Here is a 288,358-nt window from a genome sequence, read left to right on the forward strand (position 1 = left end):
GTTGTTTGAAATATACGGTAAATCCCACGACAGAGGTTTTGTAAGGGAAGTACCATTTCATATTTACTTATCCGATTAGCGCACATCTTCTGGTCTAACTCTATCTGATTACGCTTCGATTTGGGTACTGGGGTTACCTTTCTGACCAGTCGGGCTGCAGCTCGTATCGGTTAGCGCCACGACTCTTCTCTATTCTATACTATAATTGTAAGAATTAAACTGTCCACACAAGGTCAAACAGAGAGCACTAAACAGTTTTTGAAACCCTCTATACTGCACTAACCCTTTTCTCTTCTAGGATATAGCTCATGGTCCAAATATTTAAATTCCACTCTTGCCCTCAAAAGCATGCCAGCCCCTGAGCCAACTTGATCTTTCTGCCAACAAATAGAAACAGGTTAATTCAACAACAGATCTTATGTTTCAAGGCATCAGCCCACACCAATTGTTACTATATTTTGAAAAAACAATAAATAGTGCATAGCTATGCACAGGAAACTTCAGTATATTAAAATTCCTTTCAAATAGAGAAACCTTTGTGTGACGAAGGCAGACACAGGTGTGTCCTCTTTCATCGTTTCTGCAGTCACGTTAAACAGCCTTTCAGGTCGTTCCCAGTCATGAGTGTGATTACTTAAGCCTTGTTGCATTTGCCCCCGAAAATGTGTCTTATTTGCATCACTAATCAAATTTGTGACAGACTAAAGAACCTATCACTGGGCTTCTTTTTGTGTATTTTTCCCTGAAAATGTGTGTTATTCGCATCGCTATGTAGAAAATCAAATCGGTCATAGACTTAAGACCCTGAAATCTGACTATGGTGGGTGTGGGCGAGAGGTGGATATATGGAATTGACCATTGCCTAATGGTGTGAGCATAACAGTGTAAATTAATAAGTGAACCATACACTAGAAGGACACGGGCACAGTTTTGGGTAGAAGCTGTGTCCGTCCACAGCAGTTTATCTGAAAAAACGGTCTCCTACTGTTATCCTAAAGGACATAACATATATTGAAGTGTGGTCAAAGAGAAAACCATGTGTAAAACATCTTATAACTTTTGGAAGTTTTGCCTAGATACAGTTATCAAAGAAAGAAGACTATAGCTGCATTCAAAAGCAGGGAAATACATCATGCAAGAGATATATGGCTACTAGAGATGCGTGGACTTTTGTGTTTTGTGCTTAGCTCTAAAACACCCTATGTTTTGGTTCTGTCAAAACTACCCACACAAGTTTTGCTTGTGGTTTTGGATTTGGATTTCTTTACAAATTGATAAAAACAGCTAAAATCATGCAATTTGGACCAGTTTTGTTTATCTCTCCCCAAGCTTTGACAAATACCCCCTTAATAACCATACACAGTACATAAACAAATATTGGAAAAAAGATTTATGCTCATAAATTATCAATAATTTTATATTACTAATTAAAATATATACTAAATATGGTAGTATCTGTAAGGAATATCTGTCCTTACTGACTGATAATGGCAAAAATATTAATATGATTCAGATAACATGTTTCTAATTCAGCAATTGGTAAATACCTATTGTTGTCAGTTGTTACATACTTTGTTTTTGTGCCAATATACAAACTCATTATCATAATCGATAGTAAATATTAACTATTTTGTTAGGTTTGTATAACCAGGAGGCAGGCTAGTACAGTACATTGAGGGATACTGTGAGATAGAAAATATATTGCTAAATGTTTTCAGAATGATAGTTTGAGTAGAAACGTATACTGAGACTTACTGTACTTCACCAAGGCAGTATGTCAAATTAGTCCTGGTAAGATTGTTTAATACCTAATAGTATTATTCTCTCCAATACAAAATATCAGGTGTAATTGCCAACAGAGTTTTGTTCTCTTATTAAGACTCATACATATAACATCCCTCACTTATAGAAGTTGATAATACTGTACAGTACATTTCATGAATGCTTTCATAAATATATTGTGGAACTCTACCGTCGTAAACACAGGAACACGCCACAGTGAAAAGGTGAGTGTGATGTTTATTTAAGTCAGTCACACAGAATGAACAGTTTTCAGAAGTTTCAGCCACTCAAATGCAAAGGACCAAACACACAGTCTGTCCACCCAGTCACCTAACACTAAATGTACATGGCCCTGACTATGGCCTAGTCAGATGTTCCAGCATCAGGAGCCCAGAAACCAAAGAGTAATCCTTCTAAATAGGGCAGTTACTTACTGAAGCAGCTGAGGCACAATCCATAATGTGCTTCTTGGAAAACCTGGATTCTGGACTATACCCAGGTGTCAAGTCTGAAACTATGGCTTCTCCAAGAATCCGAGCCATGTTTTAACTTTTTAACTGCTCAAACTGTGGCACCTGAGTCATTCTGCCACTATATATATATATATACATATATATATATATATATATACACAAAAAAAAAACATGCCATAAGAACAGTGAGTACCAGCACACTCAGATACCATATTTGCAAACCTGTTGCCAGCAGTTTTGATGAATAATCACAATTCTTAAGTTCACCTAATTCTAATTTTATCAGTGTTTTGGGTTTTTACCCACATATTTTACCCCACATTCACATTCTAATAAATAGACAACATATGCAGTAACACATTTCAGACAGGTTTTAATTTGATAAGTTTTTGTCTTCATTGTGTTCTAAAATTCTTGTTTCTCTTTACAAATTAACACACATTACAATTGCTACATTTAAAAAATAATTTGCAGTTTAAAGTAAGTTTTAATAATTTTGGTTATTTAAGACACATAAATTTAAAAAAAATTTTTTTCCAGTTGTCTGTGGAAGAATGTTTTTTAGTATTGCATCCTCTCCTAAGAGTCCCAGTGTTTACTTGTAATACTCATTACCTGATTTTCATAACTATCTCATTACAAATTATATTGTTACAAAAGATTATTTCTTCTTTTGAACTCCAATACTTGAGATCTGACATTCTTTTTGTTTATTTTCTTGACTCCTAAATTGACTCTACTGGATATCCTTTAAAATGATATTCATACATACATACATAATTGCTTGTTCCTTAACTGTCTCATGCTGGATCTATTTTGTTTAGCCTATTAAACTGTGACAGTGGTATAATACCTTTCAATGCCCATATATGTCTGCTGTGGTAATGCAGATAACTGTTACTATCCACATGTTTATTATGTGTTCAGGTTACAATAACATCATCTTTTATTTCTACTTCTAAATCTAAGAATCAAATTTTTCATTACCAAGAGCATGTGTGAATTTTAAGCTAACATTATTTTTAATTATGACATTCTAAAAACTATATTGTCTAAATTCTAATAATTGTTACAGATATGTTTTTGTTTCCAAAACCCATAACAATGTTTGTGAAACTTGGGGCAAACAATGTTCTCATTACTGTACCACAAATGAAAAAAAATCTTCTAAAAATTAAAAATAACTATGAGTAAAAAAATTCAGAACAGTACATATAAATTCACTATGTTTTTTATCTATTAATTTGTAATCTTAACAAACAGATATTCCTTGAGTCAGTTTAATTAAAGTATACTGTACATGGATTGGACATCCCCTGTTTCCCAATGTTTTTTATCTATTAATTTGTAATCTTAACAAACAGATATTCCTTGAGTCAGTTTAATTAAAGTATACTGTACATGGATTGGACATCCCCTGTTTCCCAAAAATTATTTTTTAATTCCATTTTAATTCTTCCAACAATTTCAGAATATCAGTTGTAACTTTAATATATTAAAGGCTGGTACTAACATATATTTGGTAAATAATAGCAACACATTCCAGACAGTGCCATGTAAGGAAGTCAACCCCCAAATTATCTAATTACCAGGGTTTTTTTTTTACATTTATTAATATTATGTTATATACAGTATGGAAAATGGCAATATGTACATTTATTTGAATGAAATAATAATATTCCTTTTTATTGATTATTTTTTATTTCTATAGTATATATTTGCTCTATATAGTTGGAGTCTTCATTATCCTTTGTTTGTAAAATGTCCAGCCCATAACTACTATTCTCCTTTTTAGCAGCTTGTATTAATACAAGATCGTTATTTTCTTTTAACGTGTTTTATGCTTTTCTTTTATTAAATAAATTATATTTACGTTTCCATATATCCATATATGCTACATCTTTCTTCACTAAATCCTGGAGTATATTGATGTTATTCCCCATCCATTCTGATGGATAAAATTTAGATGTTGCTTCAACCCAGATTTTGAATTTTGTCCAGATAATAGCACATTTTGGGAATTCTTCATGGGAATTCTTCGAGACAGCTGTGTCATATTTCTTATCTCTTGATTTCCTTGTAAGTTTTTGTAAATAGACATATAGTTCATATTTATTAGATAAATATATATGTGCAAAAGATAATTATTTTTTCAATAAAGATTTGTGTAAGTGATTAAAATATGTGACAAAAGATTAAAAATCCCTCTTTCTTCTAGTAGTGGTTTCTTTATTTTGGAGAGTTTACTACTGTACAGTTTTTCTCTTAGTTCAACGTGTACGGTCTTTTATAGTGAATGCTATTTTGATATATTCTTTTAGGATGGATTTTAATCTCACAAATGGAGCCCCCTCTGTGATAAAAAAAAATCCATTCTCAGAGGAGCAAATCTAATTTTAAAAGTAAAGGTAACATAACACATAAATCACTGTTCTTAGAAATTCTGATCAAATTTTGTTTACGTTCCTCACTTTAATCTTTGTCAATACTTTCATCTGTTTCATTCTCTTTCTTTATATACAATATAGATATTCTAATTTTTAATATACAGTGCCTTGCTAAAGTATTTACCCCCTTTGCATTTTTCATGTTTTGTTGCCTCACAACCTGGAATTAAAATGGATTATTTGAAGGTTTGCATCATTTCATTCACAGAACATGCTTACAACTTTGAAGAATTGTTTTTATTGTGAAGCAAAAAACAAATACTGTAGGACAAAATAGCAGAAAACTTCAGCTTGCATAAATATTCACCCCCCTAAAGTCAGTACTTTGTAGAGCCACCTTTTGCAGCAATTACAGCTGCAAGTCACTTTGAATAAGTTTCTATGAGCTTGTCACATCTCGCCACTGGGATTTTTGTCCATTCCTTAAGGCAAAACTGCTCCAGCTCCTTCATGTTGGATGGTTTCCACTTGTGAACAGCAATCTTCAAGTCTGAACACAGATTGATATCTGGGCTTTGACTAGGCCATTCCAACACATTTAAATGTTTCCGCTTAAACCACTCGAGTGTTGCTTTAGCAGTATCCTTCGGATCATTGTCCTGCTGGAAGGTGAACCTCCATCCCAGTCTCAAATCACAGGCAGACATAAACAGGTTTTGCTCAAGAATATCCCTGTATTTAGCATCATCCATCTTTCCCTCAACTCGAAACAGTTTCCCAGTCCCTGCTGCTGAAAAACTTCCCCCCAGCATGATGCTGCCACCACCATGTTTCACTGTGAGGATGGTGTTCTTGGGGTGATGGGATGTGTTTGGTTTGCGCCAGACATTACATTTTCCTTGGTGGCCAAAAAGTTAAATTTTAGTCTCATCTGACCAGAGCACATTCCTCCATAATTTTGGGGAGTTGTCCACATGCCTTTTGGCAAACTCAACCCATTTATTTACCCAGGAAAGCAGAAGTGTACCTACTTCCTTCATAAACCAGAAAATTGAGGTGACAATAAACTCTCTCATTGCCCATTCGATGAATACAGATGGGCAAAAGCAGAAGTGACTGGTTCTGCAATACTTTCCTATATCCTCTATTTCCACCTATAAACATAGGTTAATATCACTGAGCATTTTAAGTACTATTATCTAACCACGCCCACAATTCTTTTCCATCCAGAAGGAGTCGGCATTTGAGAAGCCGGTTTTCTTGTTCCTCTCTTATGAATATATAAATAACATATCATAAGTTGATAGAGAGAACAAGAAATCTCATATTTCGCTTTGATGAACATCAAATATTAACACTCACTTATAATTCAGTGGGTGTGCAGACCAGCAACCTGCCACCTACCCCATAACAAGTGAGTAACATACTACTGTTTAATTCTGCTTTAATCAACTGTTGTTGATATAAACAACAACAGTTTCATCTGACTAAGAAATTAATAAAAGTTAAGTTTTAAATCTATATCTATCCTTTTTTCACATACATAAAATATATGTACATAAATTAAAAACAAAGTGTGCCCCAGTGAGACAACACAACAGTCTTTTTTTCTCTTTTGCCTCTTCGTGAAAGAAAAAAAACCCAAGCAAACTCAAAACGTGCCTTCTTATTTTTAACACCAAGTAATTGCTTTTTTCTGGCCACTCTTCCACAATGCAAAGTGAGTGAGTTTGCACACCATAATTAGGTAATAAGGTGCTACTCTTCTTGAGACTTAATACAATGTACAAAGGGAAAAAGGTGCAGGTGCACTATCTCATACTAGTTCAACCTGTAATAACCAGAGGCACTTAGCATATTCCTGGCCAGGGCTATGAGCTTACCCACCGCACCAAGGTAGCCTCTTATTGGGTAAGTCCCTAACACTAACTATAGGGGTTAAGGTCCGGGGGGCAGGACATCCCAAAGCCACCCTGCCAGACAACCCCAGTGCACCACATGAGTGATACAAGTAAATAGTTAAATAGGTAGGAGCAGCTACTGTTGCATGTGTGAGTAATGTGAAGAGTGAAAAAGAATGGTGTGAAAGTGTTACACTTTACATTGCCGTGGCTTGACACCGTCGAGGCATCGCAATGTAACATTTATTTTAATACACTATGGTACTCTGGGCGGCATCCCTTCGTGCACTGTGGCCGTAGAGGGGCCCCTCGGTCATCTGCAGTGTCCTTCCGCCATGACTGTTCTGTATTCAGTCTTCATTCTTCAGTGTTCTTCAGCCATGATTGCCAAGCATTCATTCTTCAGTCTTCATTCTACAGTGTTCTTCAGGCACATTTGCCAAAAATACATTCTTCAGTCTTCAGTCTTCATTCTGCAGTGGTCTACAGCCACGTTTGCCAAGCAAGCACTTTCTAATCTTCAGTGACATGCAGTGAGGTAAATGGCTGAGGAGGCACTGTCTAGTACCAGAGCCAGATTTACACACAATATACAGTATGAGCTCAAGGGTTCATGTGGGCATTATGCAAAATTGACAACTTTGATATTTGTACTATGAACTTGGGAAACTCATTCCAGTTGTTGAAATGCATGAACACAGTAAACTGGAAATGATGCAATATTTGTAAGCCTGAAGTGCTAATTAATTAATTAATTAAACTGGGCACTATATAGGACTATATAGTACACTTATACAGCTTTTGTACATGTTTGTTATTGATGTGTAAATCTGGCATAACATCAGAGTATTTTTGGTAGCTACTGTAGTTAGTTCACATCCAATGTTAAGGCTGATATGCTCAAAATGGAAAGAAATGGTCTGCTCTCTGAAAATTCCCAGGTTCCTTCATGGGCGAAATCGTGCATTTTGGGTACTATTGCACTGTTTTATTGGAATTATTAGACTAATGATGATTTATAGTATGAAAAGAGTGTTATTTATATGATACTTGTGTGTGATGCATCATCAATCTTTGCAGTGGAAGATTTATGTGGATATTTAGAGTGCAAAGTAACTATGACTATGATGCTCTCATATATAAAAAAAAGTGTATAAATTAATCTATAGATAGATATAGATAGGTGTGTATATATATATATATATATATATATAATATACACAACATATATAGACACAGTAATTATCTCTATGATTAGTGGTTGCATATAGTTTTATTTTAATAGCTCAACAAAGCACGTATCTCTTTCACAGTTTGTCAAGGTAACGTCGGCTGCTTGGAAAATCTACCTGGTTGTTGCATTCATTACCATCATTTTTATGAGTTTCCTGCTTCATCGTCAATTCTCAGAGGTAAAGTATATAATTTTAATAACATCAACTACTCTTTTCATGTATTTTAAGTCGAGGTGTCGGACTGGGGCATAATGGGTCCATCAGAGGAGAGCAGTGGTAAGGGTCCATGTGTAAGGGTTTGACCAGTCTCAAGAGTCGGTGTGGCCAGTCACCAAAGGGCAAAGAAGTGTGGCTAACCATTAGAGATTACAAGGTCTGGGCTCCTTATATATATATATATATATATATATTGCTCAAAAAAATAAAGGGATCACTAAAATAACACATCCTAGATCTGAATGAATGAAATATTCTTATTAAATACTTTGTTCTTTACATAGTTGAATGTGCTGACAACAAAATCACACAAAAATTATCAATGGAAATCAAATTTATTAAACCATGGAGGTCTGGATTTGGAGTCACCCTCAAAATTAAAGTGGAAAAACACACAACAGGCTGATCCAACTTTGATGTAATGTCCTTAAAACAAGTCAAAATGAGGCTGAGTAGTGTATGTGGCCTCCACGTGCCTGTATGACCTCCCTACAACCCACACAAGTGGCTCAGGTAGTGCAGCTCATCCAGGATGGCACATCAATGCGAGCTGCGGCAAGAAGGTTTGCTGTGTCTGTCAGCGTAGTGTCCAGAGCATGGAGGCGCTACCAGGAGACAGGCCGGTACATCAGGAGACGTGGAGGAGGCCGTAGGAGGGCAACAAGCCAGCAGCAGGACCGCTACCTCCGCCTTTGTGCAAGGAGGAACAGGAGGAGCACTGCCAGAGCCCGGCAAAATGACCTCCAGCAAGCCACAAATGTGCATGTGTCTACTCAAACGATCAGAAACAGACTCCATGAGGGTTGTATGAGGACCCGACGTCCACAGGTGGGGGTTGTGCTTACAGCCCAACACCGTGCAGGACATTTGGCATTTGCCAGAGAACACCAAGATTGGCAAATTCGCCACTGGCGCCATGTGCTCTTCACAGATGAAAGCAGGTTCTCACTGAACACATGTGACAGACGTGACAGAGTCTGGAGACGCCAAGGAGAACGTTCTGCAGCCTGCAACATCCTCCAACATGAACGGTTTGGCAGTGGGTCAGTAATGGTGTGGGGTGGCATTTCTTTGGGGGGCCGCATAGCCCTCCATGTGCTCGCCAGAGGTAGCCTGACTGCCACTAGGTACCGAGGTGAGATCCTCAGACCCCTTGTGAGACCATATGCTGGTGCGGTTGGCCCTGGGTTCCTCCTAATGCAAGACAATGCTAGACCTCATGTGGCTGGAGTGTGTCAGCAGTTCCTGCAAGACAAAGGCATTGATGCTATGGACTGGCCCGCCCGTTTCCAAGACCTTAATCCAATTGAGCACATCTGGGACATCAAGTCTCACTCCATCCACCAACGCCACGTTGCACCACAGACTGTCGAGGAGTTGGAGGATGCTTTAGTCCAGGTCTGGGAGGAGATACCTCAGGAGACCATCCGCCACCTCATCAGGAGCATGCCCAGGTGTTGTAGGGAGGTCATACAGGCACGTGGAGGCCACACACACTACTGAGCCTCTTTTTGACTTGTTTTAAGGACATTACATCAAAGTTGGATCAGCCTGTTGTGTGTTTTTCCACTTTAATTTTGAGGGTGACTCCAAATCCAGACCTCCATGGGTTAATAAATTTGATTTCCATTGATAATTTTTGTGTGATTTTGTTGTCAGCACATTCAACTATGTAAAGAACAAAGTATTTAATAAGAATATTTCATTCATTCAGATCTAGGATGTGTTATTTTAGTGTTCCCTTTATTTTTTTGAGCAGTGTATATATATATATATATATATATATATGAACAGTCAATGGTTTTGGACCGGCACTCACATACTGTACATGTCCCAACTGCGCCTGGTACCTTCATCAGCTGGCAGCAAATATATAGAAAATGGAGGATGCGGCACTCACGGCTATAGTAAATGAAACACGGCACTACAAGCTGCAGCTGATACTGCAGCTTGTGGTGCCGTGTTTCATTTACTATAGTCATGAGTGCTGCATCTTCCATTTTATATATATATATATATATATATATATATATATATATATATAAAATTACCACTACTACTTTAATGGAGCACATGGAGTGATCCATTAAAGTTTATTTTGCACCTTATTGCTAAGACCAGACTCTGAGTGCCGCCGCCTGCTAGGAGTGGTAATTATACAAAGTATGTTCCGGATGGCACCTGAGCATTGTTTGTATTAAGTAACAGTGAGTGCTGATTCAATTGGGATATATATATATATATATATATATATATATATATAGGTCCAGGAAAGAACGGCACTGGAGACAGCAATATGCAGAAAAGATTTGTATTCAAAGGCAACAGCCGTTTCAGGGCATCTGCCCCTTCCTCAGGCCCAATACAAAGTATATTGCTGTCTCCAGTGCCGTTCTTTCCTGGACCTATGTGAATATTTTTGTCCTGGCACGGAGCAAGTTGTGGATAGAGCTGAGGAGTGCCGACTGCTTTGCAAGTATATATATATATATATATATATATATATAGTAAAAACTGCTAGTGCATACATGATAATGTACCAGAAAAATAACAGCAATGCAGTATAAAGTAACATATGTATAATGAATAGTTCAAGTGCACAGTCTAGAACCTGATCCCTAGAGGAAGAGGTGGGCCCCCAGAGAGTGTGCCCACAACAGATTTCCTCTGCAACCCGGTGGGCCAGACCAACCCTGTTTAAGTCAATCATGTTACAGTATGTGTGTAAAGTAAGCTGGTCATTTAAGAAATGTTCAACTGGTACTGTAACCACTTAACTGACGATTTTTTTCCCAAAAAAATGCTCTCAAATTGCCTTTTTTTTTTATGTGTGAAATAGGTGAAGAACATGAATTTAAGCTTATCCAAAATTATTCTATTTTCTCTCAAACGTCGGAACATTGGTAACATCAGAACATTGGTAACATCACGACCATTGTGACATTGCTTTTTACCCCAAGACAGCTGCCATGTACACAAGGGGGTCTGGGGGTGGCTGGGGGGGGGGGGGGGGGGTTGTTATTAGAGATGAGCGGGTTCGGTTTTACTCGGTTTTACTCGGTTCTCAAAACGGCATCTAATTGGCTCACGGATGTCACGTGTTTTGGATAGCCAATAAGATTCGGTTTTGAGAACCGAGTAAAACCGAGTAAAACCGAATCCGCTCATCTCTAGTTGTTATACACTTTCCCAGTGGCTACCATTGTCTGCAGCTGCTGGTTGGGGGTTCCTGCCGTGCTGACCAATCAACAATGATCGGCAGCACGGCAACAATGAGGGGAGGGTGCAGGTAGGCAGAGGGACCTTCTGGACCCTCTGACAGCAGCAGCAGAGGGAAGTTTCTCTTCCCTGCTGCTGCTAACACTGTGTATCTGACTGGTCGCATCCTGTGCAACCAGGTCAGATAAAACACTGCCTGGCATGGTCGCATCTGATGCAACCATGCCAGGCAAGTGGTTAAACGAGTTAGGTTGTACCAAGGAAACATTCCTCAAACCCTACACTACCATCAGCCTGAACCATTGAAACAAAAGCAGAAAGGATCCATGATTCATTTTATTTTTCCATATCCAGATCTTACCAGATCAGAAATTGTAATTTAAGCAAGCCAGGTGGCATTTTTTAGTCTTGAACTGTCCAGCTTTGGTGATGCTGTGTCCAGTGTAGACGTCTCCTGCTGCAGCCCATCCACTTCAAGGTTCAGTATACTACTGTATGTACTCAAAGAGCTCTCATATGCATATCACTGCTATAACCCATGGTTATTTGCATTGCCATTATCTTTTTGGAAGCTTGGAGCAGTCTGGCAATTGTTCTCTGATCTAGCTCAACAACAATGTGTTTTAAACTACAGAACTATCACTCTCTGTATTTTTTCATTCTGCACACTATTCTCTATAAACACTAGCGAGAAATTAAGAGACAATTACAAAAAGGAGCACTGAAGAGAGAGCGGAGGAGAGAGACAGTGAAATAGAGAGAGGTAGAGAGAGAGAGGAGGAGAGAGACAGTGAAAGAGAGAGAGGTAGAGAGAGAGAGAGAGAGAGAAACCCAGGCAGCACCAGTGTCATCATCTTACTGTATATATAAACACATATTTCTAACTTTAAGAAAAGTAAGTACTTTGCTACTTTCTGGAAAGTCAAAATAGAGTTATTTGATGGAGAGATCACTCCATTTCAACTGATGGAATCAACTATGCGGACCTTGAATAGAACACTGATCCAGCACACCTAACTGTTTCAAACAATGTGGAATTATAGCCTCACACTAGAAACTTGAAGGGGCATATTTAATTTGGTACTCATTTTCAAAAAATCTCATGCTGCAGGATCTTTCCCGCAGGTACAAGATTTTTGGTATTCAATTGGGTGACAGGTTTAATTTTTTGGGCAGCACTTGTGTTATTTGAGCGCCTCAAGAGCAAGTCCAATTTTTCCTAAAATCTACATTGTTAGGACAACTGTCAGGATTTGCTTTTGATCCTCTAAAAGCCTCCCCCTCAATAACTAATTAAGCAATTGGAAGTTAGCAGTTATCTTAATTAGTCTATAATTACCTTCTGTAATGCTGTCCTCCTCCACAGCCCCAACATGCTGGAGTGCTGCTGGTGCTTGAGTAAGTGTATGTGAGTTGTGATTGTGCAGTGAGGTGCGTGCAGTGTTAGAAGTTCACCTGGGACTGGGTTGGGAGCCAGTGGGTGGGCTGCAGGTAGATTTTAGAAAACAATTTTCCCTCACCACAACTGCAACAAAATGCAAGCATCAGGTGTGAGGTCTGCAAATATTTTTAAACACTTATTTGAATATGCCCCATAGCGAAGTGTTAAAATATTTAATATAAAAACATGGAGTTAAAAGCTTGGACAATTAATGTGAGTAACCTCACTGAAGAGGGCGCACAAATATTTTAAAGTGTCAAACCATAAACAATAAAATCACTTTTATTCAAAAATGTTACATATTAAAACTACAGATACACATACCACCACAAGATAAAATAATGTGTTTATTGATTTACATATGCTTTACACATTAATATTAAGAGGGTATTCAATTACCTATGAAGAAGCTTTGAGCAATTTTCCCTGATGTTTCTTCGATGTTTTTTCACCCAGAAGAAACATCATTTTCACCTGAAAGCACATAGGTTCAATAAAACCTGTGTGTTTTTGGTAGAAACTGCCCCATTTTCGACTGAAAATGGGTCTGTTTTCTGGGATTTTGCTTTACCTGCCTGAGGTAGTTGAAACAAATTACTGATAAGTCGCATCTTATCCCGGCTTATCGGGGCTAACTGAATAGCAGTATTTCACTTCTTTTTAAGGAAAAAGAGAATAAAAGTTATGTTTTACATTAATTTCAATTACCATGTAGGAATCACCTTCTGTGATTGATCTCCCAATCCATATTTTTCTTTTTACATCTTCTTGGTGGTCATTGGATGATGGACAAAGAGCATTTCACTGGAAAGGGCCAAGCACACCAGTATTACAGATCCTGCTGTTATTGGTGTGTTCATTTCTTTAATGCTGGCAAGTAAAAGCATGTACATTGGGTTTGCAGTCAGTTGGCTAGAGCCATCAGGAGCAGTGATGTCACATGTGCATTGCTTGGCCTGCTTGCCTACAGTTACTGAGTGCATTGGGATGGGTGGCCTAAACCGGTGCTTTCAGCTGTCCTCTTAGGCCTGTATGGGGATGGCAGAATCAGGCAACTGTTGAAGTTGACAATGCAAAGCTTATCATTGATAACAACTGCTGGGGCAGGATGGCGTTAGCTGTGTCTGTCCATGGGTAATAGTGATGCTGGACAGGTTTTGCTGGATCACCAATGGGCCAATAAGCAATGTGCATGTGTGGACTTTATCCATGTCTCTACTTCCAGGCACACTTTCATTGTACTGGTACAGTACATCATTATGTATCAGTGTGCTATGCAGCACCAGTGCCGTAACTAGACATTTTGGTTCCCAGGATTGATGCATTCCCCCCCTCCCTTATCTAAAAAAAAGGGACAGTGCATGACGAAGGAACACATCAAAAATATAGGAGGGTGGCTTCAGAGGGTTCACAGGGAAGGGGACTGGCCACATGATAGTACCAATTTAGATTACACCGCACAGTAGTGTCCGTTATGTCACGATCTGGGTTATTAGCCCCCATTATTTACCTGCTAAGTGCCTTCTGAGACTGGCCCGGCAATCCAGGCCCGGATTCCACCTGCGCTGTCTGCGGGCAGCGTGCTGCATATCTGTATCTCAAGGTGCTCCTCTGTGATCGCTGCAGCGCTGACATGGCAACACTATGTTAAACCTCTAACTGTTTAAAGTATGGAGTCTCCTGCCCTCTGCGGCCTCCGCAGCCATTACTGCCGATTCTCACATGTGGAATACAAACAGACTTTCCCTCCAGTTTCAAGCATGGGCGCAGCCATGTTTGGTTTACATCACATGTTGTTTTCAGCCTATCCGCTGCAGTCTGGACTCTGTGTAATTATCCAGCCAATCCCTGCTCACCAGCTGGGATAAATATCCTGCTCCAGGGCTGGATAATCGTCAGTGCTTTAGTTGTCAATCCTGCAAAGATGTCTCTCCTGTTTGGTGAATTCTCAGCTTGACTTTCCATGTATTCCAGCTCCTGTGATTCAGCTTCTCCAAGAGACCACCACACCAATTACCATCGTGCGGTGCAGCCTGACTCCTGGCTTTCTACACAAGTTGAGGGAAAGACAGAGATACAAACTTAAAGCGCTCCTATAAAAACCCAAGTTTACAAACACACACCCAGTGGGTAATTAAAATCAATTAGTCACATACACTGGTGTTTCAAGAGATGAATAGGAATCCAACGTTGGTTATAGGCAGGTAGATCTAATTCTCATATAAATTGTAAGACAAAGAAAAAGTGCAATAGTGTGATTATCCTTTTAAAAGTGCATGAATTTATTTTAATATTGCACTTACACCGTAGCATATAAAATAAGTCCTCATTGGCAGTACAGCAGCAAAGGACTGAACGATAACAGTCTTTATAACATCCAGCGCTGATATCAAACAGATGCAGCTAGACCTCGTAAAAGATAAACAGCAGAAGAAAGTGCAATAGTGCAATTATCCTTTTTTAAAAACAAGGGTTTATTTTTAAACATTGCACTTACATCAAATAGATGAAATAAAAGCACATAGATAAATCCCCAATGAAAGGTACAGCCACAGGAAGCAAGGTCTGGAAGGGGCCAGATGGATAAAGCACCCAAGGATAATGGCTCCGGAAACCAGGATCCAACACAGTCCCTCAGCATCCAGTGCAGATGGTAAGACTCAAAAGGGGTCACAAGTAAAGCGGGAGAGTTCTGTTCTGCCTCCAGCTTCCAGTGGTATTCTGGCATCATTACTGTTTCCAGTTATCTACAGCATCGCACTCGAGCTTCTGTGGTAAAGTGTCACTGGCTTCCAGCTTCAGCGTGTCATTCACATCACTTCCAGCAGTGATTGATCTTACTATCTGCCTACAGTGTTGCTTCATACCACCTTCACCAGTATTCCTATATCGCTCAGCACTATTGCATCGCTCTCAAGCTTCAAAGGTACATTTGTCACTGGCTTCCAGCTTCCAGCGTTCCTTTGCTTCCAGCAGTGTCGGGTGTTACCATCTGTCGTCAGCGGTGCTTCATCTCATCTCCAGTGGTATTCATATATCGCCCTCCATACCATACCACACAATATCGGACCACAGTATCCATCGATGCTCACCATCAAACTGTTGCTCTAGTGGTGAGTTCAGCTTCTTTCCTCACACCGGTTCCGTCCGGTAGTATCTGGCATCCTATCTACAATAATTCAACCACAGTGTATCAGTGCCTATTCCAGTCTTCTGTTAACCATCTACTGTGAGTACTTGTTAGTTCCTCTTTTCAGTGGCTAGCTGTGGCCACGGACTTTCCAAATCCGGATTCTAGCAAAGGACTTTGTGATCTAGTTCTGCATAGCCACAGTCTCAAATACCAATTGCATACTCAGGAACTATACTGCATTTTTATTCTGCACTTACTGTTGATGCTATCTCTTTGCCAAGAGTTATACTGTGTGTTCAATAAACTGTTTATATTTTTACTCCGTTGTTGTGGTCACGCCTTCGGGCTCATGGTGATATAATCGTACTGCATGTCTAGGAACCTAATCTCACCTCCAAGGTTTATCTACACGCCAGACCCTACAACTGAGGCTTCCCTTAGTCAGCCTCAGCCCTCAGTTGTGACACATTATTCAAACTACACCACACTCAAGAGACTCTTATACATGTTGCAAAACAGTAAAAGCCCCTTGTAAATGTTACAGCGCAGTAAGAGCCCCATATACACATTACACCACATTGAGAGCCCCTTCAAGCTTTTAATTAAGCGATAGTTAAACACAAGCAGGCCATTGTAGTACTTGTAGTGCACCAGGTTAAGTTAGGCAGTCCAGGCATTCAATGAGCTTTAAAAATTAGTTTAACAAGGGGAGCTTGCCCCCTAAATAATTCCTTCAACAATGTGAGCACTATTGGAACAAGGGGAGCCTACCTACTTATTAACTTAGAAAAATGATACAGCGAAAGAGCAGCCTGCACCCTATATAACTTTTTACTGGGGCGCAGGGTAAAACACCCCCTTGTTGGCTTAACGTATGCAGCATAAGGGCATCAGAAAACAACCACCCTGTATTTTGGCTCTTCTGCCACCTCCAAACTCCTGAGCAGCCCCAGGATATATGTTACCACACTGGGCTGCTCCTGCCATGCAGAGGGTCCTCGTGGATCCTGGCTGGCAGCTTGCTTGACTCCTCCAGTTATTATTAACACCATAGTACTCCTTTTTTGCCCTGTGCTGTAATGCCTCCCCACCGCCCAAACACCAAGGCTTCTCGTAGTGCAGGGCACTGTGGAAGTCAGCTGGGGCTGCTAGCATTCTGGGCGCTACCTTGCTTGTACTGTATAGTGGTGTGCTCAGCAGCCTAGAAGGAGCTGAGTGCACACCACTACATACAGGGCAGCGCTGCAGAGGCAGGCAGTGGTAAGTGAGCAACCGGCCGTGCGGGTGGTGCTGACAGATGGTGCACCCACACAGTGCATATGCGCTGCAGGAAAGGCACAACTGGCACACAGCTAGTTACGGCCCTGAGTGTGAGACTGTGAGCTGGATAGAATGTCTCCTCCTCTTCCCACTAAGGGTCCTCCCGCCGCCTCTCACCCAAATGCCATGGCTAATCGCAGTGCAGGGCACTGTGGGAGTCAACTAGGGCTGGGAGAGACATTATCATGTCTCTCCTGAGACCCTGGAGATGGTGCACGGGGGTTGGTTGGGGATGAGCATCTAATCCTGGCAGAAGACTAAGCTGGCGGTGGCGGTACCTTGTTTCAGCTTGTATAGTGGTTTGTTCAACAGCAGAGGAGATGAGCCCACACCATAGGTCAGCGATGCAGAGGCTGCTGGTGGGAGGCGGTGAGTAACTAGAGAGAGGCCAGCCGGGTAGGTGGTGCTGTCAGATGGTGCGCCCACAATGCATATGTGCTGTGGGCTAGGCCCCACTAGCACACAGGTAATTACGGCCGTGTTGCGAACAACTCTGAATAACCTCCATTGTCGCCTGCTGCAACTACATTTTGGATTGAGAAATCAACAAGACATGCTTATAAGCCAGATATTAACAACTAGAACTCTGAGGGCTGTTACCACCTGAAAAGAGTTTGTAACATCTATTGAGTTAACATTCATTTGTTTACACTGACATTGACATATTCCTGCACTTACTGGAACACAAATGCAGGCTTATGTAATTTATGTGTAGGAAAAATGTTATTGGTAATAAGCCTTTTATGTGTTTTCCTTGCATTGTATTGATTTTATTTAATTAATTTTGTCTTAATTGTGAGGAACTATTAGAGTATTGTTATAATTTAGCATATTTTCAAGTTAACACAACACTGGATGTTACTTTTTTTTGTGGGGCGAGTTCAGTTACTGTTGTCAGTATTTCTATGCAGTTGCAATGGCTGCTCTCCACACTACCCCTTAATAAAATGACAACCCATGAGTGTCTTCCGTATTTCTGGTGTGGGCCATAATGTCACATTGTTGGAAGTAACTAGGCATTCTGAATCAGTTACTTGTTCTGTGTCCATATGGTGGATTCCATCAGTTGGAGCATAGGTGCCAAAATGGGGGGGGGGGGGGGTTGTCAAGGCGGCAGCTTGCCCCCCTAAGCATTTGAGCAATGCTCCAATCAATTCTGGCCGGGCAGTGTCTGGACATATATAATCCATGCAGCCTCTTCCCTCCCCACACAGGCAGCCCTTTGTCAGCTTGCCTCCAGGTCCCTCTCCTCCCTCTTATATCTAGCTCAAACAGTGTGTATGTTTGGTTACTGTGGGCTGCCCTTCCTCTTGCTTCGCAAGAGCCTGCCCTCTCCCTCAGCTCTCCCACCCTTGTCCTTCTCTTTGCCCTCAAGGACACAAATGCTTACCCCCCCCCCCCCACCTCCCCAGCGAGGAACAATGTGTGTGGGTTTTTAATTTCTCCATGGGGGACAATGTGTGTGTTTTTCCCCCATGGGGGACAATGTGTGTGTTGTTGTGTTTTTTTTTCCCTATGGGACAAGGGGGGGTAATTCAATTTAACACATTGTGAATAGCACCAGGAAGGAGTCCCCGGAGCTATTCAATTGTCTACGACATGCTCTGCAGTAAAGTTGGGGAATGCCGGTTAGCATGCTTGATTAGGGGGGTCATTCCGAGTTGTTCGCTCATTGCCAATTTTCGCAACGGAGCGATTAAGGCAAAAATGCGCATGCGCATGGTTCGCAGTGCGCATGCGGTAAGTATTTTATCACAGAACTTAGTAAATTTACTCACGTCCGAACGAAGAAATTTCATCGTTGTAGTGTTCGGAGTGTGATTGACAGGAAGTGGGTGTTTCTGGGCGGAAAGTGGGCATTTTCTGGGAGTGTGCGGAAAAACGCAGGCGTGCCAGGATAAAACGCGGGAATGTCTGGACAAATGGGGGAGTGGCTGGCCGAACACTGGGCGTGTGTGTGACATTAAACCAGGAACAAAACGGCCTGAGCTGATCGCAATCTGTGAGTAGGTCTGGAGCTACTCAGAAACTGCTAAGAAATTTCTATTCGCAATTCTGCTAATCTTTTGTTCGCTATTCTGCTAAGCTAAGATACACTCCCAGCAGCTCTGTATCATTTTATAGTATGCAAATTATAGATGTTACTTCAGTGCTGTTTGGTTGCCATGGGCAACTTCTCCACTGGCTCACTTCTCCGCTCTTATCACTGCTTAGTAAATGTACCCCATACACTGCAACGTGATAAGTGAATATATAACAACAAAGTGACTTACGCCCAAAAAGGTGATTCCCCATCATGAGTGTGCTCCAAGATCTCGTTGGCCGAGCCTTCAGAATGGGTACTTCACCTTCATCGCACTGGAAGTTAAAACATATGGCTGGACCCGGGACCATGGAAACACACCACTAAAATAACGCAGTGTGTAAAGCACCAAGACGCATATAGAAATCAAACATAAGTACAGTAAAATAAGATTAACAGCTCACCTATAAATGAGTTCATACATGTTATGAACAAAAATATACACAGTGTAAATCACACATAATATGTAGCAATGACATGTCACGGAGATGTCCAAAAAGCAAAGGACAACTTCTATCCATATTAAAGTGCTAACAGTGAAGTGGATAAAATATACAGATAAGTAAAATATAAGCTAAAATTGTAAAATACATGTACAGTATGTGCTCAAAGTATATTAGAATTTATACTGACAACTATATTGTGCAGTGTTGGACACTAACAATGGCAAGCAATAATGTGCAATAAAGGCTGACATCTTGTGGACAAAACATTGAATTACAATTCAATGTTCATATATAGCAAACTAAAATTAACCACTTAACTGACGATTTATTTGACCGAAAACCGCTCCGAAATTGTCGGGTTTTTTTATGAGTGAATTAAGTGAAGAACATGACTTTAATCCTATCCCAAATGATTTTAGTTTTAAAAAAAAGGAAACATTTTTTTTTTAATATTTTTTTTTAAATAATATTTTTTCAAACATCGAAACATCGATCGGGAACATCGCAACCATCGGAACATCGCGACTATCGCAGCCTGCAGGAAGGCAGGGGGGGTCAGGGGGTGGCTTGGGAGGGTTCATTTGCTCTCCTCAGCGGCTGCCATTGTCTGCAGCCGCTGGATGAGGGGATCCTGCCGTGCTGACCGATCAGCAGTGATCGGCAGCACGGCAGACACAGGGGGAGAGTGCAGGGAGGCAGAGGGACCAGCAGCAGAGGGAAGTTAATCTTCCTTGCCGCTGCTAACACTCTCTATCTGTCTGGTCGCATCCTGTGCGACCAGGTCAGATAGAGCACTTGCCTGGCATGGTCGCATCTGATGCGACCATGCCAGGCAAGTGGTTTTAACAGAATCTGTGAATAAATAATGTAAACACTATACATGGCAGACAGTAAAGTGCTGTAAAAATTGCCACCTTGTGGACAAAAGGTGAAAATACAATGTAAGTCAGCATATAGGAGACTACGGTAACAAACACTAAAAAATAGCAGATACAAAGTAGAATTTAAATGAAATTAATGAGGCCAATTGACCCATTTAGGCCTTTGGGTGGAAATGAATCCAGTGGAAAAATCCATTTGGATTCCAGTTGCAATAGTTTTTACCCCTGTCACCACCACGTATGAAAGCCGGTTCATGGTCTATGACCTTGTATCTAAGCATGGCCAATTTGTGTTTAAATTGTGCAAAATGACGGGCAACATGTTGCTCATTGGTCCCAGAGATTAATGTTGCAAGAATGTCCAACCGATGTTGTTACCCTAGTATTAAATTGACATTCAGTCTTCCCTGTGTAGTAGATTCCACATCTGACATGATGACATATATATTGCACAGTGTGAAGAGCAAGACAATGGGTATTTAATAATATACCTTTTAAATGTATACAGATGTGGTATCTTATCCCCACTACTTATTTATGAGCATGGGTGTATCCAAGGCACTTGTAACAGCCTGTTTTGAGGCTAAAAAAAAATTATTGGTTCTTTTATTGGCACCAAACCCAGTCACATCTGTTTTGACTAACAAATGTTTAATGTTTTTGCATTGGGACTAACTGGACATGTTTTTAGTATTATGGAAACATTTCAGGTAAGGGTCAGAAGTGACAATTTGCCAGAGATCCTTTGCTTTCCTACTAGTCTGTCTACTACTCAAATTGAATTCATTAACCCAAGGTATTACATTTTTGGGTTTGATGGTAGGTTTGGATTTAGTTACTATAGCTCTCACGAGCAGGGCCCTCTTCCTTCATGTGCTTATCCTTTTTCTTACTTTAATAACCTTCAACTGCACCAAATCCAGCAGTCTTCTGCCACCTGATACTTATTCCAGTGTCATCTGCTGATGTAACTATGTTTATTTACCCTGTACTTGTCCTATACTGTCATCAACTGTAAGTTGCTGTTTTCCTGTTTTGATTATTTGTTTATGTACTCTGTAATTGGGCGCTGTGGAACCCTTGTGGTGCCATATAAATAAAGGATAATAATAATAATAATAATAGTAATGTTTTATGAACAGAGAAAGCTCTTGCTCTTGCATTTTGTAATGCATGTGTAGAATGACCCCATTCCTTGAATTTAAGCATCATGACGTCTATCTGTCGGTATTTCTGGGGTCGCTGCTGGCTTTGCACACCCACAAAAACTGTGGGTATGGTAGACCCTTTATGGTAGCACTAGGGTGAAAACTGTGATGATGCAGTACTGTATTCCGATCATGTGGCTTTGCATATAGCATGGTGTTAATGTGAGGGGTGTGCACCTGCCCATTTTTGGGGTTTTGGTTTTGGATCTGGATCTCCTTTGTGTTTTGGATCTGGATTGGTGTTACCAAAACCACCCTTGCAGTTTTTGGATATGGATTTTTTTTTTTAAATAATCAAAACAGCTAAAATAACAGAATTTGGGGGTGTTTTTGTTCCTATAGTATTACTAGCCTCAATTACATTCATTTCCAGAGCTTTATTTTTGGGAGGGCTCCTGCACTAGAAAATTGCTACTATACTAGTGATCTATATGGAATGTACTACGTTATAATTATTAATGAAAATTTATCCACGTAAATACGTACAATTGGTGCTGCTTACTGATTCAATATATATATATATCACACCAACAAAAGAAAGGAATCAGCTTTATTACAGCAGCACTCATTCCCTTTTCACAAAAAGATTTTTGTGTTTAAATGGTATACTCTATTAAATAACAATATATACAGTAGATTAAAAGATTCCAATACCCCTATATCCCTATGTGATATGTTACTTCATTATTGTCATATATGAGGTATTATATGCTCCCTCATTTTTTATTGTGGTCACAAAAAGCGAAATATAGAAAATATAGAAAAGAGTAATGTGTATAGAAAAATATAAAGAAAAATTATGCTGTGTAAATAAAGAAGTGATTTAAAACCAAAAATGCATATGCACTATCTCTTTTCCATTATCAGTTGTATTCCTATGATGTTTCTAATTATATCCAGTATGTGTAGTATTGGTTACAGTATGTAGTAGATGTTACAGTATGGCCACAGGTGTTGCTAATTCACTCTTCTGTGGTTACAATTAGAGATGAGCGGGTTCGGTTCGTCAAGATCCGGACCCCCCCGAACTTCACCTATTTTACACGGTTCCGGGGCAGCCTCGGATCTTCCCGCCTTGCTCAGTTAATCCAAACGCGGCCGAACGTCATCATCCCGCTGTCGGATTCTCGCGAGATTCGTATTCTATATAAAGAGCCTCGCGTCGCCGCCATTTTCACTCGTGCATTGGAGAGTGAACGGAGAGGACGTGGCTACGTTTTCTGCCTGAAAAGCTCCATATCTGTGCTCAGTGTGCTGCAAATATCTGTGCTCAGTGTTCTGCAAATATCTGTGCTCAGTGTGCTGCAAATATCTACGTTCTCTGCCTGAAAAGCTCCATATCTGTGCTCAGTGTGCTGCAAATATCTGTGCTCAGTGTGCTACATTTTGGTGACCAACAGTATATAGTTGTACAGTACAGTAGGCCATTGCTGTATCTTGCAGCTCTGTGTCACTGCAAGTATCCATTCCATATCTGTGTTGCATTTTTGTGAGCAGTCTATATAGTAGTATAGTGCAGCATTTTGGTGACCAATAGTATATAGTTGTACAGTACAGTAGGCCATTGCTGTATCTTGCAGCTCTGTGTCACTGCAAGTATCCATTCCATATCTGTGCTGCATTTTTGAGAGCAGTATATATAGTAGTACAGTGCAGCATTTTGGGGACCAACAGTATATAGTTGTACAGCACAGTAGGCCATTGCTGTATCTCACAGCTCTGTGTCACTGCAAGTATCCATTACATATCTGTGCAGCATTTTTGAGAGCAGTATATATAGTAGTACAGTGCAGCATTTTGGTGACCAACAGTATATAGTTGTACAGTACAGTAGGCCATTGCTGTATCTTGCAGCTCTGTGTCACTGCAAGGATCCATACATTTTTGTAAGCAGTATATATAGTAGTACAGTGCAGCATTTTGGGGACCAACAGTATATAGTTGTACAGTACAGTAGGCCATTGCTGTATCTTGCAGCTCCGTGTCACTTCAAGTATCCATATCTGTGCTGCATTGTTGTGAGCAGTATATAGTAGTACAGTGCAGCATTGTGGTGACCAGTATACTACAGTACAATAGTCCAGTGCTGTTTTCGCTGCTCAGTGTCAATTCTCCGTAGTATCATCAGTGCTCAGTAAAATTAGTGCTCAGTATAATCAGTGATTGATCAGTATAATCAGTTCTCAGTATAATCAGTGCGCTGTTATAGGCCCTACAGACATGCCGATCCGCCACCGAGGTGCCCGACGGCTGATATGGCCGACGGGCGACCCGGCGGCGGGAGGGCAGTGACGGGGGGAGTTTCTTCACTCCCCCCGTCACGCGGCTCCATTGAAGTGTAGGCAAATATGGACGAGATCGTCCATATTGGCCTGCATGCACAGCCGACGGGGGACCAGCGATGAACGAGCGCGGGGCCGCGCATCGTTCATCGCTGGAGCCTCCACACTGAAAGATATGAACGAGTTCTCGTTCATTTATGAACGAGATCGTTCATATCTTTCAAACAAATCGGCATGTGCGTAGGGCCTATTAGACGTGCGCCTGTTTCCCGCATTAGTGCATCGGGATTTAGACAATTGATGAAGTTATTGTGTCCCCGGTACAAAATCCCATCTAGATTCCACTTCACTAGGAAGGTGATAGCGAGATTTTACCAATTAATATCAGTGATTTATAATTAATTATTAATTACAGTGATCTTGCCAAATGATTCCAGTGATTTTGTCATTTTCTTCCAGTGATTTGGACCAATAATACCATTGATTAGAACGAATAATTCCTGTGATTTTGTCATTTTCTTCCAGTGATTTGGACCAATAATACCATTGATTAGAATGAATAATTCCTGTGATTTTGTCATTTTCTTCCAGTGATTTAGACCAATAATACCATTGATTAGAACTAGAGATGTGCACCGGAAATTTTTCGGGTTTTGTGTTTTGGTTTTGGATTCGGACGCGTTTTGCCAAAACCTCCCTGAAAATTTTTTGTCGGATTCGGGTGTGTTTTGGATCCGGGTGTTTTTTTACAAAAAACCCTTAAAAACAGCTTAAATCATAGAATTTGGGGGTCATTTTGATCCCATAGTATTATTAACCTCAATAACCATAATTTTCACTCATTTTCAGTCTATTCTGAACACCTCACACCTCACAATATTATTTTTAGTCCTAAAATTTGCACCGAGGTCGCTGGATGGCTAAGCTAAGCGACACAAGTGGCCGACACAAACACCTGGCCCATCTAGGAGTGGCACTGCAGTGTCAGGCAGGATGGCACTTCAAAAAATAGTCCCCAAACAGCACATGATGCAAAGAAAAAAAGAGGCGCACCAAGGTCGCTCTGTGACTAAGCTAAGCGACACAAGTGGCCGACACAAACACCTGGCAAATCTAGGAGTGGCACTGCAGTGTCAGACAGGATGGCACTTAAAAAAATAGTCCCCAAACAGCACATGATGCAAAGAAAAATGAAAGAAAAAAGAGGTGCAAGATGGAATTGTCCTTGGGCCCTCCCACTCACCCTTATTTTGTATAAACAGGACATGCACACTTTAACGAACCCATCATTTCAGCGACAGGGTCTGCCACACGACTGTGACTGAAATGACTGGTTGGTTTGGGCCCCCACCAAAAAAGAAGCAATCAATTTCTCCTTGCACAAACTGGCTCTACAGAGGCAAGATGTCCACCTCATCATCATCCTCCGATTCCTCACCACTTTCCCTGTGTACTTTCTGGAGGCAATTGCTGGTGAATGTCTCCACGGAGGAATTGATTATAATTCATTTTGATGAACATCATCTTCTCCACATTTTCTGGAAGTAACCTCGTACGCCGATTGCTGACAAGGTGAGCGGCTGCACTAAACACTCTTTCGGAGTACACACTGGAGGGAGGGCAACTTAGGTAGAATAAAGCCAGTTTGTGCAAGGGCCTCCAAATTGCCTCTTTTTCCTGCCAGTATACGTACAGACTGTCTGACGTGCCTACTTGGATGTGGTCACTCATATAATCCTCCACCATTCTTTCAATGGTGACAGAATCATATGCAGTGACAGTAGACGACATGTCAGTAATCGTTGGCAGGTCCTTCAGTCTGGACCAGATGTCAGCACTCGCTCCAGACTGCTCTGCATCACCGCCAGCGGGTGGGCTCGGAATTCTTAGCCTTTTCCCCGCACCCCCAGTTGCGGGAGAATGTGAAGGAGGAGCTGTTGACGGGTCACGTTCCGCTTGACTTGACAATTTTCTCACCAGCAGGTCTTTGAACCTCTGCAGACTTGTGTCTGCTGGAAAGAGAGATACAACGTAGGTTTTAAATCTAGGATCGAGCACGGTAGCCAAAATGTAGTGCTCTGTTTTCAACAGATTGACCACCCGTGAATCCTGGTTAAGCGAATTAAGGGCTCCATCCACAAGTCCCACATGCCTAGCGGAATCGCTCTGTTTTAGCTCCTACTTCAATGTCTCCAGCTTCTTCTGCAAAAGCCTGATGAGGGTAATGACCTGACTCAGGCTGGCAGTGTCTGAACTGACTTCACGTGTGGCAAGTTCAAAGGGTTGCAGAACCTTGCACAACGTTGAAATCATTCTCCACTGCGCTTGAGTCAGGTGCATTCCCCCTCCTTTTCCTATATCGTGGGCAGATGTATAGGCTTGAATGGCCTTTTGCTGCTCCTCCATCCTCTGAAGCATATAGAGGGTTGAATTCCACCTCGTTACCACCTCTTGCTTCAGATGATGGCAGAGCAGCTTCAGGACTGTTTGCTGGTGCTCCAGTCTTCAGCACGCGGTGGCTGAATGCCGAAAGTGGCCCGCAATTCTTCGGACCACCGACAGCATCTCTTGCATGCCCCTGTCATTTTTTAAATAATTCTGCACCACAAAATTCAATGTATGTGCAAAACATGGGACGTGCTGGAATTTGCCCAGATGTAATGCACGCACAATAATGGTGGCGTTGTCCGATGTCACAAATCCCCAGGAGAGTCCAATTGGGGTAAGCCATTCTGCGATGATGTTCCTCAGTTTCCGTAAGAGGATGTCAGCTGTGTGCCTCTTTTGGAAAGCGGTGATACAAAGCGTAGCCTGCCTAGGAACGAGTTGGCGTTTGCGAGATGCTGCTACTGGTGCCGCCGCTGCTGTTCTTGCTTCGGGAAGCAATACATCTACCCAGTGGGCTGTCACAGTCATATAGTCCTGAGTCTGCCCTGCTCCACTTGTCCACATGTCCGTGGTTAAGTGGACAGTGGGTACAACTGCATTTTTTAGGACACTGGTGAATCTTTTTCTGACGTCTGTGTACATTTTCGGTATCGCCTGCCTAGAGAAATGGAACCTAGATGGTATTTGGTACTGGGGACACAGTACCTCACTCAAGTCTCTAGTTGCCTGTGAATTAACGGTGGATACCGGACAAACGTTTCTCACCACCCAGGCTGACAAGACCTGAGTTATCCGCTTTGCAGCAGGATGACTGCTGTGATATTTAATCTTCCATGCAAAGGACTGTTGGACAGTCAATTGCTTACTGGAAGTAGTACAAGTGGTCTTCCGACTTCCCCTCTGGGATGACGATCGACTCCCAGCAGCAACAACAGCAGCGCCAGCAGCAGTAGGCGTTACACTCAAGGATGCATCGGAGGAATCCCAGGCAGGAGAGGATTCGTCAGACTTGCCAGTGACATGGCCTGCAGGACTATTGGATTTCCTGTGTAATGTGGAAATTGACACTGAGGGAATTGGTGGTGTGGTTTGCAGGAGCTTGGTTACAAGAGGAAGGGATTTAGTGGTCAGTGGACTGCTTCCGCTGTCATCCAAAGTTTTTGAACTTGTCACTGACTTATGATGAATGCGGTCCAGGTGACGTATAAGGAAGGATGTTCCTAGGTGGTTAACGTCCTTACCCCTACTTATTATAGCTTGACAAAGGCAACACACGGCTTGACACCTGTTGTCCGCATTTGTGTTGAAATAATTCCACACCGAAGAGGTGAATGGCCATATTCGTCCCACAGACAACAGGTGTCTCCCCGGGTGCCTGACTTAAACAAACCACCTCACCATCAGAATCCTCCTTATCAATTTCCTCCCCAGCGCCAGCAACACCCATATCCTCATCCTGGTGTACTTCAACAGTGACATCTTCAATTTGACTATCAGGAACTGGACTGCAGGTGCTCCTTCCAGCACTTGCAGGGGGCGTGCAAATGGTGGAAGACGCAAGCTCTTCCCGTCCAGTGTTGGGAAGGTCATGCATCGCAACCGACACAATTGGACTCTCCTTGGGGATTTGTGATTTAGAAGAACGCACAGTTCTTTGCTGTGCTTTTGCCAGCTTAAGTCTTTTCATTTTTCTAGCGAGAGGATGAGTGCTTCCATCCTCAGGTGAATCTGAACCACTAGCCATGAACATAGGCCAGGGCCTCAGCCGTTCCTTGCCACTCCGTGTCGTAAATGGCATATTGGCAAGTATACGCTTCTCATCAGACGCTTTCAATTTTGATTTTTGGGTCATTTTACTGAACTTTTGTTTTTTGGATTTTACATGCTCTCTACTATGACATTGGGCATCGGCCTTGGCAGACGACGTTGATGGCATTTCATCGTCTTGGCCAGGACTAGTGGCAGCAGCTTCAGCACGAGGTGGAAGTGGATCTTGATCTTTCCCTATTTTAACCTCCACATTTTTGTTCTCCATTTTTTGATGTGTGGAATTATATGCCAGTATCAATAGCAATGGCCTACTACTATATAAACTGTGCACCGCTGAAATGCACCACAGGTATGGATGGATAGTATACTTGATGACACAGAGGTAGGTAGATCAGTGACCTTCCATACCGTACTGCTATATATACTGGTGGTCACTGTCAGCAAACTGCAAAACTAAAATGCACCACAGGTATAGAATCTAGATGGATAGTATACTTGACGACACATAGGTAGGTAGAGCAGTGGCCTTCCGTACCGTACTGCTATATATACTGGTGGTCACTGTCAGCAAACTGCAAAACTAAAATGCACCACAGGTATAGAATCTAGATGGATAGTATACTTGACGACACAGAGGTAGGTAGAGCAGTGGCCATCCGTACCGTACTGCTATATATACTGGTGTTCACTGTCAGCATACTGCAAAACTAAAATGCACCACAGGTATAGAATCTAGATGGATAGTATACTTGACATCACAGAGGTAAGTAGAGCAGTGGCCTTCCGTACCGTACTGCTATATTTACTGGTGGTCACTGTCAGCAAACTGCAAAACTAAAATGCACCGCAGGTATAGAATCTAGATGGATAGTATACTTGACGACACAGAGGTAGGTAGAGCAGTGGCCTTCCGTACCGTACTGCTATATATACTGGTGGTCACTGTCAGCAAACTGCAAAACTAAAATGCACCACAGGTATAGAATCTAGATGGATAGTATACTTGACTACACAGAGGTAGGTAGAGCAGTGGCCTTCCGTACCATACTGCTATATATACTGGTGGTCACTGTCAGCAAACTGCAAAACTAAAATGCACCACAGGTATAGAATCTAGATGGATAGTATACTTGATGACACAGAGGTAGGTAGAGCAGTGGCCATCTGTACCGTACTGCTATATATACTGGTGGTCACTGTCAGCAAACTGCAAAACTAAAATGCACCACAGGTATAAAATCTAGATGGATAGTATACTTGACGACACAGAGGTAGGTAGAGCAGTGGCCTTCCGTACCGTACTGCTATATATACTGGTGGTCACTGTCAGCAAACTGCAAAACTAAAATGCACCACAGGTATAGAATCTAGATGGATAGTATACTTGATGACACAGAGGTAGGTAGAGCAGTGGCCATCCGTACCGTACTGCTATATATACTGGTGGTCACTGTCAGCAAACTGCAAAACTAAAATGCAACACAGGTATAAAATCTAGATGGATAGTATACTTGACGACACAGAGGTAGGTAGAGAAGTGGCCTTCCGTACCGTACTGCTATATATACTGGTGGTCACTGTCAGCAAACTGCAAAACTAAAATGCACCACAAGTATAGAATCTATATGGATAGTATACTTGACGACACAGAGGTAGGTAGAGCAGTGGCCTTCCGTACCGTACTGCTATATATACTGGTGATCACTGTCAGCAAACTGCAAAACTAAAATGCACCACAGGTATAGAATCTAGATGGATAGTATACTTGACGACACAGAGGTAGGTAGAGCAGTGGCCTTCCGTACCATACTGCTATATATACTGGTGGTCACTGTCAGCAAACTGCAAAACTAAAATGCACCACAGGTATAGAATCTAGATGGATACTATACTTGATGACACAGAGGTAGGTAGAGCAGTGGCCATCCGTACCGTACTGCTATATATACTGGTGGTCACTGTCAGCAAACTGCAAAACTAAAATGCGCCACAGGTATAAAATCTAGATGGATAGTATACTTGACGACACAGAGGTTGGTAGAGCAGTGGCCTTCCGTACCATACTGCTATGTATACTGGTGGTCACTGTCAGCAAACTGCAAAACTAAAATGCACCACAAGTATAGAATCTAGATGGATAGTATACTTGACGACACAGAGGTAGGTAGAGCAGTGGCCTTCCGTACCGTACTGCTATATATACTGGTGATCACTGTCAGCAAACTGCAAAACTAAAATGCACCACAGGCATAGAATCTAGATGGATAGTATACTTGACGACACAGAGGTAGATAGAGCAGTGGCCTTCCGTACCGTACTGCTATATATACTGGTGGTCACTGTCAGCAAACTGCAAAACTAAAATGCACCACAGGTATAGAATCTAGATGCATAGTATACTTGACGACACAGAGGTAGGTAGAGCAGTGGCCTTCCGTACCGTACTGCTATATATACTGGTGGTCACTGTCAGCAAACTGCAAAACTAAAATGCACCACAGGTATAGAATCTAGATGGATAGTATACTTGACGACACAGAGGTAGGTAGAGCAGTGGCCTTCCGTACCATACTGCTATATATACTGGTGATCACTGTCAGCAAACTGCAAAACTAAAATGCACCACAGGTATAGAATCTAGATGGATAGTATACTTGATGACACAGAGGTAGGTAGAGCAGTGGCCTTCCGTACAATACTGCTATATATACTGGTGGTCACTGTCAGCAAACTGCAAAACTAAACTGCACCACAGGTTTAGAATCTGGATGGATAGTATACTTGACGACACAGAGGTAGGTAGAGCAGTGGCCTTTCCGTACCGTACTGCTATATATACTGGTGGTCACTGTCAGCAAACTGCAAAACTAAAATGCACCACAGGTATAGAATCTAGATGGATAGTATACTTGACGACACAGAGGTAGGTGGAGCAGTGGCCTTCCGTACCGTCCTGCTACATATACTGGTGGTCACTGTCAGCAAACTGCAAAACTAAAATGCACCACAGGTATAGAATCTAGATGGATAGTATACTTGACGACACAGAGGTAGGTAGAGCAGTGGCCTTTCCGTACCGTACTGCTATATATACTGGTGGTCACTGTCAGCAAACTGCAAAACTAAAATGCACCACAGGTATAGAATCTAGATGGATAGTATACTTGACGACACAGAGGTAGGTAGAGCAGTGGCCTTCCGTACCGTACTGCTATATATACTGGTGGTCATTGTCAGCAAACTGCAAAACTAAAATGCACCACAGGTATAGAATTTAGATGGATAGTATACTTGACGACACAGAGGTAGGTAGAGCAGTGGCCTTCCGTACCGTACTGCTATATATACAGGTGGTCACTGTCAGCAAACTGCAAAACTAAAATGCACCACAGGTATAGAATCTAGATGGATAGTATACTTGATGACACAGAGGTAGGTAGAGCAGTGGCCTTCCGTACCGTACTGCTATATATACAGGTGGTCACTGTCAGCAAACTGCAAAACTAAAATGCACCACAGGTATAGAATCTAGATGGATAGTATACTTGACGACACAGAGGTAGGTAGAGCAGTGGCCTTCCGTACCGTACTGCTATATATACTGGTGGTCACTGTCAGCAAACTGCAAAACTAAAATGCACCACAGGTATAGAATCTAGATGGATAGTATACTTGACGACACAGAGGTAGGTAGAGCAGTGGCCTTCCATACCGTACTGCTTTTTATACTGGTGGTCACTGTCAGCAAACTGCAAAACTAAAATGCACCACAGGTATAGAATCTAGATGGATAGTATAATTGACGACACAGAGGTAGGTAGAGCAGTGGCCTTCCATACCGTACTGCTATATATACTGGTGGTCACTGTCAGCAAACTGCAAAACTAAAATGCACCACAGGTATAGAATCTAGATGGATAGTTTACTTGACGACACAGAGGTAGGTAGAGCAGGGGCCTTCCGTACCGTACTGCTATATATACTGGTGGTCACTGTCAGCAAACTGCAAAACTAAAATGCACCACAGGTATAGAATCTAGATGGATAGTATACTTGACGACACAGAGGTAGGTAGAGCAGTGGCCTTCCGTACCGTCCTGCTACATATACTGGTGGTCACTGTCAGCAAACTGCAAAACTAAAATGCACCACAGGTATAGAATCTAGATGGATAGTATACTTGACGACACAGAGGTAGGTAGAGCAGTGGCCATCCGTACCATACTGCTATATATACTGGTGGTCACTGTCAGCAAACTGCAAAACTAAAATGCACCACAGGTATAGAATCTAGATGGATAGTATACTTGACGACACAGAGGTAGGAAGAGCAGTGGCCTTCCGTACCGTACTGCTATATATACTGGTGGTCATTGTCAGCAAACTGCAAAACTAAAATGCACCACAGGTATAGAATTTAGATGGATAGTATACTTGACGACACAGAGGTAGGTAGAGCAGTGGCCTTCCGTACCGTACTGCTATATATACTGGTGGTCACTGTCAGCAAACTGCAAAACTAAAATGCACCACAGGTATAGAATCTAGATGGATAGTATACTTGACGACACAGAGGTAGGTAGAGCAGTGGCCTTCCGTACCGTACTGCTATATATACTGGTGGTCACTGTCAGCAAAACTCTGCACTGTACTCCTCCTATATAATACTGCTGGTCCCCAGTCCCCACAATAAAGCAGTCTGAGCACAGATATATGCAGCACACTGAGCACAGATATGGAGCGTTTTTCAGGCAGAGAACGGATAAAACTGGTAGTCACTGATCAGCAAAACTCTGCACTTTACTTCTCCTATATAATACAGCTGCTCCCCAGTCCCCACAATTAAGCAATAAGCACAAATATTTGCAGCAACATTAATAAACGGAGAGGACGCCAGCCACGTCCTCTCCCTAACATTTCCAATGCACGAGTGAAAATGGAGGCGACGCGCGGCTCCTTATATAGAATACGAATCTCGCGAGAATCCGACCGCGGGATGATGACGTTCGGGCGCGCTCGGGTTAACCGAGCCATACGGGAGAATCCGAGTATGCCTCGGACCCGTGTAAAATGGGTGAAGTTCGGGGGGTTCGGTTTCCGAGGAACCGAACCCGCTCATCACTAATTAGAACAAATAATTCCTGTGATTTTGTCATTTTCTTCCAGTGATTTGGACCAATAATACCATTGATAGAATGAATAATTCCTGTGATATTGAGGTGTTTGTGTCGCTTAGCTTAGCCATCCAGTGCACCTCTTTTTCTCTTTTCTTTGCATCATGTGCTGTTTGGGAAATATTTTTTTAAGTGCCATCCTGTCTGACACTTCCATATATGTCCAGTGGAATTCCCGACATTACTGCCATATAATTCCAGTGATTTTGTCATTTTCTTCCAGTGATTTGGACCAATAATACTATTGATTAGAACAGGCATGTCCAAACTGTGGCCCTCCAGCTGTTGTGAAACTACACATCCCAGCATGCCCTGACACAGCTTTGGCATTCTCTGACAGGAAAACTGTGTCAGGGCATGCTGGGATATGTAGTTTCACAACAGCTGGAGGGCCGCAGTTTGGACATGCCTGGATTAGAACTAATAATTCCTGTGATTTTGTCATTTTCTTCCTGTGATTTGGACCAATAATACCATTGATTAGAACGAATAATTCCTGTGATATTGAGGTGTTTGTGTCGCTTAGCTTAACCGTCCAGCGACCACAGTGCACCTCTTTTTCTCTTTTCTTTGCATCATGTGCTGTTTGGGGCCAATTTTGTTAAGTGCCATCCTGTCTGACACTGCAGTGCCACTCTTAGATGAGCCAGGTGTTTGTGCCGCTCTCTTGAGTCGCTTAGCTTAGTCATCCAGCGACCTCGGTGCAAATTATAGGACTGAAAATAATATTGTGAGATGTGAGGTGTTCAGAATAGACTGGAAATGAGTGGAAATTATGGTTATTGAGGTTAATAATACTATAGGATCAAAATTACCCCCAAATTCTATAATTTAAGCTGTTTTTGAGGGGTTTTTGAAAAAAACCACCCCAATCCAAAACACACCCGAATCCGACAAAAAATTTTCAGGGAGGTTTTGCCAAAACACGTCCGAATCCAAAACACAGCCGCGGAACCAAATCCAAAACCAAAACACAAAACCCGAAAAATTTCCGGTGCACATCTCTAGTTACAATTATAACATATGTTTCTTCTCTGTGGAACTTGTGAGATGTTATTAGCAGCTCCATATTATTAGATGTATTAGTGATTTTTGTTACTTGAGTAATTACACATGTGACATCACACAACGATGGGGGGTTATTCTAACAACACACGCAGTTGTTCCTTTAATATACTTTGAATAATATTTTCCACACTTAGATACTGCCAGGTTGTTTCATCCTCATACTTTAATACACACAAATGCAAGTTCACATTAATGCTTTTTTTTCTGATATTAGTAGCCAAATTAAAAAGGAAATGTGATATACAATTTGTTTTGATAGGTGTGTACTTTGTTTAGTATTGCTTTTATAATATTACACAATATTAACCCCCTCATTGTTTGTAACAGGGAGTTATATAATATTGCATAGTATTAGCACACATTATTTGTGACAGGGAGTTGTGTGATAATATAGCAGACATCAAATTCTTAGAAACAGGTTACGTTCCAGTGCCCTGCTTACATTAATTTTTTTATATCACACACTGAAGTTACAGTGTCGTACAAATAAGTAAAAAAATATGTAGAAGTATTTTTTATATCACACACCAGCGGTTACAGTGTAGCACAAAAGAATAAAAAATATATATAATAATTACAAACTGCGGTTGACTACAATGACATCATTGGACAATGCATTTATGAGTAGGAAATAATATACTGCAGTCTGACCAACAGTGTCACCGTACTTATGAAAATAAAATAAAAATTGTATAGTACACTGGGGTACAGCACAAACAAAAAAATACTGTAGATATATTTTTACATTATAATTTTAGGCTTTTTGTTTTTAGCTTTTATTATTTTAATTTTACACTGGGGCAGAGCCCCTGGGTGGATGGACAGATCACCCCTTTGAGATACAGCAGATAGAGCACCCATTTTAAATACATAATAGAAATATATTTTTAGCTTTGGCTCACACACAGTTATATAGCAGTAGTGTACAGCAGAACTGGTAGTCGTCACTGAGCGATGCACTAATTGAAATATATTTTTTGCTCCGGATCACACACAGAGGATATATAGCAGTAGTGTATGGCAGCCGCTGTACTAGTAGTCAGAGTGACGCACCAATAGAAATATATTTTTTGCTTTAGATCACACACAGAGGATATATAGCAGTAGTTTACAGCAGTACTGGTAGTTGTCACTGATACCCCTTTCAGACCAAAAATGCAGGGTCTAACCCGAGAATTCGGTCCCGGGATCATGCAGGGACATTCCCGGGTTGGGCCCCGTTTATACCAGCATTTGGAGTCGGGACATCCCGGGTCGGCACCTTTCATACTGAACCCGGGATGGCCCTGCATTTTATGAGAATGTCATTAGAAATGGCCCTTTTTAAGGCCCACAAATATAAGGTCATTACAGAGAGGGAGGGAGAGAGGAAGGGAGGGCAGGCCTGCTCACCTCATTGCAGCAATCATGGCCGACGGAGTACCACTGTGTATGCCTGTGTTCCTGATTGTTTGGGCTTTACTGCTGTTTGACCCAGAAAGTGAGAGTCTGATGCAGCTTCTAACTTTGTGCTCTATAGTGCAGAGTTATACCTGGAGGAGGAGAGCTTTATTTTTGGCAGAGAGGGCCAGGACTCGGCGCCAGTATTTGCGCAGGAGGAGAACCCTGATTTCGCAGACTCTGGCTTCTGTTATGCGAATTAGTACCGCGTCCGAGCGAAGAATGTGGACCAGAGACCGCCCTCAAGGTGATGTTTTCATGGAGACTGTGGAGGCTTATAAAGATGAGGAGTGGATGAGCCACTTTCGCATGTCACGTCCAACGTTCCAATACCTGCTGGACCTACTCACCCCTGCACTTACTATGCAGACCACCCACTACCGGACACCCATCCTGCCAAGTAGGAAACTGGTGATTGCGCTGTGGTGGTATGCTACGCCAGGAGAGTACCGCACAATCTCCTGTTTGTTCGGTGTTGGGATCTCCACTGTCTGCAGTGTTATACACCAGGTGACGAAGGCTATACTGGATACACTATACAAAAAGTTTATCTGCTTACCGCAAGGGCAGCGCCTAGATGACACCATCAAAGGCTTTGTGCAACGTGGGTTCCCTCAGTGTGCCGGTGCCATCGATGGGACCCATATCCCCATCATTACCCCCCGTGACAACCCGGCGGATTATTATAACAGCAAGGGATGGCATTCCATTGTCTTACAGGCTGTGGTTGACCATAAATACTGGTAAGTCAATTTGAAAGTGTTTTTTTTTTTTTTTAATGCAGTGTGCCTTTATTTTTTCTAAAAATTGTTAAAAAATTTCTTTTAGCTTCACTGATGTATATATTGGCTGGCCTGGGCGAGCACATGACACTCGTGTTCTTGCCAACTCCGATTTGTACAAGATTGCGGAGGTCAAGCAGGGTGGATGGCTTTTTCCCAGAGAGGCAAAAAAAAAAAATATATATATATATATATATATATATATATATTTTTTTTTTTTTTTTAATTCACACCCCCACCCCCTCCAATGTTTATTTAAAGGGTTTGCCAGATTTCACTTTTGGTTGTCAGTTGTGATGGAATATGTGTGGCCTGTAGTGTTTCTCTTTGTAAAAGGTTTATTGAAATAGGAGTCCCTGTAGATTGCTGTCACCTGCTTCACCCGCATACCTGTTTCAGCAATCAAATGATACTCATACTCTTGTATTTCTTTTCAGAAATCAAAGACAGTGGATGGGGTGGACATCCCAGTCCACATCATTGTGGATGCAGCCTAGCCTTTACGCCACTGGCTAATGAAGGGGTACACCCAGCATTTGCAGCTGTCTCCCATCCAAGTGGCATATACCCACACTCTCAGTTCGCACGGATGGTGGTGGAGAATGCCTTTGGCCGCCTGAAAGGACGTTGGCGCTGCCTCATGAAGAGGAATGATGTTGACCTCAAATTTATGCCCCGTGTAGTAGCGGCTTGCTGTGTCATTCACAACATATGTGAACTGCAGAAGGAACAGTTTCCAGAGGAGTGGACTGTGAAGGACCCTGAAGTGACACCCTCTAGTGTAGATTTGGAGGTGTCTGGTGGTCAACATTCCTCTAGTGCAGAACTCATTAGGGAAACCATTTGTACCAACCTTAACGAGATGTTAAAATAATTCATAATGTTTACAATTTTACATGAACAAAAAGTTTGCACTGTTTTATCCTTTGTTTTAATTGCACAAAACCAATCGGTTAAATGCACAGGCAAATATATATAGTAAAGCTTGGCATAAAATGAGAACATGTGGCGAACACATAGCAAACATATTAATATAAAATCCCCCCAAAACCTAATCCCACCCTTCCCCCCTTCCAAACATGAAAATTGGGACTGTATAACTGGCCCAAACTATCAAAGTTAAATACACAGTCCTAGGCAAACACTGCCTATGGCAATTGTCTATACACTTTGTAATCTGGAGATGGATTCGGGTTAGGGGGGTCATAGTATGGACCTCTAGAATATGGAGGATAACTTTGCTCGGGGACAGGAGGGGCCTGGATAGCTGGGTACATATGGGTACCCTGAATGCGAGGCAAGATGCGTTCCAGGAACTGAAATTGCCGGTCTTGGTAGTCGCACAAGATGCGTTCTTGGTGTCCCATTATCTGCGTTATGAAGGATTGCTGCAGCTCTCTTTCTGCCTCTACAAAACGGAGTTGGCAGGCATCCTCCTGTTGCTGCATGTTGTTGTCCATGTCGCGCAGTTCTTCAACCAGCACCTTTGTCATTGCCCGTGCAGCAAGCTCCACTTTGTTGACTTTGCGTTTCCGTTTGGGAACTGAAAATACTGCAAGGAGAGTAAGAAGGAAAAAAGGGCATATAAGAAAAAGCAGTAATGTGATCGTACGTGTTTGTGGCATCCTCCCACCTGCACTAGATACACTCTACGACAGTAAACTATATGGCGGGCGGTTATGTGGGTATATAATGCAGAATTCATGTTTATTGGAATGCGGGTGTTTAGAACAGAAATAATGGTAAGCAAGGACAAATACTTACTATTGGTGCGCATCACAGGGGGATTTGCCTGGAGGGCCGCGCCCACATCTGTTTCCTGGACAGTCACAGCGTCCGCACTGTTGCCGGGTAAACTGTCTTCAGTCGGGTTGGCAGATGAGTCCAGATCGGGGTGGATAGGATCATCTTCAAATAGTATGGGGGATGATGTTGTTCGCCCACATTGGGTACTTTCCATGCTGGACTCACTCTCCTCAGCAGTCACAAAGGGTGAGGGAGTGGCAGAGCTGGAGGATGACAGGCTGATGGGGTCACTGAGCGCAGTGTTGCCAAAAACGGATGCACATTGCTCATAAAACATCCAGTTGCTCCTTGCAGCCCCACTTTTGTTCCGGTTGTGGTCATGGATGTGGTTAAACTGTTTTTTTAGTGTTTTCAGTTTATTCACCACTTGTTGTTGGCTACGGATGATGCCCCGCGAGGCTAGGGTCTTCGCTATGTTGTGGTATATCTGGGCATCCTTTACAGTACCTGTGATCTGGTGCCTGATATCCTCTTCCCCTCTAATGCTTAAAAGCTCCCTCACCTCCTCATTTGTCCAAGACATTGCAAGGCTGCAGGGGTTAAAAAGCGCTGCGGGGGTCTGTTGTACCACAGAGCTGCAAAGTACCTGCCTCCACCCCGTGTGATGCCTCTGCGCGTCTCTGAAAAATCACAACACCAGGAAGTGCCCTGAATAGCCAATCAGCAAAGGCAACCCGGGAAGGCGGGACATGTCCCTGCACCGTTCATACTGGTCAGGGTCCCGGGAAGAACACGGGACCAACCCTGGAAGAAAGCAGGGTTGAAATGCAGGGGCATGGTTCCCGGGATTCTGTCCCGGGACCCTTTAACACCAGCGCTACACCCGGGTTGTTGCCGGGATCATCCCAGGAAAATAGGCTGGTGTGAAAGGGGTATGAGTGACGCACCAATAGAAATATATATTTTGCTTTGGATCACACACAGAGGATATAAAGCAGTAGTGTATGGCATTACTAGTAGTCATCACTGGGTGACACACCAATACAAATATATTTTTTTGCTATGGATCACATACAGAGATTGTTTAGCATTAGTGTATGGCAGTACACAGTCCCTTAGATGGAGAACACCTGGTCCTATACACACTCACAGTATGCTATATGCAGTGCACTGTCTACTATGCAGAGCCCTAACACAGTGACAGTCACAGCACACCTACACAAGCAGCACCCCAGGTTAACTGAACTCTCCTGCTGTAACCCCTCTGCTCTCTCCTGCCCCCCTTCCCTAACCTGCCTATCTGATAACAGCACAGAAAACAGCACAGAAGGAACACATCCTTACTGTGCACACTCCAAGTCTGGAGTACAGATGATGCCGATCTTCGGGACTATATATAGAATCCAAAACCCACAAGAGCCGACAGCAGGATGCTGATGTTTTGCCTAATTTTCAGATCTGAGTTATGTGTGAAAAACCGAGCCTGACTCAGATCCGGGCTTGGATCCCCAAGTTCAGCCGAACGTGCCACAGCCAATCCTATTGTATATCCTATTATTCATCTACAAAACTGTCCATTAAACAAAAAATAGTTGTGCTTCAATGTGAATTTTGAAGCCCAGCATCATGTGGAATGCATGTGTAGAGGCTGGTCACATACAGAGTCACTGGTATTGTAGTTTCAGCAAACACCGTCCATTAGTGCAAATTTGCATAGTAACTTACTAGAATCCTTTAAATGTGTAAAGGTGTCCTAATCAGTGGCGAAAGTTCGTCCCAGTTGCCCGGAGGCAAGATAAATATTGGTGCCCCTCCCCCCCTATTTCCTATATTAAGATAAATAAATGTATGTATGTGTGCGTGCGTGCGTGCGTGCGTGTGTGTGGAGTGTTCTGAAAAAAGTGTATATACTGTATTTATACACTTAATTGTCTTTTTTTAATCACACAATTCTTAGCAGTCATTCCCAGGATTAGAACCCATGACCTGTTACACTGACAGCAGACTCTTTACTATTTGCTCCTGTACAGGAAGCATGCGAATTCTAACTATATGAAGTTACGTGTATTTGTCAGAGAAGTATCTACATATAGTTAAAATTCTCATATTTCCTACACAGGAGCAAATAGCTCCACTAGTAAGGTGTCTGCTTCCAGTGTAATAGGTCATGGTTTCTAACCTTGGGTGTGACCCTTGTAAAATGTGTACCTACAGTATAATGAAAAGGATGTGATTTGTAAGGTGCAGGGACCAGTGAAGAAGTTGGCCACTGAAAAGACAGCGACAGATATCAATTAACTTAATTCAATGGTGTCACAGAATGGGAGGAGAGGTGCCCCCTTCAGAGCAGGAGCCCGGCGGCAGATGACTCCGTTGCCTCCCAGAGTTCTGCCTCTGGTCCTAATTACAGGGCTGTAAATATAAATACACATCTAAAAACACCTCAATAGGTTCACACAGTTGTTTAAATTAAAGGGACCTTAATTTCCTATATCACAGCAGGATCCTATCTGATTATTATAGGAACAAACCAATTCCGTGTGGGTCCTGTGTACACAATAGTGATGAGCGGGTTCGGTTTCTCGGAAACCGAACCCCCCCGAACTTCACCTTTTTACACGGGTCCGAGGCAAGTTCGAACCTTCCTGCCTTGCTCGGCTAACCCGAGCGCGCCCGAACGTCATCATCCCGCTGTCGGATTCTCGCGAGATTCAGATTCTATATAAGCAGCCGCTCGTCGCCGCCATTTTCACTCGTGCATTGGAGATGATAGGGAGAGGACGTGGCTGGCGTCCTCTCCGTTTATTGTAGAAGTTGATTGGTTTACTTTATTTCCTATTTGTGGGGAGGATTGGGGAGCAGCTGTTAGGAGGAGTACAGTGCAGAGTTTTGCTGATAAGTGACCACCAGTTTTTATCCGTTCTCTGCCTGAAAAAAACGCTCCATACCATATCTGTGCTCAGTGTGCTGCATAATATATCTGTGCTGAGTGCTCACACTGCTTAATTGTGGGGACTGGGGAGCAGCTATAGCAGGAGTACAGTGCAGAGTTTTGCTGACAGTGACCACCAGTATACGTTGTCTGCCTGAAAAACACTCCATATCTGTGCTCAGTGTGCTGCTTTATTGTGGGGACTGGGGACCACCAGTATACATAATATTATATAGGAGGAGTACAGTGCAGAGTGCACTGCTGTACCTACCTCTGTGTCGTCATCCATTAAGTATACTATCAATCTACATTCTATACCTGTGGTGCATTTTAGTTTTGCAGTTTGCTGACACAGTGACCACCAGTATACTATATATAGCAGTACGGTAGGCCACTGCTGTACCTACCTCTGTGTCGTCATCCATTAAGTATACTATCCATCTACATTCTATACCTGTGGTGCATTTTAGTTTTGCAGTTTGCTGACAGTGTCCACCAGTATACTATATATAGCAGTACGGTAGGCCACTGCTGTACCTACCTCTGTGTCGTCATCCATTATGTATACTATCCATCTACATTCTATACCTGTGGTGCATTTTAGTTTTGCAGTTTGCTGACAGTGTCCACCAGTATACTATATATAGCAGTACGGTAGGCCACTGCTGTACCTACCTCTGTGTCGTCATCCATTAAGTATACTATCCATCTACATTCTATACCTGTGGTGCATTTCAGTTGTGCGCAGTAAATAGAGTAGTAGGCCATTGCTATTGATACTTGCATATAATTCCACACATTAAAAAATGGAGAACAAAAATGTGGAGGTTAAAATAGGGAAAGATCAAGATCCACTTCCACCTCGTGCTGAAGCTGCTGCTACTAGTCATGGCCGAGACGATGAAATGCCATCAACGTCGTCTGCCAAGGCCGATGCCCAATTTCATAGTAGAGAGCATGTAAAATCCAAAACACAAAAGTTCAGTAAAATGACCCAAAAATCAAAATTAAAAGCGTCTGAGGAGAAGCGTAAACTTGCCAATATGCCATTTACGACACGGAGTGGCAAGGAACCGCTGAGGCCCTGGCCTATGTTCATGGCTAGTGGTTCAGCTTCACATGAGGATGGAAGCACTCATCCTCTCGCTAGAAAAAAGAAAAGACTTAAGCTGGCAAAAGCACAGCAAAGAACTGTGCGTTCTTCTAAATCACAAATCCCCAAGGAGAGTTCAATTGTGTCGGTTGCAATGCCTGACCTTCCAAACACTGGACGGGAAGAGCTTGCGCCTTCCACCATTTGCACGCCCCCTGCAAGTGCTGGAAGGAGCACCCGCAGTCCAGTTCCTGATAGTCAAATTGAAGATGTCAGTGTTGAAGTACACCAGGATGAGGATATGGGTGTTGCTGGCGCTGGGGAGGAAATTGACAAGGAGGATTCTGATGGTGAGGTGGTTTGTTTAAGTCAGGCACCCGGGGAGACACCTGCTGTCCGTGGGACGAATATGGCCATTGACATGCCTGGTCAAAATACAAAAAAAATCAGCTCTTCGGTGTGGAATTATTTCAACACAAATGCGGACAACAGGTGTCAAGCCGTGTGTTGCCTTTGTCAAGCTGTAATAAGTAGGGGTAAGGACGTTAACCACCTCGGAACATCCTCCCTTATACGTCACCTGCAGCGCATTCATCATAAGTCAGTGACAAGTTCAAAAACTTTGGGTGACAGCGGAAGCAGTCCACTGACCACTAAATCCCTTCCTCTTGTAACCAAGCTCCTGCAAACCACACCACCAACTCCCTCAGTGTCAATTTACTCCTTACCCAGGAAAGCCAATAGTCCTGCAGGCCATGTCACTGTCAAGTCTGACGAGTCCTCTCCTGCCTGGGATTCCTCCGATGCATCCTTGAGTGCTGGCGCTGCTGTTGTTGCTGCTGGGAGTCGATCGTCATCCAAGAGGGGAAGTCGGAAGACCACTTGTACTACTTCCAGTAAGCAATTGACTGTCCAACAGTCCTTTGCGAGGAAGATGAAATATCACAGCAGTCATCCTGCTGCAAAGCAGATAACTCAGGCCTTGGCAGCCTGGGCGGTGAGAAATGTGGTTCCGGTATCCATCGTTAATTCAGAGGCAACTATAGACTTGATTGAGGTACTGTGTCCCCGGTACCAAATACCATCTAGGTTCCATTTCTCTAGGCAGGCGATACCGAAAATGTACACAGACCTCAGAAAAAGACTCACCAGTGTCCTAAAAAATGCAGTTGTACCCAATGTCCACTTAACCACGGACATGTGGACAAGTGGAGCAGGGCAGACTCAGGACTATATGACTGTGACAGCCCACTGGGTAGATGTATTGCCTTCCGCAGCAAGAACAGCAGCGGCGGCACCAGTAGCAGCATCTCGCAAACGCCAACTCGTTCCTAGGCAGGCTACGCTTTGTATCACCGCTTTCCAGAATAGGCACACAGCTGACAACCTCTTACGGCAACTGAGGAAGATCATCGCAGAATGGCTTACCCCAATTGGACTCTCCTGGGGATTTATGACATCGGACAATGCCAGCAATATTGTGCGTGCATTACATCTGGGCAAATTCCAGCACGTCCCATGTTTTGCACATACATTGAATTTGGTGGTGCAGAATTATTTAAAAAACGACAGGGGCGTGCAAGAGATGCTGTCGGTGGCCCGAAGAATTGCGGGCCACTTTCGGCATGCAGGCACCGCGTACAGAAGACTGGAGCACCACCAAACATTCCTGAACCTGCCCTGCCATCATCTGAAGCAAGAGGTGGTAACAAGGTGGAATTCAACCCTCTATATGCTTCAGAGGATGGAGGAGCAGCAAAAGGCCATTCAAACCTATACATCTGGCCACGATATAGGCAAAGGAGGGGAAATGCACCTGACTCAAGCGCAGTGGAGAATGATTTCAACGTTGTGCAAGGTTCTGCAACCCTTTGAACTTGCCACACGTGAAATCAGTTCAGACACTGCCAGCCTGAGTCAGGTCATTACCCTCATCAGGCTTTTGCAGAAGAAGCTGGAGACATTGAAGGAGGAGCTAAAACAGAGCGATTCCGCTAGGCATGTGGGACTTGTGGATGGAGCCCTTAATTCGCTTAACCAGGATTCACGGGTGGTCAGTCTGTTGAAATCAGAGCACTACATTTTGACCACCGTGCTCGATCCTAGATTTAAAACCTACGTTGTATCTCTCTTTCCGGCAGACACAAGTCTGCAGAGGTTCAAAGACCTGCTGGTGAGAAAATTGTCAAGTCAAGCGGAACGTGACCCGTCAACATCTCCTCCTTCACATTCTCCCGCAACTGGGGGTGCGAGGAAAAGGCTAAGAATTCCGAGCCCACCCGCTGGCGGTGATGCAGGGCAGTCTGGAGCGAGTGCTGACATCTGGTCCGGACTGAAGGACCTGCCAATGATTACTGACATGTCGTCTACTGTCACTGCATATGATTCTCTCACCATGGAAAGAATGGTGGAGGATTATATGAGTGACCGCATCCAAGTAGGCACGTCAGACAGTCCGTACGTATACTGGCAGGAAAAAGAGGCAATTTGGAGGCCCTTGCACAAACTGGCTTTATTCTACCTAAGTTGCCCTCCCTCCAGTGTGTACTCCGAAAGAGTGTTTAGTGCAGCCGCTCACCTTGTCAGCAATCGGCGTACGAGGTTACTTCCAGAAAATGTGGAGAAGATGATGTTCATCAAAATGAATTATAATCAATTCCTCCGTGGAGACATTCACCAGCAGCAATTGCCTCCAGAAAGTACACGGGGACCTGAGATGGTGGATTCCAGTGGGGACGAATTAATAATCTGTGAGGATGGGGATGTACACAGTGAAAGGGGTGAGGAATCGGAGGATGATGATGAGGTGGACATCTTGCCTCTGTAGAGCCAGTTTGTGCAAGGAGAGATTGATTGCTTCTTTTTTTGGTGGGGGCACAAACCAACCAGTCATTTCAGTCACAGTCGTGTGGCAGACCCTGTTGCTGAAATGATGGGTTCGTTAAAGTGTGCATGTCCTGTTTATACAACATAAGGGTGGGTGGGAGGGCCCAAGGACAATTCCATCTTGCACCTCTTTTTTCTTTCATTTTTCTTTGCATCATGTGCTGTTTGGGGACAATTTTTTGGAAATGCCATCCTGTCTTGATTGACACTCCAATGCCACTCCTAGATGGGTCAGGTGTTTGTGTCGGCTACTTGTGTCGCTTAGCTTAGTCACACAGCCACCTTGGTGCACCTCTTTTTTTCTTTGCATCATGTGCTGTTTGGGGACAATTTTTTGGAAGTGCCATCCTGTCTTGATTGACACTGCAGTGCCACTCCTAGATGGGCCAGGTGTTTGTGTCGGCCACTTGTGTCGCTTAGCTTAGTCACACAGCGACCTTGGTGCGCCTCTTTTTTTCTTTGCATCTTGTGCTATTTGGGGATAATTTTTTGGAAGTGCCATCCTGTCTTGATTGACACTGCAGTGCCACTCCTACATGGGCCAGGTGTTTGTGTCGGCCACTTGTGTCGCTTAGGTTAGTCACACAGCCACCTTGGTGCGCCTCTTTTTTTCTTTGCATCATGTGCTGTTTGGGGACAATTTTTTGGAAGTGCCATCTTGCCTGACACGGCAGTGCTACTCCTAGATGGGCCAGGTGTTTGTGTCAGCCACTTGTGTTGCTTAGCTTAGTCACACAGCCACCTTGGGGCGCCTCTTTTTTTCTTTGCATCATGTGCTGTTTGGGGACAATTTTTTTGAAGTGCCATCCTGCCTGACACTGCAGTGCCACTCCTAGATGGGCCAGGTGTTTGTGTCGGCTACTTGTGTCGCTTAGCTAAGTCACACAGCCACCTTGGTGTGCCTCTTTTTTTCTTTGCATCATGTGCTGTTTGGGGACAATTTTTTGGAAGTGCCATCCTGCCTGACACTGCAGTGCCACTCCTAGATGGGCCAGGTGTTTGTGTCGGCCACTTGTGTCGCTTAGCTTAGTCACACAGCCACCTTGGGGCGCCTCTTTTTTTCTTTGCATCATGTGCTGTTTGGGGACAATTTTTTTGAAGGGCCATCCTGCCTGACACTGCAGTGCCACTCCTAGATGGGCCAGGTGTTTGTGTCGGCCACTTGTGTCGCTTAGCTTAGTCACACAGCGACCTTGGTGCGCCTCTTTTTTTCTTTGCATCATGTGCTGTTTGGGGACAATTTTTTGGAAGTGCCATCCTGTCTTGATTGACACTGCAGTGCCACTCCTAGATGGGCCAGGTGTTTGTGTCGGCCACTTGTGTCGCTTAGCTTAGTCAAACAGCCACCTTGGTGCGCCTCTTTTTTTCTTTGCATCATGTGCTGTTTGGGGACTATTTTTTAAATCGGCCATCCTGTCTGACACTGCAGTGCCACTCCTAGATGGGCCAGGTGTTTGTGTCGGCCACTTGGGTCACTTAGCTTAGTCATCCAGCGACCTTGGTGCAAATTGTAGGACTACAAATAATATTGTGAGGTGTGAGGTGTTCAGAATAGACTGGAAATGAGTGGAAATTATGGTAATTGAGGTTAATAATACTATGGGATCAAAATGACCCCCAAATTCTATGATTTAAGCTGTTTTTTAGGGGTTTTTGAAAAAAACACCCGAATCCAAAACACACCCGAATCCGACAAAAAATTTTCGGTGAGGTTTTGCCAAAACGCGTCCGAATCCAAAACACGGCTGCGGAACCGAATCCAAAACCAAAACACAAAACCCGAAAAATGTCCGGTGCACATCACTAGTACACAACATGCCCACTATTGGCCCTCCTATTTTAAACATCAAGATTGGATAACTATAATATTTAACTTTGCAACCTCCAATTGGACTAGCAGTCTATGTTCACCTTGGACATTGCTTGATATAACTTTGTGATGATTTACCCAGGATGTAGTCTCTTTTATGGTATTGTAATGGTCTATACCAGCTGGAGTGGAATATATATTTGATATATTAAATATTTTTTGTGGATATGAAAAGTATAGGGTATCAAGGCCAGAACTGTTGGGCAACGTTGTATTTACTTTTATTTGCTTCCTGTTTTAACACAACACTAGCAATGGCTTCTGCGCTTTTGTTTGTTTCAGAAGCCTGCACACAGTTTTTCACAATTTCTGTGTTCAGCAGCTTCCAGCCCAGGTCACCGATGTCGGCAGTGGGTAGGTGCCTGCGACGGCTGCGGGCCTTTTTATTTAACCACAGCTGGCACTATCTGAACTCTTCCCCCCTGCTACCTGTCAGTCTGCACAGATCGGCCTCCTCCAGCTGCTCTTACCTTCCCTCCCATCCAGGCCAGGCAGAAGCTTTGTCTCTGAGATGAGGAGGAGCCAGCTACTTGCATTGCAGAGAGAATGTTGTGCTTACCATTAAGGGGTCTCTGGGGACATGTGTCCTGGGCCCCCCTCTTTCAAGGGGCCATCCATGATAGTCAGAAGGGATGAGGAGGAGGTAGCAGTTTCCCAGCAGGGGACGGGGCTGCCCAGCATAGAGTAGAGCCCTGATTCCTGCACTGTAACATGGCAAATAGGAGGGATGGAGCTGCCAAAGCAGCCAAAGTCCTCATTCAGTAACAACTACCAGTCTATAAGGTATGAGGGACAATTAATTATATTGTGTCTGTGTTCATATGTGTCTGTGTAACTCTATATGTGTCTCTAACTCTGTATTTGTGTCTGTATCTTTGTATGTGTGCGTTGTGTGTGTGTGTGTGTGTGTGTGTGTGTGTGTGTGTATGTATGTATGTATGTATATATGTGTGTCTGTATGTGTAACTTTATATGTGTCTGAGTAACTACAGTATATATATGTCTGTATAACTCCTTATATATGTGTCTGTAACCATATGTGGATCTCATGGATGCAGAGTGGATGGGTGTGTAGGCAGGTGGTTTTGTATTGGCTGCAACGCTCATTGTATTATATGGCAGGCACTGCAAAACTGCATTAGATGGTAGTCACTGTGAAACTCTGTGCATTATACGGTGGGCACTGCAACACTGCATTATATGGTGGTCACTGCAATGCTCTGAATTATATGGGGGCACTGATGGTCTCTGTTTTAAATGGCAGTCACTGCCATGCTCTCTTTATGGTCTGGAGGTCACAAAACTGCTTTTATCAGTGTATGACAGTCATTAAAATGCTATCAGTATTGTCTGGCAGTCACAAAATAGCTGTCAATATTGTCTGGTGGTCACTAATGTGCTCTCTGTATTCTCTGGTGGTCACTAAAATGCTATCTGTATTGTCTGATGAGAACAATGATTGCAGATGTAATGCGTTATTTTTCTGCACATTTGTCAGTGACACAGATATCACTGCGATTGTGACAAATTAGCAGTCCAAAGTCGCATTGGATCTGCATCCATGGGCGAATGCGAATGATAACAGGTTAGCGGGAAATGGGCTGTGACTGGATGGTGAGTACTGAGTCACACAATACAAATCATTTTCATAGCACATGGGCATGTCATTTGTTTTATAAGTTGACATGAAGGGGCCCACATCTATTTTGCCTCCGGGATGAAGTTACGCCACTGACACCAGCCATTGTGAGTGAGAATTGTGAGTGCTGACTGGATATTTTGACAATTGTCTGCTGTGCTTCCACAACGGATGAGCAACACTTCTTTATTATTATATTTTTGTGATTGCTCACCTCCTGTTGCCATATTTGAATGTGTCTTTTTTTTTCTGGAGATTACCTTGAATATTACAATATATTTGATACTCATGACCTTTATATAATATACTAACAGACTGTATTGAAATTGCAAGCATGTAAAAATGGTTAAACATGTGGTAAATGTGAGCTTATTTTATTTGCTTTCATTCCTAGCTATGGGGTACATTTTCATCCAGCAAATATATCCTCAAAATTAGGAGCTAATAAGTAAATACAAAACTGCAGCCTCGTGCATTACCTGTATTCTAATGGTTTTTATAACAATATTTTAGCACTCACAGTAAAGTCTACTCCTGGTAACTGGCTTTGTCCGTTGGTTAGTTATAATGGGTTCAAAGGACCTCTTAGTTACTCCATAAATATAGTATATCACCTTAAAGTGCAGTACATCTATTACTACTTTATTGTGATGAACCCATTTTGAGACCATTTCGTCAATCAGAAGAAGTGTCTGTTTGTGAAATCGCTGTTGACCCACTCTTGTCACTCTACACCATACACTTAGACAAATAGAGTATGCATTCATGTAATATTGGGCTCATTACATCATAGAAGAAGATGCTGTTTATATGATTTTTGCAGATCTAAAATTGTATTTATATTTAAGGTATTTGATTTTACTACTTCTATTATTCTCAATAACTGTAGCTTAATGACCTCATCTGAAGCATGACTACATACGGGTTCTACATAGCTATCACATGGAGAAGCAGTTAGCTTCCCGATGAACGGGATCCCAGTGGTCGTTATATATCGACGCCGGGATCCTGAGGGTGGACACAATCCCCGGAGTCGAAATACCGATACCAAACGGGATGCCGGCATCAAAATACTGACAGCCAGCATCCCAATCGTCCTTGCGCGCACGCGTGGGGGGTGTTAGGTGAGCTTTAGGCAGCATAAGCGGGGTTAGGGTGCAGGCATGGGAAATTTAGGGACTGGGGAGGAGAGGTTAGGCACATAGAAGGGGTGGTTAGGATTAGGATCCAAGTGAAGAGGGTTAGGTTTAGGCAACGGGGAAGGGAGAGCTAGGCACCAAGCGGGGAGGGTTAGGGTTAGGTACCACTGGGGAAGGTTAGGACGAGGCACCCACAAGGAAGCGTTAGGGTTAGCATAGGGAAAAGGTGAGGGTTAGGGTGCTAAATGGGCGGCTGTTGGATCCTAATGGACGGTATGCCGCTGTCGATATACTGACCGCTGGAGTCCCTTCTATCGGAAAGTCTTACTGAACCCATCACATGCTACAGTATTACATGATAACATATTTGATTCTACATGGAGTCTGGAGTCTTGTTTCAAATCTTTACTTCTCCATGTATAGTTTCAAAAAGGCTACTAGTTCCTATCAACATTTGCTCAAATTTTTCAGATGATGATGTAGAGAAATGGAGAATCTGGTTATACATGATTGCATCCAGGAATATTGCTATACCTTTCAGGGCCCCATAGCACAATTTCCTTCCAGCGCATGCACACACACAACACCACCCATACTACTCAGAGGGCCTAATTCAGACCTGATTGTAGATGTGCTAAATTTAGCACATCTATGATCAGTCACACAGACATACGGGGCTATTCCACACTGCATTTCAGGCTCGACCCCCCCGCACAAGTACAAAAGCACCCTTTTGTACTTTAGGAGTAGCTCCCTGCCAGTGCAGCTCCTACGCGCTGGCAGGGAGCTACTCGTCGCCGCCCCCCCCCCCCCCCCCCAACGGTCCAGGCACACCTGCGTTGCCCGGACCACGCCCCCTAAATACCAGCCAAACACCGCCGGCCTGCCCCCTCCGCCCAGCAACCACCTCTGCCTGTCAATTAGGCAGAGGCAATCGCAGGGCTTAGACAGACGTCGGCTGTCTGGCATGTGCAGTTCAGACTTGAGTTCTAATCTGCACAAACCCCCATCTTCCCTCCTGAAGCAGACTACTTAAAGCTAAATTGGATTCAAAACTCATATATAAGGCTATAACCCTGGAACAGGGATGTTTGATGGATACAAGCTTACCAGCATTCCTGCATATGCAGGATGCTGAACTTGACCAATCAATTCAGAATAACCCCATATTAACTTCTACATGGAAGATATCTTCACTGCTACATAAAAGATTTAAGTTGAACCCTTATATATTGCAATTTTTACCACTGTTGCAAAATCTGAAATTTGAAAATGGTGCGATCGTGTGTCCCTTTACTTTATGGTACTCAAAGGCAATCCACAATATTGGTTATCTGTTGGACAGGTCCACAGGTAAACCACTTTCTTATGCACAAGCTACTGTAGCTCTATGTATAGAGTCATTAAATTCACATAATCTGTCATTTTCATTTTTACAGGCGCAACATTATACTAGCTTTATTCCTAGTCGGTTAACCTTGGCGGACCTGTCCAGTCCGTTAGTTCGAGTGTTGCAGCATCCGATTCCATCTCGAAAAGCTGTTTCAATACATTATAAATTGTTACATGTACCATTAGACTATTTTAAGACACGAGGGGCATAACGAAGTGACTAAATCACTTTCCTCATTTGACAATTAATATATTACTGGGATCTTTGGCTGATTCTTTGCATACTGTTCCAGCAATTATATATACAGAATTGTTGATAAACTTTATCATAAATCTTATCTATCTCCAAAAAGGTGCTTTTATATAGGACTGGTGGACGATAATAGGTATCATAAGTGTAGGTTCCCTATGGAAGACATATACAATTTCCTCTGGCGGACGCGGTTGAATTACCGGCTGTCAGGATCCCAGCGGTCAGGATACCGATGCCGGAATCCCGACAGCCAGGGAAATACCGGCGGTCAGAACCCTGAGCAAAGCCCTGTATTTCCACTCGGGTGGTAGTCCACACCACCACCTGAAGGGGAATATAATAGTGTGGAAGGTCGCCACCGGGCCTGAAGCATGGCAAGTACAGCGAGGGACACGCTGCGCTTGCTGACAGGATTCTGTCTGTCTGGTTCCTGGCATCGGTCTCCTGACCACCAGGATCTCCCTCTGGCAATGTCTAAAAATCAAAACATTTTGAAGTATGACAATTCACTGTTGTACACTTGGTGAGCTCCAGAGTGGGCTATATTTGGAATACTGCCTGGAGGAACCAGATCCAAAGGGGTCCCAAGAAGTTATTATTAGCAGTATTCTCAAAGGCACGCAAAAGTGTACTTAAATGTAGATACATGACTCCCATGAAATGGCTGGAGGCATCACTCCAAAAAGAGAAAAGGGTGAAATAACTGTTTGATACTTGGGAGAGCTTTATAGCAATTTTGTCCCCAAATATCAAAGTTCAAAGTGTTTTCATTTAACACAATGGTTTGAGACGAGGTTATCTTTACAGGTCGACCCGTTACCACCATGACAATTGGTAATACAGTTTGTATGGCATGAGGAAAGGTAAATGCACACACCAATTATACCTGCTCAGTCCAAAATATTTTTAAATAAAAAAGTTATTTCTTTGGGGTTCATGGTCTCCACAGGGTTAACCTTGGGTATGGCTGGTGGAGACTAGGACTGGCACAGAACAGCAAAGCATGTGAGCTGCTCAGGATGCACTAGGATCCTCCCCCCTCATGCCCCACCCCCTGGTGACATTTAGCATAGGGGAGGTCAGCGCTTCCCCAGTGGCATCTCCCCCAGCCAAGGGCGCCATTCAACTGTAGTTTTCCTACCCTGGGCTGTTCCTCCTTCATTCTCCCTCACATACAGATGCTGGGCAGCCATTTCTGAGCTCTGAAGGTCTCCAGGTGCAGTGTGCTGCATCTCCCTGTATACCTCTAACACATAGCAGGTTATACTCAGCGCAGCACCCTACCAGCCTCATCCACAGAGCTGTCTAGTTGATATCAGTGCCCATTGCACTTTAATTGTATATACTGCATTGTAGAATGCTGATGCTTGGTTTCACTCTTTTTCACTATACATGATTATTGCTTTCCCTTTTTCTCTCTCAATAACCTTTGAAAACTGGTGTGTATTGGGTTGAATTTGTTACACGTTACTGTACTGTATATTGTATTTGTGTGAGCACATTGTCACATACTGTTACTGTTGCACACTGGACTTTGCCATTTTGTGTGTATACATTCCTGCAGTTATGTTTAACAAAAGTAAGACAAAGCAGACGTGGGCACCCACTCGGGTAGCATGTAAAACCTGTAACATGGAGGTTTTATCTCTGGATTTATCACCGGATGGTCAGTGTGCAGCCTGTCTCATGCCTCATATGGGCATGCCATAACCACTACAACCTATGGGTCTCCAACAGCCATTACAGCATATTTATCAGGCAATTGCAGCCCCTCCTCCATGGTTGGACTCATTCTCTAACTCTATACAGAGTTTGGCTGCTTCCTCTGCTGCATTCCACAACATGGTGTAGGGTCAGTGTACACCTCTCTGACCAGGGTACAACCTCCTGCTGCCACTAAATGTATGGTGCCTTCCGCTCAATCTACTCGCCTTTTTGATTTAGAGGAATCATCAGTTACTGCTGATCAAGCCAAGAATTCGTAATCTAAACCCCCCTCAGTGGATGAGGAGGCCCCACCAAGTTTTAATGTGGCTGCACTAATTAGCGTGGTCAAATTCGCATTTCAAATAGAAGATGCTGAACCAGCCCCTCCAACTAAAGATGCTCTGTGCAAAGCAGACGGTAGTGCTAGCTGAGTTTCCACACATTCCAACATTTCTCAGATGCTATGACCGAGGCATGGAAGACACCTACTAAAAAACGTACGGTTCCTAAAAAAGCTAAGATCCTTCTACCCATTACCCACATCAGATTGTGCAAATTGGGAGAATCCACCTTTGATTAAAAGTTCCATTCTGCCTATTCCAACTGCATCCTCTCTTAAGGAACTACTGGATAGACAACTGCATATGTGCCTCAAATCTCTGTACCCCCTTACAGGAGCAACAGCCAGACCGGCTATGGCTACGACCTGGGTGGCTATCGCCATAGAGACTTGGGCCAATAACCTGAAACACAGTTTCATGTCTAATCCCACTAAGGACCAATTGTCTCTGCTTGCTTATATCAGAGATGCGGCCTATTATATTGGTAAAGCAGCTTTGGACACTGTTCTGTTATCCTATATGGCTTTTGCTGTTTCCATTGCAGCTTGCCGAATTCTGTAGCTCCGCTCATGGAAGGCAGAATCAGATGACAAGGAGGCCCTGAAAGCCCTACCATTTGTTGGCAAACTCCTGTTTGGACCATAACTGGACAAGATTGTAGAGAAACTGGCAACCTCTAAAACAGCTTGCCTACCTTGAGAATCCTCAGTGCGGCCTCAGACTTTGTACTTTTACTAGTGCTACTAGATATCCTGCTACCAAGCCAGAGGACAAATCCTCAGCCTGAAGGGGCACACCATCCCCTGGGGAATCCCAGGGTGGGAGGCCAACTTCTTCAGTTCGCCCACACATGGCGTCAAGTCACAACCGATGCCTGGGTGCAAGAAGGGGTCTCAGATGGGCATGCCAGATGGGTATGCTCATTGCTTCCTAAAGCATCTTCCCAGACAATACTTACTTAACACTGCGACACCAGACCTTGGCAAAGTGCAGGCACTGAATGGAGTCGTTCACTCCTTGCAACTGTAGGGGGTCATTATCCCTGTTCCACGGCCTCAACAGGGCCAGTGATTCTATTCTACACTCTTTTTGGTTCAGAAATTAAATCAGTAGTACCATCCCAATTTGATTCTAAAGTTGTTGAACAAGTACCTCAAGGTCTCCAAGTTCCATATGGCAAAAACCTCTGATCCATTGTCCCGGCTATGTGACCTGGGGATTATATTGTCTCCAGGATATACAGGATGCATACCTTCATGTACTGTACCTATAGCACCCTGTCATCAACAATATCTTCGATTTGCTGTCCTACACCAGCATTTACAATTCCAGGCCCTACCCTTCGGACTGTCTACTGCTCCCTGGGTGTTCACCAAGCTCATGGTAGTGATGGTGGCCCATCTCCGATGGCAGGTCATTTGGATATTGCCTTACTTATATGACATCTTTTTTCTGGTGTAGTCTCCAGTGGTGCTAGAATGTCACCTTTGGCTGACAATGTCATTCTTTCAGAACTGTAGATGGGTAATCAATTGGGCCAAATATTCACTTATCCCATCTCAAGGGATGCTACACCTCGGAGCACTACTGAATGCCAGTGTACAATGTATCTCCCTTCCTCCGAACAAGATTGCAGCATTGCAGTTGTGCATCTAAAACCTACTTCACAATCTATCGGCGGGATGTAATGCTGCCCGAGTCTGGTGGCAGTGCGGGATGCCGAACAAACTCAAATGTTTTTCTAAAGGGACAATCACTTACATGGCATGGTTTTACCTTGTAAGTGGTTGCCCCTTTAAAAAAACATTTGAGTTCGGCCAGCATCCCACATGGCCGCTGAACTCGGGCAGCGTTACATCCCACCGCATGGGTCTCATGTGTGTGTTTGTGGGTGTGTGTGGGGTGTTAGAATTAGAACACTATAGTACAAAGTACTATTAGCCGCTTCATTAACACACATAGGTAGCTTACCCAAAAACCATACATCTGGCATTTGATTCACCTTAAATTTTGCAGACAGGGATGATTTGCTGAGGCATGTCCATCATGGCATGAACCAGGATAGCCAGTAACAAAACTCATGAATTTAAGTTTCATTTTATCATCCAACAAAAGTGTCAGATATTGTTTTATGCTGCTATCTATTGCACATTCATGGACTAGGTATGATGCCCATTTGTATAAAAATGTGCAGTATTCAACTCATGAAGCTGCTGACGTTGCTCTGATTAATGCTCCTGGGTTCTCTCAGTCAGGTGGTGGTTTGCATACTGCAGATAGGTGCAGAACATACCATAACATTGGACAGCCATTATTACTACAGCCACAATGCTCCACATGCTTTTGGGTACTTTAAAAAGTCATCAAAAGCAATTTCATACCAATAGAATGGTGTTAAGAAGCTCTAATCGAATGTATAACATTATTCAATTTATTTGGGAATTTGAATTGCGATTAAGAGTTCAGTTTAGAGTTTGATTTCAAATTAAATGTTAGTAAATTAGGGGTTTCTATTTTGGTCTACGGGAAAACATTGACGTTTTTCAGAAATTCAATTTTGACTTGGATTTGAGTTGAATTTGGTTTTAGAATCAATTTGACATTCAATTTTGCCTTCAGTAAATGTCTTCAATCAAAATTGAATGGGAATCGAATGCCAAATCCCTAGAAAATCAAAATCGAACTTTAGTAAATTTTGCCCCAGGCCTCTACAGTACCTTATCCTCACTGTTGGAATGGTCTACTAACTCTGCTCAAATCCCAGACCTTGATCCTTTCTCAGTCTCATGGTGGCTCCACAAACCCAACCTGGACATGTGGATCCCTCTCATGATGGATCCACATGTCCAACCTGGACAAGGGCCGGCCAATCTGGACTTTGCCCTGTACCCTCCTCACCATTGATGCCAGCCTCCAAGAGTTAGGATCTGTCACAGGCAGTCATTACTTTCAGTGTCGCTTGTCTCTAATAGAGGGGGATCTCCTGAACAATGTACTGGAACTTTGGGTGGTTTACCGTGCTCTTCAAGTGGCTCAGGTTCTGTTACGGGGTTCTCGAGTTCATAACCAGTCAGACAATGCCACTGCAGTGGCTTATAGAAATTGACAAGGTGGCACACGCAGTGTGGCAGTGATACAGGAGGTAATTTAGATTCTTGTCTGGGCAGAACACCACCTTCCAGCCATCTCCGCAATATTCATTCCGGGAATCCTCAACTGGGAAGCAGACTTTCTCAGTCAACAAGATATTCATGACAGATGGTCTCTACATCCAAATTATTTTTTTAGAGTCTAGAAGACAAATGGTGTCTCCCAAAAGTTTATCTCATTGCCTCCAGAGACACAACCAGAAGGTGCCAGCATACAGGGCCAGGACACGAGATCCAGAAGCAAGCTCCGTAGATGAGCTCACAGTCCTTTGGCCCTTTCCTCTGACCTATCTCTTCCCTCCACTGTCTCTCCTTCTAAGAGTACTTCAGAAGTTCAAGGAGGATGGCAGCACACTCGTACTGGTAGCTCTAGCATGGCCTAGACACCATTGGTTCACAGATCTGCATGATCTTTCCATAGACGAGCCATTCCCTATGCCTCTTCACCCAGACCTGCTCTCTCAGGGGCCCTGCCTCCATCTGGACCTACCTTACCTGTCTAGGACGGCGTGGCTCTTGAGAATCCCTAAGGGGAAAATCTTCTTAAGTGCGATGGATCAAACTTTGCATCAAACTCGGAAACCAGCATCAGCCCACATATATCACCAGATCTGGTACTCATATTTTCAGTGGTATGCTCAGCATAATTATGAATCTAAAGTTCTCAGGATCCCTAGACTTTTAGCCTTTTTACAGGCCATGGATCTTCGCCTGGTCTTCGCCTGGCTCTCTGAAGGTCCAGGTCTCAACTCTGTCCATCTGGTTTCAGAAGAGACTGGCTCCCTTGCCTGATGTGTGTACCTTCCTCCAGGGGGTACTCTGGATACAGCCTCCATTCATTCATCTGGTAGCTCTGTGGGATCTGTCCTTGGTTCTTTGGGCCTTACAACAGACTCCCTTTGAACCCTTGGAGACGGTGGACCTCAAGTGGTTCACTGCTAAAACTCTTTTTCTCCTGGCTATAGCGTCAGCCAGAAGAGCCTCTGACTTGGGAGCTCTCTCCTGTTGCTCCCCCCTTTTTGATACTCTGCCAGGACCAGGTGGTCCTTCGTGAATACCTACCTAACGTAGTGTCTAAATTCCATATTGATGAACCAATTGTGGTACCGTCCTTCCAGGAACCTGTTCTTTCACAAGAGGAAGCCTTGTTGAATGTGGTCCATGCTCTAAGGATCTACGTAGACTGTACTAGTTCAACAAGAAAGATGGATTCATTGTTCATCCTTTATAGATTCCATTAGTGGGGCTGGTCTGCCAATAACCAAACTTTAGCACATTGGCTCTGCATGACCATCTCACTGCAGGCTAATCTTACTATTCTAAGTACAGAGTCTACTCATTCTACTCACTCTGTGGGTCCTTTGTGGGTCGCTCACCATGGAGCATCTGCTAAACAATAATGCAAGGCTGCTATGTGTACTTCTGCACACACATTTCTTAGGTTCTATGCCTTTGATACGTTTGCCTCTCAGGATACAACCTTTGGTCCCCATGTCCTCCTTTCAGCTTGGGAGCATTCCATTCCCATTACAACTGTGTTGGGACAGCCCAACGTTAACCCTGTGGAGACCATAGACCCCGAAGAAGAAAAGAAAGCGTTATGGTAAAACTTACCTTCATTAACTCTTTTTCTTTGAGGTCCATGGGATCCACAGGGCACCAACCCTGATGCACCTAGCTTTAATGAGTTGATTTTGCAATCACCAGTTCCCTTCTCTTCTCAGTGAGTATGTGATTTTTTTGTGTGTATCATCCTTCCTTCTCTCCTCTCTCCAGCTCATGCTTTGGGCTTGTTAACTAAAACTGAAGTGCTTGAGCTTGGGGGCAGGGTATGAGGGGAGAGGAGCCTAATGCATTATGGGAGGCTCACAAGCTTTGCTGTTCAGTGCCAGTCCTAGTCACCCTCAGCCATACCCAAGGTTAACCCTATGAAATCCATGGACCTAGAAGAAAAACAATTAATAAAGGCAAGTTTTACCATAACTCTCATCTTTTGTTATTGGAGATCTAATATAGTGGTATTTGTTTGTGACGTTTTAAAATTTTACATGATTGTAACTTTTTTATTGACACTGATGTCAATATTCAGGGAAAATATACAGGTTCTATGCTTTTGTATGATTGAATTGATGATTTAAATACTGTAGATATATATTATTAAATCAGCAGACTACTTAAAGCTAAACTCCCTTTCCATCTCTCCCTCACTCCATTAACAACATTAACACCCCCCCCCCCGACAAACAGAGCGGACAGAGCTGATGGGCAGGTTCTCCCCTTCAGAACCCCATTGGCTGCCTTTTATTTATGTGCACTACAGGCACATCTCTGCTCTCTTGGCCTGCTCTATCTCAGTCCTTATTGACTGATACATTGAGGAGGCTTGGCCGTCATCCGGTGATGTCCCTGAAGGCTCAGCTGCGCTTCCTCCCAGCATCAGTGACCGTGAGGAGAGATGAATCCAGCAGGGACAACAGATGTGCCTGTAGCGCACTGCTAAACTGGCAGCACAATTTAGGTGCAGGGCGAGGGCTGGGCCCCGGATATGGCCCCATAGCTGTCGAACCACCTGAACCTATTGTAGCTAAGCCCTTGATTGCATCTAACCGTGTATAAGGTCAACATCCCTACCATGCATATATGTTAATAATGTTAATTTACCTTTTTCAGGTTTCCTATGCAGTTTTGTTCTCAGATAAACCCACCGTGAGTACGGAAATAAAGAATATTAGTTATACCACCTTGTCAGATGAGGAGCTTTTAATTTTCAACAGAATGTCTGACATGATTCCTACAATTAAGTTCAACAATTTTAACTACACAACAAGTGCTAAGAAGAGTAAAGCCACCATTTTTAATCCAAGAGAGATATACTGCATTGGTGAAAAGTTAATTGTCCAAATTGACATGTTTGATCATTTGGGCAATAAGAAAGTATATGGTGGTGACTTCATAAAAGCAAGAATCTTTACACCAAATCTTAATGCCGGGGCATCAGGGAGGGTTGAAGATTTTAACAATGGATCATATCATGTTCATTTCACTCTATTTTGGCAAGGAAAAGTCTTTATCTCCTTGGTACTTTACCATCCAAGTGAAGGTGTTTCAGCACTATGGAGAGCAAGGAACAAGGACTATGGCCTCATATACTTTTTAGGTACCTTTGTCAATGGTAGCCAACAAGTCAAGAGTGATTGTGGATTTCAACTCAAATTCAAGAAAGAAGTATGTGAATATAGACATGAACATGACAAGGAATGGTTTTATTGCACAAAGCCAGAGATGTTCCATTGTGAGTCATTAATAATGCTCCAGTCCTACAACAGAGATGTGTCATACCTTACTGAGCCCGAGAAAACTTTGTTTAAAAGGTAAATAAATTGACATTTTCCTACAGTTCTGTAAAATAAAATGTTTCATAAGATAAGGCATTTAAAATTGAATTGATTGAATTCATTTGCTTGCACATGTCCTACTGCAAATTTTTTCTATACATCTTATTACCTGTTTGCTAACTTCTGTCTTCATTTCTTCTATCTTGTGCTTTTCATTTTATTTTTGTCACCTTTGTAATATAGTGCATTTCACTTAAAGTTCTTTAAGTCCTTTTGGAGAAACAGGCAGTTTTTATATACCATGCCTTTGGTTCAAAGTAAAACCTACTGTTACTCAAGTAACTGAGTACAATTTGGTTGAATGCAGAGAGCACTGGAGAGCTGTGTGGCAGCAGATGTCACAATAAATAAACGCCTGATGAATTAAATATATGTGATACCCCAAAGTGGTAAGGTTGCTAAAATGTGATGCGCGTACCTTTGGGGGAAGTCTTTTATTAGCAACAGCTTTTCACTGTACAACATTCCAGCAAAGACGCAAGGATTCCCCAGACACAGAGAGGTGAAACACAGTTCAGGTACAATATAATAACAATATTTATTCCTCATCTGGTGCAATAATAAAACCCATTACAGTTGGGTAATAAAGAACAGTTACTTATAAGGCAGTAAAATATTGAAGAAAAAAAAGTACATTCAGATATTGACTTGAATAAGTGTTTTTTGCTCAAAACGCTTTGGAAACTGACAGGAAGTTTACTGACTGGTGTAGTGGAGCCTGATCCAGAGACTTGTCATGAAGGAGGTTGAGATTCTGGTGTATCTATACTTATACAATCTACATGCTCCTAAGTCACAATGAATCTGATAAAGACTACATTTTTTACCCTGCTTGACTAAAAGTTGTTAGAGTTATGTAACTTATTTTATTAGTTTTACATTTGGAAATAAATTAATGAAATGGTTTACACTAGTTTGGATTAAGGGCCTAATTCAGCTTCAGTTGCAAAATTGCAAAATCTCAAATCTGGCAATTATCGGCAGACTGTGCATGTGCTGTGAAAGCATTGCATGTGCGCAAAGGTTAAATGGCGATCGAAATTTAATAAATTGCGATTGCATTGAGATTGATAGGAAGAGACCGTTTGTGGGTGTTAACATGGTGTTTGTAGGGAGTGGTTGAACAAACGCAAGGGAATCTTGGCTGTTTTCGGGGCATGTATATCACATCAGTTGCAATGGTGTAACGGCATTGTCATTATTTTGAGTAACCCTGGCTCAACCGCAATTGTCGATGGTTCTCTATTTCTGCGTATGCATCAAAATTCTGCAACTGCATATACAATCTTGTGATTGCATCAGAGGGCATCTTTCACCTTTCTGGGTGGCTCTTCACATGCAGAAGCAGGATTGAGGAAATCAAAATTTTTGTCTCAATTGTGAACCAAGAAGAATGAGGTCCTTATTTCCATGTTTCGTGTGTATGGCAATACCTCTAATTTATTTGACTGAAGCATATGGGATGGAGTTTATGCTGGAATTTTAAGGGAAGTGCTGTTTTTTTTATATATGTAGCCCAGATAAATAAAACAATATTAAAATATAGAGACAAGTGTGACTTATAAATACAAATATGTATATAACTTTAATGATAGTGTGCTATATGATATTGTTATAATGTACACACATGCATAGATATATTGAACAAGAAAGTATGGATATGCAACGCAGGGAACAGGAGAACTTTCTAGAGCGGGGGTGTCTCGAGGAATGGGACTTTTTCACTGCTGGGAAGGGAGCGTGAGCCAGCAGAAACGGACTACATACGGGACCCGAAGTAACGGCTGAAAAAGACAGTTGGTGCGAGCGGCAGTGCTGAGAGAGAGCACAGCAGCAGCAGCATATCAGGCGGATAGAGAAAGAGGGATACGTGGAGACACCACCGGCGGTGGTGGTATTGAAGGAGAAGAGAACGGCAGCGGCAGCAGCGGTACAGTAAGGTCAGGTATCTGACAGGCATCCGTAGCAACGCACCTGCAGAGGAGGTCGGTGAGGTAATTGTGCTCAGTGCCCGTGTCCCTGAACTACACGTCAGATAAGTCAGGACTAGTGTGGAGGAAGAGAGTCGGGGGAGTACTTACATATACACATTGACTGACACTAAAGAGAGAGGCGGAGAAGAGGGGAGGATCAAAGGATAAAGTACATAAATAGGGGACCAGATTATAGTTAATACCTGGTAGCCCAATTCATAGCCCTCTATGCACGGGGAAAGGCTGCTAATGGTGATAGCAGTGGAGAAGTAGTTTTGCCTCGTATTTGGATATGGCACTCTGAACATTTACATATTGAATGTGATACCATTAGTACAGGGAGACTGAGCGGTATACACACATGCATTACTGGAAGTCATATCAGGAGGAAGAGGACTAAGTCATTTATGAGCTGCAGCCTAAATATACAGATGTTAATAAGTTATTGTCTACTCAGAGTAGAAAGAGAGCACTACTCCCTCCCGACTGTTCACAGGTCGATAGGAAAGGGAGTATGATGGACATTAATGCTCAGTGTCAGTGAAACCAACCCCTCAGGGTACAAGGATCTCCTCCCCCCCTGCCAGAAATTATATGGATGGACGAGGGGTGTGCCACTTTAGCAAAACCACTCTCCGAGCCGCGTGAGGTAGAAACACAACGCACCTATATTGATACCCCCTTCTAGCGAATAGACGCCACTATACCCCTGACCCACCAAGTAGTCATTTGACTAAGACAATTTGAACTATATGACCTTGGAAGCCCAATGGTAAAGTACTCCCTGAAAGAGTGTCCTTAATTGGCCTTAGCGACAAAGTAATCACTACCATCATCAGTCTGCTGACTACAAGAGGTGATCGTTTTGCTTACTAGTGTACCGCAGAGGAAATATCACAGCTATACTACTGGAGATAGTTAAGTTGAGCAGAAGACTGATGGATAATACAAATAAACCAAGACTACCAGGTAAATCAGAACACTGTTAGAGTGTGAACTAATTTACCAGGGCCCCAACAGTGCACTAAATAACTCTGAGTACCCGGGTCACTCATATATATGGTATTATTATTATTTTGTTTTTTTTGTATTGCATGCAAATCTGTTTGTATAGGCCCATAGAGAGGGATTAGCGGGGAAAACCCTACTGCATGTTATTGTGTGTTTCATAAGAGTTATTGGTCATATGCTATTCATTTGCAACATAATAAAACCTGTTATACTTACCATCACTGAGTCGAAGTGAAAGAAGGATCCAAAGAACCTAGAGGGAAAAGGAGAGAAAGGTATAAGGTATGCTAGTGTATATAAATAGCACAACATACTGATCATACATACATACACTAGCTAACGGCAGGGCTTACCCAAACAAGCCCGGGTTTACAAATTGGTTTGGGTGAAGGCACAAGATATTCATAGTTATTTTCACTTAACGGTAACCCCCAGACAACTATCAGCTTAGAGAGAAGGGGTTACAAAGTGGAGGCATTGCTGAGATGGGTAGAGCAGCGCTGGTAGAACCCAGATAGTTGATCAAGCATCACTTCTGTAACTATTAAGTACCATGGAAACGTTGACTGGAGATAGCACTTATACATGGTGTTAAAAAAAGAGACCAGTCCTAGGAGATGTATGGGAGTATGGGGGGACTTTGAAGTTTATTCAGTAGAAGAGGTACTGAGCCGGATCAGCACTCTATATGGAGTCACTAGACCAAAGATAGTGGACAAACTGAGAGGAGATTTTGGAGGAATGGTGGCTGTATTGATAGAAATGGAGAAGGAACCAGATACCAGTTTAATCCCACCAATGATGATGGCTGATGAGGAAACAGGAAAGAAATGGAGTATTGTATGGCCGGTCAGGAAAGAGGAGGGAGTAATGGACACTCATGTTTTAGGAGTCCCAGTAGCTTCGGGCCAGGGAAATGGGGACACTAATATGACCGGAGGACAATTTGAGACAATAGTGGATAGGGTAGTATCACAGTTAGAGCGATGGCACTACGAAGGAAGCTATGGGAGGCTAAGGATCTTCTCGGGCATTGTGCCTGTACCTACAGGAGAAGAAACTTATGAAGACTGGAAGGAGGCTGCTGTGCAACAGGCTGAGGAGTGGCAGTGTCCTGATCAAATAAAACGTCAACGAGTTGTAGAGAACTTAAGAGGGCCGGCCATGGGGATAGTCCAGGCGGCTAGACAGAGTAATCCAAATGCTACCCTGGAGACCTATTTAGATGCCTTAGATTATACTTATGGCACCCTGGAAGATGTGGTAGACCTTAAGTCCAGGCTATACCACACTTTCCAAGAATCTGGAGAAAAACTGAGCTCGTATGTAATAAGAGTAGATAAATTACTATATAAAATTGTTGATAAAGGAGGAATAAGTAAGGAAGAAGTAGACAAGAGTCGTATGAAACAACTTTCTCTAACGTCCTAAGTGGATGCTGGGGACTCCATAAAGACCATGGGGAATAGCGGCTCCGCAGGAGACTGGGCACATCTAAAGAAAGCTTTAGGACTATCTGGTGTGCACTGGCTCCTCCCCCTATGACCCTCCTCCAAGCCTCAGTTAGATCTCTGTGCCCGAACGAGAAGGGTGCACACTAGGGGCTCTCCTGAGCTTCTTAGTGAAAGTTTTAGATTAGGTTTTTTATTTTAAGTGAGACCTGCTGGCAACAGGCTCACTGCATCGAGGGACTAAGGGGAGAAGAAGCGAACTCACCTGCGTGCAGAGTGGATTGGGCTTCTTAGGCTACTGGACATTAGCTCCAGAGGGACGATCACAGGCCCAGCTTGGATGGATCCCAGAGCCGCGCCGCCGGCCCCCTTACAGAGCCAGAAGGCAGAAGAGGTCCGGAAAATCGGCGGCAGAAGACGTCCTGTCTTCAACAAGGTAGCGCACAGCACTGCAGCTGTGCGCCATTGCTCTCAGCACACTTCACACTTCGGTCACTGAGGGTGCAGGGCGCTGGGGGGGGCGCCCTGAGACGCAATAAAAACACCTTGGATGGCAAAAAAATGCATCACATATAGCTCCTGGGCTATATGGATGCATTTAACCCCTGCCAGAATCCATAAAAAAGCAGGAGAAAAGTCCGCGAAAAAGGGGCGGAGCCTATCTCCTCAGCACACTGGCGCCATTTTCCCTCACAGCTCCGTTGGAGGGAAGCTCCCTGTCTCTCCCCTGCAGTCACTACACTACAGAAAGGGTTAAAAAAAGAGAGGGGGGCACTAATTAGGCGCAGTATTAACTATACAGCAGCTATAAGGGGAAAAACACTTATATAAGGTTATCCCTGTATATATATAGCGCTCTGGTGTGTGCTGGCAAACTCTCCCTCTGTCTCCCCAAAGGGCTAGTGGGGTCATGTCCTCTATCAGAGCATTCCCTGTGTGTGTGCTGTATGTCGGTACTTTTGTGTCGACATGTATGAGGAGAAAAATTATGTGGAGACGGAGCAGATTGCCTGTAATAGTGATGTCACCCCCTAGGGGGTCGACACCTGAGTGGATGAACTGTTGGAAGGAATTACGTGACAGTGTCAGCTCTGTATAAAAGACAGTGGTTGACATGAGACAGCCGGCTACTCAGCTTGTGCCTGTCCAGACGTCTCATAGGCCGTCAGGGGCTCTAAAGCGCCCGTTACCTCAGATGGCAGATATAGACGCCGACACGGATACTGACTCCAGTGTCGACGATGAAGAGACGAATGTGACTTCCAGTAGGGCCACACGTTACATGATTGAGGCAATGAAAAATGTTTTACACATTTCTGATAATACGAGTACCACCAAAAAAGGGGTATTATGTTCGGTGAGGAAAAACTACCTGTAGTTTTCCTGAATCTGAGAAATTAAATGAGGTGTGTGATGATGCGTGGGTTTCCCCCGATAACAACGGATAATTTCTAAAATGTTATTGGCATTATATCCTTTCCCGCCAGAGGTTAGGGTGCGTTGGGAAACACCCCCTAGGGGGGATAAAGCGCTCACACGCTTGTAAGGGCTCTACCTTCGCCTGAGATGGCCGCCCTTAAGGATCCTGCTGATAGAAAGCAGGAGGGTATCCTAAAAGGTATTTACACACATACTGGTGTTATACTGCGACCAGCAATCGCCTCAGCCTGGATGTGCAGTGCTGGGTTGGCGTGGTCGGATTCCCAGACTGAAAATATTGATACCCTAGATAGGGACAGTATATTTTTGCCTATAGAGCATTTAAAAGATGCATTTTTATATATGCGTGATGCACAGCGGAATATTTGCCGACTGGCATCAAGTCTAAGCTCGTTGTCCATTTCTACCAGTAGAGGGTTATGGACACGTCAGTGGTCAGGTGATGCGTATTCCAAACGGCATTTGGAAGTATTGCTTTATTAAGGGAGGAGTTATTTGGGGTCGGTCTTTCAGACCTCGTGGCCACGGCAACAGCTGGGAATTCCACGTTTGTACCCCAGGTCGCCTCTCAACATGAGAAGACGCCGTATTATCAGGCGCAGTCTTTTCGTGGACAAGCGGGCAAAAGGTTCCTCATTTCTGCCCCGTGACAGAGGGAGAGGAAAAAGGCTGCAGAAATCAGCCAGTTCCCAGGAACAGAAACCCTCTCCCGCCTCTGCCAAGCCCTCAGTATACGCTGGGGCTTTACAAGCAGAATCAGGCACGGTGGGGGGCCCGTCTCAATGAATTTCAGCGCGCAGTGGGCTCACTCGCAAGTAGACCCCTGGATCCTTCAGGTGATATCTCAGGGGTACAAATTAGAATTCGAGACGTCTCCCCCTCGCCGTTTCCTAAAGTCGGCTTTACCGATGTCTCCTTCTGACAGGGAGACAGTTTTGGAAGCCATTCACAAGCTGTATTCCCAGCAGGTGATAATCAAGATACCCCTCCTGCAACAGGGAACGGGGTATTATTCCACACTGTTGTGGTACCGAAGCCGGACGGCTCGGTGAGACCGATTCTAAATCTAAAATCTTTGAACACTTACGTACAGAGGTTCAAATTCAAGATTGAGTCACTCAGAGCAGTGATTGCGAACCTGGAAGAAGGGGACTACATGATGTCTCGGGACATCAAGGATGCTTACCTTCATGTCAAAATTTACCCTTCTCACCAAGGATACCTCAGGTTTATGGTACAGAACTGTCACTATCAGTTCAGACGCTGCCGTATGGATGGTACACGGCACCCCGGGTCTTTACCAAGGTAATGGCCGAAATTATGATATTCCTTCGAAGGAAGTGAATTTTAGTTATCCCTTCCTTGGACAATTCCCTGATAAGGGTAAGATCCAGGGAACAGTTGGAGGTCGGTGTAGCACTATCTCAGGTAGTGTTGCGGCAGCACGATTGGATTCTCAATATTCCAAAATCGCACCTGGTTCCGACGACGTGTCTTCTGTTCCTAGGGATGATCCTGGACACAGTCCAGAAAAAGGTGTTTCTCCCGGAGGAGAAAGCCAGGGAGTTATCCGAGCTAGTCAGGAACCTCCTAAAACCGAGCCAAGTCTCAGTGCATCAATGCACAAGGGTTCTGGGTAAAATGGTGGCTTCCTACGAAGCAATCCCATTCGGCAGATTCCACGCAAGAACTTTCCAGTGGGACCTGCTGGACAAATGGTCCGGATCGCATCTTCAGATGCATCAGCGGATAACCCTGTCACCAAGGACAAGGGTGTCCCTCCTGTGGTGGTTGCAGAGTGCTCATCTTCTAGAGGGCCGCAGATTAGGCATTCAGGACTGGGTCCTGGTGACCACTGATGCCAGCCTGCGAGGCTGGGGAGCAGTCACACAGGGAAGGAATATCCAGGGCTTATGGTCAAGCCTGGAGACATCACTTCACATAAATATCCTGAAGCTAAGGGACATTTACAATGCTCTAAGCTTAGCAAGACCTCTGCTTCAAGGTCAGCCGGTGTTGATCCATTCGGACAACATCACGGCAGTCACCCACGTAAACAGACAGGGTGGCACAAGAAGCAGGAGGGCAATGGCAGAAGCTGCAAGGATTCTTCGCTGGGCGGAAAATCATGTGATAGCACTGTCAGCAGTGTTCATTCCGGGAGTGGACAACTGGGAAGCAGACTTCCTCAGCACGACCTCCACCCGGGAGAGTGGGGGCTTCACCCAGAAGTCTTCCACATGATTAAAAACTCGACAAGGTATTGCGCCAGGTCCAGGGACCCTCAGGCAATAAGCTGTAGACGCTCTGGTAACACCGTGGGTGTACCAGTCAGGGTATGTGTTCCCTCCTCTGCCTCTCATACCCAAGGTACTGAGATTGATAAGATGGAGAGGAGTAAGCACTATATTCGTGGTTCCGGATTGGCCAAGAAGGACTTGGTAACCGGAACTTCAAGAGATGCTCACGGAGGATCCGTGGCCTCTACCTCTAAGAAGGGACCTGCTCCAGCAAGGACCCTGTCTGTTCCAAGACTTACCGCGGCTGCGTTTGACGGCATGGCGGTTGAACGCCGGATCCTGAAGGAAAAAAGGCATTCCGGATGAAGTCATCCCTATCCTGATCAAAGCCAGGAAGGATGTAACCGCAAAAACATTATCACCGCAATTGGCGAAAATATGTTGCGTGGTGCGAGGCCAGTAAGGCCCGACGGAGGAAATTCAACTGGGTCGATTCCTACATTTCCTGCAAACAGGAGTGTCTATGGGCCTGAAATTGGGGTCCATTAAGGTTCAAATTTCGGCCCTGTCAATTTTCTTCCAAAAAGAACTAGCTTCAGTCCCTGAAGTTCAGACGTTTGTAAAAGGGGTACTGCATATACAGCCTCCTTTTGTGCCTCCAGTGGCACTTTGGGATCTCAATGTAGTTTTGGGTTCCAAAAGTCACATTGGTTTGAACCACTTAAATCTGTGGAGTTAAAATATCTCACATGGAAAGTGGTCATGCTGTTGGCCCTGGCCTGGGCCAGGCGCGTATCAGAATTGGCGGCTTTATCCTGAAAAAGCCCTTATCTGATTTTCCATTCGGACAGGGCGGAATTGAGGACTCGTCCTCAGTTTCTCCCCAAGGTGGTTTCAGCGTCTCACCTGAACCAACCTATTGGTGGTGCCTGCGGCTACTAGGGACTTGGAGGCCTCCAAGTTGCTAGACGTTGTCAGTGCCCTAAAAATATATGTTTCCAGGACGGCTGGAGTCAGGAAATCTGACTCGCTGTTTATCCTGTGTGCACCCAACAAGCTGGGTGCTCCTGCTTCTAAGCAGACTATTGCTCGTTGGATTTGTAGTACAATTCAGCTTGCACATTCTGTGGCAGGCCTGCCACAGCCAAAAATCTGTAAATGCCCACTCCACAAGGAAGGTGGGCTCATCTTGGGCGGCTGCCCGAGGGGTCTCGGCTTTACAACTTTGCCGAGCAGCTACTTGGTCAGGAGCAAATACGTTTGTAAAATTCTACAAAATTGATATCCTGGCTGAGGAGGACCTGGAGTTCTCTCATTTGGTGCTGCAGAGTCATCCGCACTCTCCCGCCCGTTTGGGAGCTTTGGTATAATCCCCATGGTCCTTACGGAGTCCCCAGCATCCACTTAGGACGTTAGAGAAAATAAGAATTTACTTACCGATAATTCTATTTCTCATAGTCCGTAGTGGATGCTGGACGCCCATCCCAAGTGCGGATTGTCTGCAATACTTGTACATAGTTATTGTTACAAAAATCGGGTTATTATTGTTGTGAGCCATCTTTCAGAGGCTCCTCTGTTATCATGCTGTTAACTGGGTTCAGATCACAGGTTATACGGTGTGATTGGTGTGGCTGGTATGAGTCTTACCCGGGATTCAAAATCCTTCCTTATTGTGTACGCTCGTCCGGGCACAGTATCCTAACTGAGGCTTGGAGGAGGGTCATAGGGGGAGGAGCCAGTGCACACCAGATAGTCCTAAAGCTTTCTTTAGTTGTGCCCAGTCTCCTGCGGAGCCGCTATTCCCCATGGTCCTTACGGAGTCCCCAGCATCCACTACGGACTATGAGAAATAGAATTATCGGTAAGTAAATTCTTATTTTTACAAGGAGCATTGACAACAGATTCGGTGGCACAAAAACTGAGATGTTCTGGGGCAAAAGAACCCCCACCAACTTTTAATGAGTTATTGAAAGAAGCAAAGCAGGAGGAGGCACTCATAGAGATGAGGGAGCGGGCCATCAAAAAGGTTAAGGTAGTGCAATCCACAACTGAGACTAATTTATTGGAAGATAAAATCCTAAAACTGATAGAAGAACAGAATAAAAAAATAGACCAGTTTATAACCACCCAGAGTACCAACGCCTCTTCACAGAATGCTGCTTCCGACGTGGGTATTAGGGATACAGGAAGGAGAAATAACTTTACCACCAGAGGATGTTTTAAGTGTGGGAGGATAGGCCATAGAGCTTTCGAGTGCAACCTCAACCGCAATGTATCCCGGACAACCAACACCAATGCTAATAGAGAAGATACCAGCCAGGGAAACAGGCGAGGGAGACCTGCGGACCACACAGGCCTCCTAGAAGTCGGATGCTGTGCAATGGGGAACACGTGGTGGAACGGGGACCTACCCGAAGGACTAATGGGAAATGCTCCAATTATGGCGGCTAGGATAAATGGGCATCACTGTACGATCCTAATTGATAGTGGTTCCCAAGTCTCTATAATATTTGAGAACTGGTACCGAAACAATATCCCTGATGTCCCAATCCAACCATTGTCAGGATTGGTTATATGGGGCCTTAGTGTGGAAAAATATCCATACTTGGGGTATGTGGAAATAACAATGGAACTTCAACAAAGGGAAGGAGAAGAGAGTGAGAGTTCATGTGTGCCCCTGATTACACTGGTTTGCCCGGAAGTCCCCCCAGGAAGAACCGAACCCCATGTAATTATTGGGACTAACACTAGAATATACCCTATTCTAGTAGAATGGCTAAAACAGGACAGTGAACGTGCTGATCTGCCTTCCTATTCTTACAGTGTAAATCCCGAGGAAAAGCCAATGGAGAGTACTGGTGAATTCGATGTATGCTTTGTTGGAAGTGAACTTACAGCTGAAGAGAGGAATGGCTTGGTCAAGGAACTGGATTGTCGAAGGCAAGCTTTCTCCACTGGAGAGTGGGATCTAGGAATGGCTAAAGGGGTGGAACACCATATAAAGTTAACGGATGACACTCCTTTTGCGAGCGGTCATGACGAATAGCGCCAGCTGACTTTGAGGACGTGAGAAGACACTTGAAGGGGTTATTAGAAAACCAGGTGATAATTGAATCTAAGAGCCCATATGCTTCCCCCATAGTCATCGCTAGGAAAAAGAACGGGAATATTCGGATGTGTATCGACTATAGAACGCTGAACCAAAGGACAGTGACCGATCAATGGGGGTAATTCCAAGTTGATCGCAGCAGGAAATTTTTTACCAGTTGGGCAAAACCATGTGCACTGCAGGAGGGGCAGATATAACATGTGCAGAGAGAGCTAGATTTGGGTGTGGTATGTTCAATCTGCAATCTAAATTGCAGTGTAAAAATAAAGCAGCCAGTATTTACCCTGCACAGAAACAATATAACCCACCCAAATCTAACTCTCTCTGCAAATGTTATATCTGCCCCCTCTGCAGTGCACATGGTTTTGCCCAACTGCTAAAAAATTTCCTGCTGCGATCAACTTGGAATTACCCCCAATATACGGTACCCCGAATAGATGAGGCTCTAGACTGTTTGCAGGGAAGTGTTCTATTCTCAGTCCTTGACCTAAGGAATGGTTATTATCAGATACCAATGTGCCCAGAGGACCGAGATAAAACCGCTTTTATATGCCCACTGGGATTTTACGAATTTCTCCAAATGCCACAGGAAGTGAAAGGGGCCCCAGCGACTTTTCAGAGGACAATGGAGAAGATTATCGGTGATATGAATTACCGAGAAGTGTTGGTGTATCTGGACGATATAATCGTATTTGGAGCCACACTTGAAGAACACAACCGTCGCCTCATAAAGGTCCTAGAGAGATTGATTGAAGGTGGTCTAAAACTATCAATAGATAAATGCCACATGTCAACTAAGCGTTAAATATCTGGGGCATATCGTGAGTAAAGACGGAGTAGCCACAGACCCTGAGAAGGTTAGAGCGGTAGAGAACTGGCCACGACCAACCAAACTAAGAGAACTAAGATCGTTTCTGGGATTCTGTGGATATTACCGCAGGTTTGTCTCAAACTATTCTGCACTTGCTAAACCACTAACCGATCTAACGAAGGGATACTTACCTGTAAAAGAAAAAAAAAAGACTCAAGACAGGAATAATAGAGAATGTCTATAAGACTAATGAGCCATTTGGAGAGAGGTGGACGAGTGAATGTGAGAAAGCTTTTAGAGGCTTAAAGGAGAAATTGACAAAAGCTCCAGTGCTGGCTTATGCAGACCCTAATTTGCCCTATGTCCTACACATTGATGCCTCCATAGAAGGGCTTGGAGGTGTACTGTATCAGAGACATCAGAATGAACTAAAACCAGTGTCTTTCGCCAGTAGAGGAGTGTCTGATAGTGAGAAGCGATATCCTACACATAAGTTAGAATTTCTAGCCTTGAAGTGGTGCATTGTGGACAAGTTCCATGATTATTTATATGGAGCAAAATTCGAGGTTCACACCGATAACAACCCGCTCACCTACATACACACCACGGCAAAATTAGACGCGACTGGACACCGATGGTTGGCAGCTTTGGCCTTGTATGAGTTCTCTCTAAAGTACCGGCTGTTATGAGCCACGGCTGTGGCTCATTCCTGTTTTGCATTTTGGTTATGTATTTTATGTTATACTTCTGTTTATGTTCCCCGTGGGTGTCATGGGGTGTTCGGAGCTCACCCTTAAGGAGAGGGTACTGTTATGAACCACAGGTAGTGGTTCATTCCTATTCTATGTTTATAGTTGTCTTGCAGGCCAGGATTTCCCGTTGCTCTGGTTTGAGAAGACTCTTGTTTGCTGCCGGTGGTGAGTCTGAGTGATTGCAGCTTGTTCCCATGTGTTCAGCCTCACCTGTCTGTTGATTGCACCTCTCAGTTGTGCAGCAGGGCAGCTGCACGACATAATTAATTAAGACTCTCTGTTATATTCTGGCTCAGTGCAATTCACAGACGCTGGTGATATTTCCAGAGTTCCAGAGTTCTTGAGTTCTGAGCTAGTCCCTGCCAGTTCCTGAGCTCCTGTCTAGCAGTGTCTGTCTAGCTGCTTCCTGTGTCGGTTCCAGTGTCGGTTCCAGTGTCGGTTTCAGTGTTGGTTCCAGTGTCGGTTCCTGTGTCGGTTCCAGTGTCTGATCCCGTGTCCTGCCGTGAAGCGTTCCTGTCCAGAAGTCCTGTGGCTTTGTCTGTGCCTGGTCAAGTATCTGGCTTCTTGGTGTCCACCGGTCTGTCGTTTGAGATTCTGCCTGTCCTCTGGTTCTGAGATTCTGTGTCGGCTACATTGGGGGTTCCTGTCCGTTTGCCAGTATTGGTACCGGTTCCGTGAGTAGCGGCTTTGCCGCGTCCGTCGACCTATGCCGCAGTATTCTTTGGTTATATTTTGTTACTGGTGTTTTGCAGAGGGTTCTGCTTATGCTGTCACTGCCAGTACACAACAGTATTGTGTCGGTGAGTGGACAGCATTTCCTTTGTTGTTCTTTTCCTTTGGCGGCGTGCCGCACATATATTTAGTTTTAGGGTTGTTAGTAGCCCCTAGCCTTCTGTTTGCTTTAAGTTAGAGGTCCCCTTGTTATTATCCTGTCTCGGTTCACGCCTTGTCTCACTCTAAGACCTGGGGGCATCGGAGTTGGGCAGACCTAATCCGCCCTTCAAACGCGGCTGCCGTGGGCCCCAGAAACCATAGTCACTCAGGCGTGAACTGACCACACGGGTGAAACAATGGAGGTAGGGTGCTAGGGGCTATTTCCACACCACACCTTATTTCAGCATCACGTTCTGGTGCTCTGGACTCACTACGCAACATCTCCCTTGTTCTGAGCACCAGGAACCTAACACCGGCCAGGAGTGAATAACATTGACGCAGATTCTTTATCCAGGATTCCTGGACAGGTAGTGGAAAAGAAGGATAGTGATGAGTGGATTGAAGTACCTGCCGTAGAGATTCGGGGTATGTGTCATATCCTGCGAGTGGATAACACTCTGAAGAATATGCAAGTAAGTGCGCTGGGAGCTTCTCCGGAGGCTATACCCCTATCGTATTGTTGGGTCAGCTTGATGGATCTGGAAGGTTTACCTAAATTGAAAGAATGTCAAATTCGACAGGACCAATTCAGGGATTCAAGTATTAAACATGTAATGCCTGGAAAGTGTAGAGGCACTTCTATTGAGCCTGAGGTGGAAGAGGAAGTTAGACTCCTGAATAGGCAAAGGAAGAATTTGGTTATCATTTGAGGAATATTACATCGATGTATTAAGCAGAATGATGGAAGAGAAAGATACCAACTGGTACTACCCAAGAAACACCGGTTGAAAGTCATGCATTCCCTTCATGATAAACATGGGCACCTGGGGTATGAGAAGACTCTAAAACTAGTGACCGATCGATTCTATTGGCCAGGAATGAACAGGGAGATCGAACGATATTGCAGAAATTGTGGGAACTGTGTAGTGTGGAATACATTACCATCCAGAGTAGCCCCATTGGTGACATTCAAGAGTACTGGTCCTATGGATCTTGTATGCATGGATTTTTTGACACTAGAAGTAGAATCGGGAAACAAATCTTATATTCTGGTGGTGACAGATCACTTCAACCGATATGCCCAGGCGTACATAACTCCCAACCAAAAGGCGGTCACTGTAGCGAATACTCTCTGGAACAAGTTCTTTATCCACTATGGGCTCCCAAATAGGCTGCACTCAGACCAGGGCAGAGATTTTGAGAGCAAGTTGATCAAGGAACTATGTAAGAGCTGTGGTATTACGAAATCACGAACCACGCCCTATCATCCCCAGGGTGACCCACAGCCAGAACGTTTTAATAGGACGTTACTTAATATGCTGGGGACCTTAAGTCCTCTAAGTAAGGTTCATTGGAAAAGGCATATTACTCAGTTAGTACACGCGTACAACTGCACGCAGAACGAAGCCACTGGGTATTCACCTTATTACCTCATGTTTGGGAGGGAAGCTAAACTCCCGATAGATGCAAGCATGGGTGTGTCTTCAGGAGAAAGTTCCTATTCCTCTCATACAAGATATGTGAAGAAATTACGGGAAGAATTGAAGAGAGCATACGAGTTAGCCGAGAGTACTGCAAACAAACTAGGAAACAAGAACAAAACCTGATACGATCGGAAAGTGAGGGACCAAGTATTAGCACCGGGAGACAGAGTATTGCTCCGAAGGTTAGGGACACCAAAGAAATTCAAAATTGTCAATAGGTGGAAAGAACAGCCATATGTGGTGGTCGAGAAGCTCCCAAATCTGCCAGTATATAAAATACAACCGGAATATGGATCAGGAGCCGTTTTAACTTATCATCGACAAAACCTGCTCCCTATTGGGCGGGAAGTACGCTTGGACTCATTTACAGAGGAGAATGAGGTTTGGATCACAAAAGGAGAGTCTCTAAAGAGTGATGAACTAAATGGAGTTGGAGATACAGAGGTAGAAGAAGAAAGTGGGGGTTACTACTACAAGGATCCAATCAGGGAGGCAGAAGAGAATCGCAAAGACCACATTGATATTGAGTATAGCGAATTTCCTGGGGAATGGTTGGAAATAATAGAGGAAGATGTAATTGAGAATGGCCCGGGAATAGGCCTAGTAGAAGAAGATAGGGAGGTACCGGGAAACTGGAGGCATCATACTGCAGGTGACTCTAACAGCACAACTGAGGGGGAGTACAGCAGACCAGAAAGACAAAGACGGGCTACATATGATCAGTTAGGAACCCCTTGTACAATTCCCCAAGTTAATCATTTAGGTATGGTGTTCTCTTGGCCGTATTTTGAAGGAAATATAGCTGACAACGGAATATTAGAATACTAGTGTGTGGTGATCTAGCTTGACAAAGTCGCATAGATCACCAGGGGGAGAGTGTAGCCCAGATAAATAAAACAATATTAAAATATAGAGACAAGTGTGACTTATAAATACAAATATGTATATAACTTTAATGATAGTGTGCTATATGATATTGTTATAATGTACATGCATGCATAGATATATTGAACAAGAAAGTATGGATATGCAACGCAGGGAACAGGAGAACTTTCTAGAGCGGGGGTGTCTCGAGGAATGGGACTTTTTCACTGCTGGGAAGGGAGTGTGAGCCAGCAGAAACGGACTACATACGGGACCCGAAGTAACGGCTGAAAAAGACAGTTGGTGCGAGCGGCAGTGCTGAGAGAGAGCACAGCAGCAGCAGCAGATCAGGCGGATAGAGAAAGAGGGATACGTGGAGACACCACCGGCGGTGGTGGTATTGAAGGAGAAGAGAACGGCAGCAGCGGTACAGTAAGGTCAGGTATCTGACAGGCATCCGTAGCAACGCACCTGCAGAGGAGGTCGGTGAGGTGATTGTGCTCAGTGCCCGTGTCCCTGAACTACACGTCAGATAAGTCACGACTAGTGTGGAGGAAGAGAGTCGGGGGAGTACTTACATATACACATTGACTGACACTAAAGAGAGAGGCGGAGAAGAGGGGAGGATCAAAGGATAAAGTACATCAATAGGGGACCAGATTATAGTTAACACCTGGTAGCCCAATTCATAGCTCTCTATGCACGGGGACAGGCTGCTAACGGTGATAGCAGTGGAGAAGTAGTTTTGCCTCGTATTTGGATATGGCACTCTGAACATTTACATATTGAATGTGATACCATTAGTACAGGGAGACTGAGCGGTATACACACATGTATTACTGGAAGTCATATCAGGAGGAAGAGGACTAAGTCATTTATGAGCTGCAGCCTAAATATACAGATGTTAATAAGTTATTGACTACTCAGAGTAGAAAGAGAGCACTACTCCCTCCCGACTGTTCACAGGTCGATAGGAAAGGGAGTATGATGGACATTAATGCTCAGTGTCAGTGAAACCAACCCCTCAGGGTACAAGGATCTCCTCCTCCCCTGCCAGAAATTATATGGATGGACGAGGGGTGTGCCACTTTATCAAAACCACTCTCCGAGCCGCGTGAGGTAGAAACACAACGCACCTATATTGATACCCCCTTCTAGCGAATAGACGCCACTATACCCCTGACCCACCAAGTAGTCATTTGACTAAGACAATTTGAACTATATGACCTTGGAAGCCCCGTGGTAAAGTACTCCCTGAATAAGTGTCCTTAATTGGCCTTAGCGACAAAGTAATCACTTACATCATCAGTCTGCTGACTACAAGAGGTGATCGTTTTGCTTACTAGTGTACCGCAGAGGAAATATCACAGCTATACTACTGGAGATAGTTAAGTTGAGCAGAAGACTGATGGATAATACAAATAAACCAAGACTACCAGGTAAACCAGAACACTGTTAGAGTGTGAACTAATTTACCAGGGCCCCAACAGTGCACTAAATAACTCTGAGTACCCGGGTCACTCATATATATGGTATTATTATTATTTTTTTTTTTTTTTGTATTGCATGCAAATCTGTTTGTATAGGCCCATAGAGAGGGATTAGTGGGGAAAACCCTACTGCATGTTATTGTGTGTTTCATAAGAGTTATTGGTCATATGCTATTCATTTGCAACATAATAAAACCTGTTATACTTACCATCACTGAGTCGAAGTGAAAGAAGGATCCAAAGAACCTAGAGGGAAAAGGAGAGAAAGGTATAAGGTATGCTAGTGTATATAAATAGCACAACATACTGATCATACATACATACACTAGCTAACGGCAGGGCTTACCCATACAAGCCCGGGTTTACAAATTGGTTTGGGTGAAGGCACAAGATATTCATAGTTATTTTCACTTAACGGTAACCCCCAGATAACTATCAGCTTAGAGAGAAGGGGTTACATATACAAATTTGTTTATGCAAATCTCTTTTATATTCATGACCTGCATTTTTTTTCCTATACACTCTCCTGAAACACTTTCTTTTGAGGACGAGCACCTAGATCTTGTCTCATCTCAATTAATATTAGCACATATTTTGGTTATTGGGTCTTGAAATAGGCTGCCAAATATCTTTAAAAAAGCACCAGTGGGTTAATATCTGCCTCTAATTACATTATAATGCCCAAGGTCACATTTGTAATATGGTGTGTTTAATGTAAATCAATTTAAGTCCTTTGGAGAAACAGGCAGAGTCGCTTCATTACAATTCCTTTGGTTAAAAGTAAAACCCAAGCAGGTAACTGAATACAATTATGCAGAGAGCACAGGAGAGCTGTGTGGCAGCCCAGGTTACTTAAAATAAATAAATGCCTGATTAATTAAATATGTTACCACAAAGTGGTCAGGTTGGTAATGGTGTGGTGCTTTTACAGCTCAGTTACCTTGGGGGAAAGTCTTTTTTTGCAACATATCCAGATTCCCCAGACACGGAGAGGTGAAACACAGTTCAGGTACAATATAACAACAATATTAATTCTGCAATCTTGTGCAATAATAAAACCCATTACAGTTGGGTAATCAAGAAAAAGTTAAATATATTGCAGTGGAATATGGCAAAAAACTACATTGATGTTGCGTATAGCAGTGTTCTGTGGCAGGCGCGCAATGCGCATGGGTTGCAGCATTCCGCTGTGTACGTAAAAAACTAGCTGTCTACCATTAGAATGAATGGGCACATGCACACGACCACCGGCTCCTATTCAAAAGCCAGCATAGCATAACGTACACCCTGCTATGCCAGGATTTGTTTGCTGACATGAGTACGCATAGCAGCCACATCATAGGAGGACACATCTGTAGAGGATCACATAAAAATAGTAGACTACAGCACCCACTATTCCTAAACCAGGAATCAGTTAATTAACAGTATACTGTAGTTTAGCACAATAGCAAGAGGAAATGATTATCTGAGTTAACAATTTCTTTGACGATCAATCACTGTAAGTACTTGTTATGGCCAGTTGGTGCACAGACATAGTGTCTTTGGTTGGTAATCAGACTCGTGTCCACTATACATTAATTATAGAAGCTTGTATATGGAAGTAAAGAATAGCATATATAATAATTGGAATGTTCTCGCCCAGTTTTGGGTATCACTAGTGAATCAGCTATTCCTCTGTACTCAGTCAAATTCAGGTATGGTGACAACTGCAGGCAGGGCCAGCGATGGAGGGGTGAGGGGGTTGTCAAAGTAAAACACCTGTACCAGGCCACGAGGGTCAGAGGGGCCCCAAGGATATGCCACGTAGTGACCGGAATGGATGTGAGCCATCTTGTTCAAATAGGGCAGCGAGCTGAAGGCGATGTGAGCGCAGATTGTGACTATGTGGCGCAGTTTGACACAGTTACAGGACACCTCCAGTGTGTAGAATTTAATAAACTATGGGTATCTGCTATAGGTGTTCCTTGGGTAACACAAAGAAATATGGAATAATATTTACCTACATTAAGATATCTCAAATTTACATCTCAATAGATTTCCCAAATTTTTAACACTCATTTATATGTACAACCATGAAAATCAGAAACTGTCATGCAAAGAACATGTACAGCAGAACAGCATTACTGATATCATATAGCTTAGCATATAATAAATAGTAGAGTTTAGTTATGAATTGATCAATGCATGAAGCTGCAGCCCAGCGGCAAGGGACTCCACTCTGCTGCAGTACCTAACACTATAGGGGTTCAAACCTAGGGCACGGGACCCCCCAAAAAACCACAGCCAAGCAACCCCAGGGCATCGCAGGGAATAATTGTGTGTAGTGAGAAGGATTAAGGTATAGGTGAGAAAAAAAGGGTGTTATGGGGTGAATTAATATAAGTGAAAAAATGTGTAACATGTATAATAAACAAACGGTGAAAGTGCCAAATTAAATGTAATGCTGCGATGCCCTGTTGTCGCCCAGCCACGGCAGTCCAGGAGGCCCCGTACCCCAGGAGCCACCCCATTTCTGACCTATTGTTCTGAATAATTGGACTTACCTAGGTGCTACCTACTGAGACTTGTAGTTCTACAGAAGAAAAAAGGGGGGTGTTGTAGGTGCACTGTCTCTAGCATTACTGATATCACTGTAAGTCTCAGTCTCAGTCTCAGTAGGTAGCACCTCACATTACTGGCAGCTATAGGTGTGCAGTCTAAGGCCCCTCCCTAGCAAACTAAAAGTGTTTTGTATAGACACACCTGAAGGAGTGAGACACCTTCATTCTTAGACTTGCACCCACCCGCACCTGACCCTCATTTATTTTAACTAGGGTACCTAGCATGACTGCACTTGTGAATATGGCACAATTCTAGGTAAGTCCAATTATTCAGTACAATAGGTCAGAAATGGGGTGGCTCCTGGGATACGGGGCCTCCTGGACTGCTGTGGCTGGGCGACAACAGGGCATCGCAGCATTACATTTAATTTGGCACTTTCACCGTTTGTTTATTATACATGTTACACACTTTTTTTTCACTTATATTAATTCACCCCATAACACCCTTTTTTTCTCACCTATCCCTTAATCCTTCTCACTACACACAATTATTCCCTGCGATGCCCTGGGGTTGCTTGGCTGTGGTTTTTTGGGGGGTCCCGTGCCCTAGGTTTGAACCCCTATAGTGTTAGGTACTGCAGCAGAGTGGAGTCCCTTGCCGCGGGGCTGCAGCTTCATGCATTGATCAATTCATAACTAAACTCCACTATTTATTATATGCTAAGCTATATTATATCAGTAATGCTAGAGACAGTGCACCTACAACACCCCCCTTTTTCCATCTAGGAGTGGCACTGCAGTGTCAGAAAGGATGGCACTTCCAAAAAAAAGTCCCCAAACAGCACATGATGCAAAGAAAAAAAGAGGCGTAATGAGGTAGCTGTGTGACTAAGCTAAGCGACCCAAGTGTCCGACACAAACACCTGGCCCATCTAGGAGTGGCACTGCAGTGTCAGACAGGATGGCACTTCAAAAAAATAGTCCCCAAACAGCACATGATGCAAAGAAAAAAAGAGGCGCAATGAGGTAGCTGTGTGACTAAGCTAAGCGACCCAAGTGGCCGACACAAACACCTGGCCCATCTAGGAGTGGCACTGCAGTGTCAGACAGGATGGCAGATTAAAAAAATAGTCCCCAAACAGCACATGATGCAAAGAAAAAAAGAGGCGCAATGAGGTAGCTGTGTGACTAAGCTAAGCGACCCAAGTGTCCGACACACACACCTGGCCCATCTAGGAGTGGCACTGCAGTGTCAGACAGGATGGCACTTCAAAAAAATAGTCCCCAAACAGCACATGATGCAAAGAAAAAAAGAGGCGCAATGAGGTAGCTGTGTGACTAAGCTAAGCGACCCAAGTGGCCGACACAAACACCTGGCCCATCTAGGAGTGGCACTTCAGTGTCAGACAGGATGGCACTTCAAAAAGTAGTCCCCAAACAGCACATGATGCAAAGAAAAAAAGAGGCGTAATGAGGTAGCTGTTTGACTAAGCTAAGCGACCCAAGTGTCCGACACAAACACCTGGCCCATCTAGGAGTGGCACTGCAGTGTCAGACAGGATGGCACTTCCAAAAAATAGTCCCCAAACAGCACATGATGCAAAGAAAAAAAGAGGCGCAATGAGGTAGCTGTGTGACTAAGCTAAGCGACCCAATTGGCCGACACAAACACCTGGCCCATCTAAGAGTGGCACAGCAGTGTCAGACAGGATGGCACTTCAAAAAAATAGTCCCCAAACAGCACATGATGCAAAGAAAAAAAGAGTCGCAATGAGGTAGCTGTGTGACTAAGCTAAGCGACCCAAGTGGCCGACACAAACACCTGGCCCATCTAGGAGTGGCACTGCAGTGTCAGACAGGATGGCAGATTAAAAAAATAGTCCCCAAACAGCACATGATGCAAAGAAAAAAAGAGGCGCAATGAGGTAGCTGTGTGACTAAGCTAAGCGACCCAAGTGGCCGACACAAACACCTGGCCCATCTAGGAGTGGCACTTCAGTGTCAGACAGGATGGCACTTCAAAAAGTAGTCCCCAAACAGCACATGATGCAAAGAAAAAAAGAGGCATAATGAGGTAGCTGTTTGACTAAGCTAAGCGACTCAAGTGTCCGACACAAACACCTGGCCCATCTAGGAGTGGCACTGCAGTGTCAGACAGGATGGCACTTCCAAAAAATAGTCCCCAAACAGCACATGATGCAAAGAAAAAAAGAGGCGCAATGAGGTAGCTGTGTGACTAAGCTAAGCGACCCAATTGGCCGACACAAACACCTGGCCCATCTAAGAGTGGCACAGCAGTGTCAGACAGGATGGCACTTCAAAAAAATAGTCCCCAAACAGCACATGATGCAAAGAAAAAAAGAGGCGCAATGAGGTAGCTGTGTGACTAAGCTAAGCGACCCAAGTGGCCGACACAAACACCTGGCCCATCTAGGAGTGGCACTGCAGTGTCAGACAGGATGGCAGATTAAAAAAATAGTCCCCAAACAGCACATGATGCAAAGAAAAAAAGAGGCGCAATGAGGTAGCTGTGTGACTAAGCTAAGCGACCCAAGTGTCCGACACACACACCTGGCCCATCTAGGAGAGGCACTGCAGTGTCAGACAGGATGGCACTTCAAAAAATAGTCCCCAAACAGCACATGATGCAAAGAAAAATGAATGAAAAATGAGGTGCAAGATGGAATTGTCCTTGGGCCCTCCCACCCACCCTTATGTTGTATAAACAGGACATGCACACTTTAACAAACCCATCATTTCAGCGACAGGGTCTGCCACACAACTGTGACTGAAATGACTGGTTGGTTTGGGCCCCCACCAAAAAAAGAAGCAATCAATCTCTCCTAGCACAAACTGGCTCTACAGAGGCAAGATGTCCACCTCCTCCTCATCGTCCGATTCCTCACCCCTTTCACTGTGTACATCCCCCTCCTCACAGATTATTAATTCGTCCCCACTGGAATCCACCATCTCAGGTCCCTGTGTACTTTCTGGAGGCAATTGCTGGTGAATATCTCCACAGAGGAATTGATTATAATTCATTTTGATGAACATCATCTTCTCCACATTTTCTGGAAGTAACCTCGTACGCCGATTGCTTACAAGGTGAGCCGCTGCACTAAACACTCTTTCGGAGTACACACTGGAGGGCGGGCAACTTAGGTAAAATAAAGCCAGTTTGTGCTAGGGCCTCCAAATTGCCTCTTTTTCCTGCCTACTTGGATGCGGTCACTCATATAATCCTTAACCATTCTTTCAATGGTGACAGAATCATATGCAGTGACAGTAGACGACATGTCAGTAATCGTTGGCAGGTCCTTCAGTCTGGACCAGATGTCAGCACTCGCTCCAGACTGCCCTGCATCACCGTCAGCGGGTGGGCTCGGAATTCTTAGCCTTTTACTCGCAGCCCCAGTTGTGGGAGAATGTGAAGGAGGAGCTGTTGACGGGTCATGTTCCGCTTGACTTGACAATTTTCTCACCAGCAGGTCTTTGAACCTCTGCAAACTTGTGTCTGCCGGAAAGAGAGATACAACATAGGTTTTAAATATAGGTTCGAGCACGGTGGTCAAAATGAGGTGCTCTGATTTCAATAGATTGACCACCCGTGAATCCTGGTTAAGCAAATTAAGGGCTCCATCCACAAGTCCCACATGCCTAGCGGAATTGCTCTGTTTTAGCTCCTCCTTCAATCTCTCCAGCTTCTTCTGCAAAAGCCTGATGAGGGGAATGACCTGACTCAGGCTGGCAGTGTCTGTACTGACTTCACGTGTGGCAAGTTCAAAGGGTTGCAGAACCTTGCACAACGTTGAAATCATTCTCCACTGCGCTTGAGTCAGGTGCATTCCCCCTCCTTTGCCTATATCGTAGGTAGCTGTATAGGCTTGAATAGCCTTTTGCTGCTCCTCCATCCTCTGAAGCATATAGAGGGTTGAATTCCACCTCGTTACCACCTCTTGCTTCAGATGATGTTAGGGCAGGTTCAGGAGTGTTTGCTGGTGCTCCAGTCTTCAGTACGCGGTGGCTGAATGCTGAAAGTGGCCTGCATTTTTTAGGACACTGGTGACTCTTTTTCTGACGTCTGTGTACATTTTCGGTATCACCTGCCTAGAGAAATGGAACCTAGCTGGTATTTGGTACCGGGGACACAGTACCTCAATCAATTCTCTAGTTCCCTGTGAATTAACGGCTGATGCCGGAAACACGTTTCTCACCACCCAGGCTGCAAAGGCCTGAGTTATCCGCTTTCCAGCAGGATGACTGCTGTGATATTTCATCTTCCTCGCAAAGGACTGTTGGACAGTCAATTGCTTACTGGAAGTAGTACAAGTGGTCTTCCGACTTCCCCTCTGGGATGACGATCGACTCCCAGCAGCAACAACAGCAGTTCCAGCAGCAGTGGGAGTTACACTCAAGGATGCATCAGAGGAATCCCAGGCAGGAGAGTACTCGTCAGACTTGACAGTGACATGGCCTGCAGGACTATTGGCTTTCCTGTCTAAGGAGGAAATTGACACTGAGGGAGTTGGTGGTGTGGTTTGCAGGAGCTTGGTTACAAGAGGAAGGGATTTAGTTGGCAGTGGACTGCTTCCGCTGTCACCCAAAGTTTTTGAACTTGTCAATGACTTCTGATGAATGCACTCCAGGTGACGTATAAGGGAGGATGTTTCTAGGTGGTTAACGTCCTTACCCCTACTTATTACAGCTTGACAAAGGCAACACACGGCTTGACACCAGTTGTCCGCATTTCTGTTGAAATAATTCCACACCGAAGAGGTGATTTTTTTTTTTGTATTTTGACCAGGCATGTCAATGGCCATATTCGTCCCACGGACAACAGGTGTCTCCCCGGGTGCCTGACTTAAACAAACCACCTCACCATCAGAATCCTCCTTGTCAATTTCCTCCCCAGCGCCAGCAACACCCATATCCTCGTCCTGGTGTACTTCAACAGTGACATCTTCAATTTGACTATCAGGAACTGGACTGCGGGTGCTCCTTCCAGCACTTTAAGGGGGCGTGCAAATGGTGGAAGGCACCACCTCTTCCCGTCCAGTGTTGGGAAGGTCTGGCATCGCAACCGACACAGTTGGACCCTCCTTGGGGATTTGTGATTTAGAAGAACGCACAGTTCTTTGCTGTGCTTTTGCCATCTTAAGTCTTTTAAGTTTTCTAGCAGGAGGATGAGTGCTTCCATTCTAATGTGAAGCTTACCCACTAGTCATGAGGAACATAGGAGAGGGCCTCAGCTGTTCCTTGCCACTCCGTGTCGTAAATGGCATATTGGCAAGTTTACGCTTCTCCTCAGACAATTTTAATTTAGATTTTTGGGTCATTTTACTGAACTTTTGTTTTTTGGATTTTACATACTCTCTACTATGACATTGGGCATTGGCCTTGGCAGACGACGTTGATGGCATTTCATCATCTCGGCCATTACTAGTGGCAGCAGCTTCAGCATGAGGTGGAAGTGGATCTTGATCTTTCCCTATTTTACCCTCCACATTTCTGATCTCCATTTTTTAATGTGTGGAATTATATGCCAGTAATATATTTATCAATAGCAATGGCCTACTACTATATATACTGCGCACAAAAACTGAAATGCACCACAGGTATGGATGGATAGTATACTTGACGACACAGATGTAGGTAGAGCAGTGGCCTACTGTACCGTACTGCTATATATTATATAATGGTGGTCAGCAAACTGTACAAAACTGAAATGCACCACAGGTATGGATGGATAGTATACTTGACGACACAGAGGTAGGTAGAGCAGTGGCCTTCTGTACCGTACTGCTATATATTATATATTGGTGGTCAGCAAACTGTGCAAAACTGAAATGTACCACAGGTATAGATGGATAGTATACTTGACGGCACAGAGGTAGGAAGAGCAGTGGCCTACTGTACCGTAATGCTATATATTATATATACTGGTGGCCAGCAAACTGTGCAAAACTGAAATGCACCACAGGTATGGATGGATAGTATACTTGACGACACAGAGGAAGGTAGAGCAGTGGCCTACTGTACCGTACTGCTATATATTATATTTACTGGTGGTCAGCAAACTGTGCAAAACTGAAATGCACCACAGGTATGGATGGATAGTATACTTGACGACACAGAGGTAGGTAGAGCAGTGGCCTACTGTATTGTAACTGCTATATATTATATATACTGGGGGTCAGAAAACTGTGCAAAACTGAAATGCACCACAGGTATGGATGGATAGTATACTTGACGACACAGAGGTAGGTAGAGCAGTGGCCTACTGTACCATACTGCTATATATTATATAATGGTGGTCAGCAAACTGTGCAAAACTGAAATGCACCACAGGTATGGATGGATAGTATACTTGACGACACAGAGGTAGGTAGAGCAGTGGCCTTCTGTACCGTACTGCTATATATTATATAATGGTGGTCAGCAAACTGTACAAAACTGAAATGCACCACAGGTATGGATGGATAGTATACTTGACGACACAGAGGTAGGTAGAGCAGTGGCCTTCTGTACCGTACTGCTATATATTATATATTGGTGGTCAGCAAACTGTGCAAAACTGAAATGTTCCACAGGTATAGATGGATAGTATACTTGACGGCACAGAGGTAGGAAGAGCAGTGGCCTACTGTACCGTAATGCTATATATTATATATACTGGTGGTCAGCAAACTGTGCAAAACTGAAATGCACCACAGGTATGGATGGATAGTATACTTGACGACACAGAGGTACTGTAGGTAGAGCAGTGGCCTTCTGTACCATACTGCTATATATTATATATACTGGTGGTCAGCAAACTGTGCAAAACTGAAATGCACCACAGGTATGGATGGATAGTATACTTGACGTCACAGAGGAAGGTAGAGCAGTGGCCTACTGTACCGTACAGCTATATATTATATTTACTGGTGGTCAGCAAACTGTGCAAAACTGAAATGCACCACAGGTATGGATGGATAGTATACTTGACGACACAGAGGTAGGTAGAGCAGTGGCCTACTGTACCGTACTGCTATATATTATATATACTGGGGGTCAGCAAACTGTGCAAAACTGAAATGCACCACAGGTATGGATGGATAGTATACTTGACGACACAGAGGTAGGTAGAGCAGTGGCCTACTGTACCATACTGCTATATATTATGTAATGGTGGTCAGCAAACTGTGCAAAACTGAAATGCACCACAGGTATGGATGGATAGTATACTTGACGACACAGAGGTAGGTAGAGCAGTGGCCTACTGTACCGTACTGCTATATATTATATAATGGAGGTCAGCAAACTGTAAAAAACTGAAATGCACCACAGGTATGGATGGATAGTATACTTGACGACACAGAGGTAGGTAGAGCAGTGGCCTTCTGTACCGTACTGCTATATATTATATATTGGTGGTCAGCAAACTGTGCAAAACTGAAATGTACCACAGGTATAGATGGATAGTATACTTGACGGCACAGAGGTAGGAAGAGCAGTGGCCTACTGTACCGTAATGCTATATATTATATATACTGGTGGCCAGCAAACTGTGCAAAACTGAAATGCACCACAGGTATGGATGGATAGTATTCTTGACGACACAGAGGTAGGTAGAGCAGTGGCCTTCTGTACCATACTGCTATATATTATATATACTGGTGGTCAGCAAACTGTGCAAAACTGAAATGCACCACAGGTATGGATGGATAGTATACTTGACGACACAGAGGAAGGTAGAGCAGTGGCCTACTGTACCGTACTGCTATATATTATATTTACTGGTGGTCAGCAAACTGTGCAAAACTGAAATGCACCACAGGTATGGATGGATAGTATACTTGACGACACAGAGGTAGGTAGAGCAGTGGCCTACTGTACCGTACTGCTATATATTATATATACTGGGGGCAGCAAACTGTGCAAAACTGAAATGCACCACAGGTATGGATGGATAGTATACTTGACGACACAGAGGTAGGTAGAGCAGTGGCCTACTGTACCATACTGCTATATATTATATAATGGTGGTCAGCAAACTGTGCAAAACTGAAATGCAACACAGGTATGGATGGATAGTATACTTGACGACACAGAGGTAGGTAGAGCAGTGGCCTTCTGTACCGTACTGCTATATATTATATATTGGTGGTCAGCAAACTGTGCAAAACTGAAATGCACCACAGGTATGGATGGATAGTATACTTGACGACACAGAGGTAGGTAGAGCAGTGGCCTTCTGTACCATACTGCTATATATTATATATTGGTGGTCAGCAAACTGTGTAAAACTGAAATGTACCACAGGTATAGATGGATAGTATACTTGACGGCACAGAGGTAGCAAGAGCAGTGGCCTACTGTACCGTAATGCTATATATTATATATACTGGTGGTCAGCAAACTGTGCAAAACTGAAATGCACCACAGGTATGGATGGATAGTATACTTGACGACACAGAGGTACTGTAGGTAGAGCAGTGGCCTTCTGTACCATACTGCTATATATTATATATACTGGTGGTCAGCAAACTGTGCAAAACTGAAATGCACCACAGGTATGGATGGATAGTATACTTGACGTCACAGAGGAAGGTAGAGCAGTGGCCTACTGTACCGTACAGCTATATATTATATTTACTGGTGGTCAGCAAACTGTGCAAAACTGAAATGCACCACAGGTATGGATGGATAGTATACTTGACGACACAGAGGTAGGTAGAGCAGTGGCCTACTGTACCGTACTGCTATATATTATATATACTGGGGGTCAGCAAACTGTGCAAAACTGAAATGCACCACAGGTATGGATGGATAGTATACTTGACGACACAGAGGTAGGTAGAGCAGTGGCCTACTGTACCATACTGCTATATATTATATAATGGTGGTCAGCAAACTGTGCAAAACTGAAATGCACCACAGGTATGGATGGATAGTATACATGACGACACAGAGGTAGGTAGAGCAGTGGCCTACTGTACCGTACTGCTATATATTATATAATGGAGGTCAGCAAACTGTACAAAACTGAAATGCACCACAGGTATGGATGGATAGTATACTTGACGACACAGAGGTAGGTAGAGCAGTGGCCTTCTGTACCGTACTGCTATATAATATATATTGGTGGTCAGCAAACTGTGCAAAACTGAAATGTACCACAGGTATAGATGGATAGTATACTTGACGGCACAGAGGTAGGAAGAGCAGTGGCCTACTGTACCGTAATGCTATATATTATATATACTGGTGGTCAGCAAACTGTGCAAAACTGAAATGCACCACAGGTATGGATGGATAGTATTCTTGACGACACAGAGGTAGGTAGAGCAGTGGCCTTCTGTACCATACTGCTATATATTATATATACTGGTGGTCAGCAAACTGTGCAAAACTGAAATGCACCACAGGTATGGATGGATAGTATACTTGACGACACAGAGGAAGGTAGAGCAGTGGCCTACTGTACCGTACTGCTATATATTATATTTACTGGTGGTCAGCAAACTGTGCAAAACTGAAATGCACCACAGGTATGGATGGATAGTATACTTGACGACACAGAGGTAGGTAGAGCAGTGGCCTACTGTACCGTACTGCTATATATTATATATACTGGGGGCAGCAAACTGTGCAAAACTGAAATGCACCACAGGTATGGATGGATAGTATACTTGACGACACAGAGGTAGGTAGAGCAGTGGCCTACTGTACCATACTGCTATATATTATATAATGGTGGTCAGCAAACTGTGCAAAACTGAAATGCACCACAGGTATGGATGGATAGTATACTTGACGACACAGAGGTAGGTAGAGCAGTGGCCTTCTGTACCGTACTGCTATATATTATATTTACTGGTGGTCAGCAAACTGTGCAAAACTGAAATGCACCACAGGTATGGATGGATAGTATACTTGACGACACAGAGGTAGGTAGAGCAGTGGCCTACTGTACCGTACTGCTATATATTATATATACTGGGGGTCAGCAAACTGTGCAAAACTGAAATGCACCACAGGTATGGATGGATAGTATACTTGACGACACAGAGGTAGGTAGAGCAGTGGCCTACTGTACCATACTGCTATATATTATATAATGGTGGTCAGCAAACTGTGCAAAACTGAAATGCACCACAGGTATGGATGGATAGTATACATGACGACACAGAGGTAGGTAGAGCAGTGGCCTACTGTACCGTACTGCTATATATTATATAATGGAGGTCAGCAAACTGTACAAAACTGAAATGCACCACAGGTATGGATGGATAGTATACTTGACGACACAGAGGTAGGTAGAGCAGTGGCCTTCTGTACCGTACTGCTATATAATATATATTGGTGGTCAGCAAACTGTGCAAAACTGAAATGTACCACAGGTATGGATGGATAGTATACTTGACGGCACAGAGGTAGGAAGAGCAGTGGCCTACTGTACCGTAATGCTATATATTATATATACTGGTGGTCAGCAAACTGTGCAAAACTGAAATGCACCACAGGTATGGATGGATAGTATTCTTGACGACACAGAGGTAGGTAGAGCAGTGGCCTTCTGTACCATACTGCTATATATTATATATACTGGTGGTCAGCAAACTTTGCAAAACTGAAATGCACCACAGGTATGGATGAATAGTATACTTGACGACACAGAGGAAGGTAGAGCAGTGGCCTACTGTACCGTACTGCTATATATTATATTTACTGGTGGTCAGCAAACTGTGCAAAACTGAAATGCACCACAGGTATGGATGGATAGTATACTTGACGACACAGAGGTAGGTAGAGCAGTGGCCTACTGTACCGTACTGCTATATATTATATATACTGGGGGCAGCAAACTGTGCAAAACTGAAATGCACCACAGGTATGGATGGATAGTATACTTGACGACACAGAGGTAGGTAGAGCAGTGGCCTACTGTACCATACTGCTATATATTATATAATGGTGGTCAGCAAACTGTGCAAAACTGAAATGCACCACAGGTATGGATGGATAGTATACTTGACGACACAGAGGTAGGTAGAGCAGTGGCCTTCTGTACCGTACTGCTATATATTATATATTGGTGGTCAGCAAACTGTGCAAAACTGAAATGCACCACAGGTATGGATGGATAGTATACTTGACGACACAGAGGTAGGTAGAGCAGTGGCCTTCTGTACCATACTGCTATATATTATATATTGGTGGTCAGCAAACTGTGTAAAACTGAAATGTACCACAGGTATAGATGGATAGTATACTTGACGACACAGAGGTAGGAAGAGCAGTGGCCTACTGTACCGTAATGCTATATATTATATATACTGGTGGTCAGCAAACTGTGCAAAACTGAAATGCACCACAGGTATGGATGGATAGTATACTTGACGATACAGAGGTAGGTAGAGCAATGGCCTACTGTACCATACTGCTATATATTATATAATGGTGGTCAGCAAACTGTGCAAAACTGAAATGCACCACAGGTATGGATGGATAGTATACTTGACGACACAGAGGTAGGTAGAGCAGTGGCCTTCTGTACCGTACTGCTATATATTATATATTGGTGGTCAGCAAACTGTGCAAAACTGAAATGCACCACAGGTATTAATGGATAGTATACTTGACGACACAGAGGTAGGTGGAGCAGTGGCCTACTGTACCGTAATGCTATATATTATATATACTGGTGGTCAGCAAACTGTGCAAAACTGAAATGCACCACAGGTATGGATGGATAGTATACTTGACGACACAGAGGTAGGTAGAGCAGTGGCCTACTGTACCGTACTGCTATATATTATATATACTGGTGGTCAGCAAACTGTGCAAAACTGAAATGCACCACAGGTATGGATGGATAGTATACTTGACGACACAGAGGTAGGTAGAGCAGTGGCCTACTGTACCGTACTGCTATATATTATATATACTGGTGGTCAGCAAACTGTGCAAAACTGAAATGCACCACAGGTATGGATGGATAGTATACTTGACGACACAGAGGTAGGTAGAGCAGTGGCCTACTGTACCGTACTGCTATATATTATATATACTGGGGGTCAGCAAACTGTGCAAAACTGAAATGCACCACAGGTATGGATGGATAGTATACTTGACGACACAGAGGTAGGTAGAGCAGTGGCCTTCTGTACCGTACTGCTATATATTATATATTGGTGGTCAGCAAACTGTGCAAAACTGAAATGCACCACAGGTATGGATGGATAGTATACTTGACGACACAGAGGTAGGTAGAGCAGTGGCCTTCTGTACCATACTGCTATATATTATATATTGGTGGTCAGCAAACTGTGTAAAACTGAAATGTACCACAGGTATAGATGGATAGTATACTTGACGACACAGAGGTAGGAAGAGCAGTGGCCTACTGTACCGTAATGCTATATATTATATATACTGGTGGTCAGCAAACTGTGCAAAACTGAAATGCACCACAGGTATGGATGGATAGTATACTTGACGATACAGAGGTAGGTAGAGCAATGGCCTACTGTACCATACTGCTATATATTATATAATGGTGGTCAGCAAACTGTGCAAAACTGAAATGCACCACAGGTATGGATGGATAGTATACTTGACGACACAGAGGTAGGTAGAGCAGTGGCCTTCTGTACCGTACTGCTATATATTATATATTGGTGGTCAGCAAACTGTGCAAAACTGAAATGCACCACAGGTATTAATGGATAGTATACTTGACGACACAGAGGTAGGTGGAGCAGTGGCCTACTGTACCGTAATGCTATATATTATATATACTGGTGGTCAGCAAACTGTGCAATACTGAAATGCACCACAGGTATGGATGGATAGTATACTTGACGACACAGAGGTAGGTAGAGCAGTGGCCTACTGTACCGTACTGCTATATATTATATATACTGGTGGTCAGCAAACTGTGCAAAACTGAAATGCACCACAGGTATGGATGGATAGTATACTTGACGACACAGAGGTAGGTAGAGCAGTGGCCTACTGTACCGTACTGCTATATATTATATATACTGGTGGTCAGCAAACTGTGCAAAACTGAAATGCACCACAGGTATGGATGGATAGTATACTTGACGACACAGAGGTAGGTAGAGCAGTGGCCTACTGTACCGTACTGCTATATATTATATATACTGGGGGTCAGCAAACTGTGCAAAACTGAAATGCACCACAGGAATGGATGGATAGTATACTTGACGACACAGAGGTAGGTGGAGCAGTGGCCTACTGTACCGTAATGCTATATATTATATATACTGGTGGTCAGCAAACTGTGCAAAACTGAAATGCACCACAGGTATGGATGGATAGTATACTTGACGACACAGAGGTAGGTAGAGCAGTGGCCTACTGTACCGTACTGCTATATATTATATATACTGGTGGTCAGCAAACTGTGCAAAACTGAAATGCACCACAGGTATGGATGGATAGTATACTTGACGACACAGAGGTAGGTAGAGCAGTGGCCTTCTGTACCGTACTGCTATATATTATATACTGGTGGTCAGCAAACTGTGCAAAACTGAAATGCAGCAGAGGTATGGATGGATAGTATACTTGACGACACAGAGGTAGGTAGAGCAGTGGCCTTCTGTACCGTACTGCTATATATTATATACTGGTGGTCAGCAAACTGTGCAAAACTGAAATGCACCACAGGTATCGATAAGATAGTATACTTGACGACACAGAGGTAGAGCAGTGGACTACTGTACCCTACTGCTATATATTATATACTGGTGGTCAGCAAACTGTGCAAAAACTGAAATGCACCACAGGTATGGATGGATAGTATACTTGACGACACAGAGGTAGGTAGAGCAGTGGCCTTCTGTACCGTACTGCTATATATTATATATACTGGTGGTCAGCAAACTGTGCAAACTGAAATGCACCACAGGTATGGATGGGATAGTATACTTGATGACACAGAGGTAGAGCAGTGGACTACTGTACCGTACTTCTATATATATAGTTATACTGGTGGTCAGCAAAATTCTGCACTGTCCTCCTACTATATACTGCAATGCAGCACAGATATGGAGCGTTTTTCAGGCAGAGAACTTATAATACTGGTGGTCACTAGTCAGCAAAACTCTGCACTGTCCTCCTACTATATAATACTGCTTGTCCCCAGTCCCCACAATAAAGCAATTAGCACACTGAGCACAGATATTTGCAGCCCACTGAGCACAGATATTTGCAGCACACTGAGCACAGATATTTGCAGCCCACTGAACTTAGAAACTGAGAGGACGCCAGCCACGTCCTCTCACGATCATCTCCAATGCACGAGTGAAAAATGGCGGCGACGCGTGGCTCCTAATATAGAATACGAATCTCGCGAGAATCCGACCGCGGGATGATGACGTTCGGGCGCGCTCGGGTTAACCGAGCAAGGCGAGAGGATCCGAGTCTGCGCGGACCCGTGCAAAAAAGGGTGAAGTTCGGGGGGGCTCAGATCCCGAGGATCCGAACCCGCTCATCACTAATATATATATATATATATATATATATATATGTACTGTGTGTATATATAATCCGAGGAGGGCACTGAGGTATAACTGTACCAGACCCCAAGATTTCTTTTGCCGGCAATGATTGAAGGCTGCTGTAAGTGTAGGTGTCTCTAGATGCGGAGCTGCTTGCAACCCAATAATTTGTTGCTTCATGTTATTTTCTCACATCCCTCCTCTCTTTGTTCACTGATGTCTCAATTTTATTACTCTCTTTGGCTGTATTTAATTCTACTGCCAAGAACTGGAGCTGTCTTCTCTCTCTCTCTCTCTCTCTCTCTCTCTCTCTCTCTCTCTCTCTCTCTCTCTCTCTCTCTCTCTCACTCTCACCCAGATTCTCCTCTTCCAGTTCTACCTCAACTGTAACTGTCACTAACTGGCCTCTCTCTATATATAACATATATGAGCCTGGTAAATCGTGAACAGTAGGTTCGTGACTGCAGAGGCCTGAGCATCGCTGGTTGCTACCTCAGAATACCACATATACAGGGTCGGACTGGCCCACAGGGGTACAGGGGAAACCACCGATGGGCCCCACTGCCTGAGGCCCCACTCCTTCCTCTCGGGATCAGGTTCCAGACTGTGCACTTGTGTTATACATGGTAGATATGTTGCATTACACTGCACTAGACTATTGTGTATTTCAAGTAGTGATGTGCACCGGAAATTTTTCAGGTTTTGTGTTTTGGTTTTGGATTCGGTTCCGCGGCCGTGTTTTGGATTCAGACGCGTTTTGGCAAAACCTCCCTGAAAATTTTTTGTCGGATTCGGGTGTGTTTTGGATTCGGGTGTTTTTTTACAAAAACACCTCAAAAACAGCTTAAATCATAGAATTTGGGGGTCATTTTGATCCCAAAGTATTATTAACCTCAATAACCATAATTTCCACTCATTTTCAGTCTATTCTGAACACCTCACACCTCACAATATTATTTTTATTCCTAAAATTTGCACCGAGGTCGCTGGATGGCTAAGCTAAGCGACCCAAGTGGCCGACACAAACACCTGGCCCATCTAGGAGTGGCACTGCAGTGTCAGACAGGATGGCACTTCAAAAAAATAGTCCCCAAACAGCACATGATGCAAAGAAAAAAAGAGGCGCAATGAGGTAGCTGTGTGACTAAGCTAAGCGACCCAAGTGGCCGACACAAAGACCCGAGTGGCCGACACAAACACCTGGCCCATCTAGGAGTGGCACTGCAGTGACAGACAGGATGGCACTTCAAAAAATAGTCCCCAAACAGCACATGATGCAAAGAAAAAAAGAGGCGCAATGAGGTAGCTGTGTGATTAAGCTAAGCAACCCAAGTGGCCGACACAAAGACCCAAGTGGCCGACACAAACACCTGGCCCATCTAGGAGTGACACTGCAGTGACAGACAGTATGGCACTTCAAAAAAATAGTCCCCAAACAGCACATGATGCAAAGAAAAAAAGAGGCGCAATGAGGTAGCTGTGTGACTAAACTAAGCGACCCAAGTGTCCGACACACACACCTGGCCCATCTAGGAGTGGCAATGCTCTGTCCTACTACTATATATATACTGCGCACAACTTAAATGCACCACAGGTATGGATGGATAGTATACTTGACGACACAGAGGTAGGTAGAGCAGTGGCCTTCTGTACCTTACTGCTATATATTATATACTGGTGGTCAGCAAACTGTGCAAAACTGAAATGCACCACAGGTATGGATGGATAGTATACTTGACGACACAGAGGTAGGTAGAGCAGTGGCCTACTGTACCGTACTGCTATATATTATATACTGGTGGTCAGCAAACTGTGCAAAACTGAAATGCACCACAGGTATGGATGGATAGTATACTTGACGACACAGAGGTAGGTTGAGCAGTGGCCTTCTGTACCGTACTCCTATATATTATATACTGGTGGTCAGCAAAATTATGCACTGTACTCCTACTATATACTACAATGCAGCACAGATATGGAGCGTTTTTCAGGCAGAGAACGTATAATACTGGTGGTCACTGGTCAGCAAAACTCTGCACTGTACTCCTCCTATATAATACTGCTGGTCCCCAGTCCCCACAATAAAGCAGTGTGAGCACAGATATATGCAGCACACTGAGCACAGATATGGAGCGTTTTTCAGGCAGACAACGTATAATGGTGGTCACTGGTCAGCAAAACTCTGCACTGTACTCCTCCTATATAATATACTGGTGGTCCCCAGTACCCACAATAAAGCAGTGTGAGCACAGATATATGCAGCACACTGAGCACAGATATGGAGCGTTTTTCAGGCAGACAACGTATACTGGTGGTCACTGGTCAGCAAAACTCTGCACTGTACTCCTCCTATATAATACTACTGGTCCCCTGTCCCCACAATAAAGCAGTGTGAGCACAGATATATGCAGCACACTGAGCACAGATATAGAGCATTTTTCAGGCAGACAACGTATAATACTGGTGGTCACTGGTCAGCAAAACTCTGCACTGTACTCATCCTATATAATATACTGCTGGTCCCCAGTCCCCACAATAAAGCAGTGTGAGCACAGATATATGCAGCACACTGAGCACAGATATGGAGCGTTTTTCCGGCAGACAACGTATAATACTGGTGGTCACTGGTCAGCAAAACTCTGCACTGTACTCCTCCTATATAATATACTGGTGGTCCCCAGTACCCACAATAAAGCAGTGTGAGCACAGATATATGCAGCACACTGAGCACAGATATGGAGCGTTTTTCAGGCAGACAACGTATAATACTGGTGGTCACTGGTCAGCAAAACTCTGCACTGTACTCCTCCTATATAATATACTGGTGGTCCCCAGTACCCACAATAAAGCAGTGTGAGCACAGATATATGCAGCACACTGAGCACAGATATGGAGCGTTTTTCAGGCAGACAACGTATACTGGTGGTCACTGGTCAGCAAAACTCTGCACTGTACTCCTCCTATATAATATACTGGTGGTCCCCAGTCCCCACAATAAAGCAGTGTGAGCACAGATATATGCAGCACACTGAGCACAGATATGGAGCGTTTTTCAGGCAGACAACGTATAATACTGGTGGTCACTGGTCAGCAAAACTCTGCACTGTACTCCTCCTATATAATATACTGGTAGTCCCCAGTACCCACAATAAAGCAGTGTGAGCACAGATATATGCAGCACACTGAGCACAGATATGGAGCATTTTTTCAGGCAGACAACGTATACTGGTGGTCACTGGTCAGCAAAACTCTGCACTGTACTCCTCCTATATAATATACTGGTGGTCCCCAGTACCCACAATAAAGCAGTGTGAGCACAGATATATGCAGCACACTGAGCACAGATATGGAGCGTTTTTCAGGCAGATAACATATACTGGTGGTCACTGGTCAGCAAAACTCTGCACTGTACTCCTCTTATATAATACTGCTGGTCCCCAGTCCCCACAATAAAGCAGTGTGAGCACAGATATATGCAGCACACTGAGCACAGATATGGAGCATTTTTCAGGCAGACAACGTATAATACTGGTGGTCACTGGTCAGCAAAAATCTGCACTGTACTCCTCCTATAATACTGCTGGTCCCCAGAATAAAGATATGCAGCCCCCTGAAACAAAGTGAGAGGACGCCAGCCACGTCCTCTCACTATCATTTCCAATGCACGAGTGAAAAATGGCGGCGACGCGCGGTTCCTTATATAGAATCCGAATCTCGCGAGAATCCGACAGCGGGATGATGACGTTCGGACGCGCTCGGGTTAACCGAGCCATACGGGAGAATCCGAGTATGCCTCGGACCCGTGTAAAATGGGTGAAGTTCGGGGGGGTTCGGTTTCCGAGGAACCGAACCCGCTCATCTCTAATTTCAAGCCTCTGTGGAAGCTGGCCACACCCTTAAGTATGGGTCCCTATCACTGCATTCCCCTGGTGGGCCCTTCATGCTCCAGTCCGACACTGCACATATATGGTTGACAAGTACAACAGATGATAAGAAATTTAATAACATATTAATAATTGGTGGAGGACCTTACCTGTCAGCTGTCTGAAAAATATTGGAATTGGTAGCAAAGTTTTTCCATGCTGCACTAGTTGTTACAGCCACCAGTCGCTTCAGCAATATACAGCCACAGCTCCTTGTGACCCTGCTCCTACTCTCTCACAGGGGTAAATTTACTAAGCTCCCGATTTTGACCGTTTTGCCGTTTTTTCATCAAAGTGTCATCTCGGTAATTTACTAAGCAATAATCACGGCAGTGATGAGGGCATTCGTAATATTTTGAAGTCCAAGAAAAAAATCACGAATGAATACACCATCGGTCAAAACGCGGCTGTTTAAGTATGAATCTCGGTCATTTACTAAGAAGTGCACAGCAAAAAAAAATAAAACACTGCCGTGAAAAATTACAACTCGTAAAAAAGTGCTAAAAAAAAACAGACCTACTTTTTTTTTCCGTGATTGGATAGGCATGCAGGGATCCATGAGATCCGTGCATGTATATCAGTGGGAAGGGGTGGGAAAGTTGTTATTTTATTAAAAAAAATTGCGTGGGGTCCCCCCTCCTAAGCATAACCAGCCTCGGGCTCTTTGAGCCGATCCTGGTTGCAGAAATATGGGGAAAAAATTGACAGGGGTTCCCCCATATTTAAGCAACCAGCATCGGGCTCTGCGCCTGGTCCTGGTTCCAAAAATACGGGGGACAAAAAGAGTAGGGGTCCCCCGTATTTTTAAAACCAGCACCGGGCTCCACTAGCTGGACAGATAATGCCACAGCCGGGGGTCACTTTGATATAGTGCCCTGCGGCCGTGGCATCAAAAATCCAACTAGTCACCCCTGGCCGGGGTACCCTGGGGGAGTGGGGACCCCTTCAATCAAGGGGTCCCCCCCCCCCCAGCCACCCAAGGGCCAGGGGTAAAGTCCGAGGCTGTCCCCCCCCCATCCAATGGGCTGCGGATGGGGAGGCTGATAGCCTTTTGTGATAATGAAAAGATATTGTTTTTAGTAGCAGTACTACAAGTCCCAGCAAGCCTCCCCCGCATGCTGGTACTTGGAGAACCACAAGTACCAGCATGCGGCGGAAAAACTGGCCCGCTGGTACCTGTAGTACTACTACTAAAAAAATACCCAAAAAAACACAAGACACACACACCGTGAAAGTATAATTTTATTACATACATACACACATACATACATACTTACCTTATGTTCCCACGCAGGTCGGTCCTCTTCTCCAGTAGAATCCAAGGGGTACCTGTTGAAGAAATTATACTCTCGAGATCCAGGGGCCCAGGGTCCTCGGAGAAATCCTTTGTAATCCACGTACTTGAAAAAAAAAAAAAAACGCTTACCCGAGCCACGCACTAAAAGGGGACCCATGTTTGCACATGGATCCCCTTTTCCCGACTGCCAGAAAACCCACTCTGACTGATGTCTAAGTGGGTTTCCTCAGCCAATCAGGGAGCGCCACGTTGTAGCACTCTCCTGATCGGCTGTGTGCTCCTGTCCTGACTGACAGGCAGCACACGGCAGTGTTACAATGTAGCGCCTATGCGCTCCATTGTAACCAATGGTGGGAACTTTCTGCCCTGCGGTTGACCTAAAGTGACGTCACCGCTGAGCAGAAAGTTCCCAGCATTGGTTACAATGTAGCGCATAGGCGCTACATTGTAACACTGCCGTGTGCCGCCTGTCAGTTAGGACAGGAGCACACAGCCGATCAGGAGAGTGCTACAACGTGGCGCTCCCTGATTGGCTGAGGAAACCCACTTAGACATCAGTCAGAGTGGGTTTTCTGGCAGTCGGGAAAAGGGGATCCATGTGCAAACATGGGTCCCCTTTTAGTGCGTGGCTCGGGTAAGCGTTTTTTTTTTTTTTTTTTTCAAGTACGTGGATTACAAAGGATTTCTCCGAGGACCCTGGGCCCCTGGATCTCGTGAGTATAATTTCTTCAACAGGTACCCCTTGGATTCTACTGGAGAAGAGGACCGACCTGCGTGGGAACATAAGGTAAGTATGTATGTATGTGTGTATGTATGTAATAAAATTATACTTTCACGGTGTGTGTGTCTTGTGTTTTTTTGGGTATTTTTTTAGTAGTAGTACTACAGGTACCAGCGGGCCCGTTTTTCCGCCGCATGCTGGTACTTGTGGTTCTCCAAGTACCAGCATGCGGGGGAGGCTTGCTGGGACTTGTAGTACTGCTACTAAAAACAATATCTTTTCATTATCACAAAAGGCTATCAGCCTCCCCATCCGCAGCCCATTGGATGGGGGGGACAGCCTCGGGCTTCACCCCTGGCCCTTGGGTGGCTGGGGGGGGGGGGGGACCCCTTGATTGAAGGGGTCCCCACTCCCCCAGGGTACCCCGGCCAGGGGTGACTAGTTGGATTTTTGATGCCACGGCCGCAGGGCACTATATCAAAGTGACCCCCGGCTGTGGCATTATCTGTCCAGCTAGTGGAGCCCGGTGCTGGTTTTAAAAATACGGGGGACCCCTACTCTTTTTGTCCCCCGTATTTTTGGAACCAGGACCAGGCGCAGAGCCCGATGCTGGTTGCTTAAATATGGGGGAACCCCTGTCATTTTTTCCCCCATATTTTTGCAACCAGGATCGGCTCAAAGAGCCCGAGGCTGGTTATGCTTAGGAGGGGGGACCCCACGAATTTTTTTTTTTATTTTACATTGTTTAATTAAAAAAAAAAAAAAAATGAACCCCAGCACGGATCACACAGATCCGGCCGAGATTGATTGTAAAAAAAGTCGGCCGTGTTTTGCTAATCACTGCCGTAAAAAAATAAAAAAAAACACGAATGACATCGACATCGGAAGAAAAGAAAAACCCGAATACGACAGCTTAGTAAATCCATCGTAACAAATTCAAAAAGTTGCAGTTTTACACTTTCGATGTCATTCGTGATTGAACTTTGACCTTTTTTCGGAAATTACGAATGTTAGTAAATGTACCCCACAGTTGGGGTCGGAACAACAGCTAGCTTGTTTGTGGTCACAAATCTACAGTGCATATTGCCACTATTGCCAGCATCTTTTTCTCTCATACAGATTTCTGCGACTCTGCTCATCTAGCCATTGGACTTTGGGACCTTAACATAGCTGCATGGTATCAACTGACAGTGGGTCCTCTCACAGTTGGGCAGATGTATTAAGCCCGGAGAAGTGATAAAGCTGTGATAAGTGCAAGGTAATAACGCACCAGCCAATCAGCTCCAATATGTAAATTGACAGTTAGGAGCTGATTGGCTGGTGCGTTATCACCTTGCACTTATCACTGATTTATCACTTCTCCAGGCTTAATACATCTGCCCCAGTATGAGATATGGTGAAATAGAATTGTTTTACATATATCATATTATTTAGTTCTGCAGTCCTTTAAGAGATATTGTTGCTTTTATTAATTGTCCCACAGATAGATATATTGGTGCTATTGGCTATATATATATACTGTAGAGGAGTCTTTAATGGATTCAGCAATTTTCTCTGGGATGAAAATACTGTGCTACCAGTATTATTACATAGGAGGCAGTGCTGCTGTTACTAACTTTATCACCACTCCTTCCAAGTTTAAAAGCTGCCAATCAGCACTAGAGCAGTGAATTGCTGCCTACATATGTTTTGATTATTTGTATTCTTACAGCTACTTGGATACTTTGCATACCACAGTTGGCAACATAATCTGCTCTGTTTGAGACGAACAAAAGCAGCTGACATTTCACTATATATAGAACTCATCTGTTTTGAATTACTTAATTGCTCCTATCTATTAGAGATTTAAGCATGGCCACATTACCGATGAATGAGATTCATCGTACGTAGTGATGAGCGGGTTCGGTTTCTCGGAAACCGAACCCCCCCCGAACTTCACGCTTTTTACACGGGTCCGAGGCAGACTCGGATCTTCCCGCCTTGCTCGGTTAACCCGAGCGCGCCCGAACGTCATCATCCCGCTGTCGGATTCTCGCGAGACTCGGATTCTATATAAGGAGCCGCGCGTCACCGCCATTTTCACACGTGCATTGAGATTGATAGGGAGAGGACGTGGCTGGCGTCCTCTCCGTTTAGAGTAGACTAGAGAGTAGTAGAGACACTTGATTTACTAATTTTGGGGAGCATATTAGGAGTACTACTTGCTGATAGTGTGACCAGTGACCACCAGTTTAATTAATCCGTTCTCTGCCTGAAAAAAAACGATACACAGTGTGACACAGTCACATACCATATCTGTGCTCAGCCTCAGTGTGCCCTCAGTGTGCTGCATCATCTATGTAATACTGTATATCTGACTGTGCTGAGTGCTCACTGCTCACACAGCTTAATTGTGGGGGAGACTGGGGAGCAGTTATAGCAGGAGTACATATTTTAACAGTGCACACTTTTGCTGCCAGAGTGCCACTGCCAGTGTGACTGACCAGTGACCACTGACCACCAGTATATTGTGATTGTCTGCCTGAAAAAGTTAAACACTCGTCGTGTGGTGTTTTTATTCTATAAACGCATTCTGCTGACAGTGTCCAGCAGGTCCGTCATTATATAATATATACCTGTCCGGCTGCAGTAGTGATATATATATATTTTTTATATCATTATCATCCAGTCTATATTAGCACTGCAGCAGACGCAGTACGGTAGTCCACGGCTGTAGCTACCTCTATGTCGGCAGTCGCTCGTCCATCCATAATTGTATACCACCTACCCGTGGTGTTTTTTTTTTCTATCTTCTTGATACTAGTAGCTTACTTTAGGAGTCTGCAGTGCTGAGCTGACAGTGTCCAGCAGGTCCGTCATTATATAATATATACCTGTCCGGCTGCAGTAGTGATATATATATATATTTTTTTATATCATTATCATCCAGTCTATATTAGCAGCAGACGCAGTACGGTAGTCCATGGCTGTAGCTACCTCTGTGTCGGCAGTCGCTCGTCCATCCATAATTGTATACCACCTACCCGTGGTGGTTTTTTTTTTTCTATCTTCTTGATACTAGTAGCTTACTTTAGGAGTCTGCAGTGCTGAGCTGACAGTGTCCAGCAGGTCCGTCATTATATAATATATACCTGTCCGGCTGCAGTAGTGATATATATATATATTTTTTATATCATTATCATCCAGTCTATATTAGCAGCAGACGCAGTACGGTAGTCCACGGCTGTAGCTACCTCTGTGTCGGCAGTCGCTCGTCCATCCATAATTGTATACCACCTACCCGTGGTGTTTTTTTTTTTTTTCTATCTTCTTGATACTAGTAGCTTACTTTAGGAGTCTGCAGTGCTGAGCTGACAGTGTCCAGCAGGTCCGTCATTATATAATATATACCTGTCCGGCTGCAGTAGTGATATATATATATTTTTTATATCATTATCATCCAGTCTATATTAGCAGCAGACGCAGTACGGTAGTCCACGGCTGTAGCTACCTCTGTGTCGGCAGTCGCTCGTCCATCCATAATTGTATACCACCTACCCGTGGTGTTTTTTTTTTTTTCTATCTTCTTGATACTAGTAGCTTACTTTAGGAGTCTGCAGTGCTGAGCTGACAGTGTCCAGCAGGTCCGTCATTATATAATATATACCTGTCCGGCTGCAGTAGTGATATATATATATTTTTTATATCATTATCATCCAGTCTATATTAGCAGCAGACGCAGTACGGTAGTCCACGGCTGTAGCTACCTCTGTGTCGGCAGTCGCTCGTCCATCCATAATTGTATACCACCTACCTGTGGTGTTTTTTTTTTTCTATCTTCTTGATACTACTAGTAGCTTACTTTAGGAGTCTGCAGTGCTGAGCTGACAGTGTCCAGCAGGTCCGTCATTATATAATATATACCTGTCCGGCTGCAGTAGTGATATATATATATTTTTTATATCATTATCATCCAGTCTATATTAGCAGCAGACGCAGTACGGTAGTCCACGGCTGTAGCTACCTCTGTGTCGGCAGTCGCTCGTCCATCCATAATTGTATACCACCTACCTGTGGTGTTTTTTTCTTTTTCTATCTTCTTGATACTACTAGTAGCTTACTTTAGGAGTCTGCAGTGCTGAGCTGACAGTGTCCAGCAGGTCCGTCATTATATAATATATACCTGTCCGGCTGCAGTAGTGATATATATATATTTTATATCTCATTATCATCCAGTCTATATTAGCAGCAGACGCAGTACGGTAGTCCACGGCTATAGCTACCCCTGTGTCGGCAGTCGCTCGTCCATCCATAATTGTATACCACCTACCCGTGGTGTTTTTTTTTTTTTTCTATCTTCTTGATACTAGTAGCTTACTTTAGGAGTCTGCAGTGCTGAGCTGACAGTGTCCAGCAGGTCCGTCATTATATAATATATACCTGTCCGGCTGCAGTAGTGATATATATATATATTTTTTATATCATTATCATCCAGTCTATATTAGCAGCAGACGCAGTACGGTAGTCCACGGCTGTAGCTACCTCTGTGTCGGCAGTCGCTCGTCCATCCATAAGTATACTAGTTTCCATCCATCTCCATTGTTTACCTGAGGTGCCTTTTAGTTGTGCCTATTAAAATATGGAGAACAAAAATGTTGAGGTTCCAAAAATAGGGAAAGATCAAGATCGACTTCCACCTCGTGCTGAAGCTGCTGCCACTAGTCATGGCCGAGACGATGAAATGCCAGCAACGTCGTCTGCCAAGGCCGATGCCCAATGTCATAGTACAGAGCATGTAAAATCCAAAACACCAAATATCAGTAAAAAAAGGACTCAAAAATCTAAAATAAAATTGTCGGAGGAGAAGCGTAAACTTGCCAATATGCCATTTACCACACGGAGTGGCAAGGAACGGCTGAGGCCCTGGCCTATGTTCATGGCTAGTGGTTCAGCTTCACATGAGGATGGAAGCACTCAGCCTCTCGCTAGAAAAATGAAAAGACTCAAGCTGGCAAAAGCACAGCAAAGAACTGTGCGTTCTTCGAAATCACAAATCCACAAGGAGAGTCCAATTGTGTCGTTTGCGATGCCTGACCTTCCCAACACTGGACGTGAAGAGCATGCGCCTTCCACTGTTTGCACGCCCCCTGCAAGTGCTGGAAGGAGCACCCGCAGTCCAGTTCCTGATAGTCAGATTGAAGATGTCAGTGTTGAAGTACACCAGGATGAGGAGGATATGGGTGTTGCTGGCGCTGGGGAGGAAATTGACCAGGAGGATTCTGATGGTGAGGTGGTTTGTTTAAGTCAGGCACCCGGGGAGACACCTGTTGTCCGTGGGAGGAATAGGGCCATTGACATGCCTGGTGAAAATACCAAAAAAATCAGCTCTTCGGTGTGGAAGTATTTCAACAGAAATGCGGACAACATTTGTCAAGCCGTGTGTTGCCTTTGTCAAGCTGTAATAAGTAGGGGTAAGGACGTTAACCACCTCGGAACATCCTCCCTTATACGTCACCTGCAGCACATTCATCATAAGTCAGTGACAAGTTCAAAAACTTTGGGCGACAGCAGAAGCAGTCCACTGACCAGTAAATCCCTTCCTCTTGTAACCAAGCTCACGCAAACCACCCCACCAACTCCCTCAGTATCAATTTCCTCCTTCCCCAGGAATGCCAATAGTCCTGCAGGCCATGTCACTGGCAATTCTGACGAGTCCTCTCCTGCCTGGGATTCCTCCGATGCAACCTTGCGTGTAACGCCTACTGCTGCTGGCGCTGCATTTGTTGCTGCTGGGAGTCGATGGTCATCCCAGAGGGGAAGTCGTACGCGTAAGACCACTTTTACTACTTCCACCAAGCAATTGACTGTCCAACAGTCCTTTGCGAGGAAGATGAAATATCACAGCAGTCATCCTGCTGCAAAGCGGATAACTGAGGCCTTGGCATCCTGGGCGGTGAGAAACGTGGTTCCGGTATCCATCATTACTGCAGAGGCAACTAGAGACTTGTTGGAGGTACTGTGTCCCCGGTACCAAATACCATCTAGGTTCCATTTCTCTAGGCAGGCGATACCGAAAATGTACACAGACCTCAGAAAAAGAGTCACCAGTGTCCTAAAAAATGCAGTTGTACCCAATGTCCACTTAACGACGGACATGTGGACAAGTGGAGCAGGGCAGGCTCAGGACTATATGACTGTGACAGCCCACTGGGTAGATGTATGGACTCCCGCCGCAAGAACAGCAGCGGCGGCACCAGTAGCAGCATCTCGCAAACGCCAACTCTTTCCTAGGCAGGCTACGCTTTGTATCACCGCTTTCCAGAATACGCACACAGCTAAAAACCTCTTACGGCAACTGAGGAAGATCATCGCAGAATGGCTTACCCCAATTGGACTCTCCTGTGGATTTGTGGCATCGGACAACGCCAGCAATATTGTGTGTGCATTAAATCTGGGCAAATTCCAGCACGTCCCATGTTTTGCACATACCTTGAATTTGGTGGTGCAGAATTATTTAAAAAACGAGAGGGGCGTGCAAGAGATGCTGTCGGTGGCCAGAAGAATTGCGGGACACTTTCGGCGTACAGGCACCACGTACAGAAGACTGGAGCACCACCAAAAACGCCTGAACCTGCCCTGCCATCATCTGAAGCAAGAAGTGGTAACGAGGTGGAATTCAACCCTCTATATGCTTCAGAGGTTGGAGGAGCAGCAAAAGGCCATTCAAGCCTATACAACTGAGCACGATATAGGAGGTGGAATGCACCTGTCTCAAGCGCAGTGGAGAATGATTTCAACGTTGTGCAAGGTTCTGCAACCTTTTGAACTTGCTACACGTGAAGTCAGTTCAGACACTGCCAGCCTGAGTCAGGTCATTCCCCTCATCAGGCTTTTGCAGAAGAAGCTGGAGACATTGAAGGAGGAGCTAACACAGAGCGATTCCGCTAGGCATGTGGGACTTGTGGATGGAGCCCTTAATTCGCTTAACAAGGATTCACGGGTGGTCAATCTGTTGAAATCAGAGCACTACATTTTGGCCACCGTGCTCGATCCTAGATTTAAAACCTACCTTGGATCTCTCTTTCCGGCAGACACAAGTCTGCTGGGGTTCAAAGAACTGCTGGTGACAAAATTGTCAAGTCAAGCGGAACGCGACCTGTCAACATCTCCTCCTTCACATTCTCCCGCAACTGGGGGTGCGAGGAAAAGGCTCAGAATTCTGAGCCCACCCGCTGGCGGTGATGCAGGGCAGTCTGGAGCGACTGCTGATGCTGACATCTGGTCCGGACTGAAGGACCTGACAACGATTACGGACATGTCGTCTACTGTCACTGCATATGATTCTCTCCCCATTGAAAGAATGGTGGAGGATTATATGAGTGACCGCATCCAAGTAGGCACGTCAGACAGTCCGTACTTATACTGGCAGGAAAAAGAGGCAATTTGGAGGCCCTTGCACAAACTGGCTTTATTCTACCTAAGTTGCCCTCCCACAAGTGTGTACTCCGAAAGAGTGTTTAGTGCCGCCGCTCACCATGTCAGCAATCGGCGTACGAGGTTACATCCAGAAAATGTGGAGAAGATGATGTTCATTAAAATGAATTATAATCAATTCCTCCGTGGAGACATTCACCAGCAGCAATTGCCTCCACAAAGTACACAGGGAGCTGAGATGGTGGATTCCAGTGGGGACGAATTGATAATCTGTGAGGAGGGGGATGTACACGGTGATATATCGGAGGATGATGATGAGGTGGACATCTTGCCTCTGTAGAGCCAGTTTGTGCAAGGAGAGATTAATTGCTTCTTTTTTGGTGGGGGTCCAAACCAACCCGTCATTTCAGTCACAGTCATGTGGCAGACCCTGTCACTGAAATGACGGGTTGGTTAAAGTGTGCATGTCCTGTTTATACAACATAAGGGTGGGTGGGAGGGCCCAAGGACAATTCCATCTTGCACCTCTTTTTTCTTTCATTTTTCTTTGCGTCATGTGCTGTTTGGGGGGTGTTTTTTGGAAGGGCCATCCTGCGTGACACTGCAGTGCCACTCCTAGATGGGCCAGGTGTTTGTGTCGGCCACTAGGGTCGCTTAGCTTACTCACACAGCTACCTCATTGCGCCTCTTTTTTTCTTTGCGTCATGTGCTGTTTGGGGAGTGTTTTTTGGAAGGGCCATCCTGCGTGACACTGCAGTGCCACTCCTAGATGGGCCAGGTGTTTGTGTTGGCCACTAGGGTCGCTTAGCTTACTCACACAGCTACCTCATTGCGCCTCTTTTTTTCTTTGCGTCATGTGCTGTTTGGGGAGTGTTTTTTGGAAGGGCCATCCTGCGTGACACTGCAGTGCCACTCCTAGATGGGCCAGGTGTTTGTGTCGGCCACTTGGGTCGCTTAGCTTAGCCATCTAGCGACCTCGGTGCAAATTTTAGGAATAAAAATAATATTGTGAGGTGTGAGGTGTTCAGAATAGACTGAAAATGAGTGGAAATTATGGTTATTGAGGTTAATAATACTTTGGGATCAAAATGACCCCCAAATTCTATGATTTAAGCTGTTTTTTAGGGTTTTTTGAAAAAAACACCCGAATCCAAAACACACCCGAATCCGACAAAAAAAATTCGGTGAGGTTTTGCCAAAACGCGTTCGAACCCAAAACACGGCCGCGGAACCGAACCCAAAACCAAAACACAAAACCCGAAAAATTTCCGGTGCTCATCACTAATCGTACGGTAGGTATTATTATTATTATCCTTTATTTATATGGCGCCACAAGAGAACCACAGCGGCCATTTACAGAGTGCATAAAATAATCAAAACATGAAAATAGTGACTTACAATTGAAGACAATATAGGACAAGTGCAGGGTAAATAAACATAGCTACAGAAGCAGATGACACTGGCATAAGTATCAGGGTGGCAGAAAACTGAGAAATTTAGTGCTGTCAAAGTAAGAGAAGGATAAGCACATGAGGGATGAGGGCCCTGGTCGTGAGAACTTACATTCTAAAAGAGAGAGGCAGACAGACAGGGGTGACAAAGATGGGGTAGACAGTGAGCGAGGAACAGAGGGTTAGGATGAGATTAGGCTGGGTTTGATAAAGAAGTGGGTCTTCAGGGCCCATTTGAAGCTTTGTAGACAGGGCCAGCAACAGAAATCTTGGGGCACGGCACAGTGATATATTTTAAAGCACAACAGAATTTTCTGTGCTATATAAGAAACTGTTAATAAACTGTTTTCTCTCTCTCTCTCTCTCTCTCTCTCTCTCTCTCTCTCTCTCTCTCTCTATATATATTCATTTAGCTATACACATATATAAATATGTTTAGCTCTCCTTCCACCCCCACCCCCCACACACACCCCACAGTCTGTCTATCCCAATGTCTGCATGCTGCATTCCCATCTCCCCCATCACATTTAAAAGCCCTGTATCCCCTCACCAATCCACTCTTATGCCAGGGAGAGACTCGCCTGCGCTGCACTTCCCAGTATCCACCTCACACCACATTGCAGGTACTATGTGGACCTCACACCCTACCAGAAGAGGCCAGCACATGGCATGGGAATCCTGGCCAGCAGAGATGCTGCCATGTCCTGTAACTGCCTGCAACAGAGCTGGACCAGGAAGAGTGGGCGCACACTCGCTGTATGCGAGAGACTTCTGATACTATGTGCCCACGCTGCCTACAGCTCACTGCCCTATTTGGACAAGATGGCTCATATCTCTGCCGGGCACTAAATGGCATATCCTTGGGGCCCCTCTGACCGTTTTGGCCCATTACGGGTGTCCCCTTGACACCCCCTGTCATCGGCCCTGTACCTACCTTGATTCCTTACACATACTAGATGCATATTCTACCTATGTTGAGACCATCTAGTTTTTGCATTTTAGTGGAAGAAGTGGGTACATACCTAATTCATACTCAACATAAAACATCTCTTATACCCTCATGCACTCCCATATACTCTGCCATCTTAGGTCATAAATCCATGTGTTTCACTGTAAAAACAAGTATATTGCAGCAATGATTGATACGTCTCAAAACACAATTTGAGGAGCAGGAATCCTCTTTTCATGTTAATGATCCCTGGAAAATATCTGATGATTTAGCTGTAAAATGTCTTTGTTAGCTGTCCAATAAGTTAGTTTTGTCACAAACAAAATATATTTGCTCACAAATTGTCTCCCATTTCTTTTGTGTTTTTGTTTAGAAAAAATATAGCAGTCGCTATTGAAAATGATTTTGAAAATATTGTTGTATCGACGTGTACAGGTAAGTTTTTTTTCTATAAAAAACAATAAAAAATATGTAGATCTTGGCTAAATTGTTATCTTGAACTGAAGTGCTATTTTTAATTTTTTTTAAATATCGAGCAATTTTGTGCTATCACTCATGATAACCATTTAGAACACAACTTTAGCAGTCCAAAGCCTTATTAAGAATTGTTCTTAAGTAATTTGCTCATCATATCTTTGCTTTCGCAAATAATTGCAGCACTGTGCATGTGTACGCCAACTTGAGTGACACAGTAGTTCAATTGTCACTAGCGATTTATTGCAGAATGCGCATGTGCTGCAACGAACATATGCATTCTTGCACATCTGTTGATTCTATGTCAGATGCATCTTGGTCATTTTTCTCTGTCCATCAAATAAGACATTACTGTGCATCAACTGGACGTATGCCCAGAAGAGAACCCTCTTGTGGATGCATTATGGGGGTGTAGCCAGTGTAACACCCTATTCTGTGTCATATGTACGACAAATTCTCAACACCTTCACCTAGTAAAGGATAGGTGTGCTAATAATAGTGATAAAGTCTGTTCTAGTGGATGGAGGACTGGAGGCTGTGCAGTTGCAGAGATCTGTGTGACTCAGAATACAAGCAGATACATTAGACTCATGGACAGTATACAGAATATCGTCAGGGTTACCTGTAATTCAGAATTAGGCCCAATAAGCATCTGTATGTTAAGTTGCACCTGCAGATGAGGGCCTAAATTCATGGCATGGCCTCATGTCAAACCAATGTAATCACAAACCCATTGATACAGAGGCTTGGCATTTGTCATGGGGTGTAGTATGGCAGACCGATGGTCTCCTGACTGCCGGTCAGCATACGGACACCAGGTTCCCGGCAGCTTACAGACACCGGGATCCCGGCGGGGAGGGGTGAGTGCAGCGAGCACCTTGCGTGCTCGCTGCGCTCACCACACTGCGGGCTCGGTGGCGACCTGCAGTCGCCATGGGTTTTATTCCCACTATATGGGTGTCGTGGACACCCACTAGTGGAAATAGTCCCTGTTGGTTGGCATGCCAACCGCCGGGATAGTGAGGGGGCGGGATTTTGGGGGAGGTCATGTGACCGTCAGTCTGCTGACCACTGGTCACATGAATACCACCCTGTCATGGGGGTTATGAACTGGACAGCTACAGATATATTCTAGGGAAAACACTGAAGTAATAATCATTGACTCTGGGGTGTTCATGTTCTTGCAAGAAGCCTGGCCACTGCAAGATATATCATTTTTACTGAGCTTTCAACCTTCAGATCGCTTTCTGGTAATTGTCCCAGTAGCATTCTCATGACCACTAGCATACTCATGTTCAAACCCAGAAGTAACAGGATCGTGTAAATGACCTCTCTACCTTTTAGCATTTGTTGACATGAGCTATTATCAGAGCCCATGGCCCATCTATGTCTTGATACATAGCCCCAAAAAAGCATTTTATATACAGTATCTGCTAATTTTCAAGACTTTAATATAAAAATTGATAAATACTCCCCTAAAAGTTATTAATTAAAGAGATGCAAATTTGGAGTGTTAATGGCAGCCAGTTAACAAAATAAATTTAAGAAGCATGTGCTAAAAAAGGTTGGACTACTTAACACTTGTAGCTTTCCCTATAGATCGTATGCTTGCGAGCAGGGCCTTCCCACCTCTAGGACTGTTATTATCCAGTTTTATTGTATCATTGTTTCCAATTGTAAAGTGCAATGGAATTTTCTGCACTATATAAGAAATTGTTAATAATAATAATAGTCAAACTCATCGGTATCCTTCCAGTGGTGAAACCCATCTGTGGGAGTCCCACCGCTACCAGGTTTATGCTGACAGCACTGTCAGTGCTGACAGCCATGAAAGGAGAAAGCTGTCATCACTGCACACAAGAACTGGTGAGAGGTTCGAAGTCCAACTCAGTATGTACAGTAAATAGTGAATATAGTTTTGAGATGCAAAGGAATAGGGCTTAATCCAAACAGGAAGCTGCATTTACCACACACCTCTGTCCTCCTCCCACTAACAGAGTTCAAAACAGATTTATTGGGTAACAAAAATGCTTTAGAAGTGTACGTATGCATACAAAACGCTTAATAGTTTTTTTCCAACAGCTATACGTGCACTAAACGGCTTAACGAAATGAGATAATTTATAAGTAAGACTTGTTTTATTGTTTGTTTTATTGTGCAGGATGTTTGTTGGAATATTTCATTGACATTTCATTTGTCTTGTCTTGTTAATGACAATAAAGTATTCTTATTCTTAAATGGGAACATATTTTTATTTTAGAGATATTTAATGGGGAGCACAAATACACTTTTCCATAGCTGTCAAACCACATGAAGTATATTTTGTGGTTATATAATAATATACAGTTGCAGTGATCTATCTGCATTTCTGGGAAATTCCATAAAATGTGCTTGAGACACTTACAGTGGGTTGACATGAAGAATTTGATTGGGGACAGGAACCATTTTGCTTTTTCTCACATTCTTTTTATTCCTTTTTTTCTTTCTATATTTTATGGGGGGGTTTTCTTACAGCTGTGACCAGGTTGGTGCAGAATGAACCTGTTTTGTGATCCCTGTCCCTCAAAAATATATCACTTGTAAAAATAATCTAATGGTACCGTAGTTGGCAAGATATATAGCATTATGTCGCTATTACATAACAGTGAGCTAATGCTTTCCTACCGGCAGGAAGCAGATAATTTAAATTACAAGGTAGGGACACACCTATTATAATTGTTGTATAAACATTGATCTCTGTATATCTGCAAACTAGACGTGGCATGAGATGCTACTGGCAGCAGATTGAGGGAGATTTAACTGCTTAAGGTGAGGACTCACCGATATAAGTTAGTGACCCAAATACCACTGTCAACAGGCATATTGCATGAATATACATATTGATAACAGATGGTGAATAATATAAGTCATCCATTAAATATTCTGTCTGTGTACTAGATGTGGCAAAGAATATTACTGCTAATATATTGAATATCTTAATTTATTCATATTTTGCTAAAAGGTGCTTATTAAGACCAGCGCTTATTCTCATCAGTCTGCATAAATAGACGTGACATGAAGCATCATTTAGAGTGGATGGTAATAGTCAAGGCTACTTTTAAACTGGAATACTTAAGAATACCATTCCTGAAGGCCTTATGAAAAATGTCTTTACCGGAAACGGAGTTCTGGAATGTCCGGACCGCCAGCGCCAATTTTTTTTTTTTTTATGTATACCAATACCAAGAAGTTCAGGAGCTTATAATACCAATTGAATTTAGACAAATATCTAATTAATCCTTCAAGCAGCAGTATGAGTCCAGCTGAGTCTGTGTTAACACACAGCAAATTGATGGTAACAGAAAAGTAGATTACCCTACAATTAACCATAAGAAATTGAACAAAGAATTGACTGATTGCGCTATGTCAATGAAGACACGTGATTGGTTTAAATTTCTTTTATTTATATATTTTATACTGTATCCAAAAACATTAAAAAAAATATATATATATATATATATATATATATATATTTAACAAAAAATACACTTACACATCTATACATACATTAATAAGGCATCCGATGTTACTAATCAGTCGACTAGATCACGTGATATTTAGGAACCAACAGGTGTTTTCTTCGCATTATCCTGAATAGTTTCCTTTAAAGGTGTACAGTTTTTAGTTCCCCTTTTAATCTGTCTGATAGGGTGCAGTAGTTACGAACAAAAGGAACAGGGTGGCACAAGATTACTCCTAGCCCCTTGATACCACTCCAAAGGTGAGCGGTGAATTAATCAGCTATAGCGTATTCGCACAAGGAGATATAGATAAAGACAGATAACCAAATCCCTTTTATTTATATGTCTGATATCTCATCAGCAAATTTAATAATGCAAGGATTGGTGGTGCTCCCCAAAGTCAGATACACATAAATAATTTAGAGAGAAAAAAGAAGACGCTATACTGAGTGCTCCCAGTATAGAGTCTTCTTTTTTCTCTCTAGTGTAGATTATTAGACATAGGCACCCCACCTGGAATGATATAGCAGAGCACCCATTTTTCAGATACAGCAGTCTTAGCACCCCTGGGCTGATACAGCAAACAGGGCATCCCTGGACTGTTACAGCAGACAGAGCACCCCTGGACTGATACAACAGACAGGGCACCCCTGGACTGATACAGCAGACAGAGCACCCCTGCCTGGACTGTTACAGCAGAGCACCCCTTTAAGATACAGCAGAGCACCCCTTTTTCAGATATAGCAGACAGGGCACCCTGGACTGAAACAGCAGACTTAGCACCCATGGACTGATACAGCAGATTGAGCACCCCTGGACTGATACCGCAGGCAGAGCACCCGCCCCACACCAGACAACACAGTACCGAGATGGACGCGCCTGTCCAGTACATTTTCCACAGCCGGAGTGAAGATGGCATCGATCACCAGGGACCTTTATAGAATTCAAAACATGCGAGAATCCAACAACGGGAAGATGACGTTCGGCCTTGCTTTGGGATCTGAGTAAGGCGGTAGGTTCAGAGCCGGATTTGGATCCCGGCATGGAATGGGAAATTCGGGTGGGCCCGGTTCTCGGAGTACCAGACCAGCTCATCTCTAGAAGCAACCCTTACACTATGCTTTACGGACCTAATAAAAATTCTTATATAACATGATGAAATCTTGCTGAATCAATATACAAGAAATGACAGTGTTGGGAGAAAAACGTTAAAAATTTGAAACACTGAACAAATTATAAGCCACTTATGACAAATATAAAAAGGAAATTGAGGAATTTTGAACAAAAAATAATTGAAAGAAAATGCAGAAAATTCCTCCATGGACAAAGAAATGACTTCGCACAGATTTGTGTATACAAATGGAAGTCCTACATGCAGCGTAATATGAGGGGATAACCTTACAACAGTAGAAGGATCTGCTCTTGATCAAATTTCTTAGTGGCATGATACCATCATTAAGCCATCCGACAAGGGGGGCTATGTGGTTTTATGGCCATATATATTGAAGATAAACAAAGTCAAATACTTGCAATTGTGTGCACCCCTGGGATGGTCAACCTTAATTGAAAGTGAAGGACTTTAGTTAATATGTTCCAACAGACCGCAATAGTTTCAGGAGGGTCAGGTGATCTATCTCCTCATCACGACAATGTTCGATTAGAATCTTCTTTCCTTAAGGTGGTGTTATAGTAATTTTGTTCTACAGTCCACACTCAACCCAAAAGAAGAGGAAAGGAATGTAAAAGTGAAGCACATTTTAATTCCCAGTAATAAAATTCTACAACACGTAGATATGTTTCAAGTATTTTAATCCACCAATAAAAATAATACAGCCTGTGTACCAGAATTCGTGGGGTGTCAAGTGTGCCCACCCACAAACAGCGTATAATATCCGATACCCTCCTGGGTTATAAGGTACTATTACATTCTATTACTATTATGAGGAGATAGACCACCTGACCATCCAGAGACTATTGCGGACTTTTGGATCATATGAACTAAAGTCCATCACTTTCAATTAAGGTTGACTATCCCAGGGGTGTGCGCAATTGCAAGTATTTGACTTTGTTTATCATTCATTTGGGGTGCTGTGACCACCCTAGCATTTGCCGCTGCACTATTGATTGAAGTGCACGTTTTTCATCATTCCGTATGTATATTAAAGAACTTGACAGACAACTCAGTGACTGTTCATGTTAAAAATCACTAATATGTAATCGATTTTCAGATTTTCAAAGAATGAACATTAACATAATTTCAAGATCTTGAGATAGTGGGATTAATTGCAAGAAAGACTTAGTCTTCTTAAAAAATTATAAACCCAAAATACCAATATTATACATTCTTCCCAAAGTTCATAAAAATAAAACAACCCCACCAGGGAAATCAATTGTCTCTGGAATGGGAAGTTTAATGAAGAAGGCAAATATACTGTAGATCAATATCTACGTCATTTTGTTCTATTTCTGCCTTAATATGTAAGGAACACAGTGGATGTCTTGATGATATTTCAAGATTTGGCTACATCTGGGAACATGACAAGCAACATACAATGCCGAGAGTCTCTACACCAGTATTGATCAATTAAAAGGGGGTCAAAGCAGTGAAATATTTTTGGGACATGGGAAGACACTATGAATTTAATGACTTTCTTCTCTCCCTATAGGAATTAATACTCATCAAAAATGTTTTCACATGTAATGAAAAATGCTTTCTCCAGGTTAGGGGCATGGTGTATGCCTGCCTCTACCTGGGATGGTGGGAGAGAGATTTTTTTCATGAGAATTATGAAAAATATCCTCTTAGACCAGTGATGGCTAACCTTGACACTCCAGCTGTTGTTGAACTACATATCCCAGTATGCCATGCTACAGTTTTGTTATTTGGCCATGCTAAAACTGATGCAGGGCATGCTGGGATGGTATATTGATGATGTACTAATGCTGTGGACCTTATGGTTACAATTGAAGAGGATGGACTGATTTCTACAGATATTTTTAGAAAAAAATGCTATCAATAGTATTATTATTATCCTTTATTTATATGGCACCACAAGGGTAAAGCAGCGCCCAATTATAGAGTACATATGCACATAATCAAAACAGGAAAACAGTGACTTACAGTTGAAGACAATATAGGACAAGTACAGGGTAACTAAGCATAACTACATCAGTAGACGACACTGAGCTAAGCAGCAAGGTGGACGAAAACTGCAGGATTTGGGCAGTTGAGAATTATTAAAGTAAGAAAAAGGATAAACACATGAAGGAAGAGAGCCCTACTCGTGAGAGCTTACATTCTAAAGGGAAGGGGCAGACAGACAGGGGTGATACAGATGGGGTAGAACGAGCATGGGACAGAGGGTTATGATGAGATTTGGCTGGTTTGGTAAAGAAGTGGGTCTTAAGAGCCCGTTTGAAGTACTGTAGAGAGGTGGAGAGTCTGACGGGGATAGGTAGAGAATTCCAGAGTAAGGGAGCAGGACATGAATAATCTTGGAGATAGGACTGGGAGGAAGTAATCAGAAGACAGGATAGTCAGCATGCATTAGCAGAGTGAAGAGGACGAGTGGGAGAGTAAAGGGAGATGAGGTCAGAGATGTACAGTCAGTGAGAGAAGAGTGAATGAGTGCTTTGTAAGTGAGTGTGAGAAGTTTGAATTGGATTCTGTAAGGGAAGGGAAGCCAGTGAAGGGCTTGTAAGAGAGGGGAGGTGCATATAGTGCGTTTGGTGAGGAAGATGAGCCGGGTTGCAGCATTGATGATAGATTGGAGTGGAGAGAGGTAATTGTCAAGAAGGCCAGTTTAAAGGAGATTACAGTAATCCAGTCTGGAAATAATCAGTGAGTGGATAATAATCTTGGTGGTATCCTGGGTGAGAAAGGGTCTGATCCTGGAAATGTTTTTGAGATGAAAATGACAGGTTTGTGAGAGATGCTGAATGTGTGGTTTGAAGGAGAGGGAGGAGTCAAGTATTACACCAAGACAGCATACTTGGAGGCTAGAGGAGATAGTCGTGCTATCAATGGATAATGAGATTGTGGAAGGTGAGGTTGTGAGGGAGGGTAGGAAGATGGGAAGATGATCAGCTCAATCTTGGACATGTTGAGTTTAAGAAAGCGCTGGCACATCCAGGAAGAGACAGCAGAAAGACAGTTGGAGGTACAAGTGAGGAGAGCCAGGGAGAGATCAGGGGAGGAAAGGTAGATTTGAGTGTCATCAGCATAGAGGTGATATTGGAAGTTAAAAGAACTAATGAGTTCACCTAAAGAGGACATAAATAGAGAGAAAAGGAGAGGACCAAGAACAAAACCTTGGGGGATACCAACAGTTAGTGGACGTGAAGTGAAAAGCAGAATAAGCAGTAGTGGCCCTTAGATTTGGCTGCATGGAGGTCAGACTTTTGTGAGGGCAGTTTCAGTGGAGTGGAGAGAGTGGAAACCAGACTGGAATGGGTCAAGCAGTGAGTGGGGGGAAAGAAAGGCAGTGAGGCAGTTATAGATAATACGCTCAAAAATTTAGGAGGCAAAAGGGAGGAGAGAGATGGGTCAATAGCTGGAGAGGGTGTTTGGATCAAGGGTAGGTTTTTCAAGAATAGGGGAGACAAGAGCATGCTTGAAGGCAGAGGAGACAGTGCATGATGATAGGGAGAGATTGAGAAGGTGGGCAAGGTGGGAACAGGCAGAAGGAGAGGGGAACAGGCAGAATGAGAGAGGTATCAGAGGAGGTGGGAGGGGATAGGGTCAAGTGGGGAGGTGGTGGTGGGGGAGGAACGGATGAGGGCCATGACTTCCTCACCATATACATGGGAGAAAGATGACAGAGTTTGTGAGAGGGAAGGGGAGGGGTTGCAAGGGATTGGTGATGGCTAGTTGCTGGTCTGATGGGATGTGATGTCCTGACATTTGGAGTCAATCTTGCATGTAAAATAAGTGGCAAAGTCAAGAGCAGACAATGATGGGAGAGGAGGTGGTAGTAGGCAGAGGAGGGAGTTCACAGTGGCAAAGAGGCACCGGGGGTTGGAAGACTGGGTAGAGATGATAATTTTGAAGTATGATTGTTTAGTGAGGGAAAGGGCAGCACCAAAGGATGAGAGCATAAATGTAAAATGGAGCAACTATGCCTCAGAACGTGAATTTCCTCCACTGTTTCTTGGCAGTACGTGAGCATTTTTGAAGATATCTGGTGCATTGGGGTGCCAGGGATGAGATGTTGATCTGCGAGGGTGAATAGTGGTTGGTGGAGCAACATAGTCAAGAGCAGAAGTAAGAGATGCATTGTATAGGGATGTGGCTTGTTCAAGGTATGAGAGAAAATAGGAGAGAGAAGTGAGTAAAACAGGGAGGATAGGGATGAGGTGTCAATAGCCTCAATGTTACGCTTAGTGATGGTAGCCTTAAGAAGGAGAGATGGGAACGTGGAGATAGAGAAGTTGAAAGAGAGCAGGTGGTGGTCAGAGAGGGGAAAAGGGGAATTTGGAAAAATCAGAAATATCACAGCAGTAAGTGAAAACCAGATTTAGTGAGCTCCCGTTCACATGGAAGGGTGCGGTGATCCATTGGGAGAGACCAAGTGAAGAGGTGAGGTTAAGGAGTTTAGAGGCAGGTGATTTTGTGGGGTTATCGATAGGGATGTTGAAATCACCAAGGATAATGGAGGGAATGTCAGAAGAGAGGAAGTGAGATAGCCCGGAAGCAAAGTTGTCGAGGAATATGGAGGAAGTGCCAGGTGGATGGTAGATGACTGCAACTCGAAGATTAGTAGGTTGGTAGAGGCATATTTCGTGGACTTCAATTGTAGAGAATGTAAGGGTTGGTTTGGGAGGTATAAGTTGGTATGTGTAGCTAGAGGTTAAAAGGACCCAACACCACCACCATGGCATCCCCCAGGTTGGGGGGGGGGGGGGGTGAGAATGTGAGGCCCCCAGCAGAGAGAGCAGCAGGAGAAGTGGTGTCATAGGGAGTAATTTAGGTTTATGTAATGGCCAGGAGATACAGGGAGTTGGAAATGAAAAGGTCATGAGTAGGGGCCAGTTTGTTGCAAACAGATCTGGCATTCCAGAGGACACAGGATGGGGGTAGGAGTTTGTGGGAGAGATGTGGATGAGATTATCATCAGCATTGAGGTAAGATTAATTTGGAAGGAAGGGATATAGAGGGTGTAATGATGGTGTTCGGTCCTTGGCTAGGAAGGGAGACTGCAGGAGTGAGGCATGGAGGGAGTGCAGTATGATAGTGGTGGAGGAGCGGTAGGTGACAGGCAGAGGAGGTAGAGAGCAGGATTCAGTGGTGGGGTAGAGAGCCTGTGAAGGGGCAGAATTAAATTGCAATGGGGAAAAAAGAAGAGGAGTGGAAGGGAGGCAGAGGGGAGGATGGGATACAGAGAAGAGGAGAGAGGATGAGATGTAGGTGACTGGTAGTAAAATAAGAATAGGAGGAGGAGTGGTGGCTGAATGAGAGAGCAGTGGAACAGCAGAAATAAAGACGATTTGCAAGTATTTTTTAAATGTGGTTAATGTCTACAGATTAACAGTAAGGCAAATGTTTTGTTGATGTAAGATGGAAATAACACAGTATTTTCAAACAGCAAGTCGGTGTTCCTTCATTAACTATGCTTCTCAGTGAAAAATATGTTTTCCAGGTATTTGCAGGGTCAGAGTGAAAATTGCATTACAGGTGTTTTTTGCAGAAAGTGATTGTATAGTTTCCCGAGTTAGTGAGGATTGGAGAATATTAGAAGTGAATATACATATGTAGTTGGAATGCAGTCCAAGAATTGTTGGCCTTTAAAGGATTTACCGCATTTGTTTGTTGTTTCATTCAGTTTTTGTCCAGTTTAAATCCAGCATAAGTCACAGATGACATCCTTAGAAACATTCATCCTTTGATAACTTTCATCCCAGATTGATTCAGCCAAGGCTTATTCAGCCAGACTACACATTAATATCAAGACCAACAAACGTGTTTGTAAGCACATTGATTGATTAGACTCACCCCTAGCCCATCACCCATTGGAAGCTATAAAACTTAAACAAACAAATGGTGTATGGGGATGAGACCATCACAGATTCCCCAAATAACTTATAATAAAACCAGCTTAAATCTGCTTATAACAATAAATCAACTATTTATTACCTATAGCTATTCAATCATGGTATTCATTTGTGATAATCAACAGATGCAATACAGCTTGCTGGTATGTGTAGTTCCACTATTCATTACCTATAGCTTTGCAATCATGGTATTCATTTGTGATAATCAGCAGATGCAATATAGCATGCTGGTAAGTGTAGTTCCACTATTCATTACCTATAGCTATGCTCTTATGGTATTCATTTGTGATAATCAGCAGATGCAATACAGCTTGCTGTTATGTGTAGTTCCACTATTCACTACCTATAGCTTTGCAATCATGGTATTCATTTGTGATAATCAGCAGATGCATTATTGCTTGCTGGTAAGTGTAGTTCCACTATTCATTACCTATAGCTATGCTATTATGGTATTCATTTGTGATAATCAGCAGATGCAATACAGCTTGCTGGTAAGTGTAGTTTGTCACGAACCTCGGGCAGCGGCGACCGCGCTTGTCCCTGCGGGTGGCCTGGTCTGCCCGGCGCCTCTCTTCCCCTGACGGTCTCCGGCTTCAGCGGCGGGCCGGCGCTGCTCTCCGGCGGCTTCCCGGAAGCAAGGACGCCGCCATCACAAGCGAGGGCAAGGAGGCGGAGCAGGTCTGACGTCACCTGCCTGCTCCGCCAATCAGGCTAGGGCGGGGAATTTAAAATCAGATACCAGGCAGAGATCCGGTGCCTGAGTATCTTCGTTTCTCCTGCGGAAGCTGTGATTCCAGAGCTCCCTCGTCCCTGCAAGCATCCTGTGCTTCCAAGCATCCTGTGCCTCCAAGCATCCTGAGCCTCCAAGCATCCTGTGCCTCCAAGCATCCTGAGCCTCCAAGCACCTCCGTGCCTCCAATTACCTCCGTGCCTCCAATTATCTCCGTGCCTCCAATTATCTCCGTGCCTCCAATTATCTCCGTGCCTCCAATTATCTCCGTGCCTCCAAGCACCTCGTGTCTCCAAGCACCTTGTGCCTCCAAGCACCTCTGTGCCTCCAAGCACCTCTGTGCCTCCAAGCACCTCTGTGCCTCCAAGCACCTCCGTGCCTCCAAGCACCTCCGTGCCTCCAAGCACCTCCGTGCCTCCAGTTACCTCCAAGCACCTCGTGCCTCCAAGTGCCTCATCCCTCCAAACACCTCCGTGCCTCCAAGCACCTCCGTGCCTCCAAGCACCTCCGTGCCTCCAGTTACCTCCAAGCACCTCGTGCCTCCAAGCACCTCATCCCTCCAAACACCTCGGTGTCTCCAAACACCTCCGTGCCTCTAAGCACCTCCGTGCCTCCAAGCACCTCCGTGCCTCCAAGCACATCCGTGCCTCCAGTTACCTCCGTGTCTCCAAGCACCTCGTGCCTCCAAGCACCTCATCCCTCCAAGCACCTCGGTGTCTCCAAACACCTCCGTGCCCCCAAGCACCTTCGTGCCTCCAAGCACCTCCGTGCCTCCAAGGGCCTCCCTGCACTCCCTGTACTCCCAGCACCTCAGTGCCTCCAATACCACAGTGTCTCCAATATCTCAGTACCCCAGCCTTCAGTATTTCTACAAGTCTTGTCTTACAGGAGACCTTCAAGAATTCCTCTGGGCCTCCTGCCTGCCGTCTTAGTCCTGCATGAGGAAGACCTACATCCGGCCATCTCTACTACGACCCAGTGGCGGTTCCTCTTCCCGGTCATCGGAAGAAGCCCCGAGTCCACAACACTCCCAAACCAGGTCAGTGACAGTATACTCAGGCCACATGGACTCGGGGAATCGGAACACGGACTCGAGTGCCATTCAGAACCTGGCTTCTCGAGTGCAAAGTCAGGAAGCAGCGCAAGGCCAGGTGATGCAGTACCTCCAGCAGTTGTCCGGGCGTCTGGATCAGATTCAGGCGTCTCTGGCCTCAGTAATTCCGGCACCTGTTCCAGTAGTCGCACCAGTTGCCGTTGCCAGCAATGTTCAACCATCGGCCGGTGTCACTCCACGCCTTCAGTTGCCTACTCCGTCCCGCTATAATGGGAATCCCAAAAATTGTCGTGGTTTCTTGAACCAATGCGAGGTACATTTCGAGCTACTTGCACACAACTTTCCTACAGACCGGTCCAAGGTAGCATATATTATTTCTCTGTTGGAAGGTTCTGCTTTGGATTGGGTGTCTCCATTATGGGAACGATCTGATCCCATGGTTTCCAACTACACCAACTTCATCTCGTCCTTTCGAAGGATTTTCGACGAGCCCGGCAGAATGACCACTGCTTCTTCCGATTTGCTCCGTGTTCGGCAGGGCGCCCGTTCCGTGGGCCAGTACGTGGTTCATTTCCAGACCATTGCTTCCGAACTACGCTGGAATAATGACGCCCTGAGAGCTGCCTTCTGGAACGGTCTTTCCGACCGGCTGAAAGATGAGCTGGTTACTAGAGATCTGCCGGATCCATTAGAAGATTTGATTTCCCTTTGCGTCAAGGTGGATCTTCGGATGCAGGAGCGTGGAAGAGAACGTAGCCGTTCGGATCGTTCCAGGTTCCGGAATCCTACTCCTAGGCCGGTGGCCTCACCCAGCTCAGATAAGCCCATGCAAATTAACCGCTCCCGACTGTCTCCGGAAGAACGACAGCGTCGTCGTGAGGGTAAACTCTGCCTTTACTGTGGAGCCGCAGATCATTTTCTTAAATCTTGTAAAGCCCGTCCGGGAAACGGGCAGGCCTAGCTTGTTCCGGAGGAGTCAAGCTGGGAGTTACGACAAAAGCTTCTCCAACTTCGGACTGCTTGCTTCCAGTAACTCTAGTCTCCAATTCAGTCTCCAGGTCTTGTGAAGCCCTATTGGATTCCGGAGCTGCAGGGAACTTCGTTTCTTCTTTCTGTGCCCAAAGTTTGGGTTTAAAGTTACGGCCTATTGAGCGGCCAATTTCACTGACGGCTATCAACGGGACTAGAATTTCCAAAGGTCTTATAATGTGGCGCACGGGGCCAGTTAAGCTGCAGGTCGGGGCTCTACATCAGGAAGATTTGGAACTCTTGGTAATCCCAGAAATGCCTCATGATCTGGTTCTTGGAATGCCTTGGCTGAAAAGTCATAATCCCCACATCGACTGGAAGTCGTCACAAATTCTGTCCTGGAGTCCCTTTTGTCACACTAATTGTCTTACTCCTGTTTGTCCGCTCCGTGTTACCTCCAAAACGGATGAAGAGCACATTCCGGAGGCATATCAAGGGTACAAGGACGTATTTTCGGAACAAGCTGCTGACCTGTTACCACCTCACAGGCCTTGGGACTGCCCTATTGACCTTGTCCCAGGGAAGACGCCACCTCGTGGTCGCACATATCCTCTGTCTCTTCCCGAGACTCAAGCCATGTCGGAGTATATTAAGTCCAATATGCTCAAGGGATTCATTCGCCCCTCTTCCTCCCCTGCCGGTGCAGGCTTCTTTTTCGTGAAGAAAAAGGACGGGGGGTTGAGACCATGCATCGACTACCGCGGCCTAAACGACATTACTATTAAGAATAAATACCCCTTGCCACTAATCACAGAGTTATTTGATAGGGTTCGTGGTGCCCGCATTTTTTCAAAACTCGACTTGAGAGGAGCTTACAATCTTATACGCATCCGAGAGGGGGATGAATGGAAGACTGCCTTTAATACCCGAGATGGGCATTACGAATACTTGGTGATGCCGTTTGGTCTTAGTAATGTCCCGCGGTTTTCCAGGGGTTCGTCAACGAAATCTTTCGTGATATGCTGTATCAGAGCGTTGTGGTATATCTGGACGACATACTGATTTTTTCCAAGAATCTTGTCGAACACAGGACTCAAGTCAAAGAGGTGCTACACCGTTTACGAGAGAATCATCTCTACGCCAAGCTTTCCAAATGTACCTTTGAAGTAACATCTATTCCGTTCCTCGGTTATGTCATCTCGGGGACGGAGCTTCGCATGGATCCGGAAAAGTTGTCGGCCATTCGTGACTGGACTCAGCCTCTTTCCCTGAAAGCAATACAAAGGTTCCTGGGCTTTGCGAACTACTACAGGAAATTCATTAAGGGTTTCTCCACCATTGTTGCGCCCATTACTGCCCTGACGAGGAAGGGTTCTAATCCTAGTTTGTGGCCTCCGGAAGCCATTGTAGCTTTTTCTCGCTTAAAGTTAGCTTTCATGACGGCTCCAGTTCTCCAACAACCAAATTTCGAGGAACCCTTCTTCTTAGAAGTTGATGCATCTTCAGTCGGGGTTGGGGCTGTTCTCTCCCAGTATTCCTCTGATAAAAAATTACATCCGTGTGGCTTCCATTCTCGTAAATTCTCTCCAGCCGAACGAAATTACACTATTGGAGACCAGGAACTCTTGGCAATCAAATCTGCCTTGGAAGAATGGAGATATCTTCTAGAAGGGGCTAAACATGTGTTTACCATCTACACGGATCACAAGAATTTGCTGTACATCAAATCCGCACAATGCTTGAATCCTCGCCAGGCGAGATGGGCACTTTTCTTTTCCCGATTCTCGTTCATTATCAAGTACCGGGCCGGGACTCTCAATATTAAAGCAGATGCGCTTTCTCGTTCACAAGTACCCACAGACGAGGATGAACCTCCGGAGCGGGGTTTAATTCTGAATCCAGTTTCTGTCTCTGCTGCTTTAACTACTCCAGCTCCTCCTCCTGGAAGAATGTCCGTGCCAGCTAGATTCCGCCCAGGAATACTACTGTGGGCCCATAACTCCAAGTTTTCCGGTCATCCCGGCGCTCAGAAGATGTACAAGTTTCTGCAAAGGTCTTACTGGTGGAACACCATGAGGAAGGATGTACAAGATTGCGTTAATTCGTGTCCCCAATGTACACAACATAAATCTCCTCGTCTGCCTCCTGCAGGGTTACTTCGTCCTCTGCCTATCCCTGTGAGACCCTGGACTCACATTTCCATGGACTTCATCACTGACTTGCCCTGTTCCAAGGGTTGCAACACCGTTTGGGTTATCGTTGACCGTTTTTCGAAGATGGCACACTTTGTGCCCTTGACTGGTCTCCCGACAGCACCGAAACTGGCTCTATTGTTTATCCGAGAACATTTTCGTTTGCATGGGTTGCCACAAGAGATTGTTTCTGACCGTGGAGTACAGTTCACCGCCAGGTTTTGGAAAGCCCTTTGTTCAACTCTACACATTAAACTTAAGTTTTCGTCTGCTTATCATCCCCAAACTAATGGGCAAACGGAACGAGTCAATCAAGATCTAGAGACTTTTCTTCGTTTGTATCTCTCTCCTTCACAGGACAACTGGGTGGAGTTGTTGCCTTGGGCGGAGTTTGCCCATAACCATTTGTTTCATTCTTCCACTGGGGAATCACCATTTTTCGTCAACTACGGGTTCCATCCCCGTGTTCCGGAATTTCCAAGCCTTCCGATAATAGAGGTTCCTGCTGTAGTGTCCACTCTACGACACTTTGGACAAATTTGGAGAAAGGTTCATGCTAATCTTAAGCAGGTTTCTGTTCGGTACAAGTTCTTCGCAGATAAGAAACGGCAAGCCGCACCTCAATATAAAGTTGGGGACAGGGTATGGCTGTCCACACGGAATCTCCGGTTGAAGGTGCCCACCATGAAATTCGCTCCAAGGTTCATCGGTCCTTACCCTGTGCTACAAGTCTTAAATCCTGTGGTCTGTAAACTGGGTTTGCCTGCCCATCTTCGAATACCTAACGCCTTTCATGTTTCTCTACTCCGTCCCCTCATTCTGAATCGGTTCCACTCAGCACTCCCTAGGCCAACGTCCGTAGTGGCAGAAGCTGGAGCGGAGTTTGAAATCAAAACTATTCTTGACTCTCGTTATCTTCATAAAAAATTACAGTACTTGGTGGACTGGAAGGGTTATGGTCCTGAGGAGAGAAGTTGGATTGGGGCTACTGAAGTAACGGCTCCTCGTCTGATTCGGATCTTCCACTCCAGACATCCGACTAAGCCCGGGAAGTGTCCAGGGGCCACTCCTGGAGGAGGGGGTACTGTCACGAACCTCGGGCAGCGGCGACCGCGCTTGTCCCTGCGGGTGGCCTGGTCTGCCCGGCGCCTCTCTTCCCCTGACGGTCTCCGGCTTCAGCGGCGGGTCGGCGCTGCTCTCCGGCGGCTTCCCGGAAGCAAGGACGCCGCCATCACAAGCGAGGGCAAGGAGGCGGAGCAGGTCTGACGTCACCTGCCTGCTCCGCCAATCAGGCTAGGGCGGGGAATTTAAAATCAGATACCAGGCAGAGATCCGGTGCCTGAGTATCTTCGTTTCTCCTGCGGAAGCTGTGATTCCAGAGCTCCCTCGTCCCTGCAAGCATCCTGTGCTTCCAAGCATCCTGTGCCTCCAAGCATCCTGAGCCTCCAAGCATCCTGTGCCTCCAAGCATCCTGAGCCTCCAAGCACCTCCGTGCCTCCAATTACCTCCGTGCCTCCAATTATCTCCGTGCCTCCAATTATCTCCGTGCCTCCAATTATCTCCGTGCCTCCAAGCACCTCGTGTCTCCAAGCACCTCGTGCCTCCAAGCACCTCTGTGCCTCCAAGCACCTCTGTGCCTCCAAGCACCTCCGTGCCTCCAGTTACCTCCAAGCACCTCGTGCCTCCAAGTGCCTCATCCCTCCAAACACCTCCGTGCCTCCAAGCACCTCCGTGCCTCCAAGCACCTCCGTGCCTCCAAGCACCTCCGTGCCTCCAGTTACCTCCAAGCACCTCGTGCCTCCAAGCACCTCATCCCTCCAAACACCTCGGTGTCTCCAAACACCTCCGTGCCTCTAAGCACCTCCGTGCCTCCAAGCACCTCCGTGCCTCCAGTTACCTCCGTGTCTCCAAGCACCTTGTGCCTCCAAGCACCTCATCCCTCCAAGCACCTCGGTGTCTCCAAACACCTCCGTGCCCCCAAGCACCTTCGTGCCTCCAAGCACCTCCGTGCCTCCAAGGGCCTCCCTGCACTCCCTGTACTCCCAGCACCTCAGTGCCTCCAATACCACAGTGTCTCCAATATCTCAGTACCCCAGCCTTCAGTATTTCTACAAGTCTTGTCTTACAGGAGACCTTCAAGAATTCCTCTGGGCCTCCCGCCTGCCGTCTTAGTCCTGCATGAGGAAGACCTACATCCGGCCATCTCTACTACGACCCAGTGGCGGTTCCTCTTCCCGGTCATCGGAAGAAGCCCCGAGTCCACAACACTCCCAAACCAGGTCAGTGACATAGTTCCCCTATTCATTACCTGTAGGTAAGAGAACAATGAGCTGTTGACGTTACTTCATAGTCCTTTGCATATTGTTCATAAAATTATCCAGGATAATTCACAGACGACATCCTTAGAAACATTCATCCTTTGAAAACTTTCATTGGTATCCGGTCTCTAGGTCGACAAGACTTAGGTCGACAGTGTCTAGGTCAGCCACTATTGATCAACAGTAACTATGTCGACATGGTTTCTAGGTCAACATGGTCTCTAGGTCAACAGGTCAAAATGTCGGCATGAGTTCTTTAATTTTTTTCTAATTTTGAACTTTTTCATACTTTACAATACAATTGGGAACAGGAACCTGTGCCATGTGCAGCTGTAGTAGAGCAAGGCACCTTGCCCGAAGCATGGCGAGCAAAGCGTTCCATGCGAGGGGACGCGGTGCACTACTTGGGGTTCCCGGTCACTGTACGGTGAAAACGACACCAAAAAAGATTTTAAAACTCATGTCGATCTTTTTACCTGTCGACCTAGACCATGTCGACCTAGAGACCCTGTTGACCTAGAATCCCTGTCGACCTTCTTACTGTCGACCAATAGTGGTCGACCAAGACACTGTCGACCTAAGTGTGGTTGACCTTCAATACCACACCCCTTTCATCCCAGTATCCTACATAGTAAAAGTTCACACCTGCCAACCACCATAAAGAGTATCCCAAAGGGTGAATTATTAGGTACTAAGAGAAACTGTTCCAATGCTACCAATTTCCATGTGCAAGAACGAAAATGTGATTGATTAAAACAAAGAGGATACAGTAATAGAATTGTCAAATCTGTCAAACAAGATATTAAGACGTATTTAAAAGAATCTTTACTCATACCTAAAACTAAAGTTCAGAAACAGGAACCGATGAGATTCATAGGTACTTTTAACAATCAATGGCGTGAACTCATCAGTATACTGCAAAGATTTTGGTCCATTTACAAACAGATACAGACCTTAATGATATTTTACAAAAAAAAAGTCCAAACCAGTTGGGGGCATTCACATAATTTAAAGGACATGTTGGTTCAGAGCCATCTACCAACTGTGAAAAAAAAACAATCTATAGGAAGAAATGGTCCTTTTGTGGTAGACAATGTAGAGCTTGTCAATATATGGCACCGAAATCAAGTTACCATGACAAATATGGCAGAAAATGGAACATTGACTGTACAACATCAGGTATGTTTTTTCAATTAAAATGGCCATGTGATTAGACCTCTAAAAGTAAGACTACTTGAACACTTAGGAAACATCAGAAATGCCAAACTGGATAAAGTGCAGTTTAAATCTTTGTCCTCTGTTGCCAATCATTTTTTATATAATCATGATAACAATCAAAGAGGGCAACAAGCTTTTGGCATGAAATGCATTCAGGTAAATATTAAAGGTGGTGATATTAACAAAGACCATCTATAATTTGAGACAAAAATGATTTTCTTGATGGATAGTCTACATCCAAAGGGACTTAATGAGAACCATATCTAATTACCTTTCCTTTGAAAAGTTACCTACTTCTGAATAATTGATAGCGATGTGGAATTTGAGCTATCAGAATTTTCTCCCCTATTCCTTCGTCCTTCTCTTTTCCTTAGCAATTTTAGGATATTGAGTAATAAAGAAAGATGCACACCTTTTTGGAGTAGTATACAAATTCTATAGTAACTGTACTCTGGCCCTCATTCCGAGTTGATCGCTCGCTATCTACTTTTAGCAGCCATGCAAACGCATAGTCGCCGCCCATGGGGGAGTGTATTTTCCCTTTTCAAGTGTGCGAACGTCTTTGCAGCGGAGCTCTGCAAAAACATTTTGTGCAGTTTCAGAGTAGGTCTGGACTTACTCAGTCCTTGCGATCACTTCAGTCTTTTTGTTCCTGGAATTGACGTCAGACACCCGCCCTGCAAACGCCTGGACATGCCTGCATTTTTCCCAACTCTTTTACAAAGGAAAAGGGGGGGATAGGAAAACTACTGCACTAGTACCGTATTCTAAATTGAACAATGAAGAAACCCCAACTTACAATTCAGAACAATTCCTTGTCTTGTGTATCAACTGGGGGTGCTGCCACACATATATTGTTGGCAATATATATAGATAGGTTTTGGAACAAGGAAGAAAAGATTGGTCTTAGGTGGCGCACTAATACAAATGATTTTAAATTTAAAATATAACTTTTATTTCATATACTTAAAAAGCCTGTAACTGTGAAATATTACAATGAATTAAAGGACAAGTGAAAGACAAAGTGCAACCTGTGATTATTAAAAAACCACACACTACACCCACTATGCTGTGCAATGTCTCTATATAAAATACTTCAATTATTGTGTACAATGACCTCGATTATGAATATGCGTGCTTATCAGAGAAACAAAAGTTCCACCTAAGTGAACCACAATTCTGTCAATCAATTTAATATGATATGGGCTCCTTAAGTGTACAGTAACATAGTTTGGGGAAAGAAAAGAAGACTCTTTTTTTGGGGCACTCTTATCAATATTACACCTGTGCAGAAAAAATGCTGTTATAAATAAGATATAACTTTTATTAAGTATATTTAAAATATCTGAGATTAAATTTATTCAACAAAAATGCAGCAGTAAAATCATGCCCTGCAAGTACATTGGGTATGGAGTTGTTCCCAATTACTTGGGTATATGTTGCTTCCCAAGAAGTGGGTGTCTCTATAGATTATGAGAGCCCACAAATTTCTCTACACATCTCTATTTTCATAAAACCCATATTGGTATTCGATTTTTATTTTTCAATCTGAAATTCCTAACGGCACTAATTGATACAGGACAAATTGCCAAAAAATCAGTCTTGAAGTGGCAAAGTGCATAAAGCACTGACTGTAGGATTTTTTCTTTCTTTCTTATTAGTTAGTAGTTCTTACCCCGGTTAACATCTTTACAAGTGTAAACGACCGGAAGTAATCAGCTCAATCTCTATAATAATCACGTATTGGGGATTCTTAGGGTATAATCATATCAGTGACAAAATGTTTCCTATATTGAGTTGCGGTCACAGATCCGTGAGGAGAAATACCAAATATATTACCGACATGGACTTATTATACCTGCAGCCTGATCTGTGTATTTGAAATAGACTCGTACAAAGATCATATGTGAGTCACAGAGTGTATCACCGTTGTAACATCAGTACAAAAAGGGACAGCAAAAATATGCTGACTCTAGGGGATGAATTATATCCTTGTTGTTGCAATTACCGGAGAATTATTCACACACGTCTACAGGATAAAGAAATAAATTACAACTGTCTGCAGATGGACCCAATTGATCAACCCTACCTTTCGGTGCCTACACCCCAACAAGATGTTTACAATTTACACAGAAATCACATATGTTTTATTACAGCAGCAGGCTAAAGAGAGAGAGCAAAAACCAAATGCAATTCCATGCTCTATAGAAGGATAAAGTACGCCCCTGCCGCTGCAGCCGCCGGTATCATTTATAAATCACATCCAAAATTTGTACCTCTCTTATATCCGAAAGCCACAATATTTACTTCAAGGATGTTTATTTTCGTACAGAAATCATATCTAGTACATTATGTTTCAACATCAGGCTGAAGAGAGAGAACACATAAACCGATTACGTGCTCTATGAGATGATATCATATATCTTTGTTGTTACAGGTACCGATATTATTATTCAATCACATCTAAAAATTGTAGATTTCTTATGTCAGAAAGCTACAGTATGGAGATTAGCTTTCTCATCTGGGTCATATGTGATTAGGGCATTCGTCCTCACAAATAGAAAAACACTTGAAATATGGTAATTGGTTTAAATCATGTTAAGTGTCATAACCTGTGTGGATCATTGGTAGCATTTCAGGGAGGCAAGTTTCCACATATCAAAAATAGACACAGTGTATTGGTTATATTCCCTTGATTACACGTTTTCACCCAAAAACACACATGAAATATGTGTAGCTAACATTTTGAGTCATTAAAGTACATCGTATTATCAAACCATATATTCATCATAACATATATATGTGTTTGAGAATTCCCCAATTACGAGAGAGACAGAGAAGGAGACCAGTGAATAAATCCAGCAACTTCTGCTGTCATTCCTTCTTGATTACCTACGCCTATGGTAATCAGCGGAGGGAAGATGAGAGAGTGGCCGGGTAATCTGCTGGTAAGAAAGAAAGAAAGGAGCCGTTCTGCTGTTCCCGTTAGAGTGCATACAGCTACCTGGTGTCCAGGGACATTGCAGGGGGCTGCAGCGCAATGCAGGAATGAGAGTTGGCCGATTGTTTGTGCTTATATCAAGGAAATTAAACAGATTGAGTGAGTAGAGAAAGCCCGTATTACGGGCGTGTGAGCTCACGGGCCTCCCACTGGCAGCGGCATCAGCTCTGACTCAGCTGTGGAATGGATAACGCGTTTCACTCGTAAGCTTGTTCACATCCTGTCACATGCAACATGTATGTTATTAGACGTTAGATCTGATAGGGTAGACCGAATAAACTCAATATGTCCCAATTAGCTCCTTGCCTGTCAAAATTGTGACTACATCATCCGATGTTCCCACAATATTCGCTATACCACTATCCTTCTTGATACTAATTGATCTCTTTATATTAACACATAATGCTGTATCACCACTGATGAGCATCAATCAAATTTGTAGACAATTATATAAAAGTACAATGTTGGTCAGCATTTCCAGACTCTGCTGTCAGTAATGTCCCATATGGTGCATTGTACTGTATTGTAGAGTGCTGTTCTTGTAATTTCCTTCTACAAATAACTATTGGCAGCTTGCCCAATCGTATAGATAATCTGGGGACAGAACTATTGTACCTGGCTAGCGTTCTCAGTCTCTGCTGTCAACGCTGCCTCATGCAATGCAATTGTACTGGTATAGCACACAATACATAACTTTCAGTGCCCTCTTGTTAGTTGCTGTTGGCAAATTGCTTATTCAAACAGCGTGAATGTAATAAAAATTCCTCATGTGGCTAGCGTTCTCAATCTCGGATGTCGGCGCTGCCTAGTATAGCGCTATGTATCCATCTGGGCACAATAATTCTGGTTAAATCCCCTCTTGTTAATTACTGTTGGCAAGTAACCTGTTAATGCAACTTTATCTGGGAATACAGATGAAAAATTAATAAACTGTCAGTATTCTGCTCGATTTCTTATTAACAGTGAGTGTTGTCCTAGTAATTAGTAATGTGGGAGAGAAAAGGGTGTTTTAGTATCAGCGTGTTTTAGATCAGGTTCAGGAGCTAATTAGGATATTCCATACACAAGAGATGCACTAAAAAATAATATTGTGAAATAAGCTTAAATAAGCTTTATGTGCTAAATACCCCTCCTGTATATCTATATGATTTCAATCATCATAGTTCACAGAATCCAGGCCAGCAGCTTACTGCAGTATTTGTCACGCAGGTTTATGTATACACTCTATCCCTAAGTGTATCAGAGGATGTTGTGACAGGCTTTAATTATGCACAATATATTTCACAGCTTTTAGTCTGCGGTTGCAGGCTGATACACTGGGATTTCAGACTGTTACATATTATCAGACTGTGTTATATATACACACTTTATCCCTAAATGTATCAGAGAATGTTGTAACAAGCTATAATTATATACAATGTGTTTTACAGCTTTTAATCTGCAGCTGCAAGCTGATACACTGGGATTTCAATCTGTTACATATTATCAGGCTATCAGTGTTATATATACACACTTTATCCCTAAATGTATCAGAGAATTTTGTAACAAGCTTTAATTATATACAATGTGTTTCACAGCTTTTAGTCTGCAGCTGCAAGCTGATACACTGGGATTTCAAGCTGTTACATATTATCAGGCTATCAGTATTGCACAGTCCTACATATGCTAATGAATATGCAGTGTGTTAAAGTTCTCTGCTGCTGCGTGATAGCTTAATGGCCCTTAATCGTGGGTGCAGTGTTCAGCTTAAGATATTCAATCTATGGTTTGTAATCACACTTTGCACCTATAATATAAACCTAATCATGGTCCCCTATTGTCTAAAATTCATATTCCTCAAATCATATTCTGAATAAAGCACATATCATTGACAAGCACATTTCAGTAAAGCATGTGGGTGAGGTGTGAATCGCCAACACGTGTTTCACAGTTAGTTTCCCAACACTCACAGAAAATGGTCAGTTGACACCCACAAACGCCCTCTTCCTGTCAATCTCCTTGCGACCGGCTGTGCAAACGGAATCGTCATAGAAGCCATCGCTGGGTAACGAACCACTATGTACTCGTATGACGTGCCTGCGCATTGTGGTGCATATGCATGCACAGATTAGCCCCGTTCTGCCATGATCACTGCACTGCGAAAATCCATAGCGAGCGATTAACTCGGAATGACCCCCTTTGTCTCTTAATATTTGATTTTATTTCATTATACCTTTTGTATCTTCTACCAATTTTATGTCCAAACAAATCATATAATATTTCTCTAATATAAAATAAAATGGATATAATATAGCCTAATATTCTTTGTTATATATAATTGATATATTGTAAAGGGCATATATATTTCATGTCACTAGTTAATTCATCAATTTCCAATATCACATTGTTTTTGTATTGCACCATGATTACACGCAATTGTTTTCACAGATTATCATGTATTTTCCTTTTTTCACTCTTTTTTAGAACAGTAATTATCTACACTATGGGATACCAATTTTCATATATATCTGAGAGTACAATATTATCCTTACACCCACAGTCCACTTTGTCACCAAAATGTATTACATCAATCTCTGTATGTACTGATATCCATGCACATAATACACTTTTTATATGAGCTCAACACTATATCAAATGTAATAAACTCTACCCCATTTTGTAATTTACATTTAATTAATCATATAATTTATAGAATATTATTGAATACCATCAACTATAAACTTATTGGGATTCTTTTTATTATTATAACTATTATTATTATCCTTGTCTTATTTTTGTACATTATTAGAGAATGACATATGAATATGGCCATCTTTATATTGTATATACAACATTATAAAGAGAGTGATGTACTACAATTACATCATTTACTACAATGGGATTATAACATCTCTGGTTAAGTATCATCTTCAATTATTAAATTAGAGGGTGATGATGGTTCTGTATTTTGTAGAATAATGTCGCCACAAGTACCTTGATCTTACATACTGACAAGTATAAACACCACTCTTTGTTATATGTATCCCTGGTAAAAAAGAGGGAAGAATAGATCGTATCACACATTATACTCCCATTGACTCCAATGCACATTGTGTGGTTGGCCACAGGAGTCACATGATCAGACACATTATCAGGGCCAAAAGTAGGTGTGTGGAGAGGGGACACTGCACATAGCGCTGCAGGGTAGGGGTCACCGTTGGTAGCACTTGTCAATCTGTTATAATTACTAAATATAAAAAGATATATAATATATATCAGGAAGCGCTATAATCAAAAGTAATTGTTTATTACATATTTAATCTACAAACAATATTTCTCTAACGTCCTAGTGGATGCTGGGGACTCCGTAAGGACCATGGGGATAGACGGGCTCCGCAGGAGACATGGGCACTTTAAGAAAGAATTTAGGATCTGGTGTGCTCTGGCTCCTCCCTCAATGCCCCTCCTCTAGACCTCAGTTTGATATTGTGCCCAGACGAGCAGGGTGCTTTTCAGTGAGCTCTCCAGAGCTTGCTGTAAGAAAGTATTTTGTTAGATTTTTTATTTTCAGGGAGCTCTGCTGGCAACAGACTGCCTGCATCGTGGGACTGAGGGGAGAGAAGCAGCCCTACTCTCTGAAGATAGGTCCTGATTCGTAGGCTACTGGACACCATTAGCTCCAGAGGTATCGTACACAGGATCTCACCCTCATCGTCCGATCCCAGAGCCACGCCGCCTTTCCCCTCGCAGAGCCGGAAGACAGAAGCCATGTGAGTTTGAGAAGCAAGAAGACTTCGAAATCGGCGGCAGAAGACTCCGTTCTTCACATGAGGTAACGCACAGCACTGCAGCTGTGCTCCATTGCTCCAAACACTCCTCACATACTCCGGTCACTGTAAGGGTGCAGGGCGCAAGGGGGGGGGGGGGGCGCCCTGGGCAGCATATGGACCTCTGGTGGCAAAAGTACTCATATATACAGTTGGGCACTGTCAAATTTTTTGCCATATGTTTCCTCACAGCCTAAGAAAGCACCGTATTACCAAATGCAGTCCTTTCGTTCACAGAAATACAAGAAAGTCTGAGGTGCGTCCTTTCTTGCCAGAGGCAGGGGCAGAGGAAAGAAGCTGCACAACACAGCTAGTTCCCAGGAACATAAGTCCTCCCCGGCTTCCACAAAATCGACCGCATGACACTGGGGCTCCACAGGCGGAGCTAGGCCCGGTGGGGGCACGTCTCCGAAATTTCAGCCACAAGTGGGTTCACTCCCAGTTGGATCCCTGGGAAATAGACATTGTGTCTCAGGGATACAAGCTGGAATTCGAGGAGATGCCCCCTTACCGATACCTCAAATCGGCCCTGCCAGCTTCCCCCCATGAGAGGGAGATAGTGTTAACTGCAATTCACAAATTGTATCTTCAACAGGTGGTGGTCAATGTTCCCCTCCTTCAACAAGGAAGGGGTTATTATTCGACCATGTTTGTAGTCCCGAAACCGGACGGTTCGGTCAGACCCATATTGAATTGTAAATCCCTGAACATATACCTGAAAAGGTTCAAGTTCAAGATGGAATCGCTGAGAGCGGTCATAGCAAGCCTGGAAGGGGGGGATTTTATGGTGTCTCTGGACATAAAGGATGCATACCTGCATGTCCCCATTTATCCACCTCATCAGGCGTACCTCAGGTTTATGGTACAGATTTGTCATTACCAATTTCAGACGTTGCAGTTTGGTCTCTCCACGGCACAAAGAATATTTACCAAGGTAATGGCGGAAATGATGGTACTCCTGCGAAATCAACAATTATCCCATACTTGGACGATCTCCTCATAAAAGCGAGATCGAATGAGCAGTTGCTGATCAGTGTAGCACTTTCTCTGGAAGTGTTACAGCAACACGGCTGGATTCTAAATATTCCAAAGCCACAGTTGGTTCCTACGACTCGTCTGCCTTTCCTGGGCATGATTCTAGACCAGAAAAGGGTTTATCTCCCGATGGAGAAAGCTCAGGAACTCATGACGCTGGTCGGGAACCTATTAAAACCAAAACAGGTATCAGTGCATCACTGCACTCGTGTCCTGGGAAAGATGGTGGCATCATACGAGGCCATTCCCTTCGGCAGGTTCCATGCGAGGACCTTTCAATGGGACTTACTGGACAAGTGGTCCGGATCACATCTTCAGATGCATCGGTTAATCACCCTATCCCCCAGGGCCAGGGTGTCACTCTTGTGGTGGCTGCAGAGCGCTCACCTTCTCGAGGGATGCAGATTCGGCATTCAGGACTGGGTCCTGGTGACCACGGACGCAAGCATCCAAGGTTGGGGTGCAGTCACACAGGGAAAAAATTTCCAAGGTCTGTGGTCAAGTCAAGGGACTTGCCTGCACATCAACATCCTGGAACTAAGGGCCATATACAATGCCCTACGTCAAGCGGAGATCCTGCTTCGCGACCAACCTGTTCTGATTCAGTCAGACAACATCACCGCAGTGGCTCATGTATACCGCCAAGGCGGCACAAGGAGCAGGGTGGCGATGGCGGAAGCCACCAAGAATCTTCGCTGGGCGGAAAATCATGTAAGCGCACTGTCAGCAGTGTTCATCCCGGGAGTGGACAACTGGGAAGCAGACTTCCTCAGCAGACATGACCTCCACCCGGGAGAGTGGGGACTTTATCAGGAAGTCTTTGCACAGATTACAAGTCAGTGGGAACTGCCACAGGTGGACATGATGGCGTCCCGCCTCAACAAAAAGCTGCAGCTGTATTGCGCCAGGTCAAGAGACCCTCAGGCGATAGCTGTAGACGCCATGGTTACACCGTGGGTGTTCCAGTCGGTCTATGTATTTCCTCCTCTTCCTCTCATACACAAGGTGCTGAGGATAATAAGAAAAAGAGGAGTGAGAACAATACTCATTGTTCCAGATTGGCCACGAAGTACTTGGTATCCAGATCTGCAAGAAATGCTCACAGAGGACCCGTGGCCTCTTCCTCTAAGACAGGACTTGTTGCAACAAGGGCCCTGTCTGTTCCAAGACTTACCACGGCTGCGTTTGACGGCATGGCGGTTGAACGCCGGATCCTAGCAGAAAAAGGCATTCCGGATGAGGTCATTCCTACGCTGATAAAGGCTAGGAAGGACATGACAGCTCAACATTATCACTGTATATGGCGAAAATATGTTGCTTGGTGTGAGGCCAGGAATGCTCCTACGGAGGAATTCCAGCTGGGCCGTTTCCTTCACTTCCTACAGTCAGGAGTGGATTTGGGCCTAAAATTGGGTTCCATTAAGGTCCAGATTTCTGCCCTATCCATTTTCTTTCAAAAAGAGTTGGCTTCTCTACCGGAAGTTCAAATGTTTGTAAAGGGAGTTATGCATATTCAGCCCCCTTTTGTGCCTCCAGTGGCACCTTGGGATCTTAACGTGGTGTTGAGTTTCCTGAAATCCCACTGGTTTGAACCACTTAAGACCGTGGAGTTGAAATATCTCACGTGGAAGGTGGTCATGTTATTAGCCTTAGCTTCGGCTAGGCGTGTGTCAGAGTTGGCGGCTTTGTCACATAAAAGCCCCTATCTGGTTTTGCATGCTGATAGAGCGGAATTGCAGACTCGTCCACAATTTCTGCCGAAGGTGGTTTCATCCTTTCATATAAACCAACCTATTGTGGTGCCTGTGGCTACTACGGACTTGGAGTATACCGAGCTACTTGATGTGGTCAGGGCTTTGAAGGTTTATGTAGCCAGAATGGCTAGGGTCAGGAAAACAGAGTCTTTGTTTATCCTGTATGCTTCCAACAAGCTTGGTGCTCCTGCTTCAAAGCAAACTATTGCTCGCTGGATCTGTAACACGATTCAGCAGGCTCATTCTGCGGCTGGATTGCCGCTGCCAAAATCAGTTAAAGCCCATTCCACTAGGAAGGTGGGCTCTTCTTGGGCAGCTGCCCGAGGGATCTCGGCATTACAGCTTTGCCGAGCGGCTACTTGGTCAGGTTCAAACACTTTTGCAAAATTCTACAAGTTTGATACCCTGGCTGAGGAGGACCTTGTGTTTGCTCAGTCGGTGCTGCAGAGTCATCCGCACTCTCCCGCCCGTTTGGGAGCTTTGGTATAAACCCCATGGTCCTTACGGAGTCCCCAGCATCCACTAGGACGTTAGAGAAAATAAGATTTTACTTACCGGTAAATCTATTTCTCGTAGTCCGTAGTGGATGCTGGGCGCCCGTCCCAAGTGCGGACTACTTCTGCAATGCTTGTATATAGTTATTGGTTACATAAGGGTTACGTTATTGTTGCATCAGGGGTTATGCCTGATGCTCTGTTATAGATCATACTGTTAACTAGTTGTTGTCACTTAGTATACGGTGTGATTGGTGTGGCTGGAATGAATCTTACCCTGGATTTCAAAATCCTTTCCTTGTACTGTCAGCTCTTCTGGGCACAGTTTGTCTTACTGAGGTCTAGAGGAGGGGCATAGAGGGAGGAGCCAGAGCACACCAGATCCTAAATTCTTTCTTAAAGTGCCCATGTCTCCTGCGGAGCCCGTCTATCCCCATGGTCCTTACGGAGTCCCCAGCATCCACTACGGACTACGAGAAATAGATTTACCGGTAAGTAAAATCTTATTATTATATTGTAAAAGGTTGACATACAATTCATAAAAAACTGTGGTAAATATATATCATAAGCGTCTACAATATTATACAAACACACCAAGAACCCTTATATGCAATTAGAGATGAGCGCCTGAAATTTTTCGGGTTTTGTGTTTTGGTTTTGGGTTCGGTTCCGCGGCCGTGTTTTGGGTTCGAACGCGTTTTGGCAAAACCTCACCGAATTTTTTTTGTCGGATTCGGGTGTGTTTTGGATTCGGGTGTTTTTTTCAAAAAACACTAAAAAACAGCTTAAATCATAGAATTTGGGGGTCATTTTGATCCCAAAGTATTATTAACCTCAAAAACCATAATTTACACTCATTTTCAGTCTATTCTGAATACCTAACACCTCACAATATTATTTTTAGTCCTAAAATTTGCACCGAGGTCGCTGTGTGAGTAAGATAAGCGACCCTAGTGGCCGACACAAACACCGGGCCCATCTAGGAGTGGCACTGCAGTGTCACGCAGGATGTCCCTTCCAAAAAACCCTCCCCAAACAGCACATGACGCAAAGAAAAAAAGAGGCGCAATGAGGTAGCTGTGTGAGTAAGATTAGCGACCCTAGTGGCCGACACAAACACCGGGCCCATCTAGGAGTGGCACTGCAGTGTCACGCAGGATGGCCCTTCCAAAAAACCCTCCCCAAACAGCACATGACGCAAAGAAAAAAAGAGGCGCAATGAGGTAGCTGTGTGAGTAAGATTAGCGACCCTAGTGGCCGACACAAACACCGGGCCCATCTAGGAGTGGCACTGCAGTGTCACGCAGGATGTCCCTTCCAAAAAACCCTCCCCAAACAGCACATGACGCAAAGAAAAAAAGAGGCGCAATGAGGTAGCTGTGTGAGTAAGATTAGCGACCCTAGTGGCCGACACAAACACCGGGCCCATCTAGGAGTGGCACTGCAGTGTCACGCAGGATGTCCCTTCCAAAAAACCCTCCCCAAACAGCACATGACGCAAAGAAAAAAAGAGGCGCAATGAGGTAGCTGACTGTGTGAGTAAGATTAGCGACCCTAGTGGCCGACACAAACACCGGGCCCATTTAGGAGTGGCACTGCAGTGTCACGCAGGATGTCCCTTCCAAAAAACCCTCCCCAATCAGCACATGATGCAAAGAAAAAGAAAAGAAAAAAGAGGTGCAAGATGGAATTGTCCTTGGGCCCTCCCACCCACCCTTATGTTGTATAAACAAAACAGGACATGCACACTTTAACCAACCCATCATTTCAGTGACAGGGTCTGCCACACGACTGTGACTGATATGACGGGTTGGTTTGGACCCCCCCCAAAAAAGAAGCAATTAATCTCTCCTTGCACAAACTGGCTCTACAGAGGCAAGATGTCCACCTCATCATCACCCTCCGATATATCACCGTGTACATCCCCCTCCTCACAGATTATCAATTCGTCCCCACTGGAATCCACCATCTCAGCTCCCTGTGTACTTTGTGGAGGCAATTGCTGCTGGTCAATGTCTCCGCGGAGGAATTGATTATAATTCATTTTAATGAACATCATCTTCTCCACATTTTCTGGATGTAACCTCGTACGCCGATTGCTGACAAGGTGAGCGGCGGCACTAAACACTCTTTCGGAGTACACACTTGTGGGAGGGCAACTTAGGTAGAATAAAGCCAGTTTGTGCAAGGGCCTCCAAATTGCCTCTTTTTCCTGCCAGTATAAGTACGGACTGTGTGACGTGCCTACTTGGATGCGGTCACTCATATAATCCTCCACCATTCTATCAATGTTGAGAGAATCATATGCAGTGACAGTAGACGACATGTCCGTAATCGTTGTCAGGTCCTTCAGTCCGGACCAGATGTCAGCATCAGCAGTCGCTCCAGACTGCCCTGCATCACCGCCAGCAGGTGGGCTCGGAATTCTGAGCCTTTTCCTCGCACCCCCAGTTGCGGGAGAATGTGAAGGAGGAGATGTTGACAGGTCGCGTTCCGCTTGACTTGACAATTTTGTCACCAGCAGGTCTTTCAACCCCAGCAGACTTGTGTCTGCCGGAAAGAGAGATCCAAGGTAGGCTTTAAATCTAGGATCGAGCACGGTGGCCAAAATGTAGTGCTCTGATTTCAACAGATTGACCACCCGTGAATCCTTGTTAAGCGAATTAAGGGCTCCATCCACAAGTCCCACATGCCTAGCGGAATCGCTCCGTGTTAGCTCCTCCTTCAATGTCTCCAGCTTCTTCTGCAAAAGCCTGATGAGGGGAATGACCTGACTCAGGCTGGCAGTGTCTGAACTGACTTCACGTGTGGCAAGTTCAAAGGGCATCAGAACCTTGCACAACGTTGAAATCATTCTCCACTGCGCTTGAGACAGGTGCATTCCACCTACTATATCGTGCTCAATTGTATAGGCTTGAATGGCCTTTTGCTGCTCCTCCAACCTCTGAAGCATATAGAGGGTTGAATTCCACCTCGATACCACTTCTTGCTTCAGATGATGGCAGGGCAGGTTCAGTAGTTTTTGGTGGTGCTCCAGTCTTCTGTACGTGGTGCCTGTACGCCGAAAGTGTCCCGCAATTCTTCTGGCCACCGACAGCATCTCTTGCACGCCCCTGTCGTTTTTTAAAAAATTCTGCACCACCAAATTCAAGGTATGTGCAAAACATGGGACGTGCTGGAATTGGCCCAGATTTAATGCACACACAATATTGCTGGCGTTGTCCAATGCCACAAATCCACAGGAGAGTCCAATTGGGGTAAGCCATTCCGCGATGATCTTCCTCAGTTGCCGTAAGAGGTTTTCAGCTGTGTGCGTATTCTGGAAAGCGGTGATACAAAGCGTAGCCTGCCTAGGAAAGAGTTGGCGTTTGCGAGATGCTGCTACTGGTGCCGCCGCTGCTGTTCTTGCGGCGGGAGTCCATACATCTACCCAGTGGGCTGTCACAGTCATATAGTCCTGACCCTGCCCTGCTCCACTTGTCCACATGTCCGTGGTTAAGTGGACATTGGGTACAGCTGCATTTTTTAGGACACTGGTGACTCTTTTTCTGAGGTCTGTGTACATTTTCGGTATCGCCTGCCTAGAGAAATGGAACCTAGATGGTATTTGGTACCGGGGACACAGTACCTCCAACAAGTCTCTAGTTGGCTCTGCAGTAATGATGGATACCGGAACCACGTTTCTCACCACCCAGGATGCCAAGGCCTCAGTTATCCGCTTTGCAGTAGGATGGCTGCTGTGATATTTCATCTTCCTCGCAAAGGACTGTTGAACAGTCAATTGCTTACTGGAAGTAGTACAAGTGGGCTTACGACTTCCCCTCTGGGATGACCATCGACTCCCAGCGGCAACAACAGCAGCGCCAGCAGCAGTAGGCGTTACACGCAAGGATGCATCGGAGGAATCCCAGGCAGGAGAGGACTCGTCAGAATTGCCAGTGACATGGCCTGCAGGACTATTGGCATTCCTGGGGAAGGAGGAAATTGACACTGAGGGAGTTGGTGGGGTGGTTTGCGTGAGCTTGGTTACAAGAGGAAGGGATTTACTGGTCAGTGGACTGCTTCCGCTGTCACCCAAAGTTTTTGAACTTGTCACTGACTTATTATGAATGCGCTGCAGGTGACGTATAAGGGAGGATGTTCCGAGGTGGTTAACGTCCTTACCCCTACTTATTACAGCTTGACAAAGGGAACACACGGCTTGACACCTGTTGTCCGCATTTCTGGTGAAATACCTCCACACCGAAGAGCTGATTTTTTTGGTATTTTCACCTGGCATGTCAACGGCCATATTCCTCCCACGGACAACAGGTGTCTCCCTGGGTGCCTGACTTAAACAAACCACCTCACCATCAGAATCCTCCTGGTCAATTTCCTCCCCAGCGCCAGCAACACCCATATCCTCCTCATCCTGGTGTACTTCAACACTGACATCTTCAATCTGACTATCAGGAACTGGACTGCGGGTGCTCCTTCCAGCACTTGCAGGGGGCGTGCAAATGGTGGAAGGCGCATGCTCTTCACGTCCAGTGTTGGGAAGGTCAGGCATCGCAACCGACACAATTGGACTCTCCTTGTGGATTTGGGATTTCGAAGAATGCACAGTTCTTTGCTGTGCTGCTTTTGCCAGCTTGAGTCTTTTCATTTTTCTAGCGAGAGGCTGAGTGCTTCCATCCTCATGTGAAGCTGAACCACTAGCCACGAACATAGGCCAGGGCCTCAGCCGTTCCTTGCCACTCCGTGTCGTAAATGGCATATTGGCAAGTTTACGCTTCTCCTCCGACAATTTTATTTTAGGTTTTGGAGTCCTTTTTTTTCTGATATTTGGTGTTTTGGATTTGACATGCTCTGTACTATGACATTGGGCATCGGCCTTGGCAGACGACGTTGCTGGCATTTCATCGTCTCGGCCATGACTAGTGGCAGCAGCTTCAGCACGAGGTGGAAGTGGATCTTGATCTTTCCCTAATTTTGGAACCTCAACATTTTTGTTCTCCATATTTTAATAGGCACAACTAAAAGGCACCTCAGGTAAACAATGGAGATGGATACTAGTATACAATTATGGACTGCCTGCCGAGTGCAGACACAGAGGTAGCCACAGCCGTGAACTACCGTACTGTACTGTGTCTGCTGCTAATATAGACTGGTTGATAAAGAGATGTCTATGTAACTATGTATGTATAAAGAAGAAAGAAAAAAAAACCACGGTTAGGTGGTATACAATTATGGACGGACTGCCTGCCGAGTGCAGACACAGAGGTAGCCACAGCCGTGAACTACCGTACTGTACTGTGTCTGCTGCTAATAATATAGACTGGTTGATAAAGAGATGTCGTAGTAGTATGTATGTATAAAGAAGAAAGAAAAAAAAACCACGGTTAGGTGGTATACAATTATGGACGGACTGCCTGCCGAGTGCAGACACAGAGGTAGCCACAGCCATGAACTACCGTACTGTACTGTGTCTGCTGCTAATATAGACTGGTTGATAAAGAGATGTCTATGTAACTATGTATGTATAAAGAAGAAAAAAAAAAACCACGGTTAGGTGGTATACAATTATGGACGGACTGCCTGCCGAGTGCAGACACAGAGGTAGCCACAGCCGTGAACTACCGTACTGTACTGTGTCTGCTGCTAATATAGACTGGTTGATAAAGAGATGTCTATGTAACTATGTATGTATAAAGAAGAAAGAAAAAAAAACCACGGTTAGGTGGTATACAATTATGGACGGACTGCCTGCCGAGTGCAGACACAGAGGTAGCCACAGCCGTGAACTACCGTACTGTACTGTGTCTGCTGCTAATATAGACTGGTTGATAAAGAGATGTCTATGTAACTATGTATGTATAAAGAAGAAAGAAAAAAAAACCACGGTTAGGTGGTATACAATTATGGACGGACTGCCTGCCGAGTGCAGACACAGAGGTAGCCACAGCCGTGAACTACCGTACTGTACTGTGTCTGCTGCTAATATAGACTGGTTGATAAAGAGATGTCTATGTAACTATGTATGTATAAAGAAGAAAGAAAAAAAACCACGGTTAGGTGGTATACAATTATGGACGGACTGCCTGCCGAGTGCAGACACAGAGGTAGCCACAGCCGTGAACTACCGTACTGTACTGTGTCTGCTGCTAATATAGACTGGTTGATAAAGAGATGTCTATGTAACTATGTATGTATAAAGAAGAAAAAAAAACCACGGTTAGGTGGTATACAATTATGGACGGACTGCCTGCCGAGTGCAGACACAGAGGTAGCCACAGCCGTGAACTACCGTACTGTACTGTGTCTGCTGCTAATATAGACTGGTTGATAAAGAGATGTCTATGTAACTATGTATGTATAAAGAAGTAAGAAAAAAAAACCACGGTTAGGTGGTATACAATTATGGACGGACTGCCTGCCGAGTGCAGACACAGAGGTAGCCACAGCCGTGAACTACCGTACTGTACTGTGTCTGCTGCTAATATAGACTGGTTGATAAAGAGATGTCGTAGTAGTATGTATGTATAAAGAAGAAAAAAAACCACGGTTAGGTGGTATACAATTATGGACGGACTGCCTGCCGAGTGCAGACACAGAGGTAGCCACAGCCGTGAACTACCGTACTGTGTCTGCTGCGACTGGATGATAAATGATATAAAAAATATATATATATCACTACTGCAGCCGGACAGGTATATATAATATATTATATAATGACGGACCTGCTGGACACTGTCTGTCAGCAGAATGAGTTTTATTTTTATAGAATAAAAAAAAAAAAACAACACACAAGTGAAGTCACACGACGAGTGTTTAACTTTTTCAGGCAATCACAATATAAGTATACTACTAACTATACTGGTGGTCAGTGTGGTCAGGTCACTGGTCAGTCACACTGGCAGTGGCACTCCTGCAGCAAAAGTGTGCACTGTTTAATTTTAATATAATATTATGTACTCCTGGCTCCTGCTATAACCTATAACTGGCACTGCAGTGCTCCCCAGTCTCCCCCACAATTATAAGCTGTGTGAGCTGAGCAGTCAGACAGATATATAATATATATAGATGATGCAGCACACTGGGCTGAGCCTGAGCAGTGCACACAGATATGGTATGTGACTGAGTCACTGTGTGTATCGCTTTTTTCAGGCAGAGAACGGATATATTAAATAAACTGCACTGTCTGGTGGTCACTCACTATATAATATTATGTACTCCTGGCTCCTGCTATAACCTATAACTGGCACTGCAGTGCTCCCCAGTCTCCCCCACAATTATAAGCTGTGTGAGCTGAGCAGTCAGACAGATATATAATATGTATAGATGATGCAGCACACTGGGCTGAGCCTGAGCAGTGCACACAGATATGGTATGTGACTGAGTCACTGTGTGTATCGCTTTTTTCAGGCAGAGAACGGATATATTAAATAAACTGCACTGTCTGGTGGTCACTCACTAGTAAACTCTCTGCACTCTCTACACTTCTACAGTACTCCTCCTAGTCCTAAGCTCCAGTAAATCTCTCTCTCTTATAATCTAAATGGAGAGGACGCCAGCCACGTCCTCTCCCTATCAATCTCAATGCACGTGTGAAAATGGCGGCGACGCGCGGCTCCTTATATAGAATCCGAGTCTCGCGATAGAATCCGAGCCTCGCGAGAATCCGACAGCGTCATGATGACGTTCGGGCGCGCTCGGGTTAACCGAGCAAGGCGGGAAGATCCGAGTCGCTCGGATCCGTGTAAAAAAAGCTGAAGTTCGGGCGGGTTCGGATTCCGAGGAACCGAACCCGCTCATCTCTATATGCAATGTTCCTTATATTCAGGGATATGAGGTGCTTAGATGATAAATACAGTCTTAAGTAGACAGAGAGTGACCCATTTGCCGCTCAACTCCTTAGTTCTTATATTTGTTTTAATTGGTCAAGCAACAGCGTGAGGATTCTAGTGGCAGGCAAACCAACATTCAGTCATTCCTCCGTTAATTGATAATATCGCTGTGAGAACGGGCAGAGGGAGGGCGCCGGAGCGGTGATGTACAGGTGCTATACTCCACCAATGTCCGAACAAATGCTGACAGCGTCCAATTGATTAGTGGTGCAGGCATAAACAGGTCACTCTTACCGGGCTTGTATATTTCACAATCGCTGTAGAGTCTTTGCAGTGGACTCAAGTAGCAGCAGCGGTTGTATGCTGTCTGTAGTCGGCTGTCCTTGGAGTAAGACCATGGAGACGGATTCTCTAAGTGGGTTTGTAGACTCCTTATGTGTTTCTCCGCACTTATCTCCCGGCGGTTTCGTCAGAGGATATAACACATGCCATACCTGGCTGCTTATTTAAACCCAAACGTACCAATCATAGCTGCATCATTTAATCTAAACACCTGAACAAGTAAAAACAGAAAAAGTGGATATCATTGAGTATACTGATTGTATGTTTTTATGATAATAAAAGTTTTTAGATGGAACATGTCACTATTGTATTTTACAAGTGAAACCCATTAAAGGGTCTATTTATATTATTAAGCATTAATACGAACTGTGGGCGCCAATTCTTCTATTGTGCTATATATTCCTATTATCAATTCCTTCTAACAGGGAATTTAGAAGATTCGGTCTGCCACTCCTACATTTAGTGCAGCAATTGCATTAAGAACACTGTATTTATTAGCGCAGAGGGAGAGTATTGTTGTGGTGTATGTATATATATATATATATATATATATATATACACACGTATCAGCAGCACTCCGGACTCAGAAACAAATTATGTATGCTAACAATCTTGATAAAAGTGCTTCCAGGCACTGAAACGTTGATGACATAAGATGTTGCTGGTGTAATTTGTTTCTGAGTCCGGAGTGCCGCTGATACGTGTGTTGATATTCTTGACTGTTGGCCAGACAGTTATTACAGAGGGCACCCGACAAGTTATCTCTGGGATTTTGCTAAGGAGTGCCGGATTTTGTGTTGATATATATATATATATATATATATATATATATACACACACACAATTCAAGTGTATATATATTTACATATCATAGCATGGGCTTTCTCTGGAATCAAATCATTCTTGTCATGCCCTTTCCCCATAAGGTATTCGCCTTATATCCCTATTGGAAAAATGGGGTGGAGGGGGGCGCCAATTCTCTCTCTGGCACAGGGCACCAAAAAGTCTAGTATCGGCTCTGCATACTATGCTCACATTAATTTCACTAGGTGATATCCGATTGGCCATAAGTATCATGTGACCGGGCCAGAATATGTGGGTTGGTTCCTCTACCTGTTAAAGCCTTTCTGGATTAGGCCTTTAGGTTTGCATTGAGAAAGTTGTATGTGAAACATGCATGTCGGCATTTTAGAGTTTAAATTGAGTATGAACAATGTATTATGATTATTGAATTGTCTATGAAAAAGAATCTTTTGTTAGATGTGATGTGTAGCTCAATATAATTAAGATTACTATACCCATGGACCCAGCAATTTGATGTCCTATTTAAGAGTCCTTCACATACCTACAGTATGTCCAGCTTTGTAAAACTTGTGCTATCAATGCTGACACTGTGGACCACATTTGTATAGGAATCAGGAAGCCCTTATTAACGGGTGTGGATCATAGGGTCCACCATACTTAGGTCGACAGTCTCTAGGTCGACCACTATTGGTCGACAGTAAGGCCGACGTGGTCTCTATGTTGACATGGTCTCTAGGTCGACAAGTACAAGGCCGACATGACAAAAGGTCGACATAAGTATTTAAAAAAAAATGGTGTTCTTTTTTTCGTAGAGTGACCGGGAACCCCAATTAGTGCACCGTGTCCCCTTTCCTCGCCATACTTCTGGAAAGGTGCCTCGCTCCACTACCACTGCACTTTGCACAGGTTACCATTCCCAATTGTAGTCCACGTGGATCGTAAAGCATGAAAAAGTTAAAACATTTTTAAAAAACTCATGTCGACCTTCTGTCCTGTCGACCTAGAAGATGTCAACTGAGAGACCATGTCGACCTAGAAACCATGTCGACCTATTTACTGTCGACCAATTGTGGTCGACCTAGACATTGACGACCTAAGCGTTGTCGACCTAGAGACCGGATACCCTTAGTAACATAGGGCTGCATACCTCCCAACATGACCCTCTCCAGGAGGGACACAATGCTCTGCTTCTATACTTTTCTCTTAATGTATGATTGCTGTCACCTGTTTTGAACAGGTTAATGGATAAGAAAGGTGTTTCACCACAGGTGCTTGCAATCATACATTAAGAGGGAAGTCCAGAAGCAGAGCATTCTGCCCCTCCTGGAGAGGGTCATGTTGGGAGGTATGGGACTGCTGCTGAAGCTGGTGTTACAGTACTTACAGTAACAGCTGCCAAATAAGATATATGCTGTATGATACTTTGTTTCCAAATATATGATATACTTGTGGCCACTGTATCAGTGCAACATTAACCTGCATTTTACTACATAAGCATACCTCCCAACATGACCCTCTCCAGGAGGGACACAATGCTCTGCTTCTGGACTTTCCTCTTAATTTATGATTGCTGTCACCTGTTTTGAGCAGGTTAATGGATAAGAAAGGTGTTTCACCACAGCTGAGGGCAATCATGAATTGTCCCTCCTGGAGAGGTTCATGTTCGGAGATATGAATTTAAGTATGTGTATAATCAAAGTGAAAATATGATCAGACATGTTGCTGTTGCTGCAAGGAGATATGACATTTTGACTGAATAAAAAAGTACTACTGTAGATACTATTACAAACACACCATTACACTGATAACATTTGTGCAATTAGGGCTGACACTGTGGGCTACGTTTCAGTAAGAAGCAGTAAGTACTCAATATCACAGGACTGCTGCTGAAGCCTGTGTTACTAACAACAACAGCTGCCACATAAGATATATCGGGATGTAGTCAATTTACCTACAATCAAAATCCCCACGGACAAAATACTGACAACCATTGACCATACCTCCCAACATGACCCTCCCCAGGAGGGACACAATGCTCTGCTTCTGGACTTTTCTCTTAATTTGTGATTGCCGGCACCTGTGTTGAACAGGTTGGTGGATAAGAAAGGCGTTACACCACAGGTGATGGCAATCATAAATTAAGAGGGAAGTCCAGGAGCAGAGCATTCTGTCCCTCCTGGAGAGGGTCATGTTGGGAGGTATGCATTGACCAACAGTCAAAATACCGACAAGGTTAAAACATACTTGCCTACCTGACCCTCGCCATGAGGGAGAAAATGCTCTGTTCCTGGACTTTCCTGGTAATGTATGATTGCCATCACCTGTGGTCAGCTAGTTAATTGATAAGAAAGGTGTTTCACCATAGGTGATGGCAATCATACATTACCAGGAGAGTCCAGGAACAGAGCATTTTCTCCCTCATGGAGAGGGTCAGGTAGGCAAGTATGGGTTAAAATACCGACATGGTCAAAATACTGAAATTAAAAATGTTGACATGATCAAAATACCGACATTTAAAATGCCAACAGGTCACAAAATCAACATGAGTTTTTCATGATTTTTTCATTGAAACTGACTTGTTCATACTTTACCATCCCAGTGGACGTGGAGGGGGAATATAATAGTGTGCCCGAAGCATGGTGAGTGCAGTGAGCCATGTGAGGGGATGTGGTACACATATATGGTGTCCATGTCATCCTATGTTGACATACGCACCAATTTTGTTTAAAAAAAAAAACCTTGTATCGACTGTTTGACCTGTTGACATTTTAAATGTCGGTATTTTGAGCTTGTCAGTATTTTGACCATCGGTCAATTGTTGTCGGTATTTAGACCGTCCGGATTTTGATTGTAGGTAAATCATACTAATCCCGATATATCCTGTATAATACTTTGTTTCCTAATTTATGATATACTTGTAGTAAGTGTGTCAGTGTAACATTAACCTGTCTTTCAGCAATGACAGCTGTTACCAAGTAGTAAAGCATGTACTATATATGATCAAAGTGAAAAAATAAATAGACTTGCTGCTGCAGGGATAATATTACATTAATAAAAACAACTAGACACTACTATAAGAACATGTTTTTGACTATTAAACTGATACACTATTTAAAAAAAATCCTTTTCATGATAAGATAGATTGTCTAACATGAATAGATGGTAGAGCTCCAAACAGGAGCGGTCACTGCCTATAGTTGAGGCATTTTTCATTTCTAAACCATTGAGGATAATTAGTATATTTTAAGCACAATATAAAATATACATTAAAATATATGTTATACAGTATATGTGACAATATGGGATACGTCCACTAAAGACTGAATGAACTGTGCTATGCTGCTGTCAACAGACCCATTAAGAGACCATACACATGTAAGCATGCAATACCATTAGCTGTATTTCTAACAAGGCGCAACGACACCGAGATGTATACACGATGAGCATGGCTACATCTGTATATATATATATATATATATATATATATATATATATATATATATATATATATAGCACTGGATGTGAATCTAATCTATTTTAAATATATTATTACACAGTGACCAGGAATATAGTTTGACACTCCCCCTCCCACCCCCCAACACACACACACCTAATAGGGCTGGCCCTTAGTAGAATTTTCTTCAGATTTTGGGCATAATGGGGGTCATTCCGAGTTGATCGCTAGCTGAATTTGTACGCAGCGCAGCAATCAGGCAAAAAAATGGCAGTTCGTCGCATGCGGCGCAATGCGCATGCGTGACGTACGGGCACAACAAATGATTTAGCTTTGCACAGGGTCTAGCGATGCATTTCAGTCGCACTGCTTGCCGCAGAGTGATTGACATGAAGTGGGCATTTCTGGGTGGCAACTGACCGTTTTCAGGGAGTACACAGAAAAACGCAGGCGTGCCAGAAAAAACGCAGGGGTGGCTGGGCGAACACTGGGCGGGTTTTTGTCATCAAATTCGGAACTGAATAGTCTGAAGTGATCGCAAGCCCTGAGTAGCTTTTGAGCTACGCTGAAACTACACAAACAATTTTTGCAAGCACTCTGCGATACAACCATTCGCACTTCTGCTAAGCTAAAATACACTCCCAGTGGGCGGCGGCATAGCGTTTGCATGGCTGCTAAAACTAGCTAGCGAGCGATCAACTCGGAATGACCCCCAATGTTCTGACTGCTCACTGCTGGACCTGCTGGTTATCTGTTGCTCTCCTGAGTCACGTCTCTGGTCCACATAGACAGTCACAGCCCTCCTCTCTGCATGCCTACTCTGGTCCTCACAGGCTCAGCGTCACGCTCAGAAGCCCCAGCAGTCCTTACAGTACATCACAGGGACAAGCTTAGAAACTGGATCACACATTCAGTCAATATGATTGCATATTGCAATGCAATCCTTGGCACTAATATCTCACTCAGATCACACTGCATGTGCGATCTTTGATAAATGGGCCCCTTGGTCATTTTGTACAAACTCCACTTTGGATTAACTAATAAGAGGAGGTTAGGGTGTGACTGATTAACTGTAAACGGTGAACTGTTTCCATATACTTATTAGAAGCATTGCTGTCTAGTGTCCTCACCCGATTTATAGGGATGTAGTTGGCATCCGATGATAAGGATTTTGTCGGTCAGAAAACCAGCACCGGAATCCCAACACTGACAGAAATCCTGATGCCGGTATCCCAACAGTAGGTATCCCAAATGTAAGTATGCTGGGGAGGGTTAGGTTTAGGCTGCGGGGGAGGGGCAATTAGGGTTAGGCAGTAGGGATAGGGTTAGGGTTAGGCTGCAGAAGGGGAATGTCAGACTGTGTATGTGTTAGGATTAGGCACAGGGGGAGGTTAGGCTGAGGGAGGGTAGGGTTAGGGTTAGGCTACGGGAGGCGAGGGTTAGCGTTAAGCTGAGGGGAAGGGGAGGATTAGTGTTAGGATGCAAGTCAGGAAGGTTAGGGTTAGGCACTAGGTGGAGGGTTAGGCTGCAGGACAGGAGGGTTAGTGTTAGGCTGCAAGACAGGAGGGATATGGTCAGTGGCGCCACAAGGCAGGTGTATGATACCTAGAGAGGGGTGACACCAATTGTTGGCTCCTCCGCACTGACAGGAGCCTGGTGCTGCAGTGTGAAAGTCTCCTACAGCACCCGACCCCTGTCATAGAAGAGGAGCTGACAGCACACGGAGAATGTCTCCGGGGGCAGCCTAGCATCTCTGAAGATACTGGGCACACCCCCAGAGTGATGATTACAGGAGGATCCCCGTGAGGCCACGCCACCTGTATAGAAGACCCCACCCCTTTTTGCCGCAAGCATGCCGGGAGATCAGGGGTGCACACAGGGTGTCAGCACACCCAGTGATGCCTCTGGTTATGGTTAGGCACTAGGTGGAGGGTTAGGGTTAGGCACTAGGGGAGGGTTGTGGCTAGGCACTAGGGGGAGGGTTAAACTGTGGGATGGGAGGGTTAAGGTTAGGAACTAGGGAGAGGGTTAGGCTGTGAGATGGAAGGGTTAAGCACTAGGGGGAGGGTTAGGCTGCAGGATGGGAGGGTAAGGCACTAGGCAAAGGACAAAGGTTAGAGACTGGGGACTATGCTGCAGGAAAGGAGGGTTAGGGCAAGGCACTAGAGGGAGAGTTAGCCTGCCTGATGGGAGGATTAACCATTAGGGGGAGGGTTAAGCTGCGGGATGGGAGGGTTAGAGTTCAGCACTAGGGGTAGGGTTAGGCTAGAGAATGAGAGGGTTAGGGTTAGCCGCTAGGGGAGGGTTAGGCTGCAGTAAGGGAGGGTTGGGTTAGTTTTAAGTCTCTATATATTACTATGAGGGCTAAGATTTATATAATCTATAAATATTTCAGGCAGCATAGCTCCCTCTCCTCACCCTGGCTGCCTTAGCATCCCCTAACATTCCGAGGGCACATCTATTGAACTACTCTGTCCACGAGCCCCCTTTCTGCTGCCAAGGTCACCATTCAGCAGCCAGCATGCAGGTGAAAGTCCTGGATCACCACGCACTGGCTTTGTAATACTGCTGTTCACTGTCACCAATGCAATTTAGTGTTTATTAACACAAGGGCAGCATCTGCACCAACATACACATGCCTCCACAAGCATCTCCTTCAAATGCAGCATGGGGTCATTGTGCGAATTTAACAGGAGTGTAATTGCAGGAGGGGGGTGCCACAAGTTCACTGGGTCCTCTATGACAGCAGGAACTAAGGGCACAGAACAGGGGAAAAGGAGGAAGTACCCCCTTTAGGGCTAGAGCACAGAAGTAACTGAGGGGCAGATTTATTAAGCCTGGTGAAGTGATAAAGTGGAAGGTGATAAAGGACCAGCCAGTCGGCTCCTAACTGTCATTTTTCAAACCCTGCCTGTAACATGGAAGTTAGAAGCTGATTGGTTGGTGTGTTATCACCTTCCACTTTATCACTTCACCAAGCTTAATAAATCTGCCACTGACTCCATTGTCTCCAACAGTTTCGCCCTTTCATTCACCAAAATAATGGGCTTCAAACAAGCAAACATCCATTATCTGTGATACGTGGTAAAGCAGGACAAAGATACTGTATTCTTAGTATAAACAATTGAAGGAATAAAGTACATGAACGGCAATGTCAGTTTTTCACAGATACATATCCTGTAAAAGTTAATAAATAAAAATATAACAACATATCTTTTATTTGATTTCTACTTTATTTCCTCAGCTACAGCCCCTTTACAACTGGAACGATGTAAGATTGGAATGCAGTCTCCCTTTCCCAGTGGCTTTGTGTTAAATAATGAATGGAGACCAGTCTTCTGTAACATCTCCAAATTTACCAACCAGGAACAAAAATACAATTGTTTAAGTGACAAAATGATCTATATTTTAGGAGATTCTACCGTACGACAATGGTTCCTGTATTTGGTAAACTCACTGAAAGGTACTTTGTTTATAATTGTGTCAAAAATCTATAAATTTAAGATCGACCAATTACTAGATGTCATATTTTATTGCTATCCTTTATTGCAACTAAAACAAAATGTGTTGTAGCATTGTCAAATAACTTCCGAGATCCCAAGGCAATGGTGAATTTCCCTTTAGGCATATGAGACATTTGCTTACAGTCAGTGGTGCAAGTAGAAATTTTTTCTTAGTGGTACTGATAGTAAAAATGGGTGTGGCCACGTGTCATCAGGTGGCGTGGTCACACGGTATTAGGGGAGTGGCTACATGACAATAGGGGCATGGCAACTTTATGCCACACACCATAATGCCCCTTACACATTATGCCAAACACCGTAATGCCCATTACACATTATTCCACACACCGTAATGCTTATTACACATTATTCCACACACCGTAATGCTTATTACACATTATGCCACACACCGTAATGCTTATTACACATTATGCCACACACCATAATGCTTATTACACATTATGCCATGCACAGTAATGCTCATTACACATTATGCCACACACCGTAATGCCCATTACACATTATGCCATACACCATAACACCCATTACACATTATTCCACACACCGTAATGCTTATTACACATTATGCCACACACCATAATGCTTATTACACATTAATCCATGCACAGTAATGCTCATTACACATTATGACAGACACCGTAACACTCATTACACATTATGCAAAACATCAAAATGCCCATTACACATTATGCCACACAGCATAATGCCTTAGATATTATACTACACACTGTAATGCCTATTACATATTATGCCACACACAGTTATGCCACTGACACCATTATATGTCCCACACACAAAAATGCCCCATATAAATTATGCCCCAGTGGTGGGCTGGTGGTACTGGGTACCACCACCTTATTTCTTAATGGTACTCCGTACCACCCTACTTTCAGCACTGCTTATAGTTAAGGCTGATTAATAATTGACACATCAGGAGTTTACAAACTGCCCACACAGTTCTCTTTTTTAATTTATGCATATTTTTCTCTCTATTTCACATTTTCTTTAATACTTTCTTTTATAATCATTTCCCTGAAGCTTTTATTATATAATAGGTTCCCAGCTCACTGGGGGATGTGAAACTCATATATGTCGTAGAAAAATAGAATATGACAGCAGATAAGAACCACTTGGCCCATCTAGTCTGCCCCTTTTTTACCTCAAGCCTTATATGATCCTTATTTCTTTGTAAGGATATCCTTATGTCTGTCACATGCATGTGCTCTACTGTCTTTGCCTCTACCACCTCTGATAGAAGGCTATTCCACTTGTCCACTACCCTTTCCGTGAAGTAATTTTTCCTCAAATTTTCCATGAACCCACCTCCCTCCAGTTTCAATGTATGTCCTCGTGTTCTAATACTTCTCTTCATTGGAAGAATGTTTCCATCCTGAACTTTGTTAAAACCCTTGATATATTTGAAGGTTTCTATCATGTCACCCCTTTCCCTTCTGTGCTTCAAACTATACATTTTTAGATTTTTAAGTCTTTCTGGGTATGTTTTGTGATGTAGGCCATGCACCATTTTAGTTGCCCTTCTTTGTACAGTCTCTAATGTATTAATATCTTTCTGAAGACATGGCCTTTGGAAATGAACACATTATTCACATTATTCACATTATTCTAGATAACCTATACAGTCACAGTATTATTTCTTTCTTTCTGCTGCTGATTCCTCTCCCTATGCAACCAAGCATCTGACTAGCCTTCCTCATTGCTTTGTTACATTGCTTACCTGCCTTTAATTCAACTGAAATAGTGACTCCTAGATCCCTTGCTTCCTCTATGTTTACCATTATAATGCCAATAATACTATATTTAGCCTTTGGATTTTTAAGACCCAAGTGCATGATTTTGCATTGTTTTGGCATTAAACTTTAATTGCCACACTCTTGACAATTCATCTAGTCTATCTAGATCATAAATCATTTGTTTTACCCTCCTGGTGTGTCTACCCTTTAGCATACAGATGGAGTCACGCTCATAGAGCGTGGCTACATCACAGGCGGGGCGCCCAGCATGCATGGACATGCCTGTGCCTAGGCACCACGCTGAGTTCACAGAGATGCTCCCATTCACTCTACGACGCAGGTGTATCCTATTTGTGCCCGGGAGCCTGCCTTTGTGTCGTCTGCAAAAAAGCATACATTCCCTTCAATAAAGATATTAAAAAGCACTGGTCCAAGTACAGATCCCTTATAACATTTGTCTCCTATGAATGCACTCCTTTTACTACAACTCTCTGTTTTCTATTCTGCAACCAAGATATTATCCATTCAACCATCTCAGTAACCAATCCCATGCTTTCAAGTTTATTTAGCAGTCTGTAATGTGGGACAGTTTCAATAGTGGTTCTAAAGTCTAGACAAGCTATATCTATGCCCTCCCCCCTTTATCGATTACTTTAGTCACATGGATAAAAAAGTCAACAAGAAATGTTTGACATAATCGTTAGAGTGCTACACCCTGTCCGCTAGTCAGAGATACTTACTGAGGACCCTGATAAACTTCAATATATGTTGGTCTGGTTTTGGGTATCTTTCCTTGTCTTTCAAAGAATTCAAAAATAATGAAGGACGGCAGTCCTCATACTGTAATTTTTTGCAATCTGTACTATATTTTATGGGGCCAACACAGATTTGCATGCAAGTCCATTTGTGGAAGGAACTTGCAGTTTTAGCACTGCTGATGATACCTAATCATGTGCTTGTCAGTCGCATGTCTAATTGCAGCTGTATGTTTGTAACTTGGTGATAATGATGGGATCATATTTAAGCTTTATAGTGTGGACAAATATGCAAAACTCTGAGATAGGTTCAGTATGATAAACCGAGGACAGGTTGCCAGCTGTCAGTATACCAACAGCAGCATCCCTCAACTTTATCCTACCCTAACCCACCCTTGTTGGTACCTAACCCTAACCCTCCCCGGGGTGCCTAACCACCCTAACCCTCCCCACTAGGTGCCTAACCCTAACACTCAATTCCCCGCTGCCTAAACCTAACCCTCCCCGCTAGGTGCCTAACCCTTACCTCCCCTTCTATGTGCCTAACCCTAACCTTCCCTCCATGGTCTCTAACAATAAACGTTCCAGTGTGTGGACTCTAAGCTGCCTAAACCTAACACCCCCCTCCCATGGCAGGATGGCAGCGCGTTCCACTGTCAGAATGATCAGGATGCCGGCTGACAGTATTTTGATGCTTGCATCCCTTTTGGCATCAGTATATTGACGCTGGGATTGTGTTCTCCCTCGGGATCCCGGCATTGTTATATCGACCGCTGGGATCTCGCTCATCGGGAAGCTAACTGTTTCCCTCTGGGATATGCAGAGTAATTCATTTATTGTCTTATTTTGGGAGCATTTCTTGTGCTAAAAATAGTGCTAGTGCAAGTGCATATGGATAATGATGGTCGCTATGAAATCAAGCATACAGATAGGAGCTGGGCGGTCAATATATACATAAAACCCAACATATGTTTAATATTGGCATTCATGGCCTAATTCAGAGATGTTTGCAAACCTGAAGATTACATAAGCACTGATGGTGTGAGGGCTGTGCATGTGCAAATGCCTCAGTGTGAATAAGCAAATTTCACTCTGTGATAATACTCACAGTGCCCTAGAATGCACAGCCTGATTGACAGGCTGAGGCTGTTTGGGGGTGGCGTAGGGGTGGTGACAGGCAGTTTTCTGGGCATGCTGAAGTCAGTGGCTGCATTCTCTGTGAATTTCACATGAGTGTCACTCAGATGACTGAACTTCACGCAGATGATCGGATTGTATATCCTCAGGCACAGCAGTGGATGGGTCAAAGAAACCGGCGGGGCGCTTCCTGCAGCATATGCATATTAGTAAACAACTGATGTATACAAAGACACAGTGGCTGTTGCAAAAACATCCTTTTCTGAATCAGACCTTAGTTCCATGCATACAGCGCAAATGTAATTGCAAACAACTTGTGTGCAGCTCTGCATCAGCCCTTGTGTGTCTAACTGGCTGCATCATTTTTGTACATAAAAAAAAAGCATATAGAGGATATAGGAGGTGTTGTGGTGGGACAGATCAGATGCTTCCTTGAAAGGCCACAGTGTAAAGGGGGGTACTCACGGAGCGATCGCTGCTTAAAATCTAAGCAATCTGACTAGATTGCTTAGATTTTAAGCATGAGCGCTCCGTGTGTACCCCCCACAGCGATAGCGATGCGCAGCCCCGCGTATCGCTATCACTGGTGCTAGATTGGCCTGCCGTGCAGGCCAATCTGGCAGGTCGCTCATTTCACCCGCTGGGTGAAATGAGCGGCCCCCCCATCTCACTCCGCATGCTCAGCACACATCGCGCTGTGCTGAGCGGTGGGAGAGATGTGTGCTGAGCAGTTCGCTCAGCACGCATCTCTCCCAAATCGGGCCATGAGTACTGGCCTTAAGTGTTACACAAATAAGTGTACAAATATCAACGTTTGTTTTTACACCCTTTTCACATTATTTTGTTTCACAGGTATGTACTAATAACCAATTGTTATTATCCTCCAAGCCTTTAACAGCACATTTTTTCTTTTTTTAATAAGCAGTAAGTAATTTCCCATACTTGTAATTAGAGATGTACAGTTTGGTTCTCTGGAAATCCAAATCCACACAAATATCTTTTTTTTTTTTTCAAGATATTTTTTTAAGGAAAATCTCCACATAAACATTACAGAAGGATAAGAAAACATTGCATAGATTGTACATACCACCACAACAGTAATCAAAAGATAGCTGAAAGAGAGGTACACAACATTTGTAGAAAAAATACAAAAAAAGAGTGGAGAAAATTTTTCCTATTTTCCAAAATAAACATATACTGGGACATAAAAACAAAGTAGTAATGAGCAGTGAGATAAAGAATGGACTAGCCGTAAATTATCAACAGGGCAACAATGTAATTATATAATAGCAGTGATAAGGCAGAACACAGCCAATAAACATAAATGCAGACTATCACCCAGATCTGGAAAACTAATAGGTGGGTATAGGGAGCAGAAAATCAACCCTCCCTAAATCCTCCACCAATATAATAAGGAAAAGAGAGTAAAGAGAAAAGAAAAAGAATTTTCAATTGAAAAACCAACAGGGTAAATAAAAACAAAAACACATACCAAGGACCACACGTCATCGATCCATACATGGAATTATCTGTCCAGCTGCCCAAAGGAGACATAGATGTAAGAAAAAGAGAAAAAGGATAAAGAGGGAGAGAAGAATGTGAGACAAGTGGGAGAATCAGGAGGTCAGTGAGCCAAAGGATCCCGGCCATCTATTTGTTGAAGCAAATACCAGGAGGTGGAGTGAAAACATTTATTAATTGCTGATTTAATGTGTGGTGGAAGAGTATGTATATATTTCCCCCAGCATATAAAGAGCAAGGAGGTTAAGGTTTCCTTACGGATAGAGGCCTCCAGCCAATCCATAGAAAATAAAAAGAGTATTCGAGAGGTAGCCATAGAGAGAATGGGGGGAAGGGGGCCAAAATGGATCCACTGCTGTAATTTCGCTTTTCTCCGCACTGCTGAGAGCAGGACGATCAGTTTTTTATCTGTGTTTGGAATATTAGGTTGATCTGTCAGGTGTCCGAAAAGGGCCCAAGGAGCAGTACAATGGAAGGGAATGCCCAAGACCGAAGAACCATAGCGGTGTAGAGCACGCCAGAAACCCTAATAACAGGACAGTCCCAAAGACAGTGTAGGAGGTCAGCTTCCACTGTAGAACATTTATTACAGCCAGCCCCCTCAGATATACTCATAAAAAAACCTGTTTTGGGGAGATTATGCCCTGTGTAACAGTTTATAGGCCATTTCCTGATATATACTCGCCGGTATTAAAGAGTTGTATAAAAAGTATCTAATAAGCTATATATAGTAAGTATGGGAACTTGGGGAATCCACTTTGCCAGATCAGGGAGATCAGTGTGTGGGTCTAATTCCAAGCGGATACGGACATACAGTATATAGAAGATATGGAGTAAGTATTTGAACGTAAAAGGGAATCTATTGGATTTTAAAAGTCTTGGCCCTTGAGTTGAGAAAGAACGAATCTCAGATAATGCAGAGCCTGGGAATAAAAAAACCCATGTTGAGGTGAGATGTCAAATTTCTCAATAGCCTCTGAGAATGACAGAGGGGTGTTTGAGGGCATCAGTAGGTTCAGTAAAAAGTCAGAAGACCAGAAGAACGTCAGGCACTAAAGGGCAGAGACGCTGCACAATTCTGAAATTCCAAATTTCCAAGTAAGGGTAGGAACAATGAATGATAATATGTAAGACCAAGAGATTTCCTAACCAGTCTCCACACCTGAATAGTGGGGGATAGTAAAATATCATATTGGGGGGATTTAATTTGAGAAGAGCGTGCATGTAGAAGGAAACCAAGAGAAAGGGGGGTTCAGAGTTGGGATTCTTTCTTGGAATCCATGAATATGTTATTACCGCTGAGCCACTCCATGGCAATGCGGAGAAGACAGGCCAGGTTATATTGTTTGATATTGGGTAAATTAATTCCCCCTCGATGCACAGTCTGTAACATTTTTTAAGACTTATTTTGGGCCGCTTATAATTCCATATAAACTTGGAAAGCTGGGAATTAAGTAAAGAAAGATCCAAATTAGTGATAAGAATGGGGGTCATTTGTAAGATATATAAAAGCTTTGGAAAGCTTGCCATTATGAATAAATTGCATTTACCTAGCATATTGAGAGGAAGATTTTGCCAAAGACTAAGTTCATCCCAAATTTTATGTATAATTGGGGTAATATTATGTGAATAGAGGGTGCAGAGATGTTGGGGTAGAACAACACCCAAGAATGTAATATGTGAAGGAGCCCATTTGAAGGGGAAGGGCTGATCCCAACCCAGTCGCGCCTGACTAAATATAGCCAAGGCCTCTGATTTGTTACAGTTAATAGAAAAACCCGCAAAAGAGGAGAACCTATCAATAGCGTCAATCAATACAGAGAGGGTTCGTTTAGGGTCTGAGGTGAATATGAGTAAATCGTCAGCAAAAGCAATAACACAAAGTTCGTGGTTCCCAATAACAATGGCCCGAAACCCAGGCAGCAGTTGGAGATAATGAATAAAAGGCTCCAGGGCCAAATTAAAAAGCAAGGGAGAGAGAGGGCAGCCTTGTCTGCTACCTCTCCCAAGAAAAAAAGAAGGGGAAGCTACTTTATTAACGACCACCTGAGCCATCTGTTCAGTGTAAAGGGTCTGTATAAGACTGCAAAAGTTAGAGCCAAATTGTTGATGAGAAAGAACCCTAGAAAGATGTGGCCAAGCTATCTTATCAGAGGCTTTTTCAGCATCTAAATTAATAAGAATGTTGATCTCCAGTTTATGAAGGCGGGTATGGGAAATAGCAGCTATCGTCGACCTAATACCCTGCACTGATTGCTGCCTTTGATAAAGCCTAACTGGGCCGGTGAGATGAGGTGAGCTAAACAAGATTGTAGGCAGTTACCCATCAATTTAGTGAGTAGTTTTAAGTCTTGGTTGAGGAGGGAGATAGGGCGGTAAGAATCCACTAAAGAGGGATCTTTGCCGGGCATGGCTAATACAATTATTTGCGCCTCATTGAAATATAATGGTATAGTTTTGGAGGTGAGAATATAGTTAAGTAGTTTAACCAAAGTGGGTACAAGTTCAGTACTAAGCAATTTATAATATTTAGCCCCAAAACCATCAGGGCCTGGGCTTTTGCCATTTGGCAAGGACTTAATAGTTGTACGGACCTCCTCCACCATTATAGATGAATCAAGGAGGTCTCTGTCCTCCCAAGAGAGGACAGGGAGCTGAGCATCATGCAGAAAGGAGTGACCCGCAACTGCCTCATCCAGCTCAGCAGAATACAAAGACTCATAAAGCTGCATAAATTGAGTACAGATAGCTGTAGGGTCTGATATAATAGCCCCTGAAGATTTCACTGCTTCCACCCATGTACGTGTATGGGGTCCCTTAATAAGGTTCGCCAGAAGCTTACCCGACTTATTACTCTACCTAAAATATTTATTCTGCGGGAAATCATGCCTCGTCTGAGCTTCTTCCGTCAAAAAGGTGTCATAAATTAGTTTTGCGGTGAGGTATGCCTCTTTATAAGCAGGAGTGTCACGCCGTGTATACGCTCTATAAGTTGATGTGAGAATGGAGCTTAATTTGTGTAAGCGGGAGGTACATTTTTTGCATCTAGAGGTAACATAGGAAATAATATGGCCTTGAATGACAGCTTTAGAAGCGCTCCAAAACAACGATACATCCTCCTCCTGGGCCAAGTTATCAGAAGTGTAAGTGAGCCAGGTATGCTTAAGATGTAGGAAAAAATCTTCTGAGTGTATGAGGTAAGCAGGAAAGCACCAACATTTGGAAAAGCATTGTGGTAACGTAAGTTGAAGAGATAGCATAATAGGGGCATGGTCATAAATAATTATATTTTTTATCGAGGTGGAAGTGACTTTGGAAAAGAGATGTTTGGACAAAAAAAGATAATCAATACGAGAGTGAGTAGAGTGAGGGTGGGAATAGAAGGAATAGTCACAATGTAGCGGGTGATGAATATGCCAAGGATCAGAGAGAGCAAGTTGAGTGCAAAAGGAGGAAAGAAAAGTAGAGCAAGAATTGGAAGTGGAATTACTCACCCCGACCCGGTCCATGGATGGATCGATGACTGTGTTGAAGTCGCCTCCTATAATTAAATTCGAACTCCCCCAAGATAAAATTTTCTGCAAGACAACTGCAAAAAAATCCTGGTGAGAAACATTTGGGGCATATAAATTGAGAAAAGTAGATAAAACATTATCAATAACAACATCTAGCAAAATAAACCTCCCATTAGGGTCAAGAAACTTCCTGCAAATCGAGATCTGTAAAGAGCAATGAAAAATAATGACTACACCCCTAGTCTTAGTAGTATAAGGGGCCGAGGCGCAATCTTCTATCCAGGGGGCACATAGAGTATTGCGGTGATCATCTAACCAATGCGTCTCCTGTAAAAAGATAACATAGGGGGGTCAAACGGTGAATGTGTGAAAGTACTTTTTTACATTTTACTGGGTTATTGAGGCCTTCCACATTCCACAATACAATATTAAAAGAAAGAAGTGGGGTATCTCCTGTGGCAGTGGGCGAGGGAGCAGTAGGGTCGGTTATATTAGCCTATACCCTTCGATGGAAACACAGTGGAACACATAGCAAAGATCAATCAGGGCCTCTGGCCGTTCCAGCGAGCGGGAAGGGGGTGACCTATGAAGGATCGAGACCAGCAGGCTGGGCAGGTGACAGGAACAACCATAATCCTTAACAAAACCAACAAACAAAATAATCAAGAAGAAATGCAGCTCAATGCACGCATGGAGCCGTGCAGTCCTTCCTCACCATGTGACCTACAGGTGAAAAAAAAAAGAAAGGCAGATATAAGAAGTAATAACATGACATTGTTCAGGTGTGTAAATGGGAAAAAAATGCTTTTTAGCAAGTGTTATATCATCAAAGAACAATAGTTTGCAATCCTCAAATACCCGTAAACGAGCCAAGTACAACAGGGAAATCTTGATTTTGGCGTCAAACAGTTTCTTGCATAGTGGAGCAAACTCCTTCCATTTTGCAGCGACCAGAGTTGAAAAGTCTTGAAAGATGAGAAGCCAATCTCCATGATGGGTCTGACTGGCCGTCCTATGATAATGGTCCAAGAGCTTAGCTTTGTCAGCATAATTGAGAATTTTCAGGATCACAGGATGGGAGCGACCAGAGTTTGGTTTGCGGTCAGGACCAATTCTATGAGCCCTCTCGATAGCAAGAGGGGCGCCTTTGAAATCCAAAGCCAAAGTAGTTCAGGACCTTTGACCGATTCGGGGATGCCGACAACCTGGAGTTTACTTCTGCGACCACGATTTTCCAAATCATCTAGCTTTTTGGGTTAAATCTGTGATGTTGTTTTGCTGTGAGGCAATGGTGAGTTGCGCCGTGTAGGTCCTCTTCAAGGATAGACACTCTCTGTTCAACATCATCCAGGTGGCCAGAATGCTGGGTTAATTGGGACAAGATTGATTAAATAGCCTCCCTGATGCCCGCTAGTTTTTTCATCTAGCAAGGGGCCCAATACTGCCGCGATATCTGTAGGTTTCATTTTGGAAGATTTAACAGCAGGAGCAGATTTGCATTTTTGACAAGATCTGGAGCGGGTGTTGGAGCCGTCTGAGTCAGAGGAATTCCCACACACAATATCTTCACTTTTCCATAAAGCCAGAGGCATGCAAAGTGTGGAGATCATGGCTGTGGATATGGTCGCACAGAAGGAGTAGGTAATGAGAAGGTCACATGGAGAAGAAAAACAGGTGGAATAAGCTACATCTTAAAGGGCAAGAACCAGGAAGAGGTTGGCATCAGTTCCAAAACAACGTAACACATACACAGTTGAATGCGAGGTGATGTCACATAGTTATATCGCAGTTTAGAGATTGCCAAGGAAACAGTCCATATAGTATACTGTATAATGAAGTTACTTCTGCACAGCACCGCTACCAGTAGACCAATAAGTAGTAGGTGGAAAAGGTGAAAGTCTAACGTAAATGGTAGGGGCAGATGGAGATATTCGGCTGTGCAGAGGTGGGCAATGTGGGCCTGCAGAAAGAATAGCTGGTATGAGAGAGTCAGCTGGAGAGCAGGTAACGTATGGAGGCCACTTCAGCCCCTCAGACCATCCACCACAGGAGGATAGGAGGGGGATATCATATAACAGCAGCTACTCACAGCACTACAAATAGCCTGGAAGGAGAAGGTAATGCAGCCTTAATGGTGTCCCGGGTCATCCGTCAGCAGTATCTCCTAAACAACGGGAAAGGGAGGGCCCCACAGCACAGGAGCAGTCCGGGAGGTGTGTGGAAGGCACCATGCTCACCAGCACATGCATAGCAGCGGCCCATTCAAAGACTCCTTCCGAGGATGCAGAGGGCAGCAGTGGCCGGCCACGGGTCCAGCAGTGTGAGCGGCTGTGAGAGGAGAGGTCTCGGCATGGGATCAGCGGTGATCATCCGTAAAGGGTTCTCCTGCCATGAGGATGTTAAACTCGAGGCCCCGGTCCAGAAGTGGGGAGCAGGCCGCAATCCGCAAGAGCATTTTTCAACACTCCCCGGCTCCGCAGAGCAGCCCCGACCTTGGCGAACCGGAGACAGGGGTGAGGGGACAGAAATGAGGGTTAAAGGGCAGGCAGAGAGAGGTAAAGGAGATTTGTAGCAGGGTAAGGGAGCAGGAGCTCATGAAGCCAGCGTTCACTCAACTCCACCCATCCACACAAATTTTGTGTCTTGATCACCCGAGGAGATCTCTAATCCAAACCGAATCCCTGTTTGAATCTTCCTGTGGTTTGGAATACGGATTTTAAATCCAAATTTGGGATTTTGAATTGCAAATATGATGTGATTTTAGCTGTTTTTATTGATTTTTAATCAATGATTATTTATTTTAAACTGAACCAATGTCTGAATCCGAACCAAAACATTTTCGAGTGGTTTTGTCAAAACCAAAATACAAGGATGAATTAGAACCAAAACACGGGGGTCCGTGCACTTCTGCACGTGTAATGGGAAACGTGGCCTGCTTAAATTAACTAACCTCAAATTATTAGAAAAATATCAGAGGGAGTCTTGTGATAGTAAGGTCATCTTCAGATGGTGTTATGCAGGCTTCCACCTGTTTCACCTACTTCAGCTCTGCTCCTCCTGCTTGCTAACAGGAAAAGCAGAGCATAGAGTGGGATTCTCTGCCATGTGTGTCTACTAGAGCATGGGCAGATCACAGTGAAAAGAATTAGTTAAAGTAGAAAATAATAACATTAGGTTACCTGTCTCCTTCTCTGTGAACCTGGCACAAGATCTGTGTAGTCAGTTGAGGTCCTGACAAGCACATTCACTGCATCTTAGCTAACTGTAAAGATCAACTGAATGTGGGTCACATAAAAGGGGACACCGATCATCGATCATGTGCAGCTAAAATGATTTCCCTTACATCCTAGAGGATGCTGTGGTCCACATTATTACCATGGGGTATATATGGGTCCCTTGGGAGCCAGGGGTACTTTAATAGTTTAGTAGTGTGGGCTGGCTCCTCCCTCTATGCCCCTCTTACCAGACTCAGTTTAGAAAATGTGCCCGATGGAGCCGGTCACAGCCAGGGGAGCACCTAGGAGTTTCTCTAGTTTTATTGATTAAAAAAAAAAAAAGAGTTAAGTACAGGGAGGCTGCTGGTAACAGCCTCCCTGCTTCGTGGGACTTAAGAGGGAGTGGGATCCAACCCTAGAGGTTAATGGCTCCTGTTTCCGCTGACAGGAAACTGAGCTCCTGAGGGTGATGATCGCAAGCCCACGAGGTGACAGCTCACTCACGTAGCACAGCCGCCACCCCCTAACAGACCCAGAAGATGGAGTGGTGAGTATGACACCGGCGCCACGGTAAGCGTGTCACCAGTGTAAAATGGCAGCATAAGGGTTGGAGCACAGCCTTGTGAAGCTGCACTCCAGAGGGCTCAGCAGTACAATGTGCGGCACTGTGAGGGGCGTCATGAGCCAGCGCACAGATCCTACACTGGTGTACAGTGGCTAACAGGGGCTAATCCCACTGTTAGCAACCACATTTACATCAGACCAGTATAATCTCATCAGCGAGAATATGCGAGGGGGCGGGGCTTCTTCCTCAGAGCAGATCCAGCACTCACCAGCGCCATTTTCTCCCTGCAGATCACATAACAGAGACGCTGACTGGGAGCGCTGCCCTCCTCTTTACTCCAGATATCCTCTGCGGTACCAGGGTGTATTAGACAAGGGGGGGAGACTGTTGTTTTTCACTGTTTGATCTATCAGGGTTATTTAGTCAGCGCCAGGCATTTATCATAATAACTGCCTACTGGGGCGCTGTGTGGCTGGCTCCTTATACTCTGGGGTAAATTTACTAAGGTGGGAGATTTTTAGAACTGGTGATGTTGCCCATGGCAACCAATCAGATTCTTCTTACCATTTATCTAGCTGCTTCTAGCAGATAATAGATATAATCCGATTGGTTGCTATGGGCAACATCACCAGTTCTAAAATCTCCCACCTTAGTAAATTTACCCCTCTGTGTCTCTCTGAAGGTACTCTGTGGGGAAACTGTGTTTGCATTTTCCTGTGTGTCTGTGTGTTGATATATCTCACATTACCATGTCCAGAGACTCTGGGGGTCATTGTGACCCGTTCACACACAGCAGTTCTTCGCTATGGTGCGAACGGGTCAGAATAGCACATACACAGCGGCCACATTGCGCATGCGCGTTGTTGCCGGGCAGCGGCTAGAAGAAAGAAGAAAGTGATCGCTAGCGCGATCGCAAGAAGATTGACAGGGAGAAGATGTTCCGGGGCATCTACTCACCGTTTTTCGGGTGTGTAGATCCGAAATCAGGCGTGTCCAGGCGTTTGGAGGGCAGATGTCTGACGTCAATCCCAGGACCTTCGTCGCTGGATCCATCGCACAGGGTAAGTAGGTCTGACCCTGGTCTTGTTTTACTTGAAACTTTTTTAGCATGCCAGGGCTGCACAAGCGATCGCAGCCCTGCTATGCTAAAATACACTCCCGCCATAATCAGCTTCAAGTTGATCGCACGAGCAGCAAAAAGTTGCTATGTGCGATCAACTCGGAATGACCCCCTCTGTGTCTTGTGCTAGAGAGTGTGTATCTTCTCCTGAAGAGTCTAGTCCATGTACTCTGGAATGTAATATTCTGTCCCAGGCTTCTGAATCCGAACCCCCATGGGTGGCTACTATCCGGGGAATGATATCCCAGATTTCATCTAGAATAGCTCATAATGTGACTGAAACACAGGTTTTAAGACAAGCTGTAGAGGTTTTGAGTGGGGCCCACCTTTCCTGTCACCATTGGGTGGTACATAGGGACCCTTACAAAAATTTGCCTTGGGGTCTGCAATATATCTACTTATGCCTCTCGACCTGCTCATTGTAATGTGATCTAAAATTAGCTGGAGAGCATAATAATGTACATAATATGAACCATACCTTCCAACTGTACCTTTTTGGCAGGTACAGTACCTTTTTTTATTGTCTGTACCTGCCAAAAAGGGCTTTATATCGTTTTTTGACTCTCCGAATTATCATAGAAAGTATAGGAAAAGGGGCGTTGCCACACCCACTTTAGCTGTGGCCACGCCCCCTTTCCTAATTTGTACTGGTTTTCATGTGTAAAATGTTGGAGGGTATATATGAACCAGTTATATTTTTCAGCAGGAACAAGCAGGACTCTGTTTCTGAACCTCTTATTAAATATGACATAATCGAGAACTGGGTTCCTGAACCTGTCAATGGCCAAAATGTATTTTCCATAAGATGTTTTATTTTAAAGTCCATTTCGAATGCCTTCTTTTCTAAAAACTATATATCTGTCTATCTATAACTTTTTTAAATAGCTCCACCCCAGACCCGTAGTTCCTAAACCTAATTTCCCAGAAATTTAGTACTGATATGAAACTGGGGCCCTGTAAATTTGCACAGTATGAAGTTGAGGCACTATTGTTTGACAAAATAGGAACTGGAGCACGGTAATGTGGTATAATACTGTATGAACTGAAGAAAATGTATATCATACATAATGTACAGCATAATGTGAATTAGGGGGAGCCCTAAAATGTGACATAACATTAACCAGAGCACTACTATGGTCCATAAAATAAACTAGTGTACTACTAGCAGGCTCGGACTGGCCCACAGGGGTACAGGGCAAACCACCGGTAGGCCCCACTGCCTGGGGGCCCCTCCTCCTCTAGGGATCAGGTTCTAGACTGTGCACTTGAATTATATATTATACATATGTTACCTTATACTACACAGGATTATGATGTATTCTCTACAGTACATTGCTGTTATTCTGGCACATTATCATGCATGCACTAGCATTAATTACTATATAGATTATCAAGGAGTCCAGACCAAGTACTCTATAATGGTTAGCCACACCCCCTTTGGTGGCTGACCACATCCCCTTTGGTGGCTGACCACACCTCTAATAATGGGCCTCCACCATTGCATACCCCCGGTGGGCCCTTCATGCTCCAGTCCAACACTGACTACTAGTCATGCGGCTCCGACTCTATGGAACTCACTTCCCCACACAGTGTGAAAGGCCCCAACTATAGAATCCTTCAAAAGTAGACTCAAGACTTTCCTGTTTACTCAAGCATTTCCATAATATCCCTTTAGTATCTTCATGCTTCTGTATTTTATGAAAAGCTGTTCTGTACTTCATTATTTTCTGTACTATATTATGCTGTGTATCTGTTAAGCGCCTTGAGTCCTATTGGAGAAAGAGCACTATATAAATAAAATTATTATTATCATTATTACTATGGCGCATAACATTAACTAAGGCACTACTGTGGTTCAGAAAATAAAACTAAGGCACTACTATGGGTCATAACATTAACTGCTACCAGAGAGGTGTCTCTGTAGAAACATTGGGACAGGGGCGCCTTAAAAATGTTGCTATGGGGCCAACATATTTCTAGCTATGCCCATGGATTGTGATAAATATGTCCCTTTGTCCCCAGAACTAGATTACAGGGGCTAAAAAAGATGAGCTCATTTGCAATGTGCCAGCTGATCACCACAATTTCCCTGGGTAATTAATACCATATAAAAGGTAAAATCCAAACTTAATAGCTATAAATCCAAAAGCTTTATAAAGGACCTCTTACTATTTTTTTTTTCCAACAGAATTCAGGAATTTCAATCTGCATAGAACAGGACTGGAATCGCTGCTTTTTGCAGTACATGAGAAAAGGAATATTCAGTTATACTGGAAAAAGCACAGTCATCCTATTGTTGCAAGTAAATCTTACACAGTTAAAGATGATGCCTACATGGCTGAGGAGATAGATCAGCAAGCAGGTGGTTCAAACTATGTTGTAGTCATCAGCTTTGGCCAGCACTTCAGACCTTTCCCGATCCAGCTCTTTATCAGGAGAGTTATTAATGTGCACAAGGCTGTGAAACGTCTCTTCTTACGGAGTCCTGAGACCAAAGTTATTATCAAAGCAGAGAACACCAGAGAGATCAGTAGTGATGCAGAGAGATTCAGTGACTTCCATGGCTATATCCAATATCTGATTGTGAAGGATATCTTCCAAGATCTTCATGTTGCTGTGATAGATGCCTGGGACATGGGCATTGCTTACAATATAAATAATGTTCACCCACCTGAACATGTAGTGATGAACCAGGTACACATGTTCCTAACATATATTTGCTAGTTCACAAATATTTTTTTACTAAAAATGTGAACCCCTCGGGTGATGGGTTATGGAAGTCCACTGTGATTGTGGGAACCATATACTCTAAGGATCGTGTCTTGTACTTGGAGGTCTTCTCGTCTTCGCAGAGAGATGAGTATTGTCAATTTACTCAGGATAAGCAGTCACTGGTTTTCGTCAACAACTCAATTTATTTATTAATAAGGTTCAAAGATGCCCTTCTCTTTCAACAAGTATTACAACAAATGTAAATTTCACAAATTGGTTTGCTTTTCACAATACACAGGAACAATTGACTACACAATAAACAGAATGTTTAATTTGGCCGGAACCTGTTGTCTCTGGGTCTTCCTTCCTAAGCGGATTAGAAATATTAACTCTGAACTTTATGCATACCTCTAATACCAGATACTAGAAGGTTAGGACAGTGAATTCCTCAATAACCAAAGAAAAATATTGGTGGTCATTCCGAGTTGATCGCTCGCTGACGATTTTCACAGTGCAGCGATTAAGTTAAAAAATGGCAAAAATGCGCATGAGCATGGTACGCTGCGTGCATGCGCTAAGTACTTTCACACAAAACTTTGTCGATTTACACAAGCGCGAGCGACGTTTTTTCATCGCTCGAGTGATCGTAGTGTGATTGACAGGAAGTGGGTGTTTCTGGGCGGAATCTGGCCTTTTCAGGGAGTGTGCTAAAAAACGCAGGCGTGCCAGGTAAAAATGCAGGAGTGGCTGGAGAAATGGGGGAGTAGCTGGCTGAACGCAGGGCGCGTTTGTGACGTCAAACCTGGAACTAAACGGACTGAGGTGATCGCAGTCTAGGAGTATGTCTGGAGCTACTCAGAAACTGCATGAATTTTTTTAGTAGCAATTTTGCTAATCTTTCATTCGCTATTCTGCTAAGCTAAGATACACTCCCAGAGGGCAGCGGCCTAGCGTTTGCAATCCTGCTAAAAGCAGCTAGCGAGCGATCAACTCGGAATGACCACCATAATGTCATGCATTCACTGACAAGAACTATATTAAAGTGACACAAATCAATGTTCTTTTCCCCTTTAGTTTATACTGCGCAGGTTATTAACTTACTACCACATTGGTGACATGGAGTCTATGGCGCCTAATAGGAATCTTTAAGGTATAGAGTTTATATGTACTCCCTGTCTTTAGCCAAGAACAATCCTGTTGTATCCCTTCCATACAAGTTCTTTGTAAATAAGTTGAAAGTACTCCCTTAACTGCAGAAAAAGTTAATTGATGCTGATAAATCCCTGTGAAGGTGAAGCAGGCTTAATATATTGGTCCTAAATGACTGTCCTGAGCTGAACTCTGTATCCCTCTGAATAAGATAGGTACCTGGTCCTGCCTTGCTGTTTACTGACTGTGCGCTGGACAGGGCTCACTTAAACCAGCTTAGGTTTTTGTAGTTCACCTGCAGAGTGTCCTCAATGTATAAGTGCAATGCAATAGCTAGAAGTAAACTGGTTAATAATTATGAGGTTTCAGCTGATACTTTAAGTCTCTGTATTCTCTACTCTGCTGTAATATCAGGGTCTAAATGACTTTAGGACAGTGGCACTATGCTGCAGCAATTGGCTCTAACTTCATTCCAAAGTGAGGTGATACTGTGTCCGGTCTAAAATAGCTTATCTTGCTCTGGGCAGTCAGTGTAGGCTGAAATAAGCTGTTTTAGATTAATATTGTGCAATTGGATGTGAGAATCCCTTCAGGGACATACAGCCCTACTATAGCTGTTTCTGTGCACCTTCCAATTGCCATATATGGACTGTCTGGGGCCACCTCCCAATCCTCCCTGTGTGTTCACAAACTTAATCACTGTCCGGCAGAGTCTCCATCTATGAATGTCAATCACCTCCAAGCCACTTTCCTGAAGGCCGCTAGAAGTGTCTTACAGCAGACAGTCAGAGGGAGGGATCCGCTAAAGCCCCATCATCAGCGTCAGAGATGCAACCTTCTCTTGAGTGTGGATAAGGATCTCCACACCGGACTCACTCTCCAAGCTCAGTGGGACACACCGGAGTCTGTTCGGGGTAATTCAGCTTAACTTTGCCGTCAGATGCAGGTACAGAGTGGTTTCCACAGCTGTTAATGCCGCACCGAGTACACAGCACCAGCGCAACTCTCTCCGTCCCCTCAGCGAGCTCTCCACCAACCACCTCTCCCAACTGTCACTGACCTAACCACCTGACTGGTATATTAACGCGGGCATTTGAAATGTTTTTTTTTAGAAATAATCGGAACTTTACAGTTGGGGGCTCGCAGACATGATATCACATACTTAATGACGCGCAGTACAGACGCTGCTGTGGTCTACCAGCTAAGGATGGACGCATCTAGATGCTGCTGAACCGCATGCTGTTTTTTTTGTGTTATCAGTAAGGCGTTGATATAAATTAAGGACAATATGTTTCTTTGTTGTGTGAGTGTGACAAAAACGCACAATATTAGAAATGCTACAGTGTGTTTTTATTGTTGCTAAATGAGGTTCGATAAGTCATATTGTGTTTGATTCAGATTGGATTGTTTATCTGTTAAGTAAATTTGAAGAGCGATTAAAAGTTGGTGCATAGGTATGATATAGCTGTGTTAGCATGCTGAGGCCTATTCGCATACTGCTAACGTAGGCCTGAAGTAGCAAATCTTTGTTCGTGCTGTAAAAGCATGTGGAAGCATTTTTACCATGCAGTGGGAATTGTCTATTATGGAAACTTCCGGTGCTTGTAAAAATTGGGATTTGTGACAAAGGATATAGTGTTTGTGTTCTGACCGCATGGTGTGATCAAAATTTTGTCCATGCACATGGCTTGGGAAGGGGGAGGAGCAGTAGCCATTTTAGGTACATAAGGTCACTCTCTATCCACTTAGCTAACAGCTGACTTTCAATCTGTAGCCTCTGTCACAATATAAAATAATATATGTACAAATTCATCACCATTTAAAAGCTACCAATGAATTTAACTAACCCATGCCATAGTCAAATATAAATAGTGTTTCAATTGGGCCTAGTGAGAGTACTAGTAATAGTGAGATAAATACTTGTCTTAATGTAAGAATTACACACAGATTAAGAGGTTTTTTTTTCCAGGATTTGTTAACCCTCTGTTTGCTACAAGATAGGCAATTGAAATGTTAATGAACCTGTTCAACCACTCTGGTACAACAAGCATGTGAACATCTGTTGATATGCAAATTAGAGGCTCTGTAGAAACTACATTCATTCAGTATGTGTGTATGAATACATATGCTGTGTGAGGGGTTTCACAGAAGTATAATAAATAATGTGTGTGTGTGTGTGTGTGTGTGTGTGTGTGTGTGTGTATATATATATATATATATATATATATATGTTATATTATTATTATTATTATATGGATATTTGTATCAGTGTATGTTCTGCAAGAAAGCTATCCAATCTGAATCATAGCATTTAAATTATAGTCAATAGCCATATTATATTGAAGTGTTTTAAAATTGATTGTTAAAGTGTTATTGCTAATGAAAATTCACAAAATATTTGCATTTCATAAGTGAAGCTCCGTTCCTGACTAAAAGTTTAGGTAGCACATAGCGGAAGCTTTCCGGCAGGGGACTTCCGGTGCTCAAATTGAATGTGGAAGCATTTATCTAACTACTACAATACAATACAAATGTTACGGTGTTTAATGGGTTAAGGTAATCAGGAGAGAGCATGTTCCACCTGACTACCCCAGCTGGGACTGCTCTTCCAATAGCAGCACCCCTGACTGCTCAGAGGTACTGCAGGTGAGAGACATAACAGCAGCACCCCTGGCTGCTCAGAGGTACTGCACTCCAGAACATCATAGATGGCAGAGTCGTAGCATAGCCCCACCTTTAAGGAGCGGATTCCAGATGCTCCTCCAAGGCAACAGCTCACATTTCGCTCTGTTGGGACAACAGTCAATTCAGAGAAATAAAAACAATCAAAAAACCCTCGTTCAGAACAGAAATCTTTGATCTCCCAGGCACAGTGGACCTCGGTGAATTCCTCGGGCTCGGCAGACCTCGGTGAACCCCTCGGGCTCAGCAGACCTCGGTGAACCGCTCGGGTTTGGCAGACCTCGGTGAACCCCTCGGGCTCGGCAGACCTCGGTGAACCCCTCGGGCTCGGCAGACCTCAGCTGGATCTCTAGGCACACCGGGTGACTGAACCATAATGGAAGAAAACACACACAAAATTGTTGCCGACACTGCGGCGACCTCCCAATGCCCGGAGGCAAGGGCAAAGGGAACCTCATGCCGTGAGGCAAGGGCAAAGGGAACCTCATGCCACGAGGCAAGGGCAAAGGGAACCTTATGCCATGAGGCAAGGGCAAAGGGAACCTCATGCCGCAAGGCAAGGGCAAAGGGAACCTCATGCCGCAAGGCAAGGGCAAAGGGAACCTCATGCCACGAGGCAAGGGCAAAGGGAACCTCATGCCACGAGGCAAGGGCAAAGGGAACCTCATGCCACGAGGCAAGGGCAAATGGAACGTCCTGCTGCGAGGCAAGGGCAAATGGAACCTCCTGCTGCGAGGCAAGGGCAAAGGGAACCTCATGCCGCGAGGCAAGGGCAAATGGAACCGCAAGCCGCGAGGCAAGGGCAAATGGAACCTCATTCCGCGAGGCAAGGGCAAGCGGGTTCTCATGCTGTGAGGCAAGGGCAGGCAGAACCTCCAGCTCTGGAGCTATGACTTTCAAGACCCCTCCTGGGTCTATAGCTCTCGGGACTCCTGGGGCTGCGACTTTAGAGACCCCTCCTGGGTTCGACACCTCAGACTACCCTCCTGCAATCTATGCACCGGACATAGTTCCTGCAGTCAGAACATTGGACGCGGCTCCTGCTATCAGAACATTGGACGCGGCTCCGGCAGTCAGAACATCAGATGTGGCTCCTGCAATCAGAACATTGGACGCGGCTCCTGCAATAAGAACATCGGATGCGGCTCCTGCAATCAGAATATTGGAAACCGCTCCTGCGGTCAGAACACCGGACACGGCTCCAGCGGTCAGAACATCGGACGCCGCTCCTGCGGTCAGAACATCGGACGCCGCTCCTGCGGTCCGAACATCGGACGCCGCTCCCTGAATCAGAACATCGGACACGGCTCCTGCAGTCAGAACATCGGACATGGCTCCTGCAGTCAGAACATCGGACAGGGCTCCTGTGGTCAGAACATCGGACACGGCTCCTGCGGTCAGAACATCGGATACCGCTCCTGGAATCAGAACATTAGACGCCGCTCCTGGATTCAGAACATCGGATGCCGCTCCTGGACTTTGAACATCGGATATCGCTACTGGGGCTAGGACTAGCTTCTGAGTTCCACCTCACAGGGATATTTTAACGAGTCTTTCAGTCAAGATCTAAATCTGCATTATCAGATCCTTAGCAGGACTGACAGAAACCGAATCCATGTTCTTTTAAACTCCAGCAAGTCTGTTTAAGGCCAGCTATAATGTTACGGTGTTTAATGGGTTAATGCAGGAGTTGCAGACTACAGATGATAGGATGATGGTTACATGGACAAATACAGGAGTTGCACAGATGACAGGTGATGAAACTGTATTGAAGCATAATTCCAAATAAGGCATACAGGATAACTGAAGAAACATGACATAGGCATACAGGATCAGGTTAACTTCACCTGAACACATGAGGATATATTTACTAATATTTCGTTTTTAATCGAATCGATTCGATTTCAATAATTTCTTCTAAGTGTGGAATCGGTAATTTACTAACCCAGATATGCGGCTGGACTTTCAGCATTCGTATTTTTTTTCCCCGACTCGAACACAAATACGAATGAATACACCATCGGTCAATTTTGACAGTAATTGTATAGAATACGTTAATTTACTACTGATTCGTATTTTTGTTTTTGGCCATAAATACCATCAACTCTGCCGCAAATCTGCATGAATCGTACTAAAGTACGTTTTTCAAATAGAACTACTTTTGGCAGGCGTGTTTGCATGCGAACACTATTTTTTCTTTAAGTATGTAATTTTTACGTGTTTGTAAGTGTATGTTTTGTAACCTCACTGTATTGTAACCCTAACAATACACTTTGTTGTGTCCTTGCTTACTTTTATGTTGTTTAACATTGTATGTCCTGTCATTGCAAACAGTGTAGGTACTAGTGATGTGCACCGGAAACTTTTCAAGTTTTGTGTTTTGGTTTTGGATTCGGTTCCGCGGCCGTGTTTTGGATTCGGACGCGTTTTGGCAAAACCTCCCTGAAAATTTTTTGTCGGATTCGGGTGTGTTTTCAATTTAGGTGTTTTTTTTTTCAAAAACCCCTCAAAAAATGCTTAAATCATAGAATTTGGGGGTAATTTTGATCCCATAGTATTATTAACCTCAATAACCATAATTTCCACTTATTTCCAGTCTATTCTGATCACCTCACACCTCACAATATTATTTTTAGTCCTTAAATTTGCACCGAGGTCGCTGGATGACTAAGCTAAGCAACCCAAGTGGCCGGCACAAACACCTGGCCCATCTAGGAGTGGCACTGCAGTGTCAGACAGGAAGGCACTTCAAAAAATAGTCCCCAAACAGCACATGATGCAAAGAAAAAAAGAGGTGCACCAAGGTCGCTGGATGGCTAAACTAAGTGACCCAAGTGGCCAACACAAACACCTGGCCCATCTAGGAGTGGCACTGCAGTGTCAGACAGGATGGCACTTCAAAAAATAGTCCCCAAGCAGCACATGATGCAAAGAAAAAAAGAGGTGCACCAAGGTCGCTGGATGGCTAAGCTAAGCGACCCAAGTGGCAGACACAAACACCTGGCCCATCTAGGAGTGGCACTGCAGTGTCAGACAGGATGGCACCTCAAAAAATAGTCCCCAAACAGCACATGATGCAAAGAAAAAAAGAGGTGCACCAAGGTCGCTGGATTGCTAAGCGACCCAAGTGGCCGACTCAAACACCTGGCCCATCTAGGAGGGGCACTGCAGTTTCAGACAGGATGGCACTTCAAAAAATAGTCCCCAAACAGCACATGATGCAAAGAAAAAAAGAGGTGCACCAAGGTCGCTGGATGGCTAAGCTAAGCGACCCAAGTGGCCGACACAAACACCAGGCCCATCTAGGAGTGGCACTGCAGTGTCAGACAAAATGGCACTTCAAAAAATAGTCCCCAAACAGCACATGATGCAAAGAAAAAAAGAGGTGCTCCAAGGTCGCTGGATGGCTAAGCTAAGCGACCCAAGTGGCTGACACAAACACCTGGCCCATCTAGGAGTGGCACTGCAGTGTCAGACAGGATGGCACTTCAAAAAATAGTCCCCAAACAGCACATAATGCAAAGAAAAAAAGAGGTGCACCAAGGTCGCTGGATGGCTAAGCTAAGTGACCCAAGTGGCAGACACAAACACCTTGCCCATCTAGGAGTGGCACTGCAGTGTCAGACAGGATGGCACTTCAAAAAATAGTCCCCAAACAGCACATGATGCAAAGAAAAAAAGAGGTGCACCAAGGTCGCTGGATGGCTAAGCTAAGCGACCCGAGTGGCCGACACAAACACCTGGCCCATCTAGGAAGGGCACTGCAGTGTCAGACAGGATGGCACTTCAAAAAATAGTCCCCAAACAGCACATGATGCAAAGAAATAAAGAGGTGCACCAAGGTCACTGGATGGCTACGCTAAGCGACCCAAGTGGCCGACGCAAACACCTGGCCCATCTAGGAGTGGCACTGCAGTATCAGACAGGTTGGCACTTCAGAAAATAGTCCCCAAACAGCACATGATGCAAAGAAAAAAAGAGGTGCACCAAGGTCGCTGGATGGCTAAGCTAAGCGACCCAAGTGGCCGGCATAAATACCTGGCCCATCTAGGAGTGGCACTGCAGTGTCAGACAAGATGGTACTTCAAAAAATAGTCCCCAAACAGCACATGATGCAAAGAAAAAAAGAGGTGCACCAAGGTCACTGGATGGCTAAGCTAAGTGACCCAAGTGGCCGACACAAACACCTGGCCCATCTAGGAGTGGCACTGCAGTGTCAGACAGGATGGCACTTCAAAAAATAGTCCCCAAACAGCACATGATGCAGAGATAAATATATATATATATATATATATATATACTGGTGGTCAGCAAAATTCTGCACTGTCCTCCTACTATATACTGCGCACAACTACAATGCAGCACAGGTATGGATAGATAGTATATTTGACGACACAGAGGTAGAGCAATGGACTACTGTACCATACTGCTATATATATACTGGTGGTCAGCAAAATTCTGCACTGTCCTCCTACTATATACTGCGCACAACTACAATGCAGCACAAGTATGGATGGATAGTATACTTGACAACACAGAGGTAGAGCAATGGACTACTGTACCGTACTGCTATATATATACTGGTGGTCAGCAAAATTCTGCACTGTCCTCCTACTATATACTGCGCACAACTACAATGCAGCACAAGTATGGATGGATAGTATACTTGACGACACAGAGGTAGTGCAATGGACTACTGTACCGTACTGCTATATATATACTGGTGGTCAGCAAAATTATGCACTGTCCTCCTACTATATACTGCGCACAACTACAATGCAGCACAGGTATGGATGGATAGTATACTTCTTGACGACACAGAAGTAGAGCAATGGACTACTGTACCGTACTGCTATATATATAATGGTGGTCAGCAAAATTCTGCACTGTCCTCCTACTATATACTGCGCACAACTACAATGCAGCACAGGTATGGATGGATAGTATACTTGATGACACAGAGGTAGAGCAATGGATTACTGTACCGTACTGCTATATATATACTGGTGGTCAGCAAAATTCTGCACTGTCCTCCTACTATATACTGCACACAACTACAACGCAGCACAGGTATGGACAACACAGAGGTAGAGCAATGGACTACTGTACTGTACTGCTATATATATACTGGTGGTCAGCAAAATTCTGCACTGTCCTCCTACTATATACTGCGCACAACTACAACGCAGCACAGGTATGGACAATACAGAGGTAGAGCAATGGACTACTGTACTGTACTGCTATATATATAATGGTGGTCAGCAAAATTCTGCACTGTCCTCCTACTATATACTGCGCACAACTACAATGCAGCACAGGTATGGATGGATAGCACAGAGGTAGAGCAATAGTCTACTGTACCGTACTGCTATATATATACTGGTGGTCAGCAAAATTCTGCACTGTCCTCCTACTATATACTGCGCACAACTACAATGCAGCACAGGTATGGATGGATAGTATACTTGACGACACAGAGGTAGAGCAATGGACTACTGTACCGTACTGCTATATATATATATACTGGTGGGCAGCAAAATTATGCACTGTTCTCCTACTATATACTACAATGCAGCACAGATATGGAGCGTTTTTCAGGCAGAAAACGTAGATATTTGCAGCACCCTGAGCACAGATATTTGCAGCACACTGCGCACAGATATTTGCTGCACACTGAACACAGAAACTGAGAGAACGCAGCCACGTCCTCTCGCTATCATCTCAAATGCACGAGTGAAAATGGCGGCGACGCGCGGCTCCTTATATAGAATACGAATCTCGCAAGAATCCGACAGCGGGATAATGACGTTCGGGGGCGTTCTGGTTAACCGAGCAAGGCGGGAAGATCCGAGGCTGCCTCGGAACCGTGTAAAATGGGTGAAGTTCGGGGGGGTTTGGATCCCGAGGAACCGAACCCGCTCATCTCTAGTAGGTACCATACATTAATGCATTACTGGTTTTTGTTTTTAATTTTTGAACATGCATTACTATATTCCCCTGCTACTGTTACCATTTGACTTTGGATTAGTGGTTGATTAACTACTGCTGTAAATCACAAATACACTGGTGTTTGTTATGTGAATTGTGCTTGCTTCTATGGCTTGCATATGATAACATTATACAATTATACGTGTAATGTAATTGCACCAAAAATAAAGCAAGAATATGATGTAGTACAGTACCTTGTTTTTACTGGCACATTAGTCGAGTGGAACAAACACTTTTTACCAGTAAACTTGTGATCTTAACTGAATTGTGAATACACACCAATGCTGCATAATGTAACTCAACAAATAACATTCCCTCAACATGCTTACGCACATCTAATTATGCGGTCTGCCACTTGAGGGGGCTGGCCCTTTTCCTCTGGTGTGTTGCCGATTTCTGCTCGAGCGTCTTAGAGGGGATGTTACTGGTGTAACCAAGGGGGTTGTTGTTCCGGAACTCGAGCTTGTCTGTTGTTCTTGATGCATTAGATGCTGTGTAAGCATCGTCATAGTAGCATGTAAGTCTCTAGTTGCCGCCGTTTGATTCTCCATGACTCTCAGCATTGTGTCTTGTGTGATTTGGTTGGCTTGTATTATTTGCAAGTATGTTTGATGTAGTCGTATATTGTCGTCCATGACTCTTTGAAATGTTTCTAGCATGCGGGTATTGTCTGCCCACATTAGTTCAACTGTATTGGCCAATCTGGTGAGCTCCGTATGTTGGTGGCTGTTACTTCTGCATAGGCGGGGCATGTGATGGGCTATACTCCTTACAGCTTGTGTGTTTTTTTGCAGACTTTCAGCGGTGTGGCCGAGCTGTGTGGCCCAGGTGGTCCAAAATGCCTGGTCTGAAGACTGCGTCATGGCTATGCTTGGCCTTATGTCTTGCTCAGGTGTTTGTGGTTGTGTTTGGGTTGGTAAATCTGTGGGTGTTGCGTATGGTGGTGGTATTGTTGTAAGTTGAAGGGTAAATGTGTCCTCAGTTTGTTGCTGTTGTGTGTCACTTTCATGTTGACTGGTGTCTGCTGAAAATATAAAGCAGTGATTTTTGGTTAGATATTGTGAAGTACATTTTTGATTTGTTTGTTTTTTAATTTTTAGGAACTAAACTATAATTGGACTCAGTAGCGCAATATGAGCTTGTTTGCATTTGGATTTACGCATTGCATTTTTGGAGTTTGGCTTTCCGTTACTTTGTATGTGTTGGTTATGCTAATATGTGCATTGTGCACATATTGTGATGATGCAATGTCTTTATGTGTTTATCTGTGCTATTATTATGTGGCTAACTTGACAACTGCAGTTTAACATCTACATTTCGCAGCATTCACACTACTTAGATAATTTACTAAATTATTCCTAAACTTATAAATGATGGATTACACACATCAACTCACCTGGCAAATGTGGTGATTGTGGGGGCATGCATAGGGGACTGTCCAGCAGTTGTTGTGGGGGCACGGGTCAAACCACCGATATGCGGCTTTGGCATGATGCCTGAAGTGGTGGCCTGCTAGTCACACCTAGGCTTCGCCTCCGCGGGGGTACAATGGCAGAGGATGTTCCTGTTGAGAGAAGTGTTTGCATAAATTAGGATGAAACATAGGGTTACATTTACAAAGATAGGAGTTTCATTTAAAATGGTTTGTTGCCCATAGCAAACAAACATATTCGAATTCTCATGTATCTAGCACCTTCTAGAACACAGGTACTCAAACTCGGTCCTCAGGACCCCACACAGTGCATGTTTTGCAAGTAACCCAGCAGGTACACAGGTGTATTAATTACTCACTGACACATTTTAAAAGGTCCACAGGTGGAGTTAATTATTTCACTTGTAATTCTGTGAGGAGACCTGCAAAACATGCAGTGTGTGGGGTCCTGAGGACCGAGTTTGAGAACCTATGTTCTAGAAGAAAGAACCTGGAATCTGATTGGTTACTATGGGCAACATACTATCTATAATAGAACTTCCATCTTAGTAAATTTTCCCCATAGAGTGTGAAACACAACAAAGGGTAATGAATTTACCTCCATCAGCATCATCCTCTGCTTCAGAAGGGCCCTCATTCCGAGTTGTTCGCTCGCAAGCTGCTTTTAGCAACATTGCACACGCTAAGCCGCCGCCTACTGGGAGTGAATCTTAGCTTAGCAAAATTGCGAACGAAAGATTCTCAAAATTGCGAATAGAAATTTCTAAGCAGTTTCTGAGTAGCTCGACACTTACTCTGCCACTGCGATCAGTTCAGTCAGTTTCGTTCCTGGTTTGACATCACAAACACACCCAGCGTTCGCCCAGACACTCCCCCGTTTCTCCAGCCACTCCCGCGTTTTTCCCAGAAACGGCAGCGTTTTTTCACACACACCCATAAAACGGCCAGTTTCCGCCCAGAAACACCCACTTCCTGTCAATCACACTCTGATCACCAGAACGAAGAAAAAACCTCATAATGCTTTGAGTAAAATACCAAACTTCTTAGCAAATTTACTTGGCGCAGCCGCAGTGCGAACATTGCGCCTGCGCAGTTTGCGGAAAATCGCTGCGATGAAAAAGAACGAGCGAACAACTCGGAATGAGGGCCAATGTGCTAGCATGGCCAAAAGATGTATGTATTTTTTTTTGTCACTGCAAACATAAAGGATTTCACATGTTACTCTTATGGGCCCTACACACTGGCCGATATTTTGAAAGATATGAACGATCTCGTTCATAAATGAACGAGATCTCGTTCATATCTTTCAGTGTGGAGACTTAAGCGATGAACGATGCGCGTCCCCGCGCTCGTTCATCGCTGGTCTCCTGTCGGCTGTGCATGCAGGCCAATATGGACGATCTCGTCCATATTTGCCTGCACGTCTATGGAGCCGGGTGACGGGGGGAGTGAAGAAGCTTCACTCCCCCCGTCACTGCCCCCCCCGCCGCCGGGTCGCTCGTCGGCCGTATCGGCCGTCGGGCACCTCGGCCAGTGAGTAGGGCCCATTATTCTGTATTTTGTTTTGAAATGTTTTGTCAATAAAAATCACCATTTATATTAGTTAAAATATTGTGCATGGCCAAAGTATTTATCCCAAAAAAATATCTTTTGTCAAGTTTTAAAGAATGAAAAAAAAAACATGTCTAAACTCTATTCCAGCATGCAAAAGAAAATATCTTGACAAACTCATCCTACAAACACTACTTGATCCAATATTTAACACTCTCATAATACAAAACATACTTTAATATATATAATGATCACCTTTAGGACTGAAATATGTTTTACACTACACATCCAAAAAACATACAATAGAAGTAAATACATAACTACAAAGATGGGCAAAGTCCATTTTGCACATATACATCAGCATATGTGACCTTAACAGGCCAAAAAAAAACCAAAACAATTTTTATATAAAAAAAACAAAAAATAAAACCACATCTTATTAAAACACCGGTGGGCCCATCATGCCCCACACCGAAACTAAGGATAAGGGCAAAGAATCAAGTTTAACAAAACCGCAACTTAAATAGATAACTAATTTAACATTTAGGACAACAGAGCATACACAATAAAAGAGTTAATAATAGACTAGACAACACATACTGTTTGTTTACAAAAATAAGAACACACAAAAAAAAACTTACCAGACACCCTGGGGCGATCAGAGTCCCGCACATATGTGGCCCGCACTACCTCCGGGGGAATCAGCCTCTGCAGCGGCTCCTCATATTCCAAATAGGTAGCTACAAATGGGGGCCACCTCCTGTTTTGCGTGCAGACTTGTCCTCTTTCGACATTTTGGCTTTCACACGCCGCTTAATATCATAATAGCGCTTTCTGCAGGTCTCCTCTGTTTGCCTCACAACCCCCTCACTATTCACAGCGACTACCACCTTCTGCCACATTACAGCTTTTTTTCCTAGCTGACACCTTACCAGCATCCTGACCAAACAACTGACGATGATACTTCATTATCTCCCTCACCAGGGCAACATTCTCTGCATACGTAAATTTAACATTACGCCCAGACTTGGTCCTCACACGTGGCTGCAGAGCCACATCGCTCTCACTAGAGGACTCAGGCGCCTCCTCTGCCACGTCCTCCGCCTCACTTCCCTCACTAACCTCAACCTCACTATCCTCCTGCACCTCCCCAACCTCACTTACCTCAGACTCAGACATGCTGAGAAGAAACACAGAACAGATAATAAATAAAAACACTAAACAAATACCTCCTCTACCTCCACACAGCACACACACACACACACACACACACACACAAACACAAACAAACCGACAAGAGACTCTAAAAAAAAACACGGACAGTAAATAAGACAGACTAATAAGTAACAATACAACCACAAAAACAAGACAACTTTCAATGCACAACACTCAGAAATCACAATACAAAAACCACAACAACTCACCAAGCTCCTCTCAACACTACCTCTCTCCTCACCACTGACTAAACCCACGAGGTTCAGCCATTTGGGGGCGTATTTATATGACTGCGATCAGCCACTCCCACGTATTTCTCACAACCAATCACGCATCACCTGCAGAATTGACACCATTCCTAAAATTCCGGCCGCAAAACAAAAAACTCTGCCGCATCGTAAAAAATACAAAACATGCGTCACAACACACATCTTCAGACGAAATACAACACAATCAGCCGTAAAAACAAACAGAAAAATACGAATCTTATCGACATCGGAAAATAAGAAATCCGAAAATACGGCAGCTTAGTAAATTAATGAAGATGGTTTCAAAAAGTTGCAGGATAATATGGACGATAAAATTCGTAATCAAACTCCCTACGAATCGACAACAACACGAATCTTAGTAAATATACCCCATGGATGGCAAGGTAAACAGTCACTGAAATTAGGTGCAGGCAAGGTTCAAGACTTCGGCTACAGCAGGGATTCCGGCACAGGACCAAGTAAACAAGGACTCCAAAACTGTGACAAATAAACTGTCTAGGAACAGACTAGGAACAACATAAGTTAACACGAGCTGGAACAAAACTATAGCTGGCCCTGACTCTCAAAGCTAGCTCATACTTAACATAGGTCAGGGCCAATCACTAGAGCACACACAAATACACACAATGTGCTGCAGCTGGAAAAGGTAATCAGGAGAGAGCATGTTCCACCTGACTACCCCAGCTGGGACTGCTCTTCCAATAGCAGCACCCCTGACTGCTCAGAGGTACTGCAGGTGAGAGACATAATAGCAGCACCCCTGGCTGCTCAGAGGTATTGCAGGTGAGAGACATAACAGCAGCACCCCTGGCCGCCCAAAGGTACTGCACTCCAGAACATCATAGATGGCAGAGTCGTAGCCACAAATAGTGTTTTTTTATTGTATTACTAGAGTTGGGTAACAGAGTGTGGCAAGCTGCGTGCAAAGGTACGCAGCGATACACATTTGCGTACCTTGACACGTGTCATAGGTGACCACCTATGACGTGTGTCATAGGTGGTCATTCCGAGTTGATCGCTAGCTGCATTCGTTCACTGTGCAGCGATGAGGCAAAAAAACGGCACTTCTGCGCATGGGTATGTGGCGCAATGCGCACACGCTATGTACTTTTACAACGGCCGATGTAGTTTCACACAGGGTCTAGCGAAGCTTTTCAGTCACACTGCAGACCGCAGAGTGATTGACATGAAGTGGGCGTTTCTGGGTGTCAACTGACCGTTTTCAGGGAGTGTTCGCAAAAATGCAGGCATGCCAGGAAAAACACAGGCGTGGCTGGGCGAACGCAGGGCATGTTTGTGATGTCAAAACAGGAAATGAACAGTCTGAAGTCATCGCAAGCGCTGAGTAGCTATTGAGCTACTCTAAAACTGCACAAAAAACTTTGCCGCCGCTCTGTGATCCTTTCGTTCGCACTTCTGCTAAGCTAAAATACACTCCCAGTTGGAGGCAACATAGCGTTTGCACGGCTGCTAAAAACTGCTAACGAGCGAACAACTCGGAATGACCACCATAGTACAATAGTACGTGGATGCGTATATAGTGATGCACAGGTACACACGTGGATGCACAGAAGATGGAAAACGTGGGTGCATATTTACGCAAGCGGAAGTTAGCCGCATAATAGAAATTGATTGTTATGGTGGGATAAAACACATTTTAACAGGTAACTATCCGATTTTAAAGCACATTACTAGAATACTTTGTTTAAAGTGTAATACCTTTAAGGGGATGTTATCAATCACTGGTAAATTACTTTTTTTCTGTACAGAAAACATTGTGTATTAGTGTGGGTTGAAAGCAGGTGTGATTGTATTGAACCCCGGAATTCGGGTTCCCATAGAAGACACTGAGTTAGCAGAGGCTTAATGGTGTGAAGGCTAGCGACCTTATGTATTGAGATTGACACACGTAGTGAAAAAACATGTGGAGGAGCGTGATTTGATGTTACGCTTCACCTGTGGAGCACAGCTAGTGGAATTCGACTCCCGTGATCATAGGGCGTATAGATAACAAGTATCTATAAGCTGTGCTATTGGACCGCATGTCTGTGCGTGCGATATGTGGTGCAACGTCCTACCATTTGCGTTATTTTGCGCAAATTGCGTTATCATACGCGCTGTGTTAGCATACGCAGACGTGATTTGTGTAAAGAAAAAGAAGTTTCGCTGACTCTCTCTTAGGAAACATTCCAACAGACTTTCAACCTCCACTGAAAAGCGATCGAAGGAACTTTTCACCGTCGTCTCGTGTGGACCAGTTGGTGTGTTGTGAATAAAGCACACAATGGGAGCCAAATGGGCAAGCGAGAGGCGTTTAGGAGCCAGGGTTCAGGCTGAGGAGCAAAGGCCAAGAGGGTCCGCTCTGTATATTATGTGTGGGAAATATGGTCCACACGCAGAGGCTTTTTGTAATGATTGAGTATGTATGAATGGTGGAATATCATTTCCAGTGATTGGTAGTTTTGATTCTGAGGTATTGTGGGTAGTATGTTTAACCAAAGTCATATAAGACAAGAACAAAAACATAATAACTGTTTGAACTCGTAGCAACAATAAATGAGAAAAAAAGAGAAAGCAAGTACACCGCCATATGTGGATGTCGAAACAGTTACAGCCAGCATACAAACTATAGAAATTTTTAAAATTAAAAATATGAAAAATATGAATGTAACCTATATATGTACTAATGGATATCAAAGTTTTATTTAGGAGGAGAAGGTGACCCGACTGGTTTCAGTCATTTCTCATGCACTCAGAGGAGTAATATCCAACTGGTAAAAGAGGAGCTGTAGCCTGCAGGGGAAGTGGCTGAGACCAGTGGAAATGGTAAGTATGGAGCCATTCAAGTACATATATAGTAAATCCCAAAAATAAAATAAAAATCAAGAAAGTAATGTCATAAATGGAGAATATGCTGTCTGCACATTAGTATTTCCCAGTAGGAAAGCGGACAGAGATAGGGTAACCCCCAGGGTATTTCTTTTTAATTACTACATAAGAAGTATTCATTTCTAGGAATGCCCTTGTCTAGATAAACTCGGAAATGTTTGTTGGACCATGTACAGACCCTTAATACAGGATGAGAAGGATGGAATGAATACTTTGCATGACCTAGAAGCTTGTTTTTTTTGCAGTACTAGAAAATTCTCCATCAGAATAAGATCATTGGTAAACACTAAATCCGCAAATGGGAGGAACGAGAGAAATGCAACAAAACCTGCTGAAGTTACGATTGGGCCTCTATGATGCTAAACCCTTTTTCTTTTTTTTCCTAGCAGCATTGGCCCCTGACTAACTTAATCGACAGAGATTTTGTTATGTAAATTGAAATGTGAAATACATATATTGTACTCCCACTCAGTTATGTAAATTGAAATGTGAAATACATATATCGTACTCCCACTCAGGAAGTACAATGTATGTTTGATACTCCTTAAAGACTAATGTTGCATTCCACTGTTCTAGATTCATGTCCATCACAGGTAGAGGAAATTATCTCGCAGATACCGGGTTCCCTATGAACTTAGGATGGACAGGACACTGGAATGATGGCTGATGTAGTCCCAGTAGTGACACAGCAAGCACAAGATTTAAGGGGGGTAAACCAAGTAGTTAATCAATTCCCCATAGTGCCCAATCCAGCTGTCATTTTAATAAAATCCTCTCCACCTCTACAAAACTTTATTGTCACCAACCTCTATTCTGTTTTTCTTCACAGTTTCCTCTTCATCTTTGCGTTCACAAAGGGGGTACAATACATGGACCCGATTCTCCCAAGGTTTCAAGTGACAGCCTAAGTATTTTCTCCCAGGCCCTACATGGCTGTTTACAGTCCTTTCAGCCTGACAATGGGTCGGTGCTGATACAATATGTTGATGACTTTTTGTTATGTGCTGATTCATTTGAGTCATCCCTGGCAGATACGAAGAAGTTTCTGTTTTGTCTTTTCCAAACAGGACACCAGGTCTCAAGGTATAAACTGCAGTTGTGTAGGACAAGGGTCAAATACCTAGGACGTAGTACTGGTACATGATTTGACAGTTCATACACCACATGCCGTATTGGCCCTTCAAAGTTCTGCCCAAACCCGGTATGTCTCATCAGCACGATGACACCAGTATATTACTACAGTGTGCCGTGTCATGCACAAAAGGTGGAGGATGAGAATACTGGTGAAGGGAAATTTTGTATAGACACTGATATGCATGATGGTGTGAAATATCTGAATCAGACCTTTACTACGAGACCAGACCTAAGAGACAGCCCATTAGTGAATGCAGACCTGAAATTTATTTATTTATTTTCCCTCTAGAGATGTTTGTTTTTTTTTTTTTTGAGTGATGCTCATGGTACTCTACATTGCAAACACACAACAATTAAATTGAGATGCAAATTTGTGTTCCCTACAGGAAAATGAGGTCTGGAAGGCGAAGGGGTATGGTCAGGAGTCCTCAGGACTCTGGAGAGATGGACAAGGTAAGCCAGAAGCCCCCAGGATTTATCTCCCAAGCCTAGCTGAGGCGGCACATGGTCTGACTCAGCTAGGGTAAGGAAGTTATGTGCAAATTGGTAAGAGCTTACTAGCGTGTACCAGGGTTCTTTTCTCAGGCAAGCAGGAAAGCAATGACCTGTCTTACTTGCATGAGGAAGAACATTTGGTAAGGTAGCACTGACAGAGCCATCCCATACTCCTCCTGCAGACGGACCTTTTCAGGTAATACAAATTGACTTCGTACAGTTAACACCCTATAGGAATTTGAAATATATGTTGGTGTGCACTGATGTAGAGTCATTTCCTGTCGCCACGGATGCTGCTGTGTTTACCGAAAAAGAAAATTGTGCAGAAATTTGTGTGTAGATATGGTATCCTTAGGAGTAGGAACAAAGTGATAGCTTGAAACTGGACTATTGTGGTCATAGACACTGCCACTAGTGTTATGTAGCATCGGAACCACTCCCAGATACCCACTTAACAAATCACCCTCTTTGAAAAAAATTTTTTGTTTTGTTTTGTTTTTGAAGACAACCTCATGTCATGATCGATCCACACCATGATCAGAAATACACCAATGAGGTGACAGAACAGTACCTTATTGAGATGTGCCAGCATTTGAGAACTTAACAAAAGAACTTGAAACTGTTAATTCCTGGTATGCCAACTACTAACTGTCTTGATTGTGAACCAAGAGACTGTGTGGTTGTTCTTACACTCAGGTTGCCTAATAGACAGGTGGGAAGGACCATACCAAGTTTTGTTGACAGAACGATCATAGTGAATGTAGCCGAGAGAGAGACTTGGGTCCACGATTCCCATCGCAGGAAAGTCGGTAGTCCGGAAGGAACTCGTAAATGGAGTGAGATCGCAGAAGTATCACCCAAGAATCTGTTCTGTGAAGACTGAGAGGCGGCACTGTTGAACACTACCTGAGCATACTAAAGTATTACAGAAAGACCAGTCGTTGTAATGGATTTGCTATAAGCAAGATTTGTTTTGTTATATCTTTCTTTTTTCCTGTTGATAAACATTTTTTTCAGGACATTCTATTTTTGTGAGGTTTCATAAGGAGTCGAGTGTGGGACTGGAACTGGTTCTGGAGAAAGGAGTGATGTCTTTATAGGATCCCAGGATCAACAGAAATAAGGCTGACTGAGATGGATTGTCAATCAAATTACAATAATATTTAATAAATTAAAATTACAATAAAATATTGAATAAAATAGGTCTCACTGCACTAATGAGCTTATAGTCACCATACATATAAGAATTGATCACTTGCCGCTTGATCCAAAGTCCCCATGGGACCCGCACAATTGAAATGTCCCTTATCCTGGGGTTGTTGCACAACCCCTGGGCCGAATGCTTGTAGTAACAACGCTGGAGGAATAACTGTCCCAGTAGTGTAGCAATACAACAGGAAAGTCCACACCAGTAGTGCATAGTTGTGATGATGTTCGGTCCTTGTTATATGGATGTGGGTACAAATAGCGCTATTTTGGCAGAGTCCACAGAGGTCCAAGCGGTGATAGGTATTCAGTGAAAAGGTGACACAGGCTCACACCTGGCGCGTTTCACAGCTGACTGCTGCTTTATCAAAGGTGACTGTGATCCTAACTGGCAGTGTATTTATACCTGAGTTAATTACTCCATTCATTACAGCTGGTTTAGACAATCCATCTCATTATATGTATGTAAATTACTTAAAATCATCACTCTATATATTATGTAGATAGACTCAAGGCAATATAAAAGACACAATATACCCTATGAACCGTTATACCTTTATTAGTCATTAAAATATACTTATATTCAGTCCGAAAGTGCTGGAACGCACTCGGACTTCCGGACTTCCGGTTAATGACCCGCATAGGTTGTTATGGAGATAGATCTTCTCCAATCATCATGTATCACGGACGTAGTTACTTCCGGTCCGTGACCCGCACAAGTTGTTATGGAGATGGAGTCAGTCTCTACTCCAATCATATAGCGCACACAAGGTCACGTGATCGGCCCTTAATGGAACGCATATTTTGATAGAAAAACTATCTATATTCATCCTGCCCGTAATATAGTAGTTACATAGATTATCTATTCTTCTAGCATACCGTCATCAGATTATTGTATTGGCAAATAGAGGGAGTTTCATTTAGTAAGATCCTATAATTAATACAGAACAATCTTATCCGGCTGGTAAAATTATACAGTTACATAAATTATCTGTTTCTCTCACTTTCCATCTTCTACTCATTGTTATGGAAAATTTAATTTAATAAAAATACAGAACAGTCTTATATCTTATTCACCATCCAGTTATTTAACCATTATTATATTAATGAAAACAAAATACATATACTTCAGTAATCAGGTAAATATCTGTACATAGTCAGCTTAGAACATATCAATAAGCAGAAATGTCAGGAGAAATAAGCATACTTAATTACTGCTTAGTATGTAATTATCTACTTCTAGGGAGACATGACAATTCTTCTTGGGAAATAAGTAGACCTTATAATTAAACTAAAGGGATCTCTTATTTTATTTTATTTTATGCTATAGGTTACAACAGCAGGTTCCACTTACTCAATGAAACCCGCTGATATAACAATATGGCCAAAACATTTTTTATATTAACAATGAAGGAAAGTGGGATAAGGGGGCGAGGGGAAAAAGGGTAAAGAAGGGGGGGAAGGAAGGAGAAATGTGGGGGGTTGGATGAATGGAGGGCAAAACTCTATCATTTAGATCACACAATTGAGTTCTACCGACTCATTTAAACCTGCAGGGAATATACTATTCATTCTAAGCATCCAGAATACTTCTTGTTTACAGAGGGTCTTATACCTATCCCCCCATCGTATCGTTTTACTGATGAATTCTAAGCCTGTCACTTTCAGACATTTGTGGTTTCCTTTATGGAAATCCACATAGTGTTTCGATACACTGTGTGTTAGGACTTTTTTCAGGATGTTCCTGCGGTGCTCTAGAAATCTTACTTTTAAAGGACGTGTAGTCCTACCAATATATTTTAAGTTACAGCCGCAGGTCAGCATATAGATTACAAGAAAAAGACAGTTGAGAAGATCCGCAACAAGAAAAACCCTTTGTTAACATAAATTTTGTTGAAGAATAGGAAACTATAAAAAGGGTCTACAAACCAGATACCTATACTTGCTGTGGAAATCCGTCACAGGCAAAGGTTGGTGTTGCTCCCCAGAGTCAGGAAGTCAAAATAGAAATAGAAAGAAAAGAAGACTCTATTTTGGGGGCACTCTTTGAAATACAGGACAGGGCTATTGTTATCCTAGTTGTCATAAAATATAACCTTTATTAATCCATTAAAATATGACAATGTAACAAACATAACATAAAGAACTACACATTGATCTATATAGAAGTACTACAACACAACTATTCATGTGTGTTGATTAAACAACCAATCTTGTTTCTTACTATTAATAAATCAATCAATACCCCCTGTAGGTATGCCACTTCCATATAACTTGTTGTGAACTTCACAAATGTGGCTGCACCCAGGATTAATGATAATGATAAGAGTTATCCCTCACTATGACTGAAAATTGTATTAAGGAATTAACGTCTCAGCATACACAGACAATACAAATCTGCTATCAGTGTCTCATTGTAAGTTTTCACACTTTCATTGTAACACTCCTTATTGTTACTATTACTGAAAAGTGGTGACAATTTAAAGGGTAAAACCTAGACCCAATTGGCCAGAAATAGTAAAATATTAAAGGAAATCACTGTGTAACATATTAGTCTTCCCCCTGACAGTTTGTAAAGACATGAGTATCGGTTTAGGAGAAGATCAGCAACCCAAATCCCGTTGCTTCTGCTGTCTCTCCGTCATGAGTTTAGACAAAATTGTCGACACAGCGGCCGGTAGATGAGAGAGCAGCGGTCTGAGCTTTAGCTGATTAGAAGGAAGATAGAAGCCGTACTGCTTTCCCCGTTAGGATGTTCACAGTGTCCTGATATCATAGACATTGCAGAACACTATGCCATGATTCAGGAATGAGTGTTGGCCGAAAAATAATAGATCACAGTAATTCCTGATTAATATACCTTTAATTAGGTCTTTTGATTCGCACAAGTTGCATAAATATTTATTATGCCTGGTAGCACAGAGATATTGTAGGACATCACACCATGACATAAGAATGTAAGCTGGCCGAAGATAAAAATCAAAACTATTTCTTTGAATAGTAAACACAAGACCAGCAAATATGTTTGCAGCATGAAATAAGGTCCTTAGTACACACAATCTGCACAATTTATCGACCTCTGTTTTAATTAAAGAGCTGCTAAATCACAGTGAAAAATGTTTAAACTACCTTTCTCAAAAACCAGTTAATGTGGATCACACAATAACACAGCTAGGTTCTGTCACGATCCGGGTATCTGGACGCCATTTCTTACCTATCAGATGCCTCCTAAGGCTGGCTCAGCGCTCCAGGACCGGATCCCATCTGTTATCCTGATGTGCTCATTCCCGCATCCTCTCCTGTCTCTCTGGACGCAGTCACAGTAACGCCTTATACATCTGGCATGGCGTCTCCGGCGGCCTCCGCCGCCGTCCCTGAGCTTCTGCATTCAGAGTGGCGATTACGTCAGCCGCGGCCTCCGCTGTGTCCGCGTGGTCGGATGTGCATCTGTCAGCCTGGCGTCTCCTGTCTCCGGTGGCCGGCGCCGCCATTACTGTTTTCCAGACCACATGGATTACAATCCAAACTTCCCTCCAAGTGTCTGCATGGGCGCAGCCATCTTGGATTCTGTCAGCTGATCTTTCCTACCAATCCGTTGTCAGTATTATTAATTTGCATAATTGCCTAGCCAATGCCTTCCTTGCTGCAGGTATAAATATGTTGTGCCTGAGCAAGGAAGGCGTCAGTGCTTTGGTTGTCAAACCTAGTTCCAGTTTGTCTCTCTCCTGTGATTGTCTTCCAGGTTCCAGCTCCTGTCTCCAGACTTCTGCTATAGAGACCCGCACCAGCATTCCATCTGCGGTGTAGCCTGACTCTCCGATCCATTCTGGACTCACCTGTTTCCAGCTACAACATCACCTGCTTCCAGCTCAGCTTCCAGCAGTGTACAGCTTCTCTTAAAGGGCCGGTGTCCTTTCTGCAGTTTACCACTCTCCACCGGTATTATTATTTCTCTGCTGATTTTTATGTTTCTTTTACTGCTACTGTGATGCATGGAGTTTGTCATAAATAAATATCATTGACTTTTACTCAAGTTGTCGTGGTCACGCCTTCGGGCGGTTTCTCTTCATGTTACTTACATGTCCAGGGGTCTGATACAACCTCCCAGGTTCCGGTACATCTCAGCCCCTACAACTGAGGCTGCCTTCCGTCAGCTCAGGCCCTCAGTTGTGACAGTAAGCACTGACCAAATGAATCCAGCCGGAGACCAGGATCAAGCGGCCAGGCCGATGCAAGAACTGGCAGCCCGACTTGAACATCAGGAGGCTGCACAGGGCCACATCATCCGCTGTCTCCAGGATCTCTCTACTCGGCTGGATGGGATTCAGACAACTCTCCGTGGATCAGGCGCATCTGGGGCGTCAACCACAGTGACTCCAACTATAACCCCACCCACCTTACCCGTTTCTGCTCCACGTCTTCATCTTCCAACGCCAGCAAAATTTGACGGATCTCCAAGATTCTGCAGGGGATTTCTCAACCAGTGTGAGATTCAGTTTGAGCTACAACCTGGCAATTTTCCCAGTGACCGTACAAAAATTGCCTACATCATCTCTCTTCTCAGTGGCTCAGCCCTCGACTGGGCATCACCGTTATGGGAGAGGTCCGACACCCTGCTATCTTCTTACACTGCATTCGTGTCAACATTCAGGCGCATCTTCGACGAGCCAGGCCGGGTAACTTCAGCTTCGTCTGAGATTCTCCGTTTACGCCAGGGATCACGTACTGTAGGACAATATCTTATACAGTTCCAGATTCTGGCATCTGAACTGGCATGGAATGACGAGGCCCTGTATGCTGCATTCTGGCATGGTTTATCCGAGCGTATTAAAGATGAGTTAGCTACCAGAGACTTACCCTCCAAGTTAGATGAGCTAATCTCACTTTGTACGAAAGTTGACTTACGTTTCAGAGAGAGAGCAACTGAGCGTGGAAGATCATCTGCTCCAAAATCTTCTGCTCCTCCTCCTCGCCAACTGTCACCAACTAAAGATGAACCCATGCAAATTGGCCGTTCCCGTTTAACTCTTGCTGAGCGCCGAAGACGTCTCTCTGAGTCTCTTCTTCTGTATTGTGCAGCTCCGTCTCACACTATTAATGCCTGTCCCAAACGTCCGGGAAACTCCAAATCCTAGCTCGCCAAGGAGAGGGCCGGCTAGGAGTAATGATCTCCTCTCCATCTCCTCAAGATTGTAATCTCCCAGTCTCGCTTCAAGTTGCTCAACGTTATCAGAACGTCATTGCCCTCCTGGATTCCGGAGCAGCTGGGAACTTTATTACCGAAGCCTATGTTAAACGGTGGTCCCTACCCACCGAGAGACTTCCTTCCTCCTTTTCCTTAACTGCCGTGGATGGCAGTAAAATTTTTGATACAGTTATTGCTCTAAGGACTCTACCAGTTCGTCTGAGAGTGGGAGTTCTTCATTCCGAACTTATTTCACTTTTAGTGATTCCAAGAGCCACACATCCTGTGGTCCTGGGCCTTCCATGGCTCCGTCTTCACAATCCTACAATTGATTGGACGACTACGCAAATTCTGGCATGGGGTCCCTCCTGTGCTGAGACATGTTTGTTTAAAGTGTTGCCTGTCTGTTCTTCCTCCCCCAGGTCGTCTGATGTTCCACCTCCTCCATATCAAGATTTCACGGATGTGTTCAGTAAAGCTTCTGCTGATATCCTTCCTCCTCATAGAGAATGGGACTGCCCGATTGATCTCGTTCCAGGGAAGGTTCCACCTCGAGGCCGAACTTATCCGTTGTCTCTGCCTGAGACGCATTCTATGGAGGAATACATTAAAGAGAACCTAGCAAAGGGGTTCATTCGACCTTCTTCTTCTCCAGCCGGCGCAGGCTTCTTTTTTGTAAAAAAGAAAGATGGTGGTCTGCGGCCGTGCATCGACTACAGAGGTTTGAACGACATTACCATCAAGAACCGCTATCCTTTACCCCTGATTACTGAGCTCTTTGACAGAGTTAGCGGAGCTACCATCTTTACAAAGCTGGACTTGAGAGGTGCATACAATCTCATCCGGATCCATGACGGTGACGAGTGGAAGACCGCATTTAACACCCGTGACGGACATTATGAGTACCTCGTCATGCCCTTCGGATTGAGCAATGCTCCAGCTGTCTTCCAGCATTTTTTCAATGAGATTTTCAGAGACATTCTATACCGTCATGTCGTGGTCTATCTAGATGATATCCTCATTTTTGCCAACAATTTAGAGGAACATCGTTTTTGGGTAAAGGAGGTTCTGTCCCGTCTCCGTGTCAATCATCTCTATTGCAAATTAGAGAAATGCGTCTTTGAAGTCAAGTCCATTCCGTTTCTAGGGTACATTGTGTCCGGTTCCGGACTAGAGATGGATCCTGAGAAACTACAAGCAATCCAGAATTGGCCGGTACCCTTAACCCTCAAAGGGGTCCAGAGGTTCTTAGGGTTCGCCAATTATTACCGAAAGTTTATACGAGACTTTTCCACCATTGTGGCGCCTATTACTGCTTTCACCAAGAAGGGTGCTAACCCGTCCAAGTGGTCTGAAGAAGCCATGCAAGCTTTTCATCTTTTAAAACAGAGGTTCATCTCTGCGCCTGTCCTGAAACAGCCTGACATCGACTCTCCTTTCATCTTAGAGGTGGATGCCTCCTCCGTTGGAGTAGGAGCGGTGTTATCTCAGAGGGCTAAAGATGGCCATTTACATCCTTGCAGTTTCTTCTCACAGAAGTTCTTCCCAGCGGAGCGCAACTATGCCATTGGCGACCAGGAGTTGCTAGCCATCAAGCTCGCTCTAGAGGAGTGGAGATATCTGTTGGAGGGAGCTTCTCATTCAATCACCATCCTTACAGACCACAAGAACCTTCTATATCTGAAAGGCGCACAATGTCTCAACCCTCGTCAGGCCAGATGGGCACTTTTCTTTTCCAGGTTCGACTTTAAACTCCAGTTCTGTCCGGGCTCTCAGAATCGCAAGGCCGATGCCCTTTCCCGCTCATGGGAGCAAGAAAATGAGTCAGAGTCTTCAGACAAGCATCCTATTATAAATCCGTTGGCATTCTCCATGGTAGGGATGGACTCTACGCCCCCATCAGGGAAAAGTTTTGTGAAGCCGACACTAAGGAAGAAGCTCATGCATTGGGCCCATGCTTCCCGCTTTGCCGGACATACAGGTATCCAAAAAACCCTGGAGTTTATCTCTAGGTCCTATTGGTGGCCAACTCTGAAAAAGGACGTTTTGGAGTTTATTGCATCTTGCCCAAAGTGTGCTCAACATAAAGTATCCCGCCAGTCGCCTGCGGGGCAACTGGTTCCACTATCTGTTCCCCGTCGACCATGGACCCATTTGTCAATGGATTTTATTACAGATTTGCCCATGTGCAACAAGTTTAATACCATCTGGGTGGTAGTTGACCGGTTCACCAAGATGGCACACTTCATTCCTCTTACCGGTCTTCCGTCAGCTTCCAAGTTGGCACAAGTATTCATACAAGAGATCTTTCGACTCCACGGTCTTCCAGAAGAAATTATCTCAGATCGAGGAGTTCAATTTGCAGCCAAATTCTGGCGAAGTTTATGTCAAGTCCTCCAAGTCAAGCTAAAGTTTTCCACGGCTTACCATCCTCAGACCAATGGTCAAACTGAGAGGGTGAATCAGGACTTGGAGTCCTTCCTCCGCATCTATGTGTCCTCCTCTCAAGATGACTGGGTTCAATTACTTCCCTGGGCCGAGTTCTGTCATAACAACCAGTATCATTCTTCATCTTCTTCAACACCATTCTTCACCAACTTTGGATTCCACCCTAAAGTCCCTGAGTTCCAACCGCTTCCAGCAACTTCTGTTCCCGCAGTGGATATCACCTTGCATCAGTTTGCCAATATCTGGAAGAGCGTACGATCAGCTCTGCTCAAGGCATCGTTCAGGTACAAGAAGTTTGCGGATAAGAAGCGTCGAGCAGTTCCTGCTCTCAAGGTGGGTGATCGGGTATGGTTATCCACGAAGAATTTGAGGTTAAGAGTTCCCAGTATGAAGTTTGCACCTCACTACATCGGTCCTTTTAAAATTGATCAAGTCATCAATCCTGTTGCTTACAGACTCCAGTTGCCTCCCTTCTTAAAAATACCCAGGACATTCCATGTTTCCCTGTTGAAACCGCTAATCTTGAATCGGTTTCATTCCTCACTTCCTCCAACTCCGAAAGTCCAAACTCAACGAGGCGTTGAGTATGAAGTAGCCAAGATCCTGGACTCACGTCACCGTTACGGTCAACTTCAGTATCTTATTGACTGGAAGGGTTATGGCCCTGAGGAACGTTCATGGACCAATGCTTCTGATGTCCATGCTCCTGCCTTGGTCCGGAGATTCCATTCCAAGTTTCCTCAAAAGCCAAAGAAGTGTCCTGGGGCCACTCCTAAAGGGGGGGGGTGCTGTCACGATCCGGGTATCTGGACGCCATTTCTTACCTATCAGATGCCTCCTAAGGCTGGCTCAGCGCTCCAGGACCGGATCCCATCTGTTATCCTGATGTGCACATTCCCGCATCCTCTCCTGTCTCTCTGGACGCAGTCACAGTAACGCCTTATACATCTGGCATGGCGTCTCCCGCGGCCTCCGCCGCCGTCCCTGAGCTTCTGCATTCAGAGTGGCGATTACATCAGCCGCGGCCTCCGCTGTGTCCGCGTGGTCGGATGTGCATCTGTCAGCCTGGCGTCTCCTGTCTCCGGTGGCCGGCGCCGCCATTACTGTTTTCCAGACCACATGGATTACAATCCAAACTTTCCTCCAAGTGTCTGCATGGGCGCAGCCATCTTGGATTCTGTCAGCTGATCTTTCCTACCAATCCGTTGTCAGTATTATTAATTTGCATAATTGCCTAGCCAATGCCTTCCTTGCTGCAGGTATAAATAGGTTGTGCCTGAGCAAGGAAGGCGTCAGTGCTTTGGTTGTCAAACCTAGTTCCAGTTTGTCTCTCTCCTGTGATTGTCTTCCAGGTTCCAGCTCCTGTCTCCAGACTTCTGCTATAGAGACCCGCACCAGCATTCCATCTGCGGTGTAGCCTGACTCTCCGATCCATTCTGGACTCACCTGTTTCCAGCTACAACATCACCTGCTTCCAGCTCAGCTTCCAGCAGTGTACAGCTTCTCTTAAAGGGCCGGTGTCCTTTCTGCAGTTTATCACTCTCCACCGGTATTATTATTTCTCTGCTGATTTTTATGTTTCTTTTACTGCTACTGTGATGCATGGAGTTTGTCATAAATAAATATCATTGACTTTTACTCAAGTTGTCGTGGTCACGCCTTCGGGCGGTTTCTCTTCATGTTACTTACATGTCCAGGGGTCTGATACAACCTCCCAGGTTCCGGTACATCTCAGCCCCTACAACTGAGGCTGCCTTCCGTCAGCTCAGGCCCTCAGTTGTGACAGGTTCCTTCTTGTAATTTTGTTGCAATGCTTGTGTGGTATTTACCATAGTTGTATCAGACCAAAGTTCTAAAGTAATAATAGTCACAAAGCAGTTGTTATGAGAACTCGTATTAAGGAGGGAGGAAGACCTTAATTACAGCAGACCTGACCACCCCATAACAGCAGTTTTCCCGTCATGAATTAAGGTCTCAGGACCAATACAGCGGACGGTGAGCGAGCGGACAGGGGCAGATCAGGTATCTTCTGTAAGAAGAAAGAAAGTGGCCGTACTGCTGTCCACGTTAGAGCGGTTGCAGCACCTTGGTGTCATGAGACATTGCAGGGACGCTGCACCGCAATCGTGGATGAGAGCTGGCCGAGGTGTTACCGTGTATGCAAATGAGACGAACGGTCCCGGGTGGAGCTGAGGGTATCGATTGAACCAGTAGTTAGACAGTTTCTCGCGGCGGCATTGCCATGATATATAGCATATAGATTACGTAAGATGTATTGCAATTCATATGTTTTTATTTCATATGGTTTCTCATCCCCATCTATATTCATCCTCACAGTATGATCAGCTATGAAGTTGCAGGTTAAGCACCTATTCCTGCCACATTTAAAAAACCCTTTAGTTTTATTACCCAACTGTGTGAGCCAATCTGTTCTTTCTAAGGTACTTTTAGGATTATTACCTTCCGCGATTCTTTTCAGGTGGCTGGGGGCTAATATATTTTTGAGAGATTTATTCTTTCGAAAAATGAAATTAGGTTCTTTTGGAAGAATATTTACTAGTATATTGTCTTGTTTTAAGATATTATAGTTTTTCGATATAATTTCTCTTACTTCTGCATGACAGTTATTATAAGTTGAAATAAATGATATATCTGAAAATGGATTCTCATCTCTTTTATTTTTATGACTATCCTTAGATGGATTAAGGAGTTGATCTCTTTCGATACTTTTAACTTCATTCAGTGCTTTTTCTAACAGGTGGCTTGGGTACCCTCTCTCTATAAAGGAATCTATCATAGTTTTTGCTTGGGAGTCAAAAGAAGTCATAGTAGAACAGTTTCTTCTGATACGTAATAATTGACTCTTAGGAATACATTTTTTCCATGATGAGTGATGTGCACTATTAAAGTGTAGATAGGCGTTTTTACATAATTACATGTGACAATTTCTTTATTTACCACTTCTAACGAAACATCCAAAAAATTTATCGGGGAAGTGTTGAAGGAGTGAGTGAAAGTGAGATTATATGAATTATTGTTCAAATACGTGACGAAGGAAAGTGCCGATGCATAATCCCCATTCCAAATAATAAATAAATCATCTATATAATGCCCATAGAGGACCAGGTGCGTGCCGAACTCGCCCCCCACACGAGCCGGTCTTCGACCTCGCCCATGTAGAGATTGGCATAGCTCGGCGCGAACCTGGTCCCCATGGCTGTGCCCATCACCTGAAGATAAAAAGTGTCCAAAAATAAAAAGTAATTATGTTTTAAAATAAAAGAAATAGAGTCCAAAATAAACTGTTTATGTTTCTCCCTGAGGTCTCCATCTTTATCCAATCGATTAGCAATCGTGTGTATACCTAAATCATGGGGGATGTTTGAATATAGGCTCTGTACGTCTAATGTCAAAAACGCATAAGAGTCCTCCCATTTTATTCCTTTTATCATAATTAAGAAGTGTGTGGTATCTTTGATGTGAGACCTCAGGGTAGAAACACGTGGCTGTAAGTGTGAATCAACATAATGGGATAAATTAGAAGTGAGGGAACTTACACCAGAAATAATAGGACGACCAGGGGGTGAAGTGAGGGATTTGTGTATCTTGGGGAGGTTATAATAAGTTGGTGCAATTGGATGAGGACAGAAAAGAAACTGGTATTCTTCTTTCATGATAGCATGCTCCCCAACTGCATCTGAAAGGAGGTGTTGGAGTTCTAATAAGTATTTCTCTGTTGGGTCAGATAATAGTGTTATATAAAAAGTTTTATCTCCCAACTGTCTCTCCGCTTCCTTTATATAATCTTTCCGGTCCTGTATAATCAGACCCCCGCCCTTATCAGCAGCCTTAAAAATAATCGAGCTGTCTTTAGTGAGTTTTCTTAAGGCTTTCTTTTCCCATTTATTTATGTTCTCTTTTTTCTTTGTGGTTTTAGTGTTTTCTATACATAATGTTTTAAAGTCGTCTAGTGTAGTTTTATAAAAACTCTCTATGCTTACACCTTTGGATTTAATCGGATAAAAATCTGATTTATTTTTGAAAAGTTTACGTTCTTCACTGATATCAAAAATCTTAATCTTCTCAGGGGAAGATCTTTCTAGATTCTCCTCGAGAAGTTCCGTGAGTATCTGTATAGCCGCTGTATCTCCTGTATCCAATAATATAGGATATGCTTCTTCTGCATTTTTTTATAAAGTTTGTTTAGCAAAATATTTTTTGCGACATAGGGTTCTTACAAACCGATTCAGTTCTATGAATAAATCAAAAATGTTAGGGGATGCCGTGGGAGAGAATTTTAGTCCTTTATCTAATAATTGAATTTCGCTTTCTGATAGTTTTTTTGAGGATAGGTTAAATATATTTTTTCCTTGACTTTTTCTTCTAAGGGCTTTTACTCTCTTAAGTGTTTCTTTCTTGCCTCCTCTTCTTCCTCTAGGCTTGGGTTTCTTCTCCTCTTTGGGGGGTCCCTTTGCCACTCTCTGTCTTTGTCCCAAGTTCCCTGTTTTCATTGTTCTAAAAAAACTCTCCTTACTACTGGTTGATGTTGGTTCCTTATATTTTGGCCTTGCTCCTGGTTCTATAGTTGTTCTTTTCTGATCTGGTGTTTCTACTCTCTTTTCTCTTTCTAATGTTTTATATCTATCAGCAAACCGATAATTATTTTGTGAGCGATATTGTTGTCTCCCTCTATTCCTGAAATTTCTAGGACTATCTGTCTTGAAATCTCTGTACTGAGTATGTTCTGTACCCCTAGTGATGTCTTTTCTCTCTCAATTTCGACTTCTGTCTCTATTTTTCTGATACCTATAGGTCCTGACAGTGCCTGATCGGTAATCTTCCAGATCTCGTTGGAATTTTTTGCACTTGGTGTTAATCAAGGACTGTTCAAATTTGGTGATTTGTTCAGTTACGAATGAATCCCTCTCTTTATATTCCCTATCTTGGCAAAAAGGTTCCAAATCAACTTTTAAAGCTTCAATTTCAATTTCTAGTTTTTTCACTTTGGAACTTCTATATTCAATAACATGTTCCATTATTGAAAAGGAACATTTATCTAATATTGCTTCCCATTTGGTTTGGAATTCTATTGTGTCTTGGAATATGGAGGGTTTGAAAAGCCTGAGTCCTCTTGGTATTAACTTTTTATCTAAGTATTTTTGTAAATTGACACTGTCCAACCAGTGTCTGGACTCAGACTTTAGCAGATCCTCCAGTTTCCGAAAATCATTCCTGAGTTTATCATCAGTTACTCCTTCTTTATTTCTCTCTAGGGGCATATCCCATTTTGAGAGGTATAATTGCCTTCTATTGAGTCTATCATGGAAATTGGAGAAACAGCTCATGTTGCCCCTTTGGGACTATGTGTATGTGCATAGGATCCCAGGATCAGCCTATCACTTTGTTAAAGCCACAGAAAATCAAAGGTCTAGTACAGAAGTTACAGAGTTTGATGGTACCGTGATAGGCTATTGTCTGAGGAATACTGTATTTTGTAGTTATTGTGACCCCATAATTTAAGATGAGTGCATCAAGAGATGTCCGTCTAGCAATAAGGCAGCCTTTGACAGACATCCCTTGAGTGATTACCACTCGCTAGTGCAGGGGTGGCCAATCAGTCAGTGACAAAGAGCCAAAAAACCTTGTTAGGTACGTCAAAGAGCCGACATTGAGCCGATAGCGCGCATGCAAAAATGGAATGTGGCCTCATGCCTGCTAGACCACACCCCTGGTATAAAATACATTGAAAAAGACAGAACGACATAAAATAACATTTTTAAAGCCAAATCCATTGAAAAAGCCGCTTTCACATAATAAACTTCAGCTACCCCATGTGTCACTCCAGCCTGCTCCCCCATGTGTCACTCCTGCTAGCACCCTCCTATGTCACTCCAGACAGCTCCCTCATGTCACTCCAGCCAGCTCCCCCATGTGTCACTACTGCCAAGACCCTGCTGTGTCACTCCAGCCAGTTCCCCCTTGTGTCACTCCAGCAAACACCCTCCTGTCACTCCAGCCAGCTCTTCAATGTGTCACTCCTGCTAGCACCCTCCTATGTCAATCCAGCCAGCTCCCACATGAAACTCCAACCAGCTCTCCCATGTGTCACTACTGCCAAGACCCTGCTGTGTCACTCCAGCCAGCTCCCCCATGTGTCATTCCAGCCAAAACCCTCCTGTCACTCCAGCCAGCTCTTCCAAGTGTCACTCCTGCTAGCACCTTTCTATGTTACTTCAGCCAGCTCCCCTGTGTCAATTCAGCCAGCTCTCACAAGTGTCACTACTGCCAAGACCCTGCTGTGTCACTCCAGCCAGCTCCCCCATATGTCACTCCAGCCAACACCCTCCTGTCACTCCAGCCAGCTCCCCATGTGTCACTCCTGCTAACACCCTCCCATGTCACTCCAGCCAGCTCCCATGTGTCACTCCAGCCAGCTCTCCCATGTATCACTACTGCCAAGACCCTGCTGTGTCACTCCAGCCAGGTCTCCCATTTGTCACTCCAGCCAACACCTTCCTGTCACTCCAGCCAGCTCTCCCATGTGTCACTCCAGCCAACACCCTCCTGTCACTCCAGCCAGCTCTCCCATGTGTCACTCCTGCCAAGATCCTACTGTGTCACTCGAGCCAGGTCTCCCATGTGTCACACCTGCCAACACCCTCCTGTCACTCCAGCCAGCTCTTCCATGTGTCACTCCTGCTACCATGCTCCTATGTCACTCCAGCCAGCTCTCTAATGTGTTACTCCTGCTACCACCCTCCTATGTCACTCCAGCCAGCTCTCCGATGTGTCACTACTTCCAACACCCTCCCGCATCACTCCTGCCAGCACCCTCCTGTGTCTCTCCAGCCAACTCTGCCATGTGTCACTCTAGCCCACCCGCATGTATCACTACAGCCCCCCATCAACTCATGCCATTGCAGCAGTCCTTAATGTGTCCTCTGCTTGTGGGTGTCTCACCTCCAGTATCTGGCTCCTTCAGTTTTCAGTCCCTATAGTGCTGCTGCATGTCTGGCTGGAGTGCAGCGGTTTCTGTATCTGTTGTGGTCACATGATTTAGAGTGTTGGGAGCCACATTTGAATAAAGAAAGAGCCACAGGTTGGCCACCGCTGCACTAGTGGGTAAGGTCTTAAACCAAACGGAATGTTGGATGTGCTCACAGGAACCTCTAGGACAAAATAATGCAGGATTAGTGTCATATTCTTTAGAGTTAGCCAAGGTACTTGAATTACATGGAGGGGGGGGGGGACCAGTGGACAATGAATATAATATAACTAGACTCCCTAGTCTTTAGATCCACCAGTACCATAGATAAATCCCTGGTATGTTTAAATCTCACCAATTTCAGGAAATCAGGAAATTGGGAGGTAATCAGGAACAATCAGACAATGGATATTCACACATAGCAGATAAAGAGCTCATTAATATATGTGGAAGAAAAGTTTATGAATGGCTCTCCCTGAACTCTGAAGGTTTATGTTATTTAGGAAGGACACTACTGGAAATAATAACCCTTGTTCAATGATGAACCAGACCTAGCATACGATCCAGAAATGGAAACAATGTTCAGGGAGTGATAGAAATATATAACATGAAAATTTTATATGTCTCTTTCACGATTTGTTTGTGTTTTCTCCCTCTACCCAGCAAAACCTCTATTGAATCCGAACATCAGTGTGCAAAGACGTAGGTACATGTATGTATGCAACGTTCGTTCAAATCAGACATCATAGGCCATAGCACTGTCCCAGCATACTCTATAGGTTGAATGTCGTCCCACACCCAACCAGTGGTCTCGTGACCACCGAATGCATATAGAGGATGTCTCATCCTCCTCCCTGTCTTCCCCAAATATAGTCAATGTCTGATTTGCAAAATGAATACATACGTGTGTCTAGGTCACCAGTTATGTGTTTGAGATTTTTTTTTGTAATTATGTTTAGTGTTATTGTCTACTGTCAAAGGGTGGACTGTTGAAGTCAAAAATATTACATACACACCACATACAAACTCCAAACAGATGGGTCTCTGTGCGTGCACATACACACAGCATGCACAGCGATATATATGGTAGCCTACGCATTCACACAGACAAGCCACAAAAATATATTCAACACATATTTCATACAACACATAAATTAAACATGTCAAGCACCACACATTATAATGTATTTATATAAGAGAGTTATAACATCATATATATATATATATATATATATATATATAAACAAGATGTAGAATGCGGCACTCAGGAAAAGAATAAATCATAGACAAAGTTCGTATCAATGTTTCAATCTATTTAGATTGTCTTCAGGATACAGGTATAACAAGATAAACGTGACTTACCCGAACTTTATACCCCTCACAGTGTGCAAACGGGATCGCGCCATTCACCGCGCTGAGGCTCTGGCGGTGTCCCATTTAGATGACGTCATCGCATATAGATGCGACGCACATCCACCCGGCTCGTGTGTGTCTATTGTAACCATAGCAACCCTGTGTTCCACAATGCTGTAATGAAGGAACCAAGAAATGAAACAGAGAATAGCAATCCACATGAAATAAATACAACATGATATGTGTCACATAATGGATTAAGCCTAACTTGAAAGGGTTATATCTTATTACATCTTCAATTAAATCGGCAGAGCATCTCATTACCTAAATGCCAAAAGAGCATGACAGAGTCTAGGTTAAACTAAATACTACTTATAAGGGGAAAGTATACTTAATAACATGATAACGTGAGGATTTCATTAAGACCCCTGGGATAAATAACATCAATGCGGTGAATCCATTCATTTTCTCGTTTGAGTAACATCGCATCACGATCACCACCTCTTGTAAGGGGTGGGATATGATCGATCATGCTGTAACGCAAACTGGGAAGCGTATGTCTGGCTTCTTGGAAATGGCGAGCAACAGGTTGCTCGCTGTAGCCATTTTCAATGGCTGCCTTAATGGATGACCTATGGGCCGCCATCCTTTCTTTAAATTTTCGTTTTGTTTTCCCAATATAAGTGAGGCCACAAGGACATAGGATCTGATATATTACAAACATGCTATCGCATGTAAGATGATGTTGAATACAATATTTCTTTCCAGAGTGTGGATGGTTAAAAGAATCACCTTGAATCATAAATTTACAAGTGGTGCAGGAGCACTTAAAGCACCCTGTTTTTTTCTTTAAAAAGTTCTTTACTGAGGACTGTGTTGGTGTGGAAGTAATATCAGGTTTAACCAAATGGTCATGTAGGTTTTTGGCTCTGGAATAGCAAGGCATCAAAGATGTATCAGATAACTGTAAATCAGGGTCAGTAGTGACTGCATGCCAATGCTCTTTGGAGATACGGTTGACAATAGGTGACATATATGTGTATCTATTTACCCAAGGAAATTTTTTTGGGGTTGCTGTTGACACATTATCTTTCCTTTTTAACAATAATGATCGATCTTGACTCAATGCTGACACTTTGGCATTCTGTAACAATTTAGATGAATAGCCTCTCGCTCCAAATTTGATTAATTCATCAATTTGGGAAATAGCTGTCTCACGGCAGCTATTGACACGCAATATGCGTATCATTTGTGAATAAGGGAGGCCGCGTTTGAGACTAGCAGGATGATTGCTCTGATATTGTAAGATCGTGTTCCTGTCTGTATCTTTGGTAAATAGTGTGGTGGTAATTTTTCTATCTTCTATACCAATTTGAACATCCAGAAAGTGTATTGTTTTCTTGACTCATGGCAAAGGAGAGTTTGACCGGCGTAGAGGATGCATTATTTACTCCAATCAAATCAACAAATTCACGCTGGGTGCTTGTCCAAATTAACAGAATATCATCTATATATCTAGTATAGAAAAATATTTTGGATGAAATAGATGGATCTGCAAAAAATAACTGGTCTTCAATCAAAATCATATATGCATTTGCATATGTGGGCGCCACTGAAGCGCCCATGGCACAGCCTAGTTTTTGGAGAAAATACATGTTGTTAAACATAGAAAAATATTTTGTAAGTATGAACTCTAACATGAGAAGAAAAATATCAACGTGCGCCAGGTCAAACTCACCTCCAGACAACAATAGTTGTTTAATGGCCGTTAGGCCATCAGAATGCGGTATAACAGTATATAAGCTAGATACGTCAAGAGAAATCAGCCATGCTTGATCAGGAACATTAACCAACAATGCTAGCTTATTAAGTAATGATGTAGTATCACTTAAATAATTTTTGTGTTGTTGAACCAATGGTTGCAGCATCGAATCTAAAAAAATGGAAAGGGGTTGAAGTAATGAGCCACGGGCGGAGATTATTGGATGACCCGGTGGGGGAATACCCCCTTTATGCACCTTAGGTAAGATATATAATATAGGTACAATGGGGTTTTCTGGTAACAAGATTTTCATCCAGGATTCATCCAATAATCTCGCGTCCACACCCATAGTAAGCAACTCTTTGAGTTCCTTGGTATAATGGGATGAGGGATCCTTTTCAAGTAGCATATAAACATTAGTGTCACCCAGTTGGCGGTCAATTTCTTTGATATAGTCCATGTCTAAAAGGACTATACCGCCACCTTTGTCCGCAGAGCGGATCATCAGTTCTCTGTTGGTCGAAAGATTTCTTAAAGCTTGTCTTTCTAGTATACTTAAATTAGGATGAACCTTGGGAGCATTTTTAAATGCTAGTTTAGTGTCCCGTTCTAGAAGGCGCATGTAGGTCTTGATTGATGCATTCCCGGAAGGGGGATCAAAAGTTGATCGTGTTTTTAAAGCTGCCAATTTTGGTGGAATAAAAGGTGCTTTGGTGGAAGATTGCGCTTTGGAGTAAAAGTCCCTCAGTTTTAATTGTCTCTGTAAATTATACTTTTCTATTTGCCACTGTAAATTATTCATGGGTGCTGATGGCACGAAGGATAAGCCTTTCGACAGCAGACTTTTCTCACTGTTGCTAAGCTCATAGAATGAGAAATTAAAAATTATTTCTTCTGTTTTGCTGAATATTTTCCGCCACGACTTGTTCCTTTTGTTTTGGCCCCCCCGACGGGTGTAATGCTTGTTTTTTCTTTGTAATATGTTCGTGTAGCCATGCCTAAAGGGACTGAGTTATTGGAACTGGTAGCGTTTCTATGCTCGGAATCTGAACTAGTGGCACCTTGTGATGAATCCGTATCCATTTCTTGCTTATGGTAACGGTGTCTGCGGAAAAACGGTCGTCTATTCATATCAGAATTTCTCCCACTGAGCCAATGGTATACTTGGTGTTGCTCATAGTCCATTTGGACTTTGTGGAGTTTTTCCCTTTTGAATTTGATCAGGTCTTTCTTGTATATGGCAATTTGATTTTCCAGTTTGCCCAACCAATCTACTTCCTCATCACTCTTAAGATTGGCTAGATGTAAACTTTCAAACTTGGAAATTTTCTCCCGTATCACCACCAATTCTTTTTTGGATTGTTCTATTACTAGCAGTAATAAATCAAAAGAACACTTGTTCAGTATTGCTGTCCAACGTTTACAGAAAACAGGATCAAATCTGCCAATCGTCGGGCAGTTCCGTATCCTAAATCCAGGCGGGATCTGTTTGGCTCTAAAATAATCACTTAGGGATACGCCGTGTAAGTGAAAGTCAGTCTCTTTTTTCTTTAGACTCAACCATTCACGATAAACAATGTCAATAGATGTGGATTCAACTTGATCCGTCATTTACTCATTATGCAGTATTAATTCAGCGTCAGATTCTGAATAGCTGAAAATATCGCTCATAGGGAATAATAATGGATTAATCGCAGTGGCGTAACTTCATCCCAGTTGCCCGGAGGCAAGATAAATTTTGTGCCCCTCCCCCCCATTCCCTCTATACCCGCGACTACTATATCACTGACCCCTTAATACCCGCCACTATATAACTGACCCCTCAATACCCCCACTACATCACTGACTCCACTATACCCTATAAAAAAAAATCACTGACAACTCTATACCCTACACTAAATTACTGACCCATTTATACACTACACTAAATTTCTGACCTCTCTGTACTCTACACTAAATTACTGACCCCCATAGTACCCTACACTCCATTACAGACCCCTCTATACCCTACACTGCATTACTGACCCCACTGTAGGTAAAAACACACACATTGACACAGATAGGACAAAATATACACACGCATTGGCACCGATAGAAAAATAATAAAGTACGTAGGCCCCAACAGGAAAATAATACAGCACATAGGCCACAGCAGGAACATAATACAGCACATACTTTAGGCCACCGCAGGAACATAATACAGTACATAGGCCACCAAAGGAACATAATACAGCACATAGGCCACCACAGGAATATGATACAGCACACAGGCCACCGCAGGTAAATCATACAGCACATAGGCCACCGCAGGAAAATGATACAGCACATAGGCCCCCGTAGGAATATAATGAAGCATATAGGCCACTGCAGGAAAATAATACAGTACATAGGCCCCCACAAGAACATAATACAGCACATAGGCCACCACAGTGAAAATAATAAAACACATTGGCTTCACATGAAAAATAGGCAACACATGGGTGCTGATAGGATAAGACCCACTACATTACTGACCCCTCAATACCCACTACATAATTGACCCCTCAATACCCGCCACTATATAACTGGCCCCTCAATACCCGCCACTACATTACTGACCCATCAATACTCGCCACTACACTACTGATCCCTCTATACCCTAAAAAAAAATCACTGACATCTCTATACCCTACACTAAACTACTGACACCTCTATACCCTACACTAAACTACTGAAACCTCTATACCCTACACTAAACTACTGAACCATTTATACCCTACACTAAACTACTGACACCTCTATACCCTACACTAAGTTACTGCCCCTTTGTATTCTACATTACTGACCTCCATAGTACCCTACACTACATTAAAGATACCTCTCTACTCTATACTGCATAATTGAGTACATTGTAGATAACAAAAAAACCCACATTAGCGCTGATAGGAAAATCAAAACTTACAATCTCAATAAGTATCTAAACCTCAGACTGTGGTGCCCTCTACATGGCTGCTTGGCGTGTCTCTCCCTTTTATTATAACTAAGGACCCCGTGTCCTCCCCTTCTCTTGGCCCCTGTGTGAGTCATTTACCATTCCTTCCCCCTGTGAGAGCTATGGCCCTCATTCCGAGTTGTTCGCTCGCAAGGCGATTTTAGCAGTATTGCACACGCTAAGCCGCCGCCTACTGGGAGTGAATCTTAGCTTCTTAAAATTGCGAACGATGTATTCGCAATATTGCGATTACACACCTCGTAGCAGTTTCTGAGTAGCTTCAGACTTACTCGGCATCTGCGATCAGTTCAGTGCTTGTCGTTCCTGGTTTGACGTCACAAACACACCCAGCGTTCGCCCAAACACTCCTCCGTTTCTCCAGCCACTCTTACTCGGCATCTGCGATCAGTTCAGTGCTTGTCGTTCCTGGTTTGACGTCACAAACACACCCAGCGTTCGCCCAAACACTCCTCCGTTTCTCCAGCCACTCCCGCGTTTTTTCCGGAAACGGTAGCGTTTTTATCCACACGCCCATAAAACGCCGTGTTTCCGCCCAGTAACACCCATTTCCTGTCAATCACACTACGATCGCCGGAGCGAAGAAAAAGCCGTGAGTAAAAATCCTTTCTTCATAGCAAATTTACTTGGCGCAGTCGCAGTGCGGACATTGCGCATGCGCACTAAGCGGAAAATCGCTGCGATGCGATGAAATTTACCGAGCGAACAACTCGGAATGAGGGCCTATGTACACTCCTTCCCCTGGCCCCTGTGTGAGCCATGTCTCTCAGCCACACTATCATTTCCAATCTGTGTGAGCCATGTCTCTCAGCCACACTATCATTTCCAATCTGTGTTTCTCAGTTACGCCATCATCTCCCGCATGCGTCTCTCTGCCATGCCATCATCCCCCCCCACCCCTCACTTTGCGCCTCTCAGCCCACCACCCTTCACTCTGTGCCTCTCCCTTGCATTCACTAGTTCCCTGTTTACTATTTGCCACCCTGGCCTCAACTGTAATACAGTGAGCCTGGCAGACAGACACTGACAGTGAGGGCAGGCGCTGCTTCTTCCCAGCAGGATCACACAGGGCAGGGAGCGTGTGTGGAGACTGTACTGACTTTGAAATATCCAGTGACTCTTTGGAGATATTTGGCAATGCATTTTTTGCAGTGTTGATAAGTGAGATAAATTCACCTCTTTTAACAGTTTTTATACAACGTTTATATGATAGGAGTAATACACTTATTTATAATAATATATAAAAATTATTAAAAAAATCTATATAAGTTTGGTATCATTAATTCACATATCAGAGCCCTTGAGTAATTAGCATAAATACTGTACACTTTTGTCTCTTTGCATCTTCTGCCAAATGGGTTCTCTGGAGCAGCTGCTCACGGTCCTCAATGCCGTCTGGATTTAGTGCCGGTGATGGGCCCTGGAGTTATTCTGTGCCGATGCCTGGAGTACAGAGTGGGGAAAGGCACAGGAGTGGTAAAGCAAAGCAGGCAGGGGGCAAAGAATGGAGAGAGCAGAGCAAGGAGGGGGTGGTGAGAGAGTAGGGGAAAAGTGGGGTGAGGAGAGAGATTGGGGAAAGGGAGGTGAGGCAAGCGAGTGGGGAAAAGAGGCAGTTGAGGAGAAGGAGCGGGGGAAAGGGGGGAGCAAAGGACGCAGGGAGGAGGAGATGAATGGAGAGAGTAGAGAAAGGGGGATGTGGAGAGGGAGCAGAGGAAAGGGGGGGAGAGCAGAGCAGGCAGGGGGAAAATGGGGACAGGAGGGTAAAGGGGTGTGAGGGAGTGGGGGAAAGGAGGGAGAGCAGAGCAGGGGCAAGGATGGCGAGAGCAGGGGAAAGGGGGGTGTGGAGAGAGAGCAGGGGAAAGGGAGAGGGCAGAGCAGGTGGGGGAAGCAAAGCAGGTGGGGGGGTGCAGGACTGGGAGAGCAGGTTGGGGGCAAAGAATGGAGAGAGCGGGGGAAAGGGTGGGTGTGGACAGAGCGGGGGAAAGGATGGGCGCGGAGAGAGCAGGGGGAAGGAGAGGAGCAGAGCATGCAGAGGGGGCACAGGGAGGGCAGAGCAGGTGGGGGGAGAATGGAGTGAGTGGGGGAAAGAGAGGTGAGGAGAGGAAAGGGGTGGAGCAGAGCATGTGGGGGGAGAGCACAGCGGGGGGTGGGGGGCGCGCCAGACTGGGAGAGCAGAGCAGACGGGGGCAAAGAATGGAAAGCGAGTTGGGAAAGGGGGCATATTGAGAGCAGGGGGAAGGGGAGGAGCAGAGCAGGCAGAGGAGCACAGGACAGAAAGAGCAACGCAGAGCAGGCAGGAGGGGCGGAAGACAGGGAGAGCAGAGCGGGCGGGGTTAGAATGGAGAGAGCGGGGGAAAGAGGGGTGAGGATGGAAAAAGGGGGGGCAGAGAAGTTACAGGATGGGAAGAACAAAACAGAACATGCACATGCCTGGGTTCCAGAGTCCTCCTGCCCCGTTGCCACCACCACGCCTGGCCAGTCCCGTACTCAGCGGCTGAGCCTCTCCTCCCGTCCTGTGTGACTGCAGCATGGTAGCCGGCTACCCGCACAGCGTGAGCCAGCCTGATGCGTTACACAGCATGGCCCCGCCCCCGCCAGGTATCTCTCTTCTATTGGCTGCCTGTAGTGACGATAATGCTGCTGCTGCTGCTGCTGGGCCAGGCTCAGTGGTGAGGGGCGTGGTCCCACATGAAGACTCTTCCCATCTGCGCTGTCCCTGTCCTATAATGCAGCGCTACGCTCCCATCTACCGACAGGGCTGGGATGGTGGGTCTCAAGTAAGCAGCGGTAAGGCGAGTCACGGGGGCACCATGCAGTGTGCGGCGCTGGCGGGCGGTATTTGCACCACGGGTGGCTACGGCTTTTACATTAGCTTGCGGGGTACATAGAGGAGCAATGCCCCCCTTCAGGCCTGGAACCCGGCGGCAACGGACTCCGTTGCCTCCGGGAGTTCCGCCCCTGATTAAACATAGTGTGATCATCCTCCATCTGTTCTGCCATGCTACAGGTGTTATTGCCACTATAGATGGATTCTATGTAAAGTTATTACAAGTTACATAGACAGCAAATCCCAATTTAAGAGTGATTTACAACTCCCTACTGCACAATCCAAGGAAATAAGACTGATGGAAAATATCTGATTAACAGCAATGTGGACAGAGCGCAATGATTGCTGAGTGCCGTAAAGTACTAGTGCAAGAATTCTTTTTTTAGAAATAGTGCATTAAAACGAAATACTGCATGATTCCAAATGTAAAAACAAGTGAAGAGTACAAGTATCGAGTCCTTTAGATTAGCAGGGTGCCCTGACAAGAGAGACACTGAATCAAGGGAAAAAATGTCCTCATATACATACAGTCGTAGGACCGGCACTCCTGTTCTGATAAACAGCTGCTCCCGGTGCCCTCATAGAGGTAGATGTAAACAAGATGTAGAATGCAGCACTCAGGAAAAGAATAAATCGTAGACAAAGTTCGTATCAACGTTTCAATCTATTTAGATTGTCTTCAGGATACAGGTATAACAAGATAAACGTGACTTACCCGAACTTTATACCCCTCACAGTGTGCAAACGGGATCGCGCCATTCACCGCGCTGAGGCTCTGGCGGTGTCCCATTTAGATGACGTCATCGCGTATAGACGCGACGCACGTCCACCCGGCTCGTGTGTGTCTATTGTAACCATAGCAACCCTGCATTCCACAATGCTGTAACAAAGGAACCAAGAAATGAAACAGAGAATAGCAATCCACATGAAATAAATACAACATGATATGTGTCACATAATAGATTAAGCCTAACTTGAAAGGGTTATATATTATTACATCTTCAATTAAATCGGTAGAGCATCTCATTACCTAAATGCCAAAAGAGCATGACAGAGTCTAGGTTAAACTAAATACTAATTATATGGGGAAAGAATACTTAATAACATGCTAACGTGAGGATTTCATTAAGACCCCTGGGATAAATAACATCAAGGCGGTGAATCCATTAATTTTCTCGTTTGATTAACATCGCATCACGATCACCACCTCTTTTAAGGGGTGGGATATGATCGATCATGCGGTAACGCAAACTGGGAAGCGTATGTCTGGCTTCTTGGAAATGGCGAGCAACAGGTTGCTCGCTGTAGCCATTTTCAATGGCTGCCTTAATAAATGACCTATGGGCCGCCATCCTTTCTTTAAATTTTCGTTTGTTTTCCCAATATACCCCACTATAGGTGCTTATTTGCATCTGAGCATGAATGCTAAATAGTGGTGAACCAGTTCGGTACTTGGATGAGAGACCAACTTGGAACATCCTGGTACTTCAAGAATTGCTGTCTTTTTGTGTATATCACTGCATAAACCACTATTACGGTTACATGACTATATGAACTATATGTTCATAGTAACCACTTTTGTGCATACATAAAATGGTACCCAGTGCTGTATAATGATCAGACTGGTGACCTAATTTACTTATCATTGGGTATATAAGTTAAGGGGTGTAGTACGGTATGCCGGCGCTCGGGCTCCCGGCGACCAGCATACCGGCGCCGGGAGCCCGACCGCCGGCATACTGACAGCGGGGCAAGCGCAAAGGAGCCCCTTGCGGGCTCGCTGCGCTCGCCATGCTGCGCTTGCCACGCTGCGGGCACGGTGGCGTGCTAGGCGCGCCACACTATTTTATTCTCCCTCCAGGGGAGTCATGGACCCCCACAAGGGAGAATTGCTGTCGGTATGCCGGGTGTTGGTATTCCGGCACCGGTATACTGTGCGCCGGGATCCAAACATTCGGCATACTGAATGCCACCCTAAGTTAAGACTGCATAGAAAATTGTGGTATTCATTCTGTTCTTCCACATAACTGCTATACCCAATTTTTTGCCTATGGGCCCAAATGCCACGTGTGCGTTTTACTCTTACCATTGTGAATATACAACAATCTTCATTTTCAGCTCATCCAATTAGAGTGATAAGAGAGGCAAGCACAATCTTTGCGGACATACCCCACTGGAGATGCCCAATCTCTTCCGATCTTGGAAGCTAAGCAGTTGAGGGCCGGGCCAGTACTTGGATGGGAGACCACCTTGGAACACTCTGGTACTGCAATTAATATTGCTGCCCATCTATGTGTTACTGATAAAGAATATCAATTGGCATTCGGATCTGTATGACTTATGATTTAATTCTCTGCGATAAAACTTCCCTACGGGATTTCTGCAGAATGAATGATGGTCATACTTCTCACAATGGATAACGCCATGATTACAAAGGTACATCTTAGTGGCCATAGAAAATATATTTCTGGCTTATTTTATATTGTAGCATTTACGTTACTATATATTCTCATTTCTACAATATTTTTGCTTAAGTTTTGATTCACATCAATATTAATTGAACTCCTATAACTATATTTTAACTTGAATGTAATAAAGAAATGATTTTATCAGTATAAGGTATTGAAACAAATCAGTCCATCTGAATCAGAGTGCTCCCAAATAAGAGTCTACTTCTGTCCATTTTCTTTTTTTGGTATTCGTTGTGACAGTAGACATGTCAGTAACTGTTTGGCAGCTCCTTCAGTCCGGACCAGATGTCAACACTTTCTCCTGACTGCCCTGCATCATCGCCAGCGGGTTGGCTCGGAAATGTTATTCTTTTCCTCGCAGCACCAGTTGCGGGAGAAAATGAAGGAGATGCTTTTGACAGGTCATGTTTCCGCTTGAGCTGACAACTTTCTCACCAGCAGGTCTTTACACCTCTGCAGACTTGTGTCCACTGAAAAGAGAGATACAACATAGGCTTTAAACCTAGGATCGAGCATGGTGGCCAAATGTAGTGATCTGATTTCAACAGGCTGACCACCCTTTAATCCCGGCAAAGTGAATGAAGGGATCCATCCACAAGTCCCACGTACTTAGCGGAATAACTCTGTATTATCTCCTCCTTCAATTTTTCCAGGTGCTTCTGCAAAAGCCTGATGAGGGGAATGACCTGACTCAAGCAGGCAGTCTCTGAACTGACTTCACGTGTGGAAATCATTCTCCACTGCACTTCAGTGAGGTGCTATATCATCCTCTGAAGCACATAGAGGGTTGAATTCCACCTCATTACTTCGTCTTGCTTCAGGTGATGGCAGGGCAGGTTCAAGAGTGTTTGCTGGTGCCCAGTGCCCTTCAATTTTTCAGCCCACCGTCAGACTCTCCTGCACACCCCTGTCATTTTTCAAAAAATTCTGCACCCCCAAATTAATTGTGTGTGCAAAACACTGGATATGCTGGAATTGGCCCAGACAATATTAGTGGCGTCAGATATCACAAATCCCCAGGAGATTCTAAGTGGGGTAAGCCATTGTGCAATGTAAGAGGTTGTCAGCGGGGTGCCTCATACAGAAACCAGTGATACACAGCGTAGCCTGCCTAGGAACAAGTTGGCATATGTGAGATGCTGGTACCGCTGCTGTTGTTGCTGTGGAAGACAATACATCTACCTAGTGGGCTGCACAGTCATGTAGTCCTTAGTTTGCCCTTCTCCACTTGTCCACATATCTGTGGTTAAGTGGGTACAACTGCATTTTTGAGGACACTGAGGACACTTTTCTTAATGTCCCTGTACAGTCCGAGAATCGCTTGCCTAGTGAAGTGGAAGCTCGATGGGATTTGGTACCAGGGACACAGTACATCCATCAACTGTATAAATCCCACTGCACTAATGTTGGATACCGGACACACGTCTAACACCAGCATAGTTGTTATGGCCTCAGTAATCCACTTTGCAACAGGGTGACTGCTGTGATATTTCCTCTTCCTCGTAAAGGACTGTTGGACAGTCAATTGCTTAGTTAAAGAAGTACAAGTGCTCTTCCGACTTCCTTTCTGGGATAACGATCGACTCCCAGCAGCAACAGCAACAGCAACGGCAGCAATAGGCATAGCACTCAAGGATCCTCTGGAGGAATCCCGGATAGGAGAGGACTTGTCAGTCATGCCAATGACATGGCCTGCAGGACTACTTCTGTTCCTAACTGAGGAGGAAGTTGACGTTGAGGGAGTTGGTGGTGTGGATTGCAGGAGCTTGGATACAACAGGAAAAAGGGATTTAGGTGTCAGTGTACTGCTTACACTCTTACCCAAAGTTTCTGAACTTGACAATGACTTATGATGAATGCGCTGCAGGTGACATATAAGGGAGGATGTTACAAGGTGGTAAACAACCTTACCCCTACTTACTATGGATTGACAAAGGAAACACATGGCTTGACACCTGGGCCAATATTTACTAAGAATTCGAGTTTGTCCGTTTTGTGTTTTTTTTTCTAAGTCCTAATCCGGGAATTCACTAAGCACCAATCTCGGCAGTGTTTGGACTAATCGTAATGGTTTGAATGACAACGTTCAGAAATACGAATGAATAGACCATCGGTCAAACGCGGCTGTTATTACATAGAATACGGGAATTCACTATTCATTCGTATTTGGGTGTTAGTCTCTGAGTGCTCAAATGCGGTCGTATTTTTTTGCGATTCGTTAAAAAAAGCGGCAAAAAAATAGACCTGCTTTTTTCAGGCGTGTTTACATGTGTTGCAAATAAAAAATCACTCACACCTGAATTAGGATGCCTATAAAAGGATGTTAGGCCCATTTCAATACACCTACACTCAGAAATGGCAGCAGGACTGTGGGCCAGTGATCTTTTGTGTGCTGTGGGATTCCTCAGACTCAGACATCAGCCTGTAAGTACCCAGGGCCAAGAAACTGAACATGGTCAGCAGGTTGTACAGGTTCCGTGGAGGCTGCGCAGGCCTCGTTTTTTTAGGGGGCGTTTAAACTTGAACGCATTGTCCGATGATAAGGTCATACAGATGTTCCGTCTAAATCGTAACATTTTCCGTCTGTATGACCTTGTCAAACTGGGCCTAGACCCTGAGACATCACGCTCTCGCTCTGTCTCAGGCCTGCACAAACTCCTGGCTGTGTTGCACTTTCTGGCTACTGGCAGCTTTCAGGCTGTGTCTGAAGATGTCATAGGAATCTCACAGCCCTCATTTTCCAGAATCTTAACACAGGTGATGTATACCTAACTACCTCTTCTGTTTTGTGTTTGTTTTAATTTCTCGGTGGCCAGTTCTGTCTTAAAATCTCATGTTTATTGTTCTTTAAAATATACACACAGGTGTTGGCTGTTTTGAAGCCCCACATCGAGGCCTCAATCTGCTTCCCTACCCAGGAGTCTCAGTGGCATGCCGTCAGGGTAGATTTCTATGAGCTGGCTGGCATGCCCAATGTGCTTGGAGCCATAGATTGCACACACATTCAGCTGAGACCACCTAGGGGCAGGCAGCACATATATACAAATCGCCATTTCGAACACTCCACAAATGTGCAGGTGGTTTGTGATGCAAATCTCAAAATAATGAGTGTTGTTGCTGGTTACCCTGCTGGCTGCCATGACTCCTTCATCCTCAGTCAGTCATCCCTCTTTGATAAGTTTGAGGATGGACAAATGCCAGATGGATGGCTGCTGGGTATGTAATTTGATATGTGTAGGCCTGCGTATACTTTGTCCAAATACAGGTGCAGATGTATTAACCTGTAGAAGGCATAAGGAAGTGAGAAACCAGTGATCTGTGCAAGGTGATAAAGGCACCAGCCAATCAGCTCCAATATGTAAATGAACATTTAGGAACAGATTGTCTGCTGCCTTTATTACCTTGCACATATCACTGGTTTTTCACTTCCTCATGCCTTCTACAGGTTAATACATCTTCCCACAGTGTGTTACTTATGTGTTGCTGTATCTTAACATGAATCACGTTACTATATCTGTCTTTTAGGTGATGGAGGATATGGCTGTTTCTCTTGGCTTCTAACTCCATTGTCCCGACCTGATACCCCTGCTGAACACAATTACAATCATGCACATAAGTCCACGCGGAATGTGATAGAAAGATGTTTTGGTGTGCTGAAATCTAGGTTTCGGTGTCTGGATAAGTCTGGTGGCCTTTTGTTGTATAGTCCCTCGAGGGTGACTCAAATTGTGTTCTGCTGCTGCTTTCTTCATAACATGTGTTTGCAACAACATCTGCCACATGTTGAGGAGGAGGAGGAGGAGGAGGAAGAAAGCAGCCAGAAAGCAGAGGAATTAGAGACATCTGGTGATACTTGGAGTACAGATGTAGGGAGGCAGGTTAGGCAAGAGATCATCACTCGCTATTTCTAAGGTAAGTTTGGTTTGCTTATTTCAATTTGTTGTGTAATCATAAATAGATGTTTTGCCATTTTTTTTGCCAAAACCATTACTCAGAATGTGTCTGTCTCCTTGACACATACAAACATACCCTCGCTTTATGAAAAACAAATGTCGCATGTGTATTGTGTGTATTTTTAAACTCAAAACAACAGATTATGAGTGGCATGCATTAAGTCTGGATAAGTGATCGTAAACTTGCAGTGCTAATTTCTTACAAGCCCACATAATCCATTTAGTATTTCACTTTATCATTGTGTGTAACGTCCTAATGCACAGGTTCACAAACTCGGCCCTCAGGACCACACACAGTGCATGTTTTTCACGTAACCCAGTAGAAGCACAGGTGTATGAATTACTCACAGACATATGTTAAAAGGTTCACAGGTGGAGCTAATTATGTCACTTGTGATTCTGTGAGGAGACCTGCAAAACATGCACTGTGTGGGATCCTGAGGGCCGAGTTTGAGAACCTGTGTTCCCAAAAAATACTCCTCAACATATAATATGTTAGCCTTGAGGAATACATGTGTCCCTATGTGTGATGCACCATCATATTTAAGACACACAAACTTACTGTAATCAGGATTAATTTATTTCCTAATGTTTGATGCAGTAAACTTGATGATGTGTAAGTAAATACACAGTTTGCCACATATATACATTATTATACACATTCTTTGATTTTTGCTTTAAAAGTCAATTTTTGTTTGTTTCAGCATCATGTGTAATAACATTCTTACTAATTTTTAACACACACAAACATGTCCCAACAATACTGACATTCATTTTGTCAATGTTTTATAAAAAATTCAAAGCCAACATATTAAAAGCTTTTTACGCAACTCAATAGTGTTCTTCTTGTAATGTTGTATAGAGAAGAAAGGTAAAATATGTATCAATAACATTGTAATTTGGATTGTCTGCAGGAAAAGAGAATGATTGGAATATAGAAAGAGTAATGATTAGAAAAAAATCAAGTGGTCAGTTTACTTCCTGCTAAAGACATTCTGCCTGGCAGACAATTATTGTGTCTGCAGGAAAAGAGAATGATTGGAATCTAGAAAGAGTAATGATTAGAAAAAAATCAAGTGGTCAGTTTACTTCCTGCTAACATGTATGTGCGGCTCCATCAACATTTCCCTTCTCCAATACCAAAAAAAATGGTAAAGAATAAATGTGCGTACAAATTTTATGTTGTTGTTTATACCACTTATAATTAATGATGTTGTAAAAATTGTCAAGGAGCTAAGTGTTATATATTTTTTGCCAAACATACACTTACAAACTATTTTGAGTTACTTATAACAAATGTCTAACTTGTATTATTTTCACGTTTTTTTTTTTTTCGGTGGCTGCTTGTCCTGCCCTTTGCCTTTAGCACTGTCATGTTGTCGTGCTCTGGTGGAGCGTCTTGGTGGTGATGAGACTGGCGTGATATTTGGAGTAGTCGTACCAGAACTGCTGCTTGTTTGCTGTTGGTGCATGCATCTGAGTGTTTCATTCAGGTTAGTGAGGGTGGCATTGAGTTCACGTGTAGCAGCATTTTGATTGTCTACTATTCGGAATAAACTTTCATTAATCTTTTGATTGTTTTGAAAAATGTTCATATAACTTTGCTGTTGTCTGTACTGTTCTTCCATTAGTCTGTGCTGTTCTTCCATTTGTCAGTGCTGTTCTTCCATTATGCGCTGTAAGTTGCCCATGACCTGTGTAATGTCTGTACGCATGAGTTCCATGGTATTGCCTATTCTGGTTGTTTGTTCATTTTGTCTACTCAGATTTCTTGATATTCTTCTGAGGTGAGATGGTAGGCTTGCAAACATTTGTGTCTGCTTACGCAGGCAATCTTCATTAGTGGCCTGCTGTCTAGCCTAAATGGATCAAAACACCTGATCAGGGCCTTGTGTTCCTGGTGTTGTTGGGCTGTGTTGTGGTGGTGGTGTGCTTTGCTGTGGTGGTGTACTCACAGGTGCTGGGGGGCTCATTCCTTGCCTCAATGGCTGCATTTCTAAGATGTTTGTCTCCTCCATGTCACTGTGTTGCTGTTGTTGCGGAGGGATGCTGTTCCCAGGATTAGAAGCTGAAATGTTAAACAAATCTCCGTTAGCTATCCATGTGTTTGAGAAATGTAAACAAATCACTACACATGGAAAACATGTCATTCACTGTTGCTTTCAACTATTCTGCCTAGCAACATCATCACTCATAGCTTAAATACATACATATGCCTGTTTGTGGCAAATGTGTCTGGTTACTTAATTGTGAAAGCAAACACTTTAGTTTTATTCTAGCTCACACATACTCCACTATAAAAACACATTGGAATACATAATGTGTTACCTTATAGCTTTGTTCAAACAAACATATTAATGTTTTTATATGTATTTTGCAATGTTACCTCAAACACACATGTGAAATTTGGAAAAACAACCTTACTTTTTGCAATTAAAAAAACATGCTTTTTTGTTGCAGCATCTTACACACAATGTCATACTGTATGGCTCAAGTGGACATACATATCTTTACTGGATGTGGACAAGGCCATTTAGCTTGGATTCCATTTCAGCTTTTACTTACTGCGGTAAGTATTTAAGTTTTTGATGTGTTTCGACTTAGTGCAGTTATGAAATATTTTGATTACGTTCTGAAATTTTACTCATTTATTTCATTTTGATACTCACAATCAAGATGAGGGGAGTGTGGATGACGTCTTGGAGGTGTGTCCAAAATTTGGAGTGGGGGGACAGAACATACGGACAATAATCTTCGTGGCGGGGTAGCCTGCTGTGTTTGGGCCGGGACACTGTATAAAATAAAAAAATAAAAAATGTTCATGCTATTGTGTATACATCCACCCATTATGCTTATAAACATTTATTCTTTTAGAAATGCTTGGTTTGTATTTTAAAAAAACATAAGGACCGTAAAAACAAAAATAAAAAACATAAAACAATAAACATTGTCCAATAGACATATGCACTATGGCAACATCAACACAGGAAAACATGTACAGGACACTGACATAGGCCACAAGTTAAAAAAAAAAAACCACACACACCTTCATTTTGTATTGAAAGGATAAATATTACAAATGCAATATATAAATTGCTCTGTGATGTGGCACTCCAAAGATACATTACCACTATGGGGTATATGCAATTGCCAGCGAATCGCGTCAATTTTTCGCCCGTTTTTTAATTCGCCACAATTCGACCGTCGAATTCCGGCAAGTGGGTGCTGAAATTCAACATATTCAATAAAAAACGGATTCAACAGTCCCGCTGTCGAAAAACGGCCGATTTGACGGATTTTGATCCGATTTTTAAAAAACGGAAAAAAACTGTAAAAAACCCGAAAAAAAATTGCGTGGGGTCCCCCCTCCAAAGCATAACCAGCCTCGGGCTCTTCGAGCCGGGCCTGGTTCTAAAAATCCGGGGGAAAAACTGACAGGGGATCCCCCGTATTTTTAAAACCAGCACCGGGCTCTGCGCCTGGTGCTGGTGCAAAAAATACGGGGGACAAAAAGAGTAGGGGTCCCCCGTATTTTTTACACCAGCATCGGGCTCCACTAGCTGGACAGATAATGCCACAGCCGGGGGTCACTTTTATACAGAGCCCTGCGGCCGTGGCATTAAATATCCAACTACTCACCCCTGGGCGGGGTACCCTGGGGAGTGGGGACCCCTTCAATCAAGGGGTCCCCCCCCAGCCACCCAAGGGCCAGGGGTGAAGCCCGAGGCTGTCCCCCCATCCAAGGGCTGCGGATGGGTGGCTGATAGCCTTGAGAAAATTGAAAGAATATTGTTTTTTACAGTAGTACTACAAGTCCCAGCAAGCCTCCCCCGCAAGCTGGTACTTGGAGAACCACAAGTACCAGCATGCGGGAGAAAAACGGGCCCGCTGGTACCTGTAGTTCTACTGGAAAAAAAATACCCAAATAAAAACAGGAGACACACACCGTGAAAGTAAAACTTTATTTCAGACATGTCGACACACACATACTTACCTATGTTGACCCGCCGACTGCCACGCCCCCATCGTCACTGAAGAATCCGGGGTACCTGTGAATAAAATTATACTCACCTTATCCAGTGTCCAGATTATAATCCACGTACTTGGCAAAAAAAAAAAAAACGAACAACCGGACCAGGCGGACTGAAAGGGGTCCCATGGGACCCCTTTCCCCGAATACAGAGACCCCCCCGTGACTCTGGTCACAGAAAAGTCCCTTCAGCCAATCAGGAAGCGCCACTTCGTGGCACTCACCTGATTGGCTCTGGGCGTCTAAGCTCAGACGCGCATTGCACAGTCCCCTCCATTACTTTCAATGGTGGGAACTTTGCGGTCAGCGGTGAGGTCACCCGCGGTCAGTCTCTGACCGCGGGTAACCCCACCGCTGACCGCAAAGTTCCCACCATTGAAACTAGAGATGGCTACTGACTCACTGTCTCAACACAGTGACTCGAATCATCAGGAAGTATGAATGATTCGAGTCACTCACTGTTTAATGAGTCGAGACACAGCAGCAGCCTCTCTCAGCCAGAGGGAGGAGACTCAATGTGTCCTTCAGTCAGTGTGTTCTGCTGTGTGTTTTTAGCTGTGATTGGCCAGAGGCTATAGCAGGTGACACCCAGTGGGAGGGGGGAGGGAGCAGTCACGACTCACCAGTCAGTGAGTGCTGTGCTGCTGTGCCTGAGTCATGTCATGAATCATGATTCATCCTGAGTCTGCCAGTGAGTTGAGACAGTTGTACACTGTGTAGACTCAGTGACTCAGTGGATGGATCTGTTTCATGCGGCATAAGCCTGCAGGAGGTGGAGCCCCTGTGGTACAGGCAGTGCCGTAACTAGACATTTCAGCGCTGTGTGCAAGAAACAGCATTGGTGCCCCCCCAAAAAAACAAAAAACAAAACAACAACCCAGGGTTGGCTAAGCCTTACAGAGCAGCGTATGCAGCAGAAGGGCATCAGAAAACAAAAAAACCCTATATTTCTCACCACTCTGCGTTGAAGCTCTTCTGCCACCTCCGAACTCCTGAGCAGGCCCAGGATGTAAAACACTGCACGGCGCTGCTCCTGCCGTGCCGAGGGTCCGTCCTTGATGATTCTGTCTGGCAGCTGGCTCGACTCCTCCAGTTCTGACTCCCACTGCAGTGCTCCTGTCACCCTCTCTACAGGGGTCCTCAGTAAAGGTTTCTTCAGGTCGAGTCCTCACTGTAGGGGTTCTTCCGCGGGTCCTGATGGGTCTTCAAGCCGGTGGAGGTTGTCTTCTGCGGTGCCTGCATGCCCTTGGCCGGTTGCTTCCCCCAGAGGCGGCCCTTAGCAGTTTGATGCCCTAGGCAAGATTTTGGCTGGTGTTCCCCAGCATTGACGCTAGTTCTGCATCTGACCCAGCACCCTTCATCAAGCAGTACAGATCAAAACAGCAGCCAGCAACACCCATTAACTCTCTGAAAGGGGGAGAGAGGGATAGAAAGAGAGCAGGGTGAGAAAGAGAGAGGGAGTAGAAAGAGAGAGACAGACAGATAGCAGAGTAGCTAAAGCAAGGTGAGAGAGAGGAGAGAGGGAGAGAAAGAGAGAAAGAAAGGCGGAGAGAGAGAAAGAGGGGGAGTGAGAGAGAAGAAGCAGGATGTAAGAGAGCGAGAGAGAGAGAGAGAGAGAGAGAGAGAGAGAGAGAGAAGAGGGAGAGGGGGTAAGAGAGAGAATGAAAGAGAGGCGAGAGAGTGGAAGGATGGAGAGAGAGAAAGAGAGAGAGAGGTGAGACAGGCGTGAGAGAAAGAGTTGAAAGAGGGAGAGGGGGCGGGGGAAAAGAGAGTGGGAAAGAGAGATAAAGCATGAGAGAGAGTGAGATAGAGTAAGTAAAAGAGAGAGAGAGAAAGGGAGAAAGAAAGAGGTAAAAGAGGGGGTGAGAGAGAGGGAGCTGGGGGAGAGCGGGCAGGGGAGATAGAGAAAGAGAAAGGGAAAGAGATGAGTCAAAAGCATGGGTGTGAGAGAGAGGGATCAGGAGGAAGAGAGAGAACAGGAAAAAGAGGGGAGAGAAAGAGAGAAAGAAAGAAAATAAGAATTGACTCACCGGTAATTCTATTTCTCGTAGTCCGTAGTGGATGCTGGGAACTCCGTAAGGACCATGGGGAAGAGACGGGCTCCGCAGGAGACTGGGCACTCTTAAAAGAAAGATTAGGTACTATATCTGGTGTGCACTGGCTCCTCCCTCTATGCCCCTCCTCCAGACCTCAGTTAGGGAAACTGTGCCCGGAAGAGCTGACATTACTAGGAAAGGATTTGGAATCCAGGGTAAGACTCATACCAGCCACACCAATCACACTGTACAACTCGTGATAACCATACCCAGTTAACAGTATGAACAACAACTGAGCCTCAGTAACAGATGGCTCATAACAATAACCTTTTAGTTAAGCAATAACTATATACATGTATTGCAGAGAGTCCGCACTTGGGACGGGCGCCCAGCATCCACTACGGACTATGAGAAATAGAATTACCGGTGAGTAAATTCTTATTTTCTCTGACGTCCTAGTGGATGCTGGGAACTCCGTAAGGACCATGGGGATTATACCAAAGCTCCCAAACGGGCGGGAGAGTGCGGATGACTCTGCAGCACCGAATGAGCAAAGGCAAGGTCCTCCTCAGCCAGGGTATCAAACTTGTAGAACTTAGCAAATGTGTTTGAACCCGACCAAGTAGCAGCTCGGCAAAGCTGTAAAGCCGAGACCCCTCGGGCAGCCGCCCAAGAAGAGCCCACCTTCCTTGTGGAATGGGCTTTTACTGATTTAGGATGCGGCAATCCTGCCGCAGAATGAGCTTGCTGAATCGTGTTACAGATCCAGCACGCAATAGTTTGCTTTGAAGCAGGAGCACCCAGCTTGTTGGGCGCATGCAGGATAAACAGCGAGTCAGTTTTCCTGACTCCAGCCGTCCTGGCTACATAGATTTTCAAAGCCCTAACTACATCTAGTAACTTGGAGTCCTCCAAGTCCCTAGTAGCCGCAGGCACCACAATAGGTTGGTTCAAATGAAACGCTGATACCACCTTAGGGAGAAATTGGGGACGAGTCCTCAATTCTGCCCTGTCCACATGGAAGATCAGATAAGGGCTTTTACACGACAAAGCCACCAATTCTGACACACGCCTAGCCGAAGCTAAGGCCAATAGCATGACCACTTTCCACGTGAGACATTTTAGCTCCACGGTCTTAAGTGGCTCAAACCAGTGGGATTTCAGGAAATCCAACACAACGTTAAGATCCCAAGGTGCCACTGGAGGCACAAAAGGGTGCTGAATATGCAGCACTCCCTTAACAAACGTATGAACTTCAGGCAGTGAAGCCAGTTCATTTTGAAAGAAAATAGATAGGGCCGAAATCTGGACCTTTATGGATCCTAATTTTAGGTCCATAGTCACTCCTGACTGTAGGAAGTGCAGGAATCGACCCAGCTGGAATTCCTCTGAGGGGCCTTCCTGGCCTCACACCAAGCAACATATTTTCGCCATATACGGTGATAATGTTGTGCTGTCACATCTTTCCTAGCCTTTATCAGCGTAGGAATCACTTCATCTGGAATGCCCTTTTCCGTTAGGATCCGGCGTTCAACCGCCATGCCGTCAAACGCAGCCGCGGTAAGTCTTGGAACAGACAGGGCCCCTGCTGTAACAAGTCCTGTCTGAGAGGCAGAGGCCATGGGTCCTCTGAGATCATTTCTTGTAGTTCTGGGTACCAAGTTCTTCTTGGCCAATTCGGAACGATGAGTATAGTTCTTACTCCTCTCTTTCTTACAATCCTCAGTACCTTGGTTATGAGAGGAAGAGGAGGGAACACATAAAACGACTGGTACACCCACGGTGTCACTAGTGCGTCCACAGCTATCGCCTGAGGGTCTCTTGACCTGGCGCAATATTTTTTTAGCTTTTTGTTGAGACGGGACGCCGTCATGTCTACCTGTGGCCGTTCCCAATGATTTACAATCAGCGTGAAGACTTCTGGATGAAGTCCCCACTCTCCCGGGTGGAGGTCGTGCCTGCTGAGGAAGTCTGCTTCCCAGTTGTCCACTCCCGGAATGAACACTGCTGACAGTGCTAGCACGTGATTCTCCGCCCATCGAAGAATCCTTGTGGCTTCTGCCATTGCCATCCTGCTTCTTGTGCCGCCCTGTCTGTTTACATGGGCGACCGCCGTGATGTTGTCTGACTGAATCAGCACCGGTTGGTTTTGAAGCAGGGTTTCTTCTTGACTCAGGGCGTTGTAAATGGCCCTTAGTTCCAGAATATTTATGTGAAGGGAAGTCTCCTGACTTGACCACTGTCCTTGGAAGTTCCTTCCCTGAGTGACTGCCCCCCAACCTCGGAGGCTTGCATCCGTGGTCACCAGGACCCAGTCCTGTATGCCGAATCTGCGGCCCTCGAGAAGATGAGCACTCTGCAGCCACCACAGCAGAGACACCCTGGCCCTCGGGGACAGGGTGATCAGCCGATGCATCTGAAGATGCGATCCGGACCACTTGTCTAACAGATCCCACTGAAAGATCCTTGCATGGAACCTGCTGAAGGGAATTGCTTCATAAGAAGCTTCCATCTTTCCCAGGATTCGCGTGCAGTGATGCACCGACACCTGTTTTGGTTTCAGGAGGTCCCTGACCAGAGATGACAATTCCTGGGCCTTCTCCACCGGGAGAAACACCTTCTTCTGTTCTGTGTCCAGAATCATGCCCAAGAACAGCAGACGCGTCGCAGGAATCAGCTGCAACTTTGGGATATTCAGAATCCAGCCGTGCTGTTGCAGCACTTCCCGAGATAGTGCTACGTTGACTAACAACTGCTCCTTGGACCTTGCCTTTATAAGGAGATCGTCCAAGTACGGGATAATTATAACTCCCTTCATCCGAAGGAGTATCATCATTTCGGCCATTACCTTGGTAAATACCCTCGGTGCCGTGGACAGACCAAACGGCAACGTCTGGAATTGGTAATGACAGTCCTGTACCACAAACCTGAGGTACTCCTGGTGAGGTGGGTAAATGGGGACATGCAGATAAGCGTCCTTGATGTCCAGCGACACCATAAAATCCCCCTCTTCCAGGCTTGCAATAACCGCCCTGAGCGATTCCATTTTGAACTTGAACTTCCTTACATAAGTGTTCAAGGATTTTAAATTGAGAATGGGTCTCACCGAACCGTCTGGTTTCGGTACCACAAACATTGTGGAATAGTAACCCCGTCCCTGTTGAAGGAGGGGAACCTTGATTATCACCTGCTGAAGGTACAGCTTGTGAATAGCCGCCAGCACTACCTCCCTTTCCCTAGGAGACGCTGGCAAGGCTGATTTGAGGTAACGGCGAGGGGGAGTCGCCTCGAACTGTGAGCGAACCCACTGGTCGCTGAAGTTCCGGAGACGCGCCCCCACCACACCTGGCTCCACCTGTGGAGCCCCAGCGTCATGCGGTGGACTTAGTGGAAGCAGGGGAGGATTTTTGTTCCTGGGAACTGGCTGTCTGGTGCAGCTTTTTTCCTCTACCCCTGCCTCTGGGCAGAAAGGATGCGCCTCTGACCCGCTTGCCTTTCTGAGGCCGAAAGGACTGTACTTGATAATACAGTGCTTTCTTAGGCTGTGAGGGACCCTGAGGTAAAAAAGTCGACTTCCCAGCTGTTGCTGTGGATACGAGGTCCGAGAAACCGTCCCCAAACAATTCCTCACCCTTATAAGGCAAAACCTCCATGTGCCTTTTAGAATCAGCATCACCTGTCCACTGCCGAGTCCATAATACTCTCCTGGCAGAAATGGACATTGCATTAATTCTAGATGCCAGCCGGCAAATGTCCCTCTGTGCATCCCTCATATATAAGACAAGGTCTTTAATATGCTCTATGGTTAGCAAAATAGTATTCCTGTCAAGGGAATCAATGTTATCTGACAGGGTATCAGACCAAGCAGCTGCAGCACTACACATCCATGCTGAAGCAATTGCAGGTCTCAGTATAGTACCTGAGTGTGTATACACAGACTTCAGGATAGCCTCCTGCTTTCTATCTGCAGGCTCCTTTAAGGCGGCCGTATCCTGAGACGGCAGTGCCACCTTTTTTGATAAGCATGTGAGCGCCTTGTCCACCCTAGGGGAAGTTTCCCAACGTAACCTGTCCGTTGGCGGCAAATGTCCCTCTGTGCATCCCTCATATACAAGACGACGTCCTTTATATGCTCTATGGTTAGCAAAATAGCATCCCTGTCGAGGGTATCAATGTTGTCTGACAGGGTATCAGACCATGCTGCTGCAGCACTACACATCCATGCTGAAGCAATAGCAAGTCTCAGTATAGTACCTGAGTGTGTATATACAGACTTCAGGATAGCCTCCTGCTTTCTATCTGCAGGCTCCTTTAGGGCGGCCGTATCCTGAGACGGCAGTGCCACCCTTTTAGATAATTGTGTGAGCGCCTTGTCCACCCTAGGGGATGTCTCCCAGCGTAACCTATCCGTTGGCGGGAAAGGGTACGCCATCAGTAACCTCTTAGAAATCACTAGTTTCTTATCAGGGGAACACCACGCTTCTTCACACAATTCATTTAATTCATCAGATGGGGGAAAAGTCACTGGCTGCTTTTTCTCCCCAAACATAATACCCTTTTTAGTGGTAACCGGGTTAATGTCAGAAATGTGCAACACGTTTTTCATTGACGTAATCATGCATCGGATGGCCCTTGTGGACTGTACATTTGTCTCATCCTCGTCTACACTGGAGTCAGACTCCGTGTCGATATCTGTGTCTGCCATCTGAGCTAGCGGGCGTTTTTGAGCCCCTGATGGCCTCTGAGACGCCTGGGCAGGCGCGGGCTGAGATGCCGGCTGTCCCAAGGCTGTTACGTCATCAAACCTTTTATGTAAAGAGTTGACACTGTCGGTTAATACCTTCCACATATCCATCCACTCCGGTGTCGGCCCCGTAGGGGGCGACATCACACTTATCGGCTCCTGCTCCGCCTCCACGTAGCCCTCCTCATCAAACATGTCGACACAGCCGTACCGACACACCGCACACACACAGGGAATGCTCTGACTGAGGACAGGACCCCACAAAGTCCTTTGGGGAGACAGAGAGAGAGTATGCCAGCACACACCACAGCGCTATATAACACAGGGATTTTCACTATACTGAGTGATTTTTCCCAATAGCTGCTTATTAACACAAATTGCGCCTAAATTTATGTGCCCCCCTCTCTTTTTTACCCTTGTTGTACTGGATACTGCAGGGGAGAGCCTGGGGAGCGTCCTTCCAGCAGAGCTGTGAAGAGAAAATGGCGCTGGCTGTGCTGAGGAAGATAGCCCCGCCCCCTCAGCGGCGGGCTTCTCCCGCTTTTTATAATGTTAATGGCGGGGGTTTTTGCACATATACAGTGTTATACACTGTATTATGTGCTATTTGTGCCAAAAAGGTAAACTAATTGCTGCCCAGGGCGCCCCCCCCCCCCCCCAGCGCCCTGCACCCAACAGTGACCGGAGTGTGTGGTGTGCTATGGGAGCAATGGCGCACAGCTGCAGTGCTGTGCGCTACCTTATTGAAGACAGGAGTCTTCAGCTGCCGTTTTTCATCTTTATCTTCCGTCTTCTGGCTCTGCAAGGGGGACGGCGGCGCGGCTCCGGGAACGGACGATCGAGGTGGGGCCCTGTGTTCGATCCCTCTGGAGCTAATGGTGTCCAGTAGCCTTAGAAGCACAAGCTAGCTGCAAGCAGGTAGGTTTGCTTCTCTCCCCTCAGTCCCTCGTAGCAGTGAGTCTGTTGCCAGCAGATCTCACTGAAAATAAAAAACCTAACAAATACTTTCTTTTCTAGTGAGCTCAGGAGAGCCCACTAGGTGCATCCAGCTCTGGCCGGGCACAGATTCTAACTGAGGTCTGGAGGAGGGGCATAGAGGGAGGAGCCAGTGCACACCAGATATAGTACCTAATCTTTCTTTTAAGAGTGCCCAGTCTCCTGCGGAGCCCGTCTATTCCCCATGGTCCTTACGGAGTTCCCAGCATCCACTAGGACGTCAGAGAAAAAGAAAGAAAGAGAAGAGGGTGAGAGGGCTGACAGAGAGGGACATGAGAGAGAGGGAGAGAGAATAAAGAGAAAAAGATAGAGGTGAGAGAGTGGGGTGAGAGTGAAAGTGAAAGGAGAGAAATAAGGGTAGAGAGAAAGGGGAGGGAAAGAGAGAGTGAGAGAAGTGAAACAGACAGCAAGGAAGAGAAAGCACTATGAGAGGAGAGAGGCACAAGGGGGAGAAAGATTGAGAGAGCAGAAATAAAAAAAAGAAACAGAGGGGGGAGTGAGACAGAGGGTTGATAGAGTGGGGGAGCAGAGTGAGGGAGATGAGAGAGAGAGAGAGGGAAAGAGAGAATTAAAAAGAGAGTGCAAAAGAAAAAAGGAGAGATACGGGGGAGAAAGGGTTCGAGAGAAAGAAAGAGAGAGGTGAGGTTGAGAGAGAGAGAGAATGAGAGAGAGGTGAGACAGGGAGGATGAGAGATAAGGTTAAGTGAGAGAGAGGGTTGAAAGAGGGAGAGGGGGCAAGGGGGGAAGAGATAGAGAAATAAAGAAAGAGAAAGAGGGGAGACAGAGTGGGGGTGAGAGAAAGAGGGGGCTGGGGGGAGAGAGGTGAAAAAGAGGAGTGTGAGAGAGAGAGGCGGGGTAGAGTGGGGGGAGGGGTACATGTAGGACTGTGTACCTTGCTCTGTCTTTCTACCCCCGATACTAGTGTCACCGTGTGCCCCCCACCCTAAGTACAAGCGGCACTGTGTACCTCAGGCAGCGGCGGGTCCCTCTTCTCATCAGTGCCGGTAAAAGCTGGTCCTCCTTAAAGCGCCGACAGCAGCAGGTCCCCTCTTCTGGTTTTCTTGTGATCATGATGTTGGGCAACAGCGGTAGAGAGAGGAAGAAAAGGTGAGAGGGGGGAGCTGGATTGGCTGGACCGCCTCCTCCTGCTAGTACTGCGCTGACAGTACTGCTGCATGCCCCTTCATTGCACCATGCTGCCGCAGATCCCTGTTTAAAAAAAAAAAAGTTGCAGAAACGACATGGGGTGGAGACGTGCCTGTGTGCCAAACCCCCCCCTCCCTGGTCCGACACTGCCTCCAGTCACCACACACACAGCCTGGTCCCCCCATTCAAAACATACACGCACACAACCTGTCGTCTCCAATCACTATACATACACCAGGGGCGGATCTAGATATTTCTTATAGGTGGGGCAGTTTCAAAATGAAACCTGACTCCTCATCTTCCTTTTTATTTCTCCTCCCCCTTCCAGTCCTCCGCTTGGTATATAATATATTGGGGAACTGTCATTATTCTGTTCTATTCTTTGGTGAGGAACACCTGTCATAACAGCGGTGCCATACCTGTGTGTAGCAATAACTCAGCAGCAATGTCCTGGGGAGGCGTCCCGGTGCTGGGCTCTGCTGCAAGGCGGCGGGCAACCCTGAGCTAGGATCGCTGGGTGTACTGGTATCAGGCTGAGCAGACTGGTCTCCCCGGCTAGTCTCTGTAGTGGGTGATCAGACACACTGACACTGTCTGTGACTAGCAGTAACTGCATATAATAACCCAGCAGGAGTGTCAGTGTGACCCTTCAGAGAGAGTTTGGGATGGGAAGGAGACATTCATATGTTCCACCATACCCACTGTCCCATTGTCCGGTCCCGCATGCAGGCTGCTGTCACACACAGGCCATACGTGTTAGTTTCCCGACACTTTGCTAGTAACAAGACCGGCGTGGGCTCCCATTAGGCGTGGTGGGTGGCCAGAGATGATGTGCCCGCTATGGGTGTGATGATCGCTACGGGCACCCCCCTCCCCCACGGTGTGTTCGGTGCTAGCTCACGGCTGGGCTGTAAGCTGCTATACAATCCGCTCAGCTGCAGCCGCCACTGCTACAGGTAGACGGAATTGTCAGTGACTGCTTCTGTCGCACACCGGCGGGAGACGGGTGCACCAGGTGACACCGGCCTATGATCATCATCAGCGGCTGGCAGAGAGAAGGACGTATGGGGAACATACACCAGCACACGGCAGCAGCAGCAGGCACCAGGGCCCTGGAACATTACACCCTGATTCGAGAATAGGACACGGGCAAGGTAATATACAGGGACGCCGGACAGTGAGTGACACACTGCTTCGGCACCTTGCACTCAGATTGTCAATGGCGGCTGCGGGCGGAGACGGTCTCACATTAACGGTCTGAATTTGATACTTGTCAGACTCAGACTGTCAGTCAGTGCTGCTGCAGATAATCACTGTCACGGTCGCGACGCGTTGCGGTTGCGGTGGGTGGAAGTAACGTACGAGAGTGGACCCTAGCTTCTCAAATCTGCGGGGCAGGTGTAGGGGGGGCCATCGCCCTTTCCTCACCCCTTTAAACCCGCCACTGACATACACACAGCCTGTTACCCCCAATTACCACTAGTGATGAGCACCGGAAATTTTTCGGATTTTGTGTTTTGGTTTTGGGTTCGGTTCCGCAGCCGTGTTTTGGGTTCGAACGCGTTTTGGCAAAACCTCACCGATTTTTTTTTGTCGGATTCGGGTGTGTTTTGGATTCGGGTGTTTTTTTCAAAAAACCCTAAAAAACAGCTTAAATCATAGAATTTGGGGGTCATTTTGATCCCGAAGTATTATTAACCTCAATAACCATAATTTCCACTCATTTTCAGTCTATTCTGAACACCTCACACCTCACAATATTATTTTTAGTCCTAAAATTTGCACAGAGGTCGCTGGATGGCTAAGCTAAGCGACCCAAGTGGCCGACACAAACACCTGGCCCATCTAGGAGTGGCACTGCAGTGTCACGCAGGATGGCCCTTCCAAAAAACACTCCCCAAACAGCACATGACGCAAAGAAAAAAAGAGGCGCAATGAGGTAGCTGTGTGAGTAAGCTAAGCGACCCTAGTGGCCGACACAAACACCTGGCCCATCTAGGAGTGGCACTGCAGTGTCACGCAGGATGGCCCTTCCAAAAAACACCCCCCAAATAGCACATGACGCAAAGAAAAATGAAAGAAAAAAAGAGGTGCAAGATGGAATTGTCCTTGGGCCCTCCCACCCACCCTTATGTTGTATAAACTAGAGATGAGCGCCTGAAATTTTTCGGGTTTTGTGTTTTGGTTTTGGGTTCGGTTCCGCGGCCGTGTTTTGGGTTCGAACGCGTTTTGGCAAAACCTCACCGAATTTTTTTTGTCGGATTCGGGTGTGTTTTGGATTCGGGTGTTTTTTTCAAAAAACACTAAAAAACAGCTTAAATCATAGAATTTGGGGGTCATTTTGATCCCAAAGTATTATTAACCTCAAAAACCATAATTTACACTCATTTTCAGTCTATTCTGAATACCTCACACCTCACAATATTATTTTTAGTCCTAAAATTTGCACCGAGGTCGCTGTGTGAGTAAGATAAGCGACCCTAGTGGCCGACACAAACACCGGGCCCATCTAGGAGTGGCACTGCAGTGTCACGCAGGATGTCCCTTCCAAAAAACCCTCCCCAAACAGCACATGACGCAAAGAAAAAAAGAGGCGCAATGAGGTAGCTGTGTGAGTAAGATTAGCGACCCTAGTGGCCGACACAAACACCGGGCCCATCTAGGAGTGGCACTGCAGTGTCACGCAGGATGGCCCTTCCAAAAAACCCTCCCCAAACAGCACATGACGCAAAGAAAAAAAGAGGCGCAATGAGGTAGCTGTGTGAGTAAGATTAGCGACCCTAGTGGCCGACACAAACACCGGGCCCATCTAGGAGTGGCACTGCTGTGTCACGCAGGATGTCCCTTCCAAAAAACCCTCCCCAAACAGCACATGACGCAAAGAAAAAAAGAAGCGCAATGAGGTAGCTGTGTGAGTAAGATTAGCGACCCTAGTGGCCGACACAAACACCGGGCCCATCTAGGAGTGGCACTGCAGTGTCACGCAGGATGTCCCTTCCAAAAAACCCTCCCCAAACAGCACATGACGCAAAGAAAAAAAAGAGGCGCAATGAGGTAGCTGACTGTGTGAGTAAGATTAGCGACCCTAGTGGCCGACACAAACACCGGGCCCATTTAGGAGTGGCACTGCAGTGTCACGCAGGATGTCCCTTCCAAAAAACCCTCCCCAATCAGCACATGATGCAAAGAAAAAGAAAAGAAAAAAGAGGTGCAAGATGGAATTGTCCTTGGGCCCTCCCACCCACCCTTATGTTGTATAAACAAAACAGGACATGCACACTTTAACCAACCCATCATTTCAGTGACAGGGTCTGCCACACGACTGTGACTGATATGACGGGTTGGTTTGGACCCCCCCCATAAAAGAAGCAATTAATCTCTCCTTGCACAAACTGGCTCTACAGAGGCAAGATGTCCACCTCATCATCACCCTCCGATATATCACCGTGTACATCCCCCTCCTCACAGATTATCAATTCGTCCCCACTGGAATCCACCATCTCAGCTCCCTGTGTACTTTGTGGAGGCAATTGCTGCTGGTCAATGTCTCCGCGGAGGAATTGATTATAATTCATTTTAATGAACATCATCTTCTCCACATTTTCTGGATGTAACCTCGTACGCCGATTGCTGACAAGGTGAGCGGCGGCACTAAACACTCTTTCGGAGTACACACTTGTGGGAGGGCAACTTAGGTAGAATAAAGCCAGTTTGTGCAAGGGCCTCCAAATTGCCTCTTTTTCCTGCCAGTATAAGTACGGACTGTGTGACGTGCCTACTTGGATGCGGTCACTCATATAATCCTCCACCATTCTATCAATGTAGAGAGAATCATATGCAGTGACAGTAGACGACATGTCCGTAATCATTGTCAGGTCCTTCAGTCCGGACCAGATGTCAGCATCAGCAGTCGCTCCAGACTGCCCTGCATCACCGCCAGCGGGTGGGCTCGGAATTCTGAGCCTTTTCCTCGCACCCCCAGTTGCGGGAGAATGTGAAGGAGGAGATGTTGACAGGTCGCGTTCCGCTTGACTTGACAATTTTGTCACCAGCAGGTCTTTCAACCCCAGCAGACTTGTGTCTGCCGGAAAGAGAGATCCAAGGTAGGCTTTAAATCTAGGATCGAGCACGGTGGCCAAAATGTAGTGCTCTGATTTCAACAGATTGACCACCCGTGAATCCTTGTTAAGCGAATTAAGGGCTCCATCCACAAGTCCCACATGCCTAGCGGAATCGCTCCGTGTTAGCTCCTCCTTCAATGTCTCCAGCTTCTTCTGCAAAAGCCTGATGAGGGGAATGACCTGACTCAGGCTGGCAGTGTCTGAACTGACTTCACGTGTGGCAAGTTCAAAGGGCATCAGAACCTTGCACAACGTTGAAATCATTCTCCACTGCGCTTGAGACAGGTGCATTCCACCTACTATATCGTGCTCAATTGTATAGGCTTGAATGGCCTTTTGCTGCTCCTCCAACCTCTGAAGCATATAGAGGGTTGAATTCCACCTCGTTACCACTTCTTGCTTCAGATGATGGCAGGGCAGGTTCAGTAGTTTTTGGTGGTGCTCCAGTCTTCTGTACGTGGTGCCTGTACGCCGAAAGTGTCCCGCAATTCTTCTGGCCACCGACAGCATCTCTTGCACGCCCCTGTCGTTTTTTAAAAAATTCTGCACCACCAAATTCAAGGTATGTGCAAAACATGGGACGTGCTGGAATTTGCCCATATTTAATGCACACACAATATTGCTGGCGTTGTCCGATGCCACAAATCCACAGGAGAGTCCAATTGGGGTAAGCCATTCCGCGATGATCTTCCTCAGTTGCCGTAAGAGGTTTTCAGCTGTGTGCGTATTCTGGAAAGCGGTGATACAAAGCGTAGCCTGCCTAGGAAAGAGTTGGCGTTTGAGAGATGCTGCTACTGGTGCCGCCGCTGCTGTTCTTGCGGCGGGAGTCCATACATCTACCCAGTGGGCTGTCACAGTCATATAGTCCTGACCCTGCCCTGCTCCACTTGTCCACATGTCCGTGGTTAAGTGGACATTGGGTACAACTGCATTTTTTAGGACACTGGTGAGTCTTTTTCTGACGTCCGTGTACATTCTCGGTATCGCCTGCCTAGAGAAGTGGAACCTAGATGGTATTTGGTAACGGGGGCACACTGCCTCAATAAATTGTCTAGTTCCCTGTGAACTAACGGCGGATACCGGACGCACGTCTAACACCAACATAGTTGTCAAGGCCTCAGTTATCCGCTTTGCAGCAGGATGACTGCTGTGATATTTCATCTTCCTCGCAAAGGACTGTTGAACAGTCAATTGCTTACTGGAAGTAGTACAAGTGGGCTTACGACTTCCCCTCTGGGATGACCATCGACTCCCAGCAGCAACAACAGCAGCGCCAGCAGCAGTAGGCGTTACACGCAAGGATGCATCGGAGGAATCCCAGGCAGGAGAGGAATCGTCAGAATTGCCAGTGACATGGCCTGCAGGACTATTGGCATTCCTGGGGAAGGAGGAAATTGACACTGAGGGAGTTGGTGGGGTGGTTTGCGTGAGCTTGGTTACAAGAGGAAGGGATTTACTGGTCAGTGGACTGCTTCCGCTGTCACCCAAAGTTTTTGAACTTGTCACTGACTTATTATGAATGCGCTGCAGGTGACGTATAAGGGAGGATGTTCCGAGGTGGTTAACGTCCTTACCCCTACTTATTACAGCTTGACAAAGGGAACACACGGCTTGACACCTGTTGTCCGCATTTCTGTTGAAATACCTCCACACCGAAGAGCTGATTTTTTTGGTATTTTCACCTGGCATGTCAACGGCCATATTCCTCCCACGGACAACAGGTGTCTCCCCGGGTGCCTGACTTAAACAAACCACCTCACCATCAGAATCCTCCTGGTCAATTTCCTCCCCAGCGCCAGCAACACCCATATCCTCCTCATCCTGGTGTACTTCAACACTGACATCTTCAATCTGACTATCAGGAACTGGACTGCGGGTGCTCCTTCCAGCACTTGCAGGGGGCGTGCAAATGGTGGAAGGCGCATGCTCTTCACGTCCAGTGTTGGGAAGGTCAGGCATCGCAACCGACACAATTGGACTCTCCTTGTGGATTTGGGATTTCGAAGAATGCACAGTTCTTTGCTGTGCTGCTTTTGCCAGCTTGAGTCTTTTCATTTTTCTAGCGAGAGGCTGAGTGCTTCCATCCTCATGTGAAGCTGAACCACTAGCCATGAACATAGGCCAGGGCCTCAGCCGTTCCTTGCCACTCCGTGTTGTAAATGGCATATTGGCAAGTTTACGCTTCTCCTCCGACAATTTTATTTTAGGTTTTGGAGTCCTTTTTTTCTGATATTTGGCGTTTTGGATTTGACATGCTCTGTACTATGACATTGGGCATCGGCCTTGGCAGACGACGTTGCTGGCATTTCATCGTCTCGGCCATGACTAGTGGCAGCAGCTTCAGCACGAGGTGGAAGTGGATCTTGATCTTTCCCTAATTTTGGAACCTCAACATTTTTGTTCTCCATATTTTAATAGGCACAACTAAAAGGCACCTCAGGTAAACAATGGAGATGGATACTAGTATACAATTATGGACTGCCTGCCGAGTGCAGACACAGAGGTAGCCACAGCCGTGAACTACCGTACTGTACTGTGTCTGCTGCTAATATAGACTGGTTGATAAAGAGATGTCTATGTAACTATGTATGTATAAAGAAGAAAGAAAAAAAAACCACGGTTAGGTGGTATACAATTATGGACGGACTGCCTGCCGAGTGCAGACACAGAGGTAGCCACAGCCGTGAACTACCGTACTGTACTGTGTCTGCTGCTAATATAGACTGGTTGATAAAGAGATGTCTATGTAACTATGTATGTATAAAGAAGAAAGAAAAAAAACCACGGTTAGGTGGTATACAATTATGGACGGACTGCCTGCCGAGTGCAGACACAGAGGTAGCCACAGCCGTGAACTACCGTACTGTACTGTGTCTGCTGCTAATATAGACTGGTTGATAAAGAGATGTCGTAGTAGTATGTATGTATAAAGAAGAAGAAAAAACCACGGTTAGGTGGTATACAATTATGGACGGACTGCCTGCCGAGTGCAGACACAGAGGTAGCCACAGCCGTGAACTACCGTACTGTGTCTGCTGCGACTGGATGATAAATGATATAAAAAATATATATATATCACTACTGCAGCCGGACAGGTATATATTATATATTATATAATGACGGACCTGCTGGACACTGTCTGTCAGCAGAATGAGTTTTATTTTTATAGAATAAAAAAAAACAACAACACACAAGTGAAGTCACACGACGAACGTTTAACTTTTTCAGGCAATCACAATATAAGTATACTACTAACTATACTGGTGGTCAGTGTGGTCAGGTCACTGGTCAGTCACACTGGCAGTGGCACTCCTGCAGCAAAAGTGTGCACTGTTTAATTTTAATATAATATTATGTACTCCTGGCTCCTGCTATAACCTATAACTGGCACTGCAGTGCTCCCCAGTCTCCCCCACAATTATAAGCTGTGTGAGCTGAGCAGTCAGACAGATATATAATATATATAGATGATGCAGCACACTGGGCTGAGCCTGAGCAGTGCACACAGATATGGTATGTGACTGAGTCACTGTGTGTATCGCTTTTTTCAGGCAGAGAACGGATATATTAAATAAACTGCACTGTCTGGTGGTCACTCACTAGTAAACTCTCTGCACTCTCTACACTTCTACAGTACTCCTCCTAGTCCTAAGCTCCAGTAAATCTCTCTCTCTTATAATCTAAATGGAGAGGACGCCAGCCACGTCCTCTCCCTATCAATCTCAATGCACGTGTGAAAATGGCGGCGACGCGCGGCTCCTTATATAGAATCCGAGTCTCGCGAGAATCCGACAGCGTCATGATGACGTTCGGGCGCGCTCGGGTTAACAGAGCAAGGCGGGAGGATCCGAGTCTGCTCGGACCCGTGAAAAAAACCATGAAGTTCGGGCGGGTTCGGATTCAGAGAAACCGAACCCGCTCATCTCTAGATTTATAGGGGCAATGCTGGTAATGACACTGAAAAACACTGGGTAAGTAATAGTATCTGTGTATGTATTAATTGCACATTTATCCAGTGAGTTTCAGGTGTTGGATTTTCCTACGTTACCAGTGTGAGTGATCTAAACATGGGACACGTCTAAATAAATGATCACTGACTGACAGTCCTCTGCATGGACACGCAGCTATTTGGTACTGTCATTGGTAAATCCCACTGGGTATCTCCAGTCATACCAGCTGGAACATGACTGGAGATTGGCCAGTACTGACCGTGTGGTGCTGAGACACCTCTGAATGCACACTGGCAATAGTAGAGAAATTGCTATGAATGTGTGATGCCGCTACAGCGATCTATGACTGCTGCTCAGCAGTGGTCTGATTAACAAGATGTTCCTGGTGCTCTAAACAGCACCTGTAATACGCTCCCACCAATGTATTAGGTCTATTCCTGAATTGAGTGACAGCGCTATAGCAGTGTTATTTCTAATCAACACTGGTCCGATTTGCCACTGTTCCCAATCACGCTATACAAAGCTTGTCAGTTATCTAATGACAATATGTAAAATGTAAAAAAAAGGGGTATCAAAAATGGTATTATGGGTATCACAACTGCCTCAGCTTTTGATCGGCATTTGTCCGACCCACGGATGTTCCCGTGTTCGCTGTGCAGTATTCTGATAACCCAATGTATAGTACAGGTATATAAAAATAGTATTATAAGGGTATCACGAGGCCCCGGTACATAGAAAATATATCTAGATGACAGTCAGTGCAAGAGCATCGGAGCAGATCACCATGCCTGCTCCGATGCTCTTGCACTGACTGTCATCTAGATATATTTTCTATGTACCGGGGCCTCGTGATACCCTTATAATACTATTTTTATATACCTGTACTATACATTGGGTTATCAGAATACTGCACAGCGAACACGGGAACATCCGTGGGTCGGACAAATGCCGATCAAAAGCTGAGGCAGTTGTGATACCCATAATACCATTTTCGATACCCCTTTTTTTTACATTTTACATATTGTCATTAGATAACTGACAAGCTTTGTATAGCGTGATTGGGAACAGTGGCAAATCGGACCAGTGTTGATTAGAAATAACACTGCTATAGCGCTGTCACTCAATTCAGGAATAGACCTAATACATTGGTGGGAGCGTATTACAGGTGCTGTTTAGAGCACCAGGAACATCTTGTTAATCAGACCACTGCTGAGCAGCAGTCATAGATCGCTGTAGCGGCATCACACATTCATAGCAATTTCTCTACTATTGCCAGTGTGCATTCAGAGGTGTCTCAGCACCACACGGTCAGTACTGGCCAATCTCCAGTCATGTTCCAGCTGGTATGACTGGAGATACCCAGTGGGATTTACCAATGACAGTCACAGGCGTGCGCAGAGACTGACTGGAGGGTGCCGCTCCGGACTCCCCCCCCCCCCCTCCACGGCATTATAGTGATCTCTCGCCTCCCCTGTCCTGGATATAGACTGCTCACCTGGTCCGCTCACCTGGGCCGCCCAGGTGAGCAGTTTATATCCAGGACAGGGGAGGTGAGAGAACACTATAATGCCGTGGAGGGGGGGAAGTCCGGAGCGGCACCCGCCAGTCAGTCTCTGCGCACGCCTGTGATGACAGTACCAAATAGCTGCGTGTCCATGCAGAGGACTGTCAGTCAGTGATCATTTATTTAGACGTGTCCCATGTTTAGATCACTCACACTGGTAACGTAGGAAAATCCAACACCTGAAACTCACTGGATAAATGTGCAATTAATACATACACAGATACTATTACTTACCCAGTGTTTTTCAGTGTCATTACCAGCATTGCCCCTATAAATCCCAATAGTATTTGGGATAATTCATAACCACAGAGTTAATAGGGCAATACCTGTGTGAAATAATACCAAGGAGATATATATTCACAAGGCACTGGGCACTCCGCAGCCATTTCCGTGATTTAACATATCAGTCAATATAGCTCTTTGCACATACATTTTTCAATTGACGCAGGCTCAGCGGTCTGTGTGCCTGTAGCAGCCTATTGTACATATTGGATTCAGTGTCCTATCGTCATGGCAATTGGGGAATAGGGTAGATTCCCTTATATTGAGTATATTGCCCCATTAAATATTTTTGAAAACAGTGAGCAGTCTGTATCTTACGTTACAATTTAGTCTCCTTAACACCGAACATCTGCAGTTAATGGTGACAGGTGACAGTAGCAGAATTTACGGAGGTCATTTTTGCCCTATATAATAGAGATGAGCGGGTTCGGTTCCTCTGAATCCGAACCCGCCAGAACTTCATGTTTTTTTTCACGAGTCCGAGCGACTCGGATCTTCCCGCCTTGCTCGGTTAACCCGAGCGCGCCCGAACGTCATCATGACGCTGTCGGATTCTCGCGAGGCTCGGATTCTATCGCGAGACTCGGATTCTATATAAGGAGCCGCGCGTCGCCGCCATTTTCACACGTGCATTGAGATTGATAGGGAGAGGACGTGGCTGGCGTCCTCTCCGTTTAGACACTTGATTTACTAATTTTGGGGAGCATTAGGAGTACTCAGTAGTGTACAGTGCAGAGTTTTGCTGATAGTGACCAGTGACCACCACTTTTATTTATAATCCGTTCTCTGCCTGAAAAAAGCGATACACAGCACACAGTGACTCAGTCACATACATACCATATCTGTGTGCACTGCTCAGGCTCAGGCCAGTGTGCTGCATCATCTTATTATATATCTGTCTGACTGCTCAGCTCACACAGCTTATAATTGTGGGGGAGACTGGGGAGCACTACTGCAGTGCCAGTTATAGGTTATAGCAGGAGCCAGGAGTACATAATATTATATTAAAATTAAACAGTGCACACTTTTGCTGCAGGAGTGCCACTGCCAGTGTGACTAGTGACCAGTGACCTGACCACCAGTATATTATAATATATCTCTTTATCAACCAGTCTATATATTAGCAGCAGACACAGTACAGTGCGGTAGTTCACGGCTGTGGCTACCTCTGTGTCGGCACTCCGCAGCCCGTCCATAATTGTATATACCAGTGACCTAACCGTGGTTTTTTTTTCTTTCTTTATACATACATACTAGTTACGAGTATACTATCTCTTTATCAACCAGTCTATATATTAGCAGCAGACACAGTACAGTGCGGTAGTTCACGGCTGTGGCTACCTCTGTGTCGGCACTCCGCAGCCCGTCCATAATTGTATATACCAGTGACCTAACCGTGGTTTTTTTTTCTTTCTTTATACATACATACTAGTTACGAGTATACTATCTCTTTATCAACCAGTCTATATATTAGCAGCAGACACAGTACAGTGCGGTAGTTCACGGCTGTGGCTACCTCTGTGTCGGCACTCCGCAGCCCGTCCATAATTGTATATACCAGTGACCTAACCGTGGTTTTTTTTTCTTTCTTTATACATACATACTAGTTACGAGTATACTATCTCTTTATCAACCAGTCTATATATTAGCAGCAGACACAGTACAGTGCGGTAGTTCACGGCTGTGGCTACCTCTGTGTCGGCACTCCGCAGCCCGTCCATAATTGTATATACCAGTGACCTAACCGTGGTTTTTTTTTCTTTCTTTATACATACATACATACTAGTTACGAGTATACTATCTCTTTATCAACCAGTCTATATATTAGCAGCAGACACAGTACAGTGCGGTAGTTCACGGCTGTGGCTACCTCTGTGTCGGCACTCCGCAGCCCGTCCATAATTGTATATACCAGTGACCTAACCGTGGTTTTTTTTTCTTTCTTTATACATACATACTAGTTACGAGTATACTATCTCTTTATCAACCAGTCTATATATTAGCAGCAGACACAGTACAGTGCGGTAGTTCACGGCTGTGGCTACCTCTGTGTCGGCACTCCGCAGCCCGTCCATAATTGTATATACCAGTGACCTAACCGTGTTTTTTTTTTCTTTCTTTATACATACATACTAGTTACGAGTATACTATCTCTTTATCAACCAGTCTATATATTAGCAGCAGACACAGTACAGTGCGGTAGTTCACGGCTGTGGCTACCTCTGTGTCGGCACTCCGCAGCCCGTCCATAATTGTATATACCAGTGACCTAACCGTGGTTTTTTTTTCTTTCTTTATACATACATACTAGTTACGAGTATACTATCTCTTTATCAACCAGTCTATATATTAGCAGCAGACACAGTACAGTGCGGTAGTTCACGGCTGTGGCTACCTCTGTATCGGCACTCCGCAGCCCGTCCATAATTGTATACTAGTATCCAATCCATCCATCTCCATTGTTTACCTGAGGTGCCTTTTAGTTGTGCCTATTAAAATATGGAGAACAAAAATGTTGAGGTTCCAAAATTAGGGAAAGATCAAGATCCACTTCCACCTCGTGCTGAAGCTGCTGCCACTAGTCATGGCCGAGACGATGAAATGCCAGCAACGTCGTCTGCCAAGGCCGATGCCCAATGGCATAGTACAGAGCATGTCAAAACCAAAACACCAAATATCAGTAAAAAAAGGACTCCAAAACCTAAAATAAAATTGTCGGAGGAGAAGCGTAAACTTGCCAATATGCCATTTACCACACGGAGTGGCAAGGAACGGCTGAGGTCCTGGCCTATGTTCATGGCTAGTGGTTCAGCTTCACATGAGGATGGAAGCACTCAGCCTCTCGCTAGAAAACTGAAAAGACTCAAGCTGGCAAAAGCACCGCAAAGAACTGTGCGTTCTTCGAAATCCCAAATCCACAAGGAGAGTCCAATTGTGTCGGTTGCGATGCCTGACCTTCCCAACACTGGACGTGAAGAGCATGCGCCTTCCACCATTTGCACGCCCCCTGCAAGTGCTGGAAGGAGCACCCGCAGTCCAGTTCCTGATAGTCAGATTGAAGATGTCAGTGTTGAAGTACACCAGGATGAGGAGGATATGGGTGTTGCTGGCGCTGGGGAGGAAATTGACCAGGACGATTCTGATGGTGAGGTGGTTTGTTTAAGTCAGGCACCCGGGGAGACACCTGTTGTCCGTGGGAGGAATATGGCCGTTGACATGCCAGGTGAAAATACCCAAAAAATCAGCTCTTCGGTGTGGAGGTATTTCACCAGAAATGCGGACAACAGGTGTCAAGCCGTGTGTTCCCTTTGTCAAGCTGTAATAAGTAGGGGTAAGGACGTTAACCACCTCGGAACATCCTCCCTTATACGTCACCTGCAGCGCATTCATAATAAGTCAGTGACAAGTTCAAAAACTTTGGGTGACAGCGGAAGCAGTCCACTGACCAGTAAATCCCTTCCTCTTGTAACCAAGCTCACGCAAACCACCCCACCAACTCCCTCAGTGTCAATTTCCTCCTTCCCCAGGAATGCCAATAGTCCTGCAGGCCATGTCACTGGCAATTCTGACGAGTCCTCTCCTGCCTGGGATTCCTCCGATGCATCCTTGCGTGTAACGCCTACTGCTGCTGGCGCTGCTGTTGTTGCCGCTGGGAGTCGATGGTCATCCCAGAGGGGAAGTCGTAAGCCCACTTTTACTACTTCCAGTAAGCAATTGACTGTTCAACAGTCCTTTGCGAGGAAGATGAAATATCACAGCAGTCATCCTACTGCAAAGCGGATAACTGAGGCCTTGGCATCCTGGGTGGTGAGAAACGTGGTTCCGGTATCCATCATTACTGCACAGCCAACTAGAGACTTGTTGGAGGTACTGTGTCCCCGGTACCAAATACCATCTAGGTTCCATTTCTCTAGGCAGGCGATACCGAAAATGTACACAGACCTCAGAAAAAGAGTCACCAGTGTCCTAAAAAATGCAGCTGTACCCAATGTCCACTTAACCACGGACATGTGGACAAGTGGAGCAGGGCAGGGTCAGGACTATATGACTGTGACAGCCCACTGGGTAGATGTATGGACTCCCGCCGCAAGAACAGCAGCGGCGGCACCAGTAGCAGCATCTCGCAAACGCCAACTCTTTCCTAGGCAGGCTACGCTTTGTATCACCGCTTTCCAGAATACGCACACAGCTGAAAACCTCTTACGGCAACTGAGGAAGATCATCGCGGAATGGCTTACCCCAATTGGACTCTCCTGTGGATTTGTGGCATCGGACAACGCCAGCAATATTGTGTGTGCATTAAATCTGGGCCAATTCCAGCACGTCCCATGTTTTGCACATACCTTGAATTTGGTGGTGCAGAATTTTTTAAAAAACGACAGGGGCGTGCAAGAGATGCTGTCGGTGGCCAGAAGAATTGCGGGACACTTTCGGCGTACAGGCACCACGTACAGAAAACTGGAGCACCACCAAAAACTACAGAACCTGCCCTGCCATCATCTGAAGCAAGAAGTGGTAACGAGGTGGAATTCAACCCTCTATATGCTTCAGAGGTTGGAGGAGCAGCAAAAGGCCATTCAAGCCTATACAATTGAGCACGATATAGTAGGTGGAATGCACCTGTCTCAAGTGCAGTGGAGAATGATTTCAACGTTGTGCAAGGTTCTGATGCCCTTTGAACTTGCCACACGTGAAGTCAGTTCAGACACTGCCAGCCTGAGTCAGGTCATTCCCCTCATCAGGCTTTTGCAGAAGAAGCTGGAGGCATTGAAGGAGGAGCTAACACGGAGCGATTCCGCTAGGCATGTGGGACTTGTGGATGCAGCCCTTAATTCGCTTAACAAGGATTCACGGGTGGTCAATCTGTTGAAATCAGAGCACTACATTTTGGCCACCGTGCTCGATCCTAGATTTAAAGCCTACCTTGGATCTCTCTTTCCGGCAGACACAGGTCTGCTGGGGTTGAACGACCTGCTGGTGACAAAATTGTCAAGTCAAGCGGAACGCGACCTGTCAACATCTCCTCCTTCACATTCTCCCGCAACTGGGGGTGCGAGGAAAAGGCTCAGAATTCCGAGCCCACCCGCTGGCGGTGATGCAGGGCAGTCTGGAGCGACTGCTGATGCTGACATCTGGTCCGGACTGAAGGACCTGACAACGATTACGGACATGTCGTCTACTGTCACTGCATATGATTCTCTCAACATTGATAGAATGGTGGAGGATTATATGAGTGACCGCATCCAAGTAGGCACGTCACACAGTCCGTACTTATACTGGCAGGAAAAAGAGGCAATTTGGAGGCCCTTGCACAAACTGGCTTTATTCTACCTAAGTTGCCCTCCCACAAGTGTGTACTCCGAAAGAGTGTTTAGTGCCGCCGCTCACCTTGTCAGCAATCGGCGTACGAGGTTACATCCAGAAAATGTGGAGAAGATGATGTTCATTAAAATGAATTATAATCAATTCCTCCGCGGAGACATTGACCAGCAGCAATTGCCTCCACAAAGTACACAGGGAGCTGAGATGGTGGATTCCAGTGGGGACGAATTGATAATCTGTGAGGAGGGGGATGTACACGGTGATATATCGGAGGGTGAAGATGAGGTGGACATCTTGCCTCTGTAGAGCCAGTTTGTGCAAGGAGAGATTAATTGCTTCTTTTTTGGGGGGGGTCCAAACCAACCCGTCATATCAGTCACAGTCGTGTGGCAGACCCTGTCACTGAAATGATGGGTTGGTTAAAGTGTGCATGTCCTGTTTTGTTTATACAACATAAGGGTGGGTGGGAGGGCCCAAGGATAATTCCATCTTGCACCTCTTTTTTCTTTTCTTTTTCTTTGCATCATGTGCTGATTGGGGAGGGTTTTTTGGAAGGGACATCCTGCGTGACACTGCAGTGCCACTCCTAGATGGGCCCGGTGTTTGTGTCGGCCACTAGGGTCGCTAATCTTACTCACACAGCTACCTCATTGCGCCTCTTTTTTTCTTTGCGTCATGTGCTGTTTGGGGAGGGTTTTTTGGAAGGGACATCCTGCGTGACACTGCAGTGCCACTCCTAGATGGGCCCGGTGTTTGTGTCGGCCACTAGGGTCGCTAATCTTACTCACACAGCTACCTCATTGCGCCTCTTTTTTTCTTTGCGTCATGTGCTGTTTGGGGAGGGTTTTTTGGAAGGGACATCCTGCGTGACACTGCAGTGCCACTCCTAGATGGGCCCGGTGTTTGTGTCGGCCACTAGGGTCGCTAATCTTACTCACACAGCTACCTCATTGCGCCTCTTTTTTTCTTTGCGTCATGTGCTGTTTGGGGAGGGTTTTTTGGAAGGGACATCCTGCGTGACACTGCAGTGCCACTCCTAGATGGGCCCGGTGTTTGTGTCGGCCACTAGGGTCGCTTATCTTACTCAGTCACACAGCGACCTCGGTGCAAATTTTAGGACTAAAAATAATATTGTGAGGTGTGAGGTATTCAGAATAGACTGAAAATGAGTGTAAATTATGGTTTTTGAGGTTAATAATACTTTGGGATCAAAATGACCCCCAAATTCTATGATTTAAGCTGTTTTTTAGTGTTTTTGGAAAAAAACACCCGAATCCAAAACACACCCGAATCCGACAAAAATAATTCGGTGAGGTTTTGCCAAAACGCGTTCGAACCCAAAACACGGCCGCGGAACCGAACCCAAAACCAAAACACAAAACCCGAAAAATTTCAGGCGCTCATCTCTACTGTATAATACAGTTCACCCAATTCACAGTGGGTTATCAAAGGATCGGTCCCCTCAAATCCAATTGGTTTTTTCTCTATTAGGGGTACATAACATATATCAAGTATACTAAATATATATTTAAAAATACCCCATTAGAGAGTCAGTGCAATCAAAGGAGCAGACACATTTTTAATTTTCACCATTTCTATATCTTAGAGCACATTCTTGGATCCTTTATCCTATTTTAACCTTATTTTTCGCACACCGTCCAAAATATCGGTCTTTTAATACATTACATCAATAAAAGTTAAATTTTATTTCAGATTTGTGCACCTAGCAGTACAACCCCATTTTCTTTTTGTTTATTAAGTGTTTCCCATGGTTGTCTTAGGTAGCACCCCCGACATGAGATTATAGGATTCTTCCAGACATTATAATCGGGGTCCTTCCCAGATATTTCTTTATGGCATTTTGAGAGTGCAGATTTTTCTCTGTTTCTTGTTGTCGGATATAATGAAATTAGAATGATGTATTTAAAAAATCAACGTTTCGGGGTGTAACCCCCTTTGTCAACATAACACCAGAGGTAACTGTTGTTCTGAGACCCCCCCCCCCCCACCCAACCACCTTGGACTCCACGCCCTGTGCCCGGATCCGAATCAGGCTCGGGTTTTCCCGCCTGACTCGGAAACCAGAACAAGGCAAAACGTCATCATACCGCTATCGGATACTCGCAGGGTTTGGATTTGACATAAGGAGCCGCGCGTCCCCGCCATTTTCACTCCGGCATTGGAGAGTGTAGAGAGAGGACATGTCTCCGTCCTCAGTGGTGGTGTCTTGTGCTGCATCTGTAAAATCACAGTGGTTGTGTCCCTTGCTGCCATATGTCTAGTGCTGTTGTATAAGTCCAGTTCAGTGGTGGTGTGTTGTGCTGCATCAGTCCAGTGGTGGTGTGTTGTGCTGCATCAGTCCAGTCACAGTGGTGGTGTTCTCTGCTGTCATATGTCCAGTGATTCTGCCGTATAATTCCAGTGATCCTGCCGTATTATTCCAGTGATCCTGCCGTATAATTCCAGTGGTACTGGCGTATAAATCCAGTCCAGTGATACTGCCGTATATGTCCAGTGATACTGCCGTATATGTCCAGTGATACTGCTTTATATGTCCAGTGATACTGCCGTATAAATACAGTGATCCTGATGTATAATTCTAGTAATCCTTAGAGATGAGCGCCTGAAATTTTTCGGGTTTTGTGTTTTGGTTTTGGGTTCGGTTCCGCGGCCGTGTTTTGGGTTCGAACGCGTTTTGGCAAAACCTCACCGAATTTTTTTTGTCGGATTCGGGTGTGTTTTGGATTCGGGTGTTTTTTTCAAAAAACACTAAAAAACAGCTTAAATCATAGAATTTGGGGGTCATTTTGATCCCAAAGTATTATTAACCTCAAAAACCATAATTTACACTCATTTTCAGTCTATTCTGAATACCTCACACCTCACAATATTATTTTTAGTCCTAAAATTTGCACCGAGGTCGCTGTGTGAGTAAGATAAGCGACCCTAGTGGCCGACACAAACACCGGGCCCATCTAGGAGTGGCACTGCAGTGTCACGCAGGATGTCCCTTCCAAAAAACCCTCCCCAAACAGCACATGACGCAAAGAAAAAAAGAGGCGCAATGAGGTAGCTGTGTGAGTAAGATTAGCGACCCTAGTGGCCGACACAAACACCGGGCCCATCTAGGAGTGGCACTGCAGTGTCACGCAGGATGGCCCTTCCAAAAAACCCTCCCCAAACAGCACATGACGCAAAGAAAAAAAGAGGCGCAATGAGGTAGCTGTGTGAGTAAGATCAGCGACCCTAGTGGCCGACACAAACACCGGGCCCATCTAGGAGTGGCACTGCAGTGTCACGCAGGATGTCCCTTCCAAAAAACCCTCCCCAATCAGCACATGATGCAAAGAAAAAGAAAAGAAAAAAGAGGTGCAAGATGGAATTGTCCTTGGGCCCTCCCACCCACCCTTATGTTGTATAAACAAAACAGGACATGCACACTTTAACCAACCCATCATTTCAGTGACAGGGTCTGCCACACGACTGTGACTGATATGACGGGTTGGTTTGGACCCCCCCAAAAAAGAAGCAATTAATCTCTCCTTGCACAAACTGGCTCTACAGAGGCAAGATGTCCACCTCATCTTCACCCTCCGATATATCACCGTGTACATCCCCCTCCTCACAGATTATCAATTCGTCCCCACTGGAATCCACCATCTCAGCTCCCTGTGTACTTTGTGGAGGCAATTGCTGCTGGTCAATATCTCCGCGGAGGAATTGATTATAATTCATTTTAATGAACATCATCTTCTCCACATTTTCTGGATGTAACCTCGTACGCCGATTGCTGACAAGGTGAGCGGCGGCACTAAACACTCTTTCGGAGTACACACTTGTGGGAGGGCAACTTAGGTAGAATAAAGCCAGTTTGTGCAAGGGCCTCCAAATTGCCTCTTTTTCCTGCCAGTATAAGTACGGACTGTGTGACGTGCCTACTTGGATGCGGTCACTCATATAATCCTCCACCATTCTATCAATGTTGAGAGAATCATATGCAGTGACAGTAGACGACATGTCCGTAATCGTTGTCAGGTCCTTCAGTCCGGACCAGATGTCAGCATCAGCAGTCGCTCCAGACTGCCCTGCATCACCGCCAGCGGGTGGGCTCGGAATTCTGAGCCTTTTCCTCGCACCCCCAGTTGCGGGAGAATGTGAAGGAGGAGATGTTGACAGGTCGCGTTCCGCTTGACTTGACAATTTTGTCACCAGCAGGTCTTTGCACCCCAGCAGACTTGTGTCTGCCGGAAAGAGAGATCCAAGGTAGGCTTTAAATCTAGGATCGAGCACGGTGGCCAAAATGTAGTGCTCTGATTTCAACAGATTGACCACCCGTGAATCCTTGTTAAGCGAATTAAGGGCTGCATCCACAAGTCCCACATGCCTAGCGGAATCGCTCCCTTTTAGCTCCTTCTTCAATGCCTCCAGCTTCTTCTGCAAAAGCCTGATGAGGGGAATGACCTGACTCAGGCTGGCAGTGTCTGAACTGACTTCACGTGTGGCAAGTTCAAAGGGCATCAGAACCTTGCACAACGTTGAAATCATTCTCCACTGCACTTGAGACAGGTGCATTCCACCTCCTATATCGTGCTCAATTGTATAGGCTTGAATGGCCTTTTGCTGCTCCTCCAACCTCTAAAGCATATAGAGGGTTGAATTCCACCTCGTTACCACTTCTTGCTTCAGATGATGGCAGGGCAGGTTCAGTAGTTTTTGGTGGTGCTCCAGTCTTCTGTACGTGGTGCCTGTACGCCGAAAGTGTCCCGCAATTCTTCTGGCCACCGACAGCATCTCTTGCACGCCCCTGTCGTTTTTTAAAAAATTCTGCACCACCAAATTCAAGGTATGTGCAAAACATGGGACGTGCTGGAATTTGCCCATATTTAATGCACACACAATATTGCTGGCGTTGTCCGATGCCACAAATCCACAGGAGAGTCCAATTGGGGTAAGCCATTCCGCGATGATCTTCCTCAGTTGCCGTAAGAGGTTTTCAGCTGTGTGCGTATTCTGGAAACCGGTGATACAAAGCGTAGCCTGCCTAGGAAAGAGTTGGCGTTTGCGAGATGCTGCTACTGGTGCCGCCGCTGCTGTTCTTGCGGCGGGAGTCCATACATCTACCCAGTGGGCTGTCACAGTCATATAGTCCTGACCCTGCCCTGCTCCACTTGTCCACATGTCCGTGGTTAAGTGGACATTGGGTACAGCTGCATTTTTTAGGACACTGGTGACTCTTTTTCTGAGGTCTGTGTACATTTTCGGTATCGCCTGCCTAGAGAAATGGAACCTAGATGGTATTTGGTACCGGGGACACAGTACCTCCAACAAGTCTCTAGTTGGCTCTGCAGTAATGATGGATACCGGAACCACGTTTCTCACCACCCAGGATGCCAAGGCCTCAGTTATCCGCTTTGCAGTAGGATGACTGCTGTGATATTTCATCTTCCTCGCAAAGGACTGTTGAACAGTCAATTGCTTACTGGAAGTAGTACAAGTGGGCTTACGACTTCCCCTCTGGGATGACCATCGACTCCCAGCGGCAACAACAGCAGCGCCAGCAGCAGTAGGCGTTACACGCAAGGATGCATCGGAGGAATCCCAGGCAGGAGAGGACTCGTCAGAATTTCCAGTGACATGGCCTGCAGGACTATTGGCATTCCTGGGGAAGGAGGAAATTGACACTGAGGGAGTTGGTGGGGTGGTTTGCGTGAGCTTGGTTACAAGAGGAAGGGATTTACTGGTCAGTGGACTGCTTCCGCTGTCACCCAAAGTTTTTGAACTTGTCACTGACTTATTATGAATGCGCTGCAGGTGACGTATAAGGGAGGATGTTCCGAGGTGGTTAACGTCCTTACCCCTACTTATTACAGCTTGACAAAGGGAACACACGGCTTGACACCTGTTGTCCGCATTTCTGGTGAAATACCTCCACACCGAAGAGCTGATTTTTTTGGTATTTTCACCTGGCATGTCAACGGCCATATTCCTCCCACGGACAACAGGTGTCTCCCCGGGTGCCTGACTTAAACAAACCACCTCACCATCAGATTCCTCCTGGTCAATTTCCTCCCCAGCGCCAGCAACACCCATATCCTCCTCATCCTGGTGTACTTCAACACTGACATCTTCAATCTGACTATCAGGAACTGGACTGCGGGTGCTCCTTCCAGCACTTGCAGGGGGCGTGCAAATGGTGGAAGGCGCATGCTCTTCACGTCCAGTGTTGGGAAGGTCAGGCATCGCAACCGACACAATTGGACTCTCCTTGTGGATGTGGGATTTCGAAGAATGCACAGTTCTTTGCTGTGCTGCTTTTGCCAGCTTGAGTCTTTTCATTTTTCTAGCGAGAGGCTGAGTGCTTCCATCCTCATGTGAAGCTGAACCACTAGCCATGAACATAGGCCAGGGCCTCAGCCGTTCCTTGCCACTCCGTGTGGTAAATGGCATATTGGCAAGTTTACGCTTCTCCTCCGACAATTTTATTTTAGGTTTTGGAGTCCTTTTTTTTCTGATATTTGGTGTTTTGGATTTGACATGCTCTGTACTATGACATTGGGCATCGGCCTTGGCAGACGACGTTGCTGGCATTTCATCGTCTCGGCCATGACTAGTGGCAGCAGCTTCAGCACGAGGTGGAAGTGGATCTTGATCTTTCCCTAATTTTGGAACCTCAACATTTTTGTTCTCCATATTTTAATAGGCACAACTAAAAGGCACCTCAGGTAAACAATGGAGATGGATACTAGTATACAATTATGGACTGCCTGCCGACTGCAGACACAGAGGTAGCCACAGCCGTGAACTACCGTACTGTACTGTGTCTGCAGCTAATATAGACTGGTTGATAAAGAGAAGATGTCTATGTAACTATGTATGTATAAAGAAGACTGAAAAAAATCCACGGTTAGGTGGTATACAATTATGGACGGACTGCCTGCCGAGTGCAGACACAGAGGTAGCCACAGCCGTGAACTACCGTACTGTACTGTGTCTGCAGCTAATATAGACTGGTTGATAAAGAGAAGATGTCTATGTAACTATGTATGTATAAAGAAGAATGAAAAAAAACCACGGTTAGGTGGTATACAATTATGGACGGACTGCCTGCCGAGTGCAGACACAGAGGTAGCCACAGCCGTGAACTACCGTACTGTACTGTGTCTGCAGCTAATATAGACTGGTTGATAAAGAGAAGATGTCTATGTAACTATGTATGTATAAAGAAGAATGAAAAAAATCCACGGTTAGGTGGTATTACAATTATGGACGGACTGCCTGCCGAGTGCAGAGACACAGAGGTAGCCACAGCCGTGAACTACCGTACTGTGTCTGCTGCGACTGGATGATAAATGATATAAAAAATATATATATATCACTACTGCAGCCGGACAGGTATATATTATATATTATATAATGACGGACCTGCTGGACACTGTCTGTCAGCAGAATGAGTTTTATTTTTATAGAATAAAAAAAAAAAACACACAAGTGAAGTCACACGACGAGTGTTTAACTTTTTCAGGCAATCACAATATAAGTATACTACTAACTATACTGGTGGTCAGTGTGGTCAGGTCACTGGTCAGTCACACTGGCAGTGGCACTCCTGCAGCAAAAGTGTGCACTGTTTAATTTTAATATAATATGTACTCCTGGCTCCTGCTATAACCTATAACTGGCACTGCAGTAGTGCTCCCCAGTCTCCCCCACAATTATAAGCTGTGTGAGCTGAGCAGTCAGACAGATATATATAATATTATATATAGATAATAGATGATGCAGCACACTGGCCTGAGCCTGAGCAGTGCACACAGATATGGTATGTGACTGACTGAGTCACTGTGTGTATCACTTTTTTCAGGCAGAGAACGGATATATTAAATAAACTGCACTGTGTGTCTGGTGGTCACTCACTATATAATATATTATGTACTCCTGGCTCCTGCTATAACCTATAACTGGCACTGCAGTAGTGCTCCCCAGTCTCCCCCACAATTATAAGCTGTGTGAGCTGAGCAGTCAGACAGATATATATAATATTATATATAGATAATAGATGATGCAGCACACTGGCCTGAGCCTGAGCAGTGCACACAGATATGGTATGTGACTGACTGAGTCACTGTGTGCTGTGTATCGCTTTTTTCAGGCAGAGAACGGATTATAAAGTAAACTGCACTGTCCTCACTAGTAAACTCTCTCCACTCAGTCTCTACACTTCTACAGTAACAGTACTCCTCCTAGTCAGCTCCAGTAAATCTCTCTCAGTCTCTTATAATCTAAATGGAGAGGACGCCAGCCACGTCCTCTCCCTATCAATCTCAATGCACGTGTGAAAATGGCGGCGACGCGCGGCTCCTTATATAGAATCCGAGTCTCGCGATAGAATCCGAGCCTCGCGAGAATCCGACAGCGTCATGATGACGTTCGGGCGCGCTCGGGTTAACCGAGCAAGGCGGGAAGATCCGAGTCGCTCGGACCCGTCCAGTGTTGGGAAGGTCAGGCATCGCAACCGACACAATTGGACTCTCCTTGTGGATTTGGGATTTCGAAGAATGCACAGTTCTTTGCTGTGCTTCTTTTGCCAGCTTGAGTCTTTTCATTTTTCTAGCGAGAGGCTGAGTGCTTCCATCCTCATGTGAAGCTGAACCACTAGCCATGAACATAGGCCAGGGCCTCAGCCGTTCCTTGCCACTCCGTGTGGTAAATGGCATATTGGCAAGTTTACGCTTCTCCTCCGACAATTTTATTTTAGGTTTTGGAGTCCTTTTTTTTCTGATATTTGGTGTTTTGGATTTGACATGCTCTGTACTATGACATTGGGCATCGGCCTTGGCAGACGACGTTGCTGGCATTTCATCGTCTCGGCCATGACTAGTGGCAGCAGCTTCAGCACGAGGTGGAAGTGGATCTTGATCTTTCCCTAATTTTGGAACCTCAACATTTTTGTTCTCCATATTTTAATAGGCACAACTAAAAGGCACCTCAGGTAAACAATGGAGATGGATACTAGTATACAATTATGGACTGCCTGCCGACTGCAGACACAGAGGTAGCCACAGCCGTGAACTACCGTACTGTACTGTGTCTGCAGCTAATATAGACTGGTTGATAAAGAGAAGATGTCTATGTAACTATGTATGTATAAAGAAGACTGAAAAAAATCCACGGTTAGGTGGTATACAATTATGGACGGACTGCCTGCCGAGTGCAGACACAGAGGTAGCCACAGCCGTGAACTACCGTACTGTACTGTGTCTGCAGCTAATATAGACTGGTTGATAAAGAGAAGATGTCTATGTAACTATGTATGTATAAAGAAGAATGAAAAAAAACCACGGTTAGGTGGTATACAATTATGGACGGACTGCCTGCCGAGTGCAGACACAGAGGTAGCCACAGCCGTGAACTACCGTACTGTACTGTGTCTGCAGCTAATATAGACTGGTTGATAAAGAGAAGATGTCTATGTAACTATGTATGTATAAAGAAGAATGAAAAAAATCCACGGTTAGGTGGTATACAATTATGGACGGACTGCCTGCCGAGTGCAGAGACACAGAGGTAGCCACAGCCGTGAACTACCGTACTGTGTCTGCTGCGACTGGATGATAAATGATATAAAAAATATATATATATCACTACTGCAGCCGGACAGGTATATATTATATATTATATAATGACGGACCTGCTGGACACTGTCTGTCAGCAGAATGAGTTTTATTTTTATAGAATAAAAAAAAAAAAAAACACACAAGTGAAGTCACACGACGAGTGTTTAACTTTTTCAGGCAATCACAATATAAGTATACTACTAACTATACTGGTGGTCAGTGTGGTCAGGTCACTGGTCAGTCACACTGGCAGTGGCACTCCTGCAGCAAAAGTGTGCACTGTTTAATTTTAATATAATATGTACTCCTGGCTCCTGCTATAACCTATAACTGGCACTGCAGTAGTGCTTCCCAGTCTCCCCCACAATTATAAGCTGTGTGAGCTGAGCAGTCAGACAGATATATATAATATTATATATAGATAATAGATGATGCAGCACACTGGCCTGAGCCTGAGCAGTGCACACAGATATGGTATGTGACTGACTGAGTCACTGTGTGTATCGCTTTTTTCAGGCAGAGAACGGATATATTAAATAAACTGCACTGTGTGTCTGGTGGTCACTCACTATATAATATATTATGTACTCCTGGCTCCTGCTATAACCTATAACTGGCACTGCAGTAGTGCTCCCCAGTCTCCCCCACAATTATAAGCTGTGTGAGCTGAGCAGTCAGACAGATATATATAATATTATATATAGATAATAGATGATGCAGCACACTGGCCTGAGCCTGAGCAGTGCACACAGATATGGTATGTGACTGACTGAGTCACTGTGTGTATCGCTTTTTTCAGGCAGAGAACGGATATATTAAATAAACTGCACTGTGTGTCTGGTGGTCACTCACTATATAATATATTATGTACTCCTGGCTCCTGCTATAACCTATAACTGGCACTGCAGTAGTGCTCCCCAGTCTCCCCCACAATTATAAGCTGTGTGAGCTGAGCAGTCAGACAGATATATATATATAATATTATATATAGATAATAGATGATGCAGCACACTGGCCTGAGCCTGAGCAGTGCACACAGATATGGTATGTGACTGAGTCACTGTGTGCTGTGTATCGCTTTTTTCAGGCAGAGAACGGATTATAAAGTAAACTGCACTGTCCTCACTAGTAAACTCTCTCCACTCAGTCTCTACACTTCTACAGTAACAGTACTCCTCCTAGTCAGCTCCAGTAAATCTCTCTCAGTCTCTTATAATCTAAATGGAGAGGACGCCAGCCACGTCCTCTCCCTATCAATCTCAATGCACGTGTGAAAATGGCGGCGACGCGCGGCTCCTTATATAGAATCCGAGTCTCGCGATAGAATCCGAGCCTCGCGAGAATCCGACAGCGTCATGATGACGTTCGGGCGCGCTCGGGTTAACCGAGCAAGGCGGGAAGATCCGAGTCGCTCGGACCCGTGAAAAAAAACATGAAGTTCTGGCGGGTTCGGATTCAGAGAAACCGAACCCGCTCATCTCTAGTAATCCTGCCATATAATTCCAGTGGTACTGGCGTATAAATCCATTGATCCTGCCCTATAATTCCAGTGGTACTGGCGTATAAGTCCAGTCCAGTGATACTGCCGTATATATGTCCAGTGATACTGCCGTATATGTCCACTGACACAGCCATATATGTCAAGTGATACTGCCATATATGTCCATTGATACTGGCGTATATGTCAAGCGGTACTGCCGTATAAATCCAGTGAGCCTGATTTAAAATTCCAGTGATCCTGCCGTATAATTCCAGTAGTACTTGCGTAAAAATCCAGTGATCCTGCCGTATAATTCCAGTGGTACTGGCTTATAAATCCAGTCCAGTGATATTGTCGTTTATGCAAGGAGAGATTGATTGCTTCTTTTTTGGTGGGGGCCCAAACAAACCATTCATTTCAGCCACAGTCATGTGGCAGACCCTGTCGCTGAAATGATTGGTTTGTTAAAGCGTGCATGTCCTGTTTATACAACATTGCACCTCTTTTTCTTCTTTACATTATGTGCTGTTTGGGGCCTAGTTTTTTTAAGTGCCAACCTGTCTGCCACTTCAGTGCCACTCCTAGATGGGCCAGGTGTTTGTGCCGTACACTTGTGTCACTTAGCTTAGTCATACAGCCACAGCATTTTGGTGACCACCAGTATATATAGTAGTACAGTACAGTAGGCCATTGCTGTACCATGCAGCTCTGTGTCATTTCAAGTATCCATATCTGTGCTGCATTGTTGTGAGCCGTATATAGTAGTACAGTGCAGCATTTTGGTGACCACTAGTATATATAGTAGTACAGTACAGTAGGCCATTGCTGTACCTTGCAGCTCCGTGTCACTTCAAGTATCCATATCTGTGCTGCATTTTTGTGAGCACTATAGTAATACAGTGCAGCATTTTGGTGACCACCAGTATATATAGTAGTACAGTACAGTAGGCCATTGCTATTGATATATTACTGGCATATAATTCCACACATTAAAAAATGGAGAACAAAAATTTGGAGGGTAAAATAGGGAAAGATCAAGATCCACTTCCACTTAGTGCTAAAGCTGGTGCCACTAGTCATGGCAGAGATGATTCAATGCGATCAACGTCGTCTGCCAAGGCCGATGCCCAATGTCATAATAGAGAGCATGTAAAATCCAAAAAACAAAAATTCAGTAAAATGACCAAAAAATCTAAATTAAAAGCATCTGAGGAGAAGAGTAAACTTGCCAATATACCATTTACAAAAAGGAGTGGCAAGGAACGGCTGAGGCCCTGGCCTATGTTCATGGCTAGTGGTTCAGCTTCACATGAGGATGGAAGCCCTCATCCTCCCGCTAGAAAAATTTAAAGACTTAAGCTGGCAAAAGCCCAGCAAAGAACTGTGCATTCTTCTAAATCACAAATCTCCAAGGAGAGTCCAATTGTGTCGGTTGCGATGCCTGACCTTCCCAATACTGGACGGGAAGAGGTGGCTCCTTCCACCATTTGCACGCCCCCTGCAAGTGCTGGAAGGAACACCTACAGTCCAGTTCCCGATAGTCAAATTGAAGATGTCACTGTTGAAGTACACCAGGATGAGGATATGGGTGTTGCTGCTGCTGAGGAGGAAATTGACCAGGGGGATTCTGATGGTGAGGTGGTTTGTTTAAGTCAGGCACCCGGGGAGACACCTGTTGTCCGTGAGATGAATATGGCCATTGACATGCCTGGTCTAAATACAAAAAAAAAAAATCACCTCTTCGGTGTGGAATTATTTTAACAGAAATGCGGACAACAGGTGTCAAACCGTGTTTTGCAATTGTCAAGCTGTAATAAGTAGGGGTAAGGACGTTTACCACCTAGGAACATCCTCCCTTATATGTCACCTGGAGCGCATTTATCAGAAGTCATTGACAAGTTCAAAAACTTTGGGTGACAGCGGAAGCAGTCCACTGACAACTAAATCCCTTCTTCCTCTTGTACCCAAGCTCCTGCAAACCACACCACCAACTCACCCAGTGTCAATTTCCTCCTTAGACAGGAACGCCAATAGTCCTGCAGGCCATGTCACTGGCAAGTCTGATGTGTCCTCTCCTGCCTGGGATTCCTCCGATGGATCCTTGAGTGCAACGCCTACTGCTGCTGATGCTGCTGTTGTTGCTGCTGGGAGTCGATCGTCATCCCAGAGGGGAAGTCGGAAGACCACTTGTACTACTTCCAGTAAGCAATTGACTGACCAACAGTCCTTTGCGAGGAAGATGAAATATCACAGCAGTCATCCTGTTGCAAAGCGGATAACTCAGGCCTTGGCAGCTGTGTTGGTGTTAGACGTGCATCCGGTATCCGCCGTTAGTTCACAGGGACTTAGAGAATTTCTTGAGGTAGTGTGTCCCCGGTACCAAATGCCATCTAGGTTCCACTTCTCTGGGCAGGCGATACCAAGAATGTACACAGACGTCAGAAAAAATTCACCAGTGTCCTAAAAAATGCAGTTGTACCCAATGTCCACTTAACCACGGACATGTGGACAAGTGGAGCAGGGCAGACTCAGGACTATATGCCTGTGACAGCCCACTGGGTAGATGTATTGCATCCCGCAGCAACAACAGCAGCGGCGGCACCAGTAGCAGCATCTCGCAAACGCCAACTCGTTCCTAGGCAGGCTACGCTTTGTATCACCGCTTTCCATAAGAGGCACACAGCTGACAACCTCTTACGGAAACTGAGGAACATCATCGCAGAATGGCTTACCCCAATTGGACTCTCCTGGGGATTTGTGACATCGGACAACGCCACAAATATTGTGCGTGCATTACATCTGGGCAAATTCCAGCACGTCCCATGTTTTGCACATACATTGAATTTGGTGGGCAGAATTATTTAAAAAACGACAGGGGCGTGCAAGAGATGCTGTCGGTGGCCCGAAGAATTGCGGGCCACTTTCGGCATTCAGCCACCGCGTGCCGAAGACTGGAGCACCACCAAACATTCCTGAACCTGCCCTGCCATCATCTGAAGCAAGAGGTGGTAACGAGGTGGAATTCAACCCTCTATATGCTTCAGAGGAGGGAGGAGCAGCAAAAGGCCATTCAAGCCTAAACATCTGCCTACGATATAGGCAAAGGAGGGGGAATGCACCTGACTCAAGCGCAGTGGAGAATGATTTCAACGTTGTGCAAGGTTCTGCAACCCTTTGAACTTGCCACACGTGAAGTCAGTTCAGACACTGCCAGCCTGAGTCAGGTCATTCCCCTCATCAGGCTTTTGCAGGAGCAGCTGGAGAGATTGAAGGAGGAGCTAAAACAGAGCGATTCCGCTAGGCATGTGGGACTTGTGGATGGAGCCCTTAATTCACTTAACCAGGATTCACGGGTGGTCAATCTGTTGAAATCAGAGCACTACATTTTGGCCACTGTGCTCGATCCTAGGTTTAAAGCCTACGTTGTATCTCTTTCCGGCAGACACAAGTCTGCAGATGTTCAAAGACCTGCTGGTGAGACACTTGTCAAGTCAAGCGGAACTCGACCCGCCAACAGCTCCTCCTTCAATTTCTCCAGCCACTGGAGCTGCCAGGAAAAGGATCAGATTTCCAAAACCACCCGCTGGCGGTGATGCAGGGCAGTCAGGAGCGAAAACTGACATCTGGTCCGGACTGAAGGACCTGCCAACGATTACTGACATGTCGTCTACTGTCACTGCATATGATTCTGTCACTATTGAAAGAACGGTGGAGGTTTATATGAGTGACAGCATCCAAGTAGGCACGTCAGACAGTCCGTACGTATACTGGCAGGAAAAAGAGGTAATTTGGAGGCCCTTGCACAAACTGGCTTTATTTTACCTAAGTTGCCCCCCCCCCTCCCCCCTCCCCTTCCTCCAGTGTGTACTCCGAAAGAGTGTTTAGTGCAACCGGTCACCTTGTCAGCGATCGGCGTACAAGGTTACTTCCACAAAATGTGGAGAAGATGATGTTCATCAAAATGAATTATAATCAATTCCTCCGTGGAGACATTTACCAGCAATTGCCTCCACAAAGTACACAGGGAGCTGTGATGGTGGATTCCAGTGGGGACGAATTAATACTCTGTGAGGAGGGGGATGTACACAGTGAAAGGGGTGAGGAATCGGAAGAGGATGATGAGGTCGACATCTTGCCTCTGTAGAGCCAGTTTGTGCAAGGAGAGATTGATTGCTTCAAACCATTCATTTCAGCCACAGTCATGTGGCAGACCCTGTCGCTGAAATGATTGGTTTGTTAAAGCGTGCATGTCCTGTTTATACAACATAAGGGTGGGTGGGAGGGCCCAAGGATAATTCCATCTTGCACCTCTTTTTTTATTTATCTTTGCATCATGTGATGTTTGGGGCCAATTTTTTAAAGTGCCATCCTGTCTGACACTGCAGTGCCACTCCTAGATGGGCCAGGTGTTTGTGCCGGCCACTTGGGTTGCTTTGCTTAGTCATCCAGCGACATTGGTGCAAATTTTAGGACTAAAAATAATATTGTGAGGTGTTAGGTGTTCAGAGTAGACTGGAAATGAGTGGAAATTATGGTTATTGAGGTTAATAATACTATAGGATAAAAATTACCCCCAAATTCTATAATTTAAGCTGTTTTTGAGGGTTTTAAAAAAAAAAAAAATATTTTATTATTTTACTTTTACACTGGAGTGGAGCCCCTGGATGGAAGGACAGATCACCCCTTTCAGATACATCAGACAGAAAAAGCACCCCTTTTTCAGATACAGCAGACAGAGAGAGCACCCCTTTCAGATACAGCAGAGAGAGCACCCCTTTTTCAGATACAGCAGAGTAGCCCTTTCAGACACAGCAGACATAGTACCCATTTCAGATACAGCAGCCAAAGAGAGCACTCCTTTCAGATACAGCAGACAGAGAGCACCCCTTTTTGATACTGCAGACAGAGAGAGCACCCCTAAATCATGTTGTGCCTAGGCGCAGAAAACTAGTCAAGATAACCGTGGACCCATCTGTACCTCCAATCAAGCAGCGGGTGGGAGAGGGAGACCTGAGCCACCGCAGGTGGGCAGTTGCAGAATTGCCGCGGATGTCGGAGGTGCGGGTGCAGTGCGTGATGGAGGGGTAGGTGTGTGGGTGCCGCGGGTGGGGGAGGGGCAGGCTGCCGCAGGTGGAGGAGGGGTGCCGCACGTGGGGGAGGGGCGGGTGCGGGGGTGCCGTGGGTGGGGGAGGGGGTCCGGGGCCACCGCGGGTGTTGGAGGGGCGGGTGTGTTGGTGCCGCGGGTGGTGGAGGAGTGGGTGTTGAGGTGCAGAGGGTGTGGGAGGGAGTGCTGAGCCACCGCAAGTGGGGGAGGGGTGGGTGTGGGGATGCCACGGATAGGGGAGGGGTGGGTGCAGAATTGGCGCAGATGGGTGGGTGCGGGGGTGCCACGGGTGGGGGAGGGACCAGAGCCACCACGGGTAGGTGAAGGGGCTGTAGCGGGGGTGCCGTGGATGGGGTAGGGGGCCCAGAGTTGCTGTGAGTGGGGGAGGGGTGGGTAATGCTTCTCCTGCTTCTCCTCCTGGAAGCAGCTAGGCTGCTTACCTTTGTTGGTGCTCCCTGCAGCAGGCGGTGAAGGCTCCTGTGCCAGGGCCAGGCACCGCAGCTTCCCTCCGACGATGAGTCCCTCTGCAGCCAAGTGGAGTCCAGGGAACACACAGCAGCCAAAGGGCAGAGCCTCCCATTGGATGTAACCTGTGTTGGAGGGCGTTTATCACCCAATCAGTGTTAGGCGCGGCGGTCTTCGGCCGAGCCCTGACTGAGCAGCGGTCACGGCCGCCGGGCATCTCTCCTTCCCTGTCCCCCGCACGGTGCCTAGCAACGCCAGGACGCCGTGCGCACAATAGCCGCCGGGTCCCTGGCAACGCAGGACGCCGTGCAAGCAGGGCCGCCTGGTGCATAGCAACGGGGACGCCACAGGTGGACCGCGTTCCCCGTTGCTAAGAATACTTAATTAGGTTGCTCGTGCAGCAGGGCAGCTGCACGGCAAATAGTAATTAGGGTCTGGGGGCAGGTCCTGCTGGCCCTCCTGTTATTGGCCAGCAGGGCCTTTTTATGTGAGCCAGCACACTGCAGCCCCGCCGGTGATAGCTTCTTGTATGCTGTTCCTGCCTTGCAGAACTCTGTTCCTGTCAGCCGTGTTTGGTGGATCTTGCTCCCTGCCCTTTGGTACTTTGGAGGTCCGAAGCCGGTCCTGGGAATCCTTCTAGTCCTTGCGAACCTGTTTGTCATCTGGGGTTCTCGCCCGGTTTTGTGAGTAGCGGCTTCTGCCGCGTGTTGCGGCCTATGCCGCTTAGTGTTTACTTTACTATGAATTGGTGCATTTGCGGAGGTTTCCGCTTTCACTGTCCTCCCCGGAACTCGGCGGTGCCGTGTAGGGGAGTGGACAGTGGTTTCTTTGTAGTTCTTTTTCCTTTGGCGGCGTGACGCACATACGTTTAGTTTTTAGGTAGTTTATAGCCCCTAGCGTGGTTGTTTCAGTTAGAGGTCCCCTTGTTATTACCCTGTCTCAGTTCACGCCTTGTCTCTCTTTAAGACCTGAGGGGGCATCGGAGTTGGGCAGACCTAATCCGCCCTTCAAACGCGGCTGCCATGGGCCCAAGAAACCATAGTCGTTCAGGCGTGAATTGATAACACGGGTAAGACAACGGAGGTAGGGTGCTAGGGGCTATTTCCTTCCCATTTCCCAATCTCAGCATTCCGTCTTGGTGCTCAGGACTCACTACATAACATCTCCCCTGTCCTGAGCATCAGGATCGTAACATTATCACCAACCCACATAAAAAAAAAAAAGGGGTTTAATTTTTTCCGTTGTATTGGTGGGCCTAGAAATTCGGCCTCATGAATCCGGCATGTTTAGGGCCAAACCCCAGTCAGCTTTTGGTTAACCAAATACAGGAATTAACTCAGATGGTTCAGGACCTTACTCTTCGGGTGAGATCGCAGGAAGATCTTTTGCGAGCCTCCCCGAGTATGGTTCCAGAACCAAAGATGCATTTACCTGACCGTTTTTCGTGTAACCGAAAGGATTTTTTTAATTTTAAGGAAGCTTGTAAGCTTTATTTTCGTTTAAGGCCCGTTCCTCTGGTACGGAGTCTCAGCGGGTCGGGATTGTGATGTCTCTACTTCAGGGTGATCCACAGACCTGGGCGTTTGGGCTAAGAGCGGATGATGCTGCTTTGTTATCAGTAGACGCCTTTTTTAAATCCTTAGGCCTCTTATATGACGACCCAGATAGAGAAGCATCAGCTGAGAGTCACCTGCGTGCCCTTAAGCAAGGCAAAAATCCAGCAGAGGTGTATTGTACCGAATTTCGCCGTTGGTCGAACGACTGTGGCTGGAATGACCCGGCCCTGCGCAGTCAGTTTCGCCTCGGACTGTCGGAAGTGATTAAAGACAGTCTCCTTCAGTACCCCGCTCCTGAGACTCTAGACAAACTCATGGAGCTCGCTATTAAAATTGATCGTCGTCTCCGAGAGCGGAGGGCTGAAAGAGGAACAACTTTTAGGCCTAATCCATGTGTATATACTTTTCCTGAGGACGTCGAGGAGCCCATGCAAATGGGTCTCTCCCGGCTGTCCCCAGAGGAAAGTACCAGAAGGTTAAGTTCTGGTCTTTGTTTGTATTGTGGTGGTAAGGGACATATCGCACATAACTGCCCGAACAAGCCGGGAAACGCTCTGACCAAGTGAATTGTGAGGGGGTTCACTTGGGTCTGCAGTTAATCTCCTCTAATAATTCTCTATTAGTTCCGGTAAAGATTTCCTTTGGCAGCCTCAGTTCGTTGGTGTCGGCCTTCGTCGACAGTTGAGCTGCAGGAAATTTTATGGATTTAGCTTGGGCTAAGGCTTTAGGCATTCCACTGATACCCTTAGATAGACGTATCACCATGCACGGCTTGGATGGGGGTCCGCTTTCCAATGGGGTTATTACTCACCGCACACCTCCAGTATTGCTGACAGTGGGGGCCCTACATTCAGAAGAAATAGAATTTTACCTTACACATTGTCTGGCAGTTCCAGTAGTTTTGGGTCACCCCTGGCTTGCCTTTCATAATCCCACCATAGATTGGCGGTCTGGGGAGATTTCCCAATGGGGTCCTTTTTGTGTTAAGGAGTGTATTTCCCATCCTGTCCGGGTTGCGGCAGTTACCCCAGAACTTATTCCTCTGGAATATCAGGATTTTGCTGATGTGTTCTCCAAGGGTAATGCGGACGTTCTGCCTCCCCGTCGGTCCTATGACTGCGCTATAGATTTAGTTCCCGGGGCCACTTTACCTAAGGGGAGATTATATGCCCTCTCCGGGCCAGAAACCACGGCTATGGATAATTATATCCAGGAAAGCCTGAAAAAAGGCTTCATTAGGCCTTCGAAATCTCCTTTGAGTGCAGGATTCTTTTTTGTTGAGAAAAAAAGATGGGTCGCTCAGACCATGTATTGATTTTCGGGCTCTGAATAATATTTCTATTAAAAACACCTACCCTTTGCCTTTGATTTCAGTACTTTTTGATCAGTTACGCTCTGCCGTTATCTTCTCAAAAATCGATCTTAGAGGAGCTTGCAATCTCATCCGAATAAGATCTGGGGATGAGTGGAAGACGGCTTTCAGCACACAGTCGGGTCATTATGAATACCTGGTGATGCCCTTTGGGCTGTCAAATGCTCCTGCGGTATTCAAGACCTCATCAATGATGTTCTTCGTGACTTTCTTGGAAAGTTCGTTGTCGTTTATTTAGACGACATTTTGATTTATTCTGAGTCTATGGAACAACATATTACCCATGTGCGTCTGGTTCTTCAAAAACTACGGGAGAATCATTTATACGCAAAACTAGAGAAATGTGATTTTCACATCACGGAAGTGTCCTTCTTGGGGTATATTATTTCTCCCCAGGGATTTTTCATGGAACCGAAAAAACTCCAGGCCATCCTTAATTGGGCGCAACCCACAAATTTAAAAGCAATTCAGTGCTTTTTAGGGTTTGCAAACTATTATAGGCGGTTCATTCATACCTTTTCTGATTTGGTCGCTCCTATAGTAGCATTGACTAAAAAAGGAGCGGACCCTTCCAATTGGTCGCCTGCAGCAGAGTCTGCCTTTCGGGCCTTAAAACAGGCCTTTGTCTCGGCTCTTGTTCTCAGGCAAGCTAACCCGGATCTCCCCTTTATAGGCGAGGTAGATGCCTCAGAGGTTGGAGTGGGGGCTATCCTATCTCAGGAAGATCCGGAGTCTCAGGAATTACACCCTTGTGCCTTCATGTCCAGGAAATTCTCCTCCGCAGAATCCAACTATGACGTTGGTAATCGAGAATTGCTGGCAGTTAAATGGGCTTTCGAGGAGTGGAGGCATTGGCTGGAGGGAGCTAGGCATACTATTACAGTGTTTACTGACCATAAGAACCTGCAGTATATTGAGTCAGCTAAACGGCTTAATGCTTGGCAGGCACGTTGGGCATTGTTTTTTACTTGTTTCAGGTTTATTATCACCTTCAGGCCCGGTTCCAAAAATACTAAAAGCTGATGCTCTGTCACGTTGTTTTCTTCCGGTTCACAATAACCATCCTGCTACTACCCCCATAGTTCCATCATCTGTCATCCGGGCAGGCCTCACACAGGATTTATTTACTCAGTTAGTCCAGCTTCAACAGCAGGCTCCTAAACAGACTCCTGCTGATCGTCTCTTTGTCCCTGAATTTCTGAGAGGCACTGTTTTAGCTGAGTTTCATGACAACAAAATCTCTAACTCCAAGGTCTTAGTGATACCTGGATGACCAGTCTCCCGCTCGGTGTGGTGGCCTAGTCTTTCTAAAGATGTAAGGGAATTTGTCCATTCCTGTCAGGTTTGTGCACGGCATAAGGTTCCTCGTTCATTGCCGATCGGGCAACTCGTACCTTTAGCCGTTCCTCTCAGGCCATAGTCACATATATCCATGGATTTCGTGGTGGACTTTCCTCTTTCAGCCGGATTTCGAGTCATTTGGGTGGTAGTAGATCGTTTTAGTAAGATGGCTCATTCCATTGCTCTTCCCCGATTACCCTCTGCTCAAGGGTTGGCAGTCTTGATTCTCCGTCATGTGTTCAGGCTCCATGGGTTGCCCAGGGATATTGTCTCTGATCGGGGTCCGCAATTCATTGCTCGTTTCTGGAAACGTTTTTGTGCCTCATTAAATATGAAACTCTCTTTAACATCTGGGTACCATCCACAATCTAACGGACAAACCGAACGAGTTAACCAGTCATTAAAACAGTATTTACGGTTGTATTCGGCCAAACTCCAGAATGATTGGTCTGAATTTCTTCCGTTAGCCGAATTTGCTTATAATAACTCTTGTCATTCTTCCACCAAGGAGTCCCCATTCTTTTCAGTATTTGGCTTTCATCCTAGAGCCAACTCTTTTTTTCCTCATTCTCCAGTCTCCTCGTTGACCTTAACCTCCCATCTCAGAACAATTTGGAGAAAGGTGCACCTTGCCTTGAGAAAAGCTGCCTTCCGAGAAAAGAAATTTTCTGATAGGCTCCGACGTCCTTGCACTTTTAAGGTGGGAGATAAGGTATGGTTGTCAACTCGCAACATCAAGCTCCGACAACCTTCGGCTAGATTGGGACCCAAATTTATTGGACCATTCCTTATCATTAAGAAGGTCAACCCAGTTGCTTTTCGGCTACGCTTGCCGAGATCTCTCAAAATTGGCAATACTTTTCACTGTTCTCTTTTGAAACAGTATTTTTCTTCCAGGAGATTTCCACGGAGGACTTCCCAGGGTAGATCTCCGGTGGATGTTCAGGGGCAACAAGAGTTCTTGGTGGAGAAGGTTTTAGATTTTAAGCTTTCTCGGGGTCGGCTCTATTTTTTGGTCCACTGGAAAGGTTATGGCCCTGAAGAAAGATCTTGGGTGTTGGATAAAGATTTACATGCTCCCAAGCTGAAGAGGATTTTATTTCAGGAGTTTCTTCAGAAACCTTCTCTAGGGGTTCTTTAACCCCTCCTCAAGGGGGGGTACTGTTAGGCGCGGCGGTATTCGGCCGTGCCCTGACTGAGCAGCGGTCACGGCCGCCGCGCCTCTCTCCTTCCCTGTCCCCCGCACAGCGCCTAGCAACGCCAGGACGCCGTGCGCATGATAGCCACCGGGTCCCTGGCAACGCAGGACGCCGTGCGTGCAGGGCCGCCGGGTGCATAGCAACGGGGACGCCACAGTTGGACCGCGTTCCCCGTTGCTAAGAATACTTAATTAGGTTGCTCGTGCAGCAGGGCAGCTGCACGGCAACTAGTAATTAGGGTCTGGGGGCTGGTCCTGCTGGCCCTCCTGTTATTGGCCAGCAGGGCCTTTTTATGTGAGCCAGCACACTGCAGCCCCGCCGGTGATAGCTTCTTGTATGCTGTTCTTGCCTTGCAGAACTCTGTTCCTGTCAGCCGTGTTTGGTGGATCTTGCTCCCTGCCCTTTGGTACTTTGGAGGTCCGAAGCCGGTCCTGGGAATCCTTCTAGTCCTTGCGAACCTGTTTGTCATCTGGGGTTCTCGCCCGGTTTCGTAAGTAGCGGCTTCTGCCGCGTGTTGCGGCCTATGCCGCTTAGTGTTTACTTTACTGTGAATTGGTGCATTTGCGGAGGTTTCCGCTTTCACTGTCCTCCCCGGAACTCGGCGGTGCCGTGTAGGGGAGTGGACAGTGGTTTCTTTGTAGTTCTTTTTCCTTTGGCGGCGTGCCGCACATATGTTTAGTTTTTAGGTAGTTTATAGCCCCTAGCGTGGTTGTTTCAGTTAGAGGTCCCCTTGTTATTACCCTGTCTCAGTTCACGCCTTGTCTCTCTTTAAGACCTGAGGGAGCATCGGAGTTGGGCAGACCTAATCCGCCCTTCAAACGCGGCTGCCATGGGCCCAAGAAACCATAGTCGTTCAGGCGTGAATTGATAACACGGGTAAGACAACGGAGGTAGGGTGCTAGGGGCTATTTCCTTCCCATTTCCCAATCTCAGCATTCCGTCTTGGTGCTTAGGACTCACTACATAAGATCTCCCCTGTCCTGAGCATCAGGATCGTAACAATCAGCTGTGGGCTGGGTGTAATAGACCTGCCGCTAACCCAATGAGAGCTCCTAGCCACGCCCAGCATTAGGAAATAAGTCACAGAGTCACAGATCTGGGCTAAACCAAACTCAACCCTGATACCCTAACCCTAATACCCTAGCCCTAAAGGCAGAATAGATGGGCCACATGGTTCTTATGTACCGTCACATTCTATTTTTCTTTGTATCTGACAGCCGGAAAGGGTCTTCTTCCTGCCTCCTGGCTGTGTCAGGTTGCGGCTGCTGCACACTGCTGTGTCCACAGGCATCTAGTATGAAAAGGGTCTGGCCCTGCAGATACAGACAGAGTCCCCATCAGGGGGCATAGGTGGTAACAAGAGGTGGTGTCAAAAGTGCTTTAACCAGTGTTATTTGACACTTACAACCAGGGCCGGCTCTACCATTAGGTGGCTTTAGGCGGCTGCCTAGGGGCACCAGCCACTGGAGGACACCACTGAATTCATCTAGCAAAATCTGAAGGATTTCTCTATATGTGGTTTAGTAATGAACTTAGAGATGAGGGGATGGAACACAGTAAGCAGCATACAAATATATGTATGTCTGTGCGCATATATGTATGTATAATATAGGTGGCAGACGGGTTGTTGCATTATTCAGAATCCCGACAGTCAGCATCCCAAATGCTAGTATGACGGGGAGGGTTAGGGTTTGGCTGTGGGGGTGTGTGGGGGGGACGAGGGTAAGGTTAATTAATTTCAGTCAAAATGTCGGTTTTATGGTGGTCGGGATGCTGCTGTCAGTATTCTGACTGGTGGCAGCCTGTACCCAACCTCAATTAAATATCCCCACCAGACCCCATATACAGTATTTTAAAGTATATAAAGAATAGATGGCACTCAAGGACTTTTAAAGTGAAAGTATATTGTGAACAATGTCACAAAACTTTAAAAGTCCTTGAGTATTGTACCTTTTCTCTGTATATGTACAGTATAAGACGCAATTTACCCCAGCCCACCTAGTGGCCACCTGCATCTCCCCTTCAGGAGGTGGTGGTGGTGGTAGTAGTGGCGGGGGGGGGGGGTGGTTTGCAGGTTAGGGGCGCTAGCCTGAAGATTTGCTTAGGGTGCAGCAAGACCTTGCACTGGCCCTGCTTCCAACAGTACTCGGCATGTATGAAATCTGGAAAGTGAGATAATAATTCACGTCTTTCTGCTGCACGGAGCATCATGGGACTGGTAGTTTCTTCAACTTGCAGTATGTCCATATATGGTGCTTCTGCCGGAAGTAAAAGTGGAAGTGACATAACGGCCGAGTGTTAATTGCCAGAGCACACAAGCATTATGGGACTTGTAGTTTCTGACCATAGACTAGGTCGGTGTCAAATTTCTTAATAAAAAACAGAATACCAAGTTAATTATAACGTTTCATAATACATTAAAACACATCATGAAGCCATGAACAAACACTCTCCTTTATAACGGTGTATGCAAATATGAATTGCGTCCCTCACAAGAATACATCAATCTACGGCCAGGCATTATGGGACTCGTAGTTTCTGACCTCAAAATGGATTAGTCTTAGATTTCTTCATAAAGGACGCAATTCAAGACTCTCTACAGAATACCAAAACTAGAACAAATAATAAATGACAGATAAACCCATTTGTAGACGTACATATATAATGATACATATTGCATCCTCTAAATTACAAGTTATCATTCATCAATCTATAGGCACATCTATGTAAAAAGATGTTGATAGCGATGAATGTCGGATCTGCTCCGCACCCAAACAGTCATAATTTATTATTTTTTCAACATGGTTGGAAACTGATAGCGCATCCACCCCCAAACAAATCTTTGTACCAAGAATAAATATAATTTTCTTCTGGTACAAGTTATAAATGGGTTCATTTCGGAAAAAACTAACACCAATATGATGTAAATTGGTGTTTTGTTATTCCCATTAAACCAAATAAACCAGACGGAGAAACTCCAATCATAGATGAAAAAGCAGAACATCATTACTGGGGTCTCAACAAGTGAAGTCAGGGCCGGCTCCAGGCCTACTAGCACCCTGAGCGAGAAAATGTGAAAGCGCCCCCCCCCCCCCCTCTCCTTGCGCGCGCCGAAGGTGCGCGCGCTCCTGGAAAAGTGGGTGTGGTCTCTGGAAAAGTGGGCGTGGCCTCGGAACTTCATATCACCAAACTATAAATAAATATATTTTCACACCCCCTCTACGCACACAATTAGCAGCCTTACACATAACAGCCACAGTAGTGTTCCTTACACATAATGTCTCCAGTATAGTGACAGATACACATAATGTGCAGTGCCAGATAAACATGATATGCAGTGCCAGCTACACATGACATGTCCCCCAGCAGTGCCAGCTACACATGACATACCCCCCAGCAGTGCCAGATGCCAGATACTTAAATGGCCACACAGTGCCAGATATGTCCCCACAGTTCCAGATACATAAATGACCCCACAGTGCAGATATGCCCCCACAGTGCCAGATACATAAATGCCCCCACAGTGCAGATATGCCCCCACAGTGCCAAATACATCAATGCCCCCACAGTGCAGATATGCCCCCACAGTGTCAGATACATAAATGCCCCCACAATGCCAGATACATGCCCCTACAGTGCTGATATGCCCCCACAGTGCCAGATACATTCATGCCCCCACAGTGCCAGATACATACATGCCCCCACAGTGCAGATATGCCCCCACAGTGCCAGATACATACATGCCCCCACAGTGCCAGATACATACATGTCCCCACAGTGCCAGATATGCCCCCACAGTGCCAGATACATACATGCCCCCACAGTGCTGCCAGATACACTAATGCCCCCACAGTGAATGCCAGATACACTAATGCCCCCACAGTGCTGCCAGATACAAAATTGCCCGCACAGTGCTGCCAGATACAAAATTGCCCGCACAGTGCTGCCAGATACAAAATTGCCCGCACAGTGCTGCCAGATACAAAATTGCCCCCAGTGCCAGATAACTGTATCCAAGTGCGGAGAGGAACGGGCGGTGTGCAGTGTTCAGAATGCTGAGGTATGGGAGCTTTGCTCCCGGGACCTTAGCTACATGCAGGCAGCAGGGGATCGAGCTACGGCAGCAGGGGATCGAGCTACGGCAGCAGGGACAAAGGATACCCATACCGCCCTCAACCCCCGGATCAGACTCACCCGTGCGTGACCCACCTCGATGTCTGCGGAGCTGCGGCTGCTCTCCGGCGCCGGTCATCTGAAATATGGCGCCGGTCCTCGAGCCAATCAGAGCTCGCGGCCCGGCACCCAATCAGGAGCCGCTGCTGCCGGGCCGTGAGCCCTGATTGGCTGATGGCCGGCACCATGTTTGAAATGGGCAGCCGCCCTTAAATAGCTGGCGCCCTGTTCGGCCACTCCAGTGGAACGTGCGTGGAGCCGGCCCTGAGTGAAGTACAGTGGTCTCACCAAATCCCGATTGGTTTAATCAGGGAATTAGAGAAACCACTTCAACTCAAAATCACTGTTGAGCCTCTTTGGACTTAAAGTGTTGTAGGTAAAAATTGCATGCATCTCTGCTCTCGCGAGTCGGGTAGTTAAATCTCTGTATCTAATGTTGCCCTGTACATGTTTGATGCTGTAACAGCCAGCAACATTGGCAACCGAACAATTGTGGACCTTTTTAAAGTGTGCTGAGAGGGAATGGGTCTCTAAGCCCTTTTATGTTACGCAGGTGTTCCCCCATCCTGATCATAAGGTCTCTAGACATTCTGCCAATATAAAATAAGGAACAAGTGCATTTAATTGCATAGATCACATTTTTGGTGTGGCAGGTAATGAAGTCTGTAATTTTGACTTCCAAATAATTTATGCATATACTGTCAATCTTATTGTGTCCCTCACTTTTTATATTCTTACATCCCAGACAGCCCCCACATCTGTTAAATCCCTTAGAGATAACTCTCGATGTAGGTGGTATAGTGGGAAGGTTACTAGAAACGAGTTTGGACTTCAACTTAGGTGCTCTACAGTATTTATGGACTGGCCTCTCGAGCACGAGGGTGCCAATCACTGTATCTTTACGTAAGAGTACCCAATGTTTCTTGAACACCCTTCCGATAGTTCGATGTTGGGAAGTAAACTCTGTAACAAATGCCCAATCAAATTTGGGATCCTTTATTGTATCTATTTTGTCTTTTCCTTTCTTTTCCAAAAGGCTCTCTCTATTAGTATCTGTAAGTCTTGATTTGGCGTTGTTAACCTGGTTTCTGTCATACCCACAAGCCACAAATTTCTATGCCATTGTGCAAGCTTGTGAGTCAAAAACCTCATGGAACGGAGCTTCACTTATGAACTGCAAATATTTTGCAAATTTTCATTAACAATAACACTTCAATAATCAATTTTAAAACACTTCAATATAATATGGCTATTGACTATAATTTAAATGCTATGATTCAGATTGGATAGCTATCTTGCAGAACATATACTGATACAAATATACATATATATATATATATATTCTTTATTACACTTTTATGAAACCCCTCACACAGCACATGTATTCATACACACATACTGAATGAATGTAGTTTCTACAGAGCCTCTAATTTGCATATCAGACGTTCACATGCTTGTTGTAACAGAGTTGTTGAACAGGTTCCTTAACATTTCAATTGAGCAAGCAGTGGGTTAACAAATCCTGGGGGGGGAAAACTCTGCATCTGTGTGTAATTCTTACATTAAGCCAAGTATTTATCTCACTATTACTATTACTCTAGGTCCAATTGAAACACTATTTATAATTGACTATGGCATGGGTTAGTTAAATTCATTGGTAGCTTTTAAATGGTGTTTGATTTGTACATATATATTGTTTATTTGTGACAAAGGAAACAGATTGTTTAACAAACTGAAAGTCAGCTGTTAACTAGGTGGATAGAGAATGACTTTACGTACATAAAATGGCCACTTCTCCTCCCCCTTCCCAAGCCATGTGCATGGACAAAATGGTGGTCACACCTTGTGGCCAGAATACCATGCGGCTAGCTCTTTTGTCACAAATAAATCCCAATTTATACAAGCACCAGAAGTTGCCCTAATAGACAATTCCCACTGCATGGTAACAACGCTTCCACACGCTTTTTCAGCGCGAACAAAGCTTTGCTACTTCAGGCCTACTTTAGCAGTATGCGAATAGACCTCAGCATGCTAACACAGCTATATCATACGTATGCACCAACTTTTAAATGCTCTTTTAATTAACCTAACAGATAAACAATCCAATCTGAATCAAACACAATATGATTTATTGAACTTTGTTTAGCAACAATAAAAATACACTGTAGCATTTCAAATATTGTGCATTTTTGTCACAATCACACAACAAAAATATATATTGTCCTTTGAGTCATATCAGCACCTTACTAATAACACAATAAAACCAAATGGCATGCATTCAGCAGCATCTAGATGCGTCCATCCTTAGCTGGTAGACCACAGCAGCATCTGTACTGTGCATCATTAAGTACGTGATATCGTGGATGGAGCCCCCAACTGTGAAATTCCAATTATTTTAAAATAAACATTTAAAATGCCAGCATTAATATATGCTGCGGACGCAAGGCGCATCTTATTACCATATACGATAAAAGTGCGTAGTACGTTGCAAACACTACATCAATTAAGAGAAAGCAAGCACTCACACACATTGTATTACTGAGGTCCAATGCTCAGAGATGTTTATATTTGATATTAAAAGGGTATGCATACAATATAACACATGTATAATATATATATTACAATTACACAAGAAGCAGTTGTAGTTACATAAGGATCAATTACAGCCAGCATACTTCACCCTGTCCCATGCTCAATGCACAGTCTTCTCCATCTTTGAATCTGCACCAACAACAAAAAACAGAACTTCCTGGGTGAGGGGAAATACCTATATACTGTGTATTGGGAGAAGTACATGTATGGGACTGAGTCTTCTGTTATTGGTCCAGGGGAGGGAGATCTCTCATTCATGATGTGTTATTGGTCAGTAGTAGAAATAGCACACTTTTCTGTCAAACAAAAAGTGACAGGTGGCCGTGCCCAGTCTCCACCCAGTCTCCACCCACACCCCACCTCCAACACACCCACAACACCGCCCATAACACTCCCCCGACACACCCTGATTTACGCCCATTTTTAATATAAATTGAATATAATTTTCATCATTTGATATCAGTTTTTTCATTAGTCATAGGGTGATCACAAAAGTCTCTTACAAGACATGTTTTGTCAGATAAGACTCATAGGTGTGAAAAAAGCTACAGTATGTCATGCAGCACAGCTATTAAAAAAATAGATGAAAAAAAAGGTATTACACAATGTTAAAACCTGGTAGTTATTGTGGCGGTGATAAATATTATAAGGCTAATAAAGGAGAGTTATTAAGATCAGAAATTTAAATATTGCTTCAAGATCAAGATGCCTATAGGTTGCATAAGATGGACTTCAGAATTCTTAAAACATAAAACTTTTTTGCTATCTAAATATCTCACAGAAGATGGGTTGTATGATCTAACCACATACCTCCCAACATGACCCTCTCCAGGAGGGACACAATGCTCTGCTTCAGGACTTTCTCTATTTTTACGATTGCCAGCACCTGTGTTGAACAGGTTAATGGCTAAGAAAGGCGTTTCACCCACAGGTGATGATAATCATAAATTATAACGGATGTCCAGGAACAGAGTATTCTGTCCCTCCTGGAGAGGGTCATGTTGGGAGGTATGTAACCATAATTTCAAAAAATATATACATTATTCATGCTGGACATGCTCAGACATGTATATAACTGTTTTATTTAAAAAAATATTTGCGTTATTTTTGCAAACATATGTAGAAACATAGCATATTTGTGCTTAAGTCATAGAATTTTTTTAATATGTGCATTTCTCATACGTCCTAGAGGATGCTGGGGACTCCAAAAGGACCATGGGGTATAGACGGGATCCGCAGGAGACATGGGCACTTTAAGACTTTAAATGGGTGTGAACTGGCTCCTCCCTCTATGCCCCTCCTCCAGACCTCAGTTAGACTCTGTGCCCAGAGAGACTGGACACACACCAGGGGAGCTCTCCTGAGTTTCTCTGAAAAAACACTTTTTTTAGGTTTATTGTTTTCTGCGAGAACTGCTGGCAACAGGCTCCCTGCTTCGTGGGACTGAGGGGAGAGAAGCAGACCTACTTCTGTGAGTTAAAGGCTCTGCTTCTTAGGCTACTGGACACCATTAGCTCCAGAGGGTCTGATCACTTGGTATAGCCTAGCTGCTCATTCCCAGAGCTGCGCCGTCATCCCCCTCACAGAGCCAGAAGAAAGAAGCCGGGTGAGTAACCGAAGCAAAGAAGACTTCATTACAGATGGCAGAAGACTTCAGTCTCGGAGGTACCGCGCAGCGGTCGCACTGCACGCTATTGCTCCCACACACAAGCGGCACTACATTGGTGCAGGGCGCAGAGGGGGCACCCTGGGCAGTAATAATACCTCAAATTCAGCCTGGCAAAAGTAGTATACAGTGCATAGGCACTGTATACAGACCCCCGCCAGTATTTTAAAAAATAGCGGGACATAAGCGCGCCAATAAGGGGGCGGGGCTTGGGCCTTCCAGCTTTACTCAGCACCATTTTCTCTCCACTGTGAGCTGCAGAGACGCTGGTCCTGGCCTCCTACACGTCTGTCACAAGTAACAGGGTGCTAAACGGGTGGGGGCACAGCAAATTTTGGTGTTTATTATTTTAAACAGCACTGACAGGTCTGGGGCATTATTATATACTTTCAGATCGGGTTGGACGCTGGGTGTGAGCTGGCAAACTCCCTCTGTGTTCCTCTGATAGGCCTTATTGTGGGTCTGTCCCCTATAGCCAATGTGATAGTGGTGTCGGTACGAGTGTTGACATGTCTGAGGCTGAAGGCTCTTCCCAGGAGGAGGCTGCTGTGGGGACAGAACAGTGTGGGGGAGTGAATCTGTCGGCACCGCCGACTGCAGATTGGGTAAATATGTTGGGTGCCTTGAATGCAAATGTGGTTTTATTAAATAAGAGATTGGATAAATCTGAGGCTCAGAACCAAACATGGAGACATTCCATGGAAGATGCTTTATCCCAAACGCAGTCTCCCTCAGGGTCACAGAAATGGCCGTTTACCCAAATAGCAGACACAGATACCGACACGGATTCGGATTCCAGTGTCGACTATGGTGATGCCAGGTTGAATCCTAAACTGGCTAAGAGCATTCAGTACCTGATTGTGGCAATAAAAAAAAAGTGTTACATATTAGAGATGAGCGGGTTCGGTTTCTTTGAATCCGAACCCGCACGAACTTCACTTTTTTTTTCACGGGTCCGAGCGACTCGGATCTTCCCGCCTTGCTCGGTTAACCCGAGCGCGCCCGAACGTCATCATGACGCTGTCGGATTCTCGCGAGACTCGGATTCTATATAAGGAGCCGCGCGTCGCCGCCATTTTCACACGTGCATTGAGATTGATAGGGAGAGGACGTGGCTGGCGTCCTCTCCATTAGAATAGATTAGAAGAGAGAGAGAGAGATTGTGCAGACAGAGTTTACCACAGTGACCAGTGCAGTTGTTGTTAAGTTAACTTTTATTTAATATATCCGTTCTCTGCTATATCCGTTCTCTGCCTGAAAAAAACGATACACAGCAGTCACACAGTGTGACTCAGTCTGTGTGCACTCAGCTCAGCCCAGTGTGCTGCACATCAATGTATAAAAGCTTATAATAATTGTGGGGGAGACTGGGGAGCACTGCAGGTTGTTATAGCAGGAGCCAGGAGTACATAATATTAGAGATGAGCGCCTGAAATTTTTCGGGTTTTGGTTTTGGGTTCGGTTCCGCGGCCGTGTTTTGGGTTCGAACGCGTTTTGGCAAAACCTCACCGAATTATTTTTGTCGGATTCGGGTGTGTTTTGGATTCGGGTGTTTTTTTCCAAAAACACTAAAAAACAGCTTAAATCATAGAATTTGGGGGTCATTTTGATCCCAAAGTATTATTAACCTCAAAAACCATAATTTACACTCATTTTCAGTCTATTCTGAATACCTCACACCTCACAATATTATTTTTAGTCCTAAAATTTGCACCGAGGTCGCTGTGTGAGTAAGATAAGCGACCCTAGTGGCCGACACAAACACCGGGCCCATCTAGGAGTGGCACTGCAGTGTCACGCAGGATGTCCCTTCCAAAAAACCCTCCCCAAACAGCACATGACGCAAAGAAAAAAAGAGGCGCAATGAGGTAGCTGTGTGAGTAAGATTAGCGACCCTAGTGGCCGACACAAACACCGGGCCCATCTAGGAGTGGCACTGCAGTGTCACGCAGGATGGCCCTTCCAAAAAACCCTCCCCAAACAGCACATGACGCAAAGAAAAAAAGAGGCGCAATGAGGTAGCTGACTGTGTGAGTAAGATTAGCGACCCTAGTGGCCGACACAAACACCGGGCACATCTAGGAGTGGCACTGCAGTGTCACGCAGGATGTCCCTTCCAAAAAACCCTCCCCAAACAGCACATGACGCAAAGAAAAAAAGAGGCGCAATGAGGTAGCTGTGTGAGTAAGATTAGCGACCCTAGTGGCCGACACAAACACCGGGCCCATCTAGGAGTGGCACTGCAGTGTCACGCAGGATGGCCCTTCCAAAAAACCCTCCCCAAACAGCACATGACGCAAAGAAAAAAAGAGGCGCAATGAGGTAGCTGACTGTGTGAGTAAGATTAGCGACCCTAGTGGCCGACACAAACACCGGGCACATCTAGGAGTGGCACTGCAGTGTCACGCAGGATGTCCCTTCCAAAAAACCCTCCCCAAACAGCACATGACGCAAAGAAAAAAAGAGGCGCAATGAGGTAGCTGTGTGAGTAAGATTAGCGACCCTAGTGGCCGACACAAACACCGGGCACATCTAGGAGTGGCACTGCAGTGTCACGCAGGATGTCCCTTCCAAAAAACCCTCCCCAATCAGCACATGGACGGACTGCCACGGTTAGGTGGTATAAAAAAACCACGGTTAGGTGGTATATAATACAATTATGGATGGACGGACTGCCTGCCGAGTGCCGACACAGAGGTAGCCACAGCCGTGAACTACCGCACTGTACACTGGTTGATAAAGAGATAGTAGTATACTCGTAACAACTAGTATGACACTATGACGACGGTATAAAGAAAGAAAAAAAAATACCACAGTTAGGTGGTATATATTATAATAATAATACAATTATGGATGGACGGACTGCCTGCCGACTGCCGACACAGAGGTAGCCACAGCCGTGAACTACCGCACTGTACACTGGTTGATAAAGAGATAGTAGTATACTCGTAACAACTAGTATGACACTATGACGGTATAAAGAATGAAAAAAAAACCACGGTTAGGTGGTATATATTATAATAATAATACAATTATGGATGGACGGACTGCCTGCCGACTGCCGACACAGAGGTAGCCACAGCCGTGAACTACCGCACTGTACACTGGTTGATAAAGAGATAGTAGTATACTCGTAACAACTAGTATGACACTATGACGACGGTATAAAGAAAGAAAAAAAAATACCACGGTTAGGTGGTATATATTGTAATACAATTATGGATGGACGGACTGCCTGCCGAGTTCCGACTGCCGACACAGAGGTAGCCACAGCCGTGAACTACCGCACTGTACTGTGTCTGCTGCTAATATAGACTGGTTGATAAAGAGATAGTATACAATACATACAACAATATACTACTATACTGGTGGTCAGGCACTGGTCACCACTAGTCACACTGGCAGTGGCACTCCTGCAGCAAAAGTGTGCACTGTTTAATTTTAAATTAATATAATATTATGTACTCCTGGGGGCTCCTGCTATAACAACCTGCAGTGCTCCCCAGTCTCCCCCACAATTATTATAAGCTTTGCCTTTTATACATTGATGTGCAGCACACTGGGCTGAGCTGAGTGCACACAGACTGAGTCACACTGTGTGACTGGCTGCTGCTGTGTATCGTTTTTTTTCAGGCAGAGAACGGATATAGCAGAGAACGGATATATTATATTAAAATAAATAAAAGTTAACTAACAACAACTGCACTGGTCACTGTGGTAAACTCTGTCTGACTCTGCACAATCTCTCTCTCTCTTCTAATCTAATTTCTAATGGAGAGGACGCCAGCCACGTCCTCTCCCTATCAATCTCAATGCACGTGTGAAAATGGCGGCGACGCGCGGCTCCTTATATAGAATCCGAGTCTCGCGAGAATCCGACAGCGTCATGATGACGTTCGGGCGCGCTCGGGTTAACCGAGCAAGGCGGGAGGATCCGAGTCTGCTCGGACCCGTGAAAAAAACATGAAGTTCGTGCGGGTTCGGTTTCAGAGAAACCGAACCCGCTCATCTCTACATAATATTATATTAATTTAAAATTAAACAGTGCACACTTTTGCTGCAGGAGTGCCACTGCCAGTGTGACTAGTGGTGACCAGTGCCTGACCACCAGTATAGTAGTATATTGTTGTATACTATCTCTTTATCAACCAGTCTATATTAGCAGCAGACACAGTACAGTGCGGTAGTTCACGGCTGTGGCTACCTCTGTGTCGGCAGTCGGCACTCGGCAGGCAGTCCGTCCATCCATAATTGTATAATTATATACCACCTAACCGTGGTATTTTTTTTCTTTCTTTATACCGTCGTCATAGTCATACTAGTTGTTACGAGTATACTACTATCTCTTTATCAACCAGTGTACAGTGCGGTAGTTCACGGCTGTGGCTACCTCTGTGTCGGCAGTCGGCAGGCAGTCCGTCCATCCATAATTGTATTATTATAATATATACCACCTAACCGTGGTTTTTTTTTCATTCTTTATACCGTCATAGTGTCATACTAGTTGTTACGAGTATACTACTATCTCTTTATCAACCAGTGTACAGTGCGGTAGTTCACGGCTGTGGCTACCTCTGTGTCGGCAGTCGGCAGGCAGTCCGTCCATCCATAATTGTATTATAATATATACCACCTAACCGTGGTTTTTTTTTCATTCTTTATACCGTCATAGTGTCATACTAGTTGTTACGAGTATACTACTATCTCTTTATCAACCAGTGTACAGTGCGGTAGTTCACGGCTGTGGCTACCTCTGTGTCGGCAGTCGGCAGGCAGTCCGTCCATCCATAATTGTATTATAATATATACCACCTAACCGTGGTTTTTTTTTCATTCTTTATACCGTCATAGTCAGTCATACTAGTTGTTACGAGTATACTACTATCTCTTTATCAACCAGTGTACAGTGCGGTAGTTCACGGCTGTGGCTACCTCTGTGTCGGCAGTCGGCAGGCAGTCCGTCCATCCATAATTGTATTATAATATATACCACCTAACCGTGGTTTTTTTTTCATTCTTTATACCGTCATAGTCAGTCATACTAGTTGTTACGAGTATACTACTATCTCTTTATCAACCAGTGTACAGTGCGGTAGTTCACGGCTGTGGCTACCTCTGTGTCGGCAGTCGGCAGGCAGTCCGTCCATCCATAATTGTATTATTATAATATATACCACCTAACCGTGGTTTTTTTTTCATTCTTTATACCGTCATAGTGTCATACTAGTTGTTACGAGTATACTACTATCTCTTTATCAACCAGTGTACAGTGCGGTAGTTCACGGCTGTGGCTACCTCTGTGTCGGCAGTCGGCAGGCAGTCCGTCCATCCATAATTGTATTATAATATATACCACCTAACCGTGGTTTTTTTTTCATTCTTTATACCGTCATAGTCAGTCATACTAGTTGTTACGAGTATACTACTATCTCTTTATCAACCAGTGTACAGTGCGGTAGTTCACGGCTGTGGCTACCTCTGTGTCGGCAGTCGGCAGGCAGTCCGTCCATCCATAATTGTATTATAATATATACCACCTAACCGTGGTTTTTTTTTCATTCTTTATACCGTCATAGTCAGTCATACTAGTTGTTACGAGTATACTACTATCTCTTTATCAACCAGTGTACAGTGCGGTAGTTCACGGCTGTGGCTACCTCTGTGTCGGCAGTCGGCAGGCAGTCCGTCCATCCATAATTGTATTATTATAATATATACCACCTAACCGTGGTTTTTTTTTCATTCTTTATACCGTCATAGTGTCATACTAGTTGTTACGAGTATACTACTATCTCTTTATCAACCAGTGTACAGTGCGGTAGTTCACGGCTGTGGCTACCTCTGTGTCGGCAGTCGGCAGGCAGTCCGTCCATCCATAATTGTATTATAATATATACCACCTAACCGTGTTTTTTTTTTCATTCTTTATACCGTCATAGTGTCATACTAGTTGTTACGAGTATACTACTATCTCTTTATCAACCAGTGTACAGTGCGGTAGTTCACGGCTGTGGCTACCTCTGTGTCGGCAGTCGGCAGGCAGTCCGTCCATCCATAATTGTATTATAATATATACCACCTAACCGTGTTTTTTTTTTCATTCTTTATACCGTCATAGTCAGTCATACTAGTTGTTACGAGTATACTACTATCTCTTTATCAACCAGTGTACAGTGCGGTAGTTCACGGCTGTGGCTACCTCTGTGTCGGCACTCGGCAGGCAGTCCGTCCATCCATAATTGTATTATAATATATACCACCTAACCGTGGTTTTTTTTTCATTCTTTATACCGTCATAGTGTCATACTAGTTGTTACGAGTATACTACTATCTCTTTATCAACCAGTGTACAGTGCGGTAGTTCACGGCTGTGGCTACCTCTGTGTCGGCACTCGGCAGGCAGTCCGTCCATCCATAATTGTATTACAATATATACCACCTAACCGTGGTTTTTTTATACCACCTAACCGTGGCAGTCCGTCCATAATTGTATACTAGTATCCAATCCATCCATCTCCATTGTTTACCTGAGGTGCCTTTTAGTTCTGCCTATAAAATATGGAGAACAAAAAAGTTGAGGTTCCAAAATTAGGGAAAGATCAAGATCCACTTCCACCTCGTGCTGAAGCTGCTGCCACTAGTCATGGCCGAGACGATGAAATGCCAGCAACGTCGTCTGCCAAGGCCGATGCCCAATGTCATAGTACAGAGCATGTCAAATCCAAAACACCAAATATCAGAAAAAAAAGGACTCCAAAACCTAAAATAAAATTGTCGGAGGAGAAGCGTAAACTTGCCAATATGCCATTTACCACACGGAGTGGCAAGGAACGGCTGAGGCCCTGGCCAATGTTCATGGCTAGTGGTTCAGCTTCACATGAGGATGGAAGCACTCAGCCTTTCGCTAGAAAAATGAAACGACTCAAGCTGGCAAAAGCACAGCAAAGAACTGTGCGTTCTTCGAAATCCCAAATCCACAAGGAGAGTCCAATTGTGTCGGTTGCGATGCCTGACCTTCCCAACACTGGATGTGAAGAGCATGCGCCTTCCACCATTTGCACGCCCCCTGCAAGTGCTGGAAGGAGCACCCGCAGTCCAGTTCCTGATAGTGAGATTGAAGATGTCAGTGTTGAAGTCCACCAGGATGCGGAGGATATGGGTGTTGCTGGCGCTGGGGAGGAAATTGACCAGGAGGATTCTGATGGTGAGGTGGTTTGTTTAAGTCAGGCACCCGGGGAGACACCTGTTGTCCGTGGGAGGAATATGGCCGTTGACATGCCAGGTGAAAATACCAAAAAAATCAGCTC

At 44.7% G+C, this 288,358-nt stretch overlaps 1 protein-coding gene and 1 pseudogene across 1 annotated transcript; both read left to right on the forward strand.

Moving 5' to 3' along the window:
* The first annotated feature begins 53,981 nt into the window (after nt 1-53,981).
* LOC135057283 (NXPE family member 4-like) lies at nt 53,982-172,327 on the forward strand. Its single transcript, XM_063963173.1, has 6 exons — nt 53,982-54,111; nt 56,916-57,133; nt 59,447-60,147; nt 110,853-110,914; nt 155,745-155,963; nt 171,792-172,327. Exons 1-6 carry the CDS (start codon nt 53,982-53,984, stop codon nt 172,325-172,327), a joined length of 1,866 nt encoding a protein of 621 aa, XP_063819243.1.
* A 45,702-nt stretch (nt 172,328-218,029) lies between these two features.
* On the forward strand, nt 218,030-218,149 carry LOC134897717 (5S ribosomal RNA; annotated as a pseudogene).
* The last annotated feature ends 70,209 nt before the right edge of the window (nt 218,150-288,358 follow it).

Source organism: Pseudophryne corroboree, chromosome 3 (assembly GCF_028390025.1).
Source record: "Pseudophryne corroboree isolate aPseCor3 chromosome 3, aPseCor3.hap2, whole genome shotgun sequence".
Taxonomy (NCBI): domain Eukaryota; kingdom Metazoa; phylum Chordata; class Amphibia; order Anura; family Myobatrachidae; genus Pseudophryne; species Pseudophryne corroboree.

Bases quoted from the DNA above. Each gene is read 5' to 3' on its own strand.
- LOC135057283 (XM_063963173.1), top strand. From the start codon at position 53,982: ATGGCTACGACCTGGGTGGCTATCGCCATAGAGACTTGGGCCAATAAC. The intron at 60,148-110,852 runs GTAAATAAATTG...GTTTTTGTTTAG, and splicing joins GAGAAAACTTTGTTTAAAAG to AAAAAATATAGCAGTCGCTA. The intron at 155,964-171,791 runs GTACTTTGTTTA...TTTTTCCAACAG, and splicing joins TTTGGTAAACTCACTGAAAG to AATTCAGGAATTTCAATCTG.